The sequence below is a fragment of the Ranitomeya imitator genome, chromosome 4 (genome assembly GCF_032444005.1).
Source record: "Ranitomeya imitator isolate aRanImi1 chromosome 4, aRanImi1.pri, whole genome shotgun sequence".
NCBI classification, from domain to species: Eukaryota; Metazoa; Chordata; class Amphibia; order Anura; family Dendrobatidae; genus Ranitomeya; species Ranitomeya imitator.
This window is the reverse complement of record NC_091285.1, coordinates 447,126,759-447,413,164: the sequence shown is the minus strand read 5'-3', so window position 1 is coordinate 447,413,164 and position 286,406 is coordinate 447,126,759. Positions and strand designations below refer to the sequence as shown.

At 43.7% G+C, this 286,406-nt stretch overlaps 4 protein-coding genes across 5 annotated transcripts; 2 read left to right on the top strand and 2 right to left on the bottom strand.

Annotated features, from left to right (window-relative positions):
- The first annotated feature begins 45,975 nt into the window (after window positions 1–45,975).
- CPLX3 (complexin 3) lies at window positions 45,976–98,732 on the top strand. Its single transcript, XM_069765706.1, has 3 exons — window positions 45,976–46,232; window positions 93,545–93,632; window positions 98,412–98,732. The coding sequence occupies exons 1-3, from the start codon at window positions 46,069–46,071 to the stop codon at window positions 98,634–98,636; spliced, it is 477 nt and encodes a 158-aa protein (XP_069621807.1). The 5' UTR covers window positions 45,976–46,068; the 3' UTR covers window positions 98,637–98,732.
- A 6,447-nt stretch (window positions 98,733–105,179) lies between these two features.
- On the bottom strand, window positions 105,180–158,574 carry ULK3 (unc-51 like kinase 3). Its single transcript, XM_069765705.1, has 16 exons — window positions 158,342–158,574; window positions 148,724–148,864; window positions 147,977–148,097; window positions 147,143–147,247; window positions 133,193–133,336; window positions 125,359–125,441; window positions 123,902–124,057; window positions 123,590–123,695; window positions 123,441–123,481; window positions 123,177–123,279; window positions 118,266–118,330; window positions 118,104–118,179; window positions 106,319–106,359; window positions 105,988–106,029; window positions 105,825–105,891; window positions 105,180–105,681 (listed from the first exon to the last, which is right to left on the bottom strand). Exons 1-16 carry the CDS (start codon window positions 158,435–158,437, stop codon window positions 105,665–105,667), a joined length of 1,404 nt encoding a protein of 467 aa, XP_069621806.1. The 5' UTR covers window positions 158,438–158,574; the 3' UTR covers window positions 105,180–105,664.
- A 17,478-nt stretch (window positions 158,575–176,052) lies between these two features.
- Window positions 176,053–227,794, bottom strand: SCAMP2 (secretory carrier membrane protein 2). Its single transcript, XM_069765701.1, has 9 exons — window positions 227,639–227,794; window positions 195,009–195,089; window positions 194,565–194,651; window positions 192,509–192,620; window positions 190,664–190,792; window positions 182,916–183,078; window positions 179,127–179,228; window positions 178,929–179,046; window positions 176,053–177,417 (listed from the first exon to the last, which is right to left on the bottom strand). Exons 1-9 carry the CDS (start codon window positions 227,693–227,695, stop codon window positions 177,271–177,273), a joined length of 996 nt encoding a protein of 331 aa, XP_069621802.1. The 5' UTR covers window positions 227,696–227,794; the 3' UTR covers window positions 176,053–177,270.
- Window positions 227,795–227,905: 111 nt separating this feature from the next.
- Window positions 227,906–264,833, top strand: MPI (mannose phosphate isomerase). Of its 2 annotated transcripts, none has more exons than XM_069765704.1 (8): window positions 227,906–228,017; window positions 243,322–243,449; window positions 253,692–253,892; window positions 257,790–257,931; window positions 259,206–259,394; window positions 259,590–259,763; window positions 261,078–261,286; window positions 263,929–264,833. In XM_069765704.1, exons 3-8 carry the CDS (start codon window positions 253,698–253,700, stop codon window positions 264,139–264,141), a joined length of 1,122 nt encoding a protein of 373 aa, XP_069621805.1. In that variant the 5' UTR covers window positions 227,906–228,017; window positions 243,322–243,449; window positions 253,692–253,697; the 3' UTR covers window positions 264,142–264,833. The 2 variants fall into 2 exon arrangements, with proteins under 2 accessions (XP_069621805.1, XP_069621803.1); XM_069765702.1 differs by lacking the exon at window positions 227,906–228,017 and adding an exon at window positions 228,034–228,352.
- Window positions 264,834–286,406: the final 21,573 nt, after the last annotated feature.

Sequence of the window (286,406 nt, the reverse complement as noted above, 5' to 3'; positions counted from 1 at the left end):
TGTTTGGAAGAAAAGCCCGGCTACCAGTGGACATTAGTTTTGGGACATCCTTTGACAGTTCTAATGGGAAGACCTACTTAAAATATGTTTCCCAGCTAAAAAAAAACATTTGAAAAAAGCTTACAGATTGGCAGAGCAGGCCTCTGGTCGGTCAGGGAAGCGCAATAAGACTCGCTACGACTGTAGAGTTCGGGAACAAGTTTTACTGCCTGGAGATAGAGTCCTTATCCAACTTCTGGGTCTTCCTGGGCAAGCACAAGCTTGCTGATTGGTGGTGTCCTGACCCTTATGTGGTGATGGAAAAGCTGCCTGGTGTCCCGGCCTACAGAGTGAAGCCCGAGAGAGGGGTTGGAGCTGCCAATACCTATCATCGACACCATTTGTTGCCTGTGGGTAAAAAACATCCCTTTACCACCATTGCCAACGCCAGGAGGTCATACAACCCTTCCATGCAATAGGAGAAGTCGTAGGTGTCAACAACCACCTCAGCCTGGAGTTGCTACAGGAGGAAGTGACAGCGAGTCTGGGGATGAATGGGGACCTGATGGTCAATGGAGCTACAGGTAAACCGAGGACCCATGCCCCATAGGCTCGGGCCCTGAAGACCAGACTCCTGAAGTGGAAGCAATAAAAGCGACATTTGTCAGGAGGCGATTGCGCCTCTGCCCCCCCTTGGGGGAGAGTTCAGAAGAGGGACATTTATTAAATGAAGAGATTCACTTGGAGGAGCCCGGTCTGGACAGACAAGACTCGGGGGCTGGGGAGGGTGTCCCCTCAGTACACAATCGTCCCAAATGGGACACTAGGCCACCCATGATGCTGACCTATGATAGAATGGGACATACCACTGAGGTCTCCAGGCTGATACACTTTAATTCAAATTCTGTTTGGCCTTATTTCCCAGTATCTCCCATGTGTCCAGGAGGTGGTTTGTGTACATGTAAATTTGGTGTTAGTCAGGATGCTTTAACCCCCATTCATGTTTCAGGTGTTGAGTCCTCATGTTGTGATGGGACACTTTCAATGACTCACCAGGGGGAGAATGTAACACCTGCACTGGGAACTGTCAGGGTGGTCTACTGGTATATTGGGACTTACAGACACTAAGAAGAGCTTTGCAGCTGCTGTTAGATGGGGACCTACAGACATTAGCAGATTTTCCCCTGAGCTGCAGTGGACTACCATTCCCAGGGACCCTTGTTTCAGTCAGATGACACAGGCTGGATTGGATGAGGAGGGACTTGGAGTGAGGAGCTGGGCAGAAAGTGAAAGCAAAAGTTTAGAGAAAGAAGGGCGCGTGGCAACTTGCTGTGAGACACTGAGCACAGCGGATTTGCATCCCTCTATGCTGCAGTGTTGCTGTCCCCTCGGATATACCCGCACTGCTGGAGAGAGCGCGGCTCGTTTCTACCCTCTGAAGCAAGTTACATCAAGAACTTGGAGAGTTCTGCCGGCACACCTACCCTATAAAGGACTGAACCCGGCCGCACCCAGTTGGTGTCCAGAGACCCATCCGACCGTTGGAGACGCACAGTGAGTGCCCTTCTGAGACTTGTGGTTCTACCAGCGCTATTTACAGTGAGTACACTATGGCCCAGATTATTGCCATTCGTATTTATCTAAGTGCACCAACTGTTCTAATTTGCGCGCCAACATCCGCGGCAACTGGGCCCCAAGTTTGGACTGAGTAAATCCAGAAGAGAAAAAAAAAACCTGCTGCGTTATACTTGCAGGGTTGAAGTAGAATTAGAGTGTGATGTATATATGACTTTGACCAAGCACAGTTACTTGTATTGCATGTTATTCTTTTAAATCCATCTCATTTATGCTGCATAGCAATAAACCTATTAAACTGTTTTACTCCTGATCCCTGTGAGTGTGTACTGAGTGTGGCAGGGGCTTCCCGAGTCAGCCCCTGGCAGAAAATAATAGTCCTTCTGCAGTCCCAGAGAGATAGCTCCAATCAAGATTCGGGTGGAGGCACTGCGCCCTGGAGAGGTGAGACCCCCATAACACCCAGTGTACCATGGTAGCCCTAAAGGGGTGTTACACCTATAATCCCTTTATTTGATGTCCAAGGTGTTTTTAAGCAGGCAGTTATGCAAGTGGTCAGTTTTGGCATTCTTAGTAAAGCATGTTTTATAATGATAATAATGGTCAGAACATATTTCTTCCCCAAGACATAGCACTTGTGAAAATAAGAACTACTTTGAATAAAAAGAAGAATGATTCTCTTTTCTAGCAACCATTGGTTGACTCCACAAAAGTTACATTGGGTGGAGGAAGACCATGTTTTGCTGCATTTGCTCCAAAAAAATTCAGTGACATAATAGTACATAGTTTCTATAGAAGACCAACAGAACTAGGATTGTGGTTGGATAGGAAACCATGTGGGACATTGCCACTTTTGTAATTGGATAAGGACTTCCAAACATTTTACTATCACTTCCACTGAGCCATCATTGACTTCCCACGGAGAACGCCATAGCGCCAAAATGCGCATCAGAGATCTGGCAACTTATTCCAGCATGGGTAATTTCACCTTATATTATTTTTTACTAGCATTCCCTGGTCTATGCCTTATTAGGATGTCTTATTAAGATGCTTTACTGTTGTTTCCATTACTACTTGTGCCCCTTGGATTAACATATACAGTGCCTTGCAAAAGTATTCGGCCCCCTGGAACTTTTCAAAATTTTCCCACATATCATGCTTCAACCATAAAGGTACCAAATGTAAATTTTTGGTGAAGAATCAACAACAAGTGGAACACAATTGTGAAGTTAAATGAAATGTATTGGTTATTTTAAATTTTTGTGGAAATTCAAAAACTGAAAAGTGGGGCGTGCAATATTTTTCGGCCCCTTCAACTTAATACTTTGCGGCGCCACCTTTTGCTGCTATTACAGCTGCAAGTCGCTTGGGTTATCTCTCTATCAGTTTTGTACATTGAGAGACTGAAATTCTTGCCCATTCTTCCTTGGCAAACAGATCAAGCTCAGTGAGGTTTGTTGGAGATCGTTTGTGAACAGCAGTTTTCAGCTCTTTCCACAGATTCTCGATGGGATTGAGGTCTGGACTTTGACTTGGCCATTCTAACACCTGGTACGTTTATTTGTGAACCATTCCATTGTAGATTTTGCTTTATGTTTGGGATCATTGTCTTGTTGGAAGACAAATCTCCATCTCAGTCTCAGGTCTTTTGCAAAATCCAACAGGTTTTCTTCAAGAATGGTCCTGTATTTGGCTCCAACCATCTTCCCTGTCCCTACAGAAGAAAAACAGGCCCAAACCACCATGCTGCCACCACCATTTTTGTCAGTGGGGATGGTGTGTTCAGGGTGATGAGCTGTGTTGTCTTTACGCCAAACATATCGTTTGGCATTGTTGCCAAAAAGTTCGATTTTGGTTTCATCTGACCAGAGCACCTTATTCCACATGTTTGTGTCTCCCAGGTGGCTTGTTGCAAACTTTAGACAACACTTTTTATGGATATCTTTGAGAAATGGCTTTCTTCCTGCCACTCTTCCATAAAGGCCAGATTTGTGCAGACAGACTGTCCCACCTCAGCTGTAGATTTCTGCAGTTCATCCAGAGTGATCATGGGCCTCTTGGCTGCATCTCTGATCAGTCTTCTCCTTGTATGAGATGAAAGTTTAGAGGGACGGCTGGGTCTTGGTAGCTTTGCAGTGGTATGATACTCCTTCCATTTCAAAATGATCGCTTGCACAGTGCTCCTTGGGATGTTTAAAGTTTTGGAAATCATTTTGAATCCAAATCCAGCTTTAAACTTGTCCACAACAGTATCATGGATCTGCCTGTTGTGTTCCTTAGTCTTCATGGGGACAGCACGGTGGCTCAGTGGATAGCACTGCAGCCTTGCAGCGCTGTAATCCTGAGTTTTAATCCCACCTTGGACAACATCTGCAAGCAGTTTGTATGTTCTCCCTGTGTTTGCATGGGTTTCCTACGGATTTTCCGGTTTCCTCCCACATTCCAAAGACATACTGATAGGGAATTTAGATTGTGATCCCCATCGGGGACAGTGATAATAATGTGTGCAAAACTGTAAAGCGCTGTGGAATATGTTAGCGCTATATAAAAATAAAGATTATTATTATTATTCATGATGCTCTCAGTGCTTCAAACAGAACCCTGAGACTATCACAGAGCAGGTGCATTTATACGGAGACTTGATTACACACAGGTGGATTATATTTATCATCATTAGGCATATAGGACAACATTGGATCATTCAGAGATCCACAATGAACTTCTGACGTCACCGCTGTACTTTCCGGCTGGCCAGCGCTCACAGTCAGTGCAGGAGGAGTGCAGAGAAGCAGAGCGCCGGGGACAGACAGCTGAAGGTAAGTATGTAGTGTTTGTTTTTTTTACTTTTACGATGGTAACCAGGGTAAACATCGGGTTACTAAGCGCGGCCCTGCGCTTAGTAACCCGATGTTTACCCTGGTTACCAGTGAAGACATTGCTGAATCGGCGTCACACACGCCGATTCAGCGATGTCTGCAGGGAGTCCAGCGATGAAATAAAGTTCTGGACTTTCTGCAGCGACCAACGAAATCACAGCAGGATCCTGATTGCTGCTGCGTGTCAAACTGAACGATATCGCTAGCCAGGAAGCTGCAACGTCACGGATCGCTAGCGATATCGTTCAGTGTGACGGTACCTTTATCCTTTAGCTCATGTACACATGTTAACTGGTTTTTGTTGCAATTGGATTTAGAATGTTTTTTTTTTAGAGCCATTAAATGGAAGAAAAGGTTTCATAATGTGAAAATGTCTAATCCCACTAGAACAAGTGAATTTGATCTGAATAGAGTGGGTTTAAGAGTAGGTAGTAGTTTTACACCTCCAACTAATGCAGTGGTTATAGAGGCATTCATTAGGGCTGTAAGGATGGACATTGAAAATTTGAAGACTAATGCTAAAAATATTTTTAAACATCCGAATATCACAAAAGAAGAGCAATTGGCTTTAAAAGGAACTGGTCCATGACGACGACATCGTGATAAAACCCGCTGATAAGGGGGGCGCTGTCGTCGTCATGGACAAAGTGAAATACTTGGCAGAAGTGTACAGACAATTGAATGATGTAGATGTATACTCTGAGATAGATGGTGATCCTAAATTTGAAATAAAAAAAGAAATAAAAAAATGCTTGAGTGAGGCTTTGGAAATACAGACGATAGATGAGGATTTACGAGACTATTTATGGGTAGAATCCCCTAGGACTCCTGTTCTATATATTATTCCAAAGGTACATAAGTGCCTAGTAAACCCACCAGGATGCCCTATAATGTCGGGAATAGATTCCATTTTTTGTAACCTGGGTACATTAGATTCTTAATCCAATAACCTAAAGATTGAAGTCATATATTCAGGACACCACCGATTTTCTGAACAAACTACATACAGTGCAGTTGAAGGGTAAAGTCATATTGGCATCGTTCAATTTAGTATCATTATACACATCTATACAGCATGACAGTGGAACCAAGGCAGTTGAGAATATGTTGAAAAAAGAAGGGATATCTTTGGAGGGTAGAGAATTTTTATTAAAAGTTTTGAACATAATTTTGAGGCGCAACTACCGTATTTTTCGGTGTATAAGACGACTGTGCGTATAAGTCGACCCCCAACTTTTCGGGGGTCATCTTATACACCAGGTGTTGTCTTATTCAGCGTGTGCAGGGAGCGGTCCCGGATGGTTCCCATATTTATTATCAACTTCTATAGTTTTTCTATATCAATATAATTGGCCAGCATTCCATAGTTTGCAAAAAAAAAATTTTGAAAAAAAAAATCTCTAAATATATTAATTCAATTTCACAAGAAATTATTTTAGAAAATTACTAAAAATATTAATCTCTCGCTGTGAGAGATGTGACTGTTCTACACGTGAGATCGCCATGGGACACTAGGTATTAGATGGATTACTTCTGACAGGATAGTATTATACATTATTTTTTTTTATTGTTTGCAGGAGACGAGGGCGTTGGGGATTAGGCGTTCAGAAAGTATGGTAAATTTAGATTCAATAAAGGAGTCTGTGTGATTATTTCAAATAAAGGACTTTATTCTGGGTGTCTGTGTTTTATACAATATCACTATGGGGTTAGTAATGGATAGGGGTCTTATAGACGCCTCTCCATTACTAACCTGTGGGATCGAAGTCACCTGACAATACAATGGTGACATCAAACCCACAAATATGAACCTCACTTGCCACCGCTACAGGGCAAGTGGGAAGAGCGAGGCTAAGTGCCAGAATTGGTGCAATTATAAGGTGCACCATTTCTGGGACAGCTGAGAGATGATGTTTTTAGCTGTGGGCAATGCCAATATACATGGCCCCTTCCCAGGCTATTAAAATCAGCTCTCAGCTGTCTGCCTAGCCTTTGCTGGTTCGATTTTAGAGAGGGACCCCATGTCAACTTTTTTCTGGGGTTCCCCTGTAAACTAGCCAGTAAAGGCTAAGCAAACAGCTGTAAGCTGATATTAATAGCCTGGTAACCTTTGGCTATTGGCTCCTTCCCAGAATATTAAGCCCTAAGCCCCAAGGGTCGTTTGCACATAAATGACTGGGCTAATTTTTACAATTTTGACCACTGTCCCTTTATGAGGTTATAACTCCGGAACGCTTCAACAGATCCCACTGATTCTGACATTGTTTTCTCGTAACATATTGTACTTCATGATAGTGGTAAAATTTCTTTGATACTACCTGCGTTTATTTGTGAAAAAAGCAGAAATTTGGCGAAAATTTTGCAATTTTCCAAATTTGAATTTTTATGCCCTTAAATCACAGAGATATGTCACACAAAATACCTAATAAGTAACATTTCCCACATGTCTGCTTTATATCAGCACAATTTTGGAACCAACATTTTTTTTTGTTATGGAGTTATAAGGGTTAAAAGTTGACCAGCAATTTCTCATTTTTACATCACCTTTTTTTTAGGGACCACATCTCATTTGAAGTCATTTTGATGTGTCTATATGATAGAAAATACCCAAGTGTGACACCATTCTAAAAACTGCACATCTCAAGGTGCTCAAAACAACATTCAAGAAGTTTATTAACCCTTCAGGTGTTTCACAGGAATTTTTGGAATGTTTAAAAAAATGAACATTTAACTTTTTTTTTCACAAAACATTTAATTCAGCTCCAATTTTTTTTATTTTACCAAGGGTAACAGGAGAAATTGGACCCAAAAAGTTGTTGTACAATTTGACCTGAGTACGCTGATACCCCATATGTGGGGGTAAACCACTGTATGGGCACATGGCAGAGCTCGGAAGGGAAGGAGCGCCGTTTAACTTTTCAATGCAAAATTGACTGGAATTGAGATGGGGCGCCATATCTTGTTTGGAGAGCCCCTGATGTGCCTAAACATTGAAACCCCCCACAAGTGACACCATTTTGGAAAGAAGACACCCTAAGGAACTTATCTAGATGTGTTGTGAAAACTTTGAACCTCCAAGTGTTTCACTACAGTTTATAACAAGCCGTGAAAATAAAAAAATCTTTTCTTTCAACAAAAATTATTTTTTACCCCCAGTTTTGTATTTTCCCAAGGGTAACAGAAGAAATTGGACCCCAAACGATGTTGTCCAACTTGTCCTGAGTACGCTGATACCCCATATGTTTGGGTAAACCCCTGTTTGGGTGCACAGGAGAGCTCGGAAGGGAAGGAGCACTGTTTTACTTTTTCAACTCAGAATTGGCTGGAATTGAGATTAGACGCCATGTCGCATTTGGAGAACCCCTGATGTGCCTAAACAGTGGAAACCCCCGAATTCTAACTGAAACCCCAATCCAAACAGACCCCTAACCCTAATCCCAACCATAACCATAACCACACCCCTAACCCTAATCCCAACCCTAATCCCAACCATAAATTTAATCCAAACCCTACCTTTAGCCCTAACCCTAACTTTAGCCCCAACCCTAACTCCAACCCTAACTGTAGCCCTAACCTTAACTTTAGCCCCTGCCCTAAGCCTAACCTTAGCCCCAACCCTAACCCTAACTTTAGCCCCAACCCTAACCCAATGGGAAAATGGAAATAAATACATTTTTAAAATTTTATTATTTTTTCTTAACTAAAGGGGTGATGAAGGGGGGGTTTGATTTACTTTTATAGCATGTTTTTTTGGCGGATTTTTATGATTGGCAGCTGTCACACACTAAAAGACGTTTTTTATTGCAACAAAATAGTTTTTGCGTCTCCACATTTTGAGAGCTATAATTTTTCCATATTTTGGTCCACAGAGTCGTGTGGGGTCTTGTTTTTTGCAGGACGAGTTGACATTTTTATTGGTACCATTTTCGGGCATGTGACATTTTTTTTTATCGCTTTTTATTCTGATTTTTGTGAGGTAGAATGAACAAAAACCAGCTACCAATGAATTTCTTTTGGGGAAGGCGTTTATACCGTTCCACGTTTGGTAAAATTGATAAAGCTGTTTTATTCTTTGGGTCTGAACGATTACAGCGATTCCTCATTTATATTTTTTTTATGTTTTGGCGCTTTTGTACGATATTATATATAAAAAATAATTATTTTTGCATCGCTTTATTCTGAGGACTATAACTTTTTTATTTTTTTGCTGATGATGCTGTATTGCGGCTCGTTTTTTGCGGGACAAGATGACGTTTTCAGCAGTACCATGTTTATTTTTATCCGTCTTTTTGATCGTGTGTTATTCCACTTTTTGTTTGGAGGTATGATAATGAAGCGTCATTTTTTGCCTCGTTTTTTTTTTTTACGGTTTTCACTGAAGGGGTTAACTAGTGGGACAGATTTATAGATTGGGTCGTTACGGACGCGGCGATGCTAAATATTTGTACTTTTATTGTTATTTTTTATATAAAGAAACGTATTTATTGGAAGAATATTTTTTTTTCTTTATTTAGGAATTTTTTTTTTTTTTACACATGTAAATTTTTCTTTTTACTTTTTTACAATGCCCCGGGGGAGGGGGGCAATCACATTGTATTGACAGATTGCTGATCTGACACTTTACAGTGCACTGTGTCAGATCAGCGATCTGACAGGCACTGCAAGGCGCTTGCATGACATATGACATACTATCCCGTCACTGGAAATTAAGTCCCAGGTCACCTCGATGGGATAGTATGTCATATGAGATAAAGGGGTTAACAGCAGCCCTCACTCAGCTTGTCGGCTTTCCCTCTGCTGGTTATAAAAATTATGCGGGAGCACATGCAATTTTTTTTAATTTTTGGAAAAATAAACAGATATTGCATTTCACGCAGATTTCTGACAGTTGCTTTTTGTTACAGCATATGTAGGTTAATTATGTTAATGCTCCTACATAGACTGGTGTGTGTCTTTATTATTAATGAGGGTTTCTGGCTGAAGAGGTTGAACAAGGAAATGACATCACAATTTTTTTTTTATAATTTATCTTTATTTAGCCTATGGATTTACAAAAACGCATTTAAAATGCATAAAAAAGCACGTATTTTCAGGTGCATTTTTCTGCCAAGAGAAGTAGAAACCTTGCAGAAAATTCTGCAAGCAATAATACGCAACATGCGCACGTAGCCTAAGTGGTGTAGTTTTTAGAATGGTGTCACTATGGGTATTTTTTATCATATAGACCCCTTTAAAGTCACTTCAAATGTAATGTGGTCCCTAAAAAATGGTTTTGTAAATTTTGTTGAAAAAAATGAGCAATCGCTGGTCAACATTTAACCCTAATAACTGCCTAACAAAAAAATTATGTTTCAAAAATTGTGCTGATGTAAAGCAGACATGTGGGAAATATTATTTATTAACTATTTAGTGCGACACAACTCTCTGCATTAAAGGCAGAAATATTAAAAGTTTGCAAACTACAAAATTTTCAAAGTTTTCACCAAATTTCATTTTTTTTCACAAATAAACTCCAGTCATGTCAAAGAAATTTTAGGACTGTCATGAAGTACAATATGTCATGAAAAAAAACAATCTCAGGAATAAGGTTTTTGAAATTTATTCCAAGGTTTCTGGTGACATCATTCAAAGTAACCCACAGCTGGGCCTACTGTCAATGATTGCGGGATCCTTCGGGAGCATCAAGGTCGGACTCCTAAAACATTGCATAACGGCCACTCATACTATCATTCCTAGTAAGTGGCATTCTAAGACAGCCCCCAATACTGGGGATTGGATAGTTAAAATGGATTTCTTATGTAGCAGGGAAAGGCTATCCACCGTTACGACACAGCGTGAGGATACGTTTTATAAAACATGGCAGGAATAGATTATGTTTCGCGAATCGCCTGAATTCCTAGAGACAAATTAGCGGAGTAGGGTAGAACAGAGGGGCAGTTACCACAAACCGGAGAGATTCAACTCTCCTCATACTTCACCCCTCAGTTCCCTTCTCTCCGCCCCACTTTCTTCCGTCCTCTTAATCAGACCCCCCCATTTCCTCCTTTCCCTTTTTCTGTACTTTCGATTACCTACTTTACACTCTTTTCTTCTTTTTATTCTATTTTGTTTATCGCATGTTCATAATGATAAGGAATATGATACTGAAGACAGCATTATGGTAACGCTGTTTTACCTGACTGTTTTGCTGTGTTTGCTTTTCGTTGTCCTTGCATGGATACTTTTCACTTTTTGTATGTGATATATGAAAATATTCAATAAAAACTGTTTAAGAAAAAAAAAAACAATCTCAGAATCAGTGGGATTTGTTGAAGCGTTCCAGGGTTTTTACCACATGAAGCGACACTGGTCAGAATTGTAAAATTTGGCCTGGTCATGAAGGAGAAAATAGGCTCAGGGATGAAGGGGTTAAAGTATTTTGCTGCTTATGCACTGGATTTACTTAATCAGCATTAAAAGATGCATGCACCTCTGTCATTAACTTACAGGGGTAATTCCTGCTGACAGTTTCCATTCAGTACTTCACATGTAAGTTCATGTAGAGAAGTCTTTTTACTCATGGAACTGGAAATCTAATATATGTTTACACTGGGTTTCAAGACATCTTAGTATGTTTATTAATATGGTTTCTGATTTCTCCACTGTGATCATCTGAGACATGGTGGGATGGTTATCTGTCTTGCAGCGCTCTGAAATGTTTTCATGTCAAATTAAGCCTTGAAATGGTGGCTACAGCACAACATTTAATGCATCAACCTTCAAGTTATCATGCCTATGAGCAATACTCGCTCTGCAACACAGGATGGCCCATAGGCACGTACCTTCGAGCGCCGAGTATGGGGCTATTTAACCAGCAGCGTACAAACATGTGAGTCACTGTATGGTAGAAAATATGTGGATCTCAAACTTTGTAGTCTCACAGAAAAGACCCAGTAGCATAGCCCAAAAGTCAGATCAGCTTAACAGCACTGGACATTTGTGCATGACACTGAATTACATCTCTAGGGACCGATATCACTTCTGAAATTTAAAATAAAAGATGTGACTTAATTGAGAACATTCTTCTATGAAAAATCTGTATATAGTAAATAAGATATTAATCTGCAGAGACATCTTTCCTTACTAGTTTTCATGGCATTCCTAGCAGTTTTGTACGCAAAACACAACTATTTGTATCCTACAAGTAAATATGCAAATTGTCTCTTCAGAGATGAAGAGGGCTAGAACTCTAGCGCCACCTATTGGAGGCAGCGATTCTAATTGTCAATATCGACTCTTTAACGAGCCTTGCAATATGACATAGGTTAAAAACCAAACCAGAATCTCAATTTCCAGGTGTTTCGAAGTGTTGCCCATCATTAGTGTAAAGTATGAGATCTGATTTAACTGGGTGAGAGGCTCTGGACTGGGATCTAAGGGGTAACGTTTCTCCTTCTGTAGAGTGACAAGCCAAGCTTTTCATGTGCTACCTGTTAGACATGAGTCCGAAGCCTCTCATCAGCCAAATCAGATCTCATACTTTGCACTGATGAAGGGAAACACCCCGAATCACCATGTCTACAAATTGAGATTTCGGTTTAGCTATTATCCTAAATCACATTGCAAGGCTCGTTAAAGAGTCGATGTTGACTTTAAGGATCACTGCCTCCAATAGGTAGTGCTAGAGTTCTAGTCTTCTTCCTCTCTGAAGAGACAATTTGCATATTTAATTTCCCAGAGGACCATGCATGACTTATAAGTCTCTTCACGTTGACATGCTAGTCTTGGCTTGTCACTCCTCAGAAGGAGAAATGAAACCCCTTTGGATCACTATCCTACAGTTAAAATGTGTAAATCTGATTTAATGCTGCCTTTAGTATTTTCACTTACGTAGCCCCAATATTATAGCCTTTTTGCATAAGAAAAATAGTTGCAGACCCCCCTCCCTCCTTCACTTATCTCCTAGTGTTAATATTTCTGTAAGCAGGGCATATTCAGTTGAGAGGATGTATCTTCTATCTATATAACCCCCATCTTTGAAATCCTCTTACTGCTTCATGTGCAGTAATCTCTGGTATAAATCTCTTTTTTATTTCTCCTGATAATCCATTGGTATAAATTAATGCTCTTACTGTATTTAATCATTCTATAGATCTGCCTACAGATGAAACAGCCTTAAAGAATATTTCCGCCTACATGGTATTTATTGAAGAATGCAATCGGGGTTTATAAAACGCTGCTAATGCAATACTTATACTATGACCTCCTGTCCTAGTATGTGTGGGGAGGGAGCCGCAGCCACACTAATCACTGTTATATCTCACGTCTTCAGTTGTGGCTATTAAGCCTTTTCGTCATTGCGCTCATTGCTGATTTCAGTTATCCTTCCTGTACATTATGAACCATACCTTTATTTAGATTTAGTGCATCATGACTTTTGTACCTAGTTGCATATAAAATATATATATATACAGTGGGGCAAAAAAGTATTTAGTCAGTCAGCAATAGTGCAAGTTCCACCACTTAAAAAGATGAGAGGCGTCTGTAATTTACATCATAGGTAGACCTCAACTATGGGAGACAAACTGAGAAAAAAAAAATCCAGAAAATCACATTGTCTGTTTTTTTAACATTTTATTTGCATATTATGGTGGAAAATAAGTATTTGGTCAGAAACAAAATTTCATCTCAATACTTTGTAATATATCCTTTGTTGGCAATGACAGAGGTCAAACGTTTTCTGTAAGTCTTCACAAGGTTGCCACACACTGTTGTTGGTATGTTGGCCCATTCCTCCATGCAGATCTCCTCTAGAGCAGTGATGTTTTTGGCTTTTCGCTTGGCAACACGGACTTTCAACTCCCTCCAAAGGTTTTCTATAGGGTTGAGATCTGGAGACTGGCTAGGCCACTCCAGGACCTTGAAATGCTTCTTACGAAGCCACTCCTTCGTTGCCCTGGCGGTGTGCTTTGGATCATTGTCATGTTGAAAGACCCAGCCACGTTTCATCTTCAATGCCCTTGCTGATGGAAGGAGGTTTGCACTCAAAATCTCACGATACATGGCCCCATTCATTCTTTCATGTACCCGGATCAGTCGTCCTGGCCCCTTTGCAGAGAAACAGCCCCAAAGCATGATGTTTCCACCACCATGCTTTACAGTAGGTATGGTGTTTGATGGATGCAACTCAGTATTCTTTTTCCTCCAAACACGACAAGTTGTGTTTCTACCAAACAGTTCCAGTTTGGTTTCATCAGACCATAGGACATTCTTCCAAAACTCCTCTGGATCATCCAAATGCTCTCTAGCAAACTTCAGATGGGCCCGGACATGTACTGGCTTAAGCAGTGGGACACGTCTGGCACTGCAGGATCTGAGTCCATGGTGGCGTAGTGTGTTACTTATGGTAGGCCTTGTTACATTGGTCCCAGCTCTCTGCAGTTCATTCACTAGGTCCCCCCGCGTGGTTCTGGGATTTTTGCTCACCGTTCGTGATCATTCTGACCCCACAGGGTGGGATTTTGTGTGGAGCCCCAGATCGAGGGAGATTATCAGTGGTCTTGTATGTCTTCCATTTTCTAATTATTGCTCCCACTGTTGATTTCTTCACTCCAAGCTGGTTGGCTATTGCAGATTCAGTCTTCCCATCCTGGTGCAGGGCTACAATTTTGTTTCTGGTGTCCTTTGACAGCTCTTTGGTCTTCACCATAGTGGAGTTTGGAGTCAGACTGTTTGAGGGTGTGCACATGTGTCTTTTTATACTGATAACAAGTTTAAACAGGTGCCATTACTACAGGTAATGAGTGGAGGAAAGAGGAGACTCTTAAAGAAGAAGTTACAGGCCTGTGAGAGCCAGAAATCTTGATTGTTTGTTTCTGACCAAATACTTATTTTCCACCATAATATGCAAATAAAATGTTAAAAAAAACAGACAATGTGATTTTCTGGATTTTTTTTTCTCAGTTTGTCTCCCATAGTTGAGGTCTACCTATGATGTAAATTACAGACGCCTCTCATCTTTTTAAGTGGTGGATAGGGTTGAGCGAAACGGGTCGAAATTGTTCAAAAGTCGCCGACTTTTGGCAAGGTCGGGTTTCATGAAACCCGACCCGACCCCAGTGGGGGGTCGGCCATGAAGTCGGCGATCTTTTGAATCTGGAATCGGAATTCCGATCCCGATTCCCGATATGTTTAAGATATCGGGAATTGGTATCGGAATTCAGATTAAAGTGTAAAATATAGAATTAAAATAAAAAATATTGCAATACTTACCCTCTGACGCGCCCTGGTACTAACCGGCAGCCTTCCTCCTTCGAATCCGCGCTTCTAGGACCTTGCCGTGACGTCGCGGTGACGTCGCGGCTTGTGATTGGCCGCGCGGCCGCCCATGTGACCGCTCGCGCGGCCAATCACAAGCCGCGACGTCACCCGCGACGTCACCGAAGGTCCTGGAAGGGCTGATTCTTAGGAAGGAAGGCTGTCGGAAGGAAGCAGGGCGCTTCCGAGGGTGAGTATATACCTAATAGGAATATACTCACCCTCGGAAGCGCCCTGCTTCCTTCCGACAGCCTTCCTTCCTAAGAATCAGCCCTTCCAGGACCTTCGGTGACGTCGCGGGTGACGTCGCGGCTTGTGATTGGCCGCGCGAGCGGTCACATGGGCGGCCGCGCGGCCAATCACAAGCCGCGACGTCACCCGCGACGTCACCGAAGGTCCTGGAAGGCTGATTCTAAGGAAGGAAGGTTCCCGGTTAGTACCAGGGCGCGTCAGAGGGTAAGTATTGCAATATTTTTTATTTTAATTCTATATTTTACACTTAAATATGGATCCCAGGGCCTGAAGGAGAGTTTCCGCTCCTTCAGACCCTGGGAACCATGGAAACCCAATGCACTGCATTGGGTTTCGAGTTTCGGCCGACCCCGACTTTTTTATAGGATCGGCCGATTTCACTCGACCCGACTTTTCCAAAAGTCGGGTTTCGTGAAACCCGACCCGATCCTATAAAAGTGAAGGTCGCTCAACCCTAGTGGTGGAACTTGCACTATTGCTGACTGACTAAATACTTTTTTGCCCCACTGTGTATATATATATATATATATACATACATATATATATATATATATATAATTTATTTATATAGCACCATTGATTCCATGGTGCTGTACATTAGAAGGGGTTACATTCAAACAGATATCACCTACAGTAAGCAAGCTAACAATTACAGACTGATACAGAAGGGCGGGGATCCTGCCCTTGCGGGCTTACATTCTACAGGATGGTGGGGAAGGAGACAATAGGTTGAGGGTTGCAAGAGATCTGGTGTTGGTGAGGCGGTAGCTTCGGTAGAGGTGAGGAGGCAGCGGGGTCAGTGCAGGCTGTAGGCTTTCCTGAAGAGGTGGATTTTCAGGTTCCATCTGAAGGATCCAAATGTGGTTGATAGTCGGACGTGTTGGGGCAAAGAATTCCAGAGGATGGGGGATATTCGGGAGAAGTGTTGAAGGCGACTAGGTGAGGGGCGAATAAGTGTGGAGGAGAGAAGTAGGTCTTGGGAGGACCGGAGATTACATGAGGGAAGATATCGGGAGATTAGTTCAGAGATATATGGAGGAGACAGGTTATGGATGAATTTGTAGGTTAGTATTAGTAATTTGAACTGGATACGCTGAGGGAATGGGAGCCAGTGAAGAGATTTGCAGAGGGGGGAAGCAGAGGAATAGCGAGGAGAAAGATGAATTAGTCAGGCAGCAGAGCTAAAGATGGACTGGAGAGGTGCAAGGGTGTTAGCAGGGAGGCCACAGAAAAGGATGTTGCAGTAGTCAAGGCGGGAGATGATGAGGGCATGCACAAGCATTTTAGTAGATTGACGGTTGAGGAAAGGACGAATTCTGGAGATATTTTTGAGCTGGAGGCGACAGGAGGTGGAAAGAGCTTGGATGTGCGGTTTGAAGGACAGGGAAGAGTCAAGTTACTCCGAGGCAGTGGACTTCCGGTATGGTAGAAAGCGTGATGTCGTTAATTGTGATAGATAGGTCAGGTAAGGAAGATCTATGAGATAGAGGAAAGATGATGAGTTCAGATTTGTTCACATTAAGTTTGAGAAAGCGAGAGGAGACGAAGGCGGATATGGCTAATAGACAATCCGGGATTCTGGACAGCAGAGAGGTGACGTCTGGGCCGGGAAGGTAGATCTGAGTGTCATTAGCTTAAAGGTGGTACTGGAATCCATGGGACTTTATGAGTTGTCCCTCGCCAAGTGTATAGATTGAGAAGAGTAGGGGTCCTAGAACAGAGCCTTGGGGGACTCCAACAGAGAGAGTGGGATGAAGAGGTAGTGCAGGAGTGGGAGACGCTGAAATGTACAGTTGGAAAGGTATGAGGAGATCCAGGATAGGGCAAGGTCTTTGATGCCAAAGGAGAGGATCTGTAGTAGGAGGCAGTGGTCAACTGTGTCGAAAGCAGACGACAGGTCTAGAAGGAGGAGTACAGAGTATTGTCCGTTAGCCTTGACTGTAAGTAGGTCGTTAGTAATTTTCGTCAGGGCTGTCTCAGTTGAGTGATGGGGCAGAAACCAGATTGTAGATTGTCAAAGAGCAAGTCAGATGAGAGGTGGGAGGAAAGTTCAGCGTGGACGTGCTGCTTCAAGAGTTTGGAAGCAAATGGGAGCAGCGATATTGGGCAATAGCTGGACACTAGCTATAGTTGTATATATATATATATATATATCAATAAATATCCCATTATGCATGATTCCTCCTAAGTACCAGTCAGTGATGACTGTGTAGGATATCTAGGGCTGCACAAGATGTAAATATTCTTTACAACATCGTAATAATACAGGTGCAGACTGGTCATGGACAGTAAGCAGAAAAATGTTTGCAGCACACCTTGTCTGGTAAAATAAGTATAGAGGAACTATCATTTCTTGCCTCTCTGTTATCGAGGGTATGCACCACGCTGGCCGATATCCTTCATTTCTTCTGCTCTCTGCACAATCTTATACCAAACCTTAGCAGGGATTCAGCAGAAGGAAGTGTGACAGCGACGCCCCACCAACTATGATCAACAGGCTTGCTAGACTTTAATTCCTTGTTAGAATAATTAATTTTGGATCAGACTGAAATCATCTGGCTCGTGATTCACTCAGGTTTCAGCAGACCCTCTGAGGAAGCAACATACTGAATACGCAAAACATTGTGGACTTGTTTCTATGCGGTGACTTTGCAGTCTGCATTATTGTTATGGGTACGAGCCTTTTTTGCCATATATCTATAGTATGATACATGTATGTCTGTATATACAGAGCCTTACGAAAGTATTCGGCCCCCTGGAACTTTTCAACCTTTTCCCATATATCATGCTTCAAACATAAAGATACCAACACAATTGTGAAGTTGAACGAAATGTATTGGTTATTTTAAATTTTTGTGGAAATTTTGAATTTCCACAAAAATTTAAAATAACCTATAAATTTTGTTCAACTTCACAATTGTGTTCCACTTGTTGTTGATTCTTCACCAAAAATTTACATTTGGTATCTTTATGTTTGAAGCATGACATGTGGGAAAAGGTTGAAAAGTTCCAGTGGGCTGAATACTTTGGCAAGGCACTGTACATGTATGACCACTATGTTGTTTAATGTGTATACTAATATACATTTATGCACTCATACTTTACTTCATTTCTTGCAAGTGTACATACCTTACTCAGTTATCTATGTACTGTTTTGTTGATCGTTGTACTCATTTTGTTTTTTTTTATTACATATATCAATTAATTAATATTTTTTATAATAAAAAACTCTGTTTTTTCTCCTTTTTGCAATGAATTACATGTTAAGTTGTTATTTTGCAATTCATGTGTACTTATGGCTGGTATACAGTAGATTTGTAACTATGTACCTGGTGGATTTATTTGTTTTAACTCTAATGGGTATAGCAGCACACTAGAGAGAAAGATGCAGATATGAAATATCTCTGTCCATCTCCGAGGAGCAATAGTTTTCTAAGGCTGGTTTCACACTTTCGTTTTGATCTGCAGCGTTTTAAACGCAAACGCATTTGGTGCAAAAACGCGTTTAAACGCTGTGTTTTTTAGGCGCATGCGTTTTTGCATGTTTTAACGCAAATGCGGCATTTTGACGCGTTTACAAGCGTTTTTTTCCTGCGTTTGCATTTTTTAAACGCATGATGAGAAGTGTGTGACAGCTTCCAATCATCAAAATCAACTAGAAAACCCACTATAAACAGAAATACCTAGGGTTAGGGTTAGGATCCCTAGTAACCCTAGGGATCCTAACCCTAACCCTAAAACACAAACTCTAACCCTAACCCTAAAACACAAATTCTAACCCTAACACAAACTCTAACACAAACTCTAACACAAACTCTAACCCTAACCCTAAAACAAACTCTAACCCTAACCCTAAAACACAAACCCTAACACAAACTCTAACACAAACTCTAACACAAACTCTAACACAAACTCTAACACAAACTCTAACACAAACTCTAACACAAACTCTAACACAAACTCTAACACAAACTCTAACACAAACTCTAACACAAACTCTAACACAAACTCTAACACAAACTCTAACCCAAACTCTAACCCTAACACAAACTCTAACACAAACTCTAACACAAACTCTAACACAAACTCTAACCCTAACCCTAAAACACAAACTCTAACCCTAACCCAAACTCTAACCCTAATCCAAACTCTAACACAAACTCTAACCCTAACCCTAAAACACAAACTCTAACCCTAACCCTAAAACACAAACTCTAACCCTAACCCAAACTCTAACCCTAACCCAAACTCTAACCCTAACCCAAACTCTAACCCTAACCCTAACACAAACTCTAACAAACTCTAACACAAACTCTAACCCTAACCCTAAAACACAAACTCTAACCCTAACACAAACTCTAACCCTAACCCAAACTCTAACCCTAACCCTAGGGATCCTAACCCTATTCCTTAGGGTTAGGGTTAGGATCCCTTAGGGTTAGGGTTTGGGGTGGCTTATCAGTGTGTATTCTTGTGTTTTTCTATAAAAACACATGCGTTTAAAAACGCATGCAAACGCATGTGCTTCAAAACGCATGCGTTTACATAGACATCAATACGTTTTTTTGCCGCAAAAAAAGCATGCTTTTTTTGCAGCAAAAAAAGCCGCTAAAATTACTACATGTTGCATTTCTGCAATACAACGCATGCAGAGAAAAAACGCATCGCGTCAAAACGCATGCAAAAAAATGCATGCGTTTTTAATGTTAAGTATAGGGGAAAAAATGCATGCTTTTTTTGCGTTTTTTTGCGCAAAAACGCAAAAAAAACGCAAATGTGAAACCAGCCTAAGCTTTGTTTATTACTATTAGACTTCTTTGTTACATTAGCCTGGGAAGTGAGTGCAAACTGGAGTGCGGCAGGATTTTCCCTTGTAAAGTAAAAACATGGCTACAATAGCACTTTAATGCAGATTACTGTAATTTTTTTGAATAAATCCGTGTTCTCATTCTTCTCAGTAAATAACACTTGACGTTCTATGCTATTGATGTGCAAGTGCAGCGGGGCTAGATATTGCACGTGGTCTTCTCCTGTCAGTCTGGGTATTTGTCAGCCCAACCTCCTGCCTCCTGTTTTTGACTGACAGGTTGTTGTTTCTTCCTCCTCTAGCCAGAAAGAACAAGCGATTGTATTGCTATAGAATATTGCAAGTGGCCCATGGCCACAGTTTTCATTTAAACCTGCAGTTAAGGTTTGGGTGTGTCAGTTTTGTGTTTGGACTGCATATGTAGCAAAGCTGAAGATGTTGTGGACACCTATGCCTGGCTGTGTGAACCTAACACAGGCCAGAGCCAGCAATGTGAGCAACCACAATTGCACCCCTGAACCTTACGGGGGTATAAGTACCAGCAGCACTGGACTTTATTTACATATTCCCAGCTGCGATCTGGAGGTGAGCAATTTCATGTGCACAGTTGTTGGGTTCTTGGACAATAAAGGACGCTTTCTTAACATGCCTAGGTCACTATCTCACTAAATGCACTGGTGGAAACACTGCTGCCAGATATTCTGTACATACAGAAATACAGCAGGTGAAATAAGTATTGAACATATCACCAATTTTGTAAGTAAATATATTTCTAAAGGTGCTATTAGCATGAAATTCTCACCATATGTTGGTAACAGGCCATCCAATTCACGTAGGCAAAGAAATTAAACCATAAATGTCCATAAATAATTAAAGTGTGTGTAATAATGAGAAATGACACTGGGAAAAACTATTGCACACATGAAGAAAGAGAGGTGCAATAAGTAATGGAAAGTTATGACACTAGCTGAAGTCTCTCAGAAATGAGAAAGCAATCCTGCCACTTATTGAAATATAGTATCAGCTGGTTCAACTGCTGGCCTATAAAAAGGTGTCTCGTGACCAAGGTGACATAACAAACATCTCATGATGGGTAAAGCCAGTGAGCTGTCTCAAGACCTTCGCAACCTTATCGTTTCAAAACATACTGATGGCATTGATTAGGCTATTTTTACATTAGCATATCTGTGCGCAGCGCATGTCAAAACGCATTTAAACACATCTTGCGAATGACGCAAAAAAAAACGCTGCGTGTGCATGTGGTTGTATGTGTTTTTGCCTGCGTTGTTTATGCGCATGCATTCCATATTTCCAGGAGAATTTGTGTATGCGGACAATGCTTTTCCAGTAGAATTTCCTTGACACAAGCCACACACAATGGGCGTGTCTCAATCAATTCCTGGAGATGCTCAGTCTGAAGTACGCATGCGCATCAAACGCATTCATTCCCATGTCCTTGCATACCAATGCGTTCCCATAGACAGTAATGTCTTGTTTTGATGCACTCATCTGCATGCGCAAGCCTGTGCATATTTGACGTCACAAAAAATGCAACATTTGGTGCTCGACGGGCACAGCGAAACGACGCACGGGTATGCATCTGCATACAAACTGACGCATACGGATCTTAGATACGCTGCGCACAGATATGCTAATGTGAACCTGGCCTTACAGAAGAATTTCTAAACTACTGAAAGTTCCCGTGAGCACGGTTGGGGTCATAATCCATCATCAGTTCATCCCCGCATAACTTCAGACAGAAGGGTGAAAAGAATCCTAAGATTTAATTGTTTAAAGAATAAGTAATGAACTCAAACTCAATTGCCTGTATGCACACTCACCAAGCAAGACTCCACTGCTGACAAAAAGCATGTTCAAGCAAGTTTAAAGTTTTCTCGACAACATTTTGACAAGTCTGTGAAATACTGGGAGAATATAGTCTGGTCAGATGAGACCAAAATTGAACTCTTTGGATGACATAATGCGCACACCATGTTTGGAAGCCAAAGGGCACTGTATATTACTCTAAAAACACACTACCAACAGTGAAGTTTGGAGGTGGGAGCATCATGGTCAGGGGCTGTTTTTCAGCATATTGCACTAGCAAACTTCATATAATTGAAGGAAGAATGAATTAGGGGACTCTATAGCGACAGGATCTGTTCCGCAGGACTGGCGCATAGCAAATGTGGTGCCAATATTCAAAAAGGGCTCTAAAAGTGAACCTGGAAATTATAGGCCAGTAAGTCTAACCTCTATTGTTGGTAAAATATTTGAAGGGTTTCTGAGGGATGTTATTCTGGATTATCTCAATGAGAATAACTGTTTAACTCCATATCAGCATGGGTTTATGAGAAATCGCTCCTGTCAAACCAATCTAATCAGTTTTTATGAAGAGGTAAGCTATAGGCTAGACCACGGTGAGTCATTGGACGTGGTATATCTCGATTTTTCCAAAGCGTTTGATACCGTGCCGCACAAGAGGTTGGTACACAAAATGAGAATGCTTGGTCTGGGGGAAAATGTGTGTAAATGGGTTAGTAACTGGCTTAGTGATAGAAAGCAGAGGGTGGTTATAAATGGTATAGTCTCTAACTGGGTCGCTGTGACCAGTGGGGTACCGCAGGGGTCAGTATTGGGACCTGTTCTCTTCAACATATTCATTAATGATCTGGTAGAAGGTTTACACAGTAAAATATCGATATTTGCAGATGATACAAAACTATGTAAAGCAGTTAATACAAGAGAAGATAGTATTCTGCTACAGATGGATCTGGATAAGTTGGAAACTTGGGCTGAAAGGTGGCAGATGAGGTTTAACAATGATAAATGTAAGGTTATACACATGGGAAGAAGGAATCAATATCACCATTACACACTGAATGGGAAACCACTGGGTAAATCTGACAGGGAGAAGGACTTGGGGATCCTAGTTAATGATAAACTTACCTGGAGCAGCCAGTGCCAGGCAGCAGCTGCCAAGGCAAACAGGATCATGGGGTGCATTAAAAGAGGTCTGGATACACATGATGAGAGCATTATACTGCCTCTGTACAAATCCCTAGTTAGACCGCACATGGAGTACTGTGTCCAGTTTTGGGCACCGGTGCTCAGGAAGGATATAATGGAACTAGAGAGAGTACAAAGGAGGGCAACAAAATTAATAAAGGGGATGGGAGAACTACAATACCCAGATAGATTAGCGAAATTAGGATTATTTAGTCTAGAAAAAAGACGACTGAGGGGCGATCTAATAACCATGTATAAGTATATAAGGGGACAATACAAATATCTCGCTGAGGATCTGTTTATACCAAGGAAGGTGATGGGCACAAGGGGGCATTCTTTGCGTCTGGAGGAGAGAAGGTTTTTCCACCAACATAGAAGAGGATTCTTTACTGTTAGGGCAGTGAGAATCTGGAATTGCTTGCCTGAGGAGGTGGTGATGGCGAACTCAGTCGAGGGGTTCAAGAGAGGCCTGGATGTCTTCCTGGAGCAGAACAATATTGTATCATACAATTATTAGGTTCTGTAGAAGGACGTAGATCTGGGGATTTATTATGATGGAATATAGGCTGAACTGGATGGACAAATGTCTTTTTTCGGCCTTACTAACTATGTTACTATGTTACTATGTTACTATATGAATGGACAAATGCACCGAGACATTCTTGATAATCTGCTGCCATCTACATCAGTGATGAAAATGAACAAGGGTGGACATTTGAGCAAAACAATGATCCCAAACACAAGGCCAAGGAATCTCTCATTTGGTTTCAATGTAAGAAAATAAAGCTGCTTGAATTGCCCAGCCAATCACCTGACCTGAATCCAATAGAACATTTATGGAAGGAACTTAAGCTCAGAGTTCTTAGAAGGCACATACAGGATCTAAAGGATTTGAAGAGTGTTTGTGTAGAAGTATGGGCCAAAATCGCACCTTTGCGATGCATGCAACTAGTTTCACCATACAGGAGGGATCTTGAAACTGTCATCACCAACAAAGGCTTTTGTACAAAGTATTAAATAAATTTCAATAAGCGTGTTTAATGCTGTCATTTCTCAGTATAAGGCTGTGTGCAAACATTCCAGATTTTTCACGTATTTTTCACTATTAAAAAACGCATCAATTAAGCATCCTTTTAATAGAATGCAATCCGCAATTTTTGTACGCATGTTGCGTTTTTTTTCCGTGAAAAAAAAACGCATCTTAGTAAAAAACGCAGCATGTTCATTAATTTTGTGAATTTTTCACGGATTTCCCGCTATTTAATGCATTGGGAAGCTCCGGAAAAAAACGTGAAAAATCCGCACAAAAAACGTGGAAAAAACGAGAGAAAAACGCAAAAAAAAACGCATGCGGATTTCCTGCAGACAAAGTCCAGTTTTGTTCAGGAAATTTCTGCAAAGAATCCTGACGTGTGCACATAGCCTTGCACATAGCAGAATTTATGGACATCTATGGTTTGATTTCTTTGCCTGTGTAGATTTCATGAATTGTTAATGACATCTGGTGAAAATTTCATGTCAATGGCACCTTTAGAAATATATTGACTTAGAAAATTGGCGATATGTTTAATACTTATTTCACCCATTGTGTATACAGTGGCATATAAAAGTTTGGGCACCCCTTTCATCTTCAACTTGCTTAACTGTTATTGTGAAGTTGAAGATTAAATGATCTCTAAGGGGCCTAAAGTTAAAGATGACACATTTCCTTTGTACTTTAGGGAAAAAAAAATTCCAGAATACGTCCTTTCCTCAAGCCTCACTCTACCAAAATGCTTGTGCTTGCCCTAATCATCTCCCGCCTCGACTACTGAAAAATCCTCCATTGTAGCCTACCTTCTAACACTCTCGCACCCCTCCAGTCCGTCCTTAATTCTGCTGCCCGACTAATTAATCTATCTCTTCCCCTACTTGCAAATCCCTTCACTGGCTCCCAATTTCCCAGCATATCCAGTTTAAACTACTAACACTGACCTACAAAGCCATCTATAACCTTTCTCCTCCGTATATTTCCAAACTAATCTCTCAATATCTTCCCTCACGTAATCTCCGGTCCTCCCAAGACCTCCTTCTCTCCTCCACACTTATTCGCTCCTTACCCAATCGCCTCCAAGGCTTCTTCCGAATATCCCCCATCCTCTGGAATTCTGTGCCCCAACACGTCCGGTTATACACCACATTTGGATCCACATTTGGATCCTTCAAAAGAAACCTGAAAACCCAGCTCTTTAAGAAAGCTTACAACCTGCAATGACCACACGGCCACCTCAACACCATCGGAGCTACTGCAACCCCTGACCTACTGTCTCCTTCCCCATAATCCTGTAGAATGTAAGCCCGCAAGGGCAGGGTCCTCTTCCCTCTGTATCAGTCCGTCATTGTTAGTTTACTGTAAGTGATATTTGTATTTTGATGTAACCCCTTCTCATGTAGAGCACCATGGAATTAATGGTGCTATATAAATAAATAATAATACATACATACATACGTACAGCTCTGGCAAAAATTAAGAGACCACTGCAAAATTTTCAGTTTGTCTGATTTTTCTTTTTATAGGTATATTTTTTAGTAAAATGTAAATTGTTCTTTTATTCTATAAATTACTGACAACATGTCTCCAAAGTTCTAAGCAATAAATTTTGTATTTATTTTCTGAAACTGAGAAATGGTCAAAATAACAAAAAAAAATGCATTACTTGCAGACCTCAAATAATGTAAAAAAAAACAAACCAACAAGTTCATACTCCTTTAGAAACAACAATACTAATATTTTAACTCCGGAATAGCTCAGAAATCAATATTTTGTGGAATTACCATGATTTTTAAATCACAGCTTTCATGCGTCTTGGCATGCTTTCCACCAGTCTTTCACACTGCTTTTGGGTGACCTTATGCCACTCCTGGTGCAAAACGTTAAGCAGCACTTCTTTGTTTAATGGCTTGTGACTGTCCATCACTGTCCTTCCTCTTGATTACATTCCAGAGGTTTTCAATGGGGTTCAGGTCTTGAGATTGGGCTGCCCATGACAGGGATTTGACGTGGTGGTCCTTCATCCACACCTTGATTGACCTAGCTGTGTGGCATGACGCATTGTCCTGCTGTAAAAAAAAGTCCTCAGAGTTGGGGAACATTGCCTGAGCAGAAGGAATGAACTGTTTTTCCAGGATAACCTTGATTGCGGCATACGTCCTTCACAAAGAACAACCTGCCCAATTCCAGCCTTGCTGAAGCATCCCCAGATCATTCACCAAATTTCAAAGTGGGTGCAAGACACTGTGTCTTGTACACCTCTCCAGGTCTCCGTCTAACCATTAGATGACCAGGTGTTGGGCAAAGCTGAAAATTAGACTCATCAGAGAAGATTACCTTACTCCAGTCCTATATGGTCCAATCTTTATGGTCTTTGGCAAACTTTAGCCTGGCTCTCCTTTGCTTCTCATTGATGAAAGGCTTTTTTCTAGCTTTGCATGACTTGAGTCCTGCCTCTAGGAGCCTGTTACGTACTGTTCTTGCCGCGCACTTCACCCCAGCTGCCATTTGCCATTCCTTTTGTAGGTCACTTGATGTCATCCTGCGGTTGCTGAGTGACATTCGAATAAGATGATGGTCATCCCAATCAGTGGAGAGTCGTTTTTGCCCTCTGCCTGTCTGTAGCTTTGTTGTCCCCAATGTCTGCTGCTTGACCTTGTTGTAATGGACTGCCGTCTTAGAAATTCTAAGTATGGAGGCAACATGATGCTCACTGTATCGCTCTGCTAGTAAAGCCAGAATTGAGCCCTTCTTTTCTTCACTCAAGACTTTTCTTTTCAACTCCTTTGGCATGGTTAAAAGTTATATTTTCATTCCTATTACTTTTGCGATATTACTAGCACTTGTTTTGCCATCCAGCTTGTCCTATTGCAAGAGGATTGTGAACACCACAGCAGTGTTTTTTTTATACTTTCCTTCATTAAATAAAATTGGGTTCAGGTGATCACCTAATCAGAAGCACATTAAGTAGAATGAGGTGTTCTCTGGTTGGAATTCAACTGACACTGGAATGGAATGGCTGTCAGACATATAGAGAAGCTGATTTTTATAAAACTGTGCAGTGCCCTATTCATTTTTGCCAGAGCTGTATGTATATTGTGTTTAAAAAATTACAAAAAGGAAAATGGACTGATACAAAAGTTTAGGCACCCTTGGAGATTTCCGTGCTCAGATAACTTTGACCAAGGTTTCAGACGTTTATTAGCCTGTTAAGGTTCTGGCTTGTTCACTATCTTTAGTGAAGTATGCATGAAGAGCCCGTGTGTTGTGACTGTCACACACCCACGACACATGCAGCTGCGGCTCGGAACAGCTGATTATCGGGAGCACTCCGTGTGCAGCGCCCCAGAGACCTGGTCGTTGCAGTAGTATCGCTCTGCCACTAAGGGGAGTGATGGTACGTCTGATGGCACTAAAGGAGTTCATCTGACCAGGTATCACCAGCACACATTATACTTCACACTCCGGCTACTAGGGGGAGCAAAAGGTTTTATTTATTAGGCCACTCCTCACACTGGTAAAACTAGGGGTTGGATAGGAAGTCAGTCAGAAGTTGACTGGGTTTTGTCCGGGCAACATCCCGTGGCAGGGGGTGTTGCGGGGAAGATTCAGGGGGGTCCCTGTCAGGCGTGGGAACCTGGCAGGCACCTAGCGACAAGGATAGAACGTTACGGAGCCGTGCCTGCGCTATCTGCGGCGGAATCCAAAGAAAGGACACGAAGCGCAGGATATTGTGGAAAGTGAGAAACGAGATCAAAGTACAAAGGAGAGCCAGTAGGAGTCGTGCCCGGAGAACGGCAACATCCTACTGAGGTGCGTAGCCGGTGCCCGGAACACCGAGGAAGTAACTGACTTTATGCCTTACTTCAAATACCGCAGGACAGTTAATTATAGGTTGGCTGTCTACCTTACATAACCTAAGCAGACATCGGGGACAACGCGTGGAGAGGGGCATCTCTAGGGTCCCGGAAGAGCTCCGAGCCTTCCCATCAAACGGGTGCGTCCTAGCCATAACAAACCTGGGGGACGGAGAATAGAAAGAACTAGAAAGAACTGGAACGAACGAGAACAGAAGTTGTGAGGACTATCCCGAATGCTCAGCAGGGAAGAACTACAACAAACAGGTGCTAGTGGTAGGCCACGATTTCCACCTGCAAAGGGAACTCTGGATGTGCCTTCGGACCGGCCGGTCTCAGACAGCCCTGTTAACAGTGCTCTGGATTGAGGATCCTGAAGTCTTCAGTAAAGAGGTAAAGAGACTGCAACCTTGTGTCCTCGTTATTGACTGCACCTCCCATCATCACCATCTACATTATCGGGAAGCCCTGGGGACACACTTCGCCTGTGGGAAGGTATACCATCTAGCTGCCATTCCATCACCCCAGCGGGCCCCTAAGCAGCGTCGGTCACCCTGACCGAACACCACAGGTGGTGTCACGAAACCCTGACAAACTACCATCACCCCTTTTATTGGATGCCCCTTAGCAGGGTCACAGACCGGGTCCAGCCACCGTGACAGCCCCAGAACTGAGACAGAGAGGACCGGTATTGAGTAACCTGTGGCCCTGTGTCTGGGGGCGCTCCACATGTATCTGGGTTCCCGATGCAGCTTATTTGTTAAGCGCTATACCAAATAAGCAGGGACCGATCTAATTCACTTATCTCTATTTATGACCCGGGGTGCCCAAACTTTTAAATGCCACTATATATATATATATATATATATATATATATATATATATATATATATTTCCTTGTATAGCTTTTAAGTTGCAGGATTTTTTTCTTCTATATTTTGTTCTTAAACATGGGGATGTCCTGTCTGAGCTGATGTTGATGATACAGCAACTTGTACAATGTTGATCTTGATTGACTTCTATGAGACAGTTTCCTAGGCATGTTCTGTGAATTGTGTATGGGAAGGGGAGGTGACTAGCTATGACTATCACTTATTGTGAAGGGTATGATACCTTTTAGGCCACATTCACACATTCAGTATTTGGTTAGTATTTTGCATCATGTTTTTGGCTTACACATACAGAGGTAAAATACTGACCAAATACTGAGCGTGTGAACCTTAATGGAAGGCCAGGGTCACACTTGCGAGTGCAATGTGAGAAACTTGCGCAAATCTCTCGGTTTAATACCTGGCACAGCCGCCGTCACTCGGGACCAGAGTGTGCGGCTGCATGTATTTCTATGCAGCTGAACGTTCCGGTCCTGAGTGACGGCAGCAGGTATTGATGCGAGAGACTCACGCGAGTTTCTCACATTGCACTCGCAAGTGTGACCCCCGCCTAATGCTGGAGGTGAGGAATGGTGTTCAAAGTTAATCATTCCCTTTCAGTTTATTCAGTCCTTAGTGTTTTGAAACTTTCCAATGTGGACAAATAGATAACATTTCTCATTTGTTCCGCCTTATAGAAACCTACTTGCATGAATTTTGGCTCATCTATATGGTGTATAAAGTGACGTTATGATATTATTTCACAATTTATGTGGTATATTGAATTATTCTGCTCTTCAGGAAAGCTTGTGGGATCTTGGGTGTTTGCCAGTGACATATGAATGCCTCACATCTCAAAGCTGTTTTGAGAAATTATAGGGTTTTTTTTTTTTATCGAAAACATACAGAATCTTACAGAGTAGGTCCATTTGACCTTTATAAAATGGCAATCATTCTAGGGCAGATTATTATCTTTCAGCAAGTAGTAGTTTATCTTCTGAACTACAGTTTGTCTATATTAGCAAGCAGGAATAGCAGAGATTGTTACTAGTGCTCTTCGGCTGTGCTAATTTCATACAAATTCATTTGGCTTTTTTTTAACATTGCCCAAACTATTATCACATCACATTTCATGAACATTGAAAACAACTTGGGGTTATGCTATCATCATTCTGACACAGTACATCCGGAAGCACGCCCTCCATGTACATGCCGGAGGAAATGCTTCCCAAAAGCGTAAGCGTGTCCAGCATTAATAATAATTCTAAAAATGCTCTGCATCATGTAACCTAATATGAAGATGTTGATAAACCAAGAATGAGAAAGAGAATGTGATTTATCATGAATGTTTCAGCAGGGCCATTATAAGTAGCCCACCAATTCACAGTATGTTATATAGAACCTTATACCATGTCACCTTGTGCAATCACATAATCCATTGGCTAGAGCTCCACGCTCTAAATAAAATCTTTCAAATTTTATTAATAGCCAACATTTTTTTAAAAATCCACTTTTCAGTAACTTCATACAAGCAGCATGTCGAATATAAGAATGTGGGTGTGACGCCCAGGAGACCGGGATACCCAGCACCGGACCAATGGAGTCTGTCTCTTGAGGGGGATGTCACGGGTGGCTTGACCCGGTGCTGTGGCCTCAGGCAATGCACAGTGTAAGGGGTATCATGAGGGGACAGGCACTTACTTGATCAGCAGCAGGTTCTCCCAGCGGTGACGATCTCGATCCTGGATAGATGGCTATTGTCCAAATGAAAGACTGAGGCACTGAAACGTTTAACCAGTTTACTTTAACATAAAAGGATTTACAACCAGTCCTGTCACCGGAGTCTGTATGGGAACTCTGAGTTACTTTGACCCTGCCGGGGTCTTCGCCTCTTATTGTGCGCAATTTCTGTGTGGCCCTGCTGCTGTATGTGAACTGGCTGCCGGCCCAATCTGTCCCCTCCGGGTCCTGGTTCGACGGGCAACCCGAGTCCTTTTATCGGTTTACCCCCTCTGGGAGTACCGCTGAACTCTGTGTCTGTTGCTGCATCCGACCCTAGTGAAGCTGATATCACCTCACGTTTTTCCGGTTGCTGTATTATATATAATGAATACAGCCACGGATCCGGTATCCGTCTTTGCGCCTGTTCTGGGTAGTGATTAATGCTACCCGGTTCTCACAATGTCCTTTTTCTCTATCCCTCTTCTCCTCAGGCCGGTGATTTAGGCCTGGTAACAGTCACAGGGCTGTTAGAGATTCAACTGTATGACCTCTCACTATCAGCTCCTTGGCCCAACTGCCATTTCTTCTCTCAGACCAGAATGGATCAAGGGGAGTCTCTGGAGCTCCGCCTTCTGGCCGGAGGTGGTAGTGCAGTCTTGCTATTTTAGTATTTGTACTTACTGTCAGTAACTATTTTTGTGGCAAATACCCCTAGGGGTGCCACATTCCCCCTTAGTTAAGAACAGTACTCCGGGACTGTGGGACAATAACATTTTGAAATAACAATTAATATGTACAGAGTCTTAAAAATGAAAAGTTACAAAAACCACTCAAGGAAACAAAAATAGAGTTCTGTAAAAAGTCACTTCAAATAGCGTCCATTAATACAGTTCTATCCTTGAAGGTATTAGGAACGGCACTGTACTTAGTGTCCAGGAATTTAGTTCCATTTTTCCAACGGAGTTATCAATATAAAGTCTAAAGAAAGTTCAAAAAGAGCAAAAAGCAAAGTTCAAAAAGCAGTCTTTCCGGAGCTTTGATTTAGTGCCTCCGGGCTGATAAAAAGTTCAAGAATATGCAATAAGTTCATACAGACAAGTCTCTGTAGGCACTGGGCTTAAACGTTGCAGACTGATAGCAATGACTATACTACATTTTCTGTTTAACTATATACGGCATAACATATATACAATTCACATTATGAGCTTTATAGTTGGTAATCTGCATACCTGGCCGGTAATTGACCCTGGGTACTACGCTGTGATCTACGTAATAGCGGTGTCTCTTCACGTGGTGTACTACTGTCTACTGCGGATGTAGTATCTGCCCGCTCTGCTAAAGATAATTCCACGACTATGGAGTTGGCAAGTCCACCGTGAATGGGATTACTCTGACCAGGAATCTGTCCTTCCTGGCCTGGAACCTCCTGTAGTACGGGGTCAGCCTCTTCCTGTCTTGGGACTTCTGGTATGGGGTTCGGTGTTGGGTAAAAGGCCACCATGGGAACCACTACTGCACCATGGTATGTTAGTAGGGTTTTGGGAAAGTCTCCTATACAGGTGTGATACACTTCCTCTTCTTTTTCCTTTACTGGTTGAACCTGTATGGGTTGAATAACTTCTGGTTCTGGCTGGACAACGTCTGGCTCTTTCAATGCTTCCGGACATAATTTAAGATTGTCTCTTGACACTAGTACAGATGTTAAGCCTCCGTTTTTGCTAATGAGACACATTTTAGGATTATCCACTCTTGTTGGTAAAACTGTGTAGGGTACGGCTTCCCACTGATTGTCCAGTTTATTGGTTCGACGATTTCTCTTGAGCACTTGGTCACCCGGTCTTAATGGGGTCGCTAGAGCATTCTGGTTGAAAGTTCGCTCTTGTCTTTCTCTAGTTTGCTGAAGGCTTCTTTCCACACTCTCTTGCACTTGGCGATACTGCTTTTGCCGTATGATATCCCAATTGGAGTCTTGAACTTCTGCGTCTGGTTTCAGAATTCCCATTTCTAGATCGATTGGTAATTGGCCGGGTCTTGCACGCATAAGGTAAGCTGGGGTGCAGTTGGTGGAGCTCACTGGGACATGATTATACAGATCCACCAAGTCAGGCAATTTCTCTGGCCATTGATTCCTTTCTGTCTCAGGTAAAGTCTTTAGTAGGTCTATTACAATATGGTTCATCTTCTCGCATAAGCCGTTTGTTTGTGGATGATAGGCCGTCGTCCGGATCTTTTTGCAACCATACATATTACAGAATTCTCTGAAGATCTCTGATTCAAAGGCTGTACCTTGGTCGGTGAGAACCTGTTCCGGATATCCATGGGGTCTACAAAAGTACGTTTGGAACGCTTTGGCTGCTGTTTTTGCTGTCAGATCTTTTACGGGTACTACTACCAAGAAACGTGAATAATGGTCCACGATGGTCAAGGCATAGACATAGCCGGACCGGCTTGGTGTCAACTTCACGTGGTCCATGGCTACAAGTTCAAGTGGTTGTTTGGTGATTATGGGCTGCAGTGGTGCTCTTTGGTTCTTTTGATCGTTTCTTCTGAGGTTGCACGGGCCACAATTTCTGCACCACTGTTCGATTGATTTTCTCATCCCGACCCAATAAAATCTTTCTCTTAGAAGTACTTCTAACTTTTTCCAACCGAAGTGACCAGCACCATTATGGTAAGCTTCGAGGACCATCTTCACATCTTGTTTAGGCACAATAATCTGCCAAACCAATTCATGTGTTTTCGGATTGGTGTATCTTCTACAGAGCTTCCCTTGATACAGGAACATTTTGCCTCTCTCTTTCCAGAGTTGATGCGTCTCTTCTGGGGCATCCTCATAGGGATATGCACTTTGCTCAGTCAACAGTTCCTTCACCAACTTCACAGCCGGATTGCTGTCTTGGGTGTCAGCCCATCTATGGTGTGCTAACGGATTAAAATTCACCTCTTGTTGTTTCTGATAGGTACTTGACTGATGATGTTTTGCGTTGGGACGATGGAAGGCTGGTAGTTCAATTTCTTCAAGCTCCCCCGTTTTCTCTTCTACATCTCTCAAGTGTGGCATCCGGGATAGGGCATCGGCATTTCCATTCTTGCGACCTGCTCGATACTTGATTATGAAGTTGTAATTAGATAACCGGGCTATCCATCGCTGTTCTAACGCACCTAATTTGGCTGTGTCCAGGTGGGTCAACGGATTGTTGTCAGTATAGACAATAAATTCTGCAGCGGCCAGATAGTGTTTGAAACGCTCCGTCACAGCCCAAACTACTGCCAGTAGTTCCAATTTGAAGGAGCTGTAATTTTCTGAATTTCTTTCAGTAGGCCGGAGCTTTCTACTTGCAAAGGCGATGACTTTCTCCCGACCTTCTTGCTTTTGTGACAGCACCGCTCCTAGTCCCACATTACTGGCATCGGTGTAGAGGATGAAAGGTTTATGGTAATCTGGGTATGCCAGAACCTCTTCTCCGGTTAGTGCCTTCTTTAGTTGTTCAAAGGAGTCTTCCCTTTCGTCGTTCCACTGAAAAGGAGGGTTTCGGTTTGAAGGTTTCTTCGTCTGCCCTACCAAGGTGTCTTGCAAGGGTGCTGCCAACTTGGTAAATCCTTTTATAAATCTGCGATAGTAACCCACCAATCCCAGGAATTGTCTCACTTCTTTTGCGCTGGTAGGTCTTGGCCAATCCCTTATGGCGCTTATTTTCTCGGGATCTGGTGCTACTCCCTCCGAACTCACGATGTGTCCCAGGTACTGTACCTTTGGCTTGAGAAGGTGACATTTGGATGGCTTGACTTTCATGCCATACCTGGATAAGGCTTCGAACACTTCTGCCAGGTCTATTAAGTGTTGTTCGTAAGTCTTCGAGTAGACGATCACATCATCTAGGTACAGGAGGACGGTCTCGAAGTTCTTGTGTCCGAGGCAGCATTCCATCAGCCGCTGGAAGGTACCGGATGCGTTGCAGAGTCCGAACGGCATGCGATTAAATTCACATAGACCCATTGGTGTGGTGAATGCCGTCTTTTCCTTATCTCTCTCAGCCACAGGGACTTGCCAATACCCGCTTGTTAAGTCTAAGGTGGAAAAATAATTAGCAGATTTCAAAGCAGTTAAGGACTCTTCTATCCTAGGCAAGGGGTAGGCGTCTTTATGGGTGATGTTATTAATCTTCCGGTAGTCTACGCACATTCTCATGGTTCCGTCCTTTTTTTTGACAATCACTAGAGGGGCCGCCCAGGGGCTACAGCTGTCTCTTATTACCCCGGCCTGTTTCATTTCCCTCAGCATATCTTTTGCACATTGATAGTGAGCGGGCGGTATGGGTCTATATCTTTCTTTTATTTGGGGGATGGTCACCTGTGGGGATTGTGTGTTCTACCCCTTCTATCCGTCCGAAGTCCAATGGGTGTTTACTGAAGACTTGTTCATATTCCGTCACTAGCCTATACACCCCTTGTTTTTGATGGGTAGGTGTTGAATTTATGCCCACGTGTAGCTGTTGGCACCAATCCTCCATTTCTCCATCTGAGCCATTGCCTTCCACCTGACAGGTTGGTTCTAAGGGCTCAATGGTTGTGATGGCATTGTTGTCAACAGTATATAGCTTTGCCATTGTAGCATACCTTGGCAAAGTGACCTCTTCCTCTCCACAGTTCAAAAGTCATACCGGCACTCGTCCCCGGTGTACCTCGACTATCCCTCGTGCTGTGAGTATAGTGGGCCTGCTGTCGGTGTACACTGGTTCTATTAAGGCTTGATAATCTCGTCCCTTAGTACCAATGGCTGCTCTACACCATACCAGCATTTCTGTTTTTGGTGGGATTACAATAGACGTTGGATCACTTACCCTCACACTGCCGATTTCTCCACCTGCAACTTCTACCTGTTGCCTTAACATCAATACTTTTATTTCCCTCCGGAGAACTCTCTGCTGGCAGGATTGGGCAGTTTCAGCAATTTGCTGTAAGACAGAAATGACTTCGGAAAAGCAGTTCTCTAACACATTCATTCCTATCAATACAGTTGGTTCACAGTTCCGCCGGTCAACATCAACAACAACAACAGAATACCCTGTTTCTTCAGTTCTACTTTACCAATCTTTATGGTCATCTCCCTGAATCCTAGTTTCGGTACCAACTTACCATTACTGGCCCATATATCTAGTTCAACATCAGAGGGCCCTTTATCAATATCTGCATCAGCCCAGTACCTCTTATAAAGGATATACGGTATAGATGAAATCTGGGAACCTGTGTCCAGCAAAGCGTTGAGGGGAATTCCGTCCAGCACGATAGGGATAATGGGTCGTCCTCCGATGTACCTGTCGTGCCAGGGTGTTGGGCCTTGAAAGTTCATTCCTGCGAAGCGGCCCGCATTCCCAGGGGATTCCCGTTTAAATCACAATCTCGTGCAAAGTGGCCCGGCTGCTGGCAATGGCGGCAAATGGGCTGTCCATCCGGTTGGTAGCGGTCGCGGGGTCGTCCTCTCCATGTCGGGTATCTCCGGGGTCTCATCCATGGAACATCCTCTCTACAGTTTGCCAACTCCATCTTGTGTCCTCTCATCTCCTGCATGGTTTTAGCCATTGAAGCAACAACATCAGCTAAAGAGTCAAGCTTTTGTTGAAGAGCCTCATTAGTACTGGGCCCCAGGGGCTTAGCAATGGCCCCAGACATAGCTGATGTCACTGGCACTCCCTGTTGTTGAGGTGCCTCTGCCATGGGTTGCGCAGGATCCTGATCCCGAGGTGCCTCTGCCAGCTGGAGACGTATAGCGCTCTCCTTTAATTGGGCAAATGTCAATTCAGGGTTCTTAAAAACAAGCATGCTCACATGCCCCCGGTGAGAAGGGGTGTAGAGTCCCTCAATAAATTGATCTCTTAGCAGTTTATCCGCTCCGGTGTTAAAAATGGGTTCAGCCAGTGTAAGTGATTTAAGGGCTTCCTGCAGGTTTAAGGCAAAGTCTCTCACGCCCTCATTAGCTTTTTGTTTGCAACTAAAGAATCGTATTTTAGCTTTGCTGCTGGCCGTGGTTTCAAATGTAGCTTTTAATCCAGCAAATATGCGTTCAACAGTGCCTTTTAGATCAGCTGCCCATGCTGTGACTTCTCGCTTAGCATGGCCACTTAACTGCATCATCAGGAGACTAACACGCTGAACTTCACCCACAGGGAACATGTCAAAATGGGCCAGCATCTTTTCTCTGAAATCGTCAAGGGTATTAGGCTCACCTTCATACATTGGAAGCCATGGGCCACCCGGGGTATATGGCATCAGCACCGGCATGATGGGCGCCACTCCTTGCACCGCTGCGCTGCCGGACTCTCTATTGACACTCTGTCTTTCAGCTGCATTAGCGTTGCCGAGTGCTGCGGCGTCTCCGTGCTGCGACATACTGTGCCCCCTTAGTTAATCCGGACCCTTCCGTTCCTCCGCTTCCGTCGGGATAGTGTAGATTCGTTCCGCTGTGCAGCAGGATCGATTTTCCCCTTGCTCTGATGTCAGAGCGCTCAGCTTGGTGCCGCCCACAATGACACGCCCCCTGCTGCTCCCACCCACCGCGCTCTGTAATGGCGGATTCTGAAGTTTTTCAGTTAGACTGGGGCTCAGGTGATGGCGTAGCTCAATTAACAGTCTCGTGCCTAACGGTTATGAAGTGATTACCTCAGGGGTTGGCGGCCATCTTTACTCCATTATAACCAATGGGGAAAAGTCACTTTCAATAGTTTTCAATGGGGAATGGATTTTTCTTTAATAAAGTCAATTTTCAAGATTTTTTCATCCCAGTTTTCACAGTTTTGGGCTCCAATCACGGCACACAATACCCGGTATACGGGCTGGCTAGATCCTGTTCGTGACGCCAATTGTGACGCCCAGGAGACCGGGATACCCAGCACCGGACCAATGGAGTCTGTCTCTTGAGGGGGATGTCACGGGTGGCTTGACCCGGTGCTGTGGCCTCAGGCAATGCACAGTGTAAGGGGTATCATGAGGGGACAGGCACTTACTTGATCAGCAGCAGGTTCTCCCAGCGGTGACGATCTCGATCCTGGATAGATGGCTATTGTCCAAATGAAAGACTGAGGCACTGAAACGTTTAACCAGTTTACTTTAACATAAAAGGATTTACAACCAGTCCTGTCACCGGAGTCTGTATGGGAACTCTGAGTTACTTTGACCCTGCCGGGGTCTTCGCCTCTTATTGTGCGCAATTTCTGTGTGGCCCTGCTGCTGTATGTGAACTGGCTGCCGGCCCAATCTGTCCCCTCCGGGTCCTGGTTCGACGGGCAACCCGAGTCCTTTTATCGGTTTACCCCCTCTGGGAGTACCGCTGAACTCTGTGTCTGTTGCTGCATCCGACCCTAGTGAAGCTGATATCACCTCACGTTTTTCCGGTTGCTGTATTATATATAATGAATACAGCCACGGATCCGATATCCGTCTTTGCGCCTGTTCTGGGTAGTGATTAATGCTACCCGGTTCTCACAATGTCCTTTTTCTCTATCCCTCTTCTCCTCAGGCCGGTGATTTAGGCCTGGTAACAGTCACAGGGCTGTTAGAGATTCAACTGTATGACCTCTCACTATCAGCTCCTTGGCCCAACTGCCATTTCTTCTCTCAGACCAGAATGGATCAAGGGGAGTCTCTGGAGCTCCCCCTTCTGGCCGGAGGTGGTAGTGCAGTCTTGCTATTTTAGTATTTGTACTTACTGTCAGTAACTATTTTTGTGGCAAATACCCCTAGGGGTGCCACATGGGCAACAATTAGACTGTGCTTTCTAGGCAACATGTTTCTGACTCATGTGGTCCTATGTCAAAGGCTGTGATTCCTGGGAAGCCTCGAGGGAATGCATGTCTCCTAAACTGGACATGACTCATTTCTCCCAGTGATAATATAAATATAAAAACAGGATTATATTAACAGCAAAAGAAAAGTAACAAAGTGGAAAACCCCTGTGACCAGCAGATAAGAATTATTGCTGGAAACCTTATTGATATTTAATCCATGTTGTCAAAAGCTATGTAAAATATCTTCAGTTAGTAATTGAGACATTTTACAGATGTGCATCATCAATTTATTAAAACTCATTATTGATGGCTACTGTCTTTAGTTGTGGTTTTCTGAATATTTTTTTAATTTTTTTAATAAGTTATAATTTGTAACATCAGTCATTGCACTGGTCCTTGTTCTTCCTTGCAGATCTATGGAATCCAAGATTCATTTACTTCTTTTTATTTCTTTCATATGCAAATTGCCTCTTCAGAGAGGAAGAGGACTTGAACTCTATAACGCCATCTGTTGGAAGTAGCGATTCTACAAGTCACAATCAACCCTTTGACGACCCTTTGCAGACACGGTGTTTCGGGCTGTTGGCCCTCGACAGTGCAAAGTATGAGATATGATTTGGCTAGAAGAGAGGCTCTGGACTGGGGTCTAAGGGGTAAAGTTTCTCCTTGTGCCGAGTGACATACCAGCTCTGGCATGTCAAGGTAAGGAGGCTTATTCGCCTCCTTACCTCTCTGTTTTCCCTGCTAGGAGTCATCTAGAAAAAATTTTTCAGGGTGGCCTCCATCAAGGTTTCAGAGAAACATAGGCCGGTATATCAGCCCATCAGACATATGTGTAGCCTGCACTCTGGCCTCTACAGTAATATTATCCCACATCCTGCTCCCATGTGTACTCCATTCTGGATCCAACATCTAATTCCTTTCTCTTTGTGTCTCATTTCTGGCCCCTTCTGTCTCATTCCTGGCTCCATATGTTCTCCTGTCCTGCCCCATGTGTCTCATTCCTGACCCCATATGTTCTCCCACTCCTGGCTCTATGTGTCTCCATCCTGCAAACATGTGTCTCCTTTCTGCTCCGGGTCTCCATTCTGTCCTGTGTCTCCATTCTTCCTATTTGTGTCTCCATTCTGCACCCATGTCTACATTCTGTCCCATGTCTCTATACTACCCTCAAATGTCTCCATTCTGCCCCATGTATCTATTCTGTCCCTCTGTCACTATTCTGCCCTGTGTGTCTCCATTCTTCCCCATGTGTCTCTATTCTGCCACATGTGTCCATTCCACTCTCAAGTCTCTCCATTCTGCCCCTGTCTCAATTCTGCTCCCATGTGTCTCCATTCTACCAGTCTCAATTCTGCCCCATGTCTCTCCATTCTGCCCCATGTGTCTCCATTCTTCCCCATGTCTCTAATCTACCCCATGTGTCTATATTCTGCCCCATGTGTCCATTCTGCTCTCATGTATCTCCATTCTGCTCCCATGTCTCTCAATTCTGACTGTGTGTCTCCATTCTACCCCATGACTCCATTCTGCTCCCATGTCTTCATTCTGCTCCCATGTGTCTCCATTCTGCTCCCATGTCTCCATTCTTCTCCCATGTGTCTCCATTCTGCTCCCATGTGTCTCCATCCTGCCCCCACGTTGTCTCCATTTTGCCTCCTTGTCTCCATTTTCCCCCCAGGTTGCCTCCATCCTGCCCCCATATTGTAGCTTTACAAAAAGGTTTCTCCTTACCTAGCCAGCACTCTCTCCTTTATCCATCTGAGGCACGAAAGTGGCGGTGCGCCGATGCATGGTAGTGATGTCATACACTGACAAGGCGAGCGCTGAGGTCAGCTGCTGGCCTGTGATTGGCTAGCAGCTGTTAACTATAGCAGTGCGAGAAGCACATTCGGCTAATGAAATGACAGAATCTTGGCGCTGGGGTCTGGTGAGCGGAAGAGGACCAGGCCCCCTCTCGTCACTGGGTCAGTAAGGGCAGTAATGCCATGAGGGCAGCCCCGGAATCATAGAATCTTAGAGATGGAAGGGACCTCCAGGGTCATTGTGTCCAACACCGTGCTCAATGCAGGATTCACTAACTCATCCTAAACAGATGTCTGTCCAGCGTCTCTTTGAAGACTTCCATTAAAGGAGAACTCACCACCTCTCGTGGCAGCCTGTTCCACTCATTGATCACCCTAACTGTCAAAAAGGTTTTTCTAATGTATAATCTGTATCTTTCTGTGACAAAATTACCAAGCCCAATACTTATAATACACGTCATTATTTTCTATAGGAAAATCACATTGGTATTCAAGTTACTTGTTGAAGCAATATCCAGAGGATTCCACTTGAAAACTATTTTGAGAAGTGCATGCAGATTCTGCTTAGGATTTCTGCTGTGGATTCCACAGCAAATACACTTTAGATTTTTTCTGATTTTTGTCAGAATACCCTAAGGCATTCAGACCCAGAACCTACAGACTGATTAGCTACTCAGACATGTCATCCTAATGGCTGCCCAAAGTATTGTAAAGGCTGAATATTGTGGGTTTTGCTTTTGTTAAAATAACCTATGAATCCCACATCCATCTTCAATAGTGCAATGGATGACTGCCTACTCCACCTACCCCTACTCTCCTATTTTATCACCATAACAAGGCTCTATTACTTACAGATTGAAGTATCTCTCAGCTTTGTCCTCTTCTGTAATATGCTGCATGTGTAAGTAAATGCTTGTGACTTTTTAGTGGTAGTATTTTTTGACCAATGGCTTTATATGGTATATGGTAGCATGTAGAGCTAGTAATATACAGTATGCATATATTGATGATATACTGTATACACAGCTTCATATACCATGTTTGCAGAGATTTTTGTTTGCTATGTGGAGAATCATGCATTTATGAAACAAATTTGCGTCTGATTTTGTGGCGCACAGCTGACAATCTAGTGGCTCTGAATTTGTGCTGCTTCATGCAGTGTGTGGCTGCTTAGGACAGAACACTGAATGTCACGCTCCAATGGGTAAGTTCACGCAGATGGGGATCTCCCGGCACACAATCTGAAAATAGCAGCTTGGTCCTGACAGACACTACGCCAAATTAGAGAAGCCCTCCGGGAATTGCACTTCCATATACCCACATCCAAGTGCAAACACTATACACACCACTTGATGTTAAAATGTATTTAATTATAATTGCCCTTTGTGCTATAAGAAGCTATCTATTCAAAATATTCACAGAATAACAAGACATTTAAGCTTTGTAGATAGCCTAAGAGAGTCTCGCAATTGGTATACATGATTGTGTAAATATGGATGTTTTGAATTATATATACATATAGAACTGGAGAAATAAATGGGTTATTCGGCGCTGTCGTGGAGAAAAAATGAATGCTGCCAATCCAATTTCAGGTGGTTTTATTCATCAACGTGTTTCAAAGTATATAACTTCTTCATCAGGACAAACTATGACCTTCATGATGTGTCCTAATGAAAAAGTTATATACTTCTAAATACATTGATGAATAAAACCACCTGAATTTGGATTTGGCATCCTTCATTTTTTTTCCACGGCAGCACAGAATAACCCGTTTGGTTCTCCAGCTCTATACATGTATCTCCTCGTGGGTCTTATAAGTGGTTGTGTGCACGCAACCCATTCAGGTGAGCGCAATCGTGCATATCCTTCTATATTGCTATCCACATAAGACCCTATTTGCACTTTGTTTCCTCTCCAGTTTCTGTCTTTTGGATTATATACAAGCATTTAACAAATGAGACTGACTATGTCAATATGTATATGAAGTAGATAATATAAACTAAAGCGTATACAATGATAGTAAAACTGTCATAAGAATAAAAACCACATTTACATTATTCATTTTAAATACAGCCCCTTCTCTATTACACATCTAGGCCACATTAACCAACACCTCGCTCACTCTTTCCTTTTTTTTTCTTCAGAGACATAATGTGATATAAATTGATACTGTTACATGGCATATTCTATTCACAATAATATATACACACTCGATCTGCAGCCAAGTTTATCTGGCGTGAAAAAAAAATCATGAAACATGTCAACAACTGCCTACACAAAAAAAGCTCGACATGAAATGATTCATTTACTTTGTTGTTTGCTTGTTTGTTTTTTTATGCATCCATCAGTAGAGGGTTAATCAATGAGCAATAAGTATATGCTAGTATGGTATAATTATATTTGTGTGCCTACTTGCTACCTTTATCAATTCCTGAACAGATACAGTGTTGAAAAATAAGTATTTGATACACTGTCGATTTGCAAGTTTTCCCATCTACAAAGAATGGAGAGGTCTGTAATTTTTATTGTAGGTACACTTCAACTTTGAGAGACAGGATCTAACAATAAAAAAAACCCAGAAAATCACATTGTATGATTTTTAAATAATTAAATTGCATTTTATTAAATTAAATAAGTATTTGATCATCTACCAACCAGCAAGAATTCTAGATCTCACAGACCTGTTAATTTTTCTTTAAGAAATCCTCCTACTCTGCACTCATTACCTGTACTAATTGCACCTGTTTTATCTCGTTACCAGTATAAAAGACACCTGTCCACATAATCAATCACACTACAACCTCTCCATCATAGCCAACACCAAAGAGCTGTCTAAGGACACCAGGGACAAAAGTGTAGACCTGCACAAGGCTGGGATGGGCTACAGGACAAGGCAAGCAGCTTGGTGAGAAGGCAACAGCTGATGGCACAATTAGAAAATGGAAGAAGATGACTGAATTTTCCTCGGACGGGGGCTCCATGCAAGATCTCTAACCTTGTGGGGTAAGGATGATTCTGAATAAGAGAAAGGTCAGGAATCATCCCATAACTACAAGAGAAGACCTGGTCAATGACCTGAAGAGAGCAGGGACCACAGTCTCAAATATTATTGTTAGTAACACACTATGCTGTCATGGATTATAATCCTGCACCAGCACATGTCGAGGCCCATGTGAAGTTCACCAATGACCATCTGGATGATCCAGAGGAGACATGGGAGAAGGTCATGTGGTTAGATGAGAACAAAATAGAACTTTTTGGTATTATCTCCTCTCACCTTGTTTGGAGGAAGCAAAAGGAGGAGTATAACCCCAAGAACACCATCCCAACTGTGAAGAATGGTGGGGGAAACATCATACTTTGGGGGTGCTTTTTTTGCAAAGGGGACAAGACGTCTGCACCGTATTGAAGGGAGGATGGATGGGGTCATATATCATGACATTTTGGCCAACAACCTCCTTCCTTCATTCAGAGTATTGAAGATGGGTCATGGCTGGGTCTTCCAGCATGATAACCTGAAACACACAGCCAGCGCAACTAAGGAGTGGCTACATAAGAAATATTTCAAGGTCCTAGAGTGGCCTAGCCAGTCTCCAGGCCTGAACCCAATAAAAAAATCTTTGAAGTGAGCTGAAACTCAATGTTGACAAGCCACAGCCCCGAAACCTGAAAGATCTGGAGAAGATCTGTATGGAGGAATGGACCAAATCCCTGTGGAAGTGTGTGTAAACTTGGTCAAGAACTTCAAGAAACGTCTGACATCTGTAATTGGAAACAAAGGTTTCAATACCAAATATTAAGTTCTGTTTTTCTATTGTATCAAATACTTATTTCAAGCAATAAAGTGTAAACTAAATATGGAAAAGTCATACAATGTGATTTTCTGGACTTTGTTGTAAATTCTGTCTCTCACAGTTTTTTTTCGCACCATTAACATTACATTGACAATTACTTTATTAAACTTATTCACTGAAGATTCTCTATGCAGTTTCTCCACATTTTATAGGGGCGTAGACACACTGGGATTAGAACTGCAGTTGTCTTGTACTTTTTATACTATTTAGACCAGTTCTGAAAAAGGCACAGAATTATTATTGTGGAAAATATGGGACTACTTTGTGATAAGTTTGAAATCTGGTCTTGTAGGGGAATAAATGGCTTTAGGCTGCAGTGATGGTATACGGAGAGGGTATATATAGTAAACTAGCTCACTTCGATCTAAAAATATGATCTGGCATACGTATGAAACGTAACACAATCATGATGGATTAGAAATAAATAATTAAGATGGAAAATATTTTATTGACTAATACAGAAGAGAGTTACAAGTCCTCAAATTTTCCTTAAACCCCAAAATGATGGGTATCATTATAAGTCAATGTGGTCCAATAGGTGTCATTTGTGTCCGTAGTGTGATGAATCTTGTGCTCCATTATTTAAATTTTCTGATCCGAAGATGGAAAAGGAAACTGGAAATGACAATACAGATGTGACCTCGGCCTTAGAACCCTACTCCTGAAAATCACACAATGAAGTGTATTTATTAGATGCAGTTTGGACTCCTTGGAACACACATGGTTTCTATAAAGGTGTTGTAGCCCACTTTACTCTAGTGGTGCATTTTTTACCTTGGACATGTCAGGCCTTGCTCTGTTGACAATATTTTCACTTTTGCATGATATCAAGAAGGATTATGCAGCATATGACTTTAGTCATCCCATGTTACCGCTTCCCTTGTCATTAATTATTGCTGCACTAATCAGATTGCACAGAATACTGGCTTTACTATACCATTCCCATTTCATGTTCTACATAGAGGTTATGTTTTGCCAGATAATATGCACATTACTCACTATATTAATATTTGCTTTTACGATATATGGTACCTCTACCACCATATATTTGTTACATCAGTTGAGCATAAAGATCCATTTGCTATTTTGTGTTGAAAATTTCATAAATAAAGATATAAACAACAAATTGTAGACCTCTTTCTCACCAACATAAAAGCTTTTTTTTTCCCGGGACGTTCAGTTGTTGAGCTATTTTCTGAATCGCTAATATTCTCTTATTACAACACAATTCTCTTATACTGGCAACATACTGCTACAGTCAGAAATACTGATTTAATCAACTGTCTTTATGGCTGTTAAATTTGATTTAATGCTTATGTATTAGTTATCCCCCCCATACATTTCAGCAGCTCTGCTGATGTCTCTGTGACACATTGTAGATGGAGATAAGGTGTTAATTGTATCATCTGAAGGTTCGTGCTATAATTCACACTAATAACCCGTCAGTGGCAGCATTACCATTGGTGTGAAGGCATCGTGTTTAGGGTATCTCACTGCTGACATTAACCCTTTTATAGACAATGATAAAATACATGTAGCAGGTGGACCTAATGGAGAGTAAAGTAAGTCTTGCTATCTTTGGAGAAAAAATAGGGGTTTGAAGAGCAGAGACCAAAAGCATTTGAAGGGTTTCAAGCTAATATAAACAGATGCTATTATTTCCTAGTGAGTTAAGTGAACAGATTGGAGAGGATAAGTGACTTTACTACAGCCAATGGCTGCAATGATGTAAGCCAGACTCAACAGAAGGGGCTGATTGTGTTTTGAGATCTCATGCTAGTGACTCTGAAGTCTACTCCCTCCCTCCCTGCTAAGTCTCAGACTGAGCGGCATAGCGAAGGTTTTACTGGGGAGCTGTCCAGAATTATAGTGATGAAACGTTAAACTGGGAGCTGTCCAGAACTGTGGTACTGAAACATTAGACTGGGAGCTGTTCAGGGCCGTGGTGCTGAAACATTAACCTGGAAGCTATTAAGGATTGTGGTGCTGAGACGGGGATCTGAGCAGGATTGTGGTGCTCACTCAGTGCTTGCATGGGACTTACCAGGAGCGTGGTGCTGAAAGAAAAAAAAGCAGCAGTGACACTTCTCTAGACATAAGGAGCTAAATTTCGGAGGCCTTTCAGACTATCCTCACTTCTGATCTTATCTGAAGGACTTAATTCAACAAGACTGAGAAAATCCATTCAACTAATTAAACTGATCATACCTGAACCTGCAAGATCCATGCTGAGCACCACAGACTGCACTTGCAAACTTAGTTCTGAAGGCTTGTGAAGAGATTGAGTACAGTAAGCAGCTTCTTGTGGGTTTGTAATCTTTGGTTGGTTCATAAAACCTTTAGGTTCTCTACAGTTATGGCTTTTATGGTGAAGACTATGGTGGGTGGACAGCTGAAGAACCTCACTGGGGGTCTGGGGAGCAAGGAAGAAAAAGGGGAAGGAGAAAAATCTGCAGCTGAAGCCCAAGGAATGACCAGGGAAGAATATGAAGAATATCAAAAGCAACTACTGGAAGAGAAGTAAGGTTTTATGTCACTTTTTTTTTCTTTTTGATTTGTTTAGCATCTTCTTGGGAAAATATCTGCATTCTAATTTTGATCTTTTTATAAATGTGGATTGATTGAGTATATTAAAGAAACCTGCTTGTTATTGGGGTTGTGTTTATTGGAGACCTTTATGTGCAAGATTACAGGTAAATGAAAAATGAAAAGAGCAGTGCATAAGCAAGTATTATTTATCTATCTATAAATAGTCACAGGACTCCAAAATATTCTTCAATTAGAGAACTTTTTTAAAAGCATCAACCTAAAGTGCAGCTACTCTTTGTTTTTAACCATATTTCACTGTTTTACTCCTGTACCAAACATGACCAAAATCCCTCTCGGATTTCTTCATGAATGTAGAAAAATATTTAGAATTGAGAGTCCTCAGTGGTTGATACCTTTTAATGGCTAACTGAAAAGATGGTAACAAATTGCAAGCTTTCGAGACTACACAGGTCTCTTCATCAGGCAAAGACCTGTGTAGTCTCGAAAGCTTGCAATTTGTTACCATCTTTTCAGTTAGCCATTAAAAGGTATCAACCACTGAGGACTCTCAATTCTAAATATTTTTCTATCCACTGGCTAACACGGTACCAAGATATATTTCTTTCCTGTATCTTCATGAATGTAGTAATATATACCATAATTTTACTTTACAAAAGTTGATCCAATTGCTTTTTCTTGTTTTGTAGCTACTGTAAGCTAATATAGAGGGGTTGGATATAAAAACAGGAGGAAAAAAGAGAATGGTTCTTTAAGGGGAGTATCTAGTAAGGTGCATTCTCAATGTCCAGACATGTATTCACTCCACTGCCAATATGCCTGATCGTTATATAATGCCCACAATTAAATACCCGGACACTAGTAAATGTCGGTATAATTAATTATAGTCTAATAAATACATGTTCTCTGCTAAATTGTGGAGGTATGAATTGGGGAAGCATAGATAAAATAGCACACAAAACCATAAGAGTTAAAGCAACTGTTCAAAATGCTCTGTTCTCGGTGCGACCAGGATGTCAGCCATTTTTATGATTATTGCCTTAATTTATATTGATCACAAATATAAACTCACATGTATAAATTTACTAATAGATTTTAATTTCACCTTATTCCTAATCCCCACACAATAACAATGTGACATTAGAAATAAATACCAAACATGAAGACAATATAAAGAAAAAACACAACTTTCTTTTCAATTTCTAAGGATTGAAACTTTTCCTTTATTGTTCCCAGGTCTTTTAGCTATTTTTCAGTTCCGCTGTGTCTCCTTTAGCCCTTGTTAGCTCCTAACATACTGGAGCTTTGTACCAACCGTACTTTTCTAAATCTAAGACCACGTTCATTTGATGGGAATTCTTAGCTGTAATTTGTTCTAAGCCTATACATATGGTTTGGTGCTACAGAAAAGGAGACTGTCGTGAGCTTTATGGACACTTAAGCAATTATAGTGCCAAGTAGTGTAGTAAAACAAAAGTTGAAGCATACCTGTTTGGCCACATACACACATAGCATTCCAGAGAAAATAAATCTCAAACAATATGCAAATGAGTTGGCAAGTGCTCCGAGGACTCTCCCAGCACCAGGAAGTGCTCCAGCGATCCTCACTAAACCCCGCCTAATGCCTTCCCCCTTGGCTACTGCAGAGAAACCTCATGTATGTGGCATACAGTCTACCCATGTGTGGTACTCTCCTTGCCGTGGTAAATTACCAATCTGACATAGTATGTCATTAAGGTTACCAAAAACAGAGCGCGTACCATGTATGCGCCAGATTGAGAACTAGCGTGGCACATTAAAGAGTTGAATGTATTTTTTTGTCAGACCACCAACAGTCACAGGCTGTTTTATACAGGCCTATGTCTTCTACAGTATTGTTAGAAAGCAGGCAGTAGGTAGATAATCTGTATATAACACTATCTAATATTAAGAAAGCTAATACTACAGTGAGCGCTAGAATTACTGACTTTACTTACAGAGGACACCAGGTCAAAAATGGCTAGTTCGCTCTCTTATTTTATTCATACTGCCTTGTTAAGTATTCTGTTTGGTTTATGTTTTGTTTTGCTTGGTAAAGGCCATGAAAATTAGTGCTGAATAAAAAGGTCTATATCTATAGAGCGTTTATATAGAGTTTAAAGAACAAAGAAACTGCATAGCTGGGGAGAAGCAGGAATAAAATAAGCCACTTTGACCTACTGACGGATCTTCACTATGCCTAAATTCCATATCTTCAGAAAAGTACATAGAATGCCGAATATCACTACTGTAAGTGTATGACTACCTCATTCCAAAACCATGGAAAGGGACACCTGCTGTTGTCAATCGTATTTGTTAGATGGATCTCCCCAAAATAAGCTGACGCCAAGATGTCCTGATATAGTGACCTCAGTGATCAATTGTTGTCTCTGAAGGAACTGGGCAGCAATTCATTTTGATCTTGCAGAGCCACCATAGGAAATAAGAAGCTTTATGCTGTGCCTATAGTAATTAATGGATTGTACATATAATTCATGGAGATTCTAGAGCCCCCCAGATACTCTTTCTATGCTAGACCCTTCAGCTGGGCTTCACTCTGGTTAATTGATGGACAAGCCAATTATTTTAGAATTAACTAAAAGGCAATAAAGTGCATAAAGGCTGTCCTGAAGTCGAAGATCCATTACACCTTAAGGGGCTTAAATAAAGTGAAGATAAAGGGGCAGATTTGCCATGATGGTTGTTTGTTTGCTATTTTTTGTTTGTTTTTTAATCTGTAGATTGTTCTTGTCCAATAATTTTCTGGGTTTTAAAAAAAAATCTATTGCAAAATATCTTAACCACTTCATTCCCTGTCTGGAGCTGTGGTATGATCAGACCATGTTCCTGTACGGTCAGACACAGCCATTACACAGTCGGGACACATTTATAAGATTATCTCAGCACAGGAATATATTTTTTAACATGTGTAATTGTGAAATTCATTTTAATTCCAAGATCTATTGATTAAAATGTATTTTGTTTGAGAGAAAACTCCTTTAAATTTTCCACATGGCCTCTGTGAAGGCAAGTACATTTTCCAATAGTGAGCCATACTTGACAAAATATTTTCATTTTGTCTTTGCTATTGTAAAAAGGAAAGAGCTTTCCCTAAAGTCAATTAGCAATCTAAACTGGAAAAACACTTTTTTTTTTTACAAAATAATTGATTGCTGTTGCATTAAAATTTTCCTGCAGTTGAACTAATTGCCTCCCAAACCAGGAAAAAATGCCCAAGGACTTTATGTATACGTCTATATATTTTTTTCTTTTACCAAATGTTATATTTAGCGATATGCATTCAGGCAAGTATTTTTCTCCTGGCATCTGCCAAGTCAGATTTGTTGATTAGATTACTAGTTGGTGACGCATGAAATATCACTAAAGAGAATGAGGAGAGGGTTTCCAATATTCTAAAGTCTAATGGCTGTATCCTTCCCACCGGTCCAGCTAATGATCTGGATTGTGGCAAATATGAAGCTCTTTGGCCATGGAAAACAAATCTTTAAATATCTCAATGAAGAGTTCTTGAACCTCACTAATGGTTCTTCAAGAACTTGGTAGTGAGTTCTGCTTCAGAAATCAATGTCCTATTGTGAAGTTGATTGGCCATCTGACTCATAGCAAGGCTGTATATGCTCTTACATATTTCCACTTGGAATAACTTACAATAGAGCAAACATGTAGTTTTTTTGTTCTTTACATCTGCAAATTGCCTCTTTAGAGCAGAAGAGGACTTGATGTCACCTATTGAAAGTAGAAATCCTAAAAGTTAATATCGACCCTTTAGCGAGCCTTGCCATATGACTTAGAATAAAAGCCAAACCAGAAATCTCAATTTGCAGACATGGTGTTTCGAGGTGTTGCCCTTCATCAGTGCAAAGCATGAGATCTGCTTTGGCTGTATGAGAGGCTTCTGACTGGAGTCTAAAGGGTAATGTTTTGTTCTTTACAGAAATATGGCCTCTATTTTACATGTGCTGTATCTAATATTATGGCTCTACCAAAACTTCCAGATTTATTGAAATGAAGAAGAAATATCTTAAAGTGAAAGCTGAATAAATAATATAGGTTTGATTTGAAAATAGGGGACAGCTCACAATAATCCATTTGCTCATGAGATTGGTGCTTCCTGAACGTTGCATATACATAAGGTGTATACACACCTCTATGTAGTCCTCTTGGATTGTGACTGGAATTGCTTCTCAGTCGATGGTCTACAAAAAGTCTTTAGAGGGGTTCAACTTTAGGTCAAATAAATGTATTTTTGGCTCAAAACATTTTTGCACTTGAGTTTCATTACAAATGTTGCACTGTTTTCCTTGCATAGCCTTGGTGTTACACTGTCCATTTCTGGCTCTAGAATGGATTAACTGTGGATCCATCAGTGAGCTCATTCTGACCATTCAATGTGTCTTTTATGATCTCCTATCTCATTATTTATTTCCACAAACAACATTAAAGTTGAATGTGCAAGAAAACAAATAGCCTGAAAAAGTCAAACAGTGCTAAATGTGTCACCATTTTTAGCTCCAAATGCATGCAATATGGATAAGATAAGGATCTACAGTGGGGGAAATAAGTTTTTGATCCCTTGGTGATTTTGTAAGTTTACCCACTGACAAAGACATGAATAGTCTATAATTTTAAAACTTGGTGGCATACCCTTGTTGGCAAGCACAGCAGTCAGACATTTTTTGTAGTTGATGATGAGGTTTGCGCACATTTCAGGAGGAACTTTGGTCCACTCCTCTTTGCAGATCATCTCTAATTCATTAAGATTTTGAGACTGTCTCTTGGCAACTCGGAGCTTCAACTCCCTCCATAAGTTTTCTATGGAATTAAGGTCTGGAGACTTTGTTGAGTGAACACTTTTTTAGCAATTTGGTGCAATGGTTATATTAAGACTAGATGGTGGCCCGACTCTAACGCATCGGGTATTCTAGAATATGTATTTATGTATGTATATAGCAGCTACATAGTATATAGCACAGGCAACGTAGTATATAGGAGCCATGTAGTATATAGCAGACAAATACTACGTGGCCTGTGCTATATACTATGTGGCTGCTATATACATACATATTGTAGAATACCCGATGCATTAATACAGGCCACGCAATATATAACAGTGGCCACGCAGTATATAACACAGCCACGTACTATATAACACAGCCCACGCAGTATATAGCAGCCACGCAGTATATAACACAGGAAGCGTAGTATATAATACAGGCCACGCAGTATATAACACTGGCCACGTAATATATAGCACAGCCCACACAGTATATAGCAGCCACGTAGTATGTAACACTGCCCACGCAGTATATAGCAGCCACGTAGTATATAACACTGCCCACGCAGTATATAACAGTGGCCACGTAATATATAGCACAGCCCATGCAGTATATAACACTGCCTATGTAGTATATAGCAGCCACGCGGTATCTAACACAGCCCACGTAGTATACAGCAGTGTGGGCACCATATCCCTGTTAAAAAAAAATAATTAAAATAAAAAACAATTATATACTCACCCCCTGGGATCCACCGAAGCTCCGGTGATACGTGCACGGCTGCCGCCATCTTCCGTTCCCAGGATGCATTGCGAAATTACCCAGATGACTTAGCGGCCTCGTGAGACCGCTAAGTCTTCTGGGTAATTACGCAATGCATCGCCGGGAACGGAAGATGGCGGCCGGCGCGAGTGGCTCGGCAGACTACGGAGGGTGAGAATAGCAGGTTTTTTGTTTTTTAATTATTTTTAACATTACATTTTTTTACTATTGATGCCGCATAGGCAGCATCAATAGTAAAAAGTTGGGGACACACAGGGTTAATAGCAGCAGTTACGGAGTGCGTTACCCACGGCATAACGCGGTCCATTACCGCCGGCATTAACCCTCTGTGAGCGGTGACTGGAGGGGCGTATGCGGGCGCCGGGCACTGACTGCGGGGAGTAAGGAGCAGCCATTTTCTTCCGGACTGTGCCCGTCGCTTGATCGTGGCTGTTTTGCCGCGACCAATCAGCGACTTGGATTTCCATGACAGACAGAGGCCACGACCAATGAATATCCGCGACAGAAAGAAGGACAGACAGAAAGACGGAAGTGACCCTTAGACAATTATATAGTAGATGTATTTAACAGTTAACCAATTCGAGCACTGTGTGCGTGTATGGAGTGGGCTCAGTATCTATGCCGACTCCATTCAGTGCACATGCTTACAGTAATGCAAAGCCGGCATCTGTCTGTAACAGCAGCGATCGTCACTAGCCGTGATCACTGCTGTTCAACTATTTAAAGTGAGCCTGACCAATGATACATGTTGCCCAATCCATGGGCAGCATGTATCAGACACTGGCTGCATGATCTCAACCAGGTATTTTTGACTCTGAAACACTATGGCATTTCATAGAGAAACATACTTTACAAGCAATGAATCGGGCAGTATATTTCAGCTGTCAGGTTCTGTTTAAATGCTACTGTCAATCTCTAATAGCGGCACTTAAATAGAGCTATTGAGTTCTGTGCACAAAGGCTGCCGTAGGCCTCCCTCAACGTGATCACAGGGCACTGATCGGTTACCAGGGCAGTTCTTCCAATAAATTGGAATAGAAAACAGAATTGGTATCACAATTTCAATTAAAGTCCAGGCTATCAAAATAAAAAACACCGCATTTTAAAACATAACATTTAACGTGAAAAAAAAAATCAAAATGCCAGATTAAATTTTTTTGATTCACCGCAGTTCCCCCCAAAATGTAATAAAAGCTGAACAATATGTTGTATGCACCCCAAAATGATATCAATAAAGATGTGAGCTTTCCGTGCAAAAAAAAACTAGCCTCACATAGCTCAGCTGATGGAAAAAATTTAAGTTATGTATCTCAAAAAATGATGAGACTAACCAAATTTTTTTACACATTTCACGATTTTTTTCACTACTAAAATACAAAAAAAAACTATACAAGTTTGGTATTTCCATAAATGTACTCACCTGGAAAATCATGTTGCCAAGTCAATTTTATAGCACAATGAACAACGTAAAAGCATAAATCTGAATAACAATGGTAGAAGTTCATTTTTTCCTAATTTTACCCCACTTGGAATTTTTTCCCCACTTTCAATACATTGTATGGGGAAATGAATGGTATCATTTTAAAACTACAACTCTTCCCGTAGAAAAAAAATAAGCCTTCATACAGCAATATCGCCAGAAAAATATTAAAAAGTTATGGTTTGTAATCCCTCCAGGAACTATTTCCAGAGGAGGAAGCACCCTTTGCTGATTGGTTTTTTTATGAACAACTCAAAAGTTTCATTTACGCAATCTCTAAACAAACCAATATTGGCAGACCGCTAACTCCTTTTGAGACGCTTTGCACATCAACATGCCCTCCAGATCATACTGTCTCGCTGCTATATAAAATCTTCCAGGGGGGAAGGGCTCCACTGCAGGGATCACCAGCATTCTTCTCGAAATGGGAAGGTGATCTGGGAAAGCCTTTACTGCCTGAGGATAGAGAAAAAATTCTTCTCTTCACGTTTAGATCGTCATTATACGCGGTATCACAGGAGAGGAGCTACAAGATCTTGGCAAGATGGTATAGATGTCCCTCTATGGTACATGCCGTGTTCCCCACTACTCCTGACACTTGTTGGAGATGCTTAAAGGAGACTGGCTCTTATATGCACATTTGGTGGGATTGCCCCCCCATAAAAGCCTTATGGTTGGCTGTCTTTGAGCTTTATAACAAGATGTCTATCATTCAGATTCAACCTTCTCCATGCATAGCATTACTATCCCTATGTGATTTGTCGATTTCCCGATATAAAAAGAGCATCCTCAGACACTTCCTCACCGCGGTTAGGAACTTGATTCCACGCTTTTGGAAACAGGAAAAATTTCCCTCACGTGCGGAGTTTGTGGCGGAACTCAATGACATCTATAGGATGGAGCAGTTAATAAATCAATCTCTAGGCAATGTAAATAAAACCTATATCACATGGGCCCCCTGGATAGCTTTCAGGGAAACCCCTGACCTGGATCTCTGGATTTCTGAAGCCCGATGTAATACATGACTCGCTCTCGCTTATCATTAGATCATTCATCAGTTTACGTCCTGACAACTGGGACGGGATGATGGCAGCGCCTTTCCCCACCCTGCCCCATTACCCTACCCAATCCTCTCTTCTTCTTTCTACCCCTCTATCTCTTCTCTACTCTAATCTCTTTGTTTGTTTTCCACCCCTTCTTTAGTTTGAATATGCATTGTGATTACTGAATAGTCATAATGAGAATTAATATAGGTTATTATTCACTTCAATTGTTTTTTACTGTCAACATATTATAATATCAATCAGTAGTATTACTTTTTAGAATGTTAAGTGCAAGATACATGATGTTGCTGTAATGCATTTCTTGTCTAACGTGTAATTTTACCTGGTATTTTGCTGATATACTAGAGTGCATCGTTTACTTTTATTCTTCTTGCTTCACTCAATAAACATGATTTAAACAAAAAAGTTATGGTTTGTGGATAAAAAAAATAAATCACAAAAAATGAAAAATCCACAGGTCCAGGAGGGATTTGGTTTATTTATTTTACTCGCTTATATAGCGCCATTAATTTCCACAGCACTTTACAGACATCATCGTCACTGTCATCGTCCCTGTCAGTACGTTTTTGGAGTGTGGGAGGAAATCCAAGAACCCACAGAAAATCCATGCAAACACAGGAGAACATACAAACTCCTTGCAGATGAGTGATTTGAACCCAGGACACCGACACTGCCAAGCTACGATGCTAATGACCAAGTATAAAATCTACCTGCCTATTTACTATGGGGCACATAAATGGTTCCATTACTCACTTGTGATATTTTGCCTTTAGTACATTTCCATTTTGCTATCATAAACCACAACATAAATATAATCTTCCCATCTGCCAAAAACAGAGGCTACAAGTGCACATATGGAACTGGCATCAGGATTAGGTATATAGGGCAGATAGATCAGATAAGTCCTGTATATGCCAGGGCAAAAACACTGCATCACACAGCACTAGTCATATAAAAGGGGGCAAGGCAACAGTAACACATAAAAACAGCAGATGTGAATGACACTGCGAACATATTCATGTGAATAATGCAAATAGCTGGAGGAATACATGGCTGGTGTGAGAACATTATATGTAAAGAGTAAAGGCTAAAAATGAGAACGGTTGGGCACTTTTAGTCACGAAAGGCCTGATTCATCATTTGCAATTTTTGGAAGTCTTTGGCCCTGAGTCACTAAAGCAATTTTGCCAGAATTCCGGCATGAATCTCTTTGAAAAGTTGTAGGAGTTGCACAAACATTTTGCAACTTTCGGCATTTTCACACTAGTTTCTCCCAGCTCTGCCAAAATGGGCATAGCTGGGGCAGTACAGCGGTGCATTGAGGGCGCCATAGCTTGTGTAATTCCTTACGAGCTGTGGAATCTTAGTCCAGTGACTGACTGGAGTAAGATTTGTGGCAAGAGGCTTGGAGAGACACACCACTCATCAGACGCTCCAGATTCATGAAGAGGCGCGCACCTCTTAATAATCAGAAGTATTTGACTCCAACACGCCCCTTTATTAAGACTGAGCAAAAAAGGGGAGAAGCCAGCGCAGCCTAAGGTTAAGACGCAATACATAAAGTGCAAATGCACATATTAATTTCTAACTGTATTATCAAAATGAGACATTTAGCAAACAATTGATCAATTCTTTGAGCCACCCCGCCTCTTCACGGCAATCTCATATTGGGGTAGTCCTACACTACGTTTTTTATATTCGCTGTGCCATAAAGGCCTCCTAAATGAACTAAAAGCAAGACCACATTAAAAGCATGCTGTACCTGGAGCATTACTGAGTCACCCCCATGGCGCCAGAGTAGGCAAGCGAGGATAAAGGTTGACCAGGTCCAGACAGACATTTCGGATCCAACCTCCACACTGCCCATCCAGGGCTTCTCCCCTTTTTTGCTCTGTTATTGGTAAGTGGCTGACCACCACTGTTGCCATGCGCCGCGCCTGGTTATGTGCGCCATTCTTTCTGTGTCTCAGTGATTGATAGGCTGCTGTACACACACAGCAGCCCTGCCCTGCCTCAGGCTTTGTTTAATTATGCACCTGTGTCTCAGCCTGTCTCACTCTTCATCTGTGGTTCTGGATGGGCAGTGTGGAGGTTGGATCCGAAATGTCTGTCTGGACCTGGTCAACCTTTATCCTCGCTTGCCTACTCTGGCGCCATGGGGGTGACTCAGTAATGCTCCAGGTACAGCATGCTTTTAATGTGGTCTTGCTTTTAGTTCATTTAGGAGGCCTTTATGGCACAGCGAATATAAAAAATGTAGTGTAGGACTGCCCCAATATGAGAATGCCGTGAAGAGGCGGGGTGGCTCAAAGAATTGATCAATTGTTTGCTAAATGTCTCATTTTGAAAATACAGTTAGAAATTAATATGTGCATTTGCACTTTATGTATTGCGTCTTAACCTTAGGCTGCGCTGGCTTCTCCCCTTTTTTGCTCCTTTATTAAGACTGGCGTGAAAATCGTCTTAATGAACCAGGGCCTTTCTTTTTTCTTTTGTGGTATTTGTGGACTTTTTTGTGCCAAATTTATCAAAATAGTACACGCAGTTCATGAATTTTGAGCCAAATAAAAAAAAGTTTTTAATTTTTTTCTTAAACATTTTTGCTACTTTTTAGGTAAAAAATGCAAAATCCTTTAAAATTGCACATTTTTCTTCAACTGCACCTAAGTAAAAAAAAATCAACCAGAAACCTTACTACAGGCAGATACTAGAGTTCAATGCACCAACACCCCCGCAAAAAAAAACCCCTCCCATTGGGAGAGCGGTGTTGCTGTTCATATGGTTTCAGATTTCTCCATCGTGATATGTCACTTTTTGAAGCAGATCCCAGCAGATATCTGAGAGCAGAATAGTTGGATTGAATATATGTGCGGATTCACGGCAGTTTAAACCCCAAATTAGCAGCAAAAACATAAGGGTCAGCTTAGTATTTTTCTTGCAAATTTCACTTTAAATACACCCATATAAATAAAAAGATTGAAATGAAAAAAATGAACAAAAAACTTCCATGAGTTTAAGGTGTCACACTTAAGAGTCCCACACTAGGTATGGATATAACCATCATTAGGCTATGTTCACACGTTTACTAGTTTCAGTAGATTTTAGTGTTGGCAGGGAAAATGCTGCACAAAAAAACACACATTTTTGATTAATTTTAATTTGCGTTTTTTTCCCATTCATTTGAATGGATGAAAAATGCTGCAGAAACGCTGAAAAATGAACATGCTCCAGATTTGAAAAAACTATTTCATGGTTCAAATCTGCAAGGAAACAATAAGCAGCATGTGCATGAGATTTCAGAAATCTCATTCACTTGGATGATACTGTAAAACACTGTTTTTGACGCAGGCAAAAAAAAAAAAAAGTAATACGCAACCAAGCCCTTACTAGTAGAGTTGAGCGACCTTGACCTTTTTAGAGTCGAGCCGGGTTTCGCGAAACCCGACTATCTCAAAAGTCGGGTCGAGTGAAATCGGCCGATTATGACGTAAAGTCGGGATCGACCGAAACACGAAACCCAATGCAAGTCAATGGGGCAGCATAGTCGGCAGTGAGTGGGGGCCAGGAAAAACCTAGAGTGCCCATTTTAATGTCAAAACCATCCATTCTTCTTAATGAAGCTTGTCAAGCGTAATTTACCTTATAATAATTGGAAGGCATTTGAAATTGGGGGTCATTTGGCTAAAGTTGTGGTGGGTAGGGCTGGTTCAAGTAATTAGTGGGCCCAGGAAATCTGGACCACGTCACGGCAGTGGAGCAGGGAGAGGTAAGTATTTCAACTTTGCAAGTGCTGTGAACCTGAGCAAGCAGGGGGGGCCCACTCGTTGGCATTGGCACTGGCACAGGGCCCCTCAAAGTACAGCGGTGTGTTTGCACGGCGGGGGCGCCTCCCACCGGCAGCAACACTTTTGCGTACTATGAGAGGCCCTGTGCCAGTGACGTCGCCAACTAGTATTCCTCCCCCCACCTGATGAAGGAACCTGCACTTTCATCTGCACCTTCCTCTTTGTCCCCGTGTAAGGTGGTATGGTATGCGGGAAGAGCAACCTGACTTTCAGCAGGGTCACAATGTTGTTGTGTAGCGTGCACGGGGAATGTTGCGTTATGGGTCAATGTACCAGCAGACTCATCTATCACTGGCTGGGCAATGGGCAGGATGAGGAGGAAACACAGATATAGGCCCAAAGAATAAAGTTGGCTAAATGCAGTTCAAAATTGGTAACACAGGAATAACCAGGGGGCATTGCAGTGGAGGACAACTGGAATGAGAGGCTGACACAGAGAGTAGGCCCAAATCAGTAAGTAGTCGAAATGCAGTTCAAAATTGGCAACCGTAGTAAACAGGCGGCACAGCTTTGTTCAGTGGAGGAGAACAGCAAGGAGTGGCAGACACCGATAGTAGGCCCCAACCCAACTAGTAGGCCAAATGCAGTCTAACATTAACAACTACTTAACGAGCGCCTGAAAACGGAATTTCAGGACAGGAAACCAGGAGAACAGCAAGGAGCGGCAGACACTGTTAGTAGGCCCCAAACCAACTAGTACGCCAAATGCAGTTGTTCCATTTAACCACAATTTAACGAGAGCCTGAAGATAGAAGCTCAGGAAAGGCAACCTGGAGAACACCTTGGAGTGGAACACACCATCTCTCTCCACCCCATACCCATTTTTTAGGCCTAATGCAGTGTAGTTTTCTACAACTACTAAACGAGAGTCGGAAGACCGAAGCAATGGCAAGGAAACCTGGGGAACACCTTGGAGTGTAACACACCATCTCTCTCCACCCCATACCCAATTTGTAGGCCTAATGCAGCCTACTTTCCGACAACTACTAAACGAGAGCATGAAGATCAAAGCTCAGGAAAGGCAACCTGGGGAACACCTTGGAGTGTAACACACCCTCTATCTACACCACGGAAGGGCTGATTCTTAGGAAGGAAGGCTGTCGGAAAGAAGCAGGGCGCGTCCGAGGGTGATTATATTCTTATTAGGTATATACTCACCCTCGGACGCGCCCTGCTTCTTTATTTGTAATGAATGTTTATTTGCAATGTGGTTTTGACTTACTCTATTTTTTTGGTAAATAATGATTTTATTATTTTCATTGTTTTGCATCTTCTTGGCAATAATATAAAGAAGACGCGACAGGACAACACTCGGTGGATGCCATATCTGTGTTTTAAATTGAAAAAAACTTTCAGTTAACTACTTGCAGGAGAAAGTTATTGTAGCTGGTGGCCATTTTTAGTACTGTACCAGATTTTTGTTGTATGTGTTTGTTTTTAATGTTAAAATGTCTGCATTTGATATCTCTCCAGTATTTTCTTTTTTATAAGCAAAATACTTATTTTTATATTTTCTGATGTTGGTTCCAGGGGTACACGGGCAGCAGTGGTGTGGTCAGTGGAGGCCTAGTGGAAGGAGTGACCGCAGACAGGCATCGAAGGCCTAAAATAATAACACATGGCTGTAGGCAATTTTAAATTGGTTCCAGGGGTACACGGGCAGCAGTGGTGTGGTCAGTGGAGGCCTAGTGGAAGGAGTGACCACAGACAGGCATCGAAGGCCTAAAATAATAACACATGGCTGTAGGCAATTTTAAATTGGTTCCAGGGGTACACGGGCAGCAGTGCCCTGGTCAGTGTAGTAGTAGTTGAAAGAATGGACCGCAGACAGGCATCGAAGGCCTAAAATAAAAAAATTGGGCTGGCTGTAGGCAATTTTAAATTGGTTCCAGGGGTACACGGGCAGCAGTGGTGTGGTCAGTGGAGGCCTAGTGGAAGGAGTGACCGCAGACAGGCATCGAAGGCCTAAAATAATAACACATGGCTGTAGGCAATTTTAAATTGGTTCCAGGGGTACACGGGCAGCAGTGGTGTGGTCAGTGGAGGCCTAGTGGAAGGAGTGACCGCAGACAGGCATCGAAGGCCTAAAATAATAACACATGGCTGTAGGCAATTTTAAATTGGTTCCAGGGGTACACGGGCAGCAGTGGTGTGGTCAGTGGAGGCCTAGTGGAAGGAGTGACCGCAGACAGGCATCGAAGGCCTAAAATAATAACACATGGCTGTAGGCAATTCTAAATTGGTTACAGGGGTACACGGGCAGCAGTGGTGTGGTCAGTGGAGGCCTAGTGGAAGGAGTGACCGCAGACAGGCATCGAAGGCCTAAAATAATAACACATGGCTGTAGGCAATTTTAAATTGGTTCCAGGGGTACACGGGCAGCAGTGGTGTGGTCAGTGGAGGCCTAGTGGAAGGAGTGACCACAGACAGGCATCGAAGGCCTAAAATAATAACACATGGCTGTAGGCAATTTTAAATTGGTTCCAGGGGTACACGGGCAGCAGGGCCCTGGTCAGTGTAGTAGTAGTTGAAAGAATGGACCGCAGACAGGCATCGAAGGCCTAAAATAAAAAAATTGGGCTGGCTGTAGGCAATTTTAAATTGGTTCCAGGGGTACACGGGCAGCAGTGGTGTGGTCAGTGGAGGCCTAGTGGAAGGAGTTACCGCAGACAGGCATCGAAGGCCTAAAATAATAACACATGGCTGTAGGCAATTTTAAATTGGTTCCAGGGGTACACGGGCAGCAGTGCCCTGGTCAGTGTAGTAGTAGTTGAAAGAATGGACCGCAAACAGGCATCGAAGGCCTAAAATAAAAAAATTGGGCTGGCTGTAGGCAATTTTAAATTGGTTCCAGGGGTACACGGGCAGCAGTGGTGTGGTCAGTGGAGGCCTAGTGGAAGGAGTGACCGCAGACAGGCATCGAAGGCCTAAAATAATAACACATGGCTGTAGGCAATTTTAAATTGGTTCCAGGGGTACACCGGCAGCAGTGGTGTGGTCAGTGGAGGCCTAGTGGAAGGAGTGACCGCAGACAGGCATCGAAGGCCTAAAATAATAACACATGGCTGTAGGCAATTTTAAATTGGTTCCAGGGGTACACGGGCAGCAGTGGTGTGGTCAGTGGAGGCCTAGTGGAAGGAGTGACCGCAGACAGGCATCGAAGGCCTAAAATAATAACACATGGCTGTAGGCAATTTTAAATTGGTTCCAGGGGTACACGGGCAGCAGTGGTGTGGTCAGTGGAGGCCTAGTGGAAGGAGTGACCGCAGACAGGCATCGAAGGCCTAAAATGATAACACATGGCTGTAGGCAATTTTAAATTGGTTCCAGGGGTACACGGGCAGCAGTGCCCTGGTCAGTGTAGTAGTAGTAGTTGAAAGAATGGACCGCAGAAAGGCATCGAAGGCCTAAAATAAAAAAATTGGGCTGGCTGTAGGCAATTTTAAATTGGTTCCAGGGGTACACGGGCAGCAGTGGTGTGGTCAGTGGAGGCCTAGTGGAAGGAGTGACCGCAGACAGGCATCGAAGGCCTAAAATAATAACACATGGCTGTAGGCAATTTTAAATTGGTTCCAGGGGTACACGGGCAGCAGTGCCCTGGTCAGTGTAGTAGTAGTTGAAAGAATGGACCGCAGACAGGCATCGAAGGCCTAAAATAAAAAAATTGGGCTGGCTGTAGGCAATTTTAAATTGGTTCCAGGGGTACACGGGCAGCAGTGGTGTGGTCAGTGGAGGCCTAGTGGAAGGAGTGACCGCAGACAGGCATCGAAGGCCTAAAATAATAACACATGGCTGTAGGCAAATTTAAATTGGTTCCAGGGGTACACGGGCAGCAGTGGTGTGGTCAGTGGAGGCCTAGTGGAAGGAGTGACCGCAGACAGGCATCGAAGGCCTAAAATGATAACACATGGCTGTAGGCAATTTTAAATTGGTTCCAGGGGTACACGGGCAGCAGTGCCCTGGTCAGTGTAGTAGTAGTAGTTGAAAGAATGGACCGCAGAAAGGCATCGAAGGCCTAAAATAAAAAAATTGGGCTGGCTGTAGGCAATTTTAAATTGGTTCCAGGGGTACACGGGCAGCAGTGGTGTGGTCAGTGGAGGCCTAGTGGAAGGAGTGACCGCAGACAGGCATCGAAGGCCTAAAATAATAACACATGGCTGTAGGCAATTTTAAATTGGTTCCAGGGGTACACGGGCAGCAGTGCCCTGGTCAGTGTAGTAGTAGTTGAAAGAATGGACCGCAGACAGGCATCGAAGGCCTAAAATAAAAAAATTGGGCTGGCTGTAGGCAATTTTAAATTGGTTCCAGGGGTACACGGGCAGCAGTGGTGTGGTCAGTGGAGGCCTAGTGGAAGGAGTGACCGCAGACAGGCATCGAAGGACTAAAATAATAACACATGGCTGTAGGCAAATTTAAATTGGTTCCAGGGGTACACGGGCAGCAGTGGTGTGGTCAGTGGAGGCCTAGTGGAAGGAGTGACCGCAGACAGGCATCGAAGGCCTAAAATAATAACACATGGCTGTAGGCAATTTTAAATTGGTTCCAGGGGTACACGGGCAGCAGTGCCCTGGTCAGTGTAGTAGTAGTTGAAAGAATGGACCGCAGACAGGCATCGAAGGCCTAAAATAAAAAAATTGGGCTGGCTGTAGGCAATTTTAAATTGGTTCCAGGGGTACACGGGCAGCAGTGGTGTGGTCAGTGGAGGCCTAGTGGAAGGAGTGACCGCAGACAGGCATCGAAGGCCTAAAATAATAACACATGGCTGTAGGCAATTTTAAATTGGTTCCAGGGGTACACGGGCAGCAGTGGTGTGGTCAGTGGAGGCCTAGTGGAAGGAGTGACCGCAGACAGGCATCGAAGGCCTAAAATAATAACACATGGCTGTAGGCAATTTTAAATTGGTTCCAGGGGTACACGGGCAGCAGTGCCCTGGTCAGTGTAGTAGTAGTTGAAAGAATGGACCGCAGACAGGCATCGAAGGCCTAAAATAAAAAAATTGGGCTGGCTGTAGGCAATTTTAAATTGGTTCCAGGGGTACACGGGCAGCAATGGTGTGGTCAGTGGAGGCCTAGTGGAAGGAGTGACCGCAGACAGGCATCGAAGGCCTAAAATAATAACACATGGCTGTAGGCAATTTTAAATTGGTTCCAGGGGTACACGGGCAGCAGTGGTGTGGTCAGTGGAGGCCTAGTGGAAGGAGTGACCACAGACAGGCATCGAAGGCCTAACATAACAAAAATGTCAATACAATGGTATTGTCAGTGGCAGGCATTGAAGGATGTCAGCGCATAGACTAAACATTGGTGGAGCTGTGAGATAATTTTGCAAGTGGTAGAGCACTGTTTGAGCTGGGGTGGGGGGAAACTGTCTTGTGGCCGGCGGTACAGGCCCAGGGCCCCTCATATTACAACGGTGTGTCTGACGTTGGGTGCGCACCACCACCGCCAGAGACACTTTATTGTACTAGGAGGGACCCAGTGGCAGTGCCGTCGACCAAAAGCGGGCTCACCCACCTCTTCAAACAAACTGCACTCTCACGGGTGCTATCGCCAAGTGTCGATACCACGGCCCCGTGTGGGGAGTTTGGCCATTTAGTGAGGTGTAAACATGTCGTATGCTGGACAATCAGGTGCAGAAAATTACGAGATTGGAAAAGGCATTCAGAATAGTCCACAGGCAAGACCTTTTCATAGGAAAGCTAGGTGTCAGCCGGGCAAGGAGGGGCAAAAGATTTCGAAATCCAGTTGTGGTTCATTTTAATGAAGGTTAGATCATCTACATTTTGGGTAGCCAGACGAGTCCTTTTTTCTGTTAGTATTGAACCTGCAGCACTGAATACTCTTTCTGATAGGACACTAGCTGCCGGGCAAGCAAGCTCCTGCAATGCATATTCTGCCAATTCTGGCCAGGTGTCTAATTTTGATGCCCAGTAATCAAATGGGAATGACGGTTGAGGGAGAACATCGATAAGGGATGAAAAATAGTTTGTAACCATACTGGACAAATGTTGTCTCCTGTCACTTTGAATTGATGCTGCAGTACCTGTCCTGTCTGCGGTCATAGCAAAATCACTCCACAACCTGGTCAGAAAACCCCTCTGGCCAACGCCACTTCTGATTTCTGCCCCTCTAACTCCTCTGGTCTGCTGGCCCCTGCAGCTCGTGTGAGAACGATCACGGGCGCTGTGTGCAGGGAATGCCAGAAGCAAACGGTCAACAAGAGTTGATTGTTTGGTTGCTAATATTAGTTCCAAGTTCTCATGTGGCATTATATTTTGTAATTTGCCTTTATAGCGAGGATCAAGGAGGCAGGCCAACCAGTAATCGTCATCATTCATCATTTTAGTTATGCGTGTGTCCCTTTTGAGGATACGTAAGGCATAATCCGCCATGTGGGCCAAAGTTCCAGTTCTCAAATCTGCGGTTGTGCTTGGTTGAGGGGCAGTTTCAGGCAAATCAACGTCACTTGTGTCCCTCAAAAAACCAGAACCCGGCCTTGCCGCGCCACCAATTTCCAGTGGCCCCGGAAAAGCTTCCTCATTAAAAATATAATCATCCCCATCATCCTCCTCGTCCTCCTCCTCCTCTTCGCCCGCTACCTCGTCCTGTACACTGCCCTGGCCAGACAATGGCTGATTGTCATCAAGGCTTTCCTCTTCCTCAGCTGCAGACGCCTGATCCTTTATGTGCGTCAAACTTTGCATCAGCAGACGCATTAGGGGGATGCTCATGCTTATTATGGCGTTGTCTGCACTAACCAGCCGTGTGCATTCCTCAAAACACTGAAGGACTTGACACATGTCTTGAATCTTCGACCACTGCACACCTGACAACTCCATGTCTGCCATCCTACTGCCTGCCCGTGTTTGTGTATCCTCCCACAAAAACATCACAGCCCGCCTCTGTTCACACAGTCTCTGAAGCATGTGCAGTGTTGAGTTCCACCTTGTTGCAACGTCTATGATTAGGCGATGCTGGGGAAGGTTCAAAGAACGCTGATAGGTCTGCATACGGCTGGAGTGTACGGGCGAACGGCGGATATGTGAGCAAAGTCCACGCACTTTGAGGAGCAGGTCGGATAACCCCGGATAACTTTTCAGGAAGCACTGCACCACCAGGTTTAAGGTGTGAGCCAGGCAAGGAATGTGTTTCAGTTGGGAAAGGGAGATGGCAGCCATGAAATTCCTTCCGTTATCACTCACTACCTTGCCTGCCTCAAGATCTACAGTGCCCAGCCACGACTGCGTTTCTTTCTGCAAGAACTCGGACAGAACTTCCGCGGTGTGTCTGTTGTCGCCCAAACACTTCATAGCCAATACAGCCTGCTGACGTTTGCCAGTAGCTGCCCCATAATGGGAGACCTGGTGTGCAACAGTGGCAGCTGCGGATGGAGTGGTTGTGCGACTGCGGTCTGTGGACGAGCTCTCGCTTCTGCAGGAGGACGAAGAGGAGGAGGAGGGGGTGCGAACGGCTACAGCCAATTGTTTCCTAGACCGTGGGCTAGGCAGAACTGTCCCAAACTTGCTGTCCCCTGTGGACCCTGCATCCACCACATTTACTCAGTGTGCCGTGATGGACACGTAACGTCCCTGGCCATGCCTACTGGTCCATGCATCTGTTGTCAGGTGCACCTTTGTGCTCACAGATTGCCTGAGTGCATGGACGATGCGCTCTTTAACATGCTGGTGGAGGGCTGGGATGGCTTTTCTGGAAAAAAAGTGTCGACTGGGTAGCTCGTAGCGTGGTACAGCGTAGTCCATCAGGGCTTTGAAAGCTTCGCTTTCAACTAACCGGTAGGGCATCATCTCTAACGAGATTAGTCTAGCTATGTGTGCGTTCAAACCCTGTGTACGCGGATGCGAGGCTAAGTACTTCCTTTTTCTAACCATAGTCTCATGTAGGGTGAGCTGGACTGGAGAGCTGGAGATCGTGGAACTAGCGGGGGTGCCGGTGGACATGGCAGACTGAGAGACGGTGGGAGATGGTATTGTTGCCACCGGTGCCCTAGATGCAGTGTTTCCTACTACGAAACTGGTGATTCCCTGACCCTGACGGCTTTGGCCTGGCAAAGAAACCTGCACAGATACTGCAGGTGGTGCGGAAAATGGTGGCCCTACACTGCCGGAAGGGATGTTGCGTTGCTGACTAGCTTCATTGGCCGAGGGTGCTACAACCTTAAGGGACGTTTGGTAGTTAGTCCAGGCTTGCAAATGCATGGTGGTTAAATGTCTATGCATGCAACTTGTATTGAGACTTTTCAGATTCTGTCCTCTGCTTAAGGTAGTTGAACATTTTTGACAGATGACTTTGCGCTGATCAATTGGATGTTGTTTAAAAAAATGCCAGACTGCACTCTTTCTAGCATCGGATACCTTTTCAGGCATTGCAGACTGAGCTTTAACCGGATGGCCACGCTGTCCTCTAACAGGTTTTAGCTTTGCCACGCGTTTTGGGCAAGATACGGGCCCGGCAGATGGAACCTGTTGCGATGTTGATGCCTGCTGCGGCCCCTCCTCCTCCGCTTCAGAACTGCTGCCGCCTGCACCCTGTTCCCCTAATGGCTGCCAATCGGGGTCAAGAACTGGGTCATCTATTACCTCTTCTTGTAGCTCGTGTGCAACTTCGTCTGTGTCACCGTGTCGGTCGGTGGTATAGCGTTCGTGATGGGGCAACATAGTCTCATCAGGGTCTGATTCTTGATCAGCACCCTGCGAGGGCAATGTTGTGGTCTGAGTCAAAGGACCAGCATAGTAGTCTGGCTGTGGCTGTGCATCAGTGCACTCCATGTCAGATTCAACTTGTAATGGGCATGGACTGTTAACTGCTTCACTTTCTAAGCCAGGGACGGTATGTGTAAAGAGCTCCATGGAGTAACCCGTTGTGTCGCCTGCTGCATTCTTCTCTGTTGTTGTTTTTGCTGAAGAGGACAAGGAAGCGACTTGTCCCTGACCGTGAACATCCACTAACGACGCGCTGCTTTGACATTTACCAGTTTCACGAGAGGAGGCAAAAGAGCTAGAGGCTGAGTCAGCAAGATAAGCCAAAACTTGCTCTTGCTGCTCCGGCTTTAAAAGCGGTTTTCCTACTCCCAGAAAAGGGAGCGTTCGAGGCCTTTTGTAGCCAGACGACGAACCTGGCTCCACAGCTCCAGACTTAGGTGCAATATTTTTTTTCCCACGACCAGCTGATGCTCCACCACTACCACTACCCTCATTACCAGCTGACAATGAACGCCCCCGGCCACGACCTCTTCCACCATACTTCCTCATTGTTTTAAAAACGTAAACAAACTAACGGTATTTGTTGCTGTCACACAAATTACACGGTGAGCTATAACTTCAGTATGATTTAGCTACCCCTTTACAGGTGAGTGAGACCACAACGAAAATCAGGCACAATGTTACACACTCTGTTGTTGGTGGCAACAAATGAGAGAGATGCCACACACGCAGGACTGTCACTGAAGCACAAATGTAAATATTAATCTCCCACTGATTTGATTTTTTTTTTTTTTTCAGGGAGACTTTAGGAAAAAAAAAATAGAATAAAATGATTTTTTCAGGAAGAATTTAGAAACCAAAGAAAATAAAATGATTTTTTCAGGGAGAATTTAGAAAACAAATAAAACAAAAAAAGGCTTTCTATGGCCCACTGAGTGAGAGATGACGCACACAGGAGTCAGGAGTGGCACACAAGCCCAGAGGCCAATATTTATCTCCCACTGATTGATGTAGTGATTTTTTCAGGTAGATTTTGGAACCCAAATCAAGCTAAAAAAAATAATAGGCTTTCTATGGCCCACAATTGGAGAGAGAGAGAGAGAGATGGCACACCCAGGAGTCAAGACTGGCACACAAGCAGAAAGGGCAATATTAATCTCCCACTGATTTGTTTTTTTTTTTTGTTTTTTTTCAGGGAGACTTTAGGAAAAAAAAATAGAATACAATTATTTCTTCAGGAAGAATTTAGAAACCAAATAAAATAAAATGATTTTTTCAGGGAGAATTTAGAAAACAAATAAAACAAAAAAAGGCTTTCTATGGCCCACTGAGTGAGAGATGACGCACACAGGAGTCAGGAGTGGCACACAAGCCCAGAGGCCAATATTTATCTCCCACTGATTGATGTAGTGATTTTTTCAGGTAGATTTTGGAACCCAAATCAAGCTAAAAAAATAATAGGCTTTCTATGGCCCACAATTGGAGAGAGAGAGAGATGGCACACCCAGGAGTCAAGACTGGCACACAAGCAGAAAGGGCAATATTAATCTCCCACTGATTTGTTTTTTTTTTTGTTTTTTTTTCAGGGAGAGTTTAGGAAAAAAAAAATAGAATAAAATGATTTTTTCAGGAAGAATTTAGAAACCAAATAAAATAAAATGATTTTTTCAGGGAGAATTTAGAAAACAAATAAAACAAAAAAAGGCTTTCTATGGCCCACTGAGTGAGAGATGACGCACACAGGAGTCAGGAGTGGCACACAAGCCCAGAGGCCAATATTTATCTCCCACTGATTGATGTAGTGATTTTTTCAGGTAGATTTTGGAACCCAAATCAAGCTAAAAAAAATAATAGGCTTTCTATGGCCCACAATTGGAGAGAGAGAGAGAGATGGCACACCCAGGAGTCAAGACTGGCACACAAGCAGAAAGGGCAATATTAATCTCCCACTGATTTGTTTTTTTTTTGTTTTTTTTTTCAGGGAGACTTTAGGAAAAAAAAAAAATAGAATAAAATGATTTTTTCAGGAAGAATTTAGAAACCAAATAAAATAAAATGATTTTTTCAGGGAGAATTTAGAAAACAAATAAAACAAAAAAAGGCTTTCTATGGCCCACTGAGTGAGAGATGACGCACACAGGAGTCAGGAGTGGCACACAAGCCCAGAGGCCAATATTTATCTCCCACTGATTGATGTAGTGATTTTTTCAGGTAGATTTTGGAACCCAAATCAAGCTAAAAAAATAATAGGCTTTCTATGGCCCACAATTGGAGAGAGAGAGAGAGAGATGGCACACCCAGGAGTCAAGACTGGCACACAAGCAGAAAGGGCAATATTAATCTCCCACTGATTTTTTTTTTTTTTTTTTTTTTTTTCAGGGAGACTTTAGGAAAAAAAAAATAGAATAAAATGATTTTTTCAGGAAGAATTTAGAAACCAAATAAAATAAAATGATTTTTTCAGGGAGAATTTAGAAAACAAATAAAACAAAAAAAGGCTTTCTATGGCCCACTGAGTGAGAGATGACGCACACAGGAGTCAGGAGTGGCACACAAGCCCAGAGGCCAATATTTATCTCCCACTTTTTTTTTTTTGTTCCAGGGAAAATTTATAAACCCAATAAAAAAAATAATAAATAGGCTTTCTATGGCCCACTATCTGAGAGACAGAGAGAGATGGCACGCTTAGGACTGGCACACAAGCCCAAAGGCCAATATTAATCTCCCTTTTTTTTTGTAAGGGAGAATTTATAAAACCAAAAAAAAATAAATAAATAGGCTTTCTATGGCCCACTATTTGTGAGAGAGATGGCACGCTCAGGACTGGCACACAAGCCAAAGGCCAATATTAATCTCCCACTTTTTTTTTTTTTCCAGGGAAAATTTATAAACCCAATAAAAAAAAATAAATAAATAGGCTTTCTATGGCCCACTATCTGAGAGAGAGAGATGGCACGCTTAGGACTGGCACACAAGCCCAAAGGCCAATATTAATCTCCCACTGATTGATTTATTGATTTTTTCAGGTAGAATTTAGAACCCAAATAAAGCAAAAAAAAAAAAAAAATGGGCTTTCTATGGCCCACTGAGTGAGTGATGATGCACACAGGAGTCAGGAGTGGCACACAAGCCCTGAGGCCAATATTTTTCTCCCACTGATTGATGTAGTGATTTTTTCAGGTAGATTTTAGAACCAAAATCAAGCAAAAAAATAAATAGGCTTTCTATGGCCCACTGAGTGAGTGATGATGCACACAGGAGTCAAGAGTGGCACACAAGCCCTGAGGCCAATATTTTTCTCCCACTGATTGATGTAGTGATTTTTTCAGGTAGATTTTATAACCCAAATCAAGCAAAAAAATAAATAGGCTTTCTATGGCCCACTGAGTGAGAGATGACACAGACAGGGATGGCACTCTAGCAGAAATGTCAATCTTAATCTCCCACAAAAAAAAAAAAAAACAGGGAGTGTCCTTCAATTACTATCTCCCTGCAGTAATCTCAGCCAGGCATGGCAGGCAGCAATAAGGAGTGGACTGATGCACAAATTAAATAAAAAGTGTGTACAAACCAAAAAGATAGCTGTGCAGAAAGGAAGGAACAAGAGGATTTGTGCTTTGAAAAAAGCAGTTGGTTTGCACAGCGGCGTACACACAGCAATGCAGCTATCAGGGAGCCTTCTAGGGCAGCCCAATGAGCTACAGCGCTGAGGGGGAAAAAAAAAAAAAATGTAGCTTCCACTGTCCCTGCACACCGAAGGTGGTGTTGGGCAGTGGAAATCGCTACAGCACAAGCGGTTTGGTGGTTAATGGACCCTGCCTAACGCTATCCCTGCTTCTGACGAAGCGGCAGCAACCTCTCCCTAAGCTCAGATCAGCAGCAGTAACATGGCGGTCGGCGGGAACTCCCCTTTATAGCCCCTGTGACGCCGCAGACAGCAAGCCAATCACTGCAATGCCCTTCTCTAAGATGGTGGGGACCAGGACCTATGTCATCACGCTGCCCACACTCTGCGTTTACCTTCATTGGCTGAGAAATGGCGCTTTTCGCGTCATTGAAACGCGACTTTGGCGCGAAAGTCGCGTACCGCATGGCCGACCCCGCACAGGGGTCGGATCGGGTTTCATGAAACCCGACTTTGCCAAAAGTCGGCGACTTTTGAAAATGAACGACCCGTTTCGCTCAACCCTACTTACTAGGATTCACTGGCTTCATCCTATTTGTTATAGATATTCAGTATGGAAATCATATTGAAAAACAGCAATAAATTTGCCAGGTCTGAAAGCGTCTTAAAGGGTTGTTCTAATTTTCCTTTTTCATGAGTACACCGGATTACTGTTTACTGGGTTTGGTGCACTTCTGAAAACTGACAGTTTGGAACAGTGGAATAGTTGCACCCGCTGGTCCGAAAAGAGCATTCTCCCAAACTAAGCCTGGCCAAATCCAGCACCAGCTTCAGAGTACCACAAGTGCTGCGAGTGCCTTACCTAGGTAACCAGCCATTCTGAGACTGCAAGGTGGTTGTTAAGCTAGGCAATGAACGGTCCACTATCCCACAGTTCTTGAGAATGGGATGGATTTTTAATAGGAGTTTCTTGCTTTTATAAGCACTTTTCAATTTTACCCATTTAATAATTTAAGAAAACCCCCTTTTACGGTTACAAGTACATTACACAGTCAGCGCCGAAAGTGGTGGCACCCTTGATATTGTTCCAGAAAATGAAGTATTTTTCACAGAAAATTATTGCGGTTACATGTTTTGTTATACACATGTTTATTACCTTATTGCGTATTGGAACAACACAAAAAAATGCAGAGAAAAAAAGACAAATCAGACATTATTTCACACAAAACCACCAAAATTGACCAGACAAAATTGTTGGTACCCTCAACTTAATATTTGGTTGCACACCCTTTAAATTGAATAACTGCAATAAATCGCTTCCTATAACCATCAACAAGCTTCTTTTACGTCTCAACTGGAGTTTTGGACAACTCTATTTTTACAAACTTCTCCCAATCTTTCATATTTGAAGTGTGCTTTCTCCCAACACCAATTTTAAGATCTCTCAACAGGTGTTCAATGGGAATTAGATCCGGACTCATTGCTGGCTACTTCAGAACTCCACAGCACTTTGTTTCCATCTATTTCAGGGTGCTTCTTGAAATATGTTTGGGGTCATTGTCCTGCTGGAAGACCCCTGACATAGGATGCAAACCCAGCTTTCTGACACTGGGCATTACATTGAAACCCAAAATCCTTTAGTAATCTTCATCTTGAGGTTTCATGATGCCTTGAAAACAGTCAAGGCACTCAGTGCCAGAGGCAGCAAAACAACCCAAAACATTTTTGAACCTCCACCATATTTGACTGGATGTACTGTGTTCTCTTCATTGTAGACACCATAAGGAAAAGACTGTATAAATTGCCAATAAAAAGTTAACGTTTATTATTATTCAAAGAAAAAATAAATACCAAAAGAGAAATATAAATCAAGGTTGCTGCTAACCAAGCAGGGACAACATTTTGCATGTGGCCAGAAAATACAAAAAAGTATATATGTGAAGATTGAGTAGAACTTGAACAGGTAATGTCAAAAAGGTATGAAGGATAACAATCTTCCTAATAGTCTGACATATCAGGCAAACAGAATATAGTAAATGTCACTTACATGACAAGATGTTGGTGTTTGCACGGCGAAGAAGTGAAACGTGCGTTGTTCAAGTTCTACTCAGGCTTCACATATATACTTTTTTGTATTTTCTAGCCACATGCAAAATGCCGTCCCTACGTGGTTAGCAGCAACTTTGTTTTATATTTCTCTCTTAGTATTTATTTTTTCTTTGAATAACAATAAACTTTGGAATTTATACTGTCTTTTCCTTATGGCGTTTATCTGATTTCAGTTTTTGCCTCACAAATATTATTTCTGGGTCCCTTATGTTGTTATTCTCGTCATTATAGACCTCATTCCATTTTCAGTAAACAGTAAAATGATGTGCTTTACCAAAAAGCCTTATCTTGGTCTCATCTGTCCACAAGACACTTTCCCAGAAGGATTTTGGCTTACTCGCGTACATTTTGGCAAAATACATAGTAACATAGTTAGTAAGGCCGAAAAAAGACATTTGTCCATCCAGTTCAGCCTATATTCCATCATAATAAATACCCAGATCTACGTCCTTCTACAGAACCTAATAATTGTATGATACAATATTGTTCTGCTCCAGGAAGACATCCAGGCCTCTCTTGAACCCCTCGACTGAGTTCGCCATCACCACCTCCTCAGGCAAGCAATTCCAGATTCTCACTGCCCTAACAGTAAAGAATCCTCTTCTGTGTTGGTGGAAAAACCTTCTCTCCTCCAGACGCAAAGAATGCCCCCTTGTGCCCGTCACCTTCCTTGGTATAAACAGATCCTCAGCGAGATATTTGTATTGTCCCCTTATATACTTATACATGGTTATTAGATCGCCCCTCAGTCGTCTTTTTTCTAGACTAAATAATCCTAATTTCGCTAATCTATCTGGGTATTGCAGTATAGCTTTTTTATGTCTCAGTGTCAGCAGTCCGGTCCACCTAGTGTCATGGGTTGTAAACTTCTATGTTGCGCACCGTGGACAAAAAATCATCAATATAGCTGGAGATGGACTTACAATCTTGAGATTATTGATATTTTTCAACAATCTTGGATCTCAAGTCCTCAGACAGTTCTCCTCTTTCCGTTATCCATACTTAGTGTGGCACACACAGACACACAATGGAAAGACTGAGCCAACTTCTCTTCTTTTTATCTGGTTTCAGGAGTGATTTTCATATTGCCCACACCTGTTACTTGCTACAGGTAAGTTTGAATGAGCATCAGATGCTGCCCATTTTTGGAGTTTTATGTGAAATTATGTCATATTTGCCTTTTTTTCCAGTTTTTTTGTGTCGTTTCAATGCACACAAAGGAAAAAAACATGTGAAAATCAAAACGTGTAATTGCAATAATTTTCTGAGAGAAATACTTAATTTTCTGGAAATAATTCAAGGGTGCCAACACTTTCGGTCATGACTGTATATGTTTATATGCTTCCCAGTAATCCAGAACCTATAATAATCCAGACCCTATCCTATCCCAATTAAGCTTAATCAGGGTAGTATTAGTGCTTTAGGAAATGCCAAACAGACCGAAGACCCGAAATAGCTTTTTAAACAGCTTTTATAGAGTTGTCATGAGAACAACTCTAGACATGGAGATAGACAGACGGACAGACTTCACAGAGATAGAATGAGTCAGTTATCACCCGCAGCCGATTGCTATCGCTATGTTGGAAAAGTGGGTCTGCTCAATTTATATATTGAAGAAATAATAAGCATGGTGGCAAGGAGAAAAACAGATCTATAAAATAATAGTTGCCAACAAAGGATATTTTTCAGCAGTGCATGAATCTATACACTTCTGGAATGAAATTATGCAGGTAATAAATCTCTCTTCCAGAGCCCTATCAGAGATTGAGATATCATTATTAAGTAGGGGTCTTTCTTTTGTACCTAGTTCAGACATGGACACATTTGAGGTAATCAAAGATGTAAACTTGTTTGTAAGACGTCTCAAGTGGGAAAAAAAAAAAATTTTCTGAGGGAAGAGAGAAAACAGTGTGCTGACTTGGGCATTTCAGAGGATTTATTGCAGGATGTTTGTCTTTTGTTCCATCTAGGAGATGCAGACCCTAATATGGAAGGTTGTGGACCTTTTACTAAACTTAAGAATAAAAGCTCTAGTATGCCCCCATCTATGGGAGATATAAGCTCCATTGACATCTTTTTAAATTTGGTCACGGAAGAACTTATGAGAACTTCGGATAGAAAAAGTAAAAATCCCCACAACCTATCTAGGAATGAAATGAACTGTCTGTGTAATTTAGAAAAAGACAAGAGTATTACCATAAAACCCTCAGACAAAGGGGGCAATGTGGTAGTAATGGACACCAATAAATATCGTATGTTGTGTCTTTCACTCTTGGAGAGTAAAGAAGATTATAAAGTGCTACCACATAGCCCCCTTAAACAATTTGAATGTGAACTCAAATCTATCATTGAAAATGGTTTCAAGGATGGAGTATTGAGCAAGGACGAGAGGGATTACCTGGTACCCAAACATCCGGTTACTCCAACTTTTTACTGTCTTCCAAAGATTCACAAAGGCACAAATCCCCTAAAGGGGCGTCCAATTGTTTCAGGTAACAACAGCTTGACAGAAAAACTGGGCATTTACATTGACAAGATCTTGAAACCATTTGTGGGAGCTTTGAATTCTCATGTGCGGGACACCACTGACCTTTTGCTTAAGTTGGAAGATGTTTGCCTCGATTCAGATATGATCTTAGGCAGTATAGATGTGGAGTCACTGTACTCGTCAATCCCACATGACAAGGGTCTAATGGCTGTGAGCCATTTTCTCCATACCAGGGGTACACAATACAACAGACATAATGACTTTGTCATAAAGGCCCTTGAATTTTGTTTGACTCGAAATGTTTTTTTGTTTGACCGTAAGTACTTCCACCAGCTCAGGAGCACTGCGATGGGCAGCCCTTGTGCGCCTTCGTATGCAAATCTGCTCCTGGGCTGGTGGGAGGAAACGGTAGTTTTTGGAGACGCACTTACCCATCCTGAGGAGAGGATAATTTTGTGGCTAAGGTATATTGATGATGTGTTTGTGATTTGGAAAGGTGAAACCACTGACTTTGGTAATTTTGTGGAGGGATTGAACATCAATGATCTGGGCCTGCGCTTCACCTATGAAGCCAGTGACACAAGCCTGGCATTTTTGGACATACACATTGAAAAATGTCCCAGTGGTGAACTTATCACAAAAACACACAGAAAAGATACGGCCACAAATTCTCTCCTCAGGTGGGAGAGCAGCCACCCTGCTTCATTAAAAAGAGGTATCCCGAAGGGACAATATTTCAGGGTGCGCAGAAACTGCTCAAATAAGGATGCGTTCCAGGAACAGGCCATGGATTTAAAGCACCGGTTCTTGGAAAGGGGGTATCCGGAGGGGGTACTCAATAGAGCCTATAAAGAATCTTTGAGAAAAGAAAGAAAAGACTTATTGACACCTAAGCCCAAGTCAGATGAGGATAATATCATACGCTTCATCACTAGATATTCTAATGGATCAGATTATGTCAGAAAAATTCTTCTAAAACATTGGCCTATCTTGCAGATGGACAGAGACATAAAAAAACATGTCCCACCGGTACCTCAGATTACCTATAAAAAAGGTAAATCTCTGCATGACAGATTAGTTCACAGACATTTTGACCCTGGTAACAGCTTGGGTTTGACAACAAACCAGATTAAGGGTTGCTACAGATGTGGTGGCTGCAAAAGTTGCGCTTCTATCAGACCCTCTAAAAATTTCAAAAGCAATGTCACAAACACCACATATACGATCCGACATTTTATCAACTGCCGGACTAAAGGAGTTGTATATAAGGCCACATGTGATTGTGGCCTAGAATACGTTGGTAAAACAAAGAGGGAGTTCCGCAAGAGGATTGGCGAGCACCTCCGTGACATTAATAAAAAAAGAGAAACCCCTGTAGCCACTCACATGAATCAGTTTCATCAGGGCAACCCTAGTAAGATCTATTTTGTAGGGATCGACAGGATAGTGCCTCCACACAGAGGTGGTGATTGGGACAAACAAATACTTCAGAAAGAGGCCAGATGGATATTTATGCTAAAAACGGTACAACCATCAGGACTGAACGAGACACAGTCATACAGCTGCTTTCTGTAGTCTGTGATTGGGTAGTCTCTGACATCATTTGTTGGTACTCCGTTGTGGTCCAAGTTATTAGGGTTCGTGAGTAGGGCTAGTCTTCGTGGAGTGGGGGCGCCACATGTGAAGGTTTGTAGGGTGCCAACCCCCGCGACCGGTAGGGTCAGGATCTTAGGGACTATGTGTATCCCCTAGAAACGGATCTGACCCTCATATACATTTGTAATAGCCTACAAAATCCCACAGATGAACTCCTCTTTGCCCCATTTTTTCTTTTTTTCCCTTTTTCTAGCTTTCCTTTGAAGACATGAGGGTGTTATAGGGATAGGTAGACTTGGGAGAGCCGACGTTGAGTGGGGGTGCCATTTGCGCAGGGTTCTTTTAGGGTGCCAACCTCCGCGATAGGTAGGGATAGGAGAGTAGGGATATAAAGATAGGGCATTTTTTTAGGGTCACCTTTCCCCTCCTTTGGTTTTTGGTGATGGGGGTGGTGTTCCGCGCATGGGAATTCTTTCCCTATATTAATTGTTGATACCATGGCAGTCAAAGAGCCATTGGTTTCCTCTCGTCCTTGCTCTCTCTCTAAATCCTATAGTTAATGAGTAGATCATCCTCCTTTGTCCTCCGTAGCTTGATTGCTAAGATGATTTGCTGAACATTTCCTGAATCATGCTATTTGGTGAACAGGATTAATTTTTTGTGGTATATCCTGTGTATAGGGTGCCAATTAGAATTGGCGGCGTATTGAATGGATTAATAACTCCATGCCGTTATGTATATAGGCACCTTAGGGAGCTAAGTGGATGAACATATGCATTTACGCTCTGTTTTTTTGCATTTTTAGCTAGAAACAGGCTGCTCACATATCCAGGGATGTATATGTCCCGGCTATGGGGGCACGCATGCGCCGCTGAGCCGGGATTCCCTGTGCTCAATGAAGTCGGTGAGCGGCTGGAGCTGTCTGGACAAGCTCGATGAGCGCGTCACACGCCAGGTGGGCGGGGCTTATGTCAGCGCGGCACGAGCTGAAATTATAAAAGACACAGAAAGGGGAGACCCGTAATGGCAGCAGCATTCTCCCCTGATGACTCCGCAAGGAAGAAACGCGTCGGGAGACGCTTTCTGCAGTACCACGCTGTAAACATTCAAGGGCCAGGACAGGAGGTGGATGATGAAAGTGGATCAGCTGGTGATAAGCCGAACATGTGGTGAGATCTAACCAATATATATGGTTGGTGTACATCTGATCTCGTGCATCACAGCGTTCCCATGTTTATATCCCACCTTCGTTAACCCTTTAGGATGTCACAACTGAACCCATCAGGGAACGCTCATAGCATGTTGAAATGAGTTAATATGTATCCCAAAAGTTATATTGAAGGGGGTTTTTTCAACTGTTGGACATCCTATGATGCTGCATATGTGGTCTGCTACTCGGCACTGACATTAATTTAATCCCATATAGGGACATGTGTATATCCTGGTAGAGTAATTATATATTTGAGCTTCTTACCAGGCACACGTTACAAATATCCTCTATTATTTAGATACCAGCTTTGAAAAGTGGACATTTTTTATAATTAAACAGACACATATTTTGATACAGTGGAGTATCTAGTGTCTATATGGTTACGTCCAGCTGGTTTGTATAGTAGCTGGCCTACTTGTTGTGAGCCGTTAAGGATTATTGTGAATTAGTAATACATTGCCAGCACAGTCAGTGCTTAAGAGTACTTTTGTTATTTGTATCTGTCTGTTTTTTGTCGGTTCCCCATTCTGTGTGGGTAATAGGGCACACATCACGCTTGGTTCTCATTTTTGTGTTTGTCTTGTTAGTATTTATCTGGTTCGTCAAGAGTGCCTACACAGGCATGTTTTTAATATATACCTAATAAAGGTTAAATTTTATCCATTTGCTATTATACAATTCTCCCAAACTAAGCCTGGCCAAATCCAGCACCAGCTTCAGAGTACCACAAGTGCTGCGAGTGCCTTACCTAGGTAACCAGCCATTCTGAGACTGCAAGGTGGTTGTTAAGCTAGGCAATGAACGGTCCACAATCCCACAGTTCTTGAGAATGGGATGGATTTTTAATAGGAGTTTCTTGCTTTTATAAGCACTTTTCAATTTTACCCATTTAACAATTTGAGAAAACCCCCTTTTACGGTTACAAGTACATTACACAGTCAGCGCCGAAAGTGGTGGCACCCTTGAAATTGTTCCAGAAAATGAAGTATTTTTCACAGAAAATTATTGCGGTTACATGTTTTGTTATACACATGTTTATTACCTTATTGCGTATTGGAACAACACAAAAAAATGCAGAGAAAAAAAGACAAATCAGACATTATTTCACACAAAACCACCAAAATTGACCAGACAAAATTGTTGGTACCCTCAACTTAATATTTGGTTGCACACCCTTTAAATTGAATAACTGCAATAAATCGCTTCCTATAACCATCAACAAGCTTCTTTTACGTCTCAACTGGAGTTTTGGACAACTCTATTTTTACAAACTTCTCCCAATCTTTCATATTTGAAGTGTGCTTTCTCCCAACACCAATTTTAAGATCTCTCAACAGGTGTTCAATGGGAATTAGATCCGGACTCATTGCTGGCTACTTCAGAACTCCACAGCACTTTGTTTCCATCTATTTCAGGGTGCTTCTTGAAATATGTTTGGGGTCATTGTCCTGCTGGAAGACCCCTGACATAGGATGCAAACCCAGCTTTCTGACACTGGGCATTACATTGAAACCCAAAATCCTTTAGTAATCTTCATCTTCAGGTTTCATGATGCCTTGAAAACAGTCAAGGCACTCAGTGCCAAAGGCAGCAAAACAACCCAAAACATTTTTGAACCTCCACCATATTTGACTGGATGTACTGTGTTCTCTTCATTGTAGACACCATAAGGAAAAGACTGTATAAATTGCCAATAAAAAGTTAACGTTTATTATTATTCAAAGAAAAAATAAATACCAAAAGAGAAATATAAATCAAGGTTGCTGCTAACCAAGCAGGGACAACATTTTGCATGTGGCCAGAAAATACAAAAAAGTATATATGTGAAGATTGAGTAGAACTTGAACAGATAATGTCAAAAAGGTATGAAGGATAACAATCTTCCTAATAGTCTGACATATCAGGCAAACAGAATATAGTAAATGTCACTTACATGACAAGATGTTGGTGTTTGCACGGCGAAGAAGTGAAACGTGCGTTGTTCAAGTTCTACTCAGGCTTCACATATATACTTTTTTGTATTTTCTAGCCACATGCAAAATGCCGTCCCTACGTGGTTAGCAGCAACTTTGTTTTATATTTCTCTCTTAGCATTTATTTTTTCTTTGAATAACAATAAACTTTGGAATTTATACTGTCTTTTCCTTATGGCGTTTATCTGATTTCAGTTTTTGCCTCACAAATATTATTTCTGGGTCCCTTATGTTGTTATTCTCGTCATTATAGACCTCATTCCATTTTCAGTAAACAGTAAAATGATGTGCTTTACCAAAAAGCCTTATCTTGGTCTCATCTGTCCACAAGACACTTTCCCAGAAGGATTTTGGCTTACTCGCGTACATTTTGGCAAAATGCAGTATAGCTTTTTTTATGTCTCAGTGTCAGCAGTCCGGTCCACCTAGTGTCATGGGTTGTAAACTTCTATGTTGCGCACCGTGGACAAAAAATCATCAATATAGCTGGAGATGGACTTACAATCTTGAGATTATTGATATTTTTCAACAATCTTGGATCTCAAGTCCTCAGACAGTTCTCCTCTTTCCGTTATCCATACTTAGTGTGGCACACACAGACACACAATGGAAAGACTGAGCCAACTTCTCTTCTTTTTATCTGGTTTCAGGAGTGATTTTCATATTGCCCACACCTGTTACTTGCTACAGGTAAGTTTGAATGAGCATCAGATGCTGCCCATTTTTGGAGTTTTATGTGAAATTATGTCATATTTGCCTTTTTTTCCAGTTTTTTTGTGTCGTTTCAATGCACACAAAGGAAAAAAACATGTGAAAATCAAAACATGTGTAATTGCAATAATTTTCTGAGAGAAATACTTAATTTTCTGGAAATAATTCAAGGGTGCCAACACTTTCGGTCATGACTGTATATGTTTATATGCTTCCCAGTAATCCAGAACCTATAATAATCCAGACCCTATCCTATCCCAATTAAGCTTAATCAGGGTAGTATTAGGCCATGTTCACACGATCCTTTTTTTCATGCGGAATTGCCGCGATTTTCCCGCTGCGGGTCCGCAGCTGTTTTCCATGCAGGGTACATTACATTGTACCCTATGGAAAACAGGAACTGCTGTGCCCACAATGCGGAAAAAAAAAAAAAGCCGCGCTGAATAGCTGCGGGAAAAAAGAAGTACCATGTCACTTCTTTTTTCGGAGCCGCAGCGGTTCTGCACCCATTGACCTCCATTGTGAGGTCAAACCCGCAGTAAAACCCGCAGATGAAAAAAATATCTGCGGGTTTTACTGCGGTTTGTGGTGCAGAACCGCTGCATCAGGAAGTGCGGGGAAGCGGGCGGAAGTGCGTGGGCGGAGTGTGGCTGCCCCCCCGTGCTCCGATCCCGCCCCCCCGTGCTCCAATCCCACCGCCCCGTGCTCCGATGCCCCCCCCAGTGCTCCGATGCCCCCCCGTGCCCTAATCTCCCCCCCTTATACTTACCCGGCGTCCCGGTGTCCGTCCGGCCGTCTTCTCCCTGGGCGCCGCCATCTTGCAAAATGGCGGGCGCATGCGCAGTGTGCCCGCCGAATCTGCCGGCCGGCAGATTCGTTCCAAAGTGCATTTTGATCACTGAGATATAATCTATCTCAGTGATCAAAATAAAAAAAATAGTAAATGACACCCCCCCCCCCCCTTTGTCACCCCCATAAGTAGGGACAATAAAAAAAAATTAAGAATTTTTTTTTTTCCACTAAGGTTAGAATAGGGTTAGGGGTAGGGTTAGGGTTAGGGGTAGGGTTAGGGGTAGGGTTAGGGTTAGGGGTAGGGTTAGGGTATTTTCAGCCATTTTAACCCTAAAAAACTTCCTAGAAAACACACAGACTCTGCATAGAAAACTGCATAAAAAAAGGATCAAAAAAAGGATCAAAAAACGCATCAAAAAACGCATCAAAAAAGGACAAAAAAAGGACCTGCATTTTCTGCCAAGAGCTGCAGTTTTTTAAAAAACAGTCCTGAAAAAAAAAGGATGGAAATCAGGAACGTGTGAACATACCCTTAGTGCTTTAGGAAATGCCAAACAGACCGAAGACCCAAAATAGCTTTTTAAACAGCTTTTATAGAGTTGTCATGAGAACAACTCTAGACATGGAGATAGACAGACGGACAGACTTCACAGAGATAGAATGAGTCAGTTATCACCCGCAGCCGATTGCTATTGCTATGTTGGAAAAGTGGGTCTGCTCAATTTTTATATTGAAGAAATAATAAGCATGGTGGCAAGGAGAAAAACAGATCTATAAAATAATAGTTGCCAACAAAGGATATTTTTCAGCAGTGCATGAATCTATACACTTCAGGAATGAAATTATGCCCTCCTGCAATACACATGAATGGATGGAACGTCTCGTTCTAGGTGAGGGAGGAGTGGGGAGATGACATGTTTGAAAACAAAATTAGAGATTACCAGAGATGGGAATAGAACTAGAGAGGAGGCAGTGGAATAAGAATATCTGGTAAGAGGACATTAATTGATAAGGGAAGAAAACAGAGGTGTTGCTCAATAGCTTGCACTATGTTACATTGCTCATGATGAAAAAAGCCTCAAGTTATGAGGCCGTCTGCAGACAGTACAATAAATAAGCTAAAAATAAAAGATTAAAATCCTTTTTGCCATGTGCGTAATCCTTCTCTTACCATTATTGCATTTAGTTGTACTGCTTCCTAAGGAGCTTTTCGAAACACGCCTTGCACACATGGCGCATTAAATTAGTACAGTGAGGAAGACTAGGCTTAAACAATATATACTGACAGCAAAATGCAGGATGCAGTTGTGATCTTTAACCCTTTCACAGCAAACTAAAGCGGTCATGTATTATACTGGTGTATACAGGGTGTATATAGGGTGGTCTCTCTCACCATCTATACGCTGACTATACAGGAAGAAGCAACCACAGCCAATATAGAGTTACCCAAGAAAGGCTACCAGGCAAGGATAAGATACAAAAATGCCTTTATTATATCTGATTGGCAAAATAAAAAATAATAATAAAATTCAAATTTCAACAATTGTGCGCACAACAGGACAATAATAATTTATAATTAAAACAATATGGGAGATGGTACAGGCTGACCCAATTATATATAGAATCAAATATCAGGTACGTACAACCCCCAGAAAAAAAAATATATATACCAAAGATCTATATATGAGATGTGACGTAAGAATTATATGTATATGAGACAAATGTATATATATGTGGACATATACCCTATCCACACTGTGATGTGATATGTGCAATGTAGCATGAATTACTTGGTAAAAGATTATTACCTAAACTAAAAATGTGTGTGCAAAACTGCGGCATAAAAATGCAAAAAGCAGTGAATAAAAAAATTCTTATGAGGTAAAAAATATATGTGGCCACCCTAGTGCGCCTCACACTGTATTGTGCAAATAATAAATAAAGTGCAACGTGCAAGAATATACAAATAACCGTGGAAGCTGTAACAACCATACAAGTTGCATAAGTTGAGAAAGTGCAACTGTTGTTTATAATGTGCAACTGCACATGCCTGGTTGCTGTGAGGGAGCTCAGCCGCATGGCGTCTCTGTTGCTGTGGTGACGTCGGGTACTCTGCCCCGTACGTCCGGCTGCATGACGCGGGCGGCGGAAGCTCCGGATCGGTGCAACTGCACATGCGCCAGTTACATCCGGGCCGCAGCGCTCGGTATGGGAATCATATAAAAGGCTCCTTATTTGATACAATGGCCATCCCCTGACGAAGGATTTAGATCCGAAACGCGCGTCGGGGTGCGCCATCTCGGGACCCGGGCTGACCCATTTGCACAGGTATATCGTATACATCCCCCTTTATTTCGCCACACTGATACTTAGTTTCTGTTGTGGGACTGTGGCTACATTTGGCTTGCAGAGCAGTGCTCTGTATCCGTTACCATAACTCTGGCACCTGGCTCTGTGCTATTATAAAGCTTTCTAGCTACTTATAATTATTCTCCCATTGGCGCTATCTGCACACTACAAATTGTAGCTATAACTGTTCTGTTATAAGCTTTTCAGCTACTCACAGTATTTCCCTATTTGCGCTAATTGCACATTATAATTTGCAGTTGCACATTATAAACAACAGTTGCACTTTCTCAACTTATGCACTCTTGTATGGTTGTTACAGCTTCCACGGTTATTTGTATATTCTTGCACGTTGCACTTTATTTATTATTTGCACAATACAGTGTGAGGCGCACTAGGGTGGCCACATATATTTTTTACCTCATAAGAATTTTTTTATTCACTGCTTTTTGCATTTTTATGCCGCAGTTTTGCACACACATTTTTAGTTTAGGTAATAATCTTTTACCAAGTAATTCATGCTACATTGCACATATCACATCACAGTGTGGATAGGGTATATGTCCACATATATATACATTTGTCTCATATACATATAATTCTTACGTCACATCTCATATATAGATCTTTGGTATATATATATTTTTTTCTGGGGCTTGTACGTACCTGATATTTGATTCTATATATAATTGGGTCAGCCTGTACCATCTCCCATATTGTTTTAATTATAAATTATTATTGTCCTGTTGTGCGCACAATTGTTGACATTTAAATTTTATTATTTTTTATTTTGCCAATCAGATATAATAAAGGCATTTTTGTATCTTATCCTTGCCTGGTAGCCTTTCTTGGGTAACTCTATACTGGCTGTGGTTGCTTCTTCCTGGTACACTAGTGGTTTCCACACTCTTCTCCACAGAACGCTAGTCACTGGCACAAATATACACATATATTTTTTTATGTTGATCTCATTAATTATTGGTATACAGTGATTGGGGTGTCTGTGGTTGCTGTCTAAACTGACTATACAGGTATTTTTGCATTTATCTCTCTATACGGTTTTCATTTAGTAACTCAGGCTCTGTGAAGAGTGTCCTAAACCATAGAGTCGGCCAAAGAAAACAAAGCAAGTCTTATTGTGTTTTATTATATAGTATAGGAGCCACTGCTCCCTGCTATAGTCACCTTCAGTGGCGATATCTAGTGGGGACCCCATTATGGGGTTTATAAATCCCCCTCTTGCCCTGAAAGGAGTTTTTCTTTTCGGATCTAACTTTTATGTCACTTGGTCTGTCACTTAGGCTGACTCCCTCCTAATTAAGCTGAAGCTCAATAATGACATGAGATGTTTGAATACTATGTATACATTGACGGCAGTCTATGATCCTTGGTGACCATCATTAGGCCGAATATGATTGGCTCATCCATCTTTCATGTGCTGTTTATATATGATATGGGTCTCTACGGGGAAGCACTGTATTATATACTCCTGTTTACTATTACCCATGTACATATAAGGCACTATGCCTTCGTCCCCCCCCCCTTTTCCCCCTCCCCGCCACGTTTGCCACTGACTGCCATAAGGTTTCCATCTTCGAGTATAGGTTACCTCAGTAACCTGGCGCCCACTAACTTATTATTTTTACTTCCAAAACATGGTGCCCAGTAACTAATTATTTGCACTTCTAAACATGGCGTCTGTTAACTATCATATATGACATATATTATATGATGTGGGCAGATTTATTTGGACTCCTCATATATGGCGTCCATTACTGGCGGCGTATATGGCACACCAAAAATGGCGCCGATACCATGTTGCACCTTTTAAGCATTATGTCCACAGTGATTTATAACCAACCCAGATACGGCGTACTCCACTTATATGGCGTCCGCCGTTCGGACCCCTTTAACATGGAGTCCGCTATGGTATACAGAATAATGGCGTTGACACCGTGTTACACCTTCTGAGTATGTGCCCTAGTGATTGGTAAATATGGCACACATATTACCATTTGCATTCTATCCGGATTTTTTCTTTAACATGGCGTCCGCCACCTGTATGCGGGTTGTCTATTTGTACTCCTCCAATATGGCGTCCAATACTGGCGGCGGATATGGCACACAAAAAATGGCGCTTTAATATGGAGTCCGCTATGGTGTACAGAAAAATGGCGCTGACACCGTGTTACATCTTCTGAGTAAGTGTCCAGAGTAATTGATAAATATGATACACATATTATCATCTGTACTCCATCCGGACCTCTCTAATATGGCGTCCGCCACCTGGACTCCTCTAATATGGCGTCCACCATCCGGACTCCTTCATCAGGGCATCCGCCACTAGTGACGCTGAAAGCACACATATAATGGTGTGATTGCCCCACACAGCGCTGGATCAGGTGGGCGGTTATAGTACATCTAAGGTGGCATATCAGGGGCAGCGCCAATGTGCCTCTTTTCGGAATGACTGTGGCGGTTGGGGACCTATGTTTACTTTATTTACGGAGGCATTGTACTCCGGCAACATGGTGGACGGAAGTGACGTGCCCAAGATGGCGGCGGAACTTCCGGTATTGTGCGTCCTCTGTGCTGGAACGCAAAGGCGGGCGAGACGGCTGGGATTGGGTATGTAGCTACTTCTCTTAATCAATTAGGGGGCGATTCACTTCAGCTGTATAGTGAGAACCTTTATAAGGAGGGATTTTTTGGTCGGTGGGGCAGGACTTAACCTAAGCTGCAGACACAGCCAGTATTCTTTGTACTTGTGGGATCTCCCAGCCACTGCGGGACCCATCTGAATATGGACTGATACGGACCTGCATGGACTTTTCTAAACCGTCCTGTTTTGAACTATCAAGGGGACCCATTGGCACCTTTTGAATCATACAACTCCCCTGATGATGCTCCCCCATCGGAGTTGAAACACGTAGGGAGAAGAAAGACATTTAGGGCTATATTTTTGGTTGGTGGATCCCCATAGCAGGGCACACTTGGGGCCTGTCCTTGTCAGGACAGGAGTTCTTCTAAGGGTTTACAGGGAAGACAGTGGCAGTGTACCTTTCCCTACCCTTGGCCCTTAGCACCTGGAACCACCACCCTCGTGAACTTTGAGGGATCTTTTCTATGTGTCCGTCCAAATTGGTAAGACTGATCCAATTTTTTTATCTCGAGCACTGGTTCACTTGAGCACATTTGTATTGTTCTTGTATGTGTCATTGTTAGGATTCGAGTTTTTATCTATGTTTATTAAAGGTTATGTTTTAATTTAGTGGATATCCTCCATAGCTATTCCAATGGTGTATACAGTGGCATGATCTGGAAAATTATAGAAATTATAGTCTAAGGCACCGATCTCCAAGTCTTTGAAGATCACAAGTAACTTTTAAAATGACTATTATTAAATATTACTGCATTATTATTATAATTAAAAGGCGGATGCCTATTAAAGATATGACCGAGTGATATCACTCATACTCCAATGTTAACAGCAATGGTCTGACAGATTTACCATAATTTACACCAGAAAACAGTAAAAACTATAAAGAATCTAGACCAGCTCATAAATAGCAGAGATTTAGGTTTGTAGTCAATCAAATTTATCAAGAGCCATGAACTTCGTAATACATTTTTAGAATCTCACTCCAATGGGTTTAGCAAATTACCCCCAAAAATGTTCAAGTTGTCCCAACATCCACTCTCATGGCGTCCTTCGAATTTAGATGAAACGTGGCCAAATATGATATCAACAGAATCCGATGACTTTCCTCTGAAGCAGACAAGCCTATGCCAGAGATATCTGGGAAAGGTCCATTCTTTTCTCCATATTGAACACACTTTTCCATTTGCCTAAGAAGATGAGACGGCCAACAGTTATGTAAAGTGCATGGGCCCAAGTAAGGGTACCGTCACACAGTGCAATTTTCATCGCTACGACGGTACGATCCGTGACGCTCCAGCGTCGTAACAATATCGCTCCAGCGTCGTAGACTGCTGTCACACTTTGCAATCTACGACGCTGGAGCCATAATTTCATGACGTATGTGCGATGTAGAAGCCGTTGGTTACTATGCGCACATCGTATACGATATATGTTACACCATGCAATCATGCCGCCACAGCGGGACACTAGACGACGAAAGAAAGTTTCAAACGACCTGCTACGACGTACGATTCTCAGCGGGGTCCCTGATCGCAGGAGCGTGTCAGACATTGCGATATCGCTCGAACGTCACAGATATATCGCTCGAACGTCACGAATCGTGCCGTCGTAGCGATCAAAATTTCACTGTGTGACGGTACCCTAAGTCTAATATATAGTAAGCAAGATTCTACAAAAGAAACACATTTAGAGCCCCTTGAGGTCGGTGCAATCTAATCACTACTCTCATGGAAGCGTCACCTACATTTGGTTGGCTTCTTATGTGATAGTTGACAGGTCACTTGGTTTATACTGCCCGAACCATGTACAGCATGAATAAGAGACTGCTGTAGGTATTGTTTTGCAACACTCTGGCATTTGAGAGAAAACATAATTTCAAGAACCAGCCGGAGACTATAGCGAGAGACAAGGCTAGCACAGCGTCGTTCCAGGCAAGTTTATCTCCACACCACTCTAGATGATGGTCATGTCTCTCCCATGTGTAAATAGGTGAAGACCTTAATCCTAACAAAAAAAGTGGCAATCAGCTTACCAGTCTGGTGAACGGCAAAAAGCTTTCTGCAATAATGGGTAGTTCTACACTACCGTTCAAAAGTTTAGGGTCACCCAGACAATTTTGTGTTCTCTATGAAAACTCATACTTTTATTAATCAAATGAATTGCCAAATAAATTGAAAATCTAGTCCAGACATTGACAAGGTTCGAAAAAAAGATTTTTATTTGAAATAATAATTTTCTCCTTCAAACTTTGCTTTCGTCAAAGAATGCTCCCTTTGCAGCAGTTACAGCATTGCAGACCTTTGGCGTTCTAGCAGTTAATTTGCTGAGGTAATCTGGATACATTTCTTCCCATGCTCCCAGAAGCCCCTCCCACAAGTTGTTTTGGCTTGATGGGCACTTTTTTGCGCACCATACGGTCAAACTGCTCCCACAACAGCTCAATGGGGTTGAGATCTGGTGACTGCGCTGGTCACTCCATTACAGATAGAATACCAACTGCCTGCTTCTTCTCTAAATATTTCTTGCATAATTTGGAGGTGTGCTTTGGGTCATTGTCGTGTTGTAGGATGAAATTGGCTCCAATTAAACGCTGTCCACAGGGTATGGCATGGCGTTGCAAAATGGAGTGACAGCCTTCCTTATTCAAAATCCCTTTTACCTTGTACAAATCTCCCACTTTACCAGCACCAAGGCAAACCCAAACCATCACATTACCTCCACCATGCTTGACAGATGGCGTCAGGCACTCTTCCAGCATCTTTTCAGTTGTTCTGCATCTCACAAATGTTCTTCTGTGTGATCCAAACAACTCAAACTTGGATTCGTCTGTCCATAACACTTTTTTCCAATCTTCCTCTGTCCAATGTCTGTGTTCTTTTGCCCATATTAATCTTTTCCTCTTATTAGCCAGTCTCAGATATGGCTTTTTCTTTGCCACTCTGCCTTGAAGGCCAGCATCCCAGAATTGCCTTTTCACTGTAGACGTTGACATTGGCGTTTTGTATGTACTATTTAATGAAGCTGCCAGTTGAGGACCTGTGAGGCGTCGATTTCTCAAACTACAGACTCTAATGTACTTGTATTGTTGCTCAATTGTGCAGCGGGGCCTCCCACTTCTCTTTCTACTCTGGTTAGAGCCTTTTTGTGCTCTCCTTTGAAGGGAGTAGTACACACTGTTGTAGGAAATCTTCAGTTTCTTGGCAATTTCTCGCATGGAATAGCCTTCATTTCTAAGAACAAGAATAGACTGTCAAGTTTTCCATAAAAGTTCTTTTTTTCTAGCCATTTTGAGAGTTTAATGGAACCAACAAATGTAATGCTCCAGATTCTCAACTAGCTCAAATGAAGGTCAGGTTTATAGGTTCTCTAATCAGCTGTGCTAACATACTTGCACAAGGGTTTTCAAGGTTATTCTAACCATCCATTATCAAATTCAAATTCATTAGCCTTCTTACACAGTTAGCAAACACAAAGTACCATAAGAACACTGAAGTAATGTTGTAGGAAATGGGCCTCTATACACTTATGAAGATATTGCATTACAAACCAGACGTTTGCAGCTAGTATAGTCATTTACCACATTAACAATGTATAGAGTGTATTTCTGAATCATTTAATGTTAGCTTCATTGGAAAAAGCTGTGCTTTCTTTCAAAAATAAGGAAATTTCTAAGTGACCCTAAACTTTTGAACGGTAGCGTATGTAGAAGCCAGCACTCATAGTATTCCATGAAAAATTAAGTTTATTGTTCAGATTAAAAACATGAGTGGCAAAGAGCGGAAACAAAAATGATTAAAAAAATAAGTAACAATGGTAGAGAATTCACACACATCTAATCAGGCATCTGGGTAACTAAATTCTGACCATTGTTGTCCTTAGTCTGAGCTCTGGACAATAACCTTAATTTTTTATGGAATAGTACAAATACTGGCTTTTACGTAGATCTACCCATAATGGAAGACCTGTCAATCAACAAGAATGGCGCAGAGAAAAGCTGACCAGGGGCGGCATTGTCTCTCCCTAACTTGAAACTACACTTTCTCAAATGCTGTAACATTACAAAATAATCGTTTAGCCTGGCTTTGGTTCATGCGGTCGTTTGTTGGACAGCACAAATCAAGTGATGGGTTCCCTTTAATTCACTGAAAGCACTGATACTGATGCTTCTCTATTTGTTTACCTAATGTCATGTCTTCCTGTTAGGGGTCCTTAGATCTCTGTAATAATAGGACGAGTGTGTGAGATAGGAATATTAGGATTCATGTACAGTACAGACGAAAAGTTTGGACTGAAATTATGTCTTATATTCTAGGTTCTTCAAAGTAGCCACCTTTTGCTTTGATGATTGCTTTGCTCTTGGCATTCTCTTGATGAGCTTCAAGAGGTAGTCACCGGGAATGGTTTTCACTTCAAAGGTGTGCCCTGTCAGGTTTAATAAGTGGGATTTCTTGCCTTATAAATGGGGTTGGGACCATCAGTTGTGTTGATCAGATGTCTGGTGGATACACAGCTGATAGTCCTACTGAATAGACTGTTAGAATTTGTATTATGGCAAGAAAAAAGCAGCTAAGTAAAGAAAAATGAGTGGCTATCATTACTTTAAGAAATGAAGGTCAGCCAGTCCGAAAAATTGGGAAAACTTTGAAAGTGTCCCCAAGTGCAGTGGCCAAAACCATCAATCGCTACAAAGCACTCACATGAGGACCGCCCCAGGAAAGGAAGACCAAGAGTCACCTCTGCTTCTGAGAATACATTTATCCGAGTCACCAGCCTCAGAAATTGTTGGTTAACAGCAGCTCAGATTAGAGACCAGGTCAATGCCACACAGAGTTCTAGCAGCAGACACATCTCTACAACAACTGTTAAGAGGAGACTTTGTGCAGCAGGCCTTCATGGTAAAATAGCTGCTAGGAAAGCACTGCTAAGGACAGGCAACAAGCAGAAGAGACTTGTTTGGGCTAAAGAACACAAGGAATGGACATTAGACCAGTGAAAATCTGTGCTTTGGTCTGAGGAGTCCAAATTTGAGATCTTTGGTTCCAACCACCGTGTCTTTGTGCGATGCAGAAAAGGTGAACGGATGGACTCTACATGCCTGGTTCCCACCGTGAAGCATGGAGGAGGAGGTGTGATGGTGTGGGGGGTGATTTGCTGGTGACACTGTTGGGGATTTATTCAAAATTGAAGGCATACTGAACCAGCATGGCTACGACAGCATCTTGAGGCATGCTATTCCATCCGGTTTGCGTTTAGTTGGACCATCATTTATTTTTCAACAGGACAATGACCCCAAACACACCTCCAGGCTACGTGTAAGGACTATTTGACCAAGAAGGAGAGTGACCTGGCCTCCACACTCACCAGAGCTGAACCCAATCGAGATGGTTTGGGGTGAGCTGGACAGTAGAGTGAAGGCAAAAGGGCCAACAAGTGCTAAGCCTCTCTGGGAACTCTTTCAAGATTGTTGGAAGACCATTTCTGGTGACTACCTCTTGAAGCTCATCAAGAGAATGCCAAGAGTGTGCAAATCAGTCATCAAAACAAAAGGTGGCTACTTTGAAGAACCTAGAATATAATACATATTTTCAGTTGTTTTCTACTTCTTTGATAAGTATATAATGCCACATGTGTTAATTCATAGTTTTGATGCCTTTAGTGTGAATGTACAATTTTCATAGTCATGAAAATACAGAAAAATCTTTAAATGAGGTGTGTCCAAACTTTTGGTCTGTACTGTAAATAAATATACAGTATGCATATTTTGTGAAGATGCAAACTAATACATTTTACCATTTCATGTGTATGGCTCCTATGCAGACCCATGCGCCTCCGAAATTACAGGCTACAAACCATTTATTTACTCCATTTGTTTTTCTTGTTAACCAACTGACAGTAAATTAAAGGGATGGTCTGGCTTTAGGCTACAAGTCTGCAGTCATTCAATGCGACTGCAGACTTGCGAATGTTCACATTGCGCACACTGCACGCTGTAAGGATTCTCTGGCGCCGGGAGTGGGGTCATGTGACCGCAAGTATGATAATTGCATACTTCCAGCCACATTACAACTAGATTGTGTCCGGCCTCACTGAGACTTGTATTCTAAGGCTAGATATCACCTTTAAGTGTCAGATAGAAGGGACTAACATGAGGATTTGCTTATAGTCTATAAAAATGGAGATATGCGGGGCGATATAGGAGCTGTATGTCATGGTATAGGACATGGTTAATGTCCTGCTCTCTCAAGGTTAACTTTTGCTGGCCTCCCTTTGCATCTGGGAGGGGTATTTATACTCACTCCGGACCAGGATTCCCTGTTAGCTATACTGTTGTTCTGACTGTGTGTCTGACCCCCTGGTTTTCGTGTATACTACATTGCTTGCTTGCCTGCCGTGTATGACCTGGTCTGTCCGCTCACTCTGTTCTCTGTCTCACGTTTTGCTACTATTGTCTTCTCCGGTTCTGACCTGCTGGCTTGACTATTGTTACTCCGTTACAATTTGTCCCTATTGTACCGTCTATTGCCCGTTCTGGTTCACTGATCTCTTGCTACATCCTGACTATCCGTTCTGTCTAATCCTTTTGTACTCTCGTGCTATCTCGTGATTTGACTCCGGCCTGATCTGGTTTACGTCCCTGTCTATGCCTTTTGGTAAACTTTGTCCCGTAGTTACCCTTTTAGGAGTTTTCCTTCAGCTGCTAGCTCTCTGGAGCTTAGGCCACACCCCCAGCAGTCCCGTGCTTCAGGTCCTGTTTGTCTGAAGCACGCATCTTCACCCCTGCTGCTCCGCTCCTCAGGTATCTTTGAGCACAGTTTGTTTTGCTCAGGACATGCACACTGGCTAAGTGAGCAAGTGCAGTGTGATGCTCCTGACACTGTATACACAAATCGGCACATTTTTTTAAATCTAGGCTGATTGTCACATATACTGTAGATCAAAAACCGAAAAGCAGAATTTACCATATCACTTTATAGTGGTCTTACAAGGATTACTGGGGTGTTTTGCTTTATTTAAGGGTCTTGTATTTGTCTAGTAATATATAGCGTTAACATGATTTCGTTCATCCAGGATGGAACGAGAGGAAATGTACACTCAACGCAAAGCTGAAAGAGCCACACTCCGGAGTCACTTCAGAGACAAGTACCGCTTACCCAAGGTAACAACTACAGTTCGAGAAGCAATGAAACTATAGAAAGGACGTGTTCAAAACTTAACATTTACCGGGGGATCTCTAATTCGTCTGACCTCTAAGCACATTTACATGAACATTATATTGTAAGCTTTCTCCCTTAGGTTCAGAGACGTTTTCAATTTGGTTCATTTAGTCCAAACTATTTTCTTGTAGTCCTGAAACTTCATGAAAAGCATGTTACTGAATCAAGAACATTACATAGTAGCTTTAATAAAAGTAATAAATGTTTCCTGAAATTACAGGATATTATAGTTTACTTTAAAAAAGACATTTTCACATATTTGAAAGTAATGTTGCAAAATAGCCTATAATTAGCTGTTTTCATTACTATTCAGGAGCACACCACTCTCCTGCCTTTCAGCTTCCTGCTTGTGGAAGGGTGTTGTCGTCTTGTTGACTGGCATTTCGGATCTTTGGATGATTGTGCTGCTGGCCCACTATATGTTCTCCTACGATTCAAGCAAGGGACTGCAGATCGAGCAATCTGGCAGGCTACAGAGCATTTAAACATTTAAAGGGAATCTGTCAGCAGGTTTTTGCTATGTAATCTGAAGGCAGCAAGAGATAGAGGCTGAAACACAGAATTCAGGGATGTGTCACTTGTCAAAGTGCGTACTATTGTTTACTAACTGTGAAGGATTTATCACTAAGGCTGGTTTCACATTTGCTTTTTTTTTTGCGTTTTTACGGGAAAAAAAATGCAAAAAAAGCATGCATTTTTCCCCCTATACTTAACATTAAAAACGCATGCTTTTTTTTGCATGCGTTTTGACGCGTTTTTGCAACGCATGCGTTTTTTCTCTGCATGTGTTGTGTTGCAGAAATGCAACATGTAGTAATTTTAGCTGCGTTTTTTTGCGGCAAAAAAAACCTATTGATGTCTATGTAAACGCATGCGTTTTTAAGCACATGCGTTTGCATGCGTTTTTATAGAAAAACACAAGAATACACACTGAAAAGCCACCCCCCAACCCTAAGGGATCCTAACCCTAAGGGTTAGGATCCCTAGGGTTAGGGTTAGGGTCCCTAGGGATAGGGTTAGGATCCCTAGGGTTAGGGTTAGAGTTTGTGTTTTTGGGTTAGGGTGAGAGTTTGTGTTTTAGGTTTAGGGTTAGAGTTTGTGTTTTAGGGTTAGGGTTATAGTTTGTGTTTTAGGGTTAGGGTTAGAGTTTGTGTTTTAGGTTTAGAGTTTGTGTTTTAGGGTTAGAGTTTGTGTTTTAGGGTTAGAGTTTGTGTTTTAGGTTTAGGGTTAGGATTGCTAGGGTTACTAGGGATCCTAACCCTAACCCTAGGTATTTCTGTTTATAGTGGGTTTTCTAGTTGATTTTGATGATTGGCAGCTGTCACACACTTCTCATCATGCGTTTCAAAAACGCAAATGCAGGAAAAAACGCATGTAAACGCGTCAAAATGCCTCGTTTGTGTTAAAACATGCAAAAACGCATGCGCCTAAAAAATGCAGCGTTTAAACGCGTTTTTTCACCAAATGCGTTTTGAAAATGCAAATGTGAAACCAGCCTAAGAGATTAATATTGCTGGACTACAAGTGTCTGGCAACGCCCCATCCTGTGATAAGCAGCTCACTCTGTGGGCGGGGCCAGCTATCTCAGCTCTGCTTTATTCTAAATCTAAAATCTTTTTTGCGAGAACCACTGCACCCAATAAACTACATGATATATCGATGGATTTAGCTTCTTTGCCTACATTATACTGCTCTCAGGTACGGAAAACCTGCTAACAGATTCCCTTTAAGTAGTAAGAGCTTGTAAGCGATGTGTTCCTCACGTAGGAGACCTGCACTTAAAGACTTTAGTATTGCCAGTAACTTAGGCAACAAACAGAATACGATAACATTTAAAAACTATCTGTTCTTGAGAATGGAGAAGATTTATGATAACATGCAAATTGCCAGGTTATCCAATGATCCAGCCAGCTTCAGAGCATACATACAAGCTCTATAGTAAGAGCTAGCAAGTGCACATTCTCTGTCTTGGAAACCCGAAATCTTGAAAAGCAGAGGTAACCTCATCGATGAGCAGCACACAAGGAAATGAAAAATCCCTGTGTTCTTGAAAATGGAGAGGAGTTTTGATAGGAGATAAATTGCTAAGTTGTTGGGTTTTTCTTCAAGCACATTGCAAGTTTACCTATTTATAATTATAAAACATTTTTAATATAAAATAACTGCCACAAGCAAACTATGTCAGGCATAATAAAAACTTGTCAATGTTGTTTTTCCACAGCAGCAGCATGATGTAGAGGCAAGTCTGTTTTATCTGCTGCAGACTAGCAGTGCTCAGACTGCTGCGCGCTGTGTAATCCTGCCCACAACACTGATTAACCCCTTAATCCCATATGACATACTATCCCGTCGAGGTGACCTGGGACTTAATTCCCAGGGACGGAATAGTACGTCATAGAGCTATCGCAGCTGATATCAGGCACTATGTGCCAGGAGAGGTCACGGACTGCCCCCGGCACATTAACCCCCGGCACACTGCGATCAAACATGATCGCAGTGTTCCGGCAGCATAGGGAAGCATCGCGCAGGGAGGGGGCTCCCCTGAGACCCTCGGTACAAGGCGATGTGCTCACCTTGTACCGAGCGTCTCCTCCCTGCAGGCCCCAGATCCAAAATGGCTGCGGGGCTGCATCCGGGTCCTGCAGGGAGGTGGCTTACCAAGTGCCTGCTCAGAGCAGGCGCTGGTATGCCAGGAGCAGTGCACGTCAGAATGCTGATGTGACATAGTGCATTGCAAAGTGTCAGGTCAGCGATCTGACCTTATAATATGATCTCTGCGTTATAAACTGTAGTGAAATACTTGGGGGTTCAAAGTTCTCACAACACATCTAAATAAGTTCCTTGGGGGGTCTAGGTTCCAATATGGGGTCACTTGTGGGGGGTTTCTACTGTTTAGGTACATCAGGGGCTCTGCAAATGCAACGTGACGCCTGCAGACCAATCCATCCAAGTCTGCATTCCAAATGGCACTCCTTCCCTTCCGAGTTCTGCCATGTGCCCAAATGGTGGTCCCCCCACATATGGGGTATCAGCGTACTCTGGACAAATTGGACAACAACTTTTGGGGAACAATTTCTCCTGTTACCCTTGGGAAAATACAAAACTGGGTAAGATAATTTTTTTGGGGAAAAAAAATGCTTTTTTATTTTCACGGCTCTGCGTTAACTGTAGTGAAACACTTAGGGGTTCAGAGCGCTCACCACTCATCTAGATAAGATCCTTACGGTGTCTACTTTCCAAAATGGTGTCACTTGTGGGGGGTTTTAATGTTTAGGCACATCAGGGGCGTCCCATCCCAATTCCAGCCAATTTTGCATTGAAAAGTCAAACGGCGCTCCTTCCCTCCCGAGCTCTGCCATGCACCCAAACAGTGGCTTCCCCCCACATATGGGGTATCAGCGTACTCAGGACAAATTGCACAACAACGCTTGGGGTACAATTTCTTCTGGTAACCTTGGGAAAATAAAAAAATTGGGGGCGAAAATTAATTTTTGTGAAAAAATATTTATTTTTACGGCTCTACATTATAAACTTCTGTGAAGCACTTTTTGGGTCAAAATGCTCGCCACACATCTAGAAATGTTCCTTAGGGGGTCTACTTTCCAAAATGTTGTCACTTGTGGGGGGTTTCAATGTTTAGGCACATTAGTGGCTCTCCAAACGCAACATGGTGTCCCATCTCAATCCCAGACAATTTTGCATTGAAAAGTCAAATGGCGCTCCTTCCCTTCCAAGCTCTGCCATGTGCCCAAACAGTGGTTTACCCCCACATATGGAGTATCGGGGTACTCAGGACAAATTGTACAACAACTTTTGGGGTCCATTTCTCCTGTTAACCTTGGTAAAATAAAACAAAGTGGAGCTGAAGTAAATTTTGTGTGAAAAAAATTAAATGGGTATTTTCTATCATATAGACCCCTCAAAATGACTTCAAATGTGATGTGGTCCCTAAAAAAAAAAATGGTGTTGTAAAAATGAGAAATTGCTGGTCAACTTTTAACCCTTAGAACTCCCTAACAAAAAAAAAAAATTTGGTTCCAAAATTGTGCTGATGTAAAGTAGACATGTGGGAAATGTTACTTATTACGTATTTTGTGTGACATATCTCTGTGATTTAAGGGCATAAAAATTCAAAGTTGGAAAATTGTGAAATTTTCCAAATTTTCGCCAAATTTCCATTTTCTTCACAAATAAACGCAGGTAATATCATTTTACCACTATCATGAAGTACAATATGTCTCGAGAAAACAATGTCAGAATCACCGGAATCCGTTGAAGCGTTCCAGAGTTATAACTTCATAAAGGGACAGTGGTCAGAATTGTAAATATTGGCCCGGTCATTAACGTGCAAACCACCCTCGGGGCTTAAGGGGTTATACATGGGCAAAAAGCTGCCAATCAGTTGATCACGATTATGCTTGACTACCTGGCAGCAGGTTTACTAACGCTGCTGATAAAACAGTAATGTTTTCATAACTATAATAAGCAGCTCAGTAGTGACACATTGCTAGAATCAGGGTCTCTATTCCTACATTATGATGCTCTCTAATTAGGTGGAAAAACCTAGACTTCAATGAATGTGATAATGTGCCTGTACTATTGGGAAGTTATACAAAGCTAACATACAGTTGTGTACGTGCCTACTCTTTCTTAAGCTTACCATTACGATCACAACTTGTTACCACTGGATAAAAAGTAACTATTTCTCTCTTCTGATCTAGAGTGACGTTGATGAGGCCCAGATCCAGCTAGCTGGTGGGGACGTTGAACTACCTAAGGAGTTGGCTAAAATGATTGAAGAAGATAATGAAGAAGAAGAAGGAAGATCATCGGTCATTGGACAACTGAGCAATATCCAGAATATTGATTTGGACTCAATTAAAGGGAAAGCCCAGTCAACGTTGGATGATCTGAAGCAGTCGGCAGAAAAATGTACTCTCATGTGACTTTATGCAAACCTATAAAAGATTTCAGTTTACTGATGGCCAACAAAGATCCTGAAGTCCCCAAACTAGTTACCAACAACAACAAAAATGTGTTGGGGAGGCATTACAATGTGTAATGCTTGCTCTCAACAAGCCCTTACAGTACATTTGAAAAGATTGATTCCTAAAACCATGAGGCAAGATAGTTCTTGATCATGTAGTAAAGAATGTATTTAAATTTATATACTGAACTTAATAGAAAAGTCTGCAATATAATACGTATTACCCAGCTGGCTGTAAAACAGGCAGACTCATATAAACCTTGACAACTGTAGCTAAGAATAATTCTTCTTTGTCTACGGAAGCCTCCATCAGTGTAGAGATGGGTTTACGACCACCCAACTTGGGGTACTTAGCTGATCAGCAAGCGTTTATTAGCCTGTTTAGACAAGCTGACTGCATGGACGCTCAGTAATAGATCGTTCTGTGCACATAGGCTGCCATTGTTCTCAATAGCACAGATCCTACTTACACAGGATGATGTGCTGCTGCGGACGATCATCTTTTAATAAAACCTAAAGATCATCTCACCCAACGAATGAGACTGTCCATCAGCTTTTTTACATTGCCCGGTTATTGGGAAAAAAGTGCTTCTGATAATCATACAATGTAATGGCAATTTCATACCATTTTTTTAAAATATAATTTCTAGCTTCAAGAGACTGGTCCTTAAAGGGGTATTCCCATCTCCAAGATCCTATCCCAATATGTTGTATGTGAAATAATATTAGCCAATACCTCCAATTAGAAAAGTAGTATAGTTCTCCTGATTCGCTACGTCACTTTCCCCATGGACAGGCATTGCAGTAGCTTAGGTATCCATGGTTACAACCACTAACGATTAACCTACTATTACTATATGAGTGGTTGTAGCTACTGCAATGACAATAATGCAATGGTTAATATTATTATTACATCTAGTACATATTGGGATAGGATCCTGGAGATGGGAATACCCCTTAAAGAATACAAAAACCTCTGCATCCAGAAAGTGGATACAAAATAATAGCTCTCATACCCATACTGCTGATGAAGAATATAATGTGTCCACCCTCCTGTAGGGAGGCAAGTTATTACACAGATATCTGACTTGTGTTGTGCTATGTTCATGTCACAGTTGTTCAGCAATAATACTAAACAGTTTATTGTAAAAGTTTGATTGTTCTTTTGTGATATAAAATGTAATGTTTTCTTTTCTGGTGCACCAAAAATATGCAGTATCTGAACAGATGGTTTTTGAAAGTATGTTCACAGGACATTTAGTAACCAAATTCTAATTTTCTAAAGTTTTTTTTTTTTTTTATAAATAGGGCATATAAGTATTTAAAACTAATATCTAGCTCCTGATGTACAAGGCAAAGAGTTGCTTTCTGTCAAACAGCGCCACTGTTGTCCATGGACTGGTATTGCATTTCACTGCACTGTGACGGACACCAGTGAAGCCCATTATCGAGATTGGGCAATCCATGTTTATTCAAAACCTCTCAGGGCAATAGGCATCACAGGACGATCCACTATTCATATAAGGCAGAGACAGACTGCCGTATTTCTCGTGCGATAATCCCGTCGCACTGCACGGACCGGCCGGCACCTCTCCTGCCCCGAGCATAACATGATGGATCACTGTGCAGCTGTCAAGCTCAGGTCAGGGGTTTTATGATGCGATTCTCACACGAGAAATACGGCAGTTTGTCTCTGCCCTTAAGCATGAATACACACAAACAAGAAGGGCATGTAACAACTAATACAGCAGTACTACAACGTGTTTCTTAAAGTGAAGGTGCCACAATTTTTAATTTTGTATTAATAATTATCTATTATTTTTTTTTTAAACAAAATTAAACGTACAACTTTAAAAGTTTTGTTTTTATTCATTTTTTCAGTCACTGGAGGCTTCCATTTCCATTTGGGGGCGTGTAACGACAGTTGCACACCTCAAATACGGCAGCCCCGGGTCTGTGGTCGCTGTCCGACTGCAAGTATTGAGGCTGCTCCTCCTGCCTGTAGCTGTGACCTGGGATCCTATTTTACTTCATTAAAAATAAATGATATAAAAAAAATTAAAACATTAATACTTTCCATTTTTCCAGTTGTGGAAAAACTTTTTTCATGGCACCTTCCCTTTAAGAGCACTAAAAGGGGTAGTCCAGGATGCATTTGGCCTTATGGGTTTTAGCTGTAGAAAATAAAGCAATATTCACCCCTGGCAAGTTCAGCGCTGCCTCCTTTGTTGAAAGGATGCACAGGAGACGTCAAAAGTACAGCACCCATGACTGCAGAAGCCAAGTCTGGGCTCTGTGGCTACATCCACATCACCAACGAACCTAGTGATTGGCTGCAGTGGTCACGTGTCCTGCAGCTGTGATGTTTGCACTGAAGCCTTTTCAACTACTGGACAACCCCTGCTTAATTAATTCAGGGCCGCATAAAAAATAAAAATAATGTATATTCATCCCCAACAGTTACGCCTCTAGAGCCATGCTGGCACTTCTCTTCCCGACAGGTGACACCACATCATTATGTCATGTAGGTATGTCTCATGTGGCTGCCTTAGCCAATCAGGGTGTGCGAATTGGCTGCGGCTCATAAATATTCCATCAGAGCCGATGTCCTTAGCGTGTAAGGGCAAAACAAAAACTCTTTATAACTGAAGTATAGAGATCTGGGATTATGCACCTTTACGTTGTCCAGATGACGCTCCCAAAATTTGTCACAGTGCTGTCTAATAGTGATGAGCGAGTGTGCGCGTTACTCGAGTTTTCCGAGCATGCTCAAGTCTCATCGAGTATTGCTGGTGCTCGGATGCGATGCTCAGATCCATGCCCTGCATGTTGCGAGACTTTAAGAAAGTTGCAGGGATTGCCTGCCATAAAAGGTCAAACTGTAGCCATGTTTTTCAGGTGTATTACAGCCACGAAACATGCGGGGCAGGGATCCGAGCATCAGCAATACTCGGTTGAGACTTGAGTATGCTCGGAAAACTCTAGTAACGAGCACACTCGCTCATCACTACTTTCTAACCTTTCAGATAAGTAGGATAAGACAAAGAGAACCCAGCTAGTCCAAGAACTGTTCATGCTGTACTACTAATGAAGGGGTTCTAAAGCCCACCATATATATTAAACCCACTCAAATTTTGGCAGGACTGGCTGACCATCTAATTTGCATGGAGGCCTCACGACTAGACCCTGACAGATGAAATGGGGGAGGTAAGGCTCGACAATTTCAACTTAAACGTCCTATCCTTTTTGTGCTCCCTGGAGAAAACCTGCCCGTAGAAGAGTCTGGCAGAGACTCCAATCTCCCCAATGAAAAACAAAACAAAAAAAAAACAAAAAACAATACACTCAGCCGACAGCTATCTGGGCACCTTAAGGACCTTTTTTTTTTTTTTTAACAAGGTTGTCCAAAGCTCACATCACCCATTGGAAAATGAATATCTGGTTGTACCAACTTTTGTAGTTGCAATCACTTTTCTATAATTTTGTGTCAATCTCTCACATAAAGAAATAGTTGGATGGTAGGTTTTAGTGCCCAAACTTTTCATTTCAGTTCCTGTTTTAATGGGGTTGTTTCAGACTAGAAAAGGGTCAGTTTTTCCCAGAAACAGTGCCACACTTGTCCAATGGTTGTGGCTGATACAGCAGATGAATGAGAACCTGGCTGAGAATAGCAAAAAAACAGAAGTAGACTTGTTGTGTATCAATGTCTTCTGACATAGATTGGATATGAACAGGCGACTGGTAATTTCAATATTGGTACATTGCTTAAAGCTTCCCCACATCACAAAAACAGGTTTCGTTGTTGGTAAGAAGGTTCTTAGTGTGAAATACCTTATCTGCCTATACCATACTTTTGCCTTTTCTGATCCTTCAGAGAAAGGAGTTTTTCTGCAACTATGTATAATTGTGATTTTCACCTTTCACCCTCCTATTAATCACCTGCTTTCCACTTTCTCCTTATCAAATTCTGAACACAGATCTCAGCCGAGGGTATAGGATAAGATGGGCAAAAAAAGAAATGGAGCAGCTTGCCACTCACATGAATGTAGGACGAATCTGCTGATTTCGGTGGGCCTAGACGACCATCTAATGTGTATAGTTGGGGAGTGGTGTGTCCTAACATTTCCCTACAATGACGGGAAACAATGACTGGTGAAACAAGGATTAAGCTGTTGGATTTCAAATGTCTGATTATTTTGTTGTGAGCACCATAAGATTTTCAGTAGAGGTTTTCGACCAGTTGTGGTCACAAATACATTGTACACATCCACGTGGTCTCCAGCTTTTTCAATAAGACAGCACACAATCCCATTGTTTTCATTTACCCAAACACATATCCATTTCAATAATGATTTACGACACGAAGCATGCCCTATTCTCATCCAATCTGCGGTCAGCCACTAACCATGGTTGAAAAACAGAAGCAATTTGTTTTTACTTAAGTAATCCATCCATGTTTCAGCGGCTCTAAGTCTGCTCACCTCGACATGCTTAACATGTCACTCTCCGCAAGGAGAAACGATACTTCTTGGATCCTTTTTTAACCAAACCTTTGTTATAAGTCAATAGATAAAGATCATATGCAAATTGCCTCTTCAGAAAATAAGAGGACTTGAACTCTATAGCGCCACCTGTTGGAAGTAGAGATCCTACAAGTCACAATCAACCCTTTAACAAGTCGTGCAATATGACTTAGGATAAAAACCAAATCAGTATCTCAATTCGCAGACACGGTGTTTCGGGCTGTTGGCCCTCGTCAGTGCGAAGCATGAGAACTAATTTGGCTAGGTGAGAGGCTCAGACACTCTACATCCATTAGGTTTTAAAAGCCTATGAAGGAGGAAAAAAAAACAAATGCAAAACGGATAACACATGAAATAAGTAAAATGGTCTGTTTTACACAAATGGAAACACAAGTGTAAACGTAGCCTAAGGATGTACATGGTGTGGTCAAGATGAAAGCACTGTCATCTGAGCGAGAGTTAATGTGAGCGCTATCTAAAGTATATGACCAGCTGCAATCATCTGTACCTACAATTAGTGAAGTTAAAAAGAAAAGATGGCTTACAACCTTACCAGACCAACTTTTTGAGCACTGTTATGGCCTTATTACACATGCATCAATGAAGCCTTGCTTTTTCCCATGGGTGATATAGGTGTTGGATGACTCTTCCTCTGAAGTACAGTGATAATATAATAAGAATGCTACGTCTCCTTCACCATACTGTCCAGGACTCACATTCCATTTTATTTCTAGATGTGAAAAAAAATTCTATGTGACAAAATATAGAAAATCTGGAAATGAATAAATACATATTCAAAGTATTATGTGCAAAAAAAAACTGCAATACACATGCATTGAAAAAGTAAAATGGTCATGCCCTGGGATACACATCACTAGGTTATAGGACATGTTTGCACCCTTCCAATAATGGAACAATAGCACTGCAAATCTAAAATAACCCATGGGGGAAGTATCTGTGGCCGAGGACGCCTCACTCCGCCATGTCTCAGCACTGTGTAGTGGTTTGGAGAGTTTTGTTTAGATCTGTGAGTCTTTGTAACAGTGATTTCTACATTTCTAACAACTTGATATTAAAAGAAACCTTTGGAAAGTTTGGTGTGGAGGTGTTTTTGTTGGCTTACAGTGGATCGAATTCACTCACATTAGTAAATAGTATTTTATTGGATAGTTTTCCATTCTTGTCATCCATCCATCTGCTTTCCAATGTGTCTTGGAATAAACAACCTCATATGGCAAAGAAATAGCCGCAATTGTCCAGAGGGGATAGGTACACTCACTGACATGTCATAGGTGCACTGATAAATTAAGCCGCCTTATTTTCCTAATTGACAAATCCAAAAATTGAGTGTTTATGTCATACACAGACAACCATTGGAGTGGAAAGAACCATCACAATTCTGCATAAAAGATTCTTCTCCATTATAGGAGAGGTCAAATGTTAACATCAGGGCAGAGGAGATGGAAGAAAAAAAAAAAAAAAAGAAAAATAAATTACCCGTTATTACTATTGGTAAACAGTAAATAACAAATATATTTTATGTTCTATCAATCTAAGGCATCTGCTTATTAATAAAAAAAACAAGAGAGTGAAATTTACTAAAGTAAATTTGTTATTGGCCATTTATGAAGGTGTCAGAGTAAAGACCTTGGCTCACGGACTTCGCAGCCCTAGCTGACATACCCTCATTCTTATATAGCTTGTGTAGGGTCTAAGCTGAAGGGTGTTACGCAGGTTTGTTACACTCGTCATGCTAATCCTTAGATTATTTTATTGCTGACAGTCGTGTTCCCTACAACAGCTGTTACTGTATGGATAACGGGCCTGTGCACAGAATGTACTGTACTCACAAATGAGGACAGGATGATGAAATAACAACATGTACGATCAGCTGAGCTATAAACCAGTGTCCGGATTGTGACCCATTTCTGCCCCAGTCTGTAAGTGTAAGCTGTGGACGTAAGGGAAAACAAATAGACCAGAGATTGGAAAATAATTTAATTTACACATACAGTAGTATCACTAAAACAAATAACCATTTATTGAGAATTGCATGCAGGCTAGTGTCCCACAAAAGCTGTTCCACTCAGCATGTCCACATGGACTTTTCCTCTCTGAACCCTGTTCACACAGGTAATATACAGATGATCAGGTTTTTAAATACATCAGGTAGGGATTGCATACATCAGTTAGGACTGCTCTGATATGGGTATACCTTGACGTTTGGTGGAGCAGCTTAGTATACATTTTTTGCAAAAAACGTATCAACAAAATACCCTGTTTTTTACATCTTTTTACTAGCACTTGTGGATTACTGTGATTTTTTTAAACTGAGTGTTTTTGGTTCTACTATGCTCTTTTGTGTCTTCAAGTTTCTTGGTGGTGTGTGAACATTTTCCTACAGACTTGTTCACTGTGCGGAGTAGCCCATGTGTTCCTGTTTCCATAGTGTCCCACGTTGCGGCTACTGCAGAGAACATGCTGAAAAAGAGAGAAGACGGCATCAGTTATCCTGAGCTCAGCGCCTCAATGGCAGCATTATCCTATAGTTTACACTCCATTATAGTACGTATTGTTTACTTAAGAAAGAAAAAAGTGGGAAAGTATAAAGTTTCTAGACTCACAGCCCCGCACAGACTCCGATAACATCTCCTGACCGAGAGATTCAGACTTCCAATTGGAGGTTTTCATCTGCAGATAACCCATAAAAGAGATCACCTGATTTTGAGATCCTAAGAATCCTCTTACATGTGAACTGATGTGTAGGGGGTTTTATACTCTACTTACCTGTTCCTTTAAAAACTCAGCTCGCTTCATTAGTGTCTGAATCTGTCGGATAAGCACATCGTTAGGAACTCATAGAGGAGGTCGGCCAGACGAGATCACAACACCAACGAGGCCAAGCGGACAGGCCATAGTCTTACTATGTGGGATCACTGACAGATGAGTTTATGGCTAACACATACACATTTGCAATGTAAGCCAGCATGTTGCCACACTTGAGGAAATGCACATACAGTGTATAGAAATATCACACAATTTAATGTTGGGTACCAATATGCTGGAAACACATACCCACCTAACATTTCTCCCTCTAGATTGCTACAGTCCCACTTACTTCAGCATGTAGAAGCTCCCGTCTTCTTCCAGCCGATTCAGCTACAACAGACCAAAATAAAAACAACTTGTATCATAAAGGGGAGGTATCTCCAGGTTTCACAATATAATTGGCATACATTACTAGATAGATTTCTTAAACCTGATTTACGGCATTAAGTTGAAAATCCGTGTCAGAATGGTTGTATCAGAATGTTTGTGTTTTTTTATTTTTTTTTGCTCATTGCACTTCTCCCAAAAGATGCAAAGAAAAAAAAAATCAAAATGTCAGATGTACCCCGAAACTGTATCAATAAAATCTACAGCCCTGGGCAGAAAAAATATGCCGTCACATAGCTCTGAAAAGATGGGGTCTCTTTTTTTTTTTAAAAACTGGTAGATTATAAATGAAATTAAAAAAATTCTTCTAAATTTGATATCGCCGCAATTGTACTGAACTTGAAAAATCATATTTCCAGGTCATTTTTACAGCATAAGGAATTGTACGAAAACAAAAAACCTCCCAAAATACAATGTCGAACTGCAGTTTATCATGATTTCACTGGAATTTATTTTTTTTCTCAATTTTCAATACATTGTATGTTAAAGTGAATCGTCACATTCAAAATTACAACATCTCCTGCTAAAAACAGTTGAACGGAAAAGAAAGAAAAAGTTACGGTATGTCTCGTATAGAAAAGTGGTGGAAAGAAATGAAAGAGCAAAAAGAAGAAAAAGAAAACACATTACCAAGGATTGTACAGCAATTGTTACATGGATTTTCAACGTAAGTACACCAGTCTCAGAAGGTCCAAGAGTTCCTTGATGACAGTTTACAACAATGAAAACATTTGTACTTTAGCATATTTACAGTTGAAAATCTGTACAGTTATTTGCGTCTTTTATAAAGAGAGACAACTGAAGAGATTTATTCTGGAAAAAATAATATATACATATTTATTATTATTATTCATTCACATGAACACCACAGTGTTGGAGAGTCTACCAAAGAACTGAATAAGTACTAGAAAACATGCTGCTGTTTTTTTTACAGGTCCTGGGAGTGGCCTCCATTTAGGATTGCTTGAAAACATGAGATTTTAGACCATAGACTGGTTTCCAGTTCAGAAAAAAAAAAAAAAAAAAGAATTTTGGGGACGTGGACTAATAATGGAACTGGCACCATATCTATACCATAAATCTAAAGGCAAATGCATTTTGTGCTGGGCGTGTGAATAAGGTTTTTCTGATTAGAAGCCTAAAGAGCCATTGGGTACGGTTATATTTTATTGCATTCCCAAAAATCTTTTAAAGAGCATGAATCAATGTAGTAATATACACAAATCTGGTATAAATCTATGAAAAACATGCTGGCATATGGAAAGAAAATTGTAACGTGTTCCATGTGTTGTGTTATACATTGTAGAAATGTAATAGAGTTCCTATGTGGTGCAAACAGGATTTAGGACCCTTTTATCAGACAAAAGGCATAGAAATGTTAGAGATTATTATATGGAGCAAAGTAAAGTCTGTGTGCCATTAGCTCTAATATGGGACCCATAAGTCAGATTTGGATGACTGCGAATATAGGCAGGCTATTCTTCATCATTTCCCTGATCCAACCACGCAGTCCTGTAAATCGCAGTAAAGTCTGATATGAGGCTATTGCTGGACTACAATAAACAAATCCGCAGACAACTGGCATCACAAATGGAATTCTGTGCGAACTTCACATTGCTTGCAATGTGAATTTAAGTGTAACTGAATAAATATCACTGCAGCACATTACAATTACTCCAGAGGTGGTCCTCACCAGACACATTTTCTTTAATAATCAATCCACCATAATAATCAGCTGATTGCTAGGGTCTGGCTCCCAAGATCCCAGGCAAGCACAGGATTTGCCAGCGAAAGTCTTTGCAGGGAAAATGTGGTATTATATCCAAGTCGGCCATACTAGACCTTTAGTTTACAGAGAGGACAACCTCTATGATATTTTATAAATAAATAACTCCATAAATCAACGTGACACAAAAATTGGATACCATTTGCTCCATCTGTAAGACCCTTATGGGATACATGGGGTATCTAGATAGAGGTAGCACCTCTGGTGGAGTGCTTGCCGTGTCCTTTCTGGACAGCTCTTCCATCTTTGGTCCTCATCTGATGCTCAACTCTCACATGTACCTCCAAGTAGCTGCTAGCATGCGGCAGCGGTACACCCTGGAACACCGCCTCGGCAGGCGGGCCAAACCAGGTGAGGGTAGCTGTTGGGTTTCTTTGAGACCTGCGGTGATTTTCAAGGGTTTGCCTACCCTTGCATGTGAAGCCTGGATATGGCAGACTGTGCGGAAGAAACCAAGATTCAATGGCAGACAAGCGATTTCCAGCACAGCATTGTGGAGCACTGAGAGGGCGCAGCGAGGCACATATAGGACACTGCTGGCCATCCACTGCACCCTGACCTATCTCCAGTAGTCTCATCTAGTTCTTGCCACTGGGGCTCGATAGGTACGGGCAAGAGAGTGAGGTTGACGACTGCGCAACTCTCCCTCACGTATCTAAAGTCCTGTGGCGATGGGAGAGTGGCAAAACAGCAGGTATGGAGTCATATGGGTGCTCCCCACTGGACCGAAGCAGTAGTGGAATTAGGCAGCCTCCTGGGTGTCTGAGCAATCCTGTTCAGGATCACTCTGCTCACCTCAATCGAGGACGGGGCTAGAAAAGTGCCTCAAACATAGTCTGCTTCATTTCACCCGGCCAGCCTACCGCAGCTGGCGGGTTTCCCATACATCGGTCGACACACAATAAATGGTACTCAACCATGGCACATGGAATGTTAGAACTCTGCTGGATAATACCAAGGCAGACAGACCAGAGAGAAGAACGGCATTGGTTGCTCAGGAGCTAGCTCGTTACAAGGCTGATATACCAGCTTTCAGCAAAACAGGCCTGGCACACAAGGGTCAATTGACAGAGCATAGTGGTGGATATACATTCTTCTGGAGTGGGTTTTGCTATCAAAACTCATCTTGTTCGTAAACTTACCAGGCTTCCGGAGGGCATCAACAACCGTCTGATGACATTTCAGCTCCCACTTACAAACAAGAAACACGCGACTAATCAGTGCCTATGCTCCCACGATGACTAATCCGGATGACATTAAAGATAAGTTCTACGATGAACTTGACACACTTATTTCAGCAGTCCCACAGGCAGACAAGCTCATTATACTTGGAGACTTTAATGCCAGAGTGGGAACAGACCATCAAAACTGCAAGTGGCAAGTGTAACAGTAATGGCCTGCTGCTCCTCAAGATGTGTGCCACACATGACCTTGTCATCACCAACACTTTATTCCTCTTACCCACAAGCAAGAAGACATCATGGATGCACCCACGCTCGAGGCATTGGCATCTCATTGATTACATCATTGCCAGGAAAAGGGATGAGATGGACTTTAGAGTGACGAGAGCCATGTGCGGTGCAGACTGCTGTACTGACCATCGCCTCATTGTGTCTAAGTGCAGGCTCTGCATCCTGCCTGCGAGGAGACTGCAAGGGCAGAAAACGACAAAGAGGCTGAATATCTATAAGCTGCAAAATAAAAGAATTGCAAGGGAATTTGCCAATGACCTTGATGGCAGACTGTTATGTATACTGCAGGCAGAGGAGATCGGCGTTGAGGAACAGTGGACAATTCTGAGAGATGCTGTTTATAATACTGCTCTGGAGCATCTCGGATCAGCAGCCAGAAATAATCAAGACTGGTTCGATGAAAACAACAAGGAAATAAAGACACTCCTAGAAAAGAAACATCAGCAGTACAAGGTGTACCAAAATGACCCCTCGTTGTTAGCTAACAGCATAAAAAGAAAGGTACAAATCAAGCTACGCGAGATGCAGGATATCTGGTTTAGCAAGAAGGCCGACGAAATTCAGGGCTATGCAGATACCCATGACCAGAAGAGCTTCTACGATGCGCTCAAAGCTGTATATGGGCCTCAGTCATCACGCTCTTCATCTCTGCTTAATGCAGATGGAACTAAGCTGCTGACAGAAAAGAAACACATTTTGGAATGGTGGGCTGAGCACTTTAAGAATATTCTTAATCGCCCTCTCAATATCAATGATGAGGCTATTGCTCGCCTGCCCCAGGTAGAAATCAACAAGGAGCTTGATGTTCTTCCAAGTGGAGATGAAGTCAGGAAAGCAGTAACACAACTTTCTTGTGGAAAAGCACCCGGAATTGATGCTATACCTGCTGAGGTATTTAAAGCTGGCGGCCCTGTTCTGATGCAAACGGTGACCAAACTATTCCAATATATGTGGACAAAGGAACAGGTTCCACAACAGATGAAAGATACCAGCATAATTCACATATACAAGAGGAAAGGTAATCGCCAATCTTGTGACAACCATCGAGGCATCTCCCTTCTGTCCCCTGCAGGCAAGATATTGACTCGTCTCTTGCTCAACCGCCTTTTATATCACCTTGAGCAAGGACTATTACCCGAAAGCCAGTGTGGTTTCCGTGCTAAACGTGGAACAGTAGATATGGTCTTTTCAGCACGTCAACTTCAGGAAAAATGCCAGGAGCAACACCGTGACCTTTATGTAACTTTTGTTGATTTGACTAAGGCTTTCGACACAGTCAGTAGAGACGGCCTGTGGAAGATCATGGCAAAATTCGGCTGCCCGAGCAAGTTCATCTCAGTCGTCCGGCAGTTCCATGATGGCATGATGGTGAAGGTTCTGAACGATGGAGACGAATCTGAGGCTTTCCCAGTAACAAACGGCGTAAAACAAGGCTGTGTGCTTGCTCCAACCCTGTTCAGTATGCTGTTCTCTGCAATGTTAAGTGACGCCTTTAACAACTGTGAAGATGGAATCCAGGTTAGGTACAGGACTGATGGCAAGCTATTCAACCCAAAACGCCTGAAGGCGGTTACAAAAGTGCATGAGACTTTTATCCGTGAATTATTATTTGCTGATGGACTGTGCACTTAACGCTAGCACGGAACAGCAGATGCAGCATGAAATGGATTGTTTTTCGCAAGCTTGCGACAGTTTTGGTCTCGAGATCAACATTAGAAAAACCGAAGTCATGTATCAACCGGTTCCAGGAAAACTGTACAAGATGCCACGTATCACAGTGAAAACCTCAAAGCAGTCGATAACTTCACCTACTTAGGCAGCACACTTTCCCATGAAGTAACCATAGACGCTGAGGTTAATAACAGAATCGCCAAAGCCAGTGCCGCCTTCGGGAGACTGCGTAAGAACGTCTGGGAACGAAGGGGACTCAGCCTTACCACCAAGCTGAAGGTCTACTGTGCAGTGGTCCTCACCACACTTCTCTATGTTAGCGAGACCTGGACAGTCTACAGCCGGCATGCTAAACAGCTTAATCATTTCCACATGAGTTGCCTCCGCAGACTCCTCCACATCAGGTGGCAAGACAATGTCCCGGACACGGCAATCCTGGAACAAGCTGGGCTCTGCAGCGTTTACACTCTCCTGCTGAAAGTCCAAGCCAGGTGGACTGGACACGTGGTTAGAATGCCTGACAGACGACTACCGAAACAACTGCTGTACGGAGAACTGTGCAAAGGAAAGCAAGCAGTTGGGGGGTAGAAGAAGCGCTATAAAGACTGCCTTAAGGTGTCTCTCAAAAACCTGTAAGTCAACACCAATGAATGGGAAGAGCTTGCCCTGGATCTTCCAGGTTGGCGGGACAGGATCACGTGCAGCTGAAGATAGGAAAATCTCTGACGCAAAAAGAAAGCGCGCTGTACGCAAGGCACAAGTAGAATCTGGTGTATTGACCACATCGGCTTCCTTATGTCAAGTATGTGGGCGAACCTTCAGGGCCCGGATTGGACTCATCAGCCACCTCCGGACCCATAACTACTAATTCTCTTCTAACCCTGAAGTCATGGTCATCTTCGAAAATGAAGGACGAACATCATCACAAGACCCTTATAACTAAAGGCCCCTATACACATTACATGGCTGTCGGCCGAACTATGCTTCAGCCGATTGTTCACCGCCAGCCATTACGGCTGTCACTACCATACAGTGGAGCACTAGGCCAACTGCTCCCATTATGTCTATGAGAAAACCAATGACTGACATCTCTGCCGGCAGCTTACAGTAGTGTTCAAAATAATAGCAGTGTGTTCAAAAACATGAGTTAATCACAAAATCTTTATACTAGTTTTTATTTCCAGCATTGGGAACATTGCACACTGTTTTCCAATTCAAAACATCAAGAGAAATGTAGATAATTTTAACTACTTTACAGAAAATAAAAACTCAACAACGGGCTGTTCTAAAAAAATAACAGTGTCTGCTTTTGTCTTTACAAACTCACAATATGTACCATTTTTATGACCATTTTGCATTCCTGTGAATCACTAACCTAATATTTAGTTGTATACCCACAGTTTACTAGATCTGCTTGACATCTATGTTGCATAAGGTCAATCAACTTCTGGCACCCGTCACCTGTTATTCCTGCACAGGATGCTTGGACTACATTCCACAATTTTTTGGCATTTGTTGGCTTTGCCTCACAAACGGCATTTTTAACGTCACCCCACAAGTGTTCTATCGGATTAAGGTCTGGGGATTGGGCTGGCCACTCATAACCTCAATTTTGTTGAACTGGCAGCAAAATTTTTCTTGTTAACTGGTGTGTTTAGTGTCATTGTCTATTTGAATCACCCATTTCAAGGGCATATACTCTTCAGCGTAAGGCAACATGACCTCTCCAGATATCTGTCTATGACACCTGGTATGCGGTAAATAGGTCTGGCACCATAGTAAGAGAAACATGCCCATATCACGATTCTTCACTGTCTTCAGAGTGTACTGTGGCTTGAATGCAGAGTTTGGGGGTCGTCTGAGGAACTGTCTGTGGTCCTTGAACCCAAAAATAGGGATTTTTGTGTGTACTCACCGTAAAATCCTTTTCTCCGAGCCACTCATTGGGGGACACAGGACCATGGGTTATGCTGCTGTCACTAGGAGGCTGACACTAAGCTGAGACAAAAAAAGGTTAGCTCCTCCCCTGCAGTATACACCCTCATGCTGGCTTCCAGAGACCCAGTTCAGTGCAAAAGCAGTAGGATAATAACAACCATATATCAAATAACATTAGAGTATAACATGTCAAACAATCAGTCAAAGACTAAAAAAGGTAACGAGCCGTAAGGCTACCAGGGTGGGTGCTGTGTCCCCCAATGAGTGGCTCGGAGAAAAGGATTTTACGGTGAGTACACACAAAAATCCCTATTTCTCCTTCGCCTCATTGGGGGACACAGGACCATGGGACGTCCCAAAGCAGTCCCTGGGTGGGAAACAATACAACCAAATAACTCCGTGTACCATCTGACTACAAATGCGCAACGGCCGCTTGCAGAATACGCCTGCCAAGGGCCGCGTCCGCAGAGGAGTGAATGTGAACATTGTAATGCTTTGTGAAAGTATGCAGGCTGGACCACGTTGCGGCCTTGCAAACCTGCTCCGCTGTTGCCTGGTGCCGGATGGCCCAGGAAGCACCCATCGACCGAGTGGAGTGAGCTCTAATCCCCGCCGGGATAGGACTGCCCCTGACCCGATAGGATTCCTGGATAGCAGATCGGATCCATCTGGCTATCGTGGATTTAGACGCAGCCAAACCCTTTCTGTGACCCTCCGGGAGCACGAAAAGGGCGTCCGATTTTCTGAAATGAGCCGTTCTGGAAATGTACCTCCTGAGGGCCCGTACCACGTCCAGAGTATGGAGAGCCTTCTCGACCCTATGTTTGGGCTGCGGGCAAAAGGAGGGAAGAATGATGTCCTCATTAAGGTGGAAAGATGAGACCACCTTCGGAAGAAACGCCGGAGAAGGGCGTAGAACTACCTTGTCCTGATGAAAGGCAAGGAAAGGAGCCGGCAGGATAAAGCGGCGAGCTTTGAAACCCTTCTGATGGACGTCACCGCTACCAGGAAGGCAACCTTCCAAGAGAGGACAGAGAGCGGAACGTCTTGAAGGGGTTCAAACGGAGGTTCCTGAAGAACCCCCAGGACCAAGTTGAGATCCCAGGTCTCTAGCGGCATCCTGTAGGGAGGAACCACATGGGAGACTCCCTGGATGAAAGTCTTGACCTGAAGGTTGGTGGCGATCCTGGTTCGGGGGAGATCGGACCTTAGAAGAATCCGTCGCCCCCTTCGTCCGGAATAGATTAACCCCTTTCTGACATCGGACGTACTATCCCGTCCATGTGGGGTGGGCCCCTATGACCATGGACGGGATAGTACGTCCAGCGCGATCGGCGGCGCTCACGGGGGGAGCGCCGCCGATCGCGGCCGGGTGTCAGCTGCCTATCGCAGCTGACATCCGGCACTATGTGCCAGGACCGGTCACGGACCGCCCCCGGCACATTAACCCCCGGCACACCGCGATCAAAGATGATCGCGATGTGCCGGCGGTACAGGGAAGCTTCCCGCAGGGAGGGGGCTCCCTGCGTGCTTCCCTGAGCCCCCCGCAGCAACGCGTTGTGATCGCGTTGCTGCGAGGGTCTCACCTCCCTCCCTGCTTCCTCCAGCCCCGGATCCAAGATGGCCGCGGATCCGGGTCCTGCAGGGAGGGAGGTGGCTTCACAGAGCCTGCTTAGAGCAGGCACTGTGAAGGCTGCAGCGCTGCATGTCAGATCAGTGATCTGACAGAGTGCTGTGCAAACTGTCAGATCACTGATCTGTGATGTCCCCCCCTGGGACAAAGTAAAAAAAAAAAATTTCAAATGTGTAAAAAAAAATATTCAAAAATAATGAAAAAAAAAATATATATTATTCCCATAAATACATTTCTTTATCTAAATAAAAAAAAAAAACCAATAAAAGTACACATATTTAGTATCGCCGCGTCCGTAACGGCCCGACCTATAAAACTGGCCCACTAGTTAACCCCTTCAGTAAACACCGTAAGAAAAAAAAAAAAAAAAAACGAGGCAAAAAACAACGCTTTATTATCATACCGCCGAACAAAAAGTGGAATAACACGCGATCAAAAACACAGATATAAATAACCATGGTACCGCTGAAAACGTCATCTTGTCCCGCAAAAAACGAGCCGCCATACAGCATCATCAGCAAAAAAATAAAAAAGTTATAGTCCTGAGAATAAAGCGATGCCAAAATAATTATTTTTTCTATAAAATAGTTTTTATCGTATAAAAGCGCCAAAACATAAAAAAATGATATAAATGAGGTGTCGCTGTAATCGTACTGACCCGAAGAATAAAACTGCTTTATCAATTTTACCAAACGCGGAACGGTATAAACGCCTCCCCCAAAAGAAATTCATGAATAGCTGGTTTTTGGTCATTCTGCCTCACAAAAATCGGAATAAAAAGCGATCAAAAAATGTCACATGCCCGAAAATGATACCAATAAAAACGTCAACTCGTCCCGCAAAAAACAAGACCTCACATGACTCTGTGGACCAAAATATAGAAAAATTATAGCTCTCAAAATGTGGTAACGCAAAAAATATTTTTTGCAATAAAAAGCGTCTTTCAGTGTGTGACGGCTGCCAATCATAAAAATCTGCTAAAAAACCCGCTATAAAAGTAAATCAAACCCCCCTTCATCACCCCCTTAGTTAGGGAAAAATTAAAAAAATGTATTTATTTCCATTTTCCCATTAGGGCTAGGGTTAGAGTTAGGGCTAGGGTTAGGGCTAGGGTTAGGGCTAGGGCTAGGGTTAGGGCTAGGGTTAGGATTAGGGTTAGGGCTAGGGCTACAGTTTGGGTTGGGGCTAAAGTTACAGTTAGGGTTTAGATTACATTTACGGTTGGGAATAGGGTTGGGATTAGGGTTAGGGGTGTGTCAGGGTTAGAGGTGTGGTTAGGGTTACTGTTGGGATTAGGGTTAGGGATGTGTTTGGATTAGGGTTTCAGTTATAATTGTGGGGTTTCCACTGTTTAGGCACATCAGGGGCTCTCCAAACGCGACATGGCGTCCGATCTCAATTCCAGCCAATTCTGCGTTGTCTTCATCATCCAGGAGCTGATCATTGGCAAAGGCTTAGCCATTCTGGCTATTATTCCATCCATTCAAATGCTAGTCTTCCGTTTTCTTCCACGTCTCTCTGGTTTGGCTTTCCATCCATTTCAAAGCATTCCACCTGAGGCTATTAACTACTTAAATTATAGTTAAGTAAATAAGGCAGCACACTGCAGCGCTAAAACATGCAAACTAGAAAACACGAAATTTGAACTGCATTACTGCACTAGAAATATGAAAAATGAGAGCTTTTAGCGCATAAAAATGGCCAATTTTATGTGTACCTGGTAGCCCCGTTATGGCATCTCTCTTATACCAGGTCCTACGCTTGCCTTACCTCGCTGAGAATAAACGTCTCCATCTGAATGGGTACATGTGAAACCTCTTCTTAGACTAAAATTCTCTCTCAATGTGGAGGGGTATTGGACCTGCTGTAATTAAAACACCTGAAGCTAGGAGGCGGAGTGCACGATCAGAAGGCTAGAGAATACATTTCAAAAACCTGACCTGCACATCCAAACATAGACTCAGTGTGAATAGGTGCTGAACCTAGAGTCGCCAACTCGTATATAGTTAAGTAAATTTTACTTAACTATATACGAGTTGGCGACTCTAGGTTCAGCACCTGTTCACACTGAGTCTATGTTTGGATGTGCAGGTCAGGTTTTTCAAATGTACTTAAATTATAGTCATATTGGACTGCTGCTATTTTGAACACTACTGTATCTCTGGGGGTAACAGACAATCTGAAAATTGACATGCCAAATCAACAGTTTCTCTGAGAATGTCAGCTGGACAGTGCCACCATCAACATCGGCGGGTTCAGCCAACATTAGTCTAATGTGTAAAGGAGGCTTTAGTCTGTTCACAAACAGAGACATTATTAATGGGGATGTCAGATATTGAAATTTCTTTTTCTTAGGCATGGATCTTTTCAAAATAAAAAAGCGGCATGCTCAGCTTCTATCCCCCCTGTGGATCCAGTGCAGGCTACGCCAAGGTCTGTGCCAGTTCCAGAAGCGATGTCTGTGCCGACCGGATGTCACAAGACTGCTGAAGCCTGTGACTGGCTACAGCAGTTAGGTGAGCGCAGGAGTGCGTCTTCAAAGAAGCATCCGATGATGTGCTATTTTTATCACCTGACCGCTGCTGCTAATCACCGGCTTCAGCGGTTTGGTGATGTCACTTCTGGAGGTGGTGCAAACCTCACTGGATCCACATGAGGGACGCAAGGTGAACATGTCTACTCTGATAATTTACAAAGATCCATGCCTAGCAAAAAATGTTTTTCACTGTTTGACAACCCTTTTAAGACACAAAAATTAGTGTGAGATGAAAATAAATTGTGCTCCAAAATGTTACATTAAAGGGGTATATGAAGGAATAAAGTATTTTTTAAGGCAACTTTAAAAAAGAAAACACCCCCTTAGTGACCCATGAAACTCTATTCTGATGCGTACTTGTCCCTCGCTGGTTTGGAGTTATTGAGCAGGTTCTGAACACACTGAAAATATCAACTCAACCAATCACTGGCATCCGGACTTGAGCGGCAGGTGGATCACGGAGGACGAGTATCACTAGTCACTACTTTAATTTTTTATGCAGTCTAATGCATTTAGAGACTATTTTACATTTCGTATATAGCCCATTTAAAACTAAAAACAGAAATCCTAATCATAAAATATAAGGAGTCAGAACAGTTGTGTTTAGCACTGAATGTGTTTTATTCACATAACCCAAAACATTTCCCTTACCAGAGAGCATTAGTATTAATTCCCCCAGACTCTGCTGGTACAGATCCAGAGCATCTGCAGCCATGCCTTCTTCATCCTGCAGGGACATTGACGATAGAAGGAATGTAAGGAAGTTCTAGCAGATGATCTAGTTTTCCGCTATTTGTTCTGCTGACTTCATACCTTTAATATCCCAGCTGAGGCCACATCCAAAGCAGCAAACAGACGGGGCTTGTCCTGTGACATCTCTTTATTAAATGATTAAAAAGAGTAGGTAATTAGTTTTGGCAAAATAATAAGTATATGTTTGGATAAAACAATAGTAATACCTTAGCGAAAAAAAAAAAAAATCTCTGTATGTTCACTTTCCTCCAAATTAAAAATATCCCAGCAAGAAATTAATTGTATACCCTGCTGTAAGTAAACAAGTAAAAACAATAGTGCATATAAATAACAATGGTTCCTGAGGATAACACCGCTATGATAAAAGAAAAAAAAAAAAAAGAAAAAAAAAAAAAGCTTAAAAGCCATCCCACCAGCGTCAAGGTGTACTCTAATCAGGATGGTCCTAACCTCTAGTATTAAAACCTTAGCATGTGACAAGATAGAGGATTTTGTGGATTTTGCTGCTGATAATGATAAAAAGTCCAGGTGTTGAAATAAACTAAAGTGTTTATTTGAACACCTTGACTTTTTATCATTATCGGCAGCGTGGACTAAATCCACAAAATCCTCTATCTTGTCATATTGATACAGTCTCTTGCGGACCCATGGATCTGCTGCAGCTGGAATCCTCATTGAGATCTATATGCCTTACCAATACATCTATCAGGTTAGTGCAATTTAAATTAAATTTGTGTCCATCGGATAAGACCCTATTGCGCTGATCTCTCCTACAGTTTTAACCTTAGCATGTGTCATAGTGATGTCAATGTGAATAAGACTTGAGCAGGACCGGGTCCCGAAAATGGACACACAGCAAATGGGAATTATTTAAATGTATGTCCCGCTGAAAGGAAGGGAGTCCACATCCTCACCTGCACTAAATGCAGAAATCTAAACTAAAACGTTCATTTTTGTCAGTTAAGTTTTAGATTTCTGTACATTAGGGTGTGGGCTCCCTTCCTTTGAGCTGGTCATTACGTTTAAATAGATTCTAATTTGCTGTGCGACCTTGTTCAGGACCCGGTCCTACTCAGCCCTTATTCACACAGACGTCACTATGACGCATGGTAAGGTTTTAATGCTAGAGGTTAGGACCATCCCGAATTTGGGTACACCTTGACGGCGTGGGATGTCTAATTTTTTTTTTTTTTTTTAGCAAAAACAGTGTTTACCCAAGTACCTAATGTTATTTAGATGCACTATTGCTTTTACTCATTTACTTACAGCAGGGTACATGTTTAATTTATTTTCTGTCTTTGGTTGTATCTGTTTAATGCACATACGTCTATCTCTGGCCCACAGGGGGATTATATTTGGCCTGAGAAACCGGTACTGCCCCCCATTACACTGTATGGAGTACTGCATGGGGCCATTATTCTGTATGGAGGACTATGTGGGGCCCATTATTCTGTATGGAGGATTATGTGGGGCTCATTATACTATAAGGAGGACTATGTGGGGCCCATTATTCTATATGCTCTGTCAAGAATTCTCACAACCTTCTTTCATGATCTGTCAAGAATTGTCACCCCGGTAAGGACACCCCCATTTTCCACACATATAGGAAATATATGTGCTATTAACACCCAGAAATTTATGAAGAAGGTGCAGTCATCATTGGCCCCAATCTCCTCCCTCTCAAGCACTGACTCTGCATTGAAACACTATAATGAGACATTGCAGTGTGCCCTGGATGAAGCTGCACCTCCTATATTTAGCACAGCTTGGCACAAACTGTGTCAACCCTGGCACACACTGCAAACACGTTTCCTCTAGCGGTGCTCCAGGTGCGCCGAACGTCTGTGGAGCAAATTTAATCTGAATGACGATTTAATCCAATCCAAGTTTATGACTAAAACATAAAACTCTGCCCTTCACCTCTCCAAACAAACCTACTTTAACACCCTCAATACCTCCTTATCTAATAATCTGAACTGACGACTCTAACACTTTCCTCAATCAAACAGTATAGACGCCTCAACCACCGACCTCAACGCTGATAATCTGGTCAATTATGTCAAAGAAAAAGAAAAATTGACCATATCAGACAGTAAATTTTCTCCCAAGCCAAATGTTATGCATTCTCCTCCCACCTGCACTGCATCTTGCTCACTTTGTCTTTGAACCAGTCAAGCAAGAAGTTCCCAGGCTGCTTTCATCTTCTTGCCCTACTACCTGCACCAGTGACCCTATTCCCTCACATCTCCTCCATTCCCTTTCCCCATCTGTCACCACTCACCTAACTAAAATAGTGAAATCTTTCCTTCCTCTCATAAACACGCTAGCATACGTGCATTACTTTAAAAAACATCCCTCGACCAGAACTGCGCTGCTAACTACAGACCTGTCTGCAATCTTCCCTTCATCTCTTAACTCCAGGAATACTTGGTCCACTCCCATCTATTGCACTATCTCTCAGAAAACTCTCTTCTTGACCCTTTACAATCTGGTTTCCGTCATTTAAATTCTACTGAAACTGCACTCACTAAAGTCTCTAATGATCTACTAACAGCGAAATCTAATGGTCACTGGTTACTACTCCCTGATGATTCTCCTGGATCTCTCTGCAGCATTCAGCATTGTGGATCACCAGCTCCTCCTCGCTATGCTCCACTCCATCGGACTCAAAGACACCGTTCTCTCCTGGTTCTCCTCCTACCTCTCTGACCGCTCCTACCCTGTGTCTTTTGCTGGCGCTTCCTCTCCTCTTCCCCTTATTGTCGGGGTTCCTCAATGATCAGTCCTAGGCCCCCTCCTCTTCTCCTTGTATACTGCCCCTATGGGACATACAATCAGTAGATTCTGTTTTCAGTACCATCTCTATGCTGATGGCAACCAATTATAAACCTCATCTCCTGACATTAACCCGGCATTATTACAAAATATGAGTGATTGTCTTTCCGCTAACATTATGTCCTCCCTCTATCTGAAACTGAATTTGTCAAAAACTGAACTTGTGTTTCCTCCCTCCACTAACCTACCTAGGCCCGATGTTGCCAATTTCTGGGTGTGGCGCCACTATTAAGCCCCAGCAACATGCCTGCGGTCTTGGTGTCATATTTGATTCAGATCTTTCCTTCACTCACCACATCTGGTCACTTGCCAACTCATGTCACCTACACCTCAAAAAATCACTACAATTAGACCTTTTCTTACCAAAAACTCTTACTGTAGCTTTTATTAATTCTTGTCTGGACAATTGCAATTCTCTATTAATTGGTCTCTCTCTTCCTTTAAACTCTTCCCTCCTCAATCCGTCCCGAATGCAGCAGCCACGATCATATTCCCCACCAACCGGTACACAGATGCCTCTTCCCTGTGCCAGTCATTACACTGCTTGCCCATCCGATGCAGAGGTCAATATAAACTTATTACTCTCACCCACAGAGCGCTCCATGGCTCAACACCTCCCTACATCTCTTCCATTGTCTCAGTAACATAGTAACATAGTTAGTAAGGCCGAAAAAAGACATTTGTCCATCCAGTTCAGCCTATATTCCATCATAATAAATACCCAGATCTACGTCCTTCTACAGAACCTAATAATTGTATGATACAATATTGTTCTGCTCCAGGAAGACATCCAGGCCTCTCTTGAACCCCTCGACTGAGTTCGCCATCACCACCTCCTCAGGCAAGCAATTCCAGATTCTCACTGCCCTAACAGTAAAGAATCCTCTTCTATGTTGGTGGAAAAACCTTCTCTCCTCCAGACGCAAAGAATGCCCCCTTGTGCCCGTCACCTTCCTTGGTATAAACAGATCCTCAGCGAGATATTTGTATTGTCCCCTTATATACTTATACATGGTTATTAGATCGCCCCTCAGTCGTCTTTTTTCTAGACTAAATAATCCTAATTTCGCTAATCTATCTGGGTATTGTAGTTCTCCCATCCCCTTTATTAATTTTGTTGCCCTCCTTTGTACTCTCTCTAGTCTACAACTCTACCCGTGCCTGCTGTTCTGGTAATGACTTAACTAAAATCCTCAATAATCCGAACCTCCCATTCCCATCCCCAATGACTTCTCGCATGCTGCGCCAATTCTTTGGAATGCACTACCCATGACAATTTGATTAATTCCCAATACCCCCAGTTTCAAGCGTGGCCTAAAAACGCAATTCTTTAGACTGGCATATTGCCTCACGTCACTTATTTATCCCAGTTTGTCGAATATAAATTTTTTTTTTCAAAAAAATGCAACTTGTTGCATTCCCGTGCGGTCGGCGGGCGCGTCAAAACAAAGCATCCGCATACATCCGCATGTCCTGTGTACACAATGTTAAAGATAGGTACGCAGGATGCATGCAGAAGTATGCGGAAGTAGGCGGAGCTTAACGGAGGACATACGCAGCCCTCCGCAAAGCCCCCGAACGCTAATGTGAACTTAGCATAAGTTCACACTAGGCGTTTTTGCTGCCTTTTTTATGCCTATTTTCAGCTGCGTTTGACAGTACCAGCAAAGCCTATGAGATTTCAGAAATCTCATGCACACACATTTTATCAGTATTTTGTGTTTTGCATCTTTTTTTGGACATAAAGCTTGTCTCTTCTTTCAGCGTTTTTCACCCACTGACTTGAATGGGTGGTGAAAAAACACACTAAAAATGCAGGCATCAGGTTTTGCTGCCTTTTTTGTGCCAAAACCTGATTCTATGGAATAAGACTTTTTTTTCCAACACTAAAATTTATCAGCATGTACAAAAGAATAATCTAGCATGCCAAAACTGCAGCAAAAACACAAGGAAAACATGCTTTTTTTCTGCAGCTTCTTTCCTGCCAAGAGATCAGGTTTTGCTGCAAAAAAAAAAAAAAACACCTAGTGTGAAATTACCCTAAAAGGTCCAAAAATAAACCAATGGTATCTATATATGTTAAAAATAAACAAAAAACAGGTTGTTCTCAGCTTTTCAAAAGGTGTCAAACCTCACCTTTCAAGAGTTCCCGAGATGAGATTCCCTGTTGCAGCAAGCTCTTATTATTAGACGACACCAGGACCTTTAGCTCTTCGGCTCTAGACACATACTGACAAACCTGCACCAAACACATAGTAATATTATATTCAAACAGAAAAGATCAAAAATAGGTTTTCTAGCTGACAAAATTACCAATATTGCAATGTGCAGCCTAAATTTATTTAATGCTAAAGAAACAGGGTATTCATGAAGATCAAGCAGTAGGCATGGAAGACAAACCTTAGAGCGAATGGCTTCTTTGTGACGAACATCTGTTTCATCTACGAGAATTATTACACTAGTTAAATATATATTAAAATAGAACACTCATCTTTAATCATTACAGAGGCTGAATTACATGGAAGAAAGATTGTAAAATAAATCCGTACAGTGCAGGGCAGGGATGAAGTATTCTAGAGCTCGGCAGTACAGGGTGAGGGCAGATGAATGCTCCCCAGCTCCATCTTTCTCTACTGCTTCCACTACAAAGGCAGCCTGTAGGGAAAACACACAGAAAAAAAAGATATAAACAAATTAAGTTTAAAGATAAAGTAAAACAAGACTACAATATGTAATAAATCATTGATTAATTATAAAAAAAAAGTTACGCTATAAATAAGAAAAAATGACATAACTTGCATTCTAATGAGCGTGATGAACTATAATAGTTGGTACAGGCACAGATCCGAAAAGACACTTACAGCTTTCTGTAAAGACTCCACACACGGCATGTGCTCCAAGTCCACAAATGGGTGGCTGAAGAAATCTGGAAAAGGAATTCGTTGATCTGGATCTCTTACCAGCAGCCGTTGGAGGAGATCGCGGCATTCTGGGGAAACCCGTGGTCTCGTTGGAAGCTACATATGGAAAAACAAAAAGGTGATTCGGTAAGTTGTCACTCTCTGAGGTACGTATTGTTGTTAGCCATTTTGCTTACCTATATAGCGCCATTAATTCCACAGCGCTTTACAGACATCATGACTGTCCCCATTGGGGCTCACAATCTAGATTCCCTATCAGTATGACTTTGGAGAGTGGGAGGAAGCCCACGCAAACATGAGGAGAACATACAGACTCCATGCAGCTGTTGTGGGATTTGAACCCAGGACTCCAGCGCTGCATAGTACTAGTGCTAACCACTGAGCCAGCGTGCTGCAGCTGGAATTGAGTGAACATAGAAGGGCGGAACAACCAACCTACATACTCCTGCACAATGGCCATAATGTGTCAGTAAGCTGGTAGTTAGAGCTACTCTGCAGATATAAATACAAAATGCACATACTTCTACAGGCAGGGTTATCAAAGCTAAACCACTACACTATATTAAGGATGTATGCAAAACTTTTACATTTACGTACAGCAATCATCTACATATGCAAACTGCTTATTGGCGAAGAACAGTTAAGGAGTAAGGGTCGTTTTAATTTTTTATTGCATAAATTAACAGGAGACATGAAAACAAGTAACTTTTGAATTCACCTCATCAGAGAAATTTGCTTCTTTCATGATCCTGGATCATTATTTAGCTCATGGATAAAATCTGCATTCAGGGAAGATAGGTTTTCACATTACTAAGATAGAGGGCAGTTAGTGCTTTTAAAACTCTATAGAAAGGGAATGGGCAGAGAAAAGGAGGAGCTAGAGGCAGACAGACATTCTGCTGCAAGTTCCATAGAACTTTAGGAGCCACAACTAGCATTTTCTATTTCAATAGTCTGTATTCACTGACGACAGATTTTACTTGAGAATTGTATATTTGAAAAATGACTGATTAGTCCACGAGGAGAAATAAGTGGATTTCTCTACTAAGATATATTACAAGGTTTCTTATTTTGACAAGAACTATCGATTTATAAAAAAATAAATAAAACAACCATTAGTCGTTATCACAATCATTTGCCTCCATAGTGGTCATATTCTCAGCATTACATGCAGTTTACTTGAGGAGATGTGCTGTTGACAAATGTCTAGTCCTGCTAACAAGATGTCTGGCTTATCACTGGTATGTTTACACAGGAAACAATCCGGAATAAGTGCTCCTGTGCACAATCGTTTGGCCAGTCATTAAAGGAGTGGTCCAAAAACAGGATTTAGGATGAAAATGAATTTGTATCTCGGACCACCCCTTTAAAGGGTCCTCAGATTCTTCATGTCTTACCTCGATACTTTGGTTGCTTCTTATTTTTTCTTCTAGTTCTGAGAATGACCTAGATGCAAAAGGTGCTCTCCCAAATAACGCCTCTGAGATGAAAGAGAAGTGACATTAAAGAACAAGTGATAGGTGTAAAAATGTTTCATACATCGGCGGCTATTAGACTCTAAGCAAACCCTCAAGGTGCATTTACACCGGCTGATAATCTGGAAGAGTTTGGATCCCAATTTTAGGCATGTCTAAATAGGCTCCCAATCATACAATGAACGAGAAAAATGCTTGTTCGTCGGGTGAAATGATTTTTAAGGGTATTTAAAAATCATCGTTCTTGGCAGCAGAACATCCTGTGTAAACAGACAGGACAAGTGCTGCCGATAACATTATGCTGATCGTGATCGTATGTGCACACTGAAGTGCAGTTAACATGTCTAAACATGCTACTAAATGAACACCGATCAGCTTGCATGTAGTTTAGTTTCAATAAGTTTTATTTTCCGGACAAGGAGTAAACACATTAAAAAACACAAATTTCCCGTACAGGAGGGTAATATACACTTTAAGTCATGGGAAATAAACAAAAGCCGATCAACGACTAGATTACGCGAGATAACTTTCATAAGCAACCAGACATAGACAGAGAGGGAGAGTACATAGGGGGGGGAGGGGGGGGCAATAGAATATCTCATACTAGATACAAGAGTGATCGCAGACAGTTTATATAGCCATCACAAGGACAATATTAGGGTCTGTCCCAGATTTACATTAGCGTCCAGTTCCATCCAGGGTTGCCAAGTCTGATAGAAAATGTCCCATGTGTCATTCCTTGTAGCTTGGATTCTTTCGTAGAGCAAAATAGTATTCATCTTGTCCATCACAAGCGGCATTGATAAAGAAGTAGTTTTCCACCTTGATGCAATATGTAACTTTGTGGCCATAAAAAGTTGGCTGACTAGGTTGTGGAGTTTTTTAGACAAGCCAGGTAACTTAGCACCCAAGAGAAACACAGCCGGATCAAGAGGGACCGCTTTACCATACATTTTTACCACTGTGGATTGTACTTTCCGCCAAAGGGCAGATACTATCGGGCATTCCCACCAGATATGTTTTAGGTCACCCTGAGCCCCGCATCCTCTGAAGCATCGGTCTGAAACATTTGGGTAGATGGTGTGTAATTTACTCGGGACCTGGTATGTCCTGTGTAAAAGTTTAATGGACGTCTCAACCATCGAGGACTGGTAGCTACCCTTAGAAAGTGTAGTACAGTTTTTCCTCCAGTCCTCCAGGGATATTGATATATTTAGATCCGCCTCCCACTGTTCCATAAATTTAAGTTTTTTGTCCCCCTGGGTGTTATTTAGGGATGTGTAGATAAGGGAGATAGCTCCCCCTCCCAGGGGGTCATTTAGACTTTTCTGTTCGTAATTTGTAGGGCGTGGAGGGGTTTTGTATTGTAGAATCTGTTTGGCAAAGTGGAAGATTTGGCATATGCGTAATGTTTCCTCTACCGGAGGTTTAAGTTTTTGAATGAAATCCTGTTGGGGGAGAAGAGTATAGAAGGGTGTGCAAAGGTGTCTCAGGTTAGTTATGCCATTAAGGATCCACCAGGAGAAGGGACGGGGGTCCAATCCTGGAATAAAATCAGGGTTGTGAAAGAAGTTGGTCAATAGGGAGGATCTAGATTGTAGATCATACTTAAATCTCTCCTTCCGCCACATGATCAGAGAGTGAAAGGAGAAAGGGGCCGTTATGTGGATTCCCTTTGGGAGCTTTTGCATAGACCAGAGTAGGCCTGGTAGAGAGTAGGGGGACAGGAATGATGACTCCAGGCCAATCCATCTGGGCTGATTGTCTCTGTTAGCGCAAACACTAATTAGTTGGGCTAGTTGGGCCGACTTATAGTATAAATTAAAATTAGGAAAGGACAAGCCTCCCAATCTTCTGTGTATGAATAGGGTTTTGAGTCGTATCCGGGGTCTCTTTCCTTGCCATAGGAACCTCGAGATCAGGGTATGGATTTCACGTAGTGTCCTGGGTGGTAGTGGGATAGGCAGAGATCGGAAGAGGTAGAGAAATTTTGGTAAGGTGACCATCTTAATGGCGTGCAATCTACCGAGCCAGGACAGTTGCATTGAGGACCACCTGGCTAGATCCGATTGTAGGCTCTTTAGTAGTGGTAGGTAATTCCATTTAAATAAGGTCGACCTATGGGAGGTCAGGTTGACTCCAAGATAAGTCAGATAATGTTCTTTTTCAGTGAATTTGAATTGAGAGACTATGTTGGTTTGGGCGTCTTTTGGAGTGTTGATGAATAGGGCCTCGGACTTATCAACATTAATCTTAAGGCCTGATATGAGTTCGAATTCACACAGGACGGTGAGTAGATTTGGGAGTGAGATAATTGGATTGACAATGGTCAGGAGTAAATCATCTGCAAAGAGGCTAGTCTTGTATTGGTCACCCAGATCTCGGGGTCCATGGATGTTAGGGTTGATTCGAATGGCTTCTGCTAGGGGCTCCATAGCCAGGGCAAACAGTGCTGGCGACAACGGGCAGCCTTGTCTTGTGCCCCGTTGAATTTTGATGGGGGTAGGTTGATTAGAGGGAAGTTTTAAATAGGCCGTGGGGCTATCATATAATAGTTTAAGGCTTGTTATAAATCTTGCCGGGATGCCAAATTTTGTTAGGACTTCAAATAGATAGGTCCATGAGACCGAATCGAAAGCTTTTTCTATATCAAGGGCCAACATCAATAAAGGTCGTTTGAGGTGATTTGCTGAGTGTATGAGGTTTAGGTTCTTTCTAATATTATCTGGACCCTGTCTCTTAGGTATGAACCCCACCTGATCTCGATGGACTAATGAGGGCAGGACTGAGTTGAGTCTGGTTGTCAGAATAGATGTGAATATTTTGAGGTCTATATTCAATAAAGAAATGGGCCTATAGTTTTTGGGGTAGAGATGATCTTTTTTAGGTTTAGGGATTATTGTTACGTGTGCAGTATAAAATTCGGGTGGCATTTGGTTTCCGTTAAGGAGGATATTGCAAAACTGTTGAATGTGGGGTGTAAGTATGTCCCCAAATTTTTTATAGTAAAGCGCCGTGAGGCCATCAGGGCCAGGGGCTTTGCCTTTTTTGAGGTTCTTGATTGTTAACGTTATCTCCTCTGTGGTAATGGGCGTTTGGAGGTGATCAGCTGCGGAGGCAGACATCTTAGGGAGATTCAAACTTTGCAAGAAAGATTGAAGGCATTGCGGAGAGGGGGGTTGGGGAGTGGTGTAGAGAGTTTGATAATATTTGTGGAATGTCCTGTAGATAACCTCTGGATTGGCTGTAGTCTGACCTGTTGGGCCTCTAATGGAGGGGATACTGTTTAAAAGCTCTTTATGTCTAAGTTTACGAGCAAGCATAGAACTAGGTTTGTTGGCGTGCTTGTAGAAAGATGACTTGGTCCATGTCAGTGCTTTTTCAGTTTTGTTTGTGAGGAGTGTATCTAATTTTAATTTAGTGTCATGGATCTGTTTGATTAGATAGAGTGACGTAGCTGATTGATTTGCTTGTTCTAACCTGGCCAGTTTATCTTCTAGTTGTAGCTGTTGTTCCGATCTTTGTTTCTTTTTATTGGAGGCAATTTTAATCAGTGTTCCAGTTATGAATTTTTTATGTGCCATCCACACTGAACCGGGTGAAACATCACTTGTAGAATTGGCTTCAAAGTATACGTTTAGGTCCTTTTTGACTTCAATTAGGATGGAGGGGTCTGTAAGTAAGGATTCGTTTAGTCTCCATTTGAATAATCTGGAGGAGACGGTATTAAATTTGAACATTGATAAGACTACATCATGATCTGACCATGCAGATGGGATGTGTCGGGAATAGAGGACTGATGGGATTGTTGAGGCGGAGGTTAAATGGAGGTCTATTCTTGAGTAGGATTTTTGTGCTGGGGAGTAATATGTGTACCCTCTAATGGACCCATTCATCTCCCTCCACACGTCCGCTATATGTCTTTCCCTCATCAGCTGGAGTATTTTCTTCCTGTCGGTTTTTGTTATGTCCGTCCTTTTCAAAGAGCTGCTGTCAATTAATGGGTTCATAGTGAGGTTAAAGTCTCCACACCACACAAGGTGGTGATATGTAAGTGAGATCAGCTTAGATAGGATTAGTTGGAAGGTGTGAGTCTGAGCAGTTGCGGGGGAATAACTATTAACGATGCAGATGTCAAGGCCCTGTGAAGTACCAAGTAGAATGATGAATCTACCCTCGGGATCCAGATATGTGCTGGTGTGGCGGAACGGGAAATTATTTTTAATAAGGATGGCTACACCTCTTCTCTTACGGTCCCAAGATGACAGGTAGTGTTGTGAATAGTGAGAGTTAAAATATTTAGGGTATGAAGAAGTGGTGAAGTGGGTCTCTTGTAGACAGATTATGTCAGGCTTATGTTTCTGGTAGTCAAGGAAGGCCTTTCTGCGCTTTGATGGTGAATTGAATCCCCGGACATTATGGGAGAGAACTCTACACATCATTAAGTATGATACTGTAGCTAGTATTTGTGAGGCTAAGTGTTGTGATCAAAGCTAGGTTCACCCTTTTACTGCATTTGGTTAATTTGAGGATAAAATATCCATTGTTGTATGGAGACAGTAGGTAAGAGACAAACGAGAGGAAGACAGCGACAAACAAATCCATTAACAATCTGAAAAGGACTATAAGTCCAACAAGTATGGCGGTCTGGGTTCCCATATTAGGCAGTAAACCAGGGGTCGCCAGTTTTGGGCAGCATGCCAAAATCCCAGAAGCTCCAACCCTTGCTATATTAAGAAAAGTACTAACAATAATAATAAAAACAAAAAAAAAAAAAAAAAAAAACAAAAAAAAAAAAAGGGGGGGGAGGAGTGGTTGGGTAGGGTATAGGGAGAAGGGGATAAGAGGTGAGGGAGTGGTTGGGGTGGGGAAGGGTAGGAAGGGGTAGGCGGGGGTCAAATCGGTTTAGTAAACCTAAACGAAGATAGGTCAGGCACAACATGGCTAGTTACTCATCCGAGTTCAGAGAATTTTTCACATGGGAAGAAGTTCAACTAAGATGGAGATTTCCATTTTCGGTATAGATGGTCTTAGAAGGTTTGGCTCACTTTCTTACACTTAACAGTTAAACCACATCAGGTGATCCGTGAATTTTGACTCCTTGTTCTGGGAGAGTCTTTCCAATCCTTTGCTGGTCTGGGTTTTCGCTGGGGGAGCGAGGGGGTGTCCATGCTGATCGGTATTCCTGCTTTAATCAAGGCTTGTTTTCCCTCCTCCATAGACCTGCAGGTAAATGATTGGGAGTTGGCTGTGAAGTTCAGGGCGAAAGGGAATCCCCAGCGGTATTTAACTTGGGCCTTCTGTAGGGATGTCGTGATGGGTTTGAGGGATCTCCTCCTGGCTAGTGTGGCCGTGGCTATGTCCGCATATATATGCACGGTATTTGGCAGGTTAGGCAAGGAGGAGCTGTCCCTGGCCGCTATTAGGATTAAATCTCTCGTTTCTTCATAATGAAGTTTCAGGATAACGTCTCTAGGCATGTCAGTAGAACGAGGCTTACCCAGGGCCCTGTGGATCCTAGTGATATGGAGGAGGGATGGATCTGTATCAGGTAGGAGAGCTGTGAAAAGTGCGGTCGCTGTTTCTTTAAGGGCCACAATGTGCTCCGGGAGGCCTCTTATTCTCAAATTGCTCCTGCGAGACCTATTTTCGTAGTCCTCACAGCGAAGTTCCAGCTCATTAATGCGATCTATGTGATTTTTGATTGTCTCGTGATCCTCCTCCAAGGCATCTGTTATTATCTCCATTTTTTCTTCTAAGTTGTTTGTACGCTGCATGATGTCTTGCAATTGGGACGCAATGCCCTGCATGGCCGCAGAGAGCTCTGCTCTAAAGGTCTCCTGCAGCGATTTTGTGAGTGCGGCTGTGGAGATCACAGTCTCCATGTTTGTGGCAGATCCCCCTTGATCTGTGTCTCCCTCTGCCTGAGTCGCTGTGGCTGGGGACTGAGCTGCTGCGGCGGCCATTTTGGGGATGTTACCGCTCTGGAGAAGGTCCGTGATGGAGCGGCCTGCGGGCTGAGGTGCGTTCCCCTTCTTCGGCATTACCGGCGGAGCCGTTCCAGGAGGTGTAGGCAACTCGGATCCGGTGAGTCAGTTGTGCTCTGACGGCTAGGTAGGGCTGTGTGGGATCAGACTAGGAGCGGAGCTCAGCGCGACATGTCCGTCGCCTCCAAGGTCCGCGCATGCGCCCCCAGCTTGCATGTAGTTTATCGTCAATCGTTTAAACGGCCCCGTCATCCTCTGTACATGCACCCTTAAAGGGGTTTTCCCACGAACCAAGTACATTTTAATTAAAAGGTCTTGGCATAATAATAATTTCCACAGTTGGATGTGTTAAATAAAATGTTCCTGTGCTGAGATAATCTTATAAATGTGCCCCTGCAGAATGAGATCGCAAATGCTGGTTTCTGTGAGATAAAACAAGTTTTCCTCACAATGAATCAGCCAGGATCCTAAGCTGTCTTGTCTGCATACTCCCTTTTGCTTCCTCCTCTGCCCAGGAGCTGTGGTATGTGCAAAATTGTCTCAGCACAGGAACATTTTTAAACACATCCAATTGTGGAACTTATTTTTATTCTAAGAGCTAATGATTAAAATGAACTTTGTTTGTGGCAAACCCCTCTAAGCTCTGTTCACATGTCCGCTCATCTATTCCATTTGTCTGTTCCATTTAGAACAAACAGGACAGATAAATAGAAATATTAATCTCAGCATTCCTATCAAACAGGAGAGTCCCTCTTGATTTACCGTATATGGAGTCAGTCAGGTATTAATTTTTTAAAAACCAAATGGAATCCTAACTGACCCATATAAATCAATATGGCGCCTCGGTTTCCGCTTGAAATATGAATGCACATCATGCAAATTCACTTTGTTATAAATTCAATAGAGAAACCGAAAATGAAGTGAAACGCGACTTAGCAGGAATTGTTTATACCTCAGTAAACTATTTAAAAAATAATAATAATAGGAAAATGTCTTTAAAAATAATGTATAAGTATGACTCTTTAATTCAAGGGATGCCTAGACAGACATATAATGCAAGTCTGCTTACTCACAGCTAACGAAATCCTACTCATCAGAAGTAGATCATTAAACTTTAGTGATAAGCACACGTGCTTGGATAAGGTGTTATCAAAGCATGCTCGGGTGCTAACAGTGATTTTGGATGGCTCGAAAAAAATGCTCGAGTTTGGCTGCATGACTAACGGCTGTTCGACAGTTGCAACACAAGTATTGCCTGTTTGTTAGGGACTTGAACAAATTTTTTGAGCATGCCGAAGTCACTCGGTTAGTACCCGAGCACGTTCGCTCATCACTACTATACATTAATAGAAAATAACATATGTCTCTACCCTTGCCTACTGTATCCTCACCCATCCCTTGTAGATTGTGAGCCTTCGCGGGCAGGGTCCTCACTCCTCCTGTATCAGTTATGACTTGTATCGTTTAAGATTATTGTACTTGTTTTTATTATGTATACCCCTCCTCACATGTAAAGCGCCATGGAATAAATGGCGCTATAACAATAAATAATAATAATAACAAAAGGCTGTCAAGATTGGGTCAGAAGGCCCACAGCCGACTCGAACATCGTGGTCCACACTTAATAGTCTAAATGTTAGATGTGTGAATGCAGCCTAATATTACAGAAATGCAAAATAAGCTGAAATGATATGTGTCTACAAAAACACAAATGGTACGTTATTATACTCTGACAATGATGTGAAAGGACAGCATTAACTGTATCTTACCATAAAGGATAACCCCGACAGACCATAGATCTACTCGAGCATCATAGTGTTTACTGCACACCATCTCAGGAGCCATATACAGGGGAGATCCTCGTAGGGACTGAGGCTCATCCTGGCATGTCATGTGCTGAGCAAAACCAAAATCTAAAGGAAAGACAAATCAATCATTTATACTATGCAAGGGATAGTTAGTAGTAAATGTTCAGTAGCACTGACTAAATGTAGAGGTCTAAAGGTCTTCCATAACATGTGAAAATTAATCTAGAATTTTTTTTTTTCAATGTACAAAATTTTTTTCCTCCTATGTTAAGTGAGAACAAAAGGCAATATACGGTATAGAGATATTGGCAGAGCACTCATCTGGCCAATAATTATCTCTTTTTACTCCCCCTTAAAAATTGACTTTTAGCTTAGCCAAGAGGGATGGTTTATTTCAATGTGGAGGAGGAATAATCCGCTGCCAAACTCCTAAATAGTGGCTTATCCCTTATGAGAACAAAGACTCAGGTGTGTTAGAATTTAAAGCGAACCCATCAGTAGGATTGTGCACAGTAGCCTACAGAGTCAGGTCGGCGCCATTGTACTGATTACAATGATACATGGGTTGATGAAATCAGTCTTCTGGTTGTTTCTTAATCTTTATTTTCAGTTTTGTGTTAATGAGATTCTCGTACCCTAAGGCGGGGTTCGTGTACGTGGTGCTCTGATTATATAGTCATAATGCAGACTGCTGACAGGTCACTGATTTCTCACTTACCTGATCCCTAGTTTGCATAATGAACATACTAATGTATATATATGTAAAAGCATTAAGTTACTTCCCGGTAACGGCATTTTTCGGAGGCCCATGACACCACCACAAGAGAGGGGATCCACCCATCAGGAACAGGAAACCTACAGATACAAAAAGGGCGGCACCTCTCCCACACATCAGTTGTATTTCAGAGCATGAGAGGACTACCACGATTAATGGCACAGATATATATATATATATATATATATATATATATATATATATATATATATATATATATATATATATATATAATATACACACACACACACACACTATATACAATACATTTCGTTTTAACTGTAATGTAATTATCATACGTGAAACTTTATAAGAAGATGTGCAGCCCCCAGATGAAAGGGAGGGAACCAAGGGTGCTGTCATTGGGCCTCCGAAAAATGCCGTTACCGGTAAGTAATTTAACGCTTTATTCGCACTCCCATGACAGCACCACATGAGAATTACAGAGATGTAGCTACCCTAGGGAGGGACTATAGGCAGCAGCACCCTTAACCCGAAGGTGAGATCTGAGGAGAACCCCAAGTCCAACCGATAGTGTCTAAAAATGGTGGAAGGGGATGACCATGTGGCCGCTTTACATATCTGGTCTATTGACACTCCCAATCTTTCTGCCCAGGACAATGCCATGGCACCAGTGGAATGCGCCCTCCGATTCTGCGGAGCCGGACCCCCACCTGCTGTATAAGCCAGAGAGATAGCCTCCCTAATCCATCTAGCTAGCTTGCATTTTGATACTCTAAAGGTACCTTCACACATAACGATTTCGTTAACGATATCGTTGCAACGTCACGCTTTTTGTGACGTAGCAACGATCCCGCTAACGATCTCATTATGTGTGACAGCAACCAACGATCAGGCCCCTGCTGGGAGATCGTTGGTCGCTGGGGAATGATCAGGACCTTTTTTTGGTCGCTGATCACTAGCTGTTATCGTTGGATCGGCGTGTGTGACGCCAATCCAATGATGTGTTCACTTGTAACCAGGGTAAATATCGGGTTACTAAGTGCAGGGCCGCGCTTAGTAACCCGATATTTACCCTGGCTACCATTGTAAAAGTAAAAAAAAAAAAAAAAAACAGTACATACTCACATTCCGATGTCTGTCACGTCCCCCGCCGTCAGCTTCCCTGCACTGACTGTCAGCGCCGGCCGTAAAGCAGAGCACAGCGGTGACATCACTGGCGGTAGACGACACTGTTGGGCTTCAGAATCTAACAGTAGGCTAGAAACTTCTGGACTTTTAAGGGCTGCAATTGGGATTTTTCGCAATTTATTATCCAGCCTAAGTGATCTATCCTGGCCCTAGCTCTTTCTGCTTGTGACAGGCAATGATCTACTGAATTACCCACTATGAGGAAGTCATCTAGGTAGGGGACAATAAGAATATTTGACTCCCGTAAATGAACCATGGCTTCGGCAACTACTTTCGTGAATACCCTAGGGGCAGCTGATAGACCGAAGGGAAGCGCCCTAAACTGAAAATGGCGGACTACCCCTCCTATGGGGACCGCCACCCTTAGGATTTGCTAATTAGGAAATCTGCATGAATAGTTACATGATAGATTTAAAGGACTCGTACTATTACTGCCATAAAACAGTTTTCAAACAACATCTTTATTGTTGAACTGATTGACTCCATCTTAAAGGTTCGATTGACCAGAAACTCATTAAGGGTCCGAAGATTAATAATGGTTCTAAATGATTTATCTGGTTTCTGAATAAGGAATAGAGAAGAGTAGAACCCTCTACCTCTCTCGCATACCGGAACCTGCACCAGGACATTTTTAAGGCATAAACGCAAAACCTCTGCTTCCAATGCCACCTGTTCATGAGGGGAAGAGCGCAGGGGAGTTAACTTAAAGCTGTCTCGCGGGATGTAACTAAACCCAAGCTTAAGCCCATTAATTATTATGCTCCACGCCCAGTCACTATTTGTGATCTTTAACCATGCTGGAAGGAAGGCCAACAATCTCTCCCCCATAGGGATTGCTAGTCATTGGTCAGGTTTCTTACGCTTTCTTGAAGAACTTCATTTATCTTCCCATCTGAAACGGTCTCTAGTGGGTGATAATATGTGTCTTCTTCCCTGACCAAACTTCTTTCTATTGAAAGGACATCGGTAGGACATGGACAATAAATTAGGGAATTTCTTTTTGTCATCCCCTGCCTTATCCAGCAACTCATCCAGAGCTGGACCAAAACAGATACTTCCCCTTGCACGGGATACTACAGAGTTTTGACCTTGTTTCGATGTCCCCGACCAGCATTTCAACCACAAGGCTATACGGGCCGCGTTAGAAAGTCCTGCTGCTTTGGCCGCCATTCTCACAGAGTCAACTGACGCATCCGATAGGAAGGCTGTGGCCTCCTGAATTACTGGCGTTGCACTCAGAATTGTATCTCTAGGAGCCCCTTCCTTTAATTGGGATTCCAATTGGTCCAGCCAGACCATCATGGATCTGGCCATACAAGTTAAAGCTACCGCTGGTCTTAGGGAACCGGCCGCCATCTCCCAGGTTCCCTTAAGGAAGGTATCTGCCTTCCTGTTAAGGGGATCTTTAAGGGCCCCCATGTCCTCAAAAGGTAGCGAGGCCTTGGCCACTGCAGTATCTAACTTAGGGGCTTTGTACCAGGTGTTGACTGCCGGGTCCTCGAAGGGTTATCTACGTTTAAGAGCTGGTGGTAAAGAGCCCTTCTTTTAAGGCTTTTTCCATTCCCAGAAAATTAGCTCCTGGATCTTTTCGTTTAATGGGAAAGACCTTCGCTTCCTCTGATCCAGCCCCCTGAACATGATCTCCTGCCTGGATTGCTGCGGTTTGGATTCCGCTATGCCTATCACTCCCCTGACTGTTTTTACCAACTTATCTACCCGGCCCAGGGGCACACAGAAGCGGGCAGAGTCTTCCTCTAACGACGAGGGAACTGAATTGTAGGAGCCCTCATCCTTCTCCCCTTCCGCCAAAGAATCAGAGTCCAAAAGGCCTTGTATTTTGAGCTTCCTGCTTGAGACAGGGACTTCAGGGATTCCCTCAATTCTGCCCTGACCATCTCTTTCAGGCTTGCAGTAACATTAAGTGATTCTTCTGCTATCTGAGGAAGTATAGTAAAAGCAATATAGTCTATCTAGACCTAATGCCACTCCTCCCTTCCCTTCCTTGAGACCTCATCGTCTGCTGGATACAGTGGGTACATAACTTTTTTGGGCATGAATCTGGTAAGGGGACTCCACAGAGGGCGTATTCCTTGTGTTTTGCCTTACCCATGCACTTCTTCCCCTAAAACAAAAAAAAAATATAAGGGGGGACCGCATCACTGAGTGAACATTCACGTAGATCAATTACCAGTGCCTGCAGTGAATGGGTACTGGAATATGAGGGGGGGGGGTTTTCACAGTTGATGCTCCCGACCCTGCTTGAAGGAGCTCTTACGACTGTACTGGTCACTCCTTCTGTCACGCTCTTTATCCTTAGGCTTCTGTCGTACCTCCTCCTGCTGCTCACGATCACTTTCCATCATGGACAGATAATGAGGCCAGAAGCATGAGTCCGAACCTGGAGCCTGCTTAAATCCCCTCTTCCGATCAGCAGATCTGCCTCGCGCTGCCTCCCGATTGGCTCTCCGCCCCCACAGGTGCAGTCGACCGGCCAGAGGGACCTGCGTGTGTTCGGTGTCCTATTCCGGTGGGCGCCGCCATCTTGGATTCTCCACACATGCGCAGAAACCCCGGTGACCTGGAAGTGCACGTCGCTCCACCTTTTTTTTTTTTTTTTATTTAAATAGATTTTTATTAAGAACTAGATGGCAGCCCGATTCTAAAGAATCGGGAGTCTAGAATCCATATATACTTTATTTATTCAAATGTAAGAATAATACAATTAATAAATAATAGTAAGAAAGAACAAAAATAATAGGCAGTATATGGAGAAAACACCAAACAAAAGTTCAAAATTGGTGTGAAAATGTCACTGAACCACTTCACAACTAAATATATATAGTTTTGGTAAATGGTATTATCATTTTTTTGACGAAATTCGGCAGGAGCTTGAAGAGCAACGTCACTGGGCCCGCCTCCACGCAGTAGAAACTTGCTGTGAGGTAAAAATTCAAAAATCACACCAAAATGGCGGGCGGAGTGTGTCACAGTACGGCACGTTTCTGATTGGTCGCTCGCAGCAGGCGGCAACCAATCAGACACTGGACACTGTTGACGTCACTTATCTCCGGACATTAGCTCCGGACATTAGCTCCGGACATTATCTCCGCACATTAGCTCCGGACATTAGCTCCGGACAAAGCCACGGAAGTTGGCACAAATTGCAGGAAGTAGTATTCTAGGCAATTAATCTCCGGACATTAGCTCCGGACATTAGCTCCGGACATTAGCTCCGGACATTAGCTCCGGACATTAGCTCCGGACAAAGCCACGGAAGTTGGCACAAATTGCAGGAAGTAGTATTCTAGGCAATTATATATTAGATAAACATAAACATTACATTTTCATCCATCTTCCAATTTGTTACATACAAAGTTTCCCCATTTTCAAAACCCCCAACAATCCCAACAAACCCCAATTCCCCTCCCCCCATGACAGCTCCTCTCCAATGGAACTTCTATAACTAGCATTGATGACTCTATGGACCGCTTAACTCCCTTATGACCGCTTATTCGTCTAGCAGTTTTCACCATTCAAAGGCCCTCAGCCTCCCATTTCCTTTACCTACTCATCCTAGCTCGAGCCAGGGAGACCACATTTTGTCAAACGTTTCTATTTTCCCGCGTCTCTTGTAAACCCCCTTTTCCAATTTGAGACCATGTTTTACATTTGCAGGAATTCACCCCTTGCAGGCGGTTCCTCCTTGATCCAGTTCCGTGCTATCACTTTTCGAGCCATATATAATAGCCTAGCAATTGCTATCTTCCAGGTGTTATCCACTCTAATTTCATCCACATATCCCAATAAGCACACTATCGGATCTCTCGGCACCCTACATCTATACGCACCTTCCACACGACTCAGAACTACCAGCCAAAAAGCAGCCAGTCTTGGACACGTCCACATCATGTGATATATTCCTGCATTCTCAGTCCCACATCTCGGGCACTCAGAGTCAGCACGCAACCCCGCTCTATGCAAAACTTCCGGAGATTTATAGACCCTGTGCAAGATGTACAGCTGCGATAGTCTATACGGCTCACTTAGTGACATTCGTGGAACCCACTCAATTACCGACTCCCAGGTTTCATTCTCCATTGGGCCTAAATGCCGCTCCGCCTTTGACGTCACCGTGGCCCATCGACACTTCCTCAATGCGTCCAGAGCAGTGCGGAACGCCCGGCCTGCCAGCGGCACCCCGAACAGCGCCCACCATCACGCCCCTGGCTCTCCACGAATCACCGCCAGCCCAGTCCACGCACAGCCAGAGAGGAAGATCTCGGGGAAATATTTACCCGGCGTTGGCTTCCATGGAGACGAACATCCTCCGGACTCCGTTCCCTGCTGCGAACGACACTGCCGTGCAGCCCAGCAAGGACCACCATGACATCTCCAGGAACTCCGCACCAGCCGAGGTAGGAGACCCCCCCTGAGTCGGCCGGCCTGGGATCGATGAGACTCTTCTTCTGTAGGATCCAGTCCCACAGGAACAAGAAACCAACTGATGCATGGGAGAGGTTGCCGCCCTTTTTGTATTTGTAGGCTTCCTGTTCCTGAAGGGCGGATCCCCTCTCTAGTGTTGCTGTCATGGGAGTCCGAATAAACAGGGAGCTTTGTTTACTCACCGTAAAATCCTTTTCTCCGAGCCACTCATTGGGGGATACAGGACCGTGGGTATATGCTGTTGCCACTAGGAGGCTGACACTAAGTTAATACAAAGAAAGTTAGCTCCTCCTCAGCAGTATACACTCTCCTGCTGGCTCCTAGAGAACCAGTTCAGTGCAAAAGCAGTAGGAGATCAAAAACATCATATAAGAGTGCAACGTCAAACTAACAAAAAACTCCAGCCATTAGGCTAACAGGGTGGGTGCTGTGTCCAATGAGTGGCTCGGAGAAAAGGATTTTACGGTAAGTACACAAAAAACAGGATATTTGGTTGCTTACCGTAAAATCTGTTTCTCTGAGCCTTCATTGGGGGAAACCATGAGATCCAGGGTTCTACCCAAGATCCCCTTCAGTACGGACTCTATTAGTCCGCCGTTGGTATCCTTGAGGGATGCTTTCTCTGGGAAAGGAAGGACCGTATTGGTGGAAAGTCTGGAAACCAAAGGGTCTATAGTCGGAGAAGTGGTCGAGTTCGCAGTGAGCTCAGGAGAGAGGGGATATAGGATACAGAGATGCTTCCCACTTTGGAAGCGGCTGGACTAATGATTCCGAGAAAATGACAAGGAAAGACCACTAAATTGAATTGACAACAAAAGACTTGAGAGTAGGCTACTGTGAACCTGCTAGAGAGCAAAACGCTGAAGACGTACTGAAGGGACCTTGGGTGGAACTCTGGATCTCATGGCTTCCTGTGTCCTCCAATGAAGCGATAGAAAAACCCCTGTTTCTCCTCCGCCTCATTGGGAAGGGGGGGGGGGGACACAGGACCGTGGGACGTCCCAAAGCAGTCCCTGGGTGGGAAAACAACAAAACATCAGGCTTCACGTAACAACTGCCTAGATGGGCGCCACCGCAGCCTGCAGAATTCTTCTGCCCAGCCCCACATCAGCTGAAGCTTGAGTATGACCATTATAGTGCTTTGAGAAAGTTTGTAGGCTGGACCAAGTTGCGGCTTTACAGACCTGCTCTGCCAACGCCGGATGCCGAATGGCCCAGGAAGCTCCCAGTGACCGAGTGGAGTGCGCTCTGATCCCCGCTAGGATAGGCTTACCTCTAATGCGGTAGGACTCCTGAACGGTGGGACAAATCCACCTAGCTATCATGGTCTTTGAAGCGGCTAGACCCTTCCTGTGACCCTCAAGAAGCATGAACAAAGAAGCCGACCTTCGGAAGGACACCGTCCTTGAGACGTACCTTCTCAGAGCTCTGACTACATCCAGATTATGGAGAGTCCTTTCCATCCTGTAGACTGGAATTGAACAAAATGAAGGAAGTACAATGTTCTCATTAAGGTAGAAGGATGAGACAACCATGGCCAAAAAGGATGGGGACGGCATAAGGACAACCTTGTCCTGGTGGAAAATAAGGAAAGGTGCTCGACAGGACAGAGCAGCCAGCTCCGAAACCCGCCTGATTGATGCGATTGCAATGAAAAAGGCAACTTTACAGGACCGATAGGTGAGTGAAATGTCCTGAAGCGGTTCAAAAGGAGCTTCTTGTAAGACTCCCAGTACCAAGTCATGGTCCCAAGGGTTTCAAAGCATGTGATGGGGGGGAGCACATGTGTAATCCCCTAAATGAACTTCTTCACATGAGGTTTTATCACAATACTACGTTGGAATAAGACCGATAAGGCGGATATCTGGCCCTTGAGAGAGCTGAGCGCCGGGCCTGAGTCCAGACCAGTCTGTAAGAACTCTAAAATGGTAGGAACAGAGAAGATGAGGGGAAGACGTCCACGAGCCTTGCACCAAGCAAAATATGTCTTCCAGGTACGGTGATAAATGCGTACGAGGCTTACGAGCATTGATTATTGTGGACGCGACCTGTTCTGAAAAACCAGACTGGGTCACAATCCAGGATTCAACGGCCAAGCCGTTAAACACAGGGCCGCTGGGTTCTGGTAATAAATCGGTCCCTTGGAGAGCAGCTCTGGTCGATCCAGCAGTCGCCAGGGTACGTCGGTGACGAGGCACACCAATTCTGCGAACCACGCCCAACGTGGCCAATCCAGAGCGGCCAGGATCACTGGAAACCCTTCCGCCTTAATTTTTCTGATGACTCTCGGAAGAAGCGGCATCGGGGGAAAAATGTACAGAAGACAGAACTAGCGCCATGGAAGAACCAGAGCATCCACTCCTATGGCTCTTGGATCTCAAGACCGAGCTATGAATCTGGAGACTTTGATGTTCAGTCTGGACGCCATCAGATCCACATCCGGGGTCCCCCAATGAAGACAGATCTGTTGGAAAACGTCTGGATGAAGTTCCTACTCCTCTGAGGCGAGACCCTGATGGCTGAGGAGGTCTGCCTCCCAGTTTTCCACGCCTGGAATGTGCACTGCTGAGTGGTTCCTGTCTGCCCATCGAAGAATGCGAGTTACCTCGCACATGGACGCCCTGCTGCGGGTACCCCCTTGATGGTTGATGTATGCCACAGCCGTGGTGTTGTCCGACTGAACTCGGATGGGGTGACCCGCTAGGAGATGAGACTGCAGTAGCGCTAGCCCTATCGCTCGGATTTCCAAGATATTGATTGGAAGTTTCGATTCCTCAGTGGCCCTGAACGGTGTGGTGACGAAAAACTGCTCCCCAGCCCAGAAGACTGGCATCGGTAGTCATCACCAGCCATTGAACCGGGAGAAAGGACTTCCCCAGGTTGAGGGAAGAACTTAATGTCCACCATCTGAGAGTCTGCCTGACCCGCAGGGATAGGCGGCACCGGCAGTCGAGGGAGAAAGGTTTCCTGTCCCAAGCATGCTGTAGGGGACAGAGGTGCAGCTGTGCGAAAGGAACCGCTTCCATTGCTGCCACCACTTTCCCCAGTACCGTCATCGCAAAGCGGATGGAATGAGGGAATGACTGAGAAAGTGTGTGGGCTCCTTGCTGAAGGGCTAGGTCGTCGTCTTGAGGGAGAATCACCAACCCTTGGGAGGAGTCCAGGGTCATGCCTAGAAAGGATATCTGCTGGGCTGGAATGGGGGAAGACTTTGTTAAGTTTATCAGCCAACCCCGACGAGAAAGAGTATAGTAAGTGATACGAATGGACTCTTCGCAGTCGTGGAAAGACGGACCCTTGACTAGGAGGTCGTCCAGATGGACATGACAGCCGCCATGACTTTTGTGAAAACCCTGGGAGCGGTAGCGAGGCCGAAGGGCAAAGCCGTGAATTGAAAGTGCTGTTCGCGAATGGAACTTCTGGTGGGGGAGAGGAAAAAAAAAAAAAAAAAAAAAAAAAATCGGGATGTGCAGGTAAGCATTTCAAATATCGATGGATAATAATAATCTTTATTTTTATATAGCGCTAACATATTCTGCAGTGCTTTACAGGCAAATGCCGCCTTCTTGTTGCTGCAGCTCAAAAAATTACACTACAACAAAATGGCGCAATAGCGTCTCTCAGTAGGAGATAGATGATACTGCACAAGGGCCTCCGGCTCCTTGCTGCTGCAGTACAAAAAAAAAAAAATTACACTACAACAAAATGGTGCCAGAGGCGGCTCATGTGCAGTAGCATCTCTCGCGTACCGGGAGATGCTACTGCGCAAGCACCGCCACCATTTTCTTGTAGTGTACATTTTTTTGGCTGCAGCAACAAGGAGTCGGTGGCGGCACTTGCACAGTAGCATCTATCGGAACACGGCAGATGCTAATGCACAGGCGCACCTGACGGCACCATAATGATGGTGATTATTTTCTCTTGAAACACAGGAAGATAGTAGGCACTAACTGATAAGAGAAAGTGCGAAGGCGTCCCAGGCGCCTCCATTTTGATTAAGTGACATGCTTTTTTTCAAATACACACCTTAGTATATTCATTATGTAAACTAGGGGGCAGGTCAGTGAGGAATCGGCGACCTGTCAGGAGTCTGCATTATGAATAGCTAATCAGAGCACCAACTTTTAAGGGTACGGCGGATTGTAACTGAAATGAGTGAAATAAATGATGTGATGGATCCTTTGATTAAGACATTTTTGAATAGGGGCTACCCGAGTGAGCTTTTACAAAGAACAAAAAAAGTAGTCATTAAACGTGAGAGGATGGATTTGTTAAAAATAAAACCTAAGGAGAAGAATTTAACACGCATCCCATTTGTGACTACTTACGCGGAGGAGAGTGGAGCAATAGCCAATGTTGTTAAAAACATTGGGGGATGCTTACTAAGTGTATTCCTGGTATAGAAGGACTTAGATTGCCACCTCTCCTTTCTTATAAGAGGAACAAGAACATTAAAGACTTTCTGGTCAAATAGGATATATGCTCTTTTAAAAGAAATTGTCAACCTACATTAATGGGTAGCAATAGTAAAGGCTGTTACCCCTACTTGTCATGTGTGAATAGTGAACTTATGTTAAAGGGTCCAACTTTCACACATCCTATTACACAGAAAGTATATAATATTAAACTATTTTTTTACCTGTAATTCAGACTATGTCCTTGCAATCTGTGGTATATCGGTGAAACCACTTGTGATTTTAAAACAAGGATCAACCAACACCGATATACCATCAGAAAAAAGAGAGTGGATCTTCCAGTGCCTAAAGATTTTTTGGATTTGAAACATACAGAGAAACAACTTAGATTTAAAATCATTGATGCAATTCCACCACAAAGAGGGGGCGACAGAGAGCGCCTTCAAAAGAAACGTGAACTTACGTATATACTTGAGTATAAGCCGAGATTTTCAGCCCATTTTTTTAGGCTCAAGGTGCCCCTCTCGGCTTATACTTGAGTCATTGTTCCCATGGGGGTTCGCGGGGGAAGGGGGAGCGGTGGCTGTGACATACACACCTGCTCCTGGCCCGGTCCCTGCATCTCCAGTCTCCGGGCGCCACAGCTTCTTCCAGCGTTGAGCGGTCACATGTACCGCTCATTACAGTAATGAATATGGACCCGACTCCACTCCCATAGGGGTGGAGCCGCATATTCATTACTGTAATGAGCGGTACCGGTGACCGCTCAACGGTGGAAGAAGCTGTCAGCGCCCCGAGACCGGAGATGCAGGGACCGGGCCAGGAGCAGGTGAGTATAATGGGGAGGGGGAGCACTGCGCGATATTCACCTTTCCTCATTCCGGGTGCTGCTGTGTCTTCCGCGTCCTCTGCAGTGACGCTCAGGTCAGACGGTGCGGTGACGTGGTTAGTCCGCGCCCTCTGCCTGAACGTTCGTGCAGAGGACGCGGAAGACACAGCAGCGCCGAAACGAGGAGCGGTGACTATTGCAAGTGCCGGGGGCCTGAGCGATGAGAGGGGAGTATGTGATTTTATTATTTTTTTTAATCGCAGCAACAGCATATGGGGCAAATATCTCTATGGAGCATCTTATGGAGCCATAATCAACGTTTGTGCAGCATTATATGGGGCAAATATCTCTATGGAGCATCTTATGGGGCCGTAATCAACATTTGTGCAGCACTATATGGGGCAAATATCTCTATGGAGCATCTTATGGGGCCGTAATCAACATTTGTGCATTATATGGCATATTTTAATATGGAGTATCTTATGGGGCCCATCATAAACTTTATGGAGCATTATATGGGGCTCCTGATTCATTATAGATATTCAAAAACACTTAACCTACTGATATCTCAATTAATTTTACTTTTATTGGTATCTATTTTTACTTTTGAAATTTACCGGTAGCTGCTGCATTTTCCACCCTAGGCTTATACTCGCGTCATTAAGTTTTCCCAGTTTTTTGTGGCAAAATTAGGGGGGGTGGGGGGGTGGTAGGCTTATACTTGGGTCGACTTATACTCGTGTATATACGGTAAATGGATATATGAACTCAATACTCTAAAACCAGCAGGACTTAATGCAGATTTCAAAATTCATTCAGTTATTTAGCAATCCTTCAAGATATTTTGCTCTTTATAATTGGCTAATTGGGATCCAGGTTTTATATATGCAGTTATTTATGTGCTAAATAATTATATTTTAATTTTATTTTTTATAGATAAAACACTTGGTGTCACCTGTCACCTTACTGGTTTGGAGAGGAAACATGGATGTATGGATTACTATATATAACTGCCAATAATTAAAAAAAAAAAATAATTTATTGTTAAAAAAATATTTATTGAATAAAAAGTAGTATCACAAATAAAGTTCTCGGTCAATCTTTTTTTATAAACGTATGATTTTTTTTAGGGTTGAAGGAGTTTGAAGAAGTTATAGGGTTATGGGCATTTCTACCTTTATAGTAAGTTGGATCACTAGGGTCCGGAAGGGTCCTGTGTACCACTATGGCACTATTGGTGAGCGGAGGTAGCCTGAGGAGGGTGCCGCCCGTTGCATCAGGGTAGTTATATAATGCCTTAAAAAACTGGTATACTCCTTTATAATGAATGAAAATTTACCCATATATAGTATGGTGGTGATGATATTGTATTATTTATAAGCGCTAGATTAGCGTTAAGTAACAAGGAATATCATCCCGTATGGTTTCAGGGGTATTTCTCTTCATAATACCTGAGATATGCATTTTTTCTGTGTTTGCCTCTTCCAAGATGGCATTGAGGAGATGATATAGTGCGAGTGCGCACTTATAAAAATGACACACAATGTTTTTTATTGGCGGTTAGCCCTTGTGATGCTAAGGAAACATTGAGACACGCGCAGTAGCTATAGGTGAACGCTGGGATAAGCTGTGATGGCGTCTTCCATACCATGCTGACATGCTTGATATAATACTTAATTTTAATTATGTACACAGCTGCGATCAGATGTTATGCAGATAAGCATGGCAGCAATCATATGGTAACACTAGAATATTTGTCATGGAGTAAAATAATGTTTTGGCACCAAAGCACTTTATGTATGAAGCTCAGCTATATAAATTATGTGGTCATATATTGTTTTTATAACATTTTAAGATAATTATATTGATTGTATGCACTTGAGACTGTTGAATATGGCTACAAAAGCACACTTGATTGTAATACCCAATGCTTGACAAAGGCTCAGGAGGAGCCGAAACGTTGCCCACGATGAGTGGGGCAGAATAAAGTTTTTCACTTTTTTCCACCTGAAACAATTGGAGTGCTGCCTTCATTTTTTTCTTCTAATCAGAGCACCAGGTACATGAACCCCGCCTTAGGGCACGAAAATCTCATTAACACAAAACTGAAAATAAAGATTAAATAACAACCACAAGATGGATTTAATCAACCAAGGTCTCATTGTAATCAGGCGCCAACCAGACACTGTAGGTTACTGTGCATAATCCTGCTGACAGGTTCCCTTTAACAAGTCACATCATTTCTTCCATAACGTATGCCATGGAGTGAGGGTTGGGTGAAGAAGGACCACACTCACCGGCAAGCTTAAGGTGGGGCCGATCAAGGCTGCTAAGCAGAATATTTTGAGGCTTCAGGTCCAAGTGGGATATATTTTTTTCATACAGAAACTTCAAAGCACTTGCTGAAAATAAGGGAACAAAAGATAATGATGTTGATACGCTATGCCGTCCGTACTGCTGCATACCTATAGTTATCATAGACAGCAGTCCAGTCTTCCTCCAGATTGCTATATGTCAGGTTTCCTACCTGCAAACAAAAGTTGGATCAAAAACTCCCCGAACATCTATTGGTTCCAACTCAGTCCCCACTTCACTTCGCTTCAACAAAGATATAATCTGCCTCAAGTCTGGAAGGAAGCGGATACCCAGGGATAGTGCAAGGCCACTGCGGACCTGCACTTAATGGAGAGTCTCCTACATACAGAAGACTCAATGTAGCCAACGGAAGTACGGTATACTATAAGATTGTGCGTAATGCGGCTGTATAAGAGTTTGCGTACCTTGAGAACTGCGTATTACAAAGATTAAAGGGGTTTCCCAGCAATCACAACTTATCATGCTATTGTGTATCTGATCACGAAAACAAGAGTCCTGTGCCCCTGTTCTCATGGAGAAGCAGTTGCATGTGTAGACAATTAGACATGCGCAACTTACACCACGGACACAGGACTACTAGTCTTTTGATTGGTGGCATACGGTAGAAGTTGCGATTATGGCACATACCAATAAACTAAAATCTGAATAGGTGATGTGAGCAAAATCATTGTGCTTGTTGCCCTACTTTTCTCTAATATTTTAGGAAGGCACAAGAGATGTCAGTAAACAGGAGCCACATAATTAAAATGACCCACCTAGTTGTTGAAGGAAAATCTGAGTAACCTTCTCTGGTAGAATACGACGGGTTCTGATAAATCGAGAAAGGTCTCCACCAGCACAGTACTCTGTGATCAGGAATATGTGATCTCGGTCCCACTGTGACACAGCAATCCATCCACCATGTGCAAGAAGATGAAATCAAGAGAACATATTAAGAACAAGGAACGAGGGCAGATCTGATTAGCTCTCTTCAATACATACAGATGTACTAGTAATGATACAGCAAGTTTTTCTTCAAATTATTTTAAAAGTTTGCCACATTAGGACAACCTCTTGAATGTTTCAGACATCATAATAAGAGAGGTCCCACATCTAGACCACCACTCTATATACCGAGATATCAGGTCAATGAGCATGTCTTATTTTTAGGAATCAACGTGGCCATATACAGGTGGACATCCATATATCTGACTGCACGATGTAGAAAATTCCACTACTCCTGCAGCATATGGCTGCCACGGCATCCTCTAGTTGTGAAAAGCTAATCAGTGGTTGTCTTTTCTTTATAAAATGGATTATTACCTTTGGATAAGTCCTGTAAAGGGAACCTGTCATGTCCAGAAACATTAACTGCAGGTAAAAAGTGTTTCCTGATAGAAATTGGATTCTTTAAACAGAACCTGTCCTATCTCTAGTTGTTCCTATGTAGGTCAATATTCCCTAGAAGATGAAAACCATTGTAAGTGACTAGTGGAAGGCCACCAGACACTGCTGTAACTGACCTGGAAGTCCTTCAGCTCCAGGATATGAGGATGACGGACCGTTTTCAGGATCTCAATTTCGGTGAGTAGGTTCTCCACAGACACTTTATTCAGGCTTTTCTTGCTGACACATTTAATGGCCACTACTTCACGTGTGTTGTGCTGACCATGGAGGGAAGGAAGGCATAAAAGGTGCATGTTAGGGAAGGCAGCAAGACTAGAGTCCCAGTTGTGTCTACATAGACGTCTATGTATACTGTGCGCAAAGACATACGGGGGGAGAATAAAGGAATGCAAAGGAAAATCACAACTGTCAGCCACTGCTAGTAATGGGAAATCAGTTCAAATTTTTTACAAGCCACTTTCTCCTTGTATTTCTTTTCTGCTGTTATAGAAGTACAGTATATACATATACAGTATATGAGAGAAAGAAAGGTGAGAGAAACAAGTATATAAATAATATGTGTTCCACAAGAGTAATGCAACGCAACCTTTGCACCCAGAAAGCTCTTCAGAGTCATGCTGAACAAGGCAATATGTCACTCTGTTCTGGGGGTGCTCGGTGGGCCCAACAAACGATGGAATGGAAAGCAGCGCAATAGACGGGGCAACAGTACAGAAGATGTGCTGTCCACCTTGGAGGTCTACGTTAAAGAATCATACCCTCTTTATCTTAAAGACTTCGAAAAAAAGCAGCTTTACATTAAAACTATGATACTCACAATGAACACCACAATTGGCGCTTATGAAAATGTATCCCACCGGGGTTTATAATTACGGAGTGCCAATCAACATGAAATTTGGGGAAAATAACCTGGAGATTTAGAATACTTACAACAGCATCTACTTTATGGAAATTTCCCAATAACATTTATTTTTATCACATTAAGGCCTCATCCGAATTATGGATTTGTGTTTGGACTCCTACTCTGGTACGGATGAACTCCTGCCAGGTGACACACACAGAGGTGATGTCATGGCTGCTGGTCCATCTCACACAAATGGAAAGACACATGCCAACTCTTTCGGCAGCTCGTGAGCAAAAACAAAATTAAACCTTAAACTATCATCACAATTAGATTTGCTTTATAACCCACAGCAATCTTCTGGTTTAAACAATAGTGAGCATGCCGTGCTGTGGATGGCAGGGGAGCGCCTTCTGGCCACCAGATAGGCCTGAGGTGTCTCCTCGGCAGCTGCATTTTGCACATTCCCCCCCCCCGAGGTTGGTTGCGGACACGGTATGGGGAGTGAAGGGGATGGGATGGAGGTAGACGCATTATCGGGAGGGGGGGGGGGGGGGTTGAGTATGAGGAAATAGAATGAGGGGGGAATGGATGTAGACACAGTATTGGGAGGGAGGGGTTGGGGAGAAATTTAAAGACACAGAATGAGGAGTGAGGGGGGATGGCTGTGAACACAGTATGGGGAGCGAGGGGTAGTGTATGATAAAACAGTATGAGGGGGTAAGGGGTGCGGTCACTTATGGGTAACAAGGGGGTGTGGTTGCGAAAATAGTACAGGGATGGGTGTGGTCAGTATGAGGAGCGAGGTGGGTATAGGTGTGAACATAGGGAAGTGAGGGGGACTGTATGAGGAAACAGTATGAGGGGTTAAAGGGCGTGGACACAGTATGGGGAGCAAGGGGTGGGGATGTATGAGGAAACAGTATGAGAGGGGGGATGGGATGGATGCAGACACAGTATGGGGTGAATGTAATAAGGAAAGTATGAGAGGGTGAATGGATGTGGACACAGTATGGGGAGGGAGAGAAATTTGAGGACACAGTATGAGGAGTGGGGGATGGCTGCAACCACAGTAGGGGTTAGCGAAGGGGATTGTATGAGGAAACAGTACAGCATGAGGGCGGATAACAGGTGCGAACACAGTAAGGGGAGAAAGGATAGTGTATGAGGAAACATAGTAACATAGTTAGTAAGGCCGAAAAAAGACATTTGTCCATCCAGTTCAGCCTATATTCCATCATAATAAATCCCCAGATCTACGTCCTTCTACAGAACCTAACTGTATGATACAATATTGTTCTGCTCCAGGAAGACATCCAGGCCTCTCTTGAACCCCTCGACTGAGTTCGCCATCACCACCTCCTCAGGCAAGCAATTCCAGATTCTCACTGCCCTAACAGTAAAGAATCCTCTTCTATGTTGGTGGAAAAACCTTCTCTCCTCCAGACGCAAAGAATGCCCCCTTGTGCCCGTCACCTTCCTTGGTATAAACAGATCCTCAGCGAGATATTTGTATTGTCCCCTTATATACTTATACATGGTTATTAGATCGCCCCTCAGTCGTCTTTTTTCTAGACTAAATAATCCTAATTTCGCTAATCTATCTGGGTATTGTAGTTCTCCCATCCCCTTTATTAATTTTGTTGCCCTCCTTTGTACTCTCTCTAGTTCCATTATATCCTTCCTGAGCACCGGTGCCCAAAACTGGACACAGTACTCCATGTGCGGTCTAACTAGGGATTTGTACAGAGGCAGTATAATGCTCTCATCATGTGTATCCAGACCTCTTTTAATGCACCCCATGATCCTGTTTGCCTTGGCAGCTGCTGCCTGGCACTGGCTGCTCCAGGTAAGTTTATCATTAACTAGGATCCCCAAGTCCTTCTCCCTGTCAGATTTACCCAGTGGTTTCCCATTCAGTGTGTAATGGTGACATTGATTCCTTCTTCCCATGTGTATAACCTTACATTTATCATTGTTAAACCTCATCTGCCACCTTTCAGCCCAAGTTTCCAACTTATCCAGATCCATCTGTAGCAGAATACTATCTTCTCTTGTATTAACTGCTTTACATAGTTTTGTATCATCTGCAAATATCGATATTTTACTGTGTAAACCTTCTACCAGATCATTAATGAATATGTTGAAGAGAACAGGTCCCAATACTGACCCCTGTGGTACCCCACTGGTCACAGCGACCCAGTTAGAGACTATACCATTTATAACCACCCTCTGCTTTCGATCACTAAGCCAGTTACTAACCCATTTACACACAATTTCCCCCAGACCAAGCATTCTCATTTTGTGTACCAACCTCTTGTGCGGCACGGTATCAAACGCTTTGGAAAAATCGAGATATACCACGTCCAATGACTCACCGTGGTCCAGCCTATAGCTTACCTCTTCATAAAAACTGATTAGATTGGTTTGACAGGAGCGATTTCTCATAAACCCATGCTGATATGGAGTTAAACAGTTATTCTCATTGAGATAATCCAGAACAACATCCCTCAGAAACCCTTCAAATATTTTACCAACAATAGAGGTAAGACTTACTGGCCTATAATTTCCAGGTTCACTTTTAGAGCCCTTTTTGAATATTGGCACCACATTTGCTATGCGCCAATCCTGCGGAACAGACCCTGTCGCTATAGAGTCCCAAAAAATAAGAAATAATGGTTTATCTATTACATTACTTAGTTCTCTTAGTACTCGTGGGTGTATGCCATCCGGACCCGGAGATTTATCTATTTTAATCTTATTTAGCCGGTTTCGCACCTCTTCTTGGGTTAGATTGGTGACCCTTAATATAGGGTTTTCATTGTTTCTTGGGATTTCACCTAGCATTTCATTTTCCACCGTGAATACCGTGGAGAAGAAGGTGTTTAATATGTTAGCTTTTTCCTCGTCATCTACAACCATTCTTTCCTCACTATTTTTTAAGGGGCCTACATTTTCAGTTTTTATTCTTTTACTATTGATATAGTTAAAGAACAGTTTGGGATTAGTTTTACTCTCCTTAGCAATGTGCTTCTCTGTTTCCTTTTTGGCAGCTTTAATTAGTTTTTTAGATAAAGTATTTTTCTCCCTATAGTTTTTTAGAGCTTCAATGGTGCCATCCTGCTTTAGTAGTGCAAATGCTTTCTTTTTACTGTTAATTGCCTGTCTTACTTCTTTGTTTAGCCACATTGGGTTTTTCCTATTTCTAGTCCTTTTATTCCCACAGGGTATAAACCGCTTACACTGCCTATTTAGGATGTTCTTAAACATTTCCCATTTATTATCTGTATTCTTATTTCTGAGGATATTGTCCCAGTCTACCAGATTAAGGGCATCTCTAAGCTGGTCAAACTTTGCCTTCCTAAAGTTCAGTGTTTTTGTGACTCCCTGACAAGTTCCCCTAGTGAAAGACAGGTGAAACTGTACAATATTCTGGTCGCTATTTCCTAGATGCCCGACCACCTGCAGATTTGTTATTCTGTCAGGTCTATTAGATAGTATTAGGTCTAAAAGTGCTGCTCCTCTGGTTGGATTCTGCACCAATTGTGAAAGATAATTTTTCTTGGTTATTAGCAGAAACCTGTTGCCTTTATGGGTTTCACAGGTTTCTGTTTCCCAGTTAATATCCGGGTAGTTAAAGTCCCCCATAACCAGGACCTCATTATGGGTTGCAGCTTCATCTATCTGCTTTAGAAGTAGACTTTCCATGGTTTCTGTTATATATGGGGGTTTGTAACAGACCCCAATGAGAATTTTGTTACCATTTTTCCCTCCATGAATTTCGACCCATATGGACTCGACATCCTCATTTCCTTCGCTAATATCCTCCCTTAAAGTGGACTTTAGACAAGACTTTACATAGAGACAAACCCCTCCTCCTCTCCGATTTTTACGATCCTTTCTAAACAGACTGTAACCCTGTAAGTTAACTGCCCAGTCATAGCTTTCATCTAACCATGTCTCGGTTATTCCCACTATGTCAAAGTTACCTGTAGATATTTCTGCTTCTAGTTCTTCCATCTTGTTTGTCAGGCTTCTGGCGTTTGCGAGCATGCAGTTTAGAGGATTTTGTTTTGTTCCAATCTCCTCGCTGTGGAATGTTTTAGAAATGTTCTTACCTCCCTTCTGAGTATGTTTTCCTGGATCTTCTTTGTTCAAGTCTAATGTTTTTCTTCCCGTCCCCTCTTCTTCTAGTTTAACGCCCTCCTGATGAGTGTAGCGAGTCTTCTGGCGAATGTGTGTTTCCCAGGTTTGTTGAGGTGTAGTCCGTCTCTGGCGAGGAGTCCATCGTACAAGTAATTCACACCGTGGTCCAGGAATCCGAATCCTTGTTGTCTGCACCATCGTCTTAGCCAGTTGTTTGCATCAAGGATCCTGTTCCATCTCCTGGTGCCATGCCCGTCTACTGGAAGGATAGAAGAAAAAACTACCTGTGCATCCAGTTCCTTTACTTTCTTCCCCAACTCTTCAAAGTCTTTGCAGATTGTCGGTAGGTCCTTCCTTGCCGTGTCATTGGTGCCAACATGTATCAGAAGAAATGGGTGGACGTCCTTGGAGTTGAAGAGCTTTGGTATCCTATCGGTCACATCCTTGATCATCGCACCTGGAAGGCAGCATACTTCTCTTGCAGTTATGTCCGGTCTGCAGATGGCTGCTTCTGTGCCTCTCAGTAGTGAGTCTCCCACCACCACCACTCTTCGTTGCTTCTTGGCTGTACTTTTTGCTGTCACTTGTTGCTGTGTGCCCTTTTCTTTTTTGCTTGCTGGTATTGCTTCATCCTTAGGTGTGCCATCTTCATCCTCTACAAAGATTTGATATCGGTTCTTCAGTTGTGTGGTTGGTGATTTCTCCATGGTCTTCTTGCTTCTTTTGGTCACATGCTTCCACTCATCTGCTTTTGGAGGTTCACTGACACTTTTTTCACCTTCTGTGACCAGTAGAGATGCTTCTGTTCTGTCTAGAAAGTCTTCATTCTCTTTGATGAGTTTCAAAGTATGATGGGGTAATGGGTGTGGACACAGTATGGAGAGCGAGGGATGGGGATGCATGAAAAAATAGTATGAGGGAGGGGATGGGAGCGGACACAGTATGGGGAGCGAGGGGGATGGATGCAGATACAGTATGGGGAGCGAGGGAGATTAGATGGGTGCGGTCACAGTATGGGGAGTGGAGGGGGAAATGTGTGAGGAGCCTACTGAGGGGAATAGTGCGAAGAGATAGTATTGAGGAAGTAAATCATGATGGGGCACAGAATAGATACTGGGTAGTGTGGGAGGCGATACAGATAGGGGGCAGTATGGGGGGACAGCATGCAAAGGAGAGGGAATGTGATGAGGAAGCATAGAATAGAGAATGGGCAGTATAAGGAGACACATTGTGTGAGGACAGTGTGAAGAGGGGGACCAGTAAGGAAAGGAGAGGACAGTGTGGGGGTCATATTTTGTGCAGGGTTTTTTTGGGGAAAAAATGTGGTCAATTTAAGGAGCGCTATGGCTATGGAGCAAACTGCAATACATTGGTGGTAAGCAAACCTTTTATTGAACCACAGTGGTTCAATAAAAAAAGTTTACATTCCCCTTGAGGGATTGTGGCTGGAGCAGCTTGGGGCCATAGAGCTCATCTCCAGGCAACAGGATCTGAAGTGAAGTCACATCCTGTGAAGTTGCATCACGTGACTGGATCTTGGTTCCACGTGACTAGACCAGGAAGCACAGCACAAGAGCAGCTCAAAGCAAGAGAGCAGGATTGCACGGAGAGGTCCGCTACCGGAGTTGTGCAGGGGCGCACAACCCTTCCAGGTGAGAGGCTAATCCCACCTTCCATTGCAACATCTCAATCAAACCACCTGGTGCTTCTCATGCTACGCTCTTCCATGTTTATTGTCTTATATTTTGTGCAGGGAATACAGTCAGATGCAATTATTTATTCAGGCACACAGAGTAGGGAAGATATTTTTATCCAGGAGCATTATAATCACGCTATTTTTAAGGGCATCATGTGAGGATGTGCTGCAGAAGAATGGAGAAGATGGAAGTCTGCAGAGATGAGCTGTGAATGTGAACAGTTATTATGGCATCTGAACAAGATGAAGAAACGAAGAGAATAATTCCAATCAGAGATGGCATCATCTAGAAGGTACCTAGATGTAAATGTTTATTTGTAAGACTGACTAATTTTCATCAGTACTGTGGTTCTAGTATGGTCAGCAGTCTGATGATGACAGATAGCAACAAGACCCACCATTTCTTTACCATTGTTAAGGACATACCTTGAGTTGTACGTTCACGTGATACAAATGTATAATGGTCCGACCCGACATTACAAGTAATGTTTCCATACGTCGTAGAAAGAAAGAAGGACCTGGACCCGTTGAAGCACAGTCATCGTGAAATGGCCATCGTCCACCGTCACCACCCTGCACCCTCGCCTCTACCTGCCGTCTCTGGCTAATGTCCTCATCCCATAAATGTGAAAATAAAGGACTTTGATTGCAACACTACTTGCTGAGTGCCACATCCTTCTTTCTTTCTACGACGTATGGAAATATCAATTGTTATATGATGTTGAGCACCACATTACAGTAGTGAAAATACCACCATTAACAAACGGATACGGATTGTATCTTTGATAAATATAAATTGCCATTTGACCTGGTGCCATTCTGCTTGCTCTCTCATAAAAATTACAATTAATGTACCATGAACTGATGGTGGTTCTGGTGATGTATTCATGTACTGATCATGGGTCAGGCGATTTATTCATTTAATGATGGTGGTTCTGATGCTGAATTCATGTACGTATTGTGGTCCTAGTGATGTATTAACGCACAAAGGGTATTTCTGGAGATTAATGCAATTTAATGAATGTAACTAATGTAATAATGGTGGTATTGATGACCTGATGGCGGTTCTAGTTATCTACTTCTGTACTGGTGATGAATTTATGTACTGTTGGAGATTCTGATGCTGTGTTCCTGGTGATGTATTCTTGTGCTGTTGTCGGTTCTGATCCTGAACAAATGTCACAATCAGTAACTTGTAAGATTACGTGATATACCGTATGTCCAAGTTAACAAAGTGCTGTTTTGTCTGACAAGTTAAGGACTACTATGTTTTTATTTATGTTAGGAGCATTAAAGGGGTTGTCCAAGTATGTGATTAAAATCTGCAGTTACTCTATGTGACTGCAGACTTACGAATTCTCACAATGCGCACTGCACGCTGTCAGGATTCTCTGGTGCCGGCAGTGAGAGCAGGAGGTCACGAAATCGCAAGTATGCTACTTACAGAAAACACAATAAGCAAATATCCTGCAGTAAATAAACAGCAATAGTGCATGAAAATAATATAGGATGCTCAGCTAACAGAATTTTGATCAAAGAAGTGTAAAAGGCATCCCACCACCGTTCTGAATAGGGTCACCGTGACATGATGGGATTGCTATTACATTTTTTTTTATTATCAAAATTATGTTAATTAAGCACCCTATATTATTTTCAAATTACCTAAAACAAATTAAGATCCCTTATGAAGACCCCAAATGTGTCAGGTGTTTTTAAAGAGCTTTTATTTCCGTTAACTTTTAATAATGTGATAAGTTTTATCTGGGGTCTTTATTTGCCTTAGGCAATTTGGTATAAAGTGATAACCCTAAGCTGACCCTGGACAGCTTTTTTCTGGTGCTATTATTTTCATGCACAATTGCTATTTATTTACTGCAGATTATTTGCTTATGTTTTTACTTGGGTTTTGCTTGTTTAGTGGCCAGTGTGAACACGTGCCCACACGGTGCATGCATACTAACTTACATTCCAGTTCATCTCTTCAGGTTTTATGCTATTTACATACATGCGGTCACATGCCGACTAGACATAGGTGGCCTCGCTCAATGAAAATGAATTAAGCGAGGCCGGACATGTCTAGTCAGAATGTGACCGGAAGTTTGCAAATCTCATGCTTGTGCGGACATGGCCGTCCACTCTTGCCGCCAGAAGGGGGGAATCTTAAAAGTGTGCAGTGCTCGTGCTATGAGAATTCAGAAGCTTGCGATCACATAGAGTGACTGCAGACTCATCTCAAACCTGGACAAGCCCTTAAATTATAAAATGAAGCCCTGTAGCGAATCCTAAGAGTGTAATATCCTCACTGTCAGGATTCAGCTCTGCAGGTTCCAGTAGTCGTCACATGGACACTTCACTCTTATGCGACTTTCATACTTGTGGTCCTGTGACAACGAGCTTCTCTTCTGCTTCTCTCAGTTTTTCTCTGAACATTGAGAGCATTAGTGAGAGGAGCTCGTGGGTACATGACTAAGTGTGAAAATAGCATATGACTGAGCGGTCACATGAGGACTTCTCAAACCGCACGAGCGGGGCGCCAAACTGAAGTCTTAGGCTACTTTCACACTAGCGTTTTTTGCAATCCGTTGTTTTGGGCAAAAAACTGCATCCGCTGCCCACCTTGTTGCGAATTTTCACAACATGCGTCGGTACGTCAGGCCGACGCATGGCGACGGCCCTGTACTGACGGAAGTGTGAAAGAAGCCTTACCCGATGCCGGAAAACCCGATGAGGCCATGTCCCTTCCAATAAGCCTCAACTTTGCTTTTTTTAATCTAATGGCTGCCACAAAATAGAAGACTTAAAACAACAAACGCATGCTCGGATCTCTGCCATCCTCTGAGGACATGCCCACTGCTGCCCATCACCGGCCACGTACCACACTTACTGGCACCACTGTAGTACATGTTGTGGCCAGTGACTGGCAGCAGCGGTCATGGCATGGCCGGCAGTCCCGCACACAGTGTGCACACTCCCCTGCACTATGTAGCTGTATACCCAGGAGCTCTCCCATCATGGCGGGCACACTGCTGCCCATCACCCTCTCCCGGTTACCTTCCTGTAGGCCTTATATACGGTGGCATAGGTGCCGCTGCCCAGCTTATCGGTCAGGATGAAATCATTCAGCCGAGGGGGAGCCCAGCTAGCCATGCTGTGCCATGTACCCTCTGTGTGCAGCTCAGTGCAGTCTACGTGCCCCCTCACTACGCCCGGCTGCCAGGTGTCCGGGCACCATAGCGGAGACGAGCTGTCATCCTACATTACACTTCCTTATTGATGTCAGGAACAGGAAGCTCCGAGCGTCTCTCAGTAATCAGGGAGAGAACTGGCGCCATCTTGTGGTGGAGAGCGGCATGGCGCTGCATTTCTGGCAGGAATCTGCATAACACTGTTATCACTGATATCCTGGCATGGCTGCTGTGGGTAGGGTCCCCTATGTGCATGCTGCTGGGGGTGAAGTCCTCCTTATGTGGGCTGCTGCTGGTAGGGTCCTCCCTATGCGGGCTGCTGGGGGTAGTGTCCTCTCTGTGCTGGCTGCTGGGGGGTAGGGTCCTCTCTGTGCATGCTGCTGGGTGGTAGGGTCCTCTGTGCATGCTGCTGGGGGGTGTAGGGTCCTCTCTGTGCATGCTGCTGGGGGGTAGGGTCCTCTCTGCGTGCTGCTGTGGGGGGTAGGGTCCTCTGTGCATGCTGCGGGGGGGGGGGGGGGGGGGTAGGGTCCTCTGCATGCTGCGGGGGGGGGGGGGGGGTAGGGTCCTCTCTGTGCATGCTGCTGGGTGGTAGGGTCCTCTGTGCATGCTGCTGGGGGGTAGGGTCCTCTCTGTGCATGCTGCTGGGGGGTAGGGTCCTCTGTGCATGCTGCTGGGGGGGGTAGGGTCCTCTCTGTGCATGCTGCTGGGGGGTAGGGTCCTCTGTGCATGCTGCTGGGGGGGTAGGGTCCTCTCTGTGCATGCTGCTGGGTGGTAGGGTCCTCTGTGCATGCTGCTGGGGGGTAGGGTCATCTCTGTGCATGCTGCTGGGGGGTAGGGTCCTCTCTATGCATGCTGCTGGGGGGTAGGGTCCTCTCTGTGCATGCTGCTGGGGGGTAGGGTCCTCTCTGTGCATGCTGCCGGGGGGTAGGGTCCACTCTGTGCATGCTGCCGGGGGGTAGGGTCCTCTCTGTGCATGCTGCTGGGGGGGGGGGGGGGGGTAGGGTCCTCTCTGTGCATGCTGCTAGGGGGTAGGGTCCTCTCTGTACATGCTGCCGGGGGGTAGGGTCCTCTCTGTGCATGCTGCCGGGGGGTAGGGTCCACTCTGTGCATGCTGCCGGGGGGTAGGGTCCTCTCTGTGCATGCTGCTGGGTGGTAGGGTCCTCTGTGCATGCTGCTGGGGGGTGTAGGGTTCTCTCTGTGCATGCTGCTGGGGGAAGGGTCCTCTCTGTGCATGCTGCTGGGGGGAAGGGTCCTCTCTGTGCATGCTGCTGGGGGGGGGGGGGGGGTAGGGTCCTCTCTGTGCATGCTGCTGGGGGGTAGGGTCCTCTCTGTACATGCTGCCGGGGGGTAGGGTCCACTCTGTGCATGCTGCCGGGGGGTAGGGTCCTCTCTGTGCATGCTGCTGGGTGGTAGGGTCCTCTGTGCATGCTGCTGGGGGGTAGGGTCCTCTCTGTGCATGCTGCTGGGGGGGTAGGGTCCTCTCTGTGCATGCTGCTGGGGGGGTAGGGTCCTCTCTGTGCATGCTGCTGGGTGGTAGGGTCCTCTGTGCATGCTGCTGGGGGGTAGGGTCATCTCTGTGCATGCTGCTGGGGGGTAGGGTCCTCTCTATGCATGCTGCTGGGGGGTAGGGTCCTCTCTGTGCATGCTGCTGGGGGGTAGGGTCCTCTCTGTGCATGCTGCTGGGGGGGGGGGGGGGGGGGTAGGGTCCTCTCTGTGCATGCTGCTGGGGGGTAGGGTCCTCTCTGTACATGCTGCCGGGGGGTAGGGTCCACTCTGTGCATGCTGCCGGGGGGTAGGGTCCTCTCTGTGCATGCTGCTGGGTGGTAGGGTCCTCTGTGCATGCTGCTGGGGGGTGTAGGGTTCTCTCTGTGCATGCTGCTGGGGGAAGGGTCCTCTCTGTGCATGCTGCTGGGGGGAAGGGTCCTCTCTGTGCATGCTGCTGGGGGGGGGGGGGGGGTAAGGTCCTCTCTGTGCATCCTGCCGGGGGGGGGGGGGTCCTCTCTGTGCATGCTGCTGGGGGGGTAGGGTCCTCTCTGTGCATGCTGCTGGGGGGGTAGGGTCCTCTCTGTGCATGCTGCTGGGGGGGGTAGGGTCCTCTCTGTGCATGCTGCTGGGGGGGGTAGGGTCCTCTCTGTGCATGCTGCTGGGGGGGTAGGGTCCTCTCTGTGCATGCTGCTGGGGGGGTAGGGTCCTCTCTGTGCATGCTGCTGGGGGGGTAGGGTCTTCTCTGTGCATGCTGCTGGGGGGGGTAGGGTCCTCTCTGTGCATGCTGCTGGAGGGTAGGGTCCTCTCTGTGTGGGCTGCTCAGGTTCGGGGACCTCCCATGCGCACATCCAACCTCAGAGTCTTACAATCTGGACCTAAAATCTGTATTTTAACACCTTCCCAACATTGTTATTTTCTGCTTTTGCGTTTTCATTTTTTCCTCCCCTTCTTCCAAGAAACATAACTTTTATTAGCGCAGGAGTTGGATGTTTTACTAAAATTGCTAAAATTCAATTTTTTTTATTGTGTGATAAATAAATGCCCCAGCATTATGATTCTCCAAGTTGGTATGACTACAATACCAAACTTGGATATAGTAAAAAAAAAATCCGAAATTAAAATATTGATTGTGAGTGACGCCTATTTCGAAGATGACCCATGACATTTTTATTTTTATGTCCATGGAGCTGTGTCAGGGTTATTATTTGTAAATAGATTAATGGCTGCACTCAAAATTAATCTGTGCTAGAGCAAGGAAATGGGCGATACATGAAATGGGAATAGCATAATGGCTTGTGAAATATATGAAAAAACACATGAGATTCTTAGCACAAGATTTGGCCAAAAGTTGTGAGCCCATCCACCAATCGTCAAGGTAATCTCAGAACGGATGGGTACCTGAGCTGACTGCCTAGTGTGAACACTTACCTATGGCTAATAACGTGGTAAAGCCTGCTTATATAGGAAGCTCAGAACCAACTGTGTTAGGATTTAATTAAAATCACAGCATGGTGAAGGGCGGGGCGTTCAAGTCAGAAAATGGCGGCCTCGACCAATCAGAGACGCGGGATTTCCAGGACAGACAGACAGAAAGACAGACGGAAAAACCCTTAGACAATTATATATATATAGATATCTCTCTCAAATTCATTGGATGCAGTAACTTGAAGCTCATGGGTCACCAGCTACAGTCATGGCCTAAAGTGTTGGCACCCTTGAAATTGTTCCAGAAAAAGTATTTTTACCAGAAAATTATTGCAATGACACAAGTTTTGTTTTACTTGTTTATTTCCTTTGTGTGTACTGGAACAACTAAAAAAGAAAAGAGGAAAAAAAAGCAAACTGGACATCATTCTGGACAAAATTGTTGGCACCCTCAACTTAATATTTGGTTGCACACCCTATGTAACAACTGCAATCAATCGCTTCCTATAACCATCAACAAGCTTGTTACACCTCTCAACTGGAATTTTTGACCACATTTCTTTTGCGAACTGCTTCAGGTGTCTCATGTTTGAAGGGCACCTTCTCCCAAACGCAATTTTAAGATATCTCCACAGGCGTTCAATGGGATTTAGATCCGGCCACTTCAGAACTGCACACAGTCAATAAAGGCACCCAGTGCCAGAGGCAGCAACACAACCCCAAAACATCTTGGAACCTCCACCATATTTGACTGTAGGTACTGTGTTCTTTTCTTTGTAGGCCTCACTCTGTTTTCGGTAAATAGTAGAATGATGTGCTTTAGCAAAAAGCTCTCTTGCTTTCATCTGTTCACAGGATGCTTTCTCAGAAAGATTTTGGCTTATTCACATATATTTTGTCAAACTACAATCTAGCTTTTTATGTGTGTGTCAGTAGTGGTGTCCTCCTTGGTCTCCTGCCATAGCGTTTAATTTCATTCAAATGTCGACGGATAGTTTGCTCTGACACTGTTGCACCCTGAGCCTGCAGGACATCTTGAATTTCTTTGGAACTTGATTGGGTCTGCTTATCCACAATTTGGACTATCCTGCGTTGCAACTTTTCATTAATTTTTCTCTGCCGTCCACGTCAAGGAGATTAGCTAGTGCCATGAGTTGTAAAATTTTTGATTATGTTGCGTACCATTGACAAAGATACATCAAGATCTCTGGAAATGGACTTGTAACCTTGTGTCACGATATGGTATGAAATATCATATAAGTTTAGTTGCTCTTCAGCTCATGAGGTTGGCTAAACCTCCCCTTCTCTAGCTGACTCTCCTTGTTTCTCTCTGGGCTACGGACTGTATGCTAGAAGGGGGTTTTATTGCCCTGGGATCATAAATTCCAGGCTCGACGAAAGTCACTCGCCCCTCCCACCTGCACTAGCTGGAACTGGAAAAATGGCTCCAAAATTCATGGAAGTTCTTTGTTTTGTTTTTGTAAGATATTACACAAACCGTTTACGTAAAGAACACGAAAATATATATTCTTTACATCCCTCGATGGATCTATTCACCACGGTAAACCTGAGCTTCTAGCTCCATCTAGTAAAGAAGTAGGTATTTCTCTGTAAATATGTATCCCAGATAGGACATATTTGATCTCATTAGAATGCCCACGTTAATCCGAGATGAATGCTGGGTTTGTTATGACTATGACATGTTTTGTAGCGAAGTTATAGAAAGTAGATAAATTTAAGATTGGAAGTACTCAGAATGTAGAGAGAGGAGGGTCTGGATAAGCCAGCCTTTATGTGATGTCACTAGCTGCAGGTCTTAAGTTTGTGGCCGGCTCTCAGCAGTAGTCTTTTCTTCTTGACTTCTTGTGTTCTGAAGCCCTGAGCACGTCCAATGAGCTGGGACGTATGGTTGCCTGCCATGCAATGAACTGAGAACATGTGAGTGTTACCTTTTCTCATTTAATCCCTGTTTTATTTTATAATTACCCTTGTACATATTTGCAATTGTCTCATTTGTAACATCTTTATAAAATATTTTTGATAAAGCACTGCCTAATTTTCATGGGATATAATATTTAATATTAGTTCATTCTCCATGCTCTAAACGTACCCTGTCTCCCGAAGAGAATTAGGCTGCGTGTCCACATTCAGGATGGCCGGCGGTATCGTCGGTGCGGCTTAGCCGCTCTGCGGTAAGCCCCGCCCCCTTTCTGGGACGCGATGATGCCGGATGTGTTCTTTGCACACATCCGGCATCATCGCTCCCCACCATAGCGCCCTGTGCTATATCTTGCGGCGACGCAGCGTCGCCGCAAGATATACGGACATGCTGCGATCTGAAAAGACGCGCAGCATGTCCGGAGTCGCAGGGCCGCCGCGTGCGTGTTACCACGCATAGTGGAGACGGGATTTCATTCAATCCCCTCCACTATGCTGTAACATCTGGACGCTGCGTGTTTGACGCTGCGTCCCTATGCAGCGTCAAACACGCAGCGTTTACTGCACGTGGACACATACCCTTACGCTACTGTGTTGGGTTAGCTTCGGACCCGTTTAATCGAAGCTGGTGGCAGTGATACCGTGTGCAGACTTTTGGGGTTATGTTGTAGCGACTGCGGCGTTGATAATTATTGTTCCTGCCTGAGTGGGAGTAGTTTATCGCGTCGCTGCAGCGTGCCCAATAGCCAGTACATAGCAGGCAGCCTGTCTGGCGACTAATTACCCAGGGTGCAGTACCTAATCTGACCTGAGAGTAAGGGGGGCGCCAGAGAGCTGCAAGTGTTAAGTGGAACTGTAAGCGGGATATACATAAATCCCTGCAGTTCGTGGTATATTGAAGAGCAGTGGGATACCTAGAATAAGCCCCTGCTGTAACCTAAGAGGTCAATAGCCTTGTGTGTGTTTTTTCATCGCATTGTTAGCAGTGGAGGGATAACTAAGATAAGCCCCCCTGTACATGTGATAGCCGTCTGTTGGCCTAAAGTCACCCCGACCCGTGACGTAGGGGTGATGGTCACGGTGCGAATCGTGACAAATTGGTGGCAGCGGTCAGGGATTCCTGACACCTTGAGATTGATATTTTTCAACAATTTTAGTTCTCTAATTCTAATGCATTTGTTGGATGGGCTTACCCCTGCCCCACTTCTGCCCATTGTGAGGCAGCTTGCCAGAAATGGCATAAAAATGACAAAATTCACAACATTTTTGTGCAACTTGCACAAAAAAAATGCGACATTTCAAAGAGATTTGCTCCAGAGGATTGGAAAACCGCCTTGATGAATCGGGCCTTTGTGACTCCCTAGTTTCCCCAACAAAGTAATAATACCTCCTTTTGTGCCGCCCACCGTAATAGCATCCCTTTAGTACCTCTTTATTGCAGTAATTCCCTTTTGAACCCCCACACAGTTATATCCTTTTGAGGCACCTGGAAACAATGCAACGTATACTCCCATATATCAGTGGAGGACGTACATGTGTGAGAACTTCATTGTGTTCTGGCCTGCCTTGCTGCCCAATCCTGTTGTTTTGTTGGCAGTTTGTTTTACCGCATAAGTGCATTGCCCCCGCAGAATTGCAGTGAAGTAAATGTTACATAATGAGGGCTATTTTTTATACCACACTGGCAAAGATGCATACGACTAAAATTTCACACCGTGCCCCAGCCTTTACCTGCTTTTGGAGCAGAGTAGCAGTGACTGTAGAACCCCTGCACTTTAGGCCATATTCACACATTCAGGATTTGGTCAGTATTTTACCTGAGTGTTTAACTCAAAACCAGGAGTGGGTGATAAATGCAGAAGTGGTGCATATGTTTCTATTATACTTTTCCTCTGATTGTTCCACTCCTGGTTTTGGCTTACAAATACTGAGGTAAAATACTGACCAAATACTGAACGTGTGAACGTGGCCTCCGATTTTTTTTTTCTTCCTGTTCTACACCCCCCCTGCTGAAGATGTTTTAAATCGTCACAATAAAGATTGGATTTTAGAAACGGTGAATGCCACCCTTTTTTCTGTTCAGTATATGGATTTATGCAATTGCTTACAGGGTTTGGCACCCGTGAATCCGAAAGGGCGGTGTATTTGATGTGGTAATCACACAGTGGATATTTGGGCTCAGGTGTTGCAGTGGTGCAGGATTCTTTCCTCTATAGTATTGATTCTGTTGTGGCCTCAGATAAAGCCTGTTTGTTTGTCCTGTTAGGACATATGCATGCCATAGATGGGGGACTCCCCACTTGGGACCCCGTCTTTATGTGCAACCATAATGACGCTCCATAAGACTGGCTCCTGGTACAGTCATACACTTACATACATATCACTGATTGTACGGACTGTTATGGCTGCCCCTAATTAATAGTAACTTATCATAGGGGAGTGAGAGAAACCAGAATAAATAAAAATCCTCTGTCAATGGAGATTTGTGATGAGCGAACATGCTCGGGTAAGGTGTTATCTGAGCATGCTAACCGAGTGTGTTCTGCGTGCTCGAAAAATATCAGAGTCCCCGTGGCTGCATGTCTCACAGTTGTTCGACAGCCACAACACATGTAGGGATTGTCTAACAAACAAGCAATTCCTGCTCATGTTGCAGCTGTCGAAGAGCCATGTTACATGCAGCCACGGGGACTGCAACATATTATTTGAGCACGCAGAAGACACTCGGTTAGCATCCAAGCATGCTCGGATAACACCTTATCCAAGCACGTGCGTTCATCAATAATGGAGATCTATAATTGTAATTGTTAAAAACAATTGCTCTAAGTGCATCTTTATTTTAGCTATATAGGAAACCTCAGCGGCAGGGCCGGCGTCAGCACCCGGCACAGCGGGCAAATGCCGGGGCCCTGGGGAGAGGGGGGGGCCCACTCATGCTGTCATAGATACAGCTGGGAGAGCAGAGCAGGAGATAACATGCTCTCTCCCCCCACAAAGTCACACTGGCTGCGTTCTGTTAACCCCTATGTGCCAGCTCTGACACAAGGATCTTCTCACTCAGTCAGTGCAGCCAGGCAGGCACACATAGGGGTTAACAGAAGGCAGCCAGTGTGACATTGTGGGCGGAGAGAGCACGTTCTTTGCTCTCCCCTCTGGGTGGCTGCAGACAGTGCTGAAGTTTATCAGATTCCGGAGCTCCATCCTACTAGTGCCTGAGTGAGTGCAAAGGTATCCAGCAGTGGTTGCAGTTGTGGCTCAGTCTGCTGCTGTCTGTCTCCGCTGCCTAAAAATGTGGGTGATGTCTGGAGGAGCAGCTGGTGGGGTGCAGCCTGTAGCCGCCCAGCTCTCCCAGAATACATGCATGCTGCACCAAACCTGCACCAGTGGGGTAGGAAGAAGCTTAACCCCTTCCCATCTGTATGAAGGTTATTGCTAAACCTTAAAGATAACAATCCGACCCGCATAAATGGGGTTAACCAGATGCCAGGAGGAAGGGGAGCTGCTGCCATGGATAAAACTGAGCTGTGGGCTGTATGTTGGGGCCCTGTGGCCCCAGGCTGGTGACTGGAGGGACTCTGCCCAGTGCTGGCATGTGGGTGATTTCTGAGTCTCCGCTTCTCTCCTCCAGGTCACACTGTGCAGTCACAGCAACATTGGTTGTCTCTGTCCAGGTCCCAGCAGCTGCCACTGCTTCCACCAAGGACATGGCATCACTTAACCCTTCCCCTTCAGCCACCGGCAACAAATCCACATTATTCCTTGATTAAATCAGGTTCCAACCCAATAGAGGAGCAGACATTTCCTGCTGCCATTAGGGTCCGGGAGGGGGTGACATTGGCTGCCCTGCTACTCTGTAGTGGGGGGTGACAAGGGTAACATGGGGTAACGATGAAGGAGAAATGCACAGGATAATAGTGAGCGCGACAGAGGGCAGTGTATGGTATGGAGCAGTCACGGGTGGGCTGCAGGATCCCCCCATACTGTACATGATTGCTCGGGACAGGGAGGCGTTTAATGAGCTTCTAATGACGGGGCACTAATTGGGTCATTAGGGTTTGTGGAAAGGATTCAGCATCAGGTCCCTCATTAATGCCCGAGCCGCCTGTTACTTTGTAGCACAGATCTGTTGGGGCCGCAAAACCAAACAACGTTGTTTATGTAGAAAAGTCTTTGTTTCATAGAAAAACTCAAAACAGAAAAGCACCTCTCCTGTATATATACACTGCACAGCACCTTTCTTCCTGTATATATACACTGCACAGCACCTCTCCTGTATATATACACTGCACAGCACCTCTCCTGTATATATACACTGCACAGAGCCTTTCCTCCTGTATATATACACTGCAGAATCTACAATAGCTGTCACTCATGTAAGAAGTGAAATCTGGCATTGTACTATACATTTCTCTGCCGTATCTGTGCATCATAAATCGGGGTATGTGTTAAAGGGGGGGGGGGCCCACTGAGACTCTTTCGCCCGGGGCCCTCGAAAACCTGGAGCCGGCCCTGCTCAGCGGAGAGCACCTCCTTGGGCTATCACTTATACTATCCAGCATTTTTTTTTAAACCATTGGTGGCAATGGGAAACATATTTAGCTATGACTTCAGCAGAGTTTGAGGCACTGATGCTCAGTATTGCACTTTCGAGTCTATCTTCTAAAAGCATGTCGCACTTGTCTGCCAATGGTGCCAAGTCCCCAGCTTTTTCAGGTTAGTGTTGACTAGTGATGGGTGAGTGTACTCATTGCTCGGGTTTTCCTGAGCACGTCCGGGTGGTCTCCGAGTATTTGTAACTGCTCAGAGATTTAGTTTTTGTTGACGCAGCTGCATGATTTACGGCTGCTAGCCAGCCTGAGTATATGTGGGGGTTGCTTGGTTGCTACGGAATCCCCACATGTATTCAAGCTGTCTATCAGCCGTAAATCATTCAGCTGAGGCAACAAAAACGAAATCTCTGAGCACTTACAAATACTCGGAGACCACCCGAGCATGCTCAGGAAAACACTCGCTTATCACTAGTGGTGACACATCACTAAAATAGTGCAGCAATTATAGGTGTGTGTAGTGCGTCCTTATGACGGAGTGTGCTTGTGACTTCTGACTGAGCAAAGTACATGCAGGGTGTTGTCCATGGTTGACATACCGATATGATATATTGCATACCATGGAATCGGATGTCTTCCAATATTCAGTGTAATATGTATATTATGCCATAGTCAGTAACTCAGGAGATAAACGCTTTTTAATAAGAGCGAGTCTCCAGTGTCTTGGGTATAAAGGCAAATGTTTTTTTACAAATATAAGGCACTTAGAGGGATCCTGACAGCACATTAATTCTGCCTGAACCATGTGCAGCACAAATCAGACACTGCGGCATTGCAGCCGTGTATGTGTTACGCTTAAACACTGCGTGCTGTCAAAGAAAACACACTTTGAAAAGATGGTCAGGACTACGCATCCCAGATGATTGGTCCAAAAGGCCAGGCCACGATGGCTTCATTCTATCAGTTATGACAGTGGTCTGTAGCCGCCGCACGGGGGAGGGAGCACCGCCTCTCACCTCCTGAGGTCTGCGGCTGCTCTTTTGCTTAGCCAGTATGTTGATGTCACAAGAGCATGACATCATGACTGGTCGCCTAACCAAAGAAGAGCCGCAAACGCCAGCAGGTATAAAGGTGGCACTCACTCTCCTGGGCACAACTAAAGAACACTTTTGTGGCAGATGGAGTGGGATCGATTTGCACCAAATGTAAGCTCCTTATGCAAGGAAGGAATGATTAACTTAAAAAAATAAATTATACAAATACAGTCTCATAAGTTAATTATTGTAATGGATCTGTTAAAAACAGATGCAGTATGCATATTGTCTATATGGTATATGCTTTTTTGTGTGTGTATACCCATTGAAATCTATGGGCAAGACTTATTTGACAACAGATGAGACTAACAGCTGCTATGATTTTCTTTTTACCACTCAGCCTGTTGGTCCACGTGGAAAAATATTTGTGAACTAAAACATTGATTATCATTGGTCCAGTGTGCCGTCTCTTTTCCACACAAAAAAAGTGTGAATTTACCCAAATGCCACATTCACACATCAAGGTGTCATAGACAGTCCTAGTACAGACCACTATGCACAAGATGCCCAGGATTCTCCTGACTCAACTTTAACCCCTTAAGCCCCGAAGGTGGTTTGCACGTTAATGACCGGGCCAATTTTTACAATTCTGACCACTGTCCATTTATGGGGTTATAACTCTGGAACGCTTCAACGGATCCCGGTGATTGACACTGTTTTCTCGAGACATATTGTACTTCATGATAGTGGTAAAATTTCTTTGATATTACCTGCGTTTATTTGTGAAAAAAATGGAAAATTGGTGAAAATTTGGAAAATTTTGCAATTTTCCAACTTTTAATTTTTATGCCCTTAAATCAGAGATGTGTCACACAAAAAACTTAAGTAACATTTTCCACATATCTACTTTACATCAGCACAATTTTGGAAACATTTTTTTTTGTTAGGGAGTTAAAGGGTTAAAAGTTGACCAGCAATTTCTCATTCTTACAACATCATTTTTTTTTTTAGGGACCACATCACATTTGAAGTCATTTTGAGGGGTCTATATGATAGAAAATAACCAAGTGTGACACCATTCTAAAAACTGCACCCCTCAAGGTGCTTAAAACCACATTCAAGAAGTTTATTAACCCTTCTGGTGCTTCACAGGAATTTTTGGAATATTTTAAAAAAATGAACATTTAATTTTTTTTCACAAAAAATTTACTTCACTTCCAATTTGTTTTATTTTACCAAGGGTAACAGGAGAAAATGGATGCCAAATGTTGTTGTACAATTTGTTCTGAGTACCCCGATACCCCATATATGGGGGTAAACCACTGTTTGAGCGCACAGCAGAGCTCGGAAGGGAAGGAGCGCCATTTGACTTTTCAATGCAAAATTGGCTGGAATTGAGATGGGACGCCATGTTGCATTTGGAGAGCCACTAATGTGCCTAAACATTGAAACCCCCCACAAGTGACACCATTTTGGAAAGTAGACCCCCTAAGGAACTTATCTAGATGTGTGGTGAGCAATTTGACCCAAAAAGTGCTTCACAGAAGTATATAATGTAGAGCCATAAAAATAAAATATATTTTTTCACAAAAATGAAATTTTCGCCCCCAATTTTTTATTTTCCCAAGGGTAAGAGAAGAAATTGGACCCCAAAAGCTGTTGTACAATTTGTCCTGAGTACCCCATATGTGGGGGTAAACCACTGTTTGGGTGCATGACAGAGCTCAGAAGGGAAGGAGCGCCGTTTGACTTTTCAATGCAAAATTGGCAAGAATTGAGATGGGACGCCATGCTGCATTTGGAGAGCCCCTGATGTGCCTAAACATTGAAACTCCCCACAAGTGACACCATTTTGGAAAGTAGACCCCCTAAGGAACTTACCTTGATGTGTTGTGAGAGCTTTGAACCCCCAAGTGTTTCACTACAGTTTGATGCAGAGCCGTGAAAATAAAAATTATTTTTTTCTCCACAAAAATTATCTTTAACACCCAGTTTTGTATTTTCCCAAGGGTACCAGAAGAAATTGGTCCCCAAAAGCTGTTGTCCAATTTGTCCTGAGTACACTGATACCCCATATGTGGGGGGGGGGGGGAGGAACCACTGTTTGGGCGCATGGCAGAGCTCGGAAGGGAAGGAGCGCCATTTGGAATGCAGACTTGGATGGATTGGTCTGCAGGCATCACGTTGCATTTGCAGAGCCCCTGATGTACCCAAACAGTAGAAACCCCCCACAAGTGACCCCATATTGGAAACTAGACCTCCCAAGGAACTTATCTAGATGTGTTGTGAGAAATTTGAACCCCCAAGTGTTTCACTACAGTTTACAACGCAGAGCCGTGAAAATAAAAAATCTTTTTTTTCCCCCCACAAAAATGATATTTAGCCCCCCAAATTTTTATTTTCCCAAGGGTAACAAGAGAACTTGGACCCCAAGAGTTGTTGTCCAATTTGTCCCGAGTACGCTGATACCCCATATGTTGGGGTAAACCCCTGTTTGGGCGCACGGGAGAGCTCGGAAGGGAAGGAGCACTGTTTTACTTTTTCAACGCAGAATTGGCTGGAATTGAGATCGGACGCCATGTCGCGTTTGGAGAGCCCCTGATGTGCCTAAACAGTGGAAACCCCCAATTCTAACTGAAACCCTAATCCAAACACACCCCTAACCCTAATCCCAACAGTAACCCTAACCACACCCTAACCCGAATCCCAACCGTAAATGTAATCCAAACCCTAACTTTAGCCCCAACCCTAACTTTAGCTCCAACCCTAGCCCTAACGGGAAAATGGAAATAATTTTTTTTTAATTTTATTATTTTTCCCTAACTAAGAGGGTGATGAAGGGGGGTTTGATTTACTAATATAGCGTTTTTTATAGCGGATTTTTATGATTGGCAGCTGTCACACTAAAAGACGCTTTTTATAGCAAAAAAGTTTTTGCGTCTCCACATTTTGAGACCTATAATTTTTCCATATTTTGGTTCACATATGTGAAATCTCTGCTTGCAGACCAACTGATTGCTTCTTCAGTCTTCTCTGGGGCCGTGCCTCTTTCACGTTTCCATCCCAAGTGCTTCCAATCCCAGCTCAGCAGCTGATCTAGCAGCTTATCAGAATCAGCTTGTTCTCACCTTATGGACAGGTAAGGCTTCTTTCACACTAGCGTCGGAATCTCCCCGTCGCAATGCGTCGGGGAGAGATTCCGAAGCTAGCGTTTAGCGCATTGCACAATGGAGGCAGCGGATGCATTTTTCCGGCACATCCGCTGCCCCATTGTAAGGTGCGGGGAGGTGGGGGCGGAGTTCCGGCCGCGCATGCGCGGTCGGAAAAAACGGTCCGTCAGGAGCAAAAAACGTTACATGTAGCGTTTTTTGCTCCCGACGGTCCGCAGAAGCACGACGCATCCGTCGCTCGATGGATGCGACATGTGGCAATCCGTCGCAAATGCATCGTCAATACAAGTCTTTGGGGAAAAAACGCATCCTGCAAGCACTTTTGCAGGATGCGTTTTTTCTGCAAAACGACGCATTGTAACGGATTGCAGAAAACGCTAGTGTGAAAGTAGCCTAACAGCAGCAGTGATGCATTGATACCCGCTGTGCCATTAATCATGTCCATTTGGCTGGAAAGAAAAGCAGACAGGCATGTGGGGGATCTGGGCAATACCGGTTAAAAAAAAAGAAGCCCAGGACACTGATGTACAATAATTAAAAAAAAAAAAAAAAAGCATGGATTGTTTGTTAGTTTTTGGTTGCTGGGAAAAAAATGTAAATAAGTCTTTAATGAATTCTTTTGTGTTTTATACACCACCTACGCAATGAACCACTACAATAAATATTGAGCATTTTATGACTGCCCAGTCAAGAGTTTTCCACAAAGTATATTTTAATCAATAGTTCCTGCAATAAAAAAGTTGCACAAATAGAGGGGTTACAAAAAGAAAAAAAATGTCCCAGTGCTGAGATAATCTTATAAAGGTGCCCCTGCTGTGTACTGTGTAATGTCTGTCTGACCGTACAGGAACATGGTATGATCATACCTCAGCTCCTGGGCAGGGGAGGAAGCAAAAGAGGATACAGACATTACAGCAGGGGTGTCAAACTGTATTCCTCGAGGGCTGCAAACAGGTCATGTTTTCAGGATTTCCTTGCATTGCACAGTTGATAATTTAATCACCTGCAGAGAATGATTCCAGCACCTTGTGCAATGCTAAGGAAATCTTGAAAACACGCATGGTTTGAGGCCCTCGAGGAATGCAGTTTGACACCCCTGCATTACAGCATGAGATCGCAGCTGATTCTTTGTAATTCCTAAAGAACGAGGGGAAGGCTATGTAAATATATAGGGGCAAAACTTCAAAATACCATAATCAAAAAAACCTACAGAGCAACAAAAGTACTAAGCCAAAAGTAAAAATTATTAATGTTTATTGGTAATGAACAACAATTAAAAAGGCTAAGTATACATGGAGATGAAAGACCTGAGTAACTGCCGGTGTGAAACCAAACAAGTGAATAATTTACAGACTATATTGCAGCAATAAATCAAAACAATATGTAGTGTCCAAATATATAAATATCAATATAATCAAGTGAAAAATTATTATAATTATAATATGGACATAAACATGATTAAATGATAAAGTGCTGTGCCAAAAATTTCTATAATAAAAAATACACACGTTTCGGGTATAGCTTCTTCAATAGGGGGAGTACTCCCCCTATTGAAGCTATACGCGAAACGCGCGTCGGGGTTCCGGACTGCCGTGTGATTGCCCATCCAGGTGTGTGTGCACTTGCACCTTATATTCTTTCATTATGCCTATTGCTTTGTATTAGGTCTTACAGTCTGACCCTTTATGCACAGAACTTGCACCTTAGTTATTTATCCATCTATGGATTGTATGCTGGTCTAAAAATCAGTGGCTAATTGGTGTAACACTAGTATTCTGTACAGCTTTTTATAAGATTAATTTTTCATGGTGGATCTTTGTTTAATTACATATATGGTTATAAATATTCTTTTTGGCATAATTTTTTGGGACTATATTTTATATGTGTATTTTTTATTATAGAAATAATTTTTGGCACAGCACTTTATCATTTAATCATGTTTATGTCCATATTATAATAATTTTTCACTTGATTATATTTATATATTTGGACACTACATATTTTGTTTTGATTTATTGCTGCAATATAGTCTGTAAATGATTCACTTGTTCGGTTTCACACCGGCGGTTACTCATGTCTTTTATCTCCATGTATACTTAGTTTTTTTAATTGTTGTTCATTACCAATAAACATTAATAATTTTTAACTTTGGGCTTAGTGATTCTTTGTGAGGTAGAACACTTTGTGTGATGTAAGACCTCGCAGAACGCAGCAGTGACCCCGTGCTATCCTGTCTGTATACCATTTTGCTTCTCCAGCTCAGGGGATATGGCGACAGTCTGCGCTGTCAAATTTAGATGCATCAAGTTGTTGTTTTTTTTTTTTTTTAATAACGATCGCTTTGTGAACCAAAGCAAAAAGTGGATTCAGCAATATAGAGGTGTAAACCCTTCATTTATAGACACACACAAAAACACTTGTGAAACCAAGTGTTATGGGCAAATTACATCAGTTGCAAACAGGTGCATAAATTCCAGTACACAGCTATGCAATCCATATAGAGAAATATTTGTAGTAGTGTGGGTCCTACTGAATGGCTCAGTGAAGGTGGCAGTCACCAAATAGCCCAAGCCACAACTGCAAGTGATCAGAGAGGTCTACAAAGACAGGTTTTGTTGAGGTTGATATGCACAGTGTGATAACTGGAGCGCCAACTGTGAGCCAGAGCTTCTCATCAAACATTAGTGCCAGACCTTAAATAATATTTTAGATTATATTAAATTTTCATTTTATATGAAAGGGAACAAATTCCCACAGACCTTAAACTTATGGCTATCCTTCTGACAATATAACTGCCTCCACTCTGCTTAAGAGTGCCCAACTCCAGATTAACACCCACAATTTTGTAAAGAGAATTCCAACATGCTCAGTTATTATGCGCAGATCTTCACCTACATTTGGCCATGAAGCGCGCACACACCCATGATTTTCATTGTCAAGTGAGTGTTGACAGCTGTACTGTACAAGACGACAATGAGCATTGCTTTGGACTGCAGCTGTAACTCGACCAGGTGCCTCTAGCTCAGGTGCAGAGACGCCCATACACTAGTGATGAGTGCGTGTGCTCAAATAAGGTGTCAGTATTGGAGCACGTCGAAGACATTCTATCACCTGAGCATGCTCAAGTGCTATGTTCAAGCCCCCGCGGCTGCAAATCTCGTGGCTGTTTGAGAGCAGCAACACATGCATGGCATTGCCCAACAGACATTCTAATGCCTGCATGTATTGCAGCTGTCAAACAGCCGCGAGTTATGGACTTGTACATAATATTAGAGCATGCTGAAGACACTTAGCACTGGAGCGTGCTCAGATAACACCTCATCAGAGCATGCGCGCTCATCACACCATACACCTTAAATTTACTGTTCAGTCCACAGACATCTCTTCAACCTCCCCCATACACAAGAAAGGTAGCCTGAGTGTCATCTGTATGAGAAAAGAAGAGTAAAGGGGAATTTACGCTGTAAGATAATCGTAAACAAGCTTTGTTAAAAACGCTTGTTACATCATGATCATCTTGCGCAGAGTATAAAATAATCATTCTTTGTGGTGCATTGTCGTCTAAGCAGAACTTGCACTGCCGAGAACCATGGCAGCCTATGTGCACTGTGCGATCTAGAATAGTTTGCTCAGTGTGCATTGTTCGATTTGGTTTGCCGGTCGATAGAAGTATACTGATCGGCGGTCATGTCGTGCAGCTGGTCGGTCTGTGTAAGCCACTTCTAGACTCCTCTAGCAGCTGATCCAGAACTAAAAGGATTGGCCACTTGCATTCAAACTGCCCAATACGTCTCCCTCCGACATTGCTGGATGAGTCTGTAGACTCACATATACATTATATGATTGGCCAGTCTTGCCAACTTTAATCAAACTAGTATGGGGCCCCAAGAGATTATGCGGCTTGTGAAAATGCAATACAAACTTAATAATAATAATCATCAAACTGAAGAATGAAAAAAAAAAATAAAGTATCCAGACTCATTGTAGAAAATAGATTTATTTAGATTTTAAATTTTAGGCACTGTAGGGCGACAACAGTTACAGTATACAAAGCTGGTGCAGTCAGTTTGTTGCCTACAGAGCAGTAATTTGTTTAGTTTGCAACTTATACCTATAAAAGGATAACCACTGCTTAAACCTAGACATCTTCATAGCCATCTTATTTTCACTGTTAGGATATGGAGACCATCTGGGCATTTTTTATTGTTTAAATGCATGCATTTTTGCCCCCCCCCCCCAAAAAAAAAAAAATCACTTCTCAATTAAAATGTTGCACCATTCGGCTTTTACAGCCTGTGTGTATCACAGAACATGCAGAACGAGGTACCAGTAAATTAGTAAGTGAGCTAACTCTTATCTCTCTTCTCCTGAACAACACCAGAGCGAAAATATAACCAGCTGAAAGAGGTTAGAAACCCTGGTGTCAGAACAAGCTCAGAGTCACCGCTAGTAGATCGCTGGCTGCAGAATGGGTTGTGATGCATAGACGCTATAAAAGACAATATTTATTGTAGCCCTATCGGAAAAATTATTTTCAGCTATCAATGCATATATTTAAGGTTTAAAAAAAACAAACACACGAAAGTATTGCCCTGAAAGGTGTCCAAATTATTTTTTTTTGAAAGAAAACCTTGTAAACAGCTGGCATGCCGGCATGGCACATCATGAAAGGCAACAATTTGTGTCTTTAAATATTTAAAAAGCATCAATTCTAAGATAGCCCAATGATTGCAGGGAATCAGTTTTGCCATTTTATAGTCTAGTGAAAAACACTGATACATAAGATGGCCTTAGCAGGAAACAGACGTACACTGACAGGGACCATGTACAAGAGGAGGAAGAGGAATCAACATATTTTACATCTCGGGCTGTTCATTAATATAGATTGCGTTTTACAGACAGATTCATTCCCCTTTCCGAAATGAGGGAAAAAAAATAAAAAAAATCAGCCTCAAATAAAAAGGTCAAGCATTTAGTAAATGAGTTTTCATGTCTCAATATATATTTATGTACATATAAATGTAGAATTTCGCAGTCTCTTGGTGGAAGTGGTACAATGTGGAGTGCTGCTGGGAACAACCACCAGAGCTAGAACTTTACAGAGACAATTGGTTTTCTTCTCTGGGGAAGAAGTGAAGGGGACAAGGGTAATAGTCAAAAGTGTAAAAAAGGCAGAAGTAATGGAATCAACGGTCCTCAGTTTCCCTGGAATGCCCCCCTGGCAGCGGAGGTGGCAGCGCCAGCAGCTGCGTTTTGAACTGTGCGGTTGGTGAAGATGCCTTGTGAGAACTCTTCCTGTGCCTTCTGGAAATTTGCACCCGATCTGCGATACATTGAGTGAACCTGTGGAATACACATATAGATTGAAAGCAGAGTGACAAACATTCTTCAGACTTAAGACTAGATCATTTGTACTTTCTATGCGGTTTAAAAAAGTCTATTTATCAGTTTCCAGCCAATTTATATATGTGATCTAGCTGTCGTGAAACCTTTGTTTGGCAGACCGCCCTTTCTCCCAACTTCCCCACACACATGGGCGCTCGGGCTGAGTGTTCATGTGTTTTCAATTGGCAAAGAAGAGCTTACCGTCCCAGAAAACAAAAAGGATAGGACTTGAAATTCCAATTGCCTGATCATTCGGTCCTCTCCCCTCCAAACCCACAGCAGAAATTGACCTGCGATGTGGATTTTCAATCGGCACCATGTCCATTTATATTGCAGATTTTGCAATTTGCGATACATATCCTAAAAATTGCATTGTATGGATTTTGATGCAGAAAATATGGTCTTGTGAATCAAAGAGCAGGGGAGGAGTTCACATGACTATTATTGTGGCACACACAATAAAGAAGAGTCAGGACAATTCAAGGTTTCAGGTTCGGACAAATTGCGCTCAGTGGAATAAACAAAAGTAATTATCTTGTGGTTATGATGCCTTTTAAATGGCTAACAAAAACAAAAATTATGTTACAAAGCAAGCTTTCCAGACTTCTTAGGTCTCTTCATCAGGCCTGGTGATACAAAGTATGTACAGTGTACACTTGCCTGATCATTTGTATGTGGCACATCTTTAGTGCAGCCCGATTGGAGATATAGATAACGTTAAACTTAAAGGGATTTTCCCACAAAGTACATTTTAATTAATACAAATAAATTCCACAATTAGAAATTGTCCCTGCTGTGTACTGTGTAATGTCTGTGTCTGACTGTGCAGGAACATGGTCTGATCATACCACAGCTCCTGGGCAGGGGAGGAAGCAAAAGAGCAAATACAGACATTACAGCAGGAGATTGCAGATGCTGCTTTCAGTGATGTACAACATATGTAAAAACATGCAGCAAATGCTTTACAGCACAGACGTAATCCGCTGCAATCCTGCGTTGTTCTCTCTGTATCCTCTCTTTTGCTTCCTCCCCTGCCCAGGAGCTGCGGTATGATCAGACCATGTTCCTGCATGGTCAGACACAGACATTACACAGTACACAGCAGGGACAGATTTATAAGATTCTCAGCACAGGAAATTTTATATCACATTCAATTGTGGTAATTATTTTTATTCTAAAAATCTATTGATTAAAATGAAGTTTGTTGTTCGGAAAAACATTCCAAACTTGACACGACATGACGTTTACAGCCAGCAGTTTGGTGGACTTAAATGTGCTGACATATACTTGTTAGAAGTTCTTCTAGAACTTTTTTCCACAGGAGATGCAATGCAATTTCCACAATGAGATTCAATGTGGCCATACACCTTCAATGGCTGCCAGCTATTTCAGCCACCAGATAATACACAACCGCTTGCATGCTTTATTCGCTATGTGATGTAATGAGTATTAATGCATTGCAGACATACCTTCTTCAGCAGGAACAGAGATAAGGCAGCACTCACAGTGAAGAAGATTGCCACAATCATCATTATCACAGCGACTGCAGTGTTTGTACCAACCATAGTTATAGCCATTATCCAGCCACTGCAATGGAACAGAAAGGTGTGAATCAAGGCTGAAGAACTGGACTGAAGAAGACAGCAAAGAGAAGAACGTCAGTTTACCTGTCTCCCCAGTGAGGGATGCCAACTGCTTGTATGATATAAATGATGATTTGACAGAAGAAGATTATGAAGAACGCAAAGAAATTGAAGGAACTGTCTGTCCTGTAAAAAAATATGTCGTTAGTCAGCAGTTTGTCATAGGAAACATGGCTGCTGCAGGATATACTATGATCACAGGCATATTACTGTACCCCCCAAAAAATAGCAACAGGAGTTTTTCAAGCTAAAGTGTTACATTTTTTATTGTGTATATCATAAAAAGAAGGCTACAGAACAAAAAGTGTATTGGACAATGTAACCAGATCATAGGTAACATTGCAACCATTTATGTTGTAAAATATGATGGCTATCCATAAAATAGAGTTTAGTTCAAGCCTGCAGTCACTCCATGTGAATGCAGGCTTATGATTCCTCACAGAGCGGACAGTGTGCACGGTCAAGCTTCTTGGGTCCCAGGAGCAGGTGGTCATGTGATTTGCATACTTTGGTCAGATTCAGACTAGACGTGTCCGGCCTCACTCACTTCACTTGTATTGAGCAAAGCCACGCATGTCTAGTTGGTACATGACCACATGTATGCAAATTGCTCCCAGCGACGGAAAATCCTGACTGCACGCACACTGTACGCTGTGAGAATTTCATAAGAAAGAGTGGGAATACATCAATCGCATATCGGGAACACATACAAATATACATACACATTAATCGGGTGCATACAGGTCCTTCTCAAAAAATTAGCATATAGTGTTAAATTTCATTATTTACCATAATGTAATGATTACAATTAAACTTTCATATATTATAGATTCATTATCCACCAACTGAAATTTGTCAGGTCTTTTATTGTTTTAATACTGATGATTTTGGCATACAACTCCTGATAACCCAAAAAACCTGTCTCAATAAATTAGCATATCAAGAAAAGGTTCTCTAAACGACCTATTACCCTAATCTTCTGAATCAACTAATTAACTCTAAACACATGCAAAAGATACCTGAGGCTTTTATAAACTCCCTGCCTGGTTCATTACTCAAAACCCCCATCATGGGTAAGACTAGCGACCTGACAGATGTCAAGAAGGCCATCATTGACACCCTCAAGCAAGAGGGTAAGACCCAGAAAGAAATTTCTCAACAAATAGGCTGTTCCCAGAGTGCTGTATCAAGGCACCTCAATGGTAAGTCTGTTGGAAGGAAACAATGTGGCAGAAAATGCTGTACAACGAGAAGAGGAGACCGAACCCTGAGGAAGATTGTGGAGAAGGACCGATTCCAGACCTTGGGGAACCTGAGGAAGCAGTGGACTGAGTCTGGTGTGGAAACATCCAGAGCCACCGTGCACAGGCGTGTGCAGTAAATGGGCTACAGGTGCCGCATTCCCCAGGTAAAGCCACTTTTGAACCATAAACAGCGGCAGAGGCGCCTGACCTGGGCTACAGAGAAGCAGCACTGGACTGTTGCTAAGTGGTCCCAAGTAATTTTTTCTGATGAAAGCAAATTTTGCATGTCATTCGGAAATCAAGGTGCCAGAGTCTGGAGGAAGACTGGGGAGAAGGAAATGCCAAAATGCCTGAAGTCCAGTGTCAAGTACCCACAGTCAGTGATGGTGTGAGGTGCCATGTCAGCTGCTGGTGTTGGTCCACTGTGTTTCATCAAGGGCCGGGTCAATGCAGCTAGCTATCAGGAGATTTTGGAGCACTTCATGCTTCCATCGGCTGAAATGCTTTATGGAGATGAAGATTTCATTTTTCAGCACGACCTGGCACCTGCTCACAGTGCCAAAACCACTGGTAAATGGTTTACTGACCATGGTATTACTGTGCTCAATTGGCCTGCCAACTCTCCTGACCTGAACCCCATAGAGAATCTGTGGGATATTGTGAAGAGAAAGTTGAGACGCGCAAGACCCAACACTCTGGATGAGCTTAAGGCCGCTATTGAAGCATCCTGGGCCTCCATAACATCTCAGCTGTGTCACAGGTTGATTGCCTCCATGCCACGCCGCATTGAAGCAGTCATTTCTGCCAAAGGATTCCCGACCAAGTATTGAGTGCATAACTGAACATTATTATTTGTTGGTTTTTTTGTTTGTTATTAAAAAAAACTTATTTGATTGGATGGGTGAAATATGCTAATTTATTGAGACAGGTTTTTTGGGTTATCAGGAGTTGTATGCCAAAATCATCAGTATTAAAACAATAAAAGACCTGACAAATTTCAGTTGGTGGATAATGAATCTATAATATATGAAAGTTTAATTGTAATCATTACATTATGGTAAATAATGAAATTTAACACTATATGCTAATTTTTTGAGAAGGACCTGTATATGACTGATGTACATGCTATCAATGACATCCCCACTGTGGTAGAGAAGGTGGATGACTTATGATAATGTACAACGTGTGTGTGTGTCAAACCCAAGGAAGAGTGTAGTAAATATCACTAAGTGGTTCAGCATCCAAGAACGGAGAAGACAGGACCATTGCTGTAAATCGAATATGAAATGGAAGCTCAACTGGTGAATGAAGAAGTATAGGTAGTTACATACTCATGGTCAATAACCTACCAGAGGTATTAGTAAGAAAGGGGTACAAGTGATGGACTGCACATGTATAATACTTCTTAGATTAATGCATAAATAGTCAATATGGTAAAAAAAAAAAAAACCTTCAAAAAAGTTGTGGAATTAAACCTTTTTTTGCAATTCCACAGCACTTGGAATTTTTTTTTCTGGTTTTCCAGTACATTATATGGTAAAATCAATGGTGTCATTCAAAAGTACAACTCGACCTGCAAAGAACAAATCCTCATATGGCCATATTGATGTAAAAAAAAAAAGTTATGGCTCTTGTAAGAAGGGGAGGAAAAAAAAACCAGAAAATGGACCAGGGGTGAAAGGGTTAACTGTGCAACCCAACACTAAGAGTCCACTAGTACAAAATACCTGTTAAACCAAGAACAGATGCTCAGTGCACCTTTCCACCCATTTGTTTTTCATCTTTGCCATCCTCGGGTTCATTGAAAGCCAGATCTGTCAATCAAGGAAGATCTATGGAAAACAGGTAGGTGGGAAGGTGCACGGAACGAGTGTCTGTGCTAGGTATGAACTGTCATTAAGTGGGTCGGCACTATGTTTACCGTAGCGGTGCTCTTGGGAGAAACAGCAGTACATGAAATAGAATCCCGGCAGAACTTCAATGCATGCGAGTGCGGGGATTCGATTTTATTTTATGCAGACTCTTTAAAGTTTTCTTGGCTACAGCTTGTCCCCTTTGTAGTCAGGTCAGTACATTTTGTTTAAAGTTATGTAATATTATATGATTGCAAACATATTTTCTGGTTAGCCAATATAGGTATCACTCCTAGAATACTTCTCTCATCGTTGGGCAGAAAAGTATTCACATCGGTTTAAAGTGATATAAATTACGACATTTTTTTCATGGTTTTATGTACAAAATACTTATTGAGCACACGGTGTATAAGAAAAGGAGGGAGCAGAAATCTGTCCCTGTTGTCTTTTCTCGAGAGTAAAGATGGCCACGTACTTGTGCTTTTAACTGGTAGGATGAAAACAGACTCGTCATGCATAGTAAATTGGCACAAAGTGTGTGCAGATTTCTCATAGAAAATATGGACATCCAGAAATGGGTTACAGCTGTCGTGCCTGGAATAATTGCTCATAACGTATTGTTGGCCATGCTAAATGGCCAGCACGGGCAATAGATAGCAATAAGTGTATGGCCGGTTGTTCGCTGAGAATTTTACAATAACTGGAACTGTAATTACCTGAATGCTTTGTAGATTGGCCGGTACCAGCATAGAAAGGCGCAAGGTGTAAACAGGATAAACCACAGGATGGATAAGCCAAAATCCACACCACCATCTTTAGTATTGGCAGTGAAATATGCCAAGCACGCCAGGAGATTAAGTAAAAGGGTGACCGCATGGACTGGAGAAAGAAGAAGAGCGTTCAGTTCAGCATGTATTACCTCTTCTCTCACGTGCGCCACACTACATTCCTGCAGAGCAGCTCTTCTGTGCACATCGTACACACATTCAGCAGAACATCGCCAATAAAATAAACAGATCTGCTGCACAGAATTCCTCTCTGGGCTAGAAGATACAGATTGGTAAAGAAATCATTCTTCAATAATCAGACATGGCAAAATGGTCCTAAAGCCTTGATAAATCATGACCGGTACGTTTGCAGTGCCCTTTCGTCCACACAGACATACAAAGTGTGATGAATTTGTCTTACATTCTGTGTGGGGTACCATTACTCCCAGAACTATTCTATACAGGCTTGGATCGATCCACAAGGGAACCGGTGAATCCCCTGGGGGAGAGGGGGGGTGTCTCTGTACACCCCTTATTTATGGGCAGTGGTTGGCACAAAATAATTCAGTCGCTATGTACAGAGTCAACATCTCAGCATTCATTTAAAGGGAACCTGTCCCCCCCCCTCCAAAATCGATGGTGAGGTAAGCTCACCATCATCAGGGGCTTATTCCGATGTTACCTGAAAGAGGAGAAAAAGAGGTTATATTATACTCACCCAGGGGCGGTCCCGCTCCGGTGGGCGTCTCAGGTCCGGTACAGCACCTCCCATCTTCATTCCATGACGTCCTCTTCTGGTCTTCACGCCGCAGCTTCGGCGCAGGCGTACTTTGAGTACTTTGCTCTGTTGAGGGCAGAGCAAAGTACTGCAGTGCGCAGGCGCTGGGCCTCTCTGACCTTTCCCAGCGCCTGCGCACTGCAGTACTTTCCTCTGCCGCGGCGTGAAGACCAGAAGAGGACGTCATGGAATGAAGATAGGAGGCGCCGGAGTGGACCTGAGATGCCCATTTGACCGGACCGGGACCGCCCTTGGGTGAGTATAATCTGACCTCTTTTTCTCCTCTTTCAGGTAACATAGGGGGGCTTATCTACAGCATTACAGAATGCTGTAGATAAGCCCCTGATGACGGTGAGCTTACCTCATCATCGATTTTGGGGGTGACAGGTTCCCTTTAACAAACTACCCAATTATTATATAAGAAGCATGGGCAGGTTGTGAATGAGGGAAAATGTTATATCTGAATGTAGCTGAGCAGTGGACCCCCATAGTCAATGTTACAAGTGGGCTCTTGCCACCCCAGTCTGACACAGATTGAATAGAAAACCGCTTTTGCCTAGTCACATTTCACTGTTCCCTAAAATTACAGGGAAAGAAAATGCAACACACGGGTGAGATTTTCAGACCACAATTCACTAGCATTCAATATTGCACTGTGTAAAATACTACAGTTGCAAAAACACCCCCCCCCCCCCAATAAAGTGCCTCGTGTGTGTGGCCTAATAAAACTGGGACATTTTCTTCAACAATCTTTTTAAGAATCTTGAGACTAGCAGAAGCAATATTTCAAACATAAATGAAAGATAATGATCAACAAATTAACAATAAAAGACTTTCATACCACTTATCTATGAACTGCTCCAGTATTTACAGCCACAGCTGTGTCTCCCCTTCCCATACTGATAGTTCTGCTTCTTGTCACTGGTCTTATTACTGCACTATTCTAGGTTCTGTTATGTATAAATATGTGATTTCACATTTTCTGCAATGCTGAGCACCTGAAACCGGAGTAGTCTCGAAAACTGATATTTGTTACCATCTTTTCAGTTAGCCACTAAAAGCCATCAACCACTGAGGACTCTCAAATTTTAATATGTTATTATCTAAAGGATAACAGGACAAATATTTTTCCTGCGTCAACAAATTACTAAAGGTACCTTCACACTGAGCAACTTTACAACGAGAACGACAACGATCCGTGACGTTGCAGCGTCCTGGATAGCGATCTCGTTGTTTGACACGCAGCAGCGATCAGGATCCTGTTGTGACATCGCTGGTCGGAGCTTGAAGGCCAGAACTTTATTTCGTCGTCAGGTCGGCGTGATTCGTCATGTTTGACAGCAAAAGCAACGATGCCTGCAATGTTTTTACATGGAGCAACAACCAGTGAGAACGATAAGTGAGTCGCCGTTACGTCACTGGATCGCTCCTGCATCGTTCTGGAGTTGCTGTGTTTGACGTCTCCTAGCGACCTAAACAGCGATGCTGCAGCGATCGGCATCGTTGTCTATATCGCTGCAGCGTCGCTAAATGTGACGGTACCTTAAGTCACTTGACTGTCCTGGGTCCTAGCAATTCCATTGTCATCTTGGAAGATTAGGACACTTGAATTTTAATCAAGTATATATCAGCAAGTTCCATATAATTAGGATCCAGAACAGATTTTTTTTTTTTTTTTTTTTCAGTGGACAAACTAAGCCTTTCCTCTGGTATCTGCAGAATTCTGATTTTTAGCTTTAAACAGTATTGGTGAATGGGTTAAGCAGTGTTTGGGTATGAAAAATGATGCTTAAATTTCCTTCCTTTTCGGAGGCATTCACCTACAGTGGGGAAAATAAGAATTTGATATACTGCAGATTTTGCAAGTTTTCCCAACTACAAAGAATGGAGAGGTCAGTAATTTTTATCATAGGTACACTTCAACTGTGAGAGACAGTCAAAAATAAAAACCAGAAAATCACATTGTATGATTTCTAAATAATTAAATTGCATTTTATTGCTCTCAGACCTGTTACTTTTTCCTTAAAGGGAAGGTGCCACCAGTACATAGTTTGTTTTTTTGTGAAATTAAGCTTTAAGGGACACTGTCACCCCCTCCAGCCATTCTAAACTAAAAGAGCCACCTTGTGCAGCAGTAATGCTGCAGTCTAACAAGGTGACTCTTTTAGTTTTTGCTTCTGTTATTCCCTCAATAAAGCGTTTTATAATTTTCCCCAAATACCTATCTTTAGCCAGGGAGGCGGGTCTGAAGCCTCCTCTTTGAAGCGCCCAACTGCCGTCACTTATCGCTTCTGGGGCGATTGTCGCCGCCCCCCTCAGCGCTGTTATCGTCCGAAATCCGGCGCCTGCGCTCTGCTCTTCTGCCTGGAGCAGGCGCATAGAGCATTGGCCGTCCTAGCTCTGATGCCGGGTTCCGGTCTGCGCCTGTGCGGGCAGTGCGGCCACCCTGTTACTGAATCCCCGCCTCACACTGTGTTATGCATTATGTACAGTGCGGGGCTGGGATTCCTGGGCATGCGCACTGCGCTTGTCAGACGCTCCCCCAGGTCCCCCACCTTCCAGCGTCTGTCTGTGCAGCTGATCCATCCTCCTTCCAATCGCCGGCAAGGATACTTGCAGGAATTTACAAATATGGATCAGCTGCACAGACCGACGCTGGAAGGCGGGGGACGTAGTAGTAGTAGTATGATTCATATCGAATATTTGTCTGTGTTTTCACATGGCCTAGATTCATATACATGTGCTGCTGTGTTTCTTTATATCTATATGATACAGCTTGCAGCTTGCATGTGTTCACATTGGGAGTGCTGGTTGGTTTTTTTTCTTTGTTTAGTGTATGGATGTGGCTGCATCCATCCTGATCTTGCACTCCTCCCATTGACCTTGCAGGTGGCGGTAATCATCTCTACTTGCCCATAAATTGTAGGTTTAGCCCAGAGTGACATGTTTGTCCTAAGTTGTAGGCTGGTGGCCCAAGAGTGGCATGTACAGTAGAGTAGGACCCATCAGAGGGAGATCACCTTGCCGCGGTTGATGGGCACACATGAATTGGCCAATTTATGCGCTAAGAATCTTCATTTTATCTATAACTGTAAGTTTTATGAAAATTTTTTTTTGAGTAGTATGATTCATATCGAATATTTGTCTGTGTTTTCACATGGCCTAGATTCATATACATGTGCTGCTGTGTTTCTTTATATCTATATGATACAGCTTGCATGTGTTCACATTGGGAGTGCTGGTTCTCTCATATATATATATATATATATATATATATATATATATATGATTGTGGCCCGATTCTAACGCATCGGGTATTCTAGAATATGCATGTCCCTGTAATATATGGACAATGATTATTCCAGAATTCGCGGCAGACTGTGCCCGTTGCTGATTGGTCGAGGCAACCTTTATGACATCGTCGCCAAGGCAACCATTATGACATCATCGTCGCTGTGCCCGTTGCGGATTGGTCGAGGCTGCCAGGCCTCAACCAATCAGAGAGCCGGGATTTCCGGGACATACAGACAGAAAGACAGACAGACGGAAAAACCCTTAGACAATTATCTATCTATCTATCTATAATTACCACTAGGGGGAGCATTTTCCGTTTTCCGTTTTAGACCTCATGCAGCTATTGTGAGACTTACCAGCTTTAATGTTAGCTGAAAGATTGGGGCAGTAACTGCTGACATCACCATTTCCCTCCCCTTTTGGGTGGTCTAGTATCCCTGGGACAGAATGAAGAGTAGCATCACAGGGCAGCACCATTTTGTGTGTGACTGCCCTGTGACCTGCTATCACCAGCAGTTACTGCATCGGATGCACAGCTTGTTTACAGAGCATCATACTACATGTCTTTCTCTCTCCCATCAGTCTCTCTCAGCCACACCAATGTATCTCTCCCCTCCCTTTACAATGCCTGGCTATTCACTGCAGACCTGGATCTCCTGATCTTACTGAGGGATGAGTCAGGGTATGTTTCCACGGTCAGGATGGCCGGCGGTATCGCCGGAGCGGCTTAGCCGCTCTGCGGTAGCCCCGCCCCCTTTCTGGGACGCGATGATGCCGGATGTGTTCACAGCACACATCCGGCATCATCGCTCCCCACCATAGGGCCCTGTGCTATATCTTGCGGCGACGCAGCGTCGCCGCAAGATATACGGACATGCTGCGATCTGAAAAGACGCGCAGCATGTCCGGAGTCGCAGGGCCGCCGCGTGCGTGTTACCACGCATAGTGGAGACGGGATTTCATTAAATCCCCTCCACTATGCTGTAACATCTGGACGCTGCGTGTCTGATGCTGCGGCTCTATGCAGCGTCAGACACGCAGCGTTTCCTGATCGTGGAAACAGACCCTCACAGACCGCTCCAGCTCTGAATGCTGATCCTACACTGTTCCTCCTTGACGTCTTTGCAGTCTCTGATACTCTGCATGCTGTGCCCGGACTTTTCTCCCGCATTTTACTCCTGTCAATCTAGGATCTGCTCTGAAGCAGTAATGCTTCTAATGACAGGAGACAAATCACAGCGGAGGGCTCCATGTATACGGCAGCAGAACTCTCCCACTACTGTGAATTGTGCAGCCCACAGAGGCGTGCCCAGTTCACTGCTAATGTTGCTGCAATGTTAGGGTACCGTCACACTATAACATTTCGATCGCTACGACGGTACGATTCGTGACGTTCCAGCGATATCGTTACGATATCGCTGTGTCTGACACGCAGCAGCGATCAGGGATCCTGCTGAGAATCGTACGTCGTAGCAGATCGTTTAGAACTTTCTTTCATCGCTGGATCTCCCGCTGTCATCGCTAGATCGGTGTGTGTGACACCGATCTAGCGATGCGATCCAGCGATGCGTTCGCTTGTAACCAGGGTAAACATCGGGTAACTAAGCGCAGGACCGCGCTTAGTTACCCGATGTTTACCCTGGTTACAAGCGTTAAACTAAAAAAAAAACAAACAGCGCATACTTACATTCTGGTGTCCGTCAGGTCCCTTGCCGTCTGCTTCCCGCACTGTGACTGCCGGCCGTAAAGTGAAAGCAGAGCACAGCGGCTGTGCTTTCACTTTCACTTTACGGCCGGCAGTCACTGAGTGCGGGAACCAGACTGCAAGGGACCTGACGGACACCAGAATGTAAGTATGTGCTGTTTGTTTTTTTTTTAGTTTAACGCTTGTAACCAGGGTAAACATCGGGTAACTAAGCGCGGTCCTGCGCTTAGTTACCCGATGTTTACCCTGGTTACCCAGGGACCTCGGCATCATTGGTCGCTGGAGAGCTGTCTGTGTGACAGCTCCCCAGCGACCACACTACGATTTACCTACGATCACGGCCAGGTCATATCGCTGGTCGTGATCGTAGCTAAATCGTATAGTGTGACGGTACCCTTAGAGATAGGGTCTGTTATCTCCTATGACCATGGGGTGCCCTATTATGACACTGAGTGTCCTGCTACTGCTGTGAAACCAAGAGGTCAGCCTCCAGTGCCTTCTTTAAATGCCTATAACACACAAAATATGTTTCAAATGCAATCAAATCTTTGTTATAACAGCATGTCATGCTACATTACATTGATTTATTAATGATCTACAAATGCGGTACCAACCCTTTAAGAAGCCCTCCTACTCTGCACTCATTACTTGTATTAATTGCACTTGTTTGAACTAGTTACCTGTATAAAAGACACCTGTCCATACACAATCAGACTCCAACCTCTCCACTACGACCAAGACTAAAGAGCTGAATAAGGCCACCAGGGAGTAAATTTTAGAACTGCATAAGGCTGGGATGGGCTACAGGACAATAGGCAAGCAGCTTGGCGAGAAGGCAACAACTGCTGGGGCTCCATGCAGGATAGTGCCTTGTGGGGTAATGATGATACTGGGAAAGCTCAGGAATCAGCCCAAAACTACACGGGAGGACCTGGTCAATGACCTGAAGAGAGCTGGGACCACAGTCTCAAACATTACCGATAGAAACACTATGCTGTCATGGATTAAAGTCCTGCAATATACCCAAGATCACCATGATCACTATAGCACATCCCCAGGCCCGTTTGAAGTTCACCAATTACCATCTGGATGATCCTGGGGGGACATTGGAGAAGGTCATGTGGTCACATGAGCCCAAAATAGATCTGATATCAACTCCACTCGCCATGTTTGGAGGAAGAAGGAGGTTGAGGAGGAGGAGTAGGAGTATAACCACAAGAACACCGTGAAGCATGGTGGGGGAAACCACTTTTGGCAAGCTTTTCTGCAGAGGTGACAGGACTACTGCACCGTATTGAAGGAAGGACACAGGAGGCCATGTATCGCAAGATTCTGGCCAAAAACCTCCTTCCCCAGTAAGAGCACTGAAGAGGGGTCCTGGCTGGGTCTTCTAGCATGAGAATTACTTGAAACACTCAGCCAGGGCAATTAAAGAGTGGCTCCATAAGAAGCATTTAAAGGTCCTGGAGTGGCCTACCCAGTCTCCAGACCTGAATCCAATAGAAAATCTTTGGAGGGAGCTGAAGCACAATGTTGCCCAGTCACAGCCCCAAAACCTGAAAGATCTGAAGATGATCTGTATGAAGAAGTGGGTCAAAATTACTACTGCAGTGTGTGCAAACTTGGTCAAGAACTACAGGAAACATCTGACCTCTAATTGCAAAGAAAAGTTTCTGTACCAATATTAAGATCTGTTTTTCTATTGTATAAAATACTTATTTCATGCAATAAAATGCAATTTATACAATGTGATTTTTTTTAGATTCTGTCTCTCACAGTTGAAGTGTATCTACAATAAAAATTACAGACTTCTCCATTCTTTGTAGATTACAAAACTTGTGAATTCAGCAGTGCATCAAATACTTATTTTCCCACTGTAGGTCAGACAAACGTGTGTAGGGTTGACATATTGATACTTACACATCCACAGGTAATACAGCATTTTACATGTGCGCTGATAATCAGCTGGAATATCTGCTGAGAAGTCTTGGTAGAAGCATGGTTTGATGGGACACTTTTGAGGAAGAGGAGGCCAATTGTTCTGTCTTACTGTAGGAGAGAAAGTATGTCATGCAGATTTATATTGGTTAACACCTTAGGGCATAAGTACATAAAAGTCTTGTGCTGCGGTAAAAGAATATGGAGGTGGCACAGGAGCTGGGCTCCCACCACACACTGTAAATGCCAGCTGTAGCCGGCCTACTGCAATAGCTGTTGCCAACCATTTAGAATGTAAATTTTTGGTGAAGAATCAATAACAAGTGGAACACAATTGTGAAGTTGAACGAAATGTATTGGTTATTTTAAATTTTTGTGGAAATTCAAAAACTGAAAAGTGGGGCGTCCAATATTATTCGTCCCCTTTAACTTAATACTGCTGAAGAAAAGCAGGCCCAAACAGTGATGCTGCCACCACGATGTTTGACAGTGGGGATGGTGTGCTCAGGGTGATGAGCTGTGTTGCCTTTACGCCAAACATATCGTTTGGCATTGTTGCCAAAAAATTTGATTTTGGTTTCATCTGACCAGAGCACCTTCTTCCACATGTTTGGTGTGTCTTCATGTTTGAAGCATGATATGTGGGAAAAGGTTGAAAAGTTCCAGGGAGCCGAATACTTTCGAAATGTATGTATGTATCTTCGTCAGCTGAATGATCGGTTGAAATATTATTCAGCCAACACATATCTAATACGTATGGGAGCTTTAAAGGGGTTGTGTGACTGCAGACTTGTGAATCCTCCCTGTGCACACAGTCAGAACTCTGATGATGTGGATGGTCACATGAAGTATATGATATGCATATTCCCGGCCACATTCCAACTAGATGTGCACAGCCTCGCTCAATTCTTTTGTGAGCAAGGCCGCCCAAGTCTAGTCAGAATGTGACTGGTAATATAATTTAGCATACTTGCAGTCACATAACCGCCTGCTCCCGAAGCAGGCACCAGAGAATTCTTACAACACCCAGTGTGCGCACTATACGGATTCACACGTCTGCAGTCACAGTTACTGTAGACTTTCATGTCAAACCTGGATAACACCTTTAAGGCTATATTCACACATTGCCTATTTAGTGCCATGCTAAATGCAGATTTTTCTGTAGCTTCTGCTGCAGATTTCATCTTTTCTTTTGTAGATCTTGAAATATGCTATGAAATTTTCACAAAGAATTGACACTGCAGATTATAAAAGCTTAACCTTATGTCAGTTTCCACCTGAAATTTTCAGCAACATGTAGAGGAGATTTGTTGAAATTTTATGTACCTAGCGGATCACCTTTTTAGGCCATGTTAACAGGTGCAAAAACATCGCTTTGCTTCTGCTGTGATTTTAGTCATTTGTAATGTAATAAATAGCAATTTGTTCTCATTTATTTGTGCATGTTTTTGGAACTCTAAAAACACCTGCTTTTTTATACTCCCCATAAGTCTATTAAGAAAAAACTAAAGAAAACACAATTCAATAGCATCTTGGAATGCAAATTGTGCATGACTTTTCACTAAACCACATCCAATTTGCTTGAACTATTAAACTCAGCAAATTTTCTGCATAAAAAACTGCATTGTTTATAAATGTGGGAACATGGTCTTTATCCTGATTATTTTCGCCACACAAATCCATGCAGAAAATCTGCACTAGAGCATCAACATATGAACTTATGCCAACAATGCAGAGCATTTCCATCAAAGAATTGCAGTATTATTTCTTAAGAGCAGAAGCAGGATACCGAGCAGGGACTACTGTATTAAACCCCAGCATACTTACAGTTAATATTTACATTCGTCATTTCTTTCTCTTTCCTCTCAATCTCGGCTGCTTTCCTATCCAGCTCCTCTTGCTGCTGGAGAAGGCTAGCTTGTGCTGCCGCTGCTACTGCCTGTAGTGAGGAGAGAAAGGAGCGACATAAGGTCTGATATGCAGATATCAGGCAGCCATTTCTTTGCCTACCGCAGGCAGTATGTCACCATGAGGATCAAATAGTGAAAAAAACTAACAGTTTATGTGGGGCTGCTAAGTGGTAGCTGGGGTGTGTGCATGTGGACCTTATAAGCCAAATGTACGGCCCCCAGGCTGCAAAAGGAGGCAAAATTATATGGCGCAACGCCCCGCAATACTAACCCTGCATGCAGAGGGCTCGGCCCAGCTATAAATAACAGAAACGCTAATCAATTTTCTCCTCCTATGGAGAAACTGTGGCATCTTTAACAGTTGTCATTTGTGCGTACATCTAAATTTGTGACTATGTATGGACTCTCTGTATTTGCCTATGCCATTTCCAATTCCTAATTAGTTTAGATATTCATACATAATGATGGTCTCCATTTACACAAATCCACTGTCATTTAGTTTCTCCCTCTAATAAGCGGATGAAAAAAAAAAATAAAAAAAAGGGGGGGGGGGAGGGACACAGCAACACTTATGATTGATCTACTCAATGGAATATTGCTCTCAAGTACAAAGCCCAAGCCCCACCATCCTTGATCAAGACGAATGATTAGAAAGGAACCGCAGCATTCCAATGCAAAAATGGATTCAACAGATCATCTTTATTACACTAAACTTAAAAAAAAACAACGACATTTTGACTTACAGAGTCTTTACTGAGCTCATAAGTAGATGGCATGGAGTATAGATGAGCAGATCGATTCGCAAGACTCCGATCAGCGATCAGTCAGGTCAGTAGTCTCTGGCTGCGAGGTAGGGGAAGCTCTTACCTTCTGGGATCTCTGGAGTGACTTGTGATGAGCGGAGCAGGAGCAATGTTATCTGCAGGGTCGTACTGGCCCACTGGAGAACCGGAGGATTCTCCAGTGGGCCCAGGCACTGACACCTGCTGGCATACTGGCCAGCAGATGCCTAAGGCCCTCACTGCTCTAGGAGCCCCCAGCCAGTGGCTATGGGGCCCCTGAGTCAAGGGGGCCCGAGCTGTGCCAGTGGAGCAGCAGCGGGTAACAGGAAGCCACACCTGTCCCTGCTGCTAAAGAGAAAAGAATATTCATGCTTCTCCACACACCCATTGGCGTGGAGAGGAGTGAATACCATTTCACTTTAATAGCGGGCAGCGTTAGTCACAGGCTGCAGCTAACACTGCCCGCACGTAAAGCCCCACCACCACCGCACCACTCTCACACAAAGCACCGCACCACATACACACACGCACGTCTTGCAGCACATCCTGGCATCCTGCTGCCTGTCTGAGACAGCGCAGCTGGATGACATCATCATTTAGCGCACGGCTGTTTCAGACAGAAAGCTGACGGCGAGGAAGAGGCTGCCGAGATGTGCTGCAAGTGTATGTGGTGCGGTGCTTTGTGTGAGAGTGGTGCTGTGGCGTTTGTGTGTCTGTATTGGAGATTGGCAATGATGGGGTGGTGGGGAAGGAGGCAATGATGGGGGTGGTGGGGGAGAAAGCAATGATGGTTGTGGGGGAAAGGATAATGATGGTCGTGGTAGAAAAAGACAATGATGGGGGTTGTGGGAGAGAAGGCAATGATGGAGGTGGTGGAAAGGGCAATGATGGGGGTGGAGGGGGAGAACAATGATTGGAGGCGGAGAGAGGCTGCATTATACCCTATGAGGGGGGCTGCATTATACTTTATGAGGGGGCTACATTATATTCTGTGGGGGGGGGGCTGCATTATTCTCAGGGGACTACATTATATTCTATGGGGGATACACCATACTATACGGTATGACCAGTGGGGTAGTGACCATTCTTCGGTCTCTGTACACAAAAGTTCTACGCTGGCTGTAAAGAGCAGAGCAATACCCAGAGCTCTGCACTAAACCCAGATGTGAGCTACACAACCCAAAAATATACCTGCGGAGACGGCTCTATCGATGGCTGTAGAACAGCAGGCTGAGAAGGCATCACGGGTTGAACCGGCACAGTTTTCTGATTTGTTGTCTGTAAGTAAGCAAGCAATTAACATATGTATACATTTAAAAAAGAAGATAGTCAGAAATACTAACCAGTTGGTTGCAGGAAGAAACAAAAGACTCAGTAGAGGTGAGCATGTCATCCAATATTTCATACATTCCAATGGGTGTATTCATAAATGTATATCATTCAGATGGGTGCATTCATATACACTCAAAAAACAATGTGACATGTGACAAATGAGCCCCACATACAAATACAGAGAATTACTGAATTACTGCTAATGTGAAGAGATCACATGAAAATAATAACGTGACTGCAGAGAATAAGGCAATCCAATGCCTTGTACCATGTGAATGTGGAGATTAGAACAACATTACCCACCAAACGGGAATTCTCAGAGAAAGGGTTGAATTCTTCCAAGTTCCCATGGCCGCCGCTGGTGATTTGTGTGACTGCAGGATCCTAGAAAAATAATATGTAAAATATGTTGTAAAGAGATAACAAAAATACAAACATACACTTGATATACGAGTCAGCAAGAGATGAAATAACCAGACAGGAGAATCATGATGCTCGAATCATGGGCTGCATGACAGACACTGGCGGAGTTATTGGAGCCATGTACGTTTCAGAGAAAAATATACTTTAATAATCAGCCAGGGTTCATGCATTTCAGAAAGCATGTATTAGTTGGCTTCTCCTCAACCTGCTCCATATGACTGACAAGTCATGTGTGTGTGTATGGAAATGGAATAACTAGCCTGAAATATTGCTATGATGGTGGAAATATTGTCTTCGATGTAAGTATTTGATCCCTTGCTGATTTTGTAAGTTTGCCCACTGACAAAGACATGAACAGTATATAATTTTAAGGGTAGGTTCATTTTAACATTGAGAGATAGAATATCAAAAATAAAATCCAGAAAAATCACATTGTATAAATTATATAAATTTGAATTTTGCAGTGAGAATTAAGTATTTGATCCTTCTGGCAAACAAGACTTAATACTTGGTGGCAAAACCCTTGTTGGCAAGCACAGCTATCAGACGTTTTTTGTAGTTGATGATGAGGTTTGCGCACATGTCAGGAGGAATTTTGGTCCACTCCTCTTTGCGGATCATCTCTAAATCACTAAGATTTTGAGGCTGTTGCTTGGCAACTCAGAGCTTCAACTCCGTCATAAGTTTTCTATGGGATTAAGGTCTGGAGACTGGCTAGGCCACTCCATGACCTTAATGTGCTTCTTTTTGAGCCACTCCTTTGTTTCCTTGGCTGTATGTTTTGGGTCACTGTCTTGCTGGAAGACCCAGCCACGACCCATTTTTAATGTCCTGGCGAATGGAAGGAGGTTGTCACTCAGGAATCGGATTTTATGGTACATGGCACGATCCATTCTCCCATTGATGCGGTGAAGTAGCCCTGTGCCCTTAGCAGAGAAACACCCCCAAAACATAACGTTTCCACCTACATGCTTGACAGTGTTCTTTGGGTCATAGGCAGCATTTCTCTTCCCCCAAACACGGCGAGTTGAGTTAATGCCAAATACCTCAATTTTTGGGTCATCTGACCACAGCACCTTCTCCCAATCACTCACAGAATCATCCACGTGTTCATTGGCGAATTTTAGACGGGCCTGCACATGTGCCTTCTTGAGCAGGGGTACCTTGCAGGCACTGCAGTATTTTAAACCTGTATGGTGTAATGCGTTAGCAATAGTTTTCTTGGTGACTGTGGTCCCAGCTGCCTTGAGATCATAAACAAGTTCTCACCTTCCTCGTGATCAAAGATACCCCCGAGGTGACATTTTGCATGGTGCCCCAGATCGATGTTGATTGACAGTTATTTTGCATTTCATCCATTTTCTTACTATTGCATCAACAGTTGTCTCCTTCTCACCCAAAATCTTACTTATGATTTTGTAGCCCATTCCAGCTTTCTGCAGGTCTATGATCTTGTCCCTGACATCCTTATAAAGCTCTTTGGTCTTGCCCATGTTGTCGAGGTTAGATTCTGACTGAGTCTGTGGACAGGAGTCTATTATAAATTTGATTATGTAAGACAGCGGTCTTTAATGCAGGTAACGAGAGGATAAGAAGCGTCTAATGGTCTATAGGAGCCAGAACTTTTATTCTATCTCTCAATGTTAAAATTAACCTACCCATAAAACGATAGACTATTCATGTCTTTGTCAGTGGACAAACTTACAAAATCAGCAAGGATCAAATATTTCCTTCACTGTACATTACAACTCCCTTTACTATGTGAATAAATGGCGAACCTATAGGATTCAAGCCTATATTGGTTGACACAAAGAAAGATCAACACCAGATGATAGGCTGCCATGGCCTCTAGCCACAAAAAAGGGCCAGATTTAGTGTGACCTTTTACAGTGGTCATATAATCAGCATATGCTCACTTTCCTGGTAAATGGACCATAAAAAGATAACCAACAATATCCGATCATAACACAAGCAACTCTCCACACATGTATGCTCTTGCACGTATCATGACAACTTAGCATACATATTTCCATGGTATGGTATACACTCTTTGAGGCTTAGCATACATAGACTTATTAGGTTTCCATTGTACTTTGCTATGCAAGAAAAAAAAATGTGAAAAAGTTCTAAATACTTAAATATATATTATATTATTAAAGGGAACCTGTCACCCCCAAAATCGATGGTGAGGTAAGCTCATCATCATCAGGGGCTTATCTACAGCATTCTGTAATGCTGTAGATAAGCCGCCGATGTTACCTGAAAGAGGAGAAAAAGAGGTTATATTATAGTCACCCAGGGGCGGTCCCGCTGTGGTGGGCGTCTCAGGTCCGGTACAACGCCTCCCATCTTAATTCCATGACGTCCTCTTCTTGTCTTCACGCCGCAGCCCCAGCGCAGGTGTACTGTGTCTGCCCTGCTGAGGGCAGAGCAAAGTACTGCAGTGCGCAGGGCCTCTCTGACCTTTCCCGGCGCCTGCGCACTGCAGTACTTTGCGCTGCCCTCAACAGGGCAGACAAAGTACACCTGCGCCGAAGCCGCGGCGTGAAGACCAGAAGAGGACGTCATGGAATGAAGATGGGAGGCCCCGGAGCGGACCTGAGACGCCCATGTGACCCGGACCGCAGCGGGACCGCCCCTGGGTGAGTATACAGGTCCTTCTCAAAAAATTAGCATATAGTGTTAAATTTCATTATTTACCATAATGTAATGATTACAATTAAACTTTCATATATTATAGATTCATTATCCACCAACTGAAATTTGTCAGGTCTTTTATTGTTTTAATACTGATGATTTTGGCATACAACTCCTGATAACCCAAAAAACCTGTCTCAATAAATTAGCATATCAAGAAAAGGTTCTCTAAACGACCTATTACCCTAATCTTCTGAATCAACTAATTAACTCTAAACACATGCAAAAGATACCTGAGGCTTTTATAAACTCCCTGCCTGGTTCATTACTCAAAACCCCCATCATGGGTAAGACTAGCGACCTGACAGATGTCAAGAAGGCCATCATTGACACCCTCAAGCAAGAGGGTAAGACCCAGAAAGAAATTTCTCAACAAATAGGCTGTTCCCAGAGTGCTGTATCAAGGCACCTCAATGGTAAGTCTGTTGGAAGGAAACAATGTGGCAGAAAACGCTGTACAACGAGAAGAGGAGACCGAACCCTGAGGAAGATTGTGGAGAAGGACCGATTCCAGACCTTGGGGAACCTGAGGAAGCAGTGGACTGAGTCTGGTGTGGAAACATCCAGAGCCACCGTGCACAGGCGTGTGCAGGAAATGGGCTACAGGTGCCGCATTCCCCAGGTAAAGCCACTTTTGAACCATAAACAGCGGCAGAGGCGCCTGACCTGGGCTACAGAGAAGCAGCACTGGACTGTTGCTAAGTGGTCCCAAGTACTTTTTTCTGATGAAAGCAAATTTTGCATGTCATTCGGAAATCAAGGTGCCAGAGTCTGGAGGAAGACTGGGGAGAAGGAAATGCCAAAATGCCTGAAGTCCAGTGTCAAGTACCCACAGTCAGTGATGGTGTGGGGTGCCATGTCAGCTGCTGGTGTTGGTCCACTGTGTTTCATCAAGGGCAGGGTCAATGCAGCTAGCTATCAGGAGATTTTGGAGCACTTCATGCTTCCATCGGCTGAAATGCTTTATGGAGATGAAGATTTCATTTTTCAGCACGACCTGGCACCTGCTCACAGTGCCAAAACCACTGGTAAATGGTTTACTGACCATGGTATTACTGTGCTCAATTGGCCTGCCAACTCTCCTGACCTGAACCCCATAGAGAATCTGTGGGATATTGTGAAGAGAAAGTTGAGAGACGCAAGACCCAACACTCTGGATGAGCTTAAGGCCGCTATTGAAGCATCCTGGGCCTCCATAACATCTCAGCAGTGTCACAGGCTGATTGCCTCCATGCCACGCCGCATTGAAGCAGTCATTTCTGCCAAAGGATTCCCAACCAAGTATTGAGTGCATAACTGAACATTATTATTTGATGGTTTTTTTGTTTGTTATTAAAAAACACTTTTATTTGATTGGATGGGTGAAATATGCTAATTTATTGAGACAGGTTTTTTGGGTTATCAGGAGTTGTATGCCAAAATCATCAGTATTAAAACAATAAAAGACCTGACAAATTTCAGTTGGTGGATAATGAATCTATAATATATGAAAGTTTAATTGTAATCATTACATTATGGTAAATAATGAAATTTAACACTATATGCTAATTTTTTGAGAAGGACCTGTAATCTAACGTCTTTTTCTCCTCTTTCAGCTAACATCGGGGGGCTTATCTACAGCATTCCAGAATGCTGTAGATAAGCCCCTGATGACGGTGAGCTTACCTCATCATCGATTTTGGGGGTGACAGGTTCCCTTTAAACCTCACAGACCTAAGAGAAGTGTAAAAACAGAAGCTATGTGAGAAAAATAAGCAGAAAGTAAAAGCAATTTTAATCAGGCTCTTCAGAGGATTATTAAAACGCCCCAAAATGGGTTACTAGACTGTGAGCTTTCAGATTCTAAGAAATGTACCTAATGGCCCGATCCGCTACGTGGACCTTTTAGGACATCCAGTCAGTCATGTACCTTGCATTCTTATGTAAGGCCATTCATGGCAGATTTTCTTTTCTTTCTGGGAATATGCAAGTGTTACATAAAGACTTTGTGGCTCGTTTGGAGCATTGTGCCCAGAGCTCAGCACTGAATGTCCCCACTCTTTATAGATCAGCACTGAAAGGTGCAACATGAGAATTTACTTAGACCCGACCTGTCACTTGAGGAAAAAAAAAAGTTTAAGTACCTTGTATAAATTCTGTCAAGTCACCAATTCCACAGCCATCTATCTTTCCCGCTTTGTGCTGCGTCATTCTATTGTACAAATATCCACATTTATATCTTCTGTAGAACAGTATATGAAATATGTGATTTGTAGTCCAACTGAGTGTGTCTTCACTGGGGTTGTGTTATTTCACTCCTCCATCCTAAATGATGCTAACCACAGCTCAGCAGCTGATCTAGATGCTGCCGAACTGTAATTGTCAGTGTCTGGAAGGGAGGGGTAAAAGAGCACGACTCCAGAGAAGACTGAAGAAACGCCCAGTTGGCCTGCAAGAAGAGATTTCACATAGTGTGCCCCAGAAGGAAAAAATGTGAATATCCCTGCAATGGAGCAATGCAGTGCAAAATGGAAAAGAGCGCCAGAATCAGGTGAACGCAGGGATTTCTACAAGGTATTTAGCTACATTTATTGAGTGACAAGTTCTCTTTAAATAGCCCTAAATCTGTATACAAATGATGATGTGAAACACATCAGTATATATTCAGTAACAGCTGTAATTCTACAAAATGCCATTACTGCACTCCTGCTTCTAAGAGATGAGATTTTTGTCCTCCTATACATAATACTTATGACAGAAAGTGCAAACCATTTGCTAGAGGGGGGAGGTGTGCAAGGGTCAGTAAGCCTTGAAAATGAAAAGCAAGTGCAGCCACTCCCTGCACGTTATAACAGGTTTGCCCAGTGGATGACTCACATGTGACATGTGGGAAGGGGATATAGCACATACTGTCCCTGAAAGCAACACCAAGAAGTTTCCTGACTGGCCAATTTTAAAGTGTATATTTTGGTTTTTAGAATTACTTTATATATAATACGTACTAAATTGTCTATTTATGATTGCAGCAGATGTAAAACAGGAGAGACTTAGTTCATATTAGATTCTTTGTTTCCAAACTCTAAAAACAGCCACACAATATTACCCTTCAGTTACGCTACTGTACCCGGAATTAAAAGAGAACCATAGCCCTTCACCTTGTTTTGTAGTAGACGCTTTGCATTTAGGCAAACAGACCTTTATTGCCATCCACAAGTGCCTAACTAGTCCACCATAGTGCTTCATAGAGCGGTGAGGCTCATCAAGACAGATCCACTGCGCCAATGGCCACCATTGAAATTAACCCATAAATGGACACGTGTGCGGGGCAGTGCCAGGCGAAGGCTGGTTCTGGATAACAGGAGCTGTGGCGGAGAAGTTCTCATGCACTAAATCACTGTGATCCGGTTTCAAGAGCTTTTATGGTTTAGCACTGAGGACGAGCGGCTGTTGTTATTTCGAGAAATTTCTATTTCACAGCAACCATTCTTAAGCCACATTCACACTGCAAGAATTTATCATCGGCAAATCCGTTAAGGATCAGTTTCATTTGCATAAAAAAAATAATCATCCACAACAGACGTCAGCGAGGGAATTTGCCCCATAGTAATTTTAAAAGGACTAGATCTACAATTAGCATCGATATGGAACATGGAAACATACGCTGCATTTTAGCATTCTAAATAACTTATTTGAAACAGGTGACAGATGTACAAATTCTTGAAAAAAGTTAAGGGATTATGTCCAGTTTTTAGGCTTGAAGCTTGCACCAAAATCTTAAGGTTTCTGATCACCGGTAAGCTCTTTGTTGGAAAGGTGGACATGTTGACCATTAATTGACAATGGAAGTGCATTCCTGTAGACTTTATGTTATCCAGGTTATCGAAGTGTGTTACAGTTGTATTGTAATGCAAATGCTACAAAAAAAATATAGAATGCTACATTTAAATATTTACAATAAAAAATTCAATATATATATATATATATATATATATATATATATATATATATATATATATATATATATATATATATATATATATATATATATATATACATACATACACACACACGGATATAAATATTCGTTCTTTGCTGATTTGTTTTTATGGCTCTGCTAGATCAGGTATCATGTGTCATGTATCATGTGGCCGAAGTTTAGACTCTGCCCTGAGACTTTATCAGCCATGTGTTTACTCACTTGGGTGACAGTATGATGACTTCATGCACTAAACATGGCTGAGAACACAGACATCCTGTGAAAGTGTGTTGTAACAGCTAAACCTCATTTACATAAAAAAAAAATATTTTTTTTTTAGTAAAAATAAGTTCCCAAGCTTCTGCTATTAGACAAAGAAAATCAGACAGCACCTTGATATAAAACAAATAGTATGTAGGTGCTCTGCATATTTGTTTTCTCTACAGAACCATTGTGCAAACCTGATAACGTGTGGGGGACAATAGGAGTACATGTTTTACCTATGACACTATAGAACACATGAATAAAATACAAATTTGGCTTTACTCTGATACTTAAAACAATGTAGAAGTTGGGTTAAGGTCTCTTTCACACATCACTATTTTACATCAGTGTTTGTATGCCAAAACCAGGAGTGGAACTTTTAGAGAAAAAGTAGAATTGAAAGCTTGCCACCTGTTCTGGACACACTTCTGGTTTTGGCGTACTAATATTGATGCAAAATACTGATGTGTGAATGAGGCCTTAGATAGCAAAATATCATTGCATTGTACAAGTCAAGTTCTAAGTACTGTTAAACAAAGCATAATAGAAATATAGGCCTGTATGTAAAGGGGTGATCCTATGATTTATTACCATACCAGAAATCCAGAAGAGATGTTAATGGTGGTCGATTTACAGTATGCCTAGCATGTAAAACCAACTTTATGTACCTTTTTTTTTTTTTTACTGCTTCAGCTATGCTACAATCTGTCTCCTTCCCCCTCTGGCAGCTAACAATATAGTCTCTTCTAATTTTACATGCAGACAGGTAACATGGGATCCAGAATAGTGAAGACATGCTGTGTCACTTCCAGAGTATGCACTCCCATAAAAAACAATGACAATTTAATGAAATAAAACAGTAAAGATTTCGGCCCCCCGAATCATCAACTGTGTTTTTCTTGTAGGCCGGAGTCAAGCTGCCATTCAACATGGCCGATTTCTATGCGATAAAACATCACATAGCACTTGGCCCAGTCTTATACTATGGGCCAGCTCAAATTTGTGATTATTTTCTCTTGCTAAATCAGCATGCGACAACAATGACCGCATACTGCGATTGGCAGCGAGACTTGGTGCACTCGCACCCATGTAAGACTATGGGTGCGAGTGACAACGCACAGCACTCGGATATCACCTGAGTGCTGTGCGTTATACGTGGACCCTGGCAATGGAGGAGATGGAGAAATGACTTTGTCTCCTCTGCAGCTGTGCTCCGATCCTTTCTGTGTGCGAGGCTCGGAGCACAGACACATGACACTCGGCTCCCGCTGACAGCAGAGCAGGAGCCGAGGGTCATTAGCATCTCGCATCCGATGGCATACACTAGTGTGACTCCATCCTTAGTGAATTTTTTTTTTTTTTGTCTTGTGGCATTAGTTGCCTTTTTTGGTACTAAATTTATCAATATAGTGCATGCTATTCATGAATTGTCATAAAGTCAAACATGGTCTAGGTCTTTAAATATTTTTGCAAAAGTTCAAAAATAATGCACCAAAATGTTGGCATCATCAGTAGTACTCCAGTGGAAACTGGAATGGAGTTGTACCAAATTTCGGATATTACTTCTTTGTAAAGTCACAATTGATGAATCTGGTTAAAATGCCTGGAACAGCTCAAGGCCATTAAGTGAAAAAAAAAACCTTTGGAGGAGTGGAGGAGTGGAGGAGTATATATAAAATAGACTTAAAATAAAAAATGTCTCGAACAGAATAACAAGTTGGAAGCACAAAAAACAGGTGAAAACACAAGGATAGACAAAAAACAGGTGTGAAGGCAAAAGGGGCCTTTGGCGAGGGCTATGACTGAGCGTGGGTGACCAGCCCCATCAGCTCAGTAGGGGACCTGCACACTGCTATACACCTTCAGCGTCAGGTGGCATCATACTGGGTTAGCAAATATATACTCATTTTATTTTACAGAACGTAAATTACAAATATCCATTTTTCATAATACATGCAATAAATGGAGTGTTTCATTGTGGGTCAACCATATTATAATTGGAAACTGATATCTTTTGGGAAAGGTGGGCCAAGCTGTTCTGCTGTAGACTTGACGCCTATGTAAAATGTCAGGTTGTTATTCCTGGACTCTCTAGAATGCCGTTTATGACCTTTGCCTAAATGTATTCAGTTTATTTTCTGCTTGACCAAACGCAACGTCTTTAAATAAAGTACCTGGGTGAGTATAACCAGGATAGTACTCCTACAATCACAAAAACCAACATGACTGTTAAGGACTCATTTTACCTAGAATCACACACTGTGCTCGGTGTCGGGGCTTCAACCGTAATCCACGAAAAACAGGATTCCGACTCAAGCCCAGTGAAGTCATCAGTTGCTATTATGAGGTCGGTGTAAGTCACTTTTGACAGTTTTGATCCCATTCTGGCAGGGTTGGTCACTTTCAGACATGCACAAAAATGTGGAAAATCAAAATCAGAGCGCAAGAAAAAAAACTTTGTTTTATAGACTGGGGATATATTCTTCACACATCCCCTCCAATATGTCCACTTTTACAGACTAGTTTATGGGACTTTCCAACAAAAATTAGAACTTTTGGCAAGTTAAATAATTTTACATCTCAACAATGCTCCAAAGACTAGGAGGCCATACAGTTTACCCAAGCATTAGCCAAAACACAGCCCAATTTGTGTGGTGCTATCCCAATACACCCAGATGGTAGATGTTGGGAAAAGAGAAGTTGCACATTGGATTGTAATAAGCCTAATCATTTAGGGGATGCACACTTTTTTTTGCCATTTCTTAAAGCAGTTTTGCAAATTATTTCAGGTAGTTTGGCAAAGGTTTTTAACCCATAATGCAAGTGGGAGCTTTACAGGAAAACTGAAAAAAGGTGTTGGACGTATTGAGTAACTATATGATACTACATGTTAGATGCTGTGGAATAAATTATATTTCCCTACTGTAAAAGTTTGGTGACCAGTACTGTAATCACAGGCTCCTGGAAACGCTCCAGGTGTCTGAAAAAAAGCACAGCTGTAAGCGATGGCAGACTGGCAGAAAATCTCCTGCCGAAGTGTGACAAGTAAATATTTAGCAACTCATGTGGAACTGTAAAGTAATAACAGCCGGCAGCTCTGCTGAGGCATGGCCTCTCAACCAAGTGTTTCATTAGAGATGGGCTGTCTGCAGACGCTGGGCCAACAAGGGTGCTGCACGGTTTACGAATTGGAATCCCAATCATGGGGAAGAGCAGGGAGTTATGGTAAACTTATTTTTTATTTTTTCCATCCGGGTGTAAAATTCTATCTACATGTGAATCTTGCCCCAGACTGGTATAAATAATACCACATCACACTTAATTTAGGTTTTACTGCCTAAAAGAAGTCACATTCGGTTGTCTCTGGCAGTCCCATAGCCAATCAACGGCGGGACAATGCTGCCACCACTTTATTCCAACAGGATGTTTAAAGGCTTTATTCTCAGGCTTGGTAGGGGGAGATATGGGATTACTTGCAAAAATGAGCATAACCTTTAGGCCACAGTCACACGTTCAGTATTTGGTCAGTATTTTACCTCAGTATTTGTAAGCCAAAACTAGGAGTGGGACAATCAGAGGAAAAGTGTAAGACTGTGTGCACACATTGCGTTTTTTTTTCACGTTTTTCCCGATAAAAAAGCTATAAAACCGCAAAAAAAGCGCATACAATAAGCATCCCATCATTTAGAATGAATTCCGCATGTTTTGTGCACATGATGGGTTTTTTGTTCTGTGAAAAAAAAAAAAAAAAACGCATCGCGATAAAAACCGCAGCATGTTCATTTATTTTGCGGGTTTTTTTTTGCGGATTTCCCACTACAAAATGCATTGGGAAGTGTCCGGGAAAAAACGTGGCAAAAACGCGTCAAAAACGCATGCGGTTTTCTTGCAGAAAATGTCCGGGTTTTCTCAGGAATTTTCTGCGAGAAATCCTGAACGTGTGCACATAGCCTAATAGAAACACGTCACCACTTCTGTATTATCACCCACTCCTCGTTTTAGCTTACAAATACGGAGGTAAAATACTGACCAAATACTGAGGGAAAATACTGACGTGTGAATGTGGCCCTTGGGTAAGAACAGACCATGTGGAGTTGGGGGGGCAGCGTTCACAAACCGCGCCATGCCTACACATGTGTCTAACGACATGACAGACATTATTTTCCACTATATAACTTAAAATAAATAAGTCTGAAAACAATAACACCATTTACCATTATGGGAGCTGTGAGGTCTTTATCCGTACAAACTGTACTTTTGGTACAATTTGTGTGTTGCAAACATCCTTTCGATATGTTGCATTTCGAAAATAGAAACTAACTAAAAAACACTGATTCGGACGTTATATTTATTAATACTATGGTCTTCAATATGTAAGGCGAGTAATGTGATATTTCAAAAGTTTGGACTTTCTCAGTAACCAGATTAACAAGTGTTTTTATATATTTATTGTTCCCATACATATAAGGCTAAACGATACATCTTGCGTGCCATGCAGGAAAATTAATGTTAGAGGTTTTTATTAAAAAAAATAATAATAATATGCACTGAAAAATCTGCATTATACACTTGAACCACAATTCATGAAGACAGGCATTCTTCACACCAGTCTCTATGAGTGGATGTGCTGGAGTCTCTTAATGAATCATTGGGGAATGGAGTAAGATCTGTGGCACAAGCAATTTGATAAGCCGTGGCCACCACCTGTTGCTCCCCCGACCCACCAAGGGTCTGCCCATATTGGATCAGATGGCTGAAACTGTTGCGAAGACGCCAAGAATCAAAACTTTGTGCACAGCTCCGCTTTCCACAAAAATGTTGAGCATTTCAAGAACATTTTAGGACAGAATTTGGGCGTAACCACTTTGTTAAATCGAGACAATGACGTGTGAATGTGGACTTGCTTCTCTAGATTCATATGCCTAGGCTACAGGACTATGTTCACATGTGGAGGACTTTGAGAACTTTAATACAGATTTACGCATGGGGTTGTTTCTGCATTATTTAAATGGATTTCTGGATGCCTGATTCAGACATACTGAATGGTCAGAGAAAGTTCTGCAACAAATCTTCAAACTTACGAGGAGATACAGAAGCTTTTTTTCCCCCCTCTCTCATAGCTCCATACAAAATCCATGAGAAGTAAAATTGCAACATGTTCCAAGTGGCATAGTAAGGAGGTACTCTAAGCCCATGATAAACAAGAGTAATAAGACAAAGTGATCGGTCTAATTTATACGGGGGAAAATGACAATATAGTTTATTTTCTCCTGGTAGCGAGGTCGTGAATAATAATCTTGTAGTCACATATACGTTGTGTATCTCCATTATGTCTCAGGCTCAGCCCATATTATATTACCAGTAGTGACATAGCACCTTATAATTACCTCTACATAGCAATAAGCTGGATACAATGCTCAGGAAGAGGGAGAACTACAAATATCATTAACGCCATTACTTGACTTTTAGTGGTTAGACAAGTTCCTTTTAATACCGGCTCACTGCTGTAACATTTTCTTCTATACTAAGCATGATAAAAAAAAAACTGCGGCAATATAAAATTCCATCTAGGAAGCAATTATTATTATTCAGGCAGCATGGATGTGTATCTAAGAACCATTGGATTCTGAAGACATCAAAGCTTTACTAAACAAGTAGCACTTAATGACAGGCTTGGGTGATGTGCATGGTTGCACTTGTAGTCCTAATTTATGGAAGGCAATTGGGCTGCACTCAGAGTGGGCAGAGTCACGGGTGTTGTGGGCAGAGCTGGGTGTGACCTCAGTTGGCTCTAAGGTTTGAGAACAAGTTTTTCCTGTGCAGCCATTTATCTAATAGGAAGTATGAGAGCTGCGCTCTTCGAAAGATGAGACTTTTTTTTCTTTTAACATTGGCTGTTCAGTTAAATCCAGTGTGCTCCCTGTTATCAGCCACCTCAGGACGCAGAGCAGTCCAGAAAAATCTTAACTTATACAAGTGACTCTGGGTTCCCTGATACTTGTACACCTCTTTTTTTTTTTTTATTTCAAAGGAGTGTGGCTTTAGTCTGCTTTACATAATTGTAAAGTCCATAAATTTGCTCTAATTAGGCTCGTACAAAAAAAAATGAAAAATGTAACTCAGGGGAGTGGTTGTCGTAAAACAAAAACTGTACACACTGGCAACTGGTCTTCCAATAAGGATTTAGAAGTCGCACTTTGTGATGGACAGGCCATAATGTAAGAACGTGTAGTCTTCCTCTGATAGGCCACTTTGGGGCTGTACAACACCATGGGCGGTTATTACTGTGCACTAAGTGTGAGCACAAAGGGAGCATAATTACTGTGGAGTACAATGGAGGCATTATTAGTATGGGGCACAAAATGAACACCTGCACGGTGAGGCACACTGGGGATGTTGGGGACAGCGGTGCCAGCAGTAAGGAACTTTTTTCCCCTGTCCGTAAAAAAAATAAAATGTAAGGCATCCGTGATTTCTTTGAAACTAGAGTTTTGAGGGTTTACAGATGTGTTCAGATCGCAATTATGGGCTGTAGACATGGATTATTCAATCTTCCAAGTATGGTTCTTCCAATTTGTCTGTAAAAAATATTGTCTGTGATTTTTTGATAAGCTTTCCAGAAACGAGTCGCGTTGGCAACACTGGTGGGGCACTAAGCATGGGAAATTTGTGTGCAGAGATCAGTCACAGTTGTCAGAGGTCTTTCTGATGGTCTAGCTCAGGATAGAGCAGAAAAGGCAGAGAGAACAAGTATAAGCCAACAAGACATCCCATTGAGCCGCTTGATGTAACCGTTCACCTTTCACTGTGCAGACGCTATCTGGCCATGATCTGGTGATAGAGCTGAGTAGGTGTATCTCAGCATGCAAGTTGTAAAACCTGTCTTTATTAAAAAAAAAAAATATTTCTAGAATGCCAACATATTCCGCACACTTTACAAACTGGAGGAGATAGAAAATGTAAGTCATTACAGTGTAGCACATAACTCAACCAAGAGGCGCGAGGGCCCTGCTCCCAAGCTTCAGTGCTCACAAGCTTCGGCCGAGGGGACAAGTCTACTAATCATCTGTTTGAAAAGAATCCAGAAAGCGTCTTAATACACGTGAATAGTTTATGTAATAGTTATATATCTGCACAACTTTTCCGTCCGACAAAGATAACTGATTACTACAGAATCAGTTTAAAGTGAACCTGTCACCAGGTTTGGCCGATAAGAGGTACGGCCATCGCCTTTCAGGGCCGATATACGGCATTCTATAATGCTGTGTACCTGCCCCAACCCGACCTGTAAAAGGAGAAAAATAACTTAGAATTATACTCACCCGGGGCGGTCTGGTCCGAGGGGTGTCACAGGTCTTGGTCTGGAGCCTCCCATCTTCTCACTTCATGTGGATGACGCATCCCTACGTCATCCACACAGTCTCCTCGGCATCGCGCTCCTCCACAGGCGTACTGATCTGTCCTGTTGAGGACAGAGCAAAGTACTGCAGTGCGCAGGGAAAGGTCAAAGAGCCCCGACGCATGCACACTGCAGTACTTTGCTCTGCCCTCAACAGGGCAGGACAGATCAGTACGCCTGCGGAGGAGTGCGGTGCAGAGGAGACTGTGTGGATGACGTAGGGATGCGTCATCCACACGAAGCAAGCAGGATGGCGTGGATCGTAAGCAGATGGGAGGCGCTAAACCAGGACCAGCGACGTCCCTCGGACTGGACAGCCCCGCAGGTGAGTATAATAAAAGTTATTTTTCTTCTCTTACAGGTCGGGTTGGGGGCAGATATACAACATTATAGAATGTTGAACACCAGCCTGGAATGGTGACCATATATCGGCCAAACCTGCTGACAGGTTCCCTTAAAAAAAAAAAAAAAAAAAATTTACTGGATATATGAACTCAAAAAGAAACAAACAAACAAACAAACAAAAAAAACACATACACCACAGCACAAAACCAGAATGATCCTGGATCAATTATTATTTTTTTTTGTAACATTGTAGTGTATGGTAAACAGATCTGCTGAAGAGCCAACCTTTCTCTGCTATTTGAATGGTTCAGCTTTTTTTTTTTACTTTTTGGATCCAATTCAAACAAATGATTACAGAACATGTGAACTATTGTGATTTATTACCATCTTCACTTTCCATCCCTGGATTATACAGTGGGAATCCATGTGACAGACCAACTGTGGAAAGCAATTAAAATAGACTAGGACAAACTAATTAGATTACACACATTCTTCACAAGGTCCTTCTTTTATCTCATTGTATGAACTGCAGGCTGTGTCACCGGACTGGGCGCAGCTGTACTCTGCATTCCAGCGAGTTTAATAAATAAGCGTTCGCTTGCTGTGACAACGCACATGTCAGTGCTGGGACATAGCCACATTAACGCCCAATCAAAATTAATCTATAATATATTGTTTTCAACACAGACCTTTTAAATTTGGTTCTATTATGTGCCAACACTTAAGCCCAACTTGCTGCTTTAGGCTGATCTCTAATGTTGTGTTCTAGAAATGCAAAACATTTTATAGAGCCCTCTGAAACTAATAGCGTTTGTCAAGATACAGATATGCCGCAGAAGGTTATGATGCCGCAGAAGGTTATGAGTTGCAAGTGCAGTGGGAGGGACAATGCACTTGAAGCTTTCTCGCCTCCCTCCATATTCCCAGAGAAAGAAGAGGCCAAAAATTGGGAGAGAGCCAGAAGAGCTGTAAGTGCCATGCCCACCCAACCTGCAATTCATTAGCATACAATTTCTAATACGGATTTCTCTAAAAAAAAACAAACAAAAAAAAAAAAAAAAAACTGATTTCTGCAAGACCGGTAAAACTGTACTCCGCATTAAAGCACCTCTACACTATCGTGTAAAACTTTAGGGTCACTTAGAAATGTCCTTATTTTGGAAAGAAAAGCACAGTTTTCTTTCCAATGAAGCTAACATTAAATGATTCAGAAATACACTCTATACATTGTCAATGTGGTAAATGACTATTCTAGCTGCAAACGTCTGGTTTGTAATGCAATATCTTCATAGGTGTATAGAGGCCCATTTCCAACAACCATCACTCCAGTGTTCTTATGGTACTTTGTGTTTGCTAACGGTGTCAGAAGGCTAATGGATGGTTAGAATACCCTTGAAAAACCTTGTGCAAGTATGTTAGCAGAGCTGAAAACAGTTTGGCTGATTAGAGAACCTCTGAACTTGACCCTTCTTTGAGCTAGTTGAGAATCTGGAGCATTACATTTGTTGGTTCCATTAAACTCTCAAAAAGGCCCCAAAAAAAAAAAAAAAAAAAGGATTTTCATGTGAAACTCGACAGTCTAGTCTTGTTCTTAGAAATGAAGGCTATTCCATGCGAGAAATTGCCAAGAAACTGAAAATTTCCTACAACGGTGTGTACTACAGTCATGGACAAAAATTTTGAGATTGAGACAAATATTAATTTTTCCAAAGCCTACTGCTTCATTTTTTCTAATGGCAATTTGCATATACTCCTGAATGTCAGAGTGATCAGCTTAACAGCAATTACTGTACTTGCAAAGTCAATGTTTGCCCCAAAAATGAACTTTAAGCCCCAAAACACATTTCAACATCATTGCAGTCCTGCCTTAAAAGGAGCAGCTAACGTCGTTTTAGTGATTGATCCATTAACACAGGTGTGGGTGTTGATGAGGACAGAGCTGGCGATCAATCAGTAATGATTAAGTAAGATTGACATCACTGGACACTTTAAAAGGAGGCTGGTGCTTGGTATCATTGTTGCTCTTCAGTTAACCATGGTTATCTCTAAAGATACACATGCAGCCATCATTGCACTGCACAAAAATGGCCTAACAGGGAAGAGTATCGCAGCTACAAAGATTGCACCTCAGTCAACAATCTATCGCATCATCAAGAACTTCAAGGAGAGAGCTTCCATTGTTGTCAAAAAGGCTCCAGGGCGCCCAAGAAAGACCAGCAAGCGCCAGGACCAGATCTTAAAACTGTTTCAGCTGCGGGATCGGACTACCAGCAGTGCCGAGCTTGCTCAGGAATGGCAGCAGGCTGGTGTGAGTGCTTCTGCACACACTGTGAGGCGGAGACTCTGAGCAAGGCCTGGTTTCAAGGAGGGCAGCAAAGAAGCCACTTCTCTCCAGAAAAAACATCAGGGACCAACTGATATTCTGCAAAAGGTACAGGGAGTGGACTGCGGCAAAGTCATTTTCTCTGATGAATCCCCTTTTCGATTGTTTGGGACATCTGGAAAACAGCTTATTCGGAGAAAAAGAGGTGAGCACTACCACTAGTCTTGTCTCATGCCAACTGTAAAGCATCCTGAAACCATTCATGTGTGGGGTTGCTTCTCAGCCAAGGGAATCGGCTCACTCACAGTCTTGCCTAAAAACACAGCCATGAATAAAGAATGGTACCAGAATGTCCTCCAAGAGCAACTTCTCCCAACCGTCCAAGAGCAGTTTGGCGCCCAACAATGCCTTTTCCAGCATAATGGAGCACCTTGCCATAAAGCAAAGGTGATAACTAAATGGCTCATGGAACAAAACATAGAGATTTTGGGTCCATGGCCTGGAAACTCCCCAGATCTTAATCCCATTGAGAACTTGTGCTCAATCATCAAGAGACGGGTGGACAAACAAACACCAACAAATTCTGGCAAAATGCAAGCATTGATTATGCAAGAATGGACTGCAATCAGTCAGGATTTGGTCCAGAAGTTGATTGAGAGCATGCAAGGGAGAATTGCAGAGGTCTTGAAGAAGAAGGGTCAACACTGCAAATATTGACTTGCTGCATTAACTCATTCTGTCAATATAACCTATTGGTACTCATAATATGATTGCAATTATATTTCTGTATGTGATATAAACATCAGACAAACACTAATAAAAACCAGAGGGCAGCAGATCATGTGAAAATATAATTTTGGTGTCATTCTCAAAAATTTTGGCCATGACTGTACTCCCTTCAGAGGAGAGCCCAAACGGGTAGAAAGAGAAGTGGGAGGCTCCGCTCCACTACTGAGCAACACGACAAGTACAATAGAGTCTGTGGTTTGAGAAATCGACGCCTCACAGGTCTTCAATTGGCAGCTTCATTAAATAGTACAAGCAAAACGCCAGTGTCAACGCCGACAGTGAAGAGCCGACTCCGGGATGCTGGTCTTCAGGGCAGAGTGGCAAAGAAAAAGCCATATCTGAGACTGGCTAATAAAAGGAAAAGATTAATATGGGCAAAAGAACACAAACATTGGACAGAGGAAGATTGGAAAAAAGTGTAATGGACAGACAAATCCAAGTTTGAGGTGTTTGGATCACACAAAAGAACATTTGCGAGACGCAGAACAACTGAAAAGATGCTGGAAGAGTGCCTGATGCCATCTGTCAAGCATGGTGGAGGTAATGTGATGGTCTGGGGTTGCTTTGATGCTGGTAAAGTGGGAGATTTGTAGAAGGTAAAAGGGATATTGGATAAGGAAGGCTATCACTCCATTTTCCAATGCCATACCCTGTGGACAGCACTTGATTGGAGCCAATTTCATCCTACAACAGGACAATGTCCCAAAGCACACCTACAAATTATGCAAGAACTATTTAGAAAAGAAGCGGGCAGCTGGTATTCTATCTGCCATGGAGTTGCCAGCGCAGTGAAATATAATAAATTGGGTATAGTAGCTCAGAGCAGGATGTGCTGTAAATGTTTTCATAAGAATTTGGGAAAGTTATACAACGTCCAATAAATGTCTGTTCTGTTCCTGATCTAAGGATCTCCGCTTTTAGTGGAGATAAATTTGTGCTGCACTTTATGCACATGCTCAGTAGAGACCAGTGCTGTGGGGTCGGAGTCAGAAATGGAGGAGTCTGAGGCAGTGGTTTGGCTTATTGGCTGCACAGCCCTGGAACACAAGTGCTTGTTACTCGACTTTGCCTAGGGTGCTCCAATATGCACCGAGTGTCGCTGGTGCTCGAGTGACATACTCCAGTCCCCATGTTTTGTGGCTGTTATACAACTGTGAAACACGCGACTGCAGGGACTAAGGGTATGTGTCCACGTTCAGGATTGCATCAGGATTTGGTCAGGATTTTATGTCAGTATTTGTAAGCCAAAACCAGGAGTGGAACAATTAGAGGAAAAGTATAATAGAAACATATGCACCACTTCTGTATTTATCACCCACTCCTGGTTTTGGCTTACAAATACTGACATAAAATCCTGACCAAATCCTGATGCAATCCTGAACGTGGACACATACCCTAACATCTCACTCGAGCACCCCAGGCAAAGTCGAGTAACAAGCACTTGTGCTCAACACTAATCGTTTTTGCATATGGATTAAAACAGTATTTTTTTTTTTTCATTCCAGGGGCAACAGATTACAGTAGCTTCCAGGGAGTAACAACCATATAAAAAGCTGGGGTGCTGATTAGTGCTGAGAGATTTAAGCAAAACCCCAGGCACAGACAAAATCAAGACAGAAAATCATGTATTTCACAGAACTATGCAAGACAAGAGGGACATAGGAAGACAAAGAACCCCAGGACAGATACCCGCTTTAAGATTAGAAATGACAGCTTCCTTTTCAAACTTGTATCTCCCTATCACAATAGCTGCACACATGGAGTAAATGATAATAGGCAGGCACAGAGAAAATCGGATATGTCTAGGCCGTCCAGCAGATACGCATTTCTGGAACACATGACCACCTATCTATTTACATTGGGGTTAAATGGAACCTGTCACCCCGTTTTTTCAGATTGAGATATAAATACTGTTAAATAGGGCCTGCGCTGTGCGTTACAATAGTGTATGTAGTGTACCCCGATTCCCCACCTATGCTGCGAAATACATTACCAAAGTCGCAGTTTTCGCCTGTCAATCAGGCTGGTCAGGTCGGCGTGGTGACATCGCTATTTTCTTCCCCAGCTTTCCGTTGGTGGCGTAGTGGTGCGCATGTCGCAGTGACGAATCCACTGCGCGCACGTGAAGAAGCAGCGCGCGATCTGCGCTGTTACCCCGTCATCGGTGGGGGCAGCCATCTTCCTGGGGCCGCGCGTGCGCAGATGGAGTGCTCTGCTGCACGGGGCTTCAGGAAAATGGCCGCGGGATGCAAACTCGGCTTTGGGAAAATGGCCGCCGCGATCTCTTCTGCGCACGCGCGGCATCCCACGGCCATTTTCCTGAAGCCCCGTGCAGCAGAGCACTCCATCTGCGCACGCGCGGCCCCAGGAAGATGGCCGCCCCCACCGATGACAGGGGGTAATAGCGCAGATCGCGCGCTGCTTCTTCACGTGCGCGCAGTGGATTCGTCACTGCGACATGCGCACCACTACGCCACCAACGGAAAGCTGGGGAAGAAAATAGAATTATTCTTACCGTTAATTCGGTTTCTAGGAGCCTTCCACGACAGCCACCAGGAGGTTGTCTCCATTCTCTAATGGGGGACAGGAAGCACAAGAGGTTAAAAACCCCTCCCACCTCCCATTAACCAGTGACTTACAAGTGAACCCATAGCACCGGTTACCTTTAGGTTCTCAGACTAAATATCCAAGAACATCGGGAGGGAATTAATGCTGTCGTGGAAGGCTCCTAGAAACCGAGTTAACGGTAAGAATAATTCTATTTTCTCTAGTAGCCTTCCACGACAGCCACCAGGAGGAATGCCAACCAATTCTGTATTTAGGGAGGGACCACAGCTTGAAGAACCTTTCGGCCAAAAGCAAGATCCCGATTGGACCAGAAGTCCAATCTATAATGCTTAGTAAATGTGTGTAGAGAAGACCATGTTGCTGCCCTGCAAATCTGCTCCGATGAAGCGCCAGCCCTTTCAGCCCAAGAGACGGAAGTAGATCTGGTGGAATGAGCTTTTAGGCCCGCAGGAACAGCAATATTCTGAGTTAGGTAAGCTTCAGAAATGGCCTTTATCCAGTTGGCAATGGTACTCTTCGCTACCTTCTTGCCTTTGTTTCTGCCAGAAAGATGAACGAAGAGATTTTTGTCAATTCTAAAAGATTTAGTATATTCTAAGTAGTATAACACTATACGTCGTACGTCCAAAGTATGGAATCTGTGTTCTTCCGGATTTGAAGGATTGTGACAAAACGATGGGAGGACTAAATCCTGTGATCGATGAAATTCTGACACTACCTTCGGTAGGAAACAAGGATCTGGACGGAATACTATGGAGTCATCCCTTATGGTAAGATAAGGTTCCCTTACTCAAAGGGCTTGTATTTCCCCCACTCGTCTTGCGGTAGAGATTGCAACCAAGAAGGCCGTCTTGCAGGACAGAAGTTGCGAGGAACAAGATGATAATGGCTCAAATGGAGGAGCCGTAAGACCTTTTAGAACTATGTTTAAGTCCCAAGATGGCACAAAAATTTGTTTTCTTGGACAATGTCTTGATGCTGCGACCATAAACCTCTTTATCCAACGATGACCCGCAAGGTCTTGATCGAAGACGGAGCTCAAGGCTGACACTTGAACTTTCAAGGTACTTGGCTTCAGCCCCAACTCTAATCCTTTTTGTAAAAAATCCAATATTTGTGAAATATTAGGATGAAAAGGGTCAGGTTTATGAGGATGACACCACGAGGAGAATCTATTCCAGATTTTTCCATATATGGCATTGGTAATAGGTTTCCTAGATTTCTGTAGAGTAGAGATTACGGACTCTGAAAGGCCCTTAGCTCTCAGTACCTGGGCTTCAATAGCCAGGCTGCCAGTTTGAACTTCTGTGGTTCTGGATGATAAAAGGGGCCCTGGCAGAGAAGATCTTCTGATGCTTGAAGAAAGACTGGACCGTCCACCTTCAGTTCTTCGATGAGGTGGTACCAGCTCCTCTTCGGCAATGCTGGAGCTACCAAGATAGTCTGGACCTGATCGTCCCGGATCTTCCGGAGGGTCTTTGCAAGTAACGGTATTGGAGGGAACCCGTATGCCAGATGGAACTTCCAAGTATGAGCGAAGGAGTCTACTCCCTGAGACCTGTCCTTGGGGTTTAGGGAGAAGTAGTTCTCGACCTGTGCATTCTGGCTGGACGCTAGAAGGTCTATATCGGGAAGACCCCACCTGTCTGTCAACAATCTGAAAACGTCCGCCTTCAGGCTACACTCTCCTGGATGCAAGTCGTGACGACTTAGGCGATCTGCCTGAACGTTCACCGACCCCCTGAGGTGTATCGCTGAAAGTGAGAGGAGATGTTTCTCTGCCCAGCAAAATATTCTGTCTGATATTGCTGTTAGTTGGTTGAACTTCGGACTCCCCTGGTGTTTTAGATGCGCAACAGTCGTCATATTGTCCGAGTAAACTCTGACATGTTGACCTATAATGAGACTGCTGGCTGCCAGAAGGGCCCTCTCCACTGCCAACAATTCTCTGGAGTTGGAGGAACCGGAGCTTTCTTTCTGATTCCAGTGTCCCTGGAATGGGATTTGCGAGACCACTGCTCCCCAACCTTTTTGACTGGTGTCTGTTGTTACCGTAATCAGCGGATCTTGCACCCAGTCTACTCCCTTCAGTAGGTTTGATTGGATCGCCCACCAGGTTAACGAGGCTTTTACCTTCCCTGGAGTGTAAACTCTTCTGTTTAGGGAATTTGGATTCCCGTTCCAGTTCCCCAAGATGTGCGCCTGCAGAACTCAGGAGTGGCTCTGAGCCCACTGGACTGATTGTATACAGGCAGTCATCGATCCCAGAAGAGACATCGCAGCCCGTAAGGTCGGAGAACGTTGTTTTCTGAAGAGTGAGACCTTGGAAATTAGATTTATCCGATGTTCCTCTGGTAGGAAGGATTTTTGACCTTCTGAATCCAAGAGGACTCCGAGGAATTTCCTCACCTTTGATGGTGATAGCTGAGACTTTTTTAGATTTGGAATCCAACCCAAACCCTGTAAGATGTTCAGAGTTTCGGAAATTCTCTGATTGAGAACTTCGGCGGAAGGACCAATTATTAACAGGTCGTCCAAGTACGGAACTATAGCAATGTCTTGGCTCCTGATATGGGCTACTGCTTCCGCCATGACTCTGGAAAACACCCTTGAGGCTGAGGAGATCCCGAAGGGGAGAACATTGTATTGGAAATGTAAGATTTTTTGGTTGAATTGGACCGCAAATCTCAGGTATTTCCTGTGGCGAGGATGTATTGGAATATGGAAATAGGCATCCTTGAGGTCTATTGTTGCCATATATGAATGAGGAGCTATTAGAGGGATGGCTGTTTTTACTGACTCCATCTTGAACTTGCGGTAGGTTATGTATTTGTTGAGAGCTTTCAGATTTATTATAATCCGAGATTGCCCGGAAGGCTTTTTTATCATGAAGATACGGGAATAGTGTCCTTTCCCCTGCTCGTTCACCGGGACCATGGAAATAGCTCGAGTTTAGCAAGTCCTGTATTCCGGCCATCATCGACTTTTGAGCCTCCCGAGATGACAGGGAGGTGACTCTTAAGATCCTGGGAGGAGGCGCATCGAACTCTATCAGCAGACCCTGTTGGATAACACTCACCACCCAGGGGCTGTTGGAGATATTCTGCCAACTGTGAGCGAAGTCCGAAAGCCTCCCCCCCACCGGATCGGAGTCATTGCTTTTCTTGTGTTTGTTGGGGAATAAGGATGTTTTTAGGCTTCCCCTTAGCATAACTCCACCTCCCTGTTTTTCCTTTCCCTCTACCCTGGGAGGGCTGGGGCTGGGAGGGTCGAAAAACGCTTCCTAGGAGGCCTCTGTTCAGGAAGGGTTTTCTTTCTGTCTGTGGCTTTCTCTAAGATATCATCTAAGGAGGGCCCAAACACGTAGTCACCCTTAAAGGGAATAGAACAAAGTTTTATTTTTAACGTAACGTCTCCGCTCCACATCTTTAACCAGAGAGCTCTTCTGGCTGAATTTGTCTGGACCAAGGATCTGGCGGCCACCCGGATAGATTCCATTGAGGCATCTGCAAGGAAACCTGTTGCTCTGTGCAAGATAGGCAAAGAGTCCAGTACCTCCTCTCTTGGGGTACCCTGAGAGATGTGGCTCTCTAACTCTTCTATCCAACGGAAGAGAGAGCGGGCCACGCAGGTGGATGCTATATTGAATCTGAGGGCTGAGGTAGACGTTTCCCAGGACTTTTTGAGAAGGCTCTCAATCTTCCTATCCAAGGGGTCTTTTAATTTGGAGGAATCCTCGAACGGCAGATCCGTCTTTTTAGCCACTCGGACATCAACTTTTGGGATGTTCCATTTTATTGAGTCCTCATCAAGAGGAAACCGATGCTTAAAGTCTGGAGGCGTTGTTAGCCGTTTCTCGGGCAATTCCCATTCATTATTAATCATATCAATTATGCTTTTATGGACGGGGAACCCGGGTTGTTTTTCAGTATGTATACCGAACAGTTCGTCTTGTATAGACTGAGGAACTGATTGCTCTTTTAGCCCCATGGTGTTCCTCACAGCAGATACCAATTCCTCAATATATTCAGAGGAAAAAAGGTATTTCCTAATTTCCGCAGATTTATGGGGTAACGCATCTTCCCATTTGACAGAGGAAGATGTATAAGACCCCTCAGACTGACTCAGAATACTCCTGGATTTTTCTCTTTTTGGGGGGCGATGGACCAGGTGAGGATGGTGGTGGAGGTGGGGCGAGTGTGGCCAAAGAGGTTTGAATCTTGTAGATTGTGAGCCTTCGCGGGCAGGGTCCTCATTCCTCCTGTACCAGTTATGACTTGTATTGTTTAAGATTATTGTACTTGTTTTCATTATGTATACCCCTCCTCACATGTAAAGCGCCATGGAACAAATGGCGCTATAACAATAAATAATAATAATAACCTCCTGCCTAACCAAGGAGCGAATTTCATCAATCAAAGAAGGGTGTTCCGCTCTGACGATTTTATCCGTACAAGGTTGGCATAACTTTTTCTCCCAATCTGGTGGCATTTTTGCATTACAGGTAGCACATTTGCGCTTGGTAATGTTTTTAGGGCCAGGCTTGACTCCCTGCAATGAGAGAGGAAGCCGTGTAAGAAAAGGTATATTAAAAAATGTACCTTCAAATGGGACCCCCTCTGCCGTACTTACTAGGGCTTGAGGAGCGCTGGGCTCTGCAGCTGCAGGGCAAGACGCATCCATGCTTACAGCAGGCTTACCCGAGACGTCTTCGCAGCTTATATAGAAAATAAGCTGCACCAGCGCGTGGCAATTAGTCGCCCCTCCCCCTCCGCAGTCCCAGGCAGGCGTGCGAGGATGCAGCGTGCCTCGCACGCCATTCGGTGATCCATTGCTCTGGGCTTATCGCTCCTGTACAGGAGCGCCGACCCGGAAGTGGAGCGCCACCTGACTTCCAGGTCGCCGAACAGCGTGCGCTGGAGGGGGAGACGCCGGAGAGCTCAGGGAGGCCTCTGGGTGGGCTCACCGGCCAGCTTTGTCCCCACAAGAGGACGCAGGAGGACCAGGAACGCGGTCCCAGAATCCGGAGGAGACGGGAGGCACAACGCAGGAGGAAGCCGCAGGGGGCCCGACCATAAGTGGCCGGCAAGAAAATGAAATCAGGTACTCTGCTAGAGCCGCCGCAGCAGCGCACCAGGAACCTCTCCATGCCCCATGGGGGACAGGAAAGACACTGGTTAATGGGAGGTGGGAGGGGTTTTTAACCTCTTGTGCTTCCTGTCCCCCATTAGGGAATGGAGACAATCTCCTGGTGGCTGTCGTGGAAGGCTACTAGAGAAAAGAGCGATGTCACCACGCCCACCTGACCTGACCAGCCTGATTGACAGGCGAAAACGGCGACTTTGGTAATGTATTTCGCAGCATAGGTGGGGAATCAGGGTACACTACATACACTATTGTAACGCACAGCGCAGGCCCTATTTAACAGTATTTATATCTCAATCTGAAAAAAACGGGGTGACAGGTTCCCTTTAAGGTGACCTTTGGCCACCTCACCATCCTGAAGTAGGCTGAGGAAACCCTAAAGGTACCTTCACACTGAGCGACTTTAGAACGATCACGATAGCGATCCGTGACGTTGCAGCGTCCTGGATAGAGATATCGTTGTGTTTGACACGCAGCAGCGATCAGGATCCTGCTGTGACATCGCTGGTCGGAGCTAGAAGTCCAGAACTTTATTTCGTCGCTGGATCACCCGCTGAATCGGCGTGTGTGACGCCGATTCAGCGATGTCTTCACTTGTAACCAGGGTAAACATCGGGTTACTAAGCGCAGGGCCGCGCTTAGTAACCCGATATTTACCCTGGTTACCTAAAAAAAAACAAAAAACAAAAAAAACACTCCATACTTACATTCCGGTGTCTGTCGCGTCCCTCGCAGTCAGCTTCCCGCAGACTAAGCGCCAGCCGTAAAGCACAGCGGTGACGTCACCGCTGTGCTCTGCTTTACGGCCGGCCGGCGCTCAGTCAGTGCGAGAAGCTGACTGCGAGGGACGCGACAGACACCGGAATGTAAGTATGTAGTGTTTTTTTTTTGTTTTGTTTTTTTTTAGGTAACCAGGGTAAATATCGGGTTACTAAGCGCGGCCCTGCGCTTAGTAACCCGATGTTTACCCTGGTTACCCGGGGACCTCGGCATCGTTGGTCGCTGGAGAGCTGTCTGTGTGACAGCTCTCCAGCAACCACACAGCGATGCTGCAGCGATCGGCATCGATGTCTATATCGCTGCAGCGTCGCTTAATGTGACGGTACCTTTAGGCCATGTGCACACCAAGTACTTGATAAGTTTTTTACCTTAGTATTTGTAGATGGATAAAGAAAAAAAAAATGCAGAGTTGGTGACGTGTTTATCATACTTTTCCAATCCTGGTTTTGGCTTACAAATACCGAGGTTAAAAACTCACCGAATACTGAACGTGTGAACATGGCCCAATTCTTCACACAGGTGTAGGACCTGCACCTACCACACAATTAGGTTGGTGCTACAATGTGACTTTGGCTGCAAAACAAGTGACTGGGTTTGCACTGTGACCACCAGAATATGTCGACAAGAAAATCTCAAGACACCTGACGAAGTTGTAACTTGCTAGTCGCAGTAACTGAGGTTTCAACACAACCCCATTCACTTGTATTGTCCTGCAATGTGGCAGCAGCACCTAGTGCGGCAGGTGTCGCCCTAGTGCCCCAAGCATAAGTACTGATGATGCACACGACATTTCTGCGGACATACATGGAGCTCAGGTCTTATTCTATAGTAACATACATGAGGCACAGTGTTCTCCGACAGAAACATAGATTTTAGTAGAGAACATGGCTGTAATACAGAATGTGAAGGTACATGGCACAACAAGTTTTCTTTTTTATTCCTTATCATTAAAAGAAATAATTAAAAAAAGGGAGACAAAGGGGACAATTTTTTCTTCTAAGTGCGCATGCAAAAAAAAAAAAAAAAAAAAACTAACGTAAAACATTTTCAAAAGTCACAACATGCAGTTGCACAAAAATTGTGTGAATTGCACTAATATTTGCCAATTTTGTCAAAATACACAGAGCTGGGAGAAGAGCTATACCCGCCCCAACAAATTCATCAAAAGTAGTGTGCTTCTTATACCAAAAATCTCATTCCAGTCTGTGACGAGAGTAACACACTTTGGTGCACTTCATCAGAGGCATGCACCTAGCCAGAATTCACTAAGGCCGGGTGCACACGATCAGTATTAGGCTACTTTCACACTAGCGTCGGAATCTCCCCGTCGCAATGCGTCGGGCAGAGATTCCGACACTAGCGTTTAACGCACTGCACAACGGAGGCAGCGGATGCATTTCTCCGGCGCATCCGCTGCCCCATTGTGAGGTGCAGGGAGGTGGGGGCGGAGTTCCGGCCGCGCATGCGCGGTCGGAAAAAGCGGTCCGTCAGGAGCAAAAAACGTTACATGTAGAGTTTTTTGCTCCCGACGGTCTGCCAAAGCATGACGCATCCGACGCACGACGGATGCGACGTGTGGCAATCCGTCGCAATGCGTCGTTAATACAAGTCTATGGGGAAAAAACGCATTCTGCAAGCACTTTTGCAGACGCATTGTGACGGATTGCAGTTAACGCTAGTGTGAAAGTAGCCTTAGGCAGCGCTTTGGACGAAGCACATATCCGCTGCATTCAAAGTGCTGCCAGCTTTTGAATGCAGGCGATTCCGCATGTGTTCATTTTCTGTGATTTAACCCTTTATTTCAACAGCTAGATCCCCTAAATTTTACACACAGACACTTGTAACATTACTAATGAGGAACATGGAAAAAAAAGATAAGGCATACGAAATGGGTTACTGTATGCAAACCATGTCTCATATCCTGTCGGGTTTGACAAGGAGATAGCAAAAGCCGGCAATTGACTGCGCAGGCGCAGTCTGGCCCCCACAGAGTGACGCTCCCTGGAGATCGCGGTATGCGTAAGCACTGAACGCATACCGCGATCTCCACCGGAGAGTCAGGGACCGTGGACGCGCCAGGAGGGAGGGTAAGTATATTCACCTGTCCTCCGTTCCAGCGCTGCGTGCGGCTCCGTCTCCTGGCTTCTCTGCTGTGACAGAGTCCAGTCACAGGCAGAGGAGCCGGAGTGTGTGTTCCAAGAAAATGGCGCCGGAAAGCGCGGACTGCGCAGGTGCTGATTCCTGCTGCCGGAATCGGCGCCTGCGCAGTCCGCGCTTTCCGGCGCCATTTTCTTGAAGACACACCTGCAGTGGAGCCGGACGATAGGTGAGTATGGTATTTTTTTTTTTTAATATGGCAGCAGCATACAGGGGCATACACACTGGAGCGTCTTATGGGGGGCATATAATAGAATAGTGGCGCAAGATGGCCAGCGCATGACAGAACGGGCGCAGGATGGCAGCAGCGCATGACAGAACGGGCGCAGGATGGCAGCAGCGCATGACAGAACGGGCGCAGGATGGCAGCAGCGCATGACAGAACGGGCGCAGGATGGCAGCAGCACATGACAGAACGGGCGCAGGATGGCAGCAGCACATGACAGAACGGGCGCAGGATGGCAGCAGCACATGACAGAACAGGCGCAGGATGGCAGCAGCACATGACAGAACGGGCGCAGGATGGCAGCAGCACATGATGGAGACCATATACCAATATAAAAGCTCGCCACCCGGGCGTAGAACGGATTCAATAGTATATATATATATATTTTGTGTGTGTCTCACTGACATACATATATTTATATATCCCTATACTATGTGTAGACATTTATTCTATCTATTCTAACCTGTCAGTGTGATTTTACTGTACACCGCGCTGTATTACCGGCTTTTCTATAGAACACCGTTGCGTATTTCTCGCAAGTCACACTGATGGTCCATGTGTAATCTGTATTTTTCTCGCCCCCATTGACTTTCATTGACGGATTTTTTGCGCAATACGCTGACAAACACAGCATGCTGCAATTTTCTATGCCTGTAAAATACGGCCGAGAAATATACGGCAGATAGGAGCTGCCCTTATGGTAGACCACCATGTCCATATCAGGTGGGGGAGTTCATAGTTGTGACTCCCCTATTCGAGCCAAAGCTGCTCTACTGGACCCCAGGCAAGCATACAGTATACAGTCCCCCATACATGTACTCTGTCATATAGCATTCTTCCTGCAGCATCTTCTAAGATTGTAGTATTCTGTGGGAGAATCTAATTTTCAATGCTACAATAATCTAGCAGAAGACATGTCTGTAGGCAGTAATTCTGTCAGCTTGATGACGACACAGGAAACTCTCTAATGCAATGAGCCCAGCTAGGAGCAAAGCTGCGGCTGCAGGGCACCGGTGACAAGATCTGAAGACCTTTGTTATATACTCACAAGGTTTATTTTTGGGGTTGTCATCCCTTTTGGGCATTTTTAGACCATTTCAAACTTGAAATCAGTGGCTGTCTGTTAACAAATCATCTCGAATGAATCTGGGACACAATTTGAAGATTACTTTGATGGAATTCCTCATGTTAAACCACCACCGCATGCAGTGCTGCTCCAGTGCCTTCTGTCAGGGCTGTGGAGTCGGTATAAAATGGACCTATATAATAAATTGGGTACAGTAGTACAATGCAGGATGTGCTGTAAATGTTTCCATAAGAATTTGGGAAAGTTATGAAATGTCCTATAAATGTCTGTTCTGTTCCTGATCGGCTTTTAGTGGAGATGAATCTGTGCTGCACTTTATGTACATGCTCAGTAATTAGGCTGATATCAGACGAACGTATAGCATCCAATGTGATAATGCCAATGACCCTCGGCTCCAGGTCTGCTGCGAGCATAAGCGAAGTGCACTGCGATACGATCCTGTCACATGACTGAGTATACCGGACTGCATTTTGATGACATCTGAGAGCAGTCCGATGTTATACATGCACCCATAGACTTGAATGGGTGCTACCAATCACAGCAAGCCGTTCTTGAATCAGCATGAGAAAATCACAGATCTGAGCTGCCCCATAGTGTAACACTGGCCCGAGTGCTATGAGATATCCTACTGCACAGCTCTCGCCCGTATTATACCCTTGCGTGACACTGGCCTTAGGCCGAGCATTGACAATGATGCAGGGTGTACTTGCCCATTGCACATGGAACCAATGAGACAAGTGCCCTTAGCTTTCAGAGAGCCCTGGAATCATTGTGCCTGTCCTCAGAGCAGTCAATCCACCCTGACAGAGGGATTAGGGTATAGCTAAATTGACTTCTCATGTCTCCTCTTCCTGGACTACAGAACAACTGCATATAGTCAGTGGTTTTGACATAGGCGCAAAATTCCACAGGAGAGCAAAAGAGCATCTGCAATTAGAGCAGGGGCTGCAGCTGAGGACGAGGGGGGGGCACGGGTTGGCACCTGAGGACAGTGTGTGAGGAGGGGGGGGGGACCAGGGGTCGGCACCTGAGGACAGTGTGTGAGGAGGGGGGGGACCAGGGGTCGGCACCTGAGGACAGTGTGTGAGGAGGGGGGGGACCAGGGGTCGGCATCTAAGGACAGTGTGTGGAGAGGGGGGGGGGGCCAGTGGTCGGCACCTGAGGACAGTGTGTGGAGAGGGGGGGGGGGCCAGTGGTCGGCACCTGAGGACAGTGTGTGGAGAGGGGGGGGGGGGGCCAGTGGTCGGCACCTGAGGACAGTGTGTGGAGAGGGGGGGGGGGGGGCCAGTGGTCGGCACCTGAGGACAGTGTGTGGGGAGGGGGGGGACGGGACCAGGGGTCGGCACCTGAGGACAGTGTGTGGGGAGGGGGGGGACCAGGGGTCGGCACCTGAGGACAGTGTGTGGGGAGGGGGGGACCAAGGGCTCGGCACCTGAGGACAGTGTGTGGGGAGGGGGGGGGGACCAGGGGTCGGCACCTGAGGACAGTGTGTGGGGAGGGGGGGGGGGGACCAGGGGTCGGCACCTGAGGACAGTGTGAGGGGAGGGGGGGGGACCAGGGGTCGGCACCTGAGGACAGTGTGTGGGGAGGGGGGGGGGACCAGGGGTCGGCACCTGAGGACAGTGTGTGGGGAGGGGGGGGGGACCAGGGGTCGGCACCTGAGGACAGTGTGTGGGGAGGGGGGGGGGACCAGGGGTCGGCACCTGAGGACAGTGTGTGGGGAGGGGGGGGGGACCAGGGGTCGGCACCTGAGGACAGTGTGTGGGGAGGGGGGGGGGACCAGGGGTCGGCACCTGAGGACAGTGTGTGGGGAGGGGGGGGGGACCAGGGGTCGGCACCTGAGGACAGTGTGAGGGGAGGGGGGGGGACCAGGGGTCGGCACCTGAGGACAGTGTGTGGGGAGGGGGGGGGGGGACCAGGGGTCGGCACCTGAGGACAGTGTGTGGGGAGGGGGGGGGGACCAGGGGTCGGCACCTGAGGACAGTGTGTGGGGAGGGGGGGGGGGACCAGGGGTCGGCACCTGAGGACAGTGTGTGGGGAGGGGGGGGGACCAGGGGTCGGCACCTGAGGACAGTGTGTGGGGAGGGGGGGGGGACCAGGGGTCGGCACCTGAGGACAGTGTGTGGGGAGGGGGGGGGGGACCAGGGGTCGGCACCTGAGGACAGTGTGTGGGGAGGGGGGGGGACCAGGGGTCGGCACCTGAGGACAGTGTGTGGGGAGGGGGGGGGGACCAGGGGTCGGCACCTGAGGACAGTGTGTGGGGAAGGGGGACCAGGGGTCGGCACCTGAGGACAGTGTGTGGGGAGGGGGGGGGGACCAGGGGTCGGCACCTGAGGACAGTGTGTGGGGAGGGGGGGGGGGACCAGGGGTCGGCACCTGAGGACAGTGTGTGGGGAGGGGGGGGGGGGACCAGGGGTCGGCACCTGAGGACAGTGTGTGGGGAGGGGGGGGCCCAGGGGTCGGCACCTGAGGACAGTGTGTGGGGAGGGGGGGGGGGGGACCAGGGGTCGGCATCTAAGGACAGTGTGGGGGGTACCAGGGTCCGGCAGTGGAGGACTGGGGGGCAGGTCACAAACACTTCACCCTTCACTCCTGGGTAGCCCTCTTCCCAGCCCCACATCACACCGGGTCCCTCCAGAACCGGGGACAGGGCTCCGCCCAGCTCCACCTGCTGAGCCCCCACCCAGGAAGCCACTTCCTGCTGTACACATAGCCTACTTTCACGCAGTGCACGGGGGACTTGTTTCACAGTTAAAAGAGACGAGTAATTGTTACCTGGAAAGGGTTAACTTCCACGGGGTCCGCAAAAGGGTTGGTGTCGTAGCCGGCCATGGCTCCTTCCTAGAGGGTCAAAGTGTAGCGCTGGATCCTCCAGCCGGGACTCCTCCTCGGACAGGTACCTCCTGGATGTGACGGGGCAGACTTCTCAGGGCGGCGCTTCCGCGTATGACGTAGTAGGGAAACCAATAGGCGAGCTGAGGGGTTGCACAGTTGTTTGGGAGCCAATGATCTTGCGAATTTTTGACAAAAGAGGAGGGACTTGTACTGCTCTATTCGCTGAGGACTGACGCACGACACTGGGGGCGGGGCTAGCATGGGACAAGCCTGTCCTGATATCCGGGAGGGGCGTGTCTTACCTGTAGACAGGTAACAGGTGAGGCTGCTGACGTAGAAGGGAGGGAGTGCGATGACTAGAGCTGTCAGTCAGCGCCGCAGTATATGGGGGGCGCCGCTGCTGCGCGTTCCTGGCCGTGACATGACAAGAAGCTGTGCGCTGATTACAATAGTTGATCATGGGGTTTGTGTTATACATAGCTGCCGCCGGTCCTGAGCACTGAAGTACTGTGGTATATATATATTCCTAGCTGCAACGTCGCCGGCTGAATGTGAACTACAATTCCCGGCATGCTCTGCGGCGTGATGTGACTGCGCACTGCGAGCGGTAGCGACTAGCGAGGTGGAAGCGGCGAATGATGGCTGAACCCAGAGGTGAGCGGAGGACTGGAGCGGAGCAGGGTGGCGGACGGCGCGGGGCTGGCTGGGAGTTGTAGTCCTACATCGTGCAGCGGCGCTGGTTTTGCTCCCGGTGACTGCACGCTCCCGTTACACTAATTCTCTGCAGATATAACTGGTGCCTGCCCGTTATCGGGCCCACGGCCGGTGACTGCTGCGGGAGGACTATTAACCTGTAGTATGCCAGCAGACTGTGCGCTTGGCTGGTGGTCTCTTTCAGGCAGCCCTCTACTCTGCCGCATTTCACTGGTAGAACACGGACCTCATGACCTTTTCTGGAGGTGACTTATTTGGCCTTTAATATGAAATAATAACAATAATTTAAAAAAAAATAAAAAATCTTTAACCCCTTAAGCCCCGAGGGTGGTTTGCACGTTAATGACCGGGCCAATTTTTACAATTCTGACCACTGTCCCTTTATGAGGTTATAACTCTGGAACGCTTCAACGGATCTTGGCGATTCTGACATTGTTTTCTCGTGACATATTGTACTTCATTTTAGTAGTAACATTTATTCGATATAACTTGCGTTTATTTGTGAAAAAAACGGAAATTTGGCGAAAATTTCGAAAATTTCGCAATTTTCCAACTTTAAATTTTTATGCCCTTAAATCACAGAGATATGTCACGCAAAATACTTAATAAGTAACATTTCCCACATGTCTCCTTTACATCAGCACAATTTTGGAACCAAAATTTTTTTTTGTTAGGGAGTTATAAGGGTTAAAAGTTGACCAGCAATTTCTCATTTTTACAACACCATTTTTTTTTAGGGACCACATCTCATTTGATGTCATTTTGAGGGGTCTATATGATAGAAAATACCCAAGTGTGACACCATTCTAAAAACTGCACCCCTCAAGGTGCTCAAAACCACATTCAAGAAGTTTATTAACCCTTCAGGGGTTTCACAGGAATTTTTGGAATGTTTAAATAAAAATGAATATTTAACTTTTTTTCACACAAAATTTATTTCAGCTCCAATTTGTTTTATTTTACCAAGGGTAACAGGATAAAATGGATGCCAAACATTGTTGTACAATCTGTACTGAGTACGCTGATACCCCATATGTGGGGGTAAACCACTGTTTGGGCGCATGGCAGAGCTCGGAAGCGAAGGAGCGCCATTTGACTTTTAAATGCAAAATTGACAGGAATTGAGATGGGACACCATGTTGCGTTTGGAGAGCCACTGATGTGCCTAAACATTGAAACCCCCCACAAGTGACACCATTTTGGAAAGTAGACACCCTAAGGAACTTATCTAGATGTGTGGTGACCACTTTGACCCACCAATTGCTTCACAGAAGTTTATAATGCAGAGCCGTAAAAATAAAAAATCTTATTTTTTCACAAAAATGATCTTTTCGCCCCCAATTTTTTATTTTCCCAAGAGTAAGAGAAGAAATTGAACCTCAAAAATTGTTGGCCAATTTGTCCTGAGTACGCTGATACCCCGTATATGGGTGTAAACCATTGTTTGGGCGTATGGCAGAGCTCGGAAGGGAAGGAGCGCCATTTTACTTTTCAATGCAAAATTGACTGGAATTGAGATGGGATGCCATGTTGCGTTTGGAGAGCCCCTGATGTGCCTAAACATTGAAATCCCCACAAGTGACACCATTTTGGAAAGTAGACCCCTTAAGGAACTTATCTAGAGGTGTGGTGAGCACTTTGACCCAACAAGTGCTTCACAGAAGTTTATAATGCAGAGCCGTAAAAATAAAAAATCATATTTTTTCACAAAAATAATCTTTTCGCCACCAATTTTTTATTTTCCCAAGGGTAAGAGAAGAAATTAGACCACAAAAGTTGTTGTGCAATTTGTCCTGAGTGCGACGATACCCCATATGTGGGGGTAAACCACTGTTTGGGCGCATGGCAGAGCTCGGAAGGAAAGGAGTGCCATTTGACTTTTCAATGCAAAATTGACTGGAATTGAGATGGGACGCCATGTTGCGTTTGGAGAGCCCCTGATGTGCCTAAACATTGGAACCCCTCACAAGTGACACCATTTTGAAAAGTAGACCCCTTAAGGAACTTATCTAGATGTGTGGTGAGCACTTTGACCCAACAAGTGCTTCACAGAAGTTTATAATGCAGAGCCGTAAAAATAAAAAATCTTATTTTTTCACAAAAATGATCTTTTCGCCCCCAATTTTTTATTTTCCCAAGGGTAAGAGAAGAAATTAGACCACAAAAGTTGTTGTGCAATTTGTCCTGAGTGCGACGATACCCCATATGTGGGGGTAAACCACTTTTTGGGTGCATAGCAGAGCTCGGAAGGGAAGGAGCGCCATTTGACTTTTCAATGCAAAATTGACTGGAATTAAGATGGGACGCCATGTTGGTTTGGAGAGCCCCTGATGTGCCTAAACATTAACAACCCCCACAAGTGACACCATTTTGGAAACTAGACCCTCTAAGGAACTTATCTAGATGTGTTTTGAGAGCTTTGAACCCCCAAGTGTTTCACTACAGTTTATAACGCAGAGCCGTTAAAATAAATTTATTTTTTTTTCGCAAAAATTTTTTAGCCCCCAGTTTTGTATTTTCACAAGGGTAACATAATAAATTGGACCCCAAAAGTTGTTGTCCAATTTGTCCTGAGTACGCTGATACCCCATATGTGGGGGGGAACCACTGTTTGGGCGCATGGCAGAGCTCGGAAGGGAAGGAGCGCCATTTGGAATGCAGACTTAGATGGATTGGTCTGCAGGAGTCACGTTGCATTTGCAGAGCCCCTGATGTACCCAAACAGTACAAACCCCCCACAAGTGACCCCATATTAGAAACTAGACCTCCCATGGAACTTATCTAGATGTGTTGTGAGAACTTTGAACCCCTAAGTGTTTCACTACAGTTTATAACGCAGACCCGTGAAAATAAAAATTCTTTTTTTTTTTCACAAAAATGATTTTTTAGCCCCCAGCTTTGTATTTTTACAAGGGTAACAGAATAAATTGGACCCCAAAAGTTGTTGTTCAATTTGTCCTGAGTACGCTGATACCCCATATGTGGGGGGGAACCACTGTTTGGGCTCATGGCAGAGCTCGGAAGGGAAGGAGCGCCATTTGGAATGCAGACTTAGATGGATTGGTCTGCAGGCGTCACGTTGCATTTGCAGAGCCCCTGATGTACCCAAACAGTAGAAACCACCCACAAGTGACCCCATATTGGAAACTAGACCTCCCATGGAACTTATCTAGATGTGTTGTGAAAACTTTGAACCCCCAAGTGTTTCACTACAGTTTACAACGCAGAGCCGTGAAAATAAAAATCCTTTTTTTTCCCACAAAAATGATTTTTAGCCCCCCAAATTTTTATTTTCCCAAGGATAACAAGAGAACTTGGACCCAAAAAGTTGTTGTCCAATTTGTCTCGAGTACGCTGATACCCCATATGTTGGGGTAAACCCCTGTTTGGGCGCACGGGAGAGCTCGGAAGTGAAGGAGCACTGTTTTACTTTTTCAATGCAGAATTGGCTGGAATTGAGATCGGACGCCATGTCGCGTTTGGAGAGCCCCTGATGTGTCTAAACAGTGGAAACCCCCCAATTATAAATGAAACCCTAATCCAAACGCACCCCTAACCCTAATCCCAACTGTAACCCTAACCACACACCTAACCCAGACACACCCCTAATTCTAATCCCAACCCTAATCCCAACCGTAAATGTAATCCAAACCCTAACCCTAGCCCCAACCCTAGCCCTAACCCTAACCCTAACCGGAAAATGGAAATAAATACATTTTTTTTAATTTTATTATTTTTCCCTAAGGCTAGGTTCACATTGCGTTAGGGAAATCCGTTTAGCGCTAGCGGATTGCGCTAACACAATGTCTTTTTAGGTGTCGTGTTTAGTGGTCGCGTTAACGTCCCCGCTCTGGAAGATCGGGGATCGGACCTCGGGCGCGCCGCGGACGCTGCAAGCAGCGTCTGAGGCGCGCCACAAAAGAATGGCACCTTGCTAGCGCGAGCCGAAAATGGCACGCTCTAGCGATGCGCTACACCTGAAAATCACATTGCTGTCAATGGGTGTGCTAACGGACCCGTTGCACGGCGTTAATTGTGACATTTTCGCCGTGCAACGCTGTCCGTTAGCGTTAACCCATTAACGCAATGTGAACCTAGCCTAACTAAGGGGGTGATGAAGGGGGGTTTGATTTACTTTTATAGCGAGTTTTTTAGCGGATTTTTATGATTGGCAGCCGTCACACACTAAAAGACGCTTTTTATAGCAAAAAAGTTTTTGCGTCTCCACATTTTGAGACCTATAATTTTTCCATATTTTGGTCCACAGAGTCATGTGAGGTCTTGTTTTTTGCGGGACGAGTTGACGTTTTTATCGGTTACATTTTCGGACACGTGACAGTTTTTGATCGCTTTTTATTCCGATTTTTTTGTGAGGCAGAATGACCAAAAACCAGCTATTCATGAATTTCTTTTGGGGGAGGCGTTTATACCGTTCCGCGTTTGGTAAAATTGATGAAGCAGTTTTATTCTTCGGGTCAGTACGATTACAGCGACACCTCATTTATATCATTTTTTTTATGTTTTGGCGCTTTTATACGATAAAAGCTATTTTATAGAAAAAATAATTATTTTGGCATCGCTTTATTCAGAGGACTATAACTTTTTTATTTTTTTGGTTATGATGCTATATGGCGGCTCGTTTTTTGCGGGACAAGATGACGTTTTCAGAGGTAACATGGTTATTTATATCCGTCTTTTTGATCGCGTGTTATTCCACTCTTTGTTCAGCGTTATGATAATAAAGCGTTGTTTTTTGGCTCGTTTTTTTTTTTTTTTTCTTACGGTGTTCACTGAAGGGGTTAACTAGTGGGCCAGTTTTATAGGTCGGGTCGTTACGGACGCGGCGATACTAAATATGTGTACTTTTATTGTTTTTTTGTTTTTTTTTTATGTAAAGAAATGTATTTATGGGAATAATATTTTTTTTTTTCTGCTTTATTTAGGAATTTTTTTTTTATTTTTTTTTTTACAAGTGTGGAAATTTTTTTTTTTACTTTTTCACTTTGTCCCAGGGGGGGACATCACAGATCACCGATCTGACAGTGTGCACAGCACTCTATCAGATCGGTGATCTGACATACAGCCGGGCAGGATTAGAGCTGCAGCTGCAGCCTGATCCTGACCCGGAAGTGCTCCCTGCAGGACCCGGATGCAGCCCGGCGGCCATTTTGGATCCGGGGACTGCAGGGAGAAGACGCTCGGTACACGGTGAGCACATCACCGTGTACCGATCGTCTCAGGGAAGCCCGCAGGGAGCCCCCTCCCTGCGCGATGCTTCCCTGCACCGCCGGCACACCGCGATCATCTTTGATCGCGGTGTGCCGGGGGTTAATGTGCCGGGAGCGGTCCGTGACCGCTCCTGGCACATAGTGCCGGATGTCAGCTGCGATAGGCAGCTGACACCCGGCCGCGATCGGCCGCGCTCCCCCCGTGAGCGCGGCCGATCGCATATGACGTACTATCCCGTCCATGGGAATTAAGTCCCAGGTCACCTGGACGGGATAGTACGTCATATGGGATTAAGGGGTTAAACCCCTTTTTTTTTTTTCTTCCTAGCCCATGTCTCGGTATGACCCCTATGTTTTCTGGGATGTTCCGTTCTCATTGGCCTCTTTCTGGGTGTATCAGCGGCGGACTATGGTGTTGCTCATTCTTCACGGTTTTGGTGTAGTAGGGATCGCCCTAGTTTAACTTTGTCACATGACCAAGACATTTATCCGCAGACCATGGGGTCGATCCAGGTCAATTTGGCAAAATCTTCTTACTGTGGTGGTCATAAACCTAAAATTACCCTGATTCTACAAAAGTAAGCGGAGCCGCCGCAGTGAAGCATGCTGGGTACATTTCGTCCACTATTTTATCCGAGCACCCCCTCCAATTCTTCAGTCTCACTGATACAGAATCTTTTTTTTTTCCTTTGTGTCCCTCTATTCCAAAGTTATGTCCCCAGTAATAAAGATGATATTCCCCCCCTCCCAACCATCAGTGCTTGTATGGGTTTGTCTTGTATCCGAGGAGTAAAAGCACCTGCCCACAGAAAAGCCCAGTAAAGAAAATATTTGCATCATTATTACCAAGGGGTATAACTATGGAACAGAGGGGACAGAAGACCAAGAAACACTGGTTCAGAATAATTGGTGGAGGGACTCGCTGTACAATGAAACAATCCAGTGAGGTTCTCTTGAAGCCTCCGGGAAGCTTCAGATAGTATGGCGGTGGCTGCTCGTGGTATTGGCAGTGTTTGTCATCTTTCTATGGGAGCCAGAAGAACACACCTTCACTTCATCCTTGGAGAAATCCTCATGTCTGCCAGCCCGCTGTTTGCTTCTTGCATAAAGGCTCAATAGAGTTCACGTTTGACTTTTCTTATCAGAGCCTGGAAAAGATTATTATCTGGGAGGGCCCGGATATGTAGTTGTCAAGTATTCCTCCGAACCCTGGAGTACACGTATGCTATGGTGGTGTGTGAATAGTACCTATGGCTGATGCATTTTGCCAGAGATCTCTAGTGATGTCCCAAGAGGTTCCCTCTTATAGAAGTACTTCCATCAATCGTTTAGCCTCTTAATATAGTGCAATCTTCTTATTCTACAACACTGTGTACATAGAATTAATTTTGCCTTTCTACTCTGTTAACACTTCTTCTCTTTTCATTAAGTCTAGGGCATCACAGATTAAAACGGACTAGCTGAATTCTTCCAAGTCTATTTTTCCCTTGATGAGTCATCATTGGAACTACAATTCTACATCACTGCAAAGACCCTGGCAGGAGGAGAGGAGCAGATGAGTCAGGAGTTGAAGCTCAGCTGCCAGGAACTTTGCAGTGATGTATAATTGTAGTTCTAATGATGACTTATGCAATGAAAAGAGACCTCACATCACACAGCAACTCCAAACAACAATAAATAATATCCCACGGCCTGTGAGTAGTGGCTGTAACATGCCCAGCAGGCTGCTCTGCAGTGGTTCAGCTTATGTATATGACCACCGCAGTTAATTGCAGATTTCGCTACATTTACCTGGATCTATCCATGGTGTGCAGATAACTGTATTAGACTTGTGCCAAATTTTATCTAATTCTGCCTGTGAAGGAGATGACTACTGCTTCTCATCAAAGAAAAAACGTGGAAATTCGCAAATCTAAATCAGATGAAAGATCCCCCCCCAAATCCACGCCTAGTGTGAAACAGGTGACAATGTGCCCCACCAACAGACGTCTGTCTTTAGTACATAAAGCTTCTCATTGTTTCGATTCTCGTCCGTTTACAGGATTTCTGCTTGCTGTCAGTATGTCACCTCTAGACTAAGCTCAGCGGCCTTGTGCTCCTGTCCTAATGCCAAGCTGCTGGCTCTTACTGATGCTGAACCGTTGTGACAAGCCCAGTAGTTGATTGAGTTGCATTAGGTCATAATAATAAAATAATAATCTTTATTTTTATATAGCGCTAACATATTCCGCAGCGCTTTACAGGTTGCACACATTATCATCGCTGTCCCCATTGGGGCTCACAATCTAAATTCCCTATCAGTATGTCTTTGGAATGTGGGAGGAAACCGGAGTGCCCGGAGGAAACCCACACAAACACGGGGAGAACATACAAACTCTTTGCATGATGTGTTTTAAGTTTCCATTTACTGAAAGGAAGAAATGTAGAATGGACTGCAGGTGGACGGTGCACTGAGCAGCATTTTGTCACGCCACGGACTGGGAGGCAGCAGTTCTCTGAGCCGGCTGACATCAGACTCCCAGTGATCAATTGTACTCGCGTCTCCAATTGAAGCTCTGACCGCCGGGTCAGAGCAGCGTCAGGAGCGTGATCAGGTCATGTGATTATGCTGCTGCTGTCACTCGCTGGCTCACATGGATGGTAAGTGCTCCACACTAGTGGAGCTGAAGACACTGAAGATTGAATGTAACGGGAGGGGTATTTACTGGATTGTGTGGGGATATTTACTGTGTGTGGTAGGAGATTTAGTGTAGCAGGGCTGGGGGAAATTCTGTGTGCATTTACTGTTTGGAGGAGATTTAGTGATTTCCTTACCCGCTGGCTGCATGCTGGCTGCAATATTGGATTGAAGTTCATTCTCTGTCCTCCGTAGTACATGCCTGCACAAGGTGCAATCTTGCCTTACACAGGCGTGTACTATGGAGGACAGAGAATGAACTTCAATCCAATATTGCAGCCAGCATGCAGCCAGCCGGTAAGGAAAGGGTGAATCAAAAACACAAAAACCCCCCCTCCATGGCTGAAGATTGTTCCCTCCAAATTCAGGTGACAGTGTCCCTTTAAGGAGCAAAGAAGGGACAGGTGCAGACACAATATGAGGAACGGGAGAAATTTGAAGACATGATATGAGGAGCGATGGGGGGATGGGTGCAGACTCTGTATGGGGATAGAGAGTGATGGGATGGGTGCAGACACAGTATGGGTAGCTGGGGGATGTGTGAGGTTGCAGTATGGAGAGTGAGAGTATAAATGTGTGAGGAGACTATTGAGAAGAATAGTGTGAGGGAGAAAAGTGAGTGGGCACACCTATAGTGACTGCAGTCTTTTATCTCAAACCTGGATGCACCCTTTAACCCCTTTCTGCCAGCTGACGGAATAGTACGTCAGCTGGCAGATCCCTGCTTTGAGGTGGGCTGCAGCGGTGAGCCCACCTCAAAGCCGCGACATGTCAGCTGTTTTGTACAGCTGACATGTGTGCGCAATGAGCGCGAGCGGAATCGCGATCCACCTGCGCCCATTAACTAGTTAAATGCCGCCGTCAAGCGCTGACAGCGGCATTTAACTAGCGCTCCCGGCCGCGCGGCCGGATTTCTTCGCACCCCTGACCCCCATCACATGATCGGGGGTCAGCGGTGCATTGCCATAACAACCAGAGGTCTCCTTGAGACCTCTATGGTTGTTGATGGCCGATTGCTTTGATCGCCACCCTGTGGTCGGCGTTCAAAGTACACCTGCCTTTCTGCTACATAGAGGTGATCTGTACTTCACCTCTATGTAGCAGAGCCGATTGTGTAGTGCATGCTTCTAGCCTCCTATGGCGGGTATTGAAGCATGCCAAAAAAAAAAAAGTGTTTAAAAATATAAAAAAAATAAAAAATATATAAAAGTTCAAATCACCCCCCTTTCGCCCCAATCAAAATAAAACAATAAAAAAAAAAATCAAAAATACACATATTTGGTATCGCCGCGTTCAGAATCGCCCGATCTATCAATAAAAACAAAGGATTAACCTGATCGCTAAATGGCGTAGCGAAAAAAAAAATCAAAACTTTTTTTGGTCGCCGCAACATTGCATTAAAATGCAATAACGGGCGATCAAAAGAACGTATCTGCACCAAAATTGTATCATTAAAAACGTCATCTCGGCACGCAAAAAATAAGCCCTCACCTGACCCCAGATCACGATAATTGGAGACGCTACGGGTATCAGAAAACCGTGCAAATTTTTTTTTTTTTTTTTTAAAGCAAACTTTGGAATTTTTTTCCACCACTTAGATAAAAAATAACCTAGACATGTTAGGTGTCTATGAACTCGTAATGACCTGGAGAATCATAATGGCAAGTCAGTTTTAGCATTTGGTGAACCTAGCAAAAAAGCCAAACAAAAAACAAGTGTGATATTGCACTTTTTTTGCAATTTCATCACACTTGGAATTTTTTTCCCATTTTCTGTTACACGGCATGGTAAAACCAATGATGTTGTTCAAAAGTACATCTCGTCTGCAAAAAATAAGCCCTCACATGGCCATATTGACGGAAAAATAAAAAAGTTATGGCTCTGGGAAGGAGGGGAGCGAAAAACGGAAAAAGCTCCGGGGGTGAAGGGGTTAATTATAATTAAAGTTGAGCGAATTTGCTCGGGTTCCCTCTTATTTGGTAAGCTATAGCGCTTGCCGAGTAAGCTGCAGAAGGAACCCAGTTTCCTGGATCACGCTGGCCAATCAGCGCCGCAGCTGCATGTGTCGCCGCTGTGCGACAGGCACGACACATCTATGTCACACAGCCGCAACACATGCAGCTTCGGCGCGATCCAGGAAGTTGGGTTCCCTCTCTAGCTTACTTGGTGAGCCCTATAGTTTGCCGAATAAGACTACTTTCACACTGGCGTTTTTTTAATACGTCGCAATGCGTCGTTTAGGGGAAAAAACGCATCCTGCCAAGTTGTTTGCAGGATGCGTTTTTGCCCCATAGACTTACATTACCGACGCAGTGCGACGTATTGACACACGTCGCAACCGTCTTGCGACGGTTGCACCGTGTTGTGGCGGACCGCCGGGAGCAAAAAACGTTAAATGTAACGTTTTTTTGCAGCCGACGGACTGCTTTTTCTGACCGCGCATGCGTGGCCGGAACTCTGCCCCCACCTCCCCGCACCTTACAATGGGGCAGCGGATGCGCCGGAGAAATGCATCCGCTGCACCCGTTGTGCGGCACAACAAACGCTAGCGTCGGAATCTCGGCCCGACGCAATGCGACGGGCCGAATCCGACGCTAGTGTGAAAGTAGCCTTAGAGGGAACCCAAGCAAATTTGCCCATCTCAAATTATACAATGAAGCCCTGTAGCATGCCGATCCTAACAGTGTAATATACTCACTGTCAGGATTCAGCTCTTCTTGCTCATTCCAGCAGTCATTACAAGGCAACTTCACTCATATGCGATTTTCAATCTTACGATCATGTGAAAACGAGCTTTTCTGTTTTTTACTGAACATTGAGAGCATTAGGGAGAGCAGCTCATCTGCACATTACGAAGTGCAAATTGCATATGTGCTTGTGGGCCGGGCAAACTGAATTCTTGCCTCAGGAGCCAGAACACCTAGATACACCTCTGGACTCCCATCACATCTCCAATTAGCAGGACATGATGAATGGCAACGGTCGTCTGAATGTAGCTTTGATGAGAACTAACTCGCACAGGTATCGTGAATTTTATCGCTGTTAAAGGGGTTTTCGTTCTTAAACGCTGAAATGCCTCCTGATTCCTGTTTGTGAGGGTGCAGCGTGCTCCTGAATATTGACAGTTCAGATCTGCGCTGGTTAAGGGGGATATCTGAGACTTTGTAGCAAAAAATAAATTGTGCTGAACGCTGTTCTTTGCCGGAATGGAGTGGTCTGTGACCACTCCTGCTGGGGGGTTCAGCAGCAGCTTTTCCACTCTCCTCTCTTGACAGGGCGGAGCTGCCGATGTAATGCTGATTGACAGCCACCTCCTCGCTGCCTAAGGGCTCCTTCACATGCCAGTATGTGTGGTGACAGTTTTCACACCTACCAGAGACATTTACACATGTTGACCCATTCAAATAAATGGGTTTGTGCACATATCAGTGTATGTTCATGGGCAAAACACGTTGATATGTCAGTTTTCTATCAGCACACTGGTGACACACGGATGACATCTACAGTCATGGCCAAAAGTATTGACACCCCTGCAATTCTGTCAGATAATGCTCATTTTCTTCCTGAAAATGATTGCAAACACAAATTATTTGGTATTATCTTCATTTAATTTGTCTTAAATGAAAAAAACACAAAAAGAATTGTCCTAAAGCCAAATTGGATATAATTCCAAACCAAACATAAAAAAGGGGGTGGACAAAAGTATTGGCACCGTTCGAAAAATCATGTGATGCTTCTCTAATTTGTGTAATTAACAGCACCTGTAACTTACCTGTGGCACCTAACAGGTGTTGGCAATAACTAAATCACACTTGCAGCCAGTTGACATGGATTAAAGTTAACTCAACCGCTGTCCTGTGTCCTTATGTGTACCACATTGAGCATGGAGAAAAGAAAGAAGACCAAAGAACTGTCTGAGGACTTGAGAAACCAAATTGTGAGGAAGCATGAGCAATCTCAAGGCTACAAGTCCATCTCCAAAGACCTGAATGTTCCTGTGTCTACCGTGCGCAGTGTCATCAAGAAGTTTAAAGCCCATGGCACTGTGGCTAACCTCCCTAGATGTGGACGGAAAAGAAAAAATGACAAGAGATTTCAACGCAAGATTGTGCGGATGTTGGATACCTCGACTAACATCCAAACAAGTTCAAGCTGCCCTGCAGTCCGAGGGTACAACCGTGTCAACCCGTACTATCCGTCGGCGTCTGAATGAAAAAGGACTGAATGGTAGAAGACCCAGGAAGACCCCACTTCTTACCCCGAGACGTAAAAAAGCCAGGCTGGAGTTTGCCAAGACTTACCTGAAAAAGCCTAAAACGTTTTGGAAGAATGTTCTCTGGTCAGATGGGACAAAAGTAGAGCTTTTTGGGCAAAGGCATCAACATAGAGTTTACAGGAGAAAAAAAAAAGGCATTCAAAGAAAAGAACACGGTCCCTACAGTCAAACGTGGCAGAGGTTTCCTGATGTTTTGGGGTTGCTTTGCTGCCTCTGGCACTGGACTGCTTGACCGTGTGCATGGCATTATGAAGTCTGAAGACTACCAACAAGTTTTGCAGCATAATGTAGGGCCCAGTGTGAGAAAGCTGGGTCTCCCTCAGAGGTCATGGGTCTTCTAGCAGGACAATGACCCAAAACACACTTCAAAAAGCACTAGAAAATGGTTTGAGAGAAAGCACTGGAGACTTCTAAGGTGGCCAGAAATGAGTCCAGACCTGAATCCCATAGAACACCTGTGGAGAGATCTAAAAATGGCAGTTTGGAGAAGGCACCCTTCAAATATCAGGGACCTGGAGCAGTTTGCCAAAGAAGAATGGTCTAAAATTCCAGCAGAGCATTGTAAGAAACTCATTGATGGTTAACGGAAGCGGTTGGTCGCAGTTATTTTGGCTAAAGGCTGTGCAACTAAGTATCAGGCTGAGGGTGCCAATACTTTTGTCTGGCCCATTTTTGGAGTTTTGTGTGAAATGATCAATGTTTTGCTTTTTGCTTCATTCTCTTTTGTGTTTTTTCATTTAGGGCAAAGTAAACGAAGATAATAATACCAAATAATTTGTGTTTGCAATCATTTTCAGGAAGAAAATGAGTATTATCTGACAGAATTGCAGGGGTGTCAATACTTTTGGCCATGATTGTATGTGTCATCACTGTGACACATGCCAGCACCTGGGAAAAAGCGGTACAGTTTGCGCTGTTTCTAGGCACTGGCTGCTGAAGACCGCTCTCATCATTGTTGCCTGGTCTCACTGATATCAACTCGACCAGGCGATAATCATGTGAGTTGTATAAAGCATCTGCTGTGTACAATGTGTGTAAAATAAAAAAGATGGTGTTGGCGCCTGCTTAATTTTCATAACCAGCAGAGGGAAAGCCCACGGCTGGGGGATGATATTAGTAAACTGGGAAAGGGGACAATATCCCAAATGGTTCCTAGGCTATTAATAACCGCTCACAGCTGTTTGCTTATTCTTTATCAGTGAGTTTACGAGGACCCCAGAAAAAAATGATGTAGGTTCCCACTCCATTTCTAACCAGTAAAGGCTAAACAGACTGCTGTGGGTTGATATTAATAGCCTGCTAAGGGGCCATGGATATTGGACCCGTGTCCCAGGATTACATCAGCCCTCAGCCCTGGAACCTTTTGGGATACTGTCCACTTTTCCAGATTATTGAGATCAGCCACCAACCGTGGACTTTCCCTCTGCTGGTTATAAAAATGACGCTGGAAATATCAGGATATGTGACATACGCCTAACTGGGGGAGCCAGCTTTCAATCTGTATGAAGTCGAAGTCACCCTTTTGACAGATCAATTCAGAAAAGAAGCAGTCGCTCTGTTTACGTGACATCAGCAGAAGCAGCTGAATCTCCGGCTGGAGCGGTCTGTGTCTGAACTACGTGCTCTCTCATGCTGCAAACAGGCGTCTTTGCCTCCAGCATAGGAGGAGTGCAGGGGCACTGGTGCTGGCCGGATCCAACGTATATTGAAGAGTGAAAATCTGCAGCATGTCTAGAATAGATTTGGCATGCAGTGGATCTAAACAATATGCAGAGAAAAGAAATGGCAGCAGGAATTCTGTGTAAATTCATCATTTATTTGGTGACGTGTTTGAACTCCAGTTGTGTGAAATATCCATGAAATGATAGAGTGCACTGTTCTCCTATTGGGAACATGGCACAAGTGGACTGTCAGCATTTATGACCACTCAAAACTACTGCAGGGTTATATAAGGGATGAGAGGAGCAGTGGAAACTTCTCTTGTGCACGGAGACTGTATGGCTGAGTAATCCCAATCTTTATTCCCCTTGTGCTGTCACTGCAAGAGTCAAGTGGGTGTCCCTAGGGTTCCACTGACTTGCATATTGGGATATGTGGAGGAAATTATTACGGACAACATGTTTAAAATAGCTATTGCACGATTGTTATTCATTGCTAGGAAATTGATCGCCAAATTTTGGATTAGAGAGGAACCTCCAACAAGAAAAGACTTTCTTAAGCAAGCGGAGCATATACTTACTTTGGAGAAAAGTATCTACACCAAAAGGAATAAGCTGGACATCTTCCACAAGCTGTGGCAACCGTGGATGGACTTGAATTAGGATGATAAATGAGAATTTAGGGAACCTAGTATTCAATGGAAATATAACGGATGTTTATTCAAATGTTTGTATGATGATGGGAAGTGGGGTGGCTCTGGCTGAGGTCTCTGGGGTTGGGCGGGGTGGGGGGGCTCTGAGTCGGGGGGAAAAAGTTATCTGTAAATGTTTAATGAAACATTGCCATGAGAATTATTCTGATTGTTTATTCTTTGCGGATAATAAAAATCTATCTGATAAAAAAAAAAAAGAGTCAAGTGGGTGGTCCCTTTATCTGCTGTGGGGTGGTGTAGCACAAACCTGGTAACAGATTCCCGTAAGAAAAAGGAGAGGTTGACCTTCTTAAATAACATTGTGAGGAAGTATTTGGCTTGCCTCATTCTGAGTCCTTTTTTTTTCCTCATATGCAGTGTTTCTTCTGTCCTGTGCGGTGCAAGACTATGCATGGGGCAAGCTTGGGGGAGACAGCGAAGTAGCTCAACTATGGGCTAGTGGTGACTCTGAGCGGAAAATCGAGCCAAACAAACCATACGCGGAGGTAATAAAGAAATGACAGCAATTCATTACATGCATATCAATGCATAAAGTCTTAGTTAAGGGAATATGTCATCAGATAATAATTAACTTATTGTTGGTATGAATTTTTTAATAAATGTCTTAAGGTTTTTTTTTTTGGTAATGTTTTTGCTTTCCATATCACGCTATCTTAAAATCCGGTCTAAAATGAAAAGTCTGCAGTCACTCTGGCAGAGAATGGTGAATCTTCACCGCGCTTGAGCTGGAAGGATTCACAAGTCTGCAGTCAGACGTTTCATTTTAGACCAGACAACCCCTTTAATATCTGCCCTTCAGTTTGGAACCTTAGGACAATATATTAACCCCTCTGTGACCTTGGACGTACTATCCCGTCGAGGTGCCCTGGGCCTATCTGACCCTTGACGGGATAGTACGTCCTGCCCTTTAATGCGATACCGCGACTTAAGTCGCGGTGATCGCATTAAAATTCCGACGCCATCTCACCTGGGGGGAGATGGCCTCGGCATCCAGGGCATTGTCGCCGCCCACCCGCCCTCTCGATCGCTGTGATTGGCTGTTCAATTCTGAACAGCCAATCACAGCCATTCTCATTGTTTCAGCCAATCGGAGCGGCTGAAACAATGAGGTCACAGGCTAGGATCGAGTACCGATGTACTCGATCCTAGGTCCGGTGCCTGGCAACGCCAGGCACCGGCAAGAACAGCCCGGATTGGCGCGATCGCCGATCGCATCGATCGCGCCAATCGCAGGGCACCGCGCGGTATTACCGCGCTGTGCCCTGCCGGAACCTGCGTGGATCGGTGCTCTAATAGCACCGATCCTAGGATAGGACACAGTGCAGGCCCAGCAGGGCCTGCAGGAGCCGATTGGCGCGATCGATGTCATCGTCGATCGCGCCAATCACAGGGCGCAGCGGCGATCACTCTGTGACCGCTCTGTGCCCTGCAGGTGACCTGGCTGTGACCTGCCTAGGATGGCGCGAACAGATCCGATCCTAGGCAGGTCACAGCCAGGTCACCAGGAAAGCTCTGATTGGTGGGATCGATGTTATGGTCGATCCCACCAATGACAGGTCACAGCAGCAGCATGACCGCTCTGTGACCTGTCTGTGTCACCTGCCTGACCTGTGTATGACCGCTCTGCAGGGTCCTCATTCTAGCTGAGGATTCCTACAGAGCGGTCATACTGCTGGATCTCCCTGCTGGATTTTGTGCCTGGATCTCCCTGCCGTGCTGGGTATTGTGGTGCCACAGCAGCCTGTAGCACCACAATCCCTGCTAAAGAAAGAAGACAACTAAACGTAAGTTTTATCCCTGATCCCTGCCCAATCCCCGTTCATCCACCCCAATCCCCGTTCATCCACCCCAATCCCCCCTTCCCCCTCTTTTTACCCCCTCCACCCCCATTTGTGCCGCCTCCGTGCGCACATTTAGTAGCCGCCGAGCGTTGATTGGTGACGCAGTTCACCGATCAACGCTCGCGCTCGCTTTTTTTCCCTCGCCCCCGTTGCGCCAACTCCGTACACACATTCCGCAGCCGCCAAAGTTTGATAAGTGACGCAGTTCACTTATCAGAGTTTGTGCCTGCCGTTTTCCTTTTTTTTTTTTCACCCCCCTTTTGCGCCACCTGACTACAACCGTACGTTTTGATCACTGATCCCTGCCCAATCCCCACTTCCACCCCCATCTCCCTTCCCCCTCTTTTTACCCCCCTTTGCACCTCCTTCCGTGCGCCCATTTAACAGCCGCCGAACGTTGATTGGTGACGTAGTTCACCGATCAACGCTCGCGCTCGCTTTTTTCCCTCACCCCCGTTGCGCCAACTCCGTACACACATTCCGCAGCCGCCGAAGTTTGATAAGTGACGCAGTTCACTTATCAGAGTTTGTGCCTGCCGTTTTCCTTTTTTTTTTTTTTCACCCCCCTTTTGCGCCACCTGACTACAACCGTACGTTTTGATCACTGAACCCTGCCCAATCCCCACTTCCACCCCCATCTCCCTTCCCCCTCTTTTTACCCCCCTTTGCACCTCCTTCCGTGCGCCCATTTAACAGCCGCCGAACGTTGATTGGTGACGCAGTTCACCGATCAACGCTCGCGCTCGCTTTTTTTCCCTCACCCCCGTTGCGCCAACTCCGTACACACATTCCGCAGCCGCCAAAGTTTGATAAGTGACGCAGTTCACTTATCAGAGTTTGTGCCTGCCGTTTTCCTTTTTTTTTTTTCACCCCCCTTTTGCGCCACCTGACTACAACCGTACGTTTTGATCACTGATCCCTGCCCAATCCCCACTTCCACCCCCATCTCCCTTCCCCCTCTTTTTACCCCCCTTTGCACCTCCTTCCGTGCGCCCATTTAACAGCCGCCGAGCGTTGATTGGTGACGCAGTTCACCGATCAACTCTCGCGCTCGCTTTTTTCCCTTCAGCCTTTTTGCGCAACCTCCGTACACACATCCCGCAGCCGCCAAACTTTGATAAGTGACGCAGTTCTCTTATCAGAGTTTGTGCCTGCCTTTTTTTTTTTTTTTACAGGTTTTTCTTCTCCTTTTAGCATTTTCTTTTCAGATAAGTTTGCACAAATCACTATCCCCCCACACATACACATACAGTTATCAATAAAGTGCACCCAATCACCATATTCACACAAAAATGTCCCGCTCGTCCCGTTCGTCCCAACAGCGCTATTCATTGGAGGAGGCATATGCTTTCCTTGCCTCCGACACTGATAGCGAGGGAGAGGATCCCACTTTTCTTCACTTTTCTGATTCTTCATCCTCTTCCTCCTCCTCCTCCTCTTCCTCCTCCTCCTCCTCCTCTTCCTCCTCGGGTCCTGCGGAACCACCACGCAGACGCCCCAGGACAGAAGATGAGGCAGCCCCCACCACTCCTGAACCAGCGCTCCCCACTGCGGAACCCACATGGACCTCGCCCCCCGAAAATTACGAGCCACTGATTCCTGATTTTGTGGCAGAATCAGGAATCAAGTTTGACACCACGGGCCTCACAGAAACAGACTTTTTCAAAGTCTTTTTCTCTGAGGATTTTATTAACCTCATGGTGGAGCAAACTAATTTGTATGCTCGTCAATTTTTGGAGCAAAACCCCGGTACATCATTTTCCAACTGGTCTCCTGTAGACGCAGTTGAAATGATGCAGTTTTGGGGCCTGGTCCTCCACATGGGGATCGTGAAGAAGCCAGAAATGCGGCAATATTGGAGTGTAGATGTTTTATATAACACTCCAGTATTCCGAATGGCCATGGTTCGGAGACGTTTTGAGGCCATCCATAAATTCCTGCATTATTCCGATAATGCACAGTGTCCCGCACGAGATGACCCCAACTTTGACCGTCTGTTCAAAGTTCGGCCGGTCATCGAACACTTCAACAAAAAGTTTTCTGAAGTGTACGTGCCCAAAAGGGACATCTGCGTGGATGAGTCCTTGGTCCATTTTAAGGGGCGGCTCGGATTCCGTCAATACCTGCCCAACAAAAGGGCCAGGTACGGAATCAAACTCTACAAGCTGTGTGAGAGTGCCTCAGGGTACATCCACAGGTTTAGAGTGTATGAAGGGAAGGACAGCAGGATTGAACCCCCTGAGTGTCCTCCTGTCCTGGGAGTGAGTGGGAAGATCGTGTGGGATTTGGTGCACCCACTGCTGGATAAAGGTTATCACCTCTATACTGATAACTTTTATACCAGCATCCCACTCTACAAATCCCTCTCTGCGCGAGGTACCGCAGCCTGCGGTACTGTGCGCAAAAATCAGAGAGGCCTCCCAAAGACGCTACTTCGGCAGATGCTCAGAAAAGGTGAGAGCAAGGCCCAATGTAGCGACCACCTGCTGGTGGTCAAGTACAAGGACAAGAGGGATGTCCTTCTCTTGACCACCATACATGGTGATGGCAGAGCCCTCAGCACTGTACGGGGTACCTCTACACAGGTCTGCAAACCGGACTGTGTACTGGGCTACAACAAAAGCATGGGGGGGGTTGATCTCTCTGATCAACTCCTCCAACCATACAGTGCTTTGAGAAAGGCCAAGGTGTGGTACAAAAAGTTGGCCGTCCACATCGTACAAATGGCAATGCTCAACGCTTTCCTGCTGTTACGATGTGCACGCCACACCGATACGTCGTACCTTCAGTTCCAGGAGGTAGTGGTTAAGGCCCTGATATTTGGTACTCCGGAAGGAGAGGGCCCCAGTACTTCCGGAACTGAAGGTGCTCGTATCGTACCAGGCCAGCATTTTCCGGGGGTGGTCCCGCCAACCGGCAGAAAAGGTAAGCCGCAAAAAAGGTGCCGAGTGTGTTACAAAAGGGGAATACGCAAGGACACCATTTATCAATGCGACACCTGCCCCGAAAAACCTGGCCTGTGTATGAAGGATTGCTTCAGATTGTACCACACCTCCATGCACTACTAATTTACTTTACAAGAAAGCGTACATTAGTTCCAAAAAGGGGGCACATCTAGATAAGTTCCTTGGGGGGGGGTCTAGGTTCCAAAATGATGTCACTTGTGGGTTTTTTTTACTGTTTAGGCACATCAGGGGCTCTGCAAACGGAACATGACGACCGCAGACAATTTCTGCATTCCAAAACGTCACAACTTCCCTTTCGAGCCCCAACGTGTGCCTAAACAGTTTTTTCCCACATATGGCGTACCAGCGTAATCAGGACAATTTGGACAACAACTTTTGATGTCCAATTTCTCCTGTTACCTTTGGGAAAATTAAAAATTGGGGACTAAAATATCATTTTTGTGGGAAAAAATAGGATTTTTTATTTTCACGCCTGGGCATTATAAACTTTAGTGAAGCACGTGGGGGTTCAAATTTCTCACCACACAACTAGATAAGTTCCTTAGGGGGTACAGTTTCCAAAATGGGGTCACTTGTGGGGGGTTTCTACTGTTTAGTCACATCAGGGGCTCTGCAAATGGAACATGATGCCAGCAGAACATTCCATCAAAGTCTGCATTCCAAAACGTCACTACTTCCCTTTCGAGCCCCAACGTGTGCCCAAACAGTAGTTCCTCCCCACATATGGGGTATCAGCGTACTCAGGACAAATTGGACAACAACTTTTGGGGTCCAATTTCTCCTGGTACCCTTGGGAAAATTAAAAATTGGGGACTAAAATATCATTTTTGTGGGAAAAAATAGGATTTTTTATTTTCACACCTGGGCATTATAAAGTTTAGTGAAGCACGTGGGGGTTCAAAATTCTCACCACACAACTAGATAAGTTCCTTAGGGGGTACAGTTTCCAAAATGGGGTCACTTGTGGGGGGTTTCTACTGTTTAGTCACATCAGGGGCTCTGCAAATGGAACATGATGCCAGCAGAACATTCCATCAAAGTCTGCATTCCAAAACGTCACTACTTCCCTTTCGAGCCCCAACGTGTGCCCAAACAGTAGTTCCTCCCCACATATGGGGTATCAGCGTACTCAGGACAAATTGGACAACAACTTTTGGGGTCCAATTTCTCCTGGTACCCTTGGGAAAATTAAAAATTGGGGACTAAAATATCATTTTTGTGGGAAAAAATAGGATTTTTTATTTTCACACCTGGGCATTATAAAGTTTAGTGAAGCACGTGGGGGTTCAAAATTCTCACCACACAACTAGATAAGTTCCTTAGGGGGTACAGTTTCCAAAATGGGGTCACTTGTGGGGGGTTTCTACTGTTTAGTCACATCAGGGGCTCTGCAAATGGAACATGATGCCAGCAGAACATTCCATCAAAGTCTGCATTCCAAAACGTCACTACTTCCCTTTCGAGCCCCAACGTGTGCCCAAACAGTAGTTCCTCCCCACATATGGGGTATCAGCGTACTCAGGACAAATTGGACAACAACTTTTGGGGTCCAATTTCTCCTGGTACCCTTGGGAAAATTAAAAATTGGGGACTAAAATATCATTTTTGTAGGAAAAAATAGGATTTTTTATTTTCACGCCTGGGCATTATATACTTTAGTGAAGCACGTGGGGGTTCAAAATTCTCACCACACAACTAGATAAGTTCCTTAGAGGGTCTAGTTTCCAAAATGGGGTCACTTGTGGGGGGTTTCCACTGTTTAGGCACATCATGGGCTCTCCAAACGCGACATGGCGTCCGATCTCAATTCCAGCCAAAGTTAGCTTGAAAAAGTCAAACGGCGCTCCTTTCCTTCTGAGCCCTGCCATGCGCCCAAACAGTGGTTCCCCCCAAATATGGGGTATCAGCGTACTCAGGACAAATTGGACAACAACTTTTGGGGTCCAATTTCTCCTTTTACCCTTGAGAAAATAAAAAATTGGGGACTAAACGATCATGTTTGTGGAAAAAAATAGGAATTTTTTTTTTCACGCCAGGGCGTTATAAACTTTCGTGAAGCACTTGGGGGATAAAAGTGCTCATGACACATCTAGATAAGTTCCTTAGGGGGTCTAGTTTCCAAAATGGGGTCACTTGTGGGGGGTTTCCACTGTTTAGGCACATCAGGGGGTCGCCAAACGCGACATGGCGTCCGATCTCAATTCCAGCCAAAGTTAGCTTGAAAAAGTCAAACGGCGCTCCTTTCCTTCTGAGCCCTGCCATGCGCCCAAACAGTGGTCCCCCCCCACATATGGGGTATCAGCGTACTCAGGACAAATTGGACAACAACTTTTGGGGTCCAATTTCTCCTTTTACCCTTGAGAAAATAAAAAATTGGGGACTAAACGATCATGTTTGTGGAAAAAAATAGGAATTTTTTTTTTCACGCCAGGGCGTTATAAACTTTCGTGAAGCACTTGGGGGATAAAAGTGCTCATGACACATCTAGATAAGTTCCTTAGGGGGTCTAGTTTCCAAAATGGGGTCACTTGTGGGGGGTTTCCACTGTTTAGGCACATCAGGGGGTCGCCAAACGCGACATGGCGTCCGATCTCAATTCCAGCCAAAGTTAGCTTGAAAAAGTCAAACGGCGCTCCTTTCCTTCTGAGCCCTGCCATGCGCCCAAACAGTGGTCCCCCCCCACATATGGGGTATCAGCGTACTCAGGACAAATTGGACAACAACTTTTGGGGTCCAATTTCTCCTTTTACCCTTGAGAAAATAAAAAATTGGGGACTAAACGATCATGTTTGTGGAAAAAATAGGAATTTTTTTTTTCACGCCCGGGCGTTATAAACTTTCGTGAAGCACTTGGGGGATAAAAGTGCTCATGACACATCTAGATAAGTTCCTTAGGGGGTCTAGTTTCAAAAATGGGGTCATTTGTGGGGGGTTTCCACTGTTTAGGCACATCAGGGGGTCGCCAAACGCGACATGGCGTCCGATCTCAATTCCAGCCAAATTTAGCTTGAAAAAGTCAAACGGCGCTCCTTTCCTTCTGAGCCCTGCCATGCGCCCAAACAGTGGTCCCCCCCACATATGGGGTATCAGCGTACTCAGGACAAATTGGACAACAACTTTTGGGGTCCAATTTCTCCTTTTACCCTTGAGAAAATAAAAAATTGGGGACTAAACGATCATGTTTGTGGAAAAAATAGGAATTTTTTTTTTCACGCCCGGGCGTTATAAACTTTCGTGAAGCACTTGGGGGATAAAAGTGCTCATGACACATCTAGATAAGTTCCTTAGGGGGTCTAGTTTCCAAAATGGGGTCATTTGTGGGGGGTTTCCACTGTTTAGGCACATCAGGGGGTCGCCAAACGCGACATGGCGTCCGATCTCAATTCCAGCCAAATTTAGCTTGAAAAAGTCAAACGGCGCTCCTTTCCTTCTGAGCCCTGCCATGCGCCCAAACAGTGGTCCCCCCCCACATATGGGGTATCAGCGTACTCAGGACAAATTGGACAACAACTTTTGGGGTCCAATTTCTCCTTTTACCCTTGAGAAAATAAAAAATTGGGGACTAAACGATCATGTTTGTGGAAAAAATAGGATTTTTTTCTTTCACGCCCGGGCGTTATAAACTTTCGTGAAGCACTTGGGGGATAAAAGTGCTCATGACACATCTAGATAAGTTCCTTAGGGGGTCTAGTTTCCAAAATGGGGTCATTTGTGGGGGGTTTCCACTGTTTAGGCACATCAGGGGGTCGCCAAACGCGACATGGCGTCCGATCTCAATTCCAGCCAAATTTAGCTTGAAAAAGTCAAACGGCGCTCCTTTCCTTCTGAGCCCTGCCATGCGCCCACACAGTGGTCCCCCCCCCACATATGGGGTATCAGCGTACTCAGGACAAATTGGACAACAACTTTTGGGGTCCAATTTCTCCTTTTACCCTTGAGAAAATAAAAAATTGGGGACTAAACGATCATGTTTGTGGAAAAAATAGGAATTTTTTTTTTCACGCCCGGGCGTTATAAACTTTCGTGAATAACTTGGGGGATAAAAGTGCTCATGACACATCTAGATAAGTTCCTTAGGGGGTCTAGTTTCCAAAATGGGGTCATTTGTGGGAGGTTTCCACTGCTTAGGCACATCAGGGGGTCGCCAAACGCGACATGGCGTCCGATCTCAATTCCAGCCAAATTTAGCTTGAAAAAGTCAAACGGCGCTCCTTTCCTTCTGAGCCCTGCCATGCGCCCAAACAGTGGTCCCCCCCACATATGGGGTATCAGCGTACTCAGGACAAATTGGACAACAACTTTTGGGGTCCAATTTCTCCTTTTACCCTTGAGAAAATAAAAAATTGGGGACTAAACGATCATGTTTGTGGAAAAAATAGGAATTTTTTTTTTCACGCCCGGGCGTTATAAACTTTCGTGAAGCACTTGGGGGATAAAAGTGCTCATGACACATCTAGATAAGTTCCTTAGGGGGTCTAGTTTCCAAAATAGGGTCACTTGTGGGGGGTTTCCACTGTTTAGGCACATCAGGGGGTCGCCAAACGCGACATGGCGTCCGATCTCAATTCCAGCCAAATTTAGCTTGAAAAAGTCAAACGGCGCTCCTTTCCTTCTGAGCCCTGCCATGCGCCCAAAAAGTGGTTCCCCCTCACATGTGGGGTATCAGCGTACTCAGGATAAATTGGACAACAACTTTTGAGGTCCATTTTCTCTTTTTACCCTTGGGAAATTAAAAAGATTATTGCTGAAAGATCATTTTTGTGACTAAAAAGTAAAATGTTAATTTTTTCCTTCCATGTTGCTTCTGCTGCTGTGAATCACCTGAAGGGTTAATAAACTTCTTGAATGTGGTTTTGAGCACCTTGAGGGGTGCAGTTTTTAGAATGGTGTCGCTTTTGGGTATTTTCTGCCATATAGACCCTTCAAAATGACTTCAAATGTGAGGTGGTCCCTAAAAAAAATGGTTTTGTAAATTTGGTTGTAAAAATGAGAAATTGCTGGTCAAATTTTAACCCTTATAACTTCCTTGAAAAAAAAAAGTTTGTTTCAAAAATTGTGCTGATGTAAAGTAGACATGTGGGAAATGTTATTTATTAACTATATTGTGTCACATAACTCTCTGGTTTAACAGAATAAAAATTCAAAGTTGGAAAATTGTGAAATTTTCAAAATTTTCGCCAAATTTCCGTTTTTTTCACAAATAAACGCAAGTTATATCGAAGAAATTTTAGCACTATCATGAAGTACAATATGTTACAAGAAAACAATCTCAGAATCGCTAAGATCCGTTGAAGCGTTTCGGAGTTATAACCTCATAAAGGGACAGTGGTCAGAATTGTAAAAATTGGCCTGGTCATTAACGTGCAAACCACCCTTGGGGGTAAAGGGGTTAACATTCTGCTGGAAGAAATTTGCATCTTTCCAGTAATATTTTAGTAGCAGACCCAAATTTTGTATTAATGCATCTAATGAGCATTTGCAAAGGTCATTTTAAAGGGAGTGGCAGAAAGGTCAACTGTAAGTTCATCTTTTGTGAATGGAGAATCCTGTGTAGTCAGCAGTGTGTAGTCATTGCAATTCTGCCTGTGATGATAATGAGACTCCTGAAAAGTCTTTTGTAAAGAATAGGAAATATGAATCTTAATTTATATTTACGATATCTCTTTTAATACAGATTATGATATGCAAAAAAAATAATCACATTGACTACATTTTTAAATCTACGGTTACCACTAAAACCTGATTTGGATATTGGGTCTTTTTCTGATTATTTATGAAATTGCAATATTAAATTACGCACGCACACACGAATATTCCTCGCTCCTCAGCCCCCATTACAGTATCTTTCACTAATTTTAGTAAATCAGTTTTGTGATTACCTTTTTATTCGGTCTTTGATCTGAATATTTTTCTTCATTAGTTGTGGATGGGAACTCACCCCAAAGGTGACGCTTTGATCACAGACAACCGTGTTAATCAGAAGACCTTAGGACAGTGGATTGCATCCCATCCCGAATGCCTGGGGTCGAAGGTCAGACAAGCTTTCCAGGATCAGCTACCTTTTCTGTTTAAAGTTCTGTCAGTGAGGCTGGCACTGTCCATCCAGGCTCATCCAGACAAGGTAACCAGCCTGGGGCTACAGAGTTTTTATTTCATATTCCTATGTACTGGGGCTTTTGTGCTATAGTTGCTTGTGTAGCAGAGTCCATGTCTCTAGCAAATGTTCAGTTGTAAATATCGATATTGCAATATGTGAATGGGTTAAAGGCAGGAAATGTGTTATACTTTAATCCCCATGGCATTAGTGAGCCCATTCTAGTGGTCCCCACTGGTTCTGCAACAATGACGTCCTGTCGATCATTCACACAACTGGCCTTGCATGTATAGCACATGACCACTGATGCCAATGATTAGCTGCAGTGGTCATCTGAACGACAGGCATGACCATGTACGACCATTGGGAATTAAATAGGTCTGTAAAAATAATGTAACCATAAGGCTATGTGCACGCGTTCAATAATCCTCAAAGTAAATGGGGCTAGTCCCAGGGAAAGTCCAGGGGAAAAGCAGACACTTTCTTTAAGGTCTCATTCAGATTTCAGAGTTTTTCACAAATGCAAAAAAAAGGTACCGATGCCGTCATTATATGGTTCGTTAGTCACCATTGTTTCTTGTATGGATAAATAAATTACAAAGTTTCTCCTATCCTTTACAATGTTATACACAAGCAGTATATGGATGGCGCAGTGATGGCACAGACCCACAGACTTGTGTGGGCACTTTTCTCCATGCTGCCTGAAACAAAACAAACAAACAAAAAAAACCTAACATGTGTCTTTGAAAAACTCACTGAGACATGGTGAACAGCCCCATAGACTATAATGGATATGCGTTGTGTTGGTAAAACAACATGGATAGAACATGTACATGCAACACGGTCGTCTAAAACAAAACAATTTTCTTACTTTTTTGTTTTTTTAAATTTCACATATCGCAATCTATTAAAAAAAAGTAGTCCTTATTAGCCAATGCAAAAAATGTAAAACTTTCTTCTTCTTTTTTTTTTTTGTTTTTTTTTTTTTGTTTTGTTACAAAGCTAGGAATATAGAAAACGTCAAAAATAAATCTCATCAAAATAAATATTTTTTGCATTAAAAGCGGAGTTAAACAATAGATCACATTTTTTTTTTTTTTCATGTTGCATTACCGTTAAACAAAACTTAAGCCTGTGTTTTTTTTTTTTGTTTTTTTTTGGTTTTGTTTTTTTTCTTAATTCATGGCCACTTGATGAAATTTTTCACTATTTTTTGAAAAGCTACTTTTTTCATTCTGGAAAAGATGAGACCAGCAGCGAAATAGAAACAGAGACGGTGCTTTTAGTAATTGGCAAACACTCTTGCTCTTTTAGTAAAATTAAAAATAAAATGTGTGAACAATCCCTTTTAAATTACATTTTCTTTGAGTACTCTGTATGGGGAAACCTCACTGTCAGACCTTGGTGTAGACTCCGGCCTAAATGTGGGGACATTGGTGTACTTAGTGGTTCGGATTGAGGCAAGTTCTTGATGACTACACAGCTCTTGACGGGAATCTAAGATGGACACAATGTCATTCAATGTCTTTCTAGCTCTTACCTGTAACTTCAGTATTCTAATCTCAGCGTAAAGATTTTTTTTTCTTCTGATAATTCTTCACGCCAATTGGAAAACTCCAGTCCATATTTTCCATTAGGACATATGGATCTAATAGTAGGAATCCTCTCAGGACCCCCTCTATGATCCAGTGGTGAACTCAAAGGCCATCTGATACATTTTTGTCTATTCTTTTGCAAATTGTATCTTCAGAGAGGAATATACAGTTTACATATTTTATGCATATATTGTACATAAATTTATACATATTTGTCCACTACTGGGACAACCCCTTCTTAAACCAAATGTTCGGCCCCGACTAAATAATAAAGCCTATACTTCCCTCCCATGCCAGCTCCGTTCCAACAGTGTCGGCTCTCGCTCTCTCGTGGGTCCTGTGCTGTGGTGTTGTGACACGTGATGTCCAGCGCCCAATCAGCGGTGACGTCACTGTCTCAGCCTTTGGACAAACTGGAAAAGATGGGGAAGTCCAGGATTAACTACAGCCCGGGTTTCCTCTCCATGTTCAGTTTGTACGAAGGCAGAGACAGTGACGCCAGCACTGATTGGGCACCGGGCATCATGTGTCACAACAACCGCATGGGAGCACCAAAGAGAGCGAGTGCCTACACCGCTGGACCGGAGCCGGCATTTGGTTTAAGAAGGGGTTGTCCTAGTAGTGGACAACCCCTTTAATTTCTCAGATGAGAATTCATGGCTTAGAAGTCTCCTCACTCTGAAATGCCAGGTCTGTCTTGTCACTCTCCACATGGAGAAACGTTACCTCTTAGATCCATGCCTATTCGTTTGAGAGAGTGCTATATAGAACTGCAAATATTAATAGCCACTCACAGCTTCCTCCAACAGACATTCAGTGGTTTCAGCAGCATCAATTTAAAGGGAACCTGTCAGCAGGATTGTGCTCAGTAACCTACACACAGTGTCAGGTCGGCGCCGTTATACTGATTAGTGATACCTTGGATGATGAAATCCGTCTTGTTGTTTAATCTTTATTTTCAGTCTTGAGTTAAGGTACCGTCACACTAAGTGACGCTGCAGCGATTCCGACAACGATCCGGATCGCTGCAGCGTCGCTGTTTGGTCGCTGGAGAGCTGTCACACAGACAGCTCTCCAACGATCCCGAGGTCCCCGGTAACCAGGGTAAACATCGGGTTACTAAGCGCAGGGCCGCGCTTAGTAACCCGATGTTTACCCTGGTTACCATCCTAAAAGTAAAAAAACAAACGCTACATACTTACCTACCGCTGTCTGTCCTCGGCGCTCTGCTTCTCTGGTCTGGCTGTGAGCACTGGGCAGCCGGAAAGCAGAGCGGTGACGTCACCGCTCTGCTTTCCGGACGCTGTGCTCACAGCCAGAGCAGAGAAGCAGAGCGCCGAGGACAGACAGCGGTAGGTAAGTATGTAGCGGTTGTTTTTTTTACTTTAACGATGGTAACCAGGGTAAACATCGGGTTACTAAGCGCGGCCCTGCGCTTAGTAACCCGATGTTTACCCTGGTTACCAGCGAAGACATCGCTGAATCGGTGTCACACACGCCGATTCAGCGATGTCTACGGGGAGTCCAGCGACGAAATAAAGTTCTGGCCTTTCTTCCCCGACCAGCGACAGCACAGCAGGGGCCTGATCGCTGCTGCCTGTCACACTGGACGATATCGCTAGCGAGGACGCTGCAACGTCACGGATCGCTAGCGATATTGTCTAGTGTGACGGTACCTTTAGAGATTCCCGTGCTCCAGGGCGGGCTGTCGGGGTCTTCGCGAGGTGCTCTGATTGTATATTCATAATGCAGACTGCTGACAGGTCACTGATCCCTCACTGACCTGCCCCCTAGTTTACATACTGCATACAATATGGTTTAAAAAACAAATCAGGCAGGTGCCTTCACTGTAGCATGACCCAGTGGATAATATGACTCTTTTTATTTAGAAATATAGTTTTGTTGGAAAAAAAATAGCATTTATCGTGTGCCATTTTACTAGAGAAAGAAACAAATCCGGCTCCATTCATTCTCTATGGGGCTGCAGGAAAAAGGCAAGCACTGCTCGTAGCAAAGCAGTGGGAAATGAGTGGAGCGTCAGTCGGGCCTGTGCACTGCTGCTCCATTCAGCTGACGAGTGGGGGTCCCAGTAGTCAGACCACCAGAAATCTCTCTGGATAGATGATAGCTTCACCAGACGTCCCCTTTGATGGATCATAGATTGTCATATTTTTGTTTTCCTTCCTTTTCTAACATAAATGTTTTCTATTGTTTTCTTTGTCCACATTTAATTGTTCTTTCAGCTTTATCATTTGTCGTCCTAACCCCTCAGTCTTGTCTCTTTTTTTTTTTTTTTTTTTTTTTTCCCTCTTACTTTCTTTATACCTAGACGCTGGCCAAGAAGCTGCATGCTCAATTTCCTCAGCATTACCCCGATGACAACCACAAGCCAGAGATGGCCATTGCTCTCACCCCTTTCCGGGGTCTTTGTGGATTCAGACCTATATCAGAGATTGTAGGATTCTTGCAGGGTAGGCATTGTACACGGACGATGGTCACCATTACACTGTGCACATATGTGGGTGCCTTGTTTTATTTTAAGGATTTACACATTTCTATATGCCAAAATTAGAGCGATTGCTATCTTTCTGTTCCGCCATGCCCGTCACTTTTCAAGCTGCTGCTCAGAGACTAATGGTCACGTTAGTACTGATGGATAAAATGACAGATGCTTGATTTTTTTTTTTTTTTTTTTTTTTTTTTTTAAATATTTAAAAAGTGACAATACGGTTTCACCTACTGTTGTCACTTTTGTAATAATGGCACAATCCAAGAAAGGGCTAATAGTCTTTGGCTATCTCCTGAGTTTGTAATACATGACCGCTGGTATATTTTGGGTATATATCCTCTTTAAAGGGTTATTCCCACCTTCATGAATGGATATAGTCAGATAGTGGTTGTAAAAATAAGCATTTGTATGATGTTGTGCTTACAGAAATGTACTTCTGTTCTTGAGAGATTAACTTTTTTTTTTTTTTTCTTCACTTGTTTGTCCAAGAGACCGACCACCACTGCTGTCTAGATTGTGCTGAAGCTGGCCAGGAACATGAGATAACTGTGTTCTCCAGATTCAAAACCGTTCTTACAAGTTAACGTAGAAAAGAGCTTATAAGCATGAAGTATGTCCTGCTGTCTAACAGTGATGGTCGGTCTACAAGGCAACAAATAAAAGAAAAGTGTTAATATCTCAAGAATGGCTGAAAATTGTATTAAAGGGGTTGTCCGGTTTAAAATGTAAAGTCTGCATGCACTCTGGGTGACTGCAGACTTGTGAATCCTCTCTATGCACATACTGCAAAAATTCGCTAGTGTCTGCCCCGGGAACGGAGGTGATGTATGCCATATGTATACTACCGGGCAGAATCTGTCAAGTGGGCACAGCCTTGCTCAATACAAGTGTATTCCTGACCGCCATTCCCGAGTCAGACACCAGCGAATCCTGGCAGCATACAGTGCATGCGCTGGGGGATTCACAAGTCTGCAGTCACCCATAGTACCTGTAGATTTTACATGCTAGACAGGACCACCCCTTTAAGCATTACATTTCAAAATCTGACAATATCCACCTATGCACATACGATTAACTCTAACTGTAGGACAGCCATTCCGGATAAGAAAAGGGATGGCATGTGATACATTCTGAAAACTACCCAAATAAAACATCTTTACACATAGGCACAGCCTGACACTTGCATTTTCTCCTTGAAGCTCAGTTTTTAAAGGATATCCCTCCATTACTTTTTAGGCATTCCAGAGTTTCATACACTTATTGGTCCGGATGCTGCACAACAGCTGGAGTCCAGTGCAGAAGATCCCGGTAAGGACGCAGAGCAACGGAAAGCGATGCAGCAATGCTTCACCTGCATGATGCAGAGCGGCAAGAAGGAGGTTGCAGAACAGCTGAACTTGCTGGTGCAACGTGTAACGCAGCAAGGTAGGGAAACAAGCCAGAGACTAACAGATGCAAACATGGCTGACTTCTTTCAGCATGCTAAAGCGTGAAACGACTACTCTTCCAGAAGTAGCTCAGTCAACCAGAAACGTCCATCTCCTTTTACTCCTCACTCTGAATTCTATCATCTTATACCATAGTTAATTGTTTCTTCTTACATAACTGTTCATATTTCAGTTCAAAGAGCAGAAGATGTGTCTTCCTGTATTGGAGACCTGCTCCTCACACTGCACTCGCAGTTCCCTGGAGACATAGGCTGCTTTGCTATTTATTTTCTCAATGTGGTGACTCTTCAGCCTGGAGAGGCCATGTATCTCGGAGCCAATGAACCCCATGCATATCTGGAGGGAGGTGAGTAACTGTAGAATAACCTATTGGTAACAAGTATTACCTGCTTCCTACATAGAAAACAACTATATCGCAATCTTGGAGCATGAAAAAAAAAATAATTGTGTGTGTGTATATATATTATATTTTATTTTTTTTCCAATATTTCTGCAAAATGTAATTAAAACAGCAATGTCTAGAGTCTAGACTATAGTATAATAGATGGAAAGAGTATTTTCAGTAGAAGTAAAGTTTCATGTTTACTTGTAGATATAGTGGCATTGGATGAACTTGAGACTTGTAAAAGAATTAAGTTTGTAATTTCTGCAAAATTGTCAAAATAAGTCAGATTTGGAGTTGCTAGTTCAACACCTCAGATTGATTTTCCTTTCTATTGCCGGCTGATGGATGGACAGACGTCTGCAGCAGAAGGGCAAAGAGTAAATCACTCTTTTCACCAAGTCTCTTTCAATAGATTTCTCACCGGCATACCATGCTTCTGGCCACAAAAATACCCCTCCAAAAAGTCACACGTCCGAATACTCAATGAGAAGAGATGCTCCTGTGGTTCTGTAGTCCAACAGCAAATGTCTGGAGACCAAATTCATGCTTAATTCTGGCCGATCACGAATTTGTATGAAGATAATGTCGTAATATAAAATACGTTCTTCCCCTACGTTTGGAATAGCTCCAAGCACTGAGGAATATGGGACCCTTACCCTCACATTGTTTATTATGACCTATGAAAAAGTTATCACTAAACCCCAACTACATCTGTCATTTCTTCCTTTATGACAGGGAAAGTAGAAAAAGAGCTGACGATACTGCAAGATTTCACTGCAGGCTAGGGCTGAATAATAGTTTTTATTAATAATGGGAAATAATAATGTATGCAATTAAACACACACATTTTATGATTTATACCTCAACCCTACTAGACAATTGTCCTTTTGTAAGGGAAATTAAACACCAGTGTCCACCGTGTTCTCCACTCGTCACAGACACACACAAAAGAACAATGTTGGGAGATATCCCTCAAATGTTCCAGCCTCCACTTTCTGGAGTCTATGTACCGTATATAAAATATGGAGTTGAGGAGATACTGGGGATAACTGCCTTCACATCTGAACTTTTACCAGTCCATTTCTTCTCTACGGCTTCCGTTTTTCAATGGTAGTAAAGGATCCATTGCTCTAGATACATAATATAACTGGTGAACACTGTGCTATTTAGAGCTTTAGGACAAGTGCAAGCGCCATTTTTAAAGGTAGTGATGTAACTGAGAACATATTCTAATGTATAATTGCAAACGTCTTCCCTGTTTGTCTTTCTACCCAGATTGCGTGGAATGTATGGCTTGTTCTGATAACACGGTCCGTGCTGGACTCACCCCTAAATATATAGACGTGGACACTCTGTGTGCGATGCTGACCTACACACCAGCTCCTGCTGCTGACAAGCTGTTCACCCCGTCACCAGTTAGTGGGGACTCCTGCGCCCTCCTCTACAACCCTCCCGTACCAGATTTCTCAGTCATCAAAATTGAGGTAAATGAGCATATTGCACCAGGGCTCAGGTGATATTACATAAATAATCTAGTAATAAAATATCTGGAAACAGAAGCATCGGTTTAGGCATTTTATTGTAGAAAAACAAAAGATTTTGCACAGTAATAATATATACAGTACACATTGTAGTGGAGTGCAGTCCGATGTACGCTCACAGAGACTATGGAGAAACTGAGTTCTCCATCTTCTCCGCACCTGTGCTGCAATTCTGTCATGCGAGCGAATCGGATCACTCTCAGATGACATTCGGCTCAAACTCTAACAGCGTGTCATTAGCATAACCGGCCTCATTCTCTCACATGAGACAATGTACGGCAATGTGAGCGATCCCTAAAGTGTGTTCATAAGGATAGGCCATTACGCTGCTCACTATAAATGTATACCATTATTTTGTGTTTGTTCTTACAGTGAGAGTCGGTGGCAGACATGTGACTTGTACACGCCACTTTTTCAAAGAATGTATTGCCAAAAAGTGATGTGAACAGATGCAAAGATGTTCTCTAAGGCTGGTTTCACGGGTCCTTATGTTTCGGGAACCGGATAAACCGGTACCGGAGATGTCCGTGTGTGTGTGTGTGTGTGTGTGTGTGTAATACTTGCGGCACATGTGTGGCAACAGTGTGCCGCATCAGTACCACACGGACGGTCACCAGGGAAGAATCGCTACCGTAAGCGCTGTTCCCCGGCGCCGGGTCCTGAAGCCTGCTCTCATTCTCCCCTGCTCTGCCAGCGATCAGTACGAGCATGGGAGAATAGTGAGAGAGTTAAATTCAAGTGAGAACAATGACAGCAGTTGGAGGCTGATGGGACTATTACTCCCATCAGCCTGCTCCTGCTGCCACTAATAAGTGACAGCAGGAGTGGCTGATGAGGGTATTCATCACCTGCACCATAAATAATTTAATGAGAAAACCCAGTATGAGTTCCCCTCTATTTTCTATAACCATCCAGGCAAAACTCACAGCTAAGGGCTGCAACCCTCAGCTGTCAGCTTCAGCAAGGCTGGTTATCAATAATAGAGGGGTTTCCCACCCCGTTTTTTTAATTATTTAAATAATTTTAAAAAACCGCTTGGGGTCCCCTCTATTTTTGACTACCACTCAACTCTAGTAAAAGGCCATTGATATAGGCCTCCCAGCCTAAAAATAGCAGCCCGGAGCTGCCCAGAAAAGGCACATCTATTAGTTGTGCCAATTCTGGCACTTTGACCGACTCTTTCCACTTGCCCTGTAGCAATGGCAAGTGGGATTTATTTTTGTGGGGTTTATGTCACCTTTGTATTGTCAGGTGACCTCAAACCCAGGGATTAGTAATGTAGGTGCGTCTATAAGACGCCTATCAATTACTAATCCTATAGTTGTATTGTAAAGATACAGCCAGTATTTTATTAGAAATAAAACAAAACACAGTTTTCCATTTTTATTTAAAAATAACAAACATAGATAAACTCACCTAACACCTATTTCACAGAAGCCCTCGACTCCTGAAATAAAACAAAAATAAAAAACGACAATATCCCTCACCTCTGTCGTTCTGTCCCACGCCGTAATTCACGCCTGGAAAATTAATAGCTTTCAACCTGGACAGTGCCAAGATGCGACCATCTAAGCTGACAACCACTACTGAATGAGCTGCTACGAACGCAGCATCTGTGACCAGCGATGACATCATCGTGTTTACCGCCGGTCAGTGAGGCTGCGTTCCCAGCAGGGCTGAACTGCAGTGACCTCAGCACCGTGGGAAAAAGCCAGTAATTAGGTCACCGCAGTTCAAGCTCAGTGTCTTCACAGCAGATCAATGTCAGCTTTAGCAAGGCTGGATATCAAAAATGGAGAGGACCCTGCATTGTTTTATTTAAATAATTAAACAGCTTGGGGACACCTCTATTCTTGATAACCAGCCTTGCTGAAGCAAAGTTTTGCCTGGCTGGTTATAGAAAATACAGGGGAACCCACGCCGGTTTTTTCATTTCTTTATAGTGCAGGGGCTGGCTGACGAATACTCCCATCAGCCGCTACTGTTGTCACTGTTATTAGTGGCAGTATATGTAGGAATAATAGTCCCATCAGCTGCCGCCTGTGGTCATTGTTCTCACTGGAAAGTAACGCTCTCATCATTCTCCCATGCTCGCGCTGATCGCCGGCAGGGGAAAGTGATGAGTCGTCTTCAGCACCGTGCCGCACGGATGTGCACATGTGCGGGATGTTTTGTGGCCCGTGCTGACAGTAAAAAAAATGGTCATGTCAGTGTGTTTTGCCCATGGACACACAGTCCGTGAAAACACACTGACATGCACAGACCCATTCACTTGAATGGGTCTACATGTGTCATCTCCGATATGTGTGAAAATTGTCACCACATGTACTGGAGGCACTGATGTGTGAAAGAGGCCTTAGACAGCATTCTATTTTTTTCCTACATTGTATTACCGGGCACGGCTTACTATTGGCTGCTAATGCCGCAAAGAGGCCAAAGTAATATAACTGTGATTATGTAACATAATTTACTGAGGTTTTCAGAATAATTGTATTCTTATTCTACTCGGAGTATGACCTTCTTGTAGTCTTAACTTAAAACAAGACATGCAGTAAGTCAGGATGTCTATCTTTTTATCCTTGCAGGTTCCATCTTCCATATCTCAGTACCAGGTCGCACCATTAGATTCTGCAAGTATTCTCCTGCTGGTACGGGGCCAGGCCAAAAGCCAAGGAATCCATGGAGAATTATGTCTGCGTGCTGGCTCCGTTCTGTTTATCTCTGCTAATGAAAGTATATCTCTGACTGTGGAGCCAGCCCACAATCTCCTATTATTCAGGGCTTGTTGTCTGTTGTAATGGTGGATAGATGTAATGTTGTTACACAATCCCGCTCCAGTGCCTACAACTACAGTACTGACTTAAAAAGGACTTGCACAATATTTTTTTTTACTGTGTATATATAAAAGTGATTTGAAGAGATATGGTCTTTTGAAACTTGTATGCAGATTTGCTCTTCAACCAATGAGCATTAATAGAGATTCTTCTCTGTGGGCGTTTACTTTTTCTCCTATATGACTTTGACCAATCAAAAGAAGTCAGTGTCATACAGTCAGTTTCAGGGTGATCTGGTGAGACTTGATGTGAAAGTCTGTTCTGACCTTCTCTGTGGGCTTTATTTTTTATTTTGATCTTTAACAATGCTGCTTTCTTATGATGGAGACATAGTAAATGCCCCCAGAGAAGAATCCCTGTTAACAATCCCTTGGTTGAAGAGAAATTTGCATCGAAACAAATATTACTGCAATGCCGGGGAGAAAAATAAACAAATTTTTTAATCACTCCCAATGCCCATTTTTACTAATATATACAGTTTAAAATAAAATATTGTGATGTGTCTTCTTTAAAAATAATGAAATATATACACATTTAAGATCATGGGGCATTTTTACCTACACTGGAAGCTGCAGCTGGTCATATTAGGTCATCAAATGCCAACTTATTTTTCCAATGTGGGTGCAAAATAAAGATGGTTGCTATAAAAACTTTAATGTGTCCTGCTATCATTGTCCCTTGTCATACAAATTATAATATCAGATTTTACTCTCCTGTTCCAGCGCTTTTTAGAGGGAAATCGATGCATGTATTTACAGTACCAATACAGTACATGAGACTGTTGCACATTGGACTGAAATGCACATGCTCATAAGGTCTAAATAACTTTTACTACTAAATATTTAGGCAAAGGGACCCTGTCATTAGATTCATGCTACTGAACTTAGTACAACATGATTCTGTGACTGGCTGCGGGATTGCAGCCAAGTATGTTTTACTCTGAAACATTACAGCATATCAGAGAAAACATGGTTTGAAGATCCGACTGGGGGGGGGGGGGGGGGGTACTATAGGTAATCCTAGAATGTTAGAGTTGGAAGGGACTTCAAGGGTCACTGTGTCCATCCCCCTGCTCAATGCAGGATTCACTAAATCACGGGTCTCAAACTGTATTCCTTGAGGGCCGCAAACCATGCGTGTCTTCAAGATTTCCTTAGCATTGCACAAGGTGCTGGAATCATTATCTGTGCAGGTGATTAAATTATCACTTGTGCAACACAAGGAAATCCAGAAAACATGACCTGTTTGAGGCCCATGAGGAATGCAGTTTCTGAGCTCTGCACTAAGCCATCTCAAGCACATGTATGTTCATCCTCTGTTTGAAGACTTCCCTTGAACGAGAACTGAACACCTCTCATGGCAGCCTGTTCCACTCATTGATCACCCTGTCAAAAAGTTTTTCCTAATATTTAATCTGTATCTTCTCCATTTCAGTTTTCATTCCACTGCTTCTCATGTTTCCATGTGCAAATGAGAATAATGATCCCTCTACACCAGTGTTTCCCAAACTCCAGTCCTCACGACCCCCACGGGTCATGTTTTCAGGATTTCATTAGTGTTGCACAGATGGTGGAAGTATCATCAAGGCATCAGGAATTCTCTCACCTGTGCAACACCATGGAAATCCTGAAAACGGGGACCATGGGGTTCGTGAGGACTGGAGTTCCGGAAACGCTGCTCTACACTGTGACATCCCTTTAGATATTTGCAGACAGCCAAGTCTCATCTTAACCTTCTTTTTTGCAAGTTAAACATCCCGTAATCCTCTAACCATTCCTCGTAGGACATAGTTTGCAGTCTGCTCACCATCCTGGTAACTCTTCTCTGAACTTGCTCCACTTTGATTGTGTCTTTTTAAAATGTGGAGCCCAGTATTCCAGATGAGGCCTGACCAAGGAGGAGTAGAGGGGGATAATTACTTCAAATGATCTACACTGTCTGCTTCTGTTAATTCAGCCCAGAATTGTTTACCTTTTTTGCTGCTGTATCACACTGTTGACTCATGTGCAGTCTGTGATCTATTAGTATACCCAAGTCTTTTCACACATGCTGTTGCTTATTATACCCTATTCCTCCCATTCTGTATATGCTTTTTTCAATTTTCTTGCCTAAAATGTAAAATCTTGCATTTCTCCCCGTTTAAAAAAAAAAAAAAAATTCTGTCAGTTGCTGCCCACAGTTCCAGTTTGCTACATCTTTTTGAAACCTCTATCTCCATTAGTGTTAGCTATCCCTCCTAGCTTTGTGTCATCAGCAAATTTAATCCGTTTTACCATCAGTTCCCTCATCTAAATCATTGATAAAGATGTTGAACAACACTGGGGCCAGGACAGAACCCTGTGGTACCCCACTTGAGACATTCTTCCAACTGGATGTGAAACCATTTATTACCACTCTTTGGGTGCGATTACTAAATCAGTTATAGCTCCACCTAACCATAGCCATGTCAATCCCATACTTGGTCATGTTTTCAATAAGGATGTTATGAGATATTCTGTCAAATGCTTTGCTGAAGTCAATATATACTATATCTACTGCCTCTCCCTGATCCACCCACTCAGTAATTCTGTCATAGAAGGAAATTAAATTAGTCTGGCATGACTTGTTTGCTGCAAACCCATACTGGCTCTGATTAATCACTTCATTCTCCTTCAGGTACTTGCATGCATGTTGTTTAATAATTTGTTCAAAGATCTTTCCTGGTATAGAAATAAGGCTCACTGGCCTGTGATTTCCTGGGTCCACCTTCTTCCCCTTTTTGATCATAGGGACATTTGCTCTTCTCCAGTTTTCTGGGACTTCTCCTGTTTTGCAAGAATTTTTAAAGATTATGGAGAGTGGTTCCATAATTTCCGCTGCTAAGGCCAGTCTCACACGTCCAGATAATTCCGGTACCGGAATTATCCGTGTCTGTGTGCCAGTGCGTTTCTGTGGCACATCAGTGTGCCGCCCGTGTGCCCACTGGGTAACACACGCACCGTGGTGGAGACAGCGCTAAAGTTTAGCGCTGTCCTCTGCATCTGGTGCTGAAGTGTCAAGGTTAAAATATATTTTTCCCGTCTTCCATGACAGCACACCTGAGAGAGGGATCCGCCCAGTCGGGACAGGAAACCTACCGAAACAAAAGGGCGGTACCTCTCCCTCGCTTCAGTTGGGTTTCCTGTCCTGATGGGAACCCTTGTGCTGAATCACGGCGGTACTTTTTTATTTTTATCGTGCTTGATTGAAGATCCTCTTACCCACTCCCGTCCCGGCACTTGAAGCGCAGGCAGAACGCCTGTGTGTTGGCCTTCGGGTTGCTGGTAGCGCCGTCCGCAGATCCCTCGGGCTCTTGCGTACGCGCGGGCGTTGGTCCAGCGCAGTCCGGATCTCTGGAGCCATTCTGCGGCTGCCACGCCGCTCTCTCCCCCTCTGCTGGGCGACTTCCGGTGCGCGGCTGGCGTGCGGCAACAGAGCACGCTGGGAATGGGCGTGCCTGCTTGACGACGTCAGAGAGGCGCGCCGGATCCAAGATGGCGGCGCCCATGGAGTAAGACGCCGGTGATAATGCAAGCTTTCCGGCGGTGTTTTTTTGAGGGGGAGAGGAGCGACAATAGTTACCGGAAGAGGCGGGGAGCGCTGTGGAAAGACCCCCTTATTAAGGGGGTGGCTGCACTAGATCGCTGCTCATTTCCATACAGTTTCCAGAGATGGAGGGTATGGAGCAGCAGCAGCAGCAGCTATTACAGCAGCAACAGCAGCAGCAGCAAGAGCCCTTATCGGGCGATACATCTGCTCATCATCATGCGAAAAAAAATAGCCGTTCAAGTGGAAGGAGCAGCAATCGTCCTAGTCGGACATCTCAGGACTCTTCAGCATCCAGGAGGAATGTTCCCCGTGCTCCCAGTCCGCCTCGGAATCCGGTACCCTTTATGGTCAGCGGGTGGTGAGTGATCTACGTGAATGTCACCCTGGTGGTAATGGGCTACATTTTCTGTTTGCTTGGCAGGCGCCGAGGAAGGCTAGCTCCAAGACAAAGAATAAAGAATGTGCCCTTTGTAAAGTCCCATTGGCAGTTCAATGGCAGAAAAGTCTTTGTATAGATTGTATTCAAAAGACTATCCAGGAAGAGACCCCTGACTTTGCCTCTAGTCTTAGAGCAATAATCAGAGCCGAAGTACAAGACTCTGTTAAAGCAGCCCTTAAAAAAAAGGGTAGTAAACACCCTGAACCAGTTTCGGTTTCTGAAGTGTCTCCTTCTGATGAGGAAGGTCAGGTGGAACCGTTATCTCCCTGCTCCTCTTCTAAGTCCTCTGACTCCTCTTCTGATAGTGATGTGGGAGGCCGTCCGTGCTTTCTTACTGAGAACACGGACAAGTTAGTAAAAGCCGTTAGAGCTTCAATGGGCCTTAAGGATGAGAAAGCGGCCAAGTCCCTGGAGGACATAATGTTTGGTGGTTTAGAGGAAAAGAGGAAACGTACCTTTCCCGTCAATTCTAGAATAAAAGCCCTTATAGAAAAAGAGTGGAAGAAACCAGAAAAATCGGGTAACCTTCCCTCGGCTTCTAAAAGACGTTACCCCTTTGAGGATAAAGATTCAGAGACTTGGGATAAGGTTCCAAAAATCGATGGTGCAGTTGCTAGATCATCTAAAAAGTTATCCCTTCCCTTAGAAGATTCTGGTGTATTAAGGGATCCCTTAGATAAAAAAGCAGATGGGTTCCTAAGACACACCTGGGAAGCAACTGCAGGAGGCTTGAAACCAGCAATCGCGGGAACCTGTGTCTCTCGCTCCCTTATTGTCTGGTTGCAGCAGATAGAGGAGCAACTGAAGTTGAAGGCCCCGAGAGATGAAATTGTAACAAATGTAACTTTGGCTAAAGGGGCAGCTGCCTTCGTAGCGGATTCCTCAGCAGACTCTGTAAGACTGGCAGCTAGGGCCGCAAGTTTATCTAATGCGGCTAGACGTGCTCTCTGGTTGAAGGGATGCCCGGGGGATTTACCTTCAAAAAAATAGACTTTGCTCTATACCATGTGATGGCCATTTTCTCTTCGGTCAAAAGTTGGAAGACATTTTAGAGAAAGCTGGAGATAGAAAAAAGGGATTCCCTCGTTTTCCTGTGGACTTTAGAAGACCTTATTTTCGGAGGGGCAAATTTAGCAGGGGCCGCCCCCCGGGAGATAGAAGGAATTGGGACTCTCGAGACAGAAGGGGGTCTGGATATATGTTTAAAGGTCCCTCAACATCGGCAAAAAAGCCCTCCCAATGACGCCAGGCCGGAGGTGGGGGGAAGGCTTTCATCTTTTCTCCCAGCCTGGGTAGATATCTCCCCCAGTCGTTGGGCTCTAAAGGTCATCGAACACGGCTTAAGAATAGATTTTGTTTTTCCACCGCAACAAACTTTTGTTTTAACGCCCAAAGAAAAACCCCGGAGGAGCAGCTAACCTTGGAGGCAGAGGTTGTGGAGCTCGTATCAAAACGGGTTCTAGTGGAGGTCCCGGGGGAAGAGCAGGGAAAAGGTTTTTACTCTCCTCTTTTTCTCATACGAAAACCAGATGGGTCCCTGAGAACTATTATCAAATTAAAGAATCTAAATCGGTCAATAGTAAACCGCTCCTTCAAAATGGAGTCGGTGAATACGGCCATAAAACTCTTGTTCCCAGGTTGCTTCATGGCGGCCATAGACCTGAAGGACGCCTATTACCACGTCCCAATTCATCAAGACCACCAAAAATTCCTAAGACTGGCGGTTTATATACAAGGTTGTCTCAGGCACTATCAATATGCTGCCCTACCATTCGGCCTATCAATAGCACCGAGAATTTTCACAAAATTAGTGTCAGAGGTCATGTCCTTCCTCCGCTCCCAGAATGTAGTTATAGTTCCGTATCTGGACGACTTCCTTGTAATAGGGAACTCATCAACACATTGCCAGACACAAATAGAACAAGTCTTATCAACGCTACAGCGATTGGGGTGGAAAATAAATCTTGCCAAGTCAAGGTTGACGCCGGAGCTAGTGCAATCTTTTCTGGGTTTAGTCCTGGATTCCAGGCGTCAGCTTTGTCTTTTGCCAGAAAACAAACTGGTCAAAATTCAAAATCTTGTAGAGTCAGCGATTCATCACCCCGTAATGACATTGAGAAGGGCAATGTCCCTGTTGGGTTCTCTGACTTCATGTATACCGGCAGTAAGATGGGCACAGTTCCATTTAAGACAGTTACAATGGGAGGTCCTGTCAGCGCAGAGGTGGTTAAAAGGGCATTTAGAGGGGAAACTACGCCTTTCATTAGAGGTAACAGATTCCCTAAAATGGTGGGCGGTAAGAGACCATTTGATATCAGGGGTCCAGTGGATAACTCCGATAGATCAAATCATAACCACAGATGCAAGCGGTTCAGGATGGGGAGCTCATTTGGGGACTTTCTCAGTTCAGGGATCTTGGTCCCAATCAGAATCACAACAAGCGTCAAACCTAAGAGAGTTATGGGCAGTAGAAAAAGCTGTGAAACATTTCCTACCCATCCTCCAGGGTCATCACACCAGGGTCATGTCAGACAATCGCGCTGTAGTCGCATATATCAACCACCAAGGGGGGACGAGATCCCCTTCCCTGATGAAGTCAGCATCTGTCCTCCTACAACTAGCGGAGCGCCACCTACTCTCCCTCTCGGCTCTCCATATAAAGGGAGTCGAGAATACGAAAGCAGACTTCCTAAGTCGCAAAACACTGAAACAAGGAGAGTGGTCTTTGAATCCCCGAGTGTTTCAACAGATAGTGCAGGCTTGGGGCCTACCTGTGATAGATTTGTTTGCCACCCTAAACAACAGGAAGGTAGAGAACTTCTGTTCACTAGACCCAAGAGAAAAACCCTTTGCAGTAGATGCCCTCCACATACAATGGAATTTGAGTCTCGCATATGTGTTTCCACCAATAGCGATGATTCCGACGGTAGTGAGAAAAATCAGAATGGAGCAGGCGAGAGTAATTTTGATTGCTCCATTCTGGCCAAAAAGACCTTGGTTCTCCCTCCTGAGACAAATGTCAGTGACCGATCCATGGATCCTGCCAGAAATTCCGGACCTGCTTACTCAGGGTCCAATATGCCACTCTCAAGTGAAGGGCTTCCATCTTGCAGCCTGGAATTTGAGAGGGCATTACTGAGTAGGCAGGGGTTTTCACCAGGGCTTGTCTCCACCTTGTTGAAAAGTAGAAAACCAGTTACATCAAGGATATATGGCAGGACATGGAAAAAGTTTCTAGATTTTTCAGGGCAACCTTTGGGGGACAAAGCTCCTGTGGGTACTATTTTAGAATTTTTACAGGCGGGGTTGCAGTTGGGATTAGCAACTAATACGCTCAAGGTACAAGTGTCGGCATTAGGAGCCTTGTATAACTGTAATCTGGCCTCCAATAGATGGGTGTCCCGCTTTATTAAATCGTGTAGTAGGTCTAGACCAGTGGTAATTCAGAGGGTTCCTCCATGGGATTTAAATCTGGTGTTAGAAGCTCTGACTAGTGTTCCGTTTGAACCCTTGCAGGAATCATCAATAAAAATACTTACACTTAAGACAGTACTTCTGGTAGCGTTGACATCAGCCCGTAGGGTGAGTGACTTGCAAGCCCTGTCCATCTCCCCTCCTTACACACAGATATTTGATGACAGAGTAGTGCTCAGACAGGATGCGGCATATCTGCCGAAAGTAGTTCTTAAATTCCATAGGAGTCAAGAAATTGTGTTGCCCTCTTTCTGTAATAATCCTAAGAACCCAGGGGAAGAGAAATTTCATACGCTTGACGTAAGAAGAGCTATTTTACAGTATATATCTCAGACTAGTCAGTGGAGGAAGGATCAATCACTATTTATAGCTTTCCAGGGTAGCAGGAAGGGATATGGGGTATCCAAGGGTACTATTGCTAGGTGGATTAGGGAGGCCATTTCCTTATCCTATGCTTCTCGTGGTGCCCCGATCCCTGAAGGCATCAAGGCTCACTCCACCAGAGCCATGGCTACTTCCTGGGCAGAAAAAGCAGAGGTATCGATTGATCAAATCTGTAAGGCCGCTACCTGGTCCTCACCGTCTACCTTCTTTAGACACTACCGGCTAGATCTATCCTTCTCAACTGACCTTACCTTTGGTAGAAGGGTGCTGCAAGCGGTGGTCCCTCCCTAAGGTGTTCCTTTCTCCAAAAATCTCTCAGGTGTGCTGTCATGGGAGACGGGAAAACACCAAGGTTATTTACTGGTAGCCGTTTTTTCCGGAGCCCATGACAGCACCTGTATATTCCCTCCATTCTTTTGTCACCCTTTGGTGCGCACTTTTAGTTGGGTGTTTTTTGTTATTATTATAATGTGGTGATGGATTACCATGTGTACTAACCAAGGAGGCCTCTCATGCTCTGAAAACCAACTGAAGCGAGGGAGAGGTACCGCCCTTTTGTTTCGGTAGGTTTCCTGTCCCGACTGGGCGAATCCCTCTCTCAGGTGTGCTGAGCTCTGGAAAAACCGGCTACCAGTAAGTAACCTTGGTGTTTCTTTATACTCTTTTGTACTTTTGTATTCTTATGCTGTGAAACAATAAGTTTTTCCCTTTATGCTTGCTAATGCAAATTTAATTGTATTTAAGATGGCTGCCAGTATTCACCTTTGCCCTAGATTTGCTCTGCTGAAGAAGCAAGTTACACATTCCAGAAGGACAAGTATCATTTCTCTTGAAATGATACTTAAAGCGACGTGGAGAAAGGAAGATTCTTCAGATTATGTCAGAGCCAACCAGAAAGACTGAATACTAGATACATTGCTTAAACCCTGCCTATCCCCGCCCTCTGCACACCTTCCCCAATAGATCATATAATGTTGTGTATTAGAAAATAAAGTTAGTTGCTGTGACGTTGCCACTACGTGTGGAAGTACGAGCATACAATGAGTTTGAACCAGCCTTTGTCTGACTCATTCTCATCCGGTACCAATGCTTTTATTCTGATTTGGAATGACTGGTGAAGGAAAGATATATTGTCGTGACGACCCCGACAATTTGGCGCAACCAACGTGGGGCGTGGCCGGCGATCCGAGACCCCCTGGACCCATGCCTGGACGTCTGTGGACAACACCCATAGTGGCTGACATCGAGGACTGATCACCCTCCAAACACGGTAAGTGGAGATCACATACTATGTATGTGTCACACTTGCTAGTGTTTCAGCCGTTATTGGTTAGTCTGTGGTCTCCTTGGGTCTGGGGAGTGACCGGTCGAGTGGTGAGACCGAGCGCGATCCCGTGCCAAGCTTCGAACCAGCAACTGAGAGACGTCGCACTCTCCACCGGTCATTGTACTCCATTCAACCACCCTACCCGTGACTATTGCCTAGTAGTGATAGAGTGAAAGATTGAGAAGTTTGTGGATTGGGGGCGGCTTTGAGAAAGGGACAGGAGACGCAGCCTCTGTGATATTGTACCAACTAGGTAATTAAGATGTCCCGAGAGGGGACCACCTGTTTTTCTGTGGAGGGCTCTCACTAGGAGACCGCCTCCCGACTGGTTAGAATATCGTGACAGGGTAGACTGTTAACCCCTGAACACCAGTGATTAGGGACAGGATATCGAGCGCGAGGCTCTTTATTCATAACACGTCGAACGCGAGGCTCCGTGTTGTTTTTTTTGTTGGGAACACAGTGTTGTTACCACTGTCAGCGATCCTGGGCTGCAGCAGGGCGTAGTATTCTGTGAGTCATGTTGCGTCTCTTGAAGCAGAAGAAGTCCGTGCCCCACGAGTTAAGTGAGGATGCGGTGGAAGTGAAGACAATAGTAGAGTCACGGGAGGGAAAGAAGGCAGTCAAGAATGTTGAGAGGTTGTACAAGCATGTAGGATTGCCCTCGTCAGGGAGATTGCAGCCGTCTACATGGCACCATCTCAGAGAACAAAAAGGGCATGTTGAAAGATAAAGGATTGTTAGAACAAGCGCAAGCTCATCTGCGAGTTGCGCGAGGCTTAAAGAACGAGGGATGGAAAGCGGTTGATGGAGAGGGAGGATCATAGGATGCAGAGCCCGTGTTTGGTTGTAGGGTGTCTCGATCGTTAGTTTTTCTAGGGTGTTTTGGCATATGAATTGTGTGAAGGTTTTGTAGAAATTAATTAAGTCTGAGAACTGCTGTTTTCCGTTACTCTGTGTGGTTTTCCGAGACACCCGATGGGAGGGGTCAAACCGCTGCGCTATTGCTTTCTTTTGTGTTGAGGAATGCTGTGATGTTCTTATCTGTTCCGTGTTTCTGGTATGGAGGGGGTCGAGTCGCTGCATCCTCTCCTTGTGTAGTAAGAATTATTGCAAGTTTAAAGTAAAATATGGTGTTTTGTTTTAGAAGGAGACTTGTAAGAGATTGTTTGGTTATCAGTGTGATTGAAAGATTGGTAAAAGATTCACCTGCTTCAAGTTGAGTGGTTGATATATATCAAATTAAGGATTAACAGAGAAAGTGAATTCGGATCTGTTCTTGTCACGTTGAAAAAAAAAAAGGAAAATTGTCCATTGCTAAGACAAAAAAAAACTGGATGTTTGTGGTGCAGGAAGGAACTGAGAAAGTGACTGAGATTAATGTGTTGGGAAAGCAAACAATAAGAAATTTGGTACAGGGGGGCTCCCTGTTAGGTAATATGGTCCCTCCCCAGGAAATTAAGTCTCTTCTCCCGACTGTAAGCCCTATGCCCCTTAACCCCAAAGCTCCAATATATCCTGGGTTGCCAAAACTTAGTGCGCCCCCACCCTATGATCCTGCCGGGTGGATTTGTGATGTATGCAGAGTTACTAATTCTCAGTGGAGAGACGTCTGCTACAGTTGTGAAGCAAGAAGATCCGGAGTTGTAGCCCCCACCTTTCCCTTGGTAAACGCTGACAGCTTATCAGCCAGAAACATCCCCCATGGCCTTCTATAGACAAATAGCAGCGAATCGAGAGATTTATTCCACTCCGGACGATGCATTAAAAGTAGTACAAAGTTTCCAGAAGAACTTAACCCATTCTGTATCAGCAGCTGCGCTCTCTAGCCCCCACCGCTCTCAGCCCCCCCCCCCCCACAGCTGCAAGGACACAGCTCCCAGCTCTGTTCCTTATCAGTGGCCCAAGCAGAAGACTTCAGCTCCAGCCCCCCTCCCCTACACAAATCCAGTCTCACTCCAATATTCATTTTAACCCTGTGTCTGGAAATCTCTCTCGCCATGTTAATTCTCAGACCAAGACAAGACAGATGGACTTGTAAATATTGCGGTCAGACAAACCCAGACTGGAGAAATACTTGTATAATCTGTGCTGCAACCCAACCTAAGTGAATTACGCTGAATCCTGTCCAGACAAGATCACATGTAGTGATATAAGAAGCTGACACAGGATTGTGGTTGGTGGGTAGTGGGGACATTAACTTTTGGGAGTAAGCTGGCAGTAATCCTTTTGGGAAGGAGCTGTAGACCAGCATGTCATGTCACCCCCAACCGGTCATCATGTCACCCCCACCACCAGAGAACCAACCACATCAGGTAGTGTAAGACAGATACAGGAGTATTATCCCTGGAGGCCCTCTGACTAGCTAGCTACGCTAAAATAATTGGCTGACCCTGAGAACGAACCTTTCCCATTTTACAGACAAAGATAATATGATGAACGTATAGGTGCACCTGAGCAGACCTAGAGAGTTGGTGAGCCAAGATGATGGTCAGATGGTCCTTACGTTATATAACCCCTATGCAGATGAGCATAATGAGATGTGTATCTTATACGCCCTTTCCCGATCAGTTTGAAAAAAAAAAAATATGGGCGAGTGTCTTTTACCCTGGCAGTTAGAATATCCCTATGTCACGTTGCTTCAGTGTGGATAATCTTTTGTTGTGTGCACAGACAGAGCAGGAAGCCATTGTTGCCACTGTTAGTTTTCGCAAGTATCTGGCAGATCTGAACTGTCGGGTTTCGGCCTCGAAACTTCGGTTCTGCCTTGGTCAAGTGATATTTTTGGGTCACTGTCTCCTTCAGGGTGCCAGACACCTCACAGAAGAAAGAAAAATAGCCGTCAGCTACAAAAGATAAGACTGCATTCCAGCGTTTTCTTGGACTATGTACTTATTGTTGTCAGTGGATACCGGACGCATCCCGCATAATGCAATTTCTCTACAATGCCCTGAAAGACGGTTCAAGATATGGTGATGATTTTGGCAGATTCCACACCGGATTCGCTGTTACTACAGAAGACACTGTAGTGCACGCAGCTGCACTCCCTACCTCCCTGTCAGCACAAGAAGTAGAACTTCAGGATCTGTCTACTGCATGTGTTCTGGCCAAAGACAGGCGGGCTAATATATACGGATTCACAGTATGCATTTGGTATTGCTCATGATTTCGGAGCCCTATGGGCCAATCGAGGATTTGTTACTACCGCCGGGACTCAGTGAAGAATGCTGAAGCTGTTAAAGCCCTCATGGACTCAATCAAATTACCTACTCAGGTGGCCATTATCAAAGTTAAGGAGCACGGTACTATGGAACAGGCCACAGACTGTTGGTAACGCCTGTGCGGATATGCAAACAAAAGCTGCTGCTCTCCTACCCGTTGAACTGACCATACCAGCTACGGTGACCACACGCTCTCAGCGTAAACAGTTACAAGAAACACTGACTCTACAGGAACCTGATGATCTATGCCAGACTGAGGTTTTCTGCCGGACCCCGCGAGACCGCTTAATGACGATGCAGAGAATGTCTCCAAAGGAAGAAGTGAAGCACTGGAAAGCTGATGGGGCACGTATGGACATGGTCTCTGGAAAAAGGACCAACTTGTGTGTCTCCCTAAGCGGATGTACCCTGCTATTGCCACGTGGGCGCATGGGCCCACACATCGAAGTATCTGTCAGACCTGCAATCCCGGTCAACTTCAACGTGTACCCCCGAAGTATCTTGCTAAGCCCGACTATCCTTTCCAAAAGCTCCAGGTGGATCTCATCACGTTGCCTAAGTCTGGAAGGTATGAATATTGTCTGGTGGTTGTCGATATGTTCTCCAGTTGGCCAGAAGTATTCCCCGTTACCAACGTGACTGCAAAGACCACAGCAAAGAAACTGGTGATGGAAGTCAAATACAGATATGGTGTTCCAGAAGTTGATGAAAGTGACCAAGGCCCGGCCTTTTCTTCTTATGTGTATCAGGAGGTTCTGACAATGCTTGGATCCACTGTAGCCCTCCATACTCCGTACCATCCACAATCTAGTGGGAAAGATGAGAGGCTGAACGGCACACTGAAGGAACAATTGACCAAATTGATGCAGAAAGACTACGGCTCCATGGCCAGGGCTCTTATATATTCGTACTATCCCTATTGCAAAACATGGCCTGTCCCCATATGAGATATTGTTTGGTGCTAGGTTCTCAGTTGCAAATTTCAGTCTCAGTAGTTGTCAGAAGAAACTGACTGTGCTGTTCAATATGTTATTCAGTTTAGTAAAAATGTTGCTAACCCCCATGTTTTAGTTTCTTCTTCCCTTCCAAATTCAGCAGAAATCGATATTCGTTACAGTTTGAAGCCTGGTGGTTTTATGGTCGTGAAAAGCTATGTCAGAAAACACGGACTAGAACCCTTGTATGACGGTCCCTACCAGGTCCTCCTCATTACTCCTATGTCAGTAAAGCTGGAAGGATGGCCGACACGATGGCCACGTATCGCACTGCAAGCTGGTCAAACAGACTAGTAGCAAATAAGGGGACATAATGTTTTAGTTTTTCGTATTTCCATATAATAATATTGGTAACTGCATGGGACAGTCTAAATTCCCCAATATCCTTGAATAATAAGTTTGTACAATATCATGAAAGATTAGTAGTACAGATGGGTATAGCCAATAAAATTGTCAGTTATACAAATGTGGGATAAATTGGTTAGGGCCACAGATTGTCCAGATGATCAAATTTGGGATATATTGGATATACTTAATACTACTGCCTGTGTTATGAATCTGTTGAAGGGTTTAAAGCCCACTGATTGCTCAGATTATGTCCCACTAATTCATGAAGCACCTAAAGGTCCCAGGGGGGATAACTGTGTTAGCTGATAATTATACCTGCTATAATTCCCACGACACTACAGGTACACCAGTAGGGGTCTTCGAGACAGGTTTCTGCAAAGAGAACAGTTCCCTAGATACTGACTTACTATGTTACTATGTTACGACATTTATTGGTTATGTGGAGATGGTAAGCTCCATCCTAGGTTGCCTAATGCCTGGACAGGTCAATGTACCCTTGTTAAACTAGCCATGCAGTTCAAGATTTTACCTTGGGATCCAGAGATACCTGATGAATATACCAGAAAGAGGAGAAGTCTCGATCAGCTCCACATGAGTTATGAAGAAAATCCATTAGTATATGTCGATGGCATTGGAGTGCCAAGGGGGGTGCCTGACCAATTTAAAGCCCAGAACCAGATCTATGCTGGCTTTGCTTCCATAATCCCACAGGTGCAGATTAATAAAAATGTTGATGGGATCAATTACATATATTATAGTGAACAAAGGTTTGTCAATTTTATCTGTGATGCTTTCCAGGGTATAGTTGAGGAGTTGGGCCCTAACACTAGAATGACCCTCCAAAACCGATTAGCCCTTGATATGATCTTAGCTGAGAAAGGAGGAGTCTGTGGGATGGTGGGAGAGGAATGTTGTACCTATATCCCTCAGAACTCTTGGGTAAATGGAAAGACCATGATAGCCCTTAAAAAGATAAATGGGTTAGCAGCAGAATTAAAAACTAATGCTGGAGTAGACACATCTTTCTTTTCCGGTTGGTTGGGTGGGCTCAAAGGATTCCTCCAACAAGCTTGTCTGGTACTGATTGCCCTTCTTGTAGTTAGATCGATAATCCTCTGTTGTGTTATTCCCTTGTATAAAAAGGTTATCACTGAGGCAACTCCGACTGGCACCTTCCTCAACCAAGAAGTAGACCCACCAGAGTATGATAGTACTGATCCAGGGGAGATCCCTAAGTACGTCCCCCTCAAGAAATTAGACAAAATCCCTTACTCTCAGATGTTGCTAAGAGATTTAGTTTAGGGACAGCGGGAGAACTCCATGTGAACCTAGTGAAGGGTTCAGCTGCCTGGAGGCCTCTCACAAGGGGAGAGCTTCTGAGGTGTCTGGATGAAGAAATCCACCTCCCCTTTCCCCATCACATGGACAGTCTCAAAGGATTTTTCTTTTTAGGGAAAAACTTAGTGTTTAGGGGGGATTGTCAAGGTGAAAATATATTTTCTTTTTACTCTTTTGTACTTTTGTATTCTTATGCTGTGAAACAATAAGTTTTTCCCTTTATGCTTGCTAATGCAAATTTAATTGTATTTAAGATGGCTGCCAGTATTCACCTTTGCCCTAGATTTGCTCTGCTGAAGAAGCAAGTTACACATTCCAGAAGGACAAGTATCATTTCTCTTGAAATGATACTTAAAGCGACGTGGAGAAAGGAAGATTCATCAGATGATGTCAGAGCCAACCAGAAAGACTGAATACTAGATACATTGCTTAAACCCTGCCTATCCCCGCCCTCTGCACACCTTCCCCAATAGATCATATAATGTTGTGTATTAGAAAATAAAGTTAGTTGCTGTGACGTTGCCACTACGTGTGGAAGTACGAGCATACAATGAGTTTGAACCAGCCTTTGTCTGACTCATTCTCATCCGGTACCAATGCTTTTATTCTGATTTGGAATGACTGGTGAAGGAAAGATATTGTCGTGACGACCCCGACAGAAGCCCCATTCATATCTTCCCTGCAGCAGCGTTTGCTGTAGAAAAGATATGAATAATTGTGTGTAAAATCAAGATCCAGGTCCCCCCCGCTCCCTCGCAGCGTCCTGGCCGCACCTTCTACTGTATGAGCGGTCACGTAGGGCCGCCGATTACAGTCATGAATATGCGGCTCCACCTCCCATAGGGGTGGAGTCGCATATTCATTACTGTAAATGAGCGGCCCCACGTGACCGCTCATACAGTAGAAGGTGCGGCCAGGACAGGACGCTGCAAGGGAGCCGGGTGAGTATTTTAATCACAGGGGGTGGGGACCTGGATCTTGATTTTACACACAATTATTCATATCTTCTCTACAGCAAACGCTGCTGCAGGGAAGATATGAATGGCGGCTTCAGCACCAGTGGGGGGGGACAGCGCTTAATGTAGCGCTGTCTCCTGCACGGCACACGGACTGCACACGGACAACGTCTGTGTGCGGTATGTGTTTTACACGGACCCATTGACTTTAATGGGTCCGTGTAATCCGTGCGCTCCCACGAACACTAACATGTCTCCGTGTTTGGCACACGGAGACACGGTCCGCAAAAAATCAATGACATCTGCACAGATGCATTGATTTTAATGTGTCTACGTGTGTCAGTGGCTCCGGTACGTGAGGAAACTGTCACCTCGCGTACCGGAGCCACTGACGTATGAAACCGGCCTAAGGGCTCATTTCCACTTGCGAGGAAAACGGACGAGTGCAATCCGATAAAAAATCGGATTGCGCTCAGACCAATGTTATTTAATAGGTGTCTTTTCATTTGCGTTTTTTTTCTCAGCCGAAATCGGACTGAGAAAAATCTGGGTCGGCTGAGAAAAAAATCGCAGCATGCTGCGATTTGCTGCGGGTCTCGGACGAGACTCGCCAATGCAAGTCAATGGGTGAGAGAAAAAAACGCATGGAATACGGACCATCCGTATTCCATCCGTTTTTTACGGATACCTTACCATTCTGTGGCATAGAACACTGTAAAGAGTCCTGTAAATGACTGTATAAAAATAGTTGCTGAGAAAAAAACGGATTGCATACGGATGTAAAACGGATGGTGCGATTAAAAAAATCGCATTGAACTCACATCACAAACGCATACTTTTCATCCCTTTTTCGGTCCAGATTACGGACCGTTTTTTTTTGCTCACAAGTGGAAAGGGGCTCTAAGGGAGAGACGTAACTAGTCTGGTGATGTCCCTGTCTGGCTTCTCCTCACTCCTCTCCAGCTGACTGACAGGTCTGTAATTAAGTACACACAAGAAACCAATTAATCAACTGGATGGGGGCAAGAATAAACTGGCCAGGGATGTAATCGGACTAATCAGTTCTCTCCCTATTGTCCTCGATTGCCTTTTCAATCTGTTTTCTCTGAAGTGTTTCTGCATTTCAGCATAAAGGTACCGTCACACTAAGCGACGCTGCAGCGATACCGACAACGATCCGGATCGCTGCAGCGTCGCTGTTTGGTCGCTGGAGAGCTGTCACACAGACAGCTCTCCAGCGACCAACGATGCCGGTAACCAGGGTAAACATCGGGTTACTAAGCGCAGGGCCGCGCTTAGTAACCCGATGTTTACCCTGGTTACCATCGTTAAAGTAAAAAAAACAACCACTACATACTTACCTACCGCTGTCTGTCCCCGGCGCTGTGCTTTCCTGCACTGTGAGCGCAGCGGCCGGAAAGCAGAGCTGTGACGTCACCGCTGTGCTTTCCGGCTGCCCGGCGCTCACAGCCAGAGCAGAGAAGCACAGCGCCGGGGACAGGCAGCGGTAGGTAAGTATGTAGTGTTTTTTTTTTTTACTTTAACGATGGTAACCAGGGTAAACATCGGGTTACTAAGTGCGGCCCTGCGCTTAGTAACCCGATGTTTACCCTGGTTACCAGCGAAGACATCGCTGAATCGGCGTCACACACGCCGATTCAGCGATGTCAGCGGGAGATCCAGCGACGAAATAAAGTCCTGGCCTTTCTGCCCCGACCAGCGATATCACAGCAGGGGCCTGATCGCTGCTGCGTGTCACACTGAACGATATCGCTAGCCAGGACGCTGCAACGTCACGGATCGCTAGCGATATCGTCCAGTGTGATGGTACCTTAAGGCTATGTTCCCACAGTGAGCTTTTGGTGTTGTAGAATTTCTGCACCTGTTAAGTAACTTGGATTACTTTGGTTTTTCCATTGTTTTGTTTGTTTTTTTTCCAATCCATTTTTGTCTCATTGATAGATCATGTCTTAAATAAAGCTGCTGTATTTTTGTTACTACTTGGTATAGGATTTGGCAAAACTTTATTTAATGATAGTCATGTGTCAACTTCCACTGAGGAAACTCACTAAAAACAAGCTTTTATTTTGTTCGTTTTTTTTTTTTTTTTACCTGCAGGTTTTCTGCGTCTCATGCAAGTTTATGGTGAAAATCTGCACATAAAACTCAGCGTAACCGCAAGAGAAATTCATTGTTGTGACTTTGAAACCCGCACCGCAGGCCAGTTTACGCTGGATAAAAAGCACAGTGGGCATGAGATTTCCATAAATCCCATCCACTTTGCTGTGAATAAAAACGCTGCGTTTTACGGTTCCAACAGCCAGGGTCAGATTCATGCCAATGGTTTGGGCAATAGGAATCTGACAGGTTCCCTTCAAATTTTTCTCCCGAACATACATCCACTCGGGCTGGTATCTTTTGCTGCAGCATGTTACAGTACCAGCAATGTGGAGGAGAGTTTCCAAAATTTCATACATGCATTGGTGAGAAAATCTACAACTGTACAAGCATTGCGGATATAATATGCACAATGTCTTTTAATGCTGATTATTTTCACTGCAGCCTTCATCCTTTGCAATGCACAGGGTCAATCAAAGCAGTTCTGAAACAGAATCTGAACAAGCTGGTGCAGATTTTAAATATGCAAATTTTTCTGCAGAAAATCCACCCATGTATATGTACTGTAAGGGTGCAGTCAGGGGGCCGTCTAAGGCCGGGGTCACACTACAGCAGAATACAGACGAGTGCTAAGCGATAAAAAATTGCATAGCACTCGGACCAATGTTAATCTATGGGGCATCTCCCATCATGTTTTTTTTTTCTTGTCTGTATTATACTTGCGAGTGAAATCGTAGCATGCTGCGATTGTTCATGTATCTCAGCCGAGAAACGCCAATGCAAGTCTATGGGTGCGAGAAAAAAAAAAAAAAAAAATCGGACAGCACACGGACCATGCGTGTGACTTGCGAGAAATTCTCAGGCATTGGGCAGGTGACAGGAAAGGCTCAGCCATTATTTGCTCATTTTGCAAGTGTATGAGAAAATCTCACCACACGGATGATACACGGATACTTTTTTGAGGAAAAAAAACAAAACGCATCCTGGCATTGCACACGGATGACATACGGAGAACATTTGTGCGATTCTCGGCAGACAAAATCGGGACAGATTTTTTTATACATTGTGTGTGACTCCAGCCTAAATCTGAGCGCGATTGGCATACAGTGCTCGAACTAGCCGGCGGCTCTCCCGACTATGACGGCTTCATATACTTCTATTCCCTAAGGCTAAGTTCACAGTGCGTTAGCAGCAGCCCGTTCAGCACATACGCTAATGGGCTGCTGCTAGCGCAAGTGCCGACGTTCAATGGCGCTAGCGCAGATAGAGCAGCTGCTAGCTCTATCTGCACTAGCAGTGCCGGACCCGGAAACGCTGCAGTCCGGGTCCGTCACTCAATGACGGCCCATCCCTAGCGCACGCCCATTGTGGGCGTGCGCTAGCGATGCGTCCGACATTGCAGTCAATGGCGGCCGTAACGGACTACGTTACACCGCGTTTATGCCGCGGTGTAACGGACACCATTGACGCAGTGTGAATCAGCCTAACAATGGAATTTCTCTGCCTATTTTCCCTGTACTCTACTAGCACAGAGTTAAAGGGAATCTGTTAAGTTTTTGCTATATAATCTAAGGCCAGCAGGAGGTAAGAGCGGAGACAGATTTTAGGTATGTGTCACTCATTAGGCTGTGTGCTCTTTACTTACGATGAAGGTTTTATTATCAGGAGATTTAGTGCCAGGACTAGCTTGTCAAGTGGTTCGACCTTGACCCCTCTTCTAATAAGCAGCTGTCAATAGACAACATACACAGAAAACTGTAGGGTTTGAGCTCTGCTGTCACAACTGCATCTAGTAGACTAAATGATACATCACTGAAATCAGGGTGCATTTTTCTATTTTATGCTGGTCTCAAATGAGGTAATAAAAAAAAAAAAAAAATCTGACAGATTCCCTTTAAAGCCACTATACACATTAGAAGAAATTCGATTACTTCAGACTGGTCAAACATCCACCATTGATTTGGGCCTCCTTACTTTACCCCCAATACATGATGTTGATTGAGGTAGAAAAGGATCGGGAAGTTGGAATTTCAAACTTTTTGAACTCGGGGCAGATCAGCTGCTTACTCCACTTTCCCCATAGAGAACACGGGTGTGGATAGGCCAAGTGTTCCAGTGTGTGGGGAAGGCAGGAGAGCGCGTTAGCTGCCAAATGGATCACTCTGACCATAGTTTTCTAAAATCTAGAGCCAGCTGTAGCACAGGCACACTACATTGCATTGCTGTATAATAGCTGGCTGCAACAGGGGTGGAGACAAGATATTATAAATCCAAAATGAACAGGTCTGCATTCTGCAAGTCTGTTCATTATAGAAAACGTGGAGAAAATCCTGCAAAAAAACAAGCATCCCATCATTTTTTTAATGAATTCCACAATTTTTGTGCACATGCTGCATTTTTTTTTCTGTGAAAAAATGCAGCATGTTCATTAATTTTGCAGATATTTCGTGTTTTTGCTGCTATTTATTGCATTGGGAAGCGCTGGAAAAAAACCGCATGCGGATTTCCTGCAGAAAGAGTCCAGTTTTGTTCAGGAAAATTCTGCACACTTTCCTGAACATGTGGACATAGCCTTAAAGGGACTCTGTCACCTGAATTTGGAGGGAACAATCTTCAGCCATGGAGGCGGGGTTTTTGGCTGTTTGATTCACCCTTTCCCTACCCGCTGGCTGCAATATTGGATTGAAGTTCATTCTCTGTCCTCCATAGTACACGCCTGCGCAAAGCAAGATTGCCTTGTGCAGGCGTGTACTATGGCGGACAGAGAATGAACTTCAATCCAATATTGCAGCCAGCATGCAGCCAGCGGGTAAGGAAAGGGTGAATCAAACACCCGAAAACTCCGCCCATATGACCCAAAACCAGTCCTGCCAAATTCAGGTGACAGGTTCCCTTTAAGTAAAGCAGTACAGGCACTCAAGATGTGGTGCAATTGGTCACACACTAACAAAACTAGTGACAGGTTCCCTTTAAAACAGGAAGGCCATTGTAGACCACATTTTCTCATGTAACACAATGCTGTCATTCACATAACCAGAAGACTTCCCACTGCCAGCCAGGAGTGCTGTAATCATGGTGCAATGTATGATGTTTAGATTCAGACACTTTTCTAAAAAATACATGTGTTTTTCCAAAATTAAGAGGCAAATCCAAAAGTAATTAAGTATAGGGGAAGACATAATGCACATGGCAGCACACCTATCGTAATCTAAAGCAATATCTAAATGGCATCTGATGAAACATAGCACAATATTTGTCGTATATGAAATCCAACAGGTAAAAAAAACTTTGTACCCCTGTATGAAACTGGTTTTATAATCTGGGCCTACTGACTTCATATTACTGCTGTGTACACAAAGGAACTTGAAATTCCAGTCAAAATTCTGGCTACGCTTTTTTTTTTTTTTTTTTTTAAATAGAATGTACGGTCTGTGTAACAAACTAACTTACATTCACGATCTTTTCTCTAATTCCCTTAAAGGGAACCGGTCACCCCCCCCAGGCGTTTGAAACTAAAAGAGCCACCTTGTGCAGCAGTAATGCTGCACTCTGACAAGGTGGCTCTTTTAGTTATTGGTGCTGTAAATGCAGAAATAATCCGTTTTGTAATTTGTCTGAAATACCTGTCTTCAGTCCTGGAGGCAGGCCTTTTCCCCCCTGCTGCAGACGCCTCACAGCCATCACTCAAGTCTTCTTGGCGCCGGGCGCCACCTCCTCACCGCTGTTTGTTTTTAAATCTGCCGCCGCCTGCGCTCTTTTGTCTTGCCTGGGGCAGGCGCAGTGAGCGTTTTATATGAAAATCCCTATTTATTATAATTGCCAGACCTGAAATAACAAGCACTTTTCACCTATTGTGTCCCCCCATTTCCTTGTAGATTGTAAGCTTGCGAGCAGGGACCTCACCCCTAATGTCACTGTTTAAATTGTCTTAACTTGTACTGAATTTATTGTCTGTACATGTCCCCGCTTAATTGTAAAGTGCTGCGGAATATGTTGGCGCTATACAAATAAAAATTATGATACTAATGTCATTTAAATAAAATGTACCCTATGCTAACCCGC

Coding starts and splice junctions, on each gene's coding strand:
- CPLX3 (XM_069765706.1), top strand. CDS start 46,069: ATGGCTTTTATGGTGAAGACTATGGTGGGTGGACAGCTGAAGAACCTC. Junction 46,233..93,544: donor AAGCAACTACTGGAAGAGAA/GTAAGGTTTTAT, acceptor TCGTTCATCCAG/GATGGAACGAGAGGAAATGT. Junction 93,633..98,411: donor ACAAGTACCGCTTACCCAAG/GTAACAACTACA, acceptor CTTCTGATCTAG/AGTGACGTTGATGAGGCCCA.
- ULK3 (XM_069765705.1), bottom strand. CDS start 158,437: ATGGCTAGCTGGGCTCCCCCTCGGCTGAATGATTTCATCCTGACCGAT. Junction 147,248..147,976: donor GATTTTCCTTCAACAACTAG/GTGGGTCATTTT, acceptor CCTTATTTTCAG/CAAGTGCTTTGAAGTTTCTG. Junction 123,696..123,901: donor TGGAGTCTTTACAGAAAGCT/GTAAGTGTCTTT, acceptor TTTTCCCTACAG/GCTGCCTTTGTAGTGGAAGC.
- SCAMP2 (XM_069765701.1), bottom strand. CDS start 227,695: ATGGCCGGCTACGACACCAACCCTTTTGCGGACCCCGTGGAAGTTAAC. Junction 194,652..195,008: donor TCTCTGAGAATTCCCGTTTG/GTGGGTAATGTT, acceptor GCTTACTTACAG/ACAACAAATCAGAAAACTGT. Junction 179,047..179,126: donor ATCCCTCACTGGGGAGACAG/GTAAACTGACGT, acceptor GTTCCATTGCAG/TGGCTGGATAATGGCTATAA.
- MPI (XM_069765702.1), top strand. Junction 243,450..253,691: donor CAAACAAACCATACGCGGAG/GTAATAAAGAAA, acceptor TTTCTTCATTAG/TTGTGGATGGGAACTCACCC. Junction 253,893..257,789: donor TCCAGGCTCATCCAGACAAG/GTAACCAGCCTG, acceptor CTTTATACCTAG/ACGCTGGCCAAGAAGCTGCA.